The 288358-nt window shown below is 41.1% G+C and overlaps 1 protein-coding gene across 4 annotated transcripts; it reads right to left on the bottom strand.

Annotated features, from left to right (window-relative positions):
- Window positions 1-134638: 134638 nt before the first annotated feature.
- On the bottom strand, window positions 134639-284089 carry pcdh1a (protocadherin 1a). Of its 4 annotated transcripts, none has more exons than XM_054754024.1 (6): window positions 283442-284089; window positions 266255-266376; window positions 265342-266156; window positions 262992-265175; window positions 173765-173984; window positions 134639-140132 (listed from the first exon to the last, which is right to left on the bottom strand). In XM_054754024.1, the coding sequence occupies exons 3-6, from the start codon at window positions 266134-266136 to the stop codon at window positions 139759-139761; spliced, it is 3573 nt and encodes a 1190-aa protein (XP_054609999.1). In that variant the 5' UTR covers window positions 266137-266156; window positions 266255-266376; window positions 283442-284089; the 3' UTR covers window positions 134639-139758. The 4 variants fall into 4 exon arrangements, with proteins under 4 accessions (XP_054609999.1, XP_054609998.1, XP_054609997.1 ...); XM_054754023.1 differs by having other exon boundaries at window positions 283459-284089; XM_054754022.1 differs by lacking the exon at window positions 266255-266376.
- Window positions 284090-288358: the final 4269 nt, after the last annotated feature.

Below are 288358 nucleotides of genomic sequence, written 5' to 3'. Positions count from 1 at the left end.
ATTTACCGCTTGCTTTAAAAAATCACACAATGTAGAACATAATTACAAACAATAAATAACATATTTAAGCAAAGTTGATGACTCATGTCAGGAACCCTTTCATTTGACCTTCCCAAAACCTTGTCAGTCCAACTGTTTAGTGTCTCAGTACTTTTTGCACAACTACCTCTTCTCTGACAAGAAGTGAATGCCAAAATTCGAAATAGCTGCTCTGCAACCTGCTGACGACACTCTAAGCTTAGTGATCACTTCCCTCAGTGGCGGGGTACTGTTGATCACAATCGTTAGTCTGTTGTAGGGATGAGTACCGAAACTCTGTCGTAACCAGACTGAAAACCCAAGTAGCTACCAGTGCCTCATGTCAGTGCTAAATGAAAGCAGACCCAGCCACCTGCAAAAACGGGTGGTTGATGACATGGCACAGATAATGTCTTGCAAGTAATACACCGTCCCGACTGAGGGACACAGAGTCCGACGCTCTTTTTAAACTTTGTTGCCGACCTTGACACGCCAACAGCAGTGCTCAGTTCCAACACGGTAAACTTTGTGAATATTTTTTGCACATTCCCCGTGTTGTGTATTGCTGCTGGTTTTGCTGTCATAATTAGGACAATTGGCTGTGGATTTTATTTCGTATTTAATTTTTTCATATACAGTAATCCCTCATTTATCGCTGTCAACTGGTTCCAGGCCCGACCCCCATAAATTAAATTCCACGAAGTCAGATTCAATATTAATACACGGAATGTTTTTGTACAGCAAAGAACACTTGTTGATGACTTTATAAATACAAGTTTTAACATCATTAGAGCCCTGTAGACACCAAATAACACCCCTATAGTCACCTTAACACTCTGTTATTTTTTATTTACATCACATTGGGCAGGCTACGGTATCACTGCAGGGACAAAACACGGCTGCCGCGAGCTTAGCAAGCTAGCGAGCTAACTAGCTAGCCTTAGAAGTCAATTGGAGAGGTTAAGTGTTTCAAACAGAGTGGGGAAGAAGGACAAAGAGGCCAAAAACTAACCACTTCCCCCCAAAATGAGAGGAGAACCTTTTTTCACTCGATCTCAGCCATGGCATGTCGGCTAGGCTCTGCTGGCTCAGTATCCAGTCTCCATGCAGTGTGAAAGGTAATGTAATCTAACGTCACGTGTCATAACATTACTGATGCCTAGTGACCACAATACTACATAGAACTTACAATATTTTTTAAACTAATAATAGGCCATAGTCAACCACAAAACAGCCATCATTTAAATTACTATTCTGATCAAAGTCTATTAATTTTATAAAAAGGTTTCCAGTTTGTTTTCCATTTCACCGGCTCGGTTAACCTTTGCGAATTTTGCCAATCGGCGCCGTGTTGGAAAACAGTAAGTTGTGCAAAAGATACTGACACACTGAGCAGTTGGGCAGGTGCGTTCAAAAGTTTGGAGAAGGTTGTATGCAGTTCACCTGGAAGGGTTAAAGTGCATTTTAGCTTCATCCTGAAATTCCACCCGAAAGCCAAACATCCATCACTGCTTGTGCGTAGTGCATGCGGTGGGGTGCACATCAGCGACATTGGACATGAGTGCTGACTTTGCAACAGTAGTTCTGGATTTGAAATTCATTGGGGGCAAAGCAATGTGACCTTGAAGGCCAAGCTCACATTGACCCCTGTCCCGAGTTGTTTTCAGTCAGGTGTGATTGGCAGCATACAGACGCAAACAAAAAGCATATTTCGCTTTTCCCTGCATTTTTAATCTAAACCGGCTGACATATCATTTGGATACAAAACAGAGTGTCAAATCTAATCACGGGCAAAATGGTTGAAATGCATGCAAACATCATCATAAACACCCGACTTGAACTCCAATTAACGCGGACTTGAATACCAATTAATGCCTGATAAGAGGCATGGACGCAGGACGCTAGACCTGCACTGCACTGCATGCTACCACTGTGTAAAATATTCATGGCAGTATAATAAACACTGGTCTGTTTAACATAAAAAAAGATGTGGCCAGCAGGCTGCAGCAAGTCTTCCCAACAGCGATGGCAGCTCTGTTTACTGTTGTATTTCCAACGCCGCTGCCTGCTGGACTTCTCCTGCTCCACTGAACAAGAAAGATACACATGGAATGAACGACAACGTGTGAACGCATTTAATGAGGGAGGAATATACAGAATATAGGTTTTTTTTGTGTTATTCATTTATGCTTATGTGGGCGGTATGGAATGCACCAACAAGAGAAACCAGTGTCATTTGTATAGAAGCTGGCTGTAGGTCAGAGCTTCACTGTCTTTTTATACAAAATAAGCACATGCATGTATTCAGTCGCTTTCCTTTCCAATTGAATTCCAAGACTCTCCGCTGGCCATGATTTCATTACAAAACCAGTTAGACTCAATTATGTTCCGCAAGCTTTTATGGCTTTAGTTGCACTGCCATCAGGTGGTAAAATGCAGTAATGCCGTTATGACGGCTCCCAATGCAACTTCACCCGGTACTCCTGCACACATCTACACGAATTACGACTTTAAAAAAAGACATTGCTCAGTTAAGATATATTTAATTACTATTATTATTTATATAATCAGTGATTCATTTTTGCAGCTGTAGGTGTGCACATTCTGCCCCTCTCTAGGGGCTAAAAGTCAACTAGAATTATCTAAATTACTGCAAACCCAGTCAATATATTATCAAATAACTTTCAGGTAATGATACATGACAGTCTGCCTCTTTAAATTTGAACTTACAGTCTAATAAGCCATTGTGAGGTTCAACACTTTGAGACACATTTAGACATCATACAGCATTCACATGAAATCGCTTCCAACCTGGCGAGGTTTGCTGCCATCTTGTGGTCGTAACGTGGCATTGCATTTAAACCCATATACTACGGTATTATCCGTTTTGCACGACACCGCAACAAAGTCTCAAAAGTAAGACCTGTCACGATAAAACAGGCTTTTCCTCTAACGTAAACAAACAATAATAATTTGGAATGTATTCATGTTAAGGACGAGGGCGACTAAACAAACCCTTCATTGCGTGTGGTAACATTACTGCGGTAATGGTTCAGACCTTATTAGTATCTAAAGTCAGATTTAAGTGGCCTATCCAAAGTACAAACTAAATCTATGCGTTAAAAATAATGCGGCCGTGACATTGTCAGCAGCATAATAATATTTGGAAAGTGTTACACACCAGCACTGGTTCACATTAGAGTGTGTAGATGAACACAATGCAACGTGAAACGAAAATAGCATACCTAACGAAGCTAACATGAAAACGACGGTGTAGTCACAACATGGCCCCTACACACATTACAATGACACCAGAACTACACGAAGGATAAAAACCTCTTATTAAAACAAACACATACTTCTGCAGCCTACCTCCCACACACATCACCAAAAAAAAGAAGCGGGAAGGCGTGGCCCAAACCTATAAAGTCGGAAGTGTCACATGAATTAGAGCAGTAGAGGGTGTGCCCACTGACGTGACCTTCCCATTAGTGACGCAACATAAGAATACTCAGCTCTTATTTTAAAGTACACAGTTTGTGTAATTCTATAACAGTAATAACATATACAGTACAGTGGTGCCTTGGTTAATGTCATTAATCCGTTCCAGAAGGTCAGACTATAACCAAAGCAAATTTTCCCAAAGAAAATAATTGTTACATTAACTCTTTTTCAAAAGACAGACGGCTCGTATGTGTTGCTATAAATGTGTTCCCTAGGGGAAATGAGTTGCGTGTGGAGAGGAAGTGAGGTCGGAGGTTCAGAGGTGAGTTTTAGCTTGGCGTGGGTTACTGCAGTAACGGTAGTCCGTGTTTTTATTTTTAGGGTTCATTGTGTCTGTTGTGAGATAATTCAAACATGTCTGTTGTTCCGGTGATCCAGTCTGGTGCTTGTGTGTCTCACTGAACATTACAGTAATATTACTGACACTGAGTGACCAGTGTAGAATACTACATGTATTATATATATATATATACATTTTTTGCTTGAAAATGCTTAATTTCGGGCAAAAAAATACATCAAATTGGTTCAATATGCGTATTTCTACTAATAAAAAGCCATATTTTCAACCATGAAACAGCATGATTTATTAATTAATATATTTTTGAAAAACCGTGATAGGGTGAAGCCGTGAAAATTGAACTGTGGAATGTCGAGGGCCGACTGTAACATAATTTATTTACCAAGACTTAATTGACCCTGTTACACAATACAAATAAAATAAAGTTATGATAATTACAGCTCGGAACTTTTTTTTTCTTTTCACAGGCACCTTCAATGTTGTGTTGGTGTTCGACAAGCCGAGTGAAGTCTGTTGACAAAAGCAGGAACGAAACCAGGAGGCAGGAAAAAAAGCAGAGAAAGTTAGCTGCCGGCAGCAGCCATAACCAGAGGGTTGATTATTGCTTTGTGAAATGTCTTGACATTCAGTTGCCTTCAAAGCCACGTGGGCGTACAAATTTCCAGCAGAAGGTGAGGATGAGGAGAGAACGTTATCGCTACTGGCAAGTAGAACTAGCAGACTGTAAAATGTCAGGCTGATGGCATACATGCTGGGACGTATAATACAACATACGTGGAAAACAGAGGCAGTTCCTTCCAGACAGGTGGACTGTGTCACATAGTATAATTACATATACAAGTACATAGTGTATGTATATGACGCCTCTTAACACACGCCAGCTGCAAAGCAGGGAGCTCGGCTATAGTTGTGGGGCCAAATGACTCCACGTGTATAAAACCTTATTAACTCTTTCAATACCAATGACGTATTTATACATCTTTTACTTTTTTTTTTTTTTGCGGGAGAGGCAAAAAGGGGTGATGATGCAACTCAGCACTGCTGTACAGGATTTATAAGCCATGAAAATGGCCATGAGGTGGCAGAAGTGCACGTGATAAGAGCTCGGCATAGGAAGGAGGAAGTTGGAGAGCATGGAGGTGTCTAGCAGAAAGTTATATTTGGAGGGAAATTTGAACATATGCACACGCACACACACGCCCGCGCACATGTGTGGACACAACATGTACGCGCACACACATGCACGCACATACTTTAGTTCCAAATGTGAAAATTGAAAATAGTTCATGGTGTTATATTTGTAAATAAGTTGTCGTTCTGATGTGTAAAAAAAAAAAAAAAAAAAAAAAAGCTTTGTTGTGTTTTTTATGTTGTGGTATAGTTGTTCACATATTTGAGCTTTCACAAAAGCAAACAGTATTTGTGTAAAAAGTGAATGTTATGCTTGAAATGCATCTTTTCACAAAAACCTTTTTTTGTTGGGAACTGATATTTCCCTGAAACTTACCTATGTTCTACTGCTGATTACTAAAGAACGGAAAAAGGTAGAAACCAACTTTTTTTTCTGATGAAAGACGAGAGTCTAATCTTTCTTTTGGTAGGTTCCATGTTTATATAACCATAGAACACAATATTCGGTGTGCCTTGAAAGATCAATCAAAATTGCCTAAAATGGCCGCTTCTAGAAGAGATGTCTGGGATTGAATGTGTGAAGTTAATGATGCACTGATATCTAAAAATCACGTGGTGTCCAGTCATCACGATGGTTATCAAGATTGTATTTGCCACTATTTTTCATGAATTTAACATTGTACAGTTATCTTTTTACATGTTTTTCATGATTTGGCTGCAAAACAATAAGCAAGTTTTGGGTGCACTTCAACTTAAAATTTTGACGCCCTGGTCAGGTTTTTTCGTCAGGTGGTTTGAAGAACGTGTCATACGTATGTGGTTGTTTCCAGGGTTAAATTATAGAGTGCATGTTCTAAACCGGCCGCACGGTGGCCTAGTGGTTAGCATGTTGGCCACACAGTCAGGGGATCTGGGTTTGAATCTCTGTGTGCGTGTTCTCCAGCTACTCCGGCTTCCTCCCAATTTCCAAAAACATGCATGTTAGATTAACTGGTGACTAAATTGTAAATGTGATTTGTTGTCTATATGTGCTCTGCGAAAGCCAGCTGGGATAGGCTCCAGCATACCGCCGTGACTCCAGTAAGGACAAGCGGCATCGAATAGGAATGAATGAATGTTACAAACCAGCATTCAGTCAAATGTGTTTGGTTACCGGAGTACCCGCAGAGAGCTTAGACCAGCCTTCACCAAATGGCAGACGTTGGTCCGGATATGGACCCAGTGATGGCCCTTTACGGAAAAGTGAATGGGAGACCCCTGACCTGAACCATGCAAAGTCCACACAGAGACGTTCCTATGGAGATTCAAACTTGGATTTCCTGTCTGCAAGGCTGACACGCCAACCACCCCCAAATTCAAAAGGCCTAGTGGGCGTAGTTGGGTGGTATTTCATTTATTTTCCATTGGATGGGGAAGTTATAATTGTTGTCCAGAAATTCTGCCAAGCCACATTATTTGATAGCAGTGTCGCCTGTCAAAGGGGCTGGTGCCTTTCCCCAAGTAAAAACCACACCACTGATTCTGACCATCATCCTGCTATTGTTTATTTACAAAAATGCAATTAAACTGCTCCTACTAATGTAATCTAAGTTTTCCTGCATTATTTTTCTTTGAACAATCATGCAGATGTATTACTACAAGACCAAGCGACATCTAGATAATCGGCTTTTTGAATATATAAGATTTGCACACTCGGCAGGATTCATTAACCACCGTGGATCTCAACAAGCAAATGAAGAAATGGTCCAGAACAACAACGTGAAGTTACCAATTAATGAAAGTCTCCTTGATAATGACTTGCTATTTTGCTTTTCCCTTGAAATACAGTTTGTAATTATGACACATATTTTGGAATGTCAGGTCACATTTTGTGCAATAAAATCATATGTGGCGCCACTGGATGCATGTTTGTGCAAAATATGACAATAATATACAATGTAAGTTATACTGTAGAAAAGGATGATTTGTCCCAATGGCCAATAGTCAACTAAAAGAAGATGTTCTCCTATATCAACAAATATGTAGAATTAATACATTCAGAAGGAAGAATCCAATTAAATAATGCTGGTAACGATACAATTTGCAAAGCGGTAAGAACAAAGTAAAGTTCATAGTATGAAACTATGGAGGAATGCAAGCGGTGAAATTAACTGGGCTCATTCATCACGTCTCCCGGTGCTTATTATTTTGCTGCAGGTACGCTTAGTGCCAGTCCGAGTGATACTTCCTGAGGTATTAAAGGCAGACGCCTTACTCCCCCCTTGCAGCGCTTTACAGTCATTGCAAATTGCATAGTTACAATCCGAAGATGAAACATGGAATTCATTCCAGACCGCGGACATACGGAGCTAGCGAGCTTGTTGCTGTGTGGAGCAGGATGACCAAACGTCCTGTCTTGGCCCTCCTGTTGTCTTTTCAGTTAGAAAGTGATGACAACGTCCTGGTTTTCATTGGCCCATTCAATTGAGCGGCGTTGAGCACCGTAACCCCTGAGAGAGTGCCGTGTAGGCGGCTTTTTGCAAATGTAAGCAAAAGTCAATCCTCCGATGCTTGCCGAGTTGAAGCCTTGTGAAACTGGGGACGTTATGTACAACGGCGGTTCAAATTTCCCAAGCTCCTGTGACATTAGAGCAGGGTAGGCAAACCTTTTGACTCGCGAGCCACATCGGGTTAAAAAATTTGGCGGAGGGGGCGTCTATATATAGGTGGCAACAGAATGACATACTTGCTCACGGTGCAACGGAAAAAAAACACAACACATCCACAGCAACTTAAGGCATCACATAAATCACCTAACTGCCTGATAAACAACATCTAAGCGCTAAACATAATATGTAACTTAACACTGTTAGCTACAGATGCCCGCAAGGCATGCTGGGTAGTCCAGCTGCAACACCAGTGTGAACTATGAACAATAAAACATTGGATATCAGGAGTATGTTAACTCCTCCTAGTTTACTTCTGATGACCTCCTCTGACGAACATATTTTGCAATCAAGCAAACATGCGACAAACACGGCAAAATGTTGGGTGAAAGCCTACCACAAGCTACCCAGCATGCCTTGCGGCGGGAATGTATGGGTGTTTTTTTTTGGCATGGGTATTGCGTGTAAATAGTGTTTGTATGCCCACATGGTGCAGTAGGTAGCTTACTGGTGTGTGGTTTGGATCTCTTTTTTTGAATGAGCTACAGATGCATCTGACTATTTTGGCGACTCAAGCGTGCCCCAATTGCACTGCAGGTCATGTTGCCGGCTACAGCTTTGATGTTAAAGTTGAAAAAAAAGGAATTTGGAAATGCTCGGTGGTTTAAGTGGAAAAAATTGCTCCGGTTTTTGTACATTTCTGCACCTGCTCATTGCTTTCATCGATATCAAGGCTGTGGCACATCTTCTGTCTATGACATGATTTATCAGCTTTACTTAAATATTTTATATATTGTTTGTAATTATGTTCTACATTGTTCGATTTTTGAAAGCCAACGGTAAATTAGCAAAAATGTCATGCATAGTTCATGGTTCCAGCCATGACGAGCTAGCTCTCACAGTTCAGTCTAATTTCCGGAAGTAACGCAATCGGAGTACCATCACTCAGGTAAACAAACATAGAGGTGTACGATACAGAGGATGTTTACAGTGATTATAGCGAAGGTTTGAGAAGAAAAGAAGGGAGAAACATTTGGGGATGAAATAGAGAACTTGCAGAACATGGACGTAAGCCTTAAGACATGGAGATGAAGATTGGTCGCCTTCAAAACGCAGAATGGCAAGTGTAAATTACTCTGGAGTTGCTTACCCTTCAATTATTGTTTTAAATCGGCTTCTTAATGAGCGTAAAGGGGTCTTTATAGCCTGATTTATTTTAGGTGTCGTCGCCTCCGCAGCCGTTACTGCTGCCCCACACAGTAAACACACATACGGCTGTTAAAAGATGTTTATTTAACATCTATAATGCTTTAGAGTCTTGTCACTATCATGGAATAGTGTTTATTACATGATATAAACAAGACATGACTTACTCTGTTCTGTGGCAACTTTCTTGTGTTTTTTTTTCCCTGTGTACCAGCAGAATAGCATCCTTTTTCAAAATGCTTTTATACCGTACTTACAAGCCAAATGCTTAGTAGCAGTCATCAGATTTGCCTTAAACCTACCTCTTTTGGAAAAGAAAACAAACTTACAGTATGACTCGGATTCTATGAACATCCAGAAGCAACACAGTACTTTGGCATGACTACTATTTTGATGAAAAATCTACTGAACCGAGTCGACCATCTACCTTGAGAAGCACCCTGATGTCACTTCCGGAATGAGGATGAACAGCGAGAGCTAGTTCGTCATGGGTGGCGCCAGGAAATATAAATGTCATTTTTGCCTATTTAGGGTAACAATTTAGGGTCAAATGTAACAATGTAGAACATCTTGCTTTTCGTCTGCTAACGAAAACCGAGAAGTTGAAATGAGCTATGGAGTTTGCTCTGTTGACACGTCTCACAAAAAAAATAAAAAAAGAAGTTATTAGTCAGAAGGTAGCAACATACAACAGAAGTGCAGTTCAGTTGAGGACAAAAGACAAAAAGAGAACAATGAGTTGAAGCTAGAAGTCAGTTAGTCACCGTTTATTACTTTGTATATGGACGACTGGCTTTCCCTACAGCGAAAAGTAAATCACACGCGAACAAAGGGCCTTTAAGTTTAAAACGAACAAGCAGCAGCAGCAGACAGTATACGTTAACAGTGAGGACATCATTTACATCCTCTGTTGTGCAGGTTTAAAGAGACTAAACTCCTCTGGGTGCCATTCATTCGGTAACAAACACAATAAAATGTTAACACGGAGGAAAGCGACTCGCTGTGTTCTATTTGAAGGCGCTTTTGTTGTACTCTTTCAGTGGACAATGCGAGCGCTGAAATGAATGACTGTCCACATGCGCGGTCACATTAATTGGGCGCTGCAGGGAGATAATGGCTTTTTATGCAAACGGGTACATGGAGTGTTTTTGTTGGATGCTGAAGCATGGTCAGGCGCAGGTGGTTTTATTTTCTCAAAGACATCGACTTAGCACACTTGAACTTTGCATAAGAAGCGCAAAGCCTTTGATGCAAAGGTGCATTCAAAGCTGGTTGTATTTGTTTATTGTGACGGCGCTATAGTGAACACTATGCAGCATCACACTGCCCTGCAAATGTGTGTGGCTTTTTTTTTTTCAGGTCACAAGCCATTTAACAAACTGTGACATTTTCATGTGTTTGTGCTCAGCCATGGCACAACTGCCTATAAATCCCAAACTCTGTTACTCAGCCTAGTGTAAACAACCGGCATTAGGGAGGAGGAGATGCCGTTGTGCCTTCTCAGCATTTATAAAAAGGACAGTGCTCCCCTTAGGTCATGTACTTTAATGTCATACTGTACATTACTGTCTTCGGAGTCAAGAGGAAAAAAATGATTCTTTATGACAAACGTCATCTTGTGCGTCATGATGGCTTCCCTGTTTGTTTTTTCAGTTGGAGTCCGAGCAGTTATGTAACAAGGGTGGCTGTATCTGTTAAGGACAGTTTCTTTTAAATGTTGGGTGCGGTTTAGCACTAATAAAAAAAAAAAAACGCCAGTGAAATTGATAGTGAGGCTGTCAAATGGCTTTTAAGGGTAGTAAATATCGGGCAGGTGTAAATTTGGAGACAGATTTATAGAGCAGGTAAAGAAAAGGATCGGGGAGGCGAAGAGAGTACCTCTATTTGTTGTGGAAAGCCGGCGATAAATGAAGAAAACAGCAATAGGAGGCACAGACAAACCTGTTTTCATTTTTAAATGTACAGAGGCGTACAGAGGTCCCAGGATTCTTCCTGTTAAAGGATAGCTTTGTGTTCACTGTTGCCAGACGGCTTGCTCATGTGGGGATTTGTGGTGTCACATTTTCTACGTACGCACGCACTTCACCGATGCCTACAGCCGTTCCTCGTTTAAGGCGGTTAATTGGTTCCAGACCTGATAAGTGAATTTCTGCAAAGTGTTAATAAATGGTATATTTTTGTAATTAGAGCATAGAAAATCTGTTTATGACCTTCTAAATATCTTTTTAACCAATTATTGGAGCTCTCTAGACATGAAATAACAACCCTATAGTCACCTTTACACTCATACTATACCTTTTTCACTATACAGGTATTGTGCAACACAGATGCACAGTAGTGATGTGCGATACCACTGATTTAGTTTCCGATCCGATCCGGAGTATAATTCAGGCTGGTATTGGCGATACCGATCCAGTATCAATACTTGTGCAAATTCACCCAATGTGTCTGGTAAACTTTAAAAAGTAGTGTATTTTATATCATCCCATAAAGAATACAAGACATTTAATTATTTTATTGTTTGTATAATGTATTTAAATCAATTAAATATATATCAATTAAATATATATATATATATATATATATATATATATATATATATATATATAAATTTATATTTAGAATTATATATTATTATTTTAATTCCCGAATTATATTGAGGTAGCGGGTTGATTTACAATATAGTCAAGCTAATATACCACAGAAAAACCAAGACAAAATTACGGTATATAAGTTTAAAAAAAATGGTATTTAAAAAAATGAAATAAGTAAATAAGTCAAATAAATGATTAATTAAGAACTACTATAAGAATGAAAACTTTATTCACAATTCACACTCGGTGGCTCAGTTTATGATCGGTCGTCGTTTCAACAGACAAACATTTCAGACAAACATTACCTCAAATGACTGAAGTATCAATATTTTGATTTGATATTGACTTTAGAGCATGGCAAGCTGGTATTGGAAGTATCAATATATCAGTATTGAGCTACACATCACTAATGCGCAGGCTACGGGATCAGTGCAGGGACATAAGAGCATGTAGCATGCGACCGAGCTAACAAGTTAGCCTCAAATTTATTCGTTCTAAACTTGTTTCAACGGGAGTGGGGAAGAAGGCCACAATACGGAGCCAAAAACGTACCACTTCCACACGAAATGGGAGGATAACATTTTTTCACTCTATCATGTCGGACATGCCACGGCTGACTCCATGCAGTTGTATCTTAGGTATCTAAGGTACTGTGATGTCTCATCAATGTAACATTACTGACACCTCGTCACCAAAATACTCCGTTACTTGTTCTTCAATGTTTTTTGACCAATAATAGGCCCCAGTCAACCATGGAACAGCAGCCATTTAAGACATCACTTTTTGCAAAACCACGATGTAGCGATGGCCGGCCGTATTTTCATGACTGCACATCGCTTGAAAAGGATAAAAAAAGCGTATATTAGTCACATTTTCCAGCACTAACGATCGCACCATCAGTGCAAGCTTTTTTTTGTCATGGCGCCACTCCTAACATCATTAGATTCACAAGAGAAGATGAAGCCAGAGGGAGGGGACACTGTTTACACCAACAAGGAGACAATCTACAGCTACAGAAGCTGAAATAAGTCACATTTGTTAAGTTTTTGGATCCAATAAAATCTTACCTGTTTAATAAATGTCAGAGTGTTCTCAAAGTAGACACTCAATACATGACGTGACGCCTGGATGCGTCCCGGTGCGTAGAAAGGTATCAAGCAGCCGTATTTTAACACCCAAACTTCATTTCTGTATTCACAAATGAATTCAAATTGACTGAAAATTTAGTTAGTCAGTAGCTGACACAGCAGCTACAATCTCCAGTCCAACTATGAAAAAAAGTGCAGACTTTAAATTGTGGTGTGAATGGGAGTGTGAACAGTTGTTTGTCTATATGTGACCTGCTGTCAAACGGTCCAGGGTGTACCCCGTCTCTTGCCCAAAGTCATGTGGGATAGGCTCCAGCTCACCCGTGACCCTACTGAGGGCAAGCAGTGCAAAAAAGAGATGAATGCAAGCATGTCAAACATATCTTCACTTCTTTCTTTGCGTCACTGACCTTCAACTGTGCGGGTGTCAAGGCAGCGCAAGCAGAATTGACAGCCTGAGCAGATAAAGCGAGATGCACAAGGTGTGTAAATCAAACTCCAGATGTGTTATATAACTCCAGAATGCCATAATAACCGCACATTATTTCTCAGTCCCTTTGTTTGAATAGAAAAACACAACTGAAAATGGAACGCAAAAGTGGACACCCCCTTTCAGCATTGCAAGATACTATATATAATTACAGTGTCCTCCAGAAGTAACGGTGAGGTCAATGCCTTTACTTTTGCTGCCGACTGAAAACATTTTGGTTTGACATGAAAAGACGAATATGAGACCAGAGATTCAACATTTTGCCTTTTATTCCCAGGTATGCACAACTTGCTGGGACCCATCACATTTTTCATGTCAGCAAAAGTACTGGAACGTGTGGCTGACAGGTGTGTTTTCTCGCCCAGGTGTGTCCTATTACATTGCTTATTCAATCACCAAATAGCACTGAATGTCTACGTTGGGTTTCAGATTGGGCAGGATAGGTTTTGCCTGTGTAGACTGCACGTAAAGGTGAACACATGAAAAGAGGAGAGCTGTCTGTGGGTGAAAAAGAGAGAGAAGATGGAAAATCAATCAGAAATACTGCACAAACATTGGTCATAGTCACTGCAACTGTTTGGAATGTACTGAAGAAGAAAGAAACCACTGGGAGCGCTGCAAAGAAAAAGCCTAAACAACTCTCGGTGACAGCAACAACCTGCAGAGAGCAGGAGTGAAGGCATCACCATCTACTCGTCATAAAAGACTTCATGAACAAAAGCACACAAGAAGATGCAAAGCGTTCAATAGCAGGAAGAATAGCAAGGTCAGGCTGGAATTTGCCAATAAGTACAGTTAATCAATAAATCGATTATCCAATTAATCTACAACTATTTTGGTATTGGATGTTTTGAATATTTTTTCCATTTCTTTAGTCAGCCATGAAAGCAGAGCTATTATCTTAACAAGACACACACACGGACACACACACACGCACGCACGCACACATCATCTTTGACTTTGGAAAACACTGATCAACGTTTTTACCTCTTTTTCTGATACACTGCAGACCAAACCACTAACTGTTTGGGTTTGCTTCATGGTGATTTGCTCCGTCTCGGGCCTAAGCCATTGCTCGATTTTTCAAAACAACAAGCTTCAGGTTGGAGTCGTCACCCGTTTATCGCGGTTGATTGGTTCCCGACCCGACCGCAATAAGTGAAGTATTAAGAAAGTGAATATTTTCACAGTTACTGTTACTGTTTGTGACTTTCTAAACACGGGTTTAAGCCATGTCGACATGAAATAATAGTCGCTCCCAATAGTCACTTTTACACTGCTATTCTTTCCATCACATTGCGCAGGCTATGGGATCACAGCAGGGACATAACAGACGGCTGCCGCTAGCATAGCAAGCTAGCGAGCTAACTAGTTAGCCTCTCCAGTTTACTTATTCTAAACCTAAGAAAGTGTTTCAAATGGAGTGGGGAAGAAGGACAAAGAAGCCCAAAACGTACCATTTCCACACGGAAGGTGAGGAAAACCTTTTTTTTTTTCCATTCGATCTCAGCCATGGCGTGTCCGTCCCAGCCATGGCATGTGGGCTGGGCTCTGGTGGCTCAGTATCCAGTCTCCATGCAGTGTGAAAGGTAATGTGACCTAACGTCATGTTTCATAACATTACTGATGCACAGTGACCACAATACATCTTCCAATATTTTTGGACTAGGCCATAGTCAGCGATGAAACAGCCATCTTTTATTAATTATTTTTTGAAAAACCACAATATAGCGAGGGACGACTGCAATCGACTGAGAAAATAATCATTAGTTGCTGCCCAGATGTATGGTAGCCAGTATGTATGGTTAAAAAAAACAATGACTATGAGATGTAAATTGCAAACCTTAAAATGGTCTAGCTTTTGGTTGAGGTGGTGTGGGCAGGGCACCAGCTTATTTCCCCCAATGTGCAAATAGGTCCTGAAGTTTGTTAAAAAACTTGTGAAAAGTCTCATCTGGAGACAAGTAAAAACCGCAGAGCGAAGGATAGAAGACATGCATGACTACTAATGGCAAAGAGAGTTTAACCAAGGCAGCGCTTATGGCCTTTTCACTCACTGCTGCACACTTGAGTTAACAGAGGATACAGTACTGCCCTGCTGGGCTCTCATTCCAAGCAGCGCTGAGGGTTCTCACTAACCTCTCACACCTCTCTCTCCTCAGATATCTCTTGTTCTCTCAGGCTCCAGCTTCTTTCTATTATGATAATCTCGCATGCAATTGTTTTATTAAGTGTAGCGGGACGAACCGCCAGCTATTTAAAGTACTAGCAGCTGTGTAATATTACTAAAGTAATATTAATATAGGTTTTTTTTGGGATGTTCTCTATTGCCACTGCCTACGTCTGTAAGGCAATTTGTTCAAGGAATGTTTACACAGTTGTGACACTTTCTTGTTGGTTAAGGCATTTATCCCATTCTCGATGATGAACACTAGGCAAACGACATAAAAAAATTACAGAGCAGCATTAACACCAACTAACGCAGCATGACGAAAAATGGGGAGAAAGCGTCGCCTCCCAGCACTTATGCAGCCCTGGGAGATTTAAATAATAAAAAGCGCCGGGCCTCTAAACAAACAGGATAATTATGGCCCACAGTCTTCCTGTCGTTCAACTGGGGCAGCCAAGCAGAAAGAAACACGTTATTACCCCTCAAAAGTTCTGCAAGGAGAATTAGAAGAAAGAAATACATTTTGCATGTGAATGGATGGCTTCACGGTGGATCCTTTTCACTGATCAACAACAACAAAAAATTATATTTGAGGGAAACTTACTCACTCATGCCCGTTATGCCGTCTGGCATGTACGGCGCCAGCACAGGTATTCCACGCCTGTAGGCCTGTCATGATAAAACATTTTGCTGGTTGATAATTGTGCTGTAAATTATCGTCGATAATCGATACAATCAGCAAACATTTTTGAGACAATTTTTTCATTAATAATTGTCATGAGTTTGTAATTCACATTTGAACCACTAGATGGTACTCAAGTATCGTGTACCTGTGTGAGCCACATAGCCTGTATCATACAGGCAACTTCTGAGCCCATATTTTCATTAATTATATGGCATAATATGTCATAATATGTCACAATAACACATTTTGCTGGTTGGTAACTGTCCTACAAATGATTGGTGATAATCAATGTTATTTACATTTTTTGGACAGTTTTTTCATTATTTATATGGCATAATAATGTGAGTACATGGTATCAAATGCAATAAACTTTAATTTCTCAAGATTTAACATTATAATTGGTCAAGAGGTTTTAAATGCAATACATTAAACAAACAAAATGTTTGTGATGTGTATGTTCTCCAAGGCAATCCGTACTGTCTGTCAAACATTTGTAACATTTTCCGAAATGTTGGCTTTTCAACCGTATTGAATGATTGCATTTCTTTTGCAACGTAGCGAGCGACACTGCCTGTGAGCACGCACCATTCTGCGCTGTTTTGTTCGTATTTGCTTTGATTACCAAATGCGACAGCGGTGGCTGCCGGGACGAAGGCTCTGCTGCACCTCCAGCTGTAGTTGTTTTTTTACCCATTTGGGAAAACTAAAAAGGATGGTTGTGTTTCAGGTGTGCATACAAGTTGATTGTGTTCCCCTGCTCCCTTGTGACTAATTTCGAACAAATGCGACATATCGGTTAGTCGGTGTTCACCTTGTTCATTCTTTTTAAAACCAAAATATTCCCAACCATTGCTTCTGTGCCATCAATCATGTTAGTATATGCTTCCAACAAGGCTATTTAGTTCGCTCGTGTCCACTCACTACTTCTAGTTGATCTTCAGGCCTACTTGTTGTGCAAACATGCCGACACGAGTGCTTTTCTCTTGCTTTGAGGGAAAGCTGGACAAAAATGCATCACAACCTTTAGGACAGCCAACAGAAAACTTTAAAGGAAAACTGCACTTTTTTTTTTTTTATAACTTTGCCCGTCATCCACAATCCTTATGTGAGACATTAAACACACGTTTTTCTCTTTTCTGCGCGTTATAAAGATATAAAAACAGGTAAAAAAAAATAGGCAGGTAATTAATGCACGCAATGGGACACACCTATTCCTCATAGAATGTAAAAGGTTTCATGGTTTTACAGTATATTCATGCTGTGAGCATGTAGTAAGGTACATTCATGACAACATGGAATACTTACAGTATGTTGCCATATTCATCCGTCGTATATTCAAAAAGACAAGGTTCTGGATCCTCATTTGTCCACAAATAGTCTTCGTCAGCGTCTGCCATGATTAGTAGTTGCAAACGGACACGTGATTTCTATGCTGTTGTTTAAAATACGGTTTTACATGTTGTCATGAATGTACCTGTTACTGCATGGATATAAAAGCATTAAAACCTTATTGGGGTTCTTAAAAAGGGATTTGTAGTAGAAAATAGGTGTATCCCATGATGTGCATTGTTTTTCCCCCTCATGCTAACTGTTTTTCTCTCTTGGTGTTCATGTCCCACATATATCCCACAGTGCCAACAAAAGTGCAGTTTCCTTTAAAGCGAGACACCAGATAAATCCCTAATTTTGCCAAGCAGAGCATACAAGGACAAGCCTTGTTGATCAAGTCAGCCAAAATGTGCTACGAAAAAAAAAAAAAAAATCACCGGCCATATCAGGTCATTGGATACCATCGGGGCACAGACCCTTCCCTCCAATTTCTGGGCCCCGCTCTGAACATGTGTGCAGCTGTCAGCGGTACGGTTGGTGTGGAACAGATGGTGTTCTAATGGAAAGAGCTTGTCTCCATTAGCTGCCCTGCCTTGCTGTAACATAGTCATTGATGGCAGCCGCTGCTTTTAGATTGCCGCGCGGTTCCAAATGTTGCGACGCATAAGCACAACACTTCTTGATTTTAATGTCTGTCGCTGCACCGCATGGCCCATTCATATTCATCGCGTGTCCGCCAAGCCATCGCTGGTTCCCCGTCCGTTTGAATTTTAAAGAAGGCAACTTCAACAGCAAAGCAACTTTACGCTGCTTAATTTATGAATTTGTGCAATTTAGATCTAACATGCCGTAACCAGTATGGATGTTTGCTTATTTCACTGCAGCTCCAAATTGAAACCAGTCAAGTGTTTATATCGAGAAACAAGGCTAAGCACCTAACGGTGTCGGCGCGATATCATCTAAAGAGAGACACAAGCTGTAATTCAAATGTCATAGTCTTGCATGTCAAGTTTACATCCTTTCATATTTCATATAAACCTTTCAATCGAAGAAGCCACCTTCCACCAGACTTTGCATATTAATTATGAATATGTTTTCAGGGCACAGGGACGTTCGGATTCCTTGTGGCAAATGGAAAAAGCCTCATGCTTTTTATTTTTTAATGCAGATTGTGGGGGTCTCCGATGACGAAAGGCCACTTCCACACTCCAATTAGCATCCCAAGCAATGACACGAGGAGATGTTGATGGAAACTCCAGAAATGACCTCAACTTCAGGCTGAAACGTATCTGCTTGTATGCATTAATCACATGTAGAGCTGCAACAATTAATCAATTATCCAATTAAGAGACAACTATTTTGGTATTCGATTACTGTAATTTCCGGTGTATAAGACGTTACTTTTTTTCTTAAACTTCTGTGGCATCTCCTTTACTTCAGAGCGACTACTAATCGTTTGAACACGCGAATCAGTGAGGAAAGCTCATTCTTTGGCAGGAGCCAATCACGAGCTATAAGCTATAAGGGAACTCTCCGCGAGCTCCCCGATGGCGATGTGTCGGTCACGAACGAATCGGCTCTGTGAAATGAACGACAGGAGCCGGCTCGTGTCGAGGGGAGCCGATTGGGAGCCGATCATTTTTTTTCTTGTCTTTTTTTCTGTTAAAGGCGAATGTCATTGGTCAAGATGTGTGGCGGCGTGCGTCAGTGTCCACACCGAGCAGGGCGAGGGGCGGGGTCAAATAAACGCTGTGGTGCTCTTAGAGCTGACTTGTTCTTGAGGAATTTGCATGAAGAGATTTGACCTATTTTGACTTGTCTATTTTGTATTTTATTTGTAACATAACATTATAATATATCTTTGTAGCTGCTCATTGAGGTTTAAATAAATCCATCTAAATAATAAATATTATTAATTCATTTTACACAATACATATAATTTGGTAAAAAAAAAATCTGAGGAGCCACTTGGGAGACGAAAGAGCCAGCTCTTTTTAGTGACCCGAGCCAAAAGAGCCAAAATTTCCATCACTACTTGTCAACCCAGCGCAAACCAGAGGAGGTCATTACTCAATATAAAGGTCTGACTCATGGTGTCAACTTAGAAAAAATGCTAAAATCATGACTGAACACTCAACAAATAGGTCAGAAATATACAAAGAAGTACCAATACGAGTTTACGGTTTCCCATCATGCATTTCTTCCCAGCAAAGCATTTAATCAGCCATGGCTGCAATGACTCATTCAGCTGCTGGTGTCCACTAGAGAGAGCTTCCCACTGAGGCAGAGTAAACAAACATGAGAGAATGGACGAGACAGAAGAGGGTGATTATGGCCAAGATTTGAGTGATGTGTCATTAGTTTTTGAGGAGGAAGAAACATCTGTAGATTAAATAGAGAAGTTGCAGAACATGGAATTACAGTAAGCAGTATTTTTTGGACCCACCAACGGCGGGACTATATTTCTGATGCTGAGGTGTCCGATGACAAAGACATGGACATGAAGATGGTGAGTGTAAATTACCTTGGAGTTGCTTATTCTTCAATTATTGTTTTAAATCAGCTTCTTCATGAGCGTAAAGGGCTCTTTGGAACCATTTATTGTGTTTGGCACCCCCCCCTCCCCATGTATACTGCTTTGACTGCTTGTCGCTATGGTGGCATAGTGTTTACAATACGTAAATAAGACATGGCTTTCCCTGTTCTGTGGCAACTTTGACGCCTTTCTCCTCCTTTTGTCCTGTGTAGCATAGGAATAGCATCCTAGCATCCAAACTGCGTTTATACCGTACTTTTAAGCCAAAAACTTCCTGTAAAGGTGTTTCTTCATGGCAGTCTTCAGTGAAATGAACGCAAGGCGGTGGTCCATATCACATACAATGACGTTAGCACTTGCTTCGTTCTCCTGGCATCCACAGCTCCACCCGGGGCTGCTCACAGCATGTGTCTGCTTACAATGCACCTTCCTCCGCCCCGGTGGGTGGCCATCGTACTTCGTGGTCTTAAACCTTCGTCTTTTGGAAAAGAAAATAAACTTACAATATCGCTGGGACACTGAACAGCCAGCAGCAACACAATGTTTTGGCATGACTACTATTTAGATGAAAAATATACTGAACAAAGTGGACGAGCTAACTCTACAGTGTTTGTTTACGCCCCTTTTCTGACTACTGACTACATAAATAAATCACTTTTACAAAACACTGCTCATCTCATGGCCAGCGCAGTGTTGGGGAAACAACAACGAGCGCAAAACAAGTCTTGTTAATGATGCACATGCATTTTAAGACATGCACGTTAATTTGCACATGAATAGAAATGGTCCCAGTGACAGTAAATGCACATGGTGCTTAATGATATACGCACCCGAGCACCCGCACAGCTTGTCCTCAAAGATGAAACAGAAGAAATGATATCCAAAACCGAAACATAATTACAACTTTCTTCATTGTTTCTTACTCTCCACTTGGAAACAACAGCTCTTCATATTGTTTCAAGATAACTGCTTTTTGATAGCATTCCAGTGATGCATAAATAGCTAAACAAACGTGAAGTTAGGCGCCAGCGTATGGTAAAATGAAAATCCTGCACTTTCTGTTTTCAACAGAGTAGATAACACTTGATAAATGACCTGGCTGTTACTAAAACACCACCTTGTTTTTTTGTTTTTTTTTTTAGCACCTTGTTAAAATGCTGCAAGCGTCTTTGATGTGTCTTGAACCTAAAGTCATTTGCCTCCTAAAATCAGCAGTTTTCTAAACAAAAAGGTTAACCTCTTCAACTCTGCCTCATTGTATAAAACAGAAGTGGTGCATATCAGCGATGCAAGGTCGTGTGCATTGCGTGCATTTTCCGGTTACCGTATAGCGTGCATCTTGAAATGTTAATACACTGCATGAGTCCAACTGTGTTCTTAATGTGTTTTTATCACAAAATATCCTTGTTAGCATCCTATTAGCTTGCCCGTCTATGATGTCATCAGCAGATGACTCTGTAATCTTTCCTAACTAACACAGTTATGCCACCAGTCTCAAAAATGTTAGCACCAAACACATTTTTATTGTTTTAAAATTGTGGTTTTACATGCATAAAACCATTCAAAATGAGGAATGAAAGGGATAAATGAGCATTTAAGTTTACTTTTACCTTCATTGAAGACATCATTCTTATGACGGGATGTTTTTCTGCATGTAAAACCATAAAAACGTGTTTGATGTTAACGTTTGGCTTTCTTGATCGGATTCATTGGATTTACATTATTTATGGGAAAAATTGATTCGGTTAAAATACATTTTGGTTCGAGTCAGACCTTCTGGAATGGATGAACTCATTCAATACCAAAGACGTATTTATATGTTTTTTTAAACCTGAACGCCCGATCCCAAAGACGTACGTACCTCTTTTAGGTTTTTTTGAGAGGCAAAAAGTGGGGATGCTGGAACTCAGCACCACCGTAGAGCAATTTTTAGCCATAAAAAAGGCCACTAAGTGGCAGGAGTGCACGTGACACGAGCTCGGCAACGCTCATCATGGCGCTCATGATGACACAGAAGACAGAAAGTAGGAAGTTGGAAAGCATGGAGGAGGGTAGCGAGCAGAAAGTTACCACTGTAGGGACATTTTAGCGCATGCACACGCACACACGCAGGCAAACGTGCACACACAACATGCATGCACACACAACTCGCACGTGCACACAACATGTAGGCGCACATGCACACACACATAGTTGAGTTCCAAATGTGAAAACTGTAAATAGTTCATGGTGTTATATTTGTAAATAAATTGTTATTTTGATGTAAAACAACTTTTTTTTGTATTGTTGATGTTGTGTTGTCATGTTGTGTTGTGTTATTGTTTATGTTGTGTTGTTTTGCTGTCACAAAAGCAGAAAATATTTGTGTCAAAGTAAAAGTTATGCTTGAAATGTATCTTTTCACAAAAAAGCTGGTTTTCTCCCTTTTTTTTTTTAGTCAGGAGCTGATATTTTCCTGAAACTTACATATGTTCTAAAAAGGTAGAAACAAACTTTGTTTTCTGATGAAAGACGTGAGCCTAATCTTTCTTCTGTTTATGTAGCCATGTTTATACAGCCATGGAACACAATATTCTGTGTGCTTTGAAAGATCAGTCAAAATTGTCTAAAATGGCCGCTACCGGAGTGTTATGAGTTAATGTCGCCAGCCAAGGTTCCACTGGACTTCTGAGGGGTAAATTTCACCATCAATTCATAGTGGGCTTCATAAAGTAGTTATCTTCTTCAGTTGTGCTTCTAAGAGGTCCTTTAATTGGTCGGGTTCATGAAATGGGGATTAATGAAGTTATATCTTAAATGTAAGCTCCAGTATATAACACCTGCAAGCTCTGGGGTTAGATAACGCTTCAAAATCGATAACTAAAGCTTTGGCTGAAATACATGTAGTTCAAGCAACCTTCCAGGAATTCTTGAGAGATAGACTAATCCCTCCCAGAAACATCTACGCAATTAGATAACAGGTTCACATCGACCACACCGCCTTTCTGAGATAAAGATATCAAACATATGCCTTACATGATGTAGAAATCATCTCAGCTGGGCTGAAAAATAGTTTGACGTTGTTATAAGTTGCATGCATGCGTTGCCAACGTCAGGCTATGCATCAGCAAGCAAGTCACATCATTTGAAAATGTTGCCATCCCCATTAAAATGCCACAAAAAAGCCTGTTAAATATTGCATCTCGGGATGCAGCAGAACACTAGCTGTGTTTAGTCCTGCTATAAATAGGTGGAGTGTGTCTCTCATCAGAAAAAAAGTGGTTCAATTAAGGCAGAGTGCTGAAATGATGGATGGAAGACGTGCGGCTTGGATGGAGAATGCAGATGGCATGTACTCCTCCCCACCTCAGTCCCACATCCTGCGTCCACCGCCCACGATGTTGCTTTCACCCTACATTTCCTGCCACCGGCCCCCTAAAACAGTCCGTGCCATTCTGAGATGAGGCTTTTAATTGCATTTCCATGTAGGTGTTTTCCGAGGGTGTCATTCCCCAGGCGGAAGGGAGAGTGCTCTGAGACGAGCTTCACATGCGCACAGGCGCAGTGGAGGCCCACCAGGGGAAGTGTGTCAGAGTGGAGAGGTGCTGGAAGTGCAGACAACCCTGTAGGGACACTTGAAAAAGCCGTAACAGCCACAGTATAAATAAATGCATGGTGAGAGCATTTTTCCTCCTGGATGGGAAGCCTTTAACCTTTTAGTCACCATAAAAGCAGAAATTGTCCAGTGGCATTTAACATGCATATTGTGTTTTTCTTCACAGGTCGCTTCTGGATTTAAAAGGGGCTTCTCAACAGCCTTATTGGATTCCAGCAGCTTATTAAATATCCACAATTCCACCCAATGCCTGCTCACCATGGGGACATCTGTGAATATTGAGACACTTTATTTTGCCTTTGACAACTATTCACCAGGTGTCTCATCCTGTGTGGTCAAAAGACAGCGAGAGCATTTGTTTTAGACAAGGAGTGGGCAAACTACGGCCTGCGGGCCACATCCAGCCGGCCGAACATCCATCTTTACTCATTAGGGGGTAAAATAAAATAAAAGGCGGGGTGCAACCTGGACTGATCACCAATCAATGGCAGGGCACATATAGACCATCAACCACTCACACCCACATTCAATTTAGAGTCGCCAATTAACCTCACATGCAGATTTTTGGAAACCTGAGTACCCGGAGAAAACCCACGCATTTGACCCCAGATCCTCCAGATCTCCTGACTGTGTGGCCAACATGCTAACCACTCGGCTACCGTGCACCTGCCATACATCTTAATTCAAAGTTATTTTTAAAAAACATCGAAGCAGTAGCCAGCAACATAACATTTTATTCTACTGTGACTAAAAACAATAATCCCTTGTTTGTCGCAGTTAATTGGTTCCAGACTCGATCGTGGTAAGTGAAGTTCCTCAAAGTAGGATTCCTCATTTACAAATGGAATATTTTGGTAGGGCATCGAAAACCTGTTGATGACCTTCTAAATATGCTTTTTAACATTAGAGCCCTCTACATCCCTATACATGAAATAACACTCATACGGTTGTCCCTCACTACATCACAGTCCAAACATCGCTTCCTCATTCCATCGCCGTTTTTCAAAAATTAATTAATAAATGACTGAGGTTTCGTGGTTGACTATTTATGGTCTATTATTAGTAAAAAAAAAAAAAAAAAACATTGAAAGACGAGTTATATGCAGTATTGTGGTCACTATATGTCCGTAATGATCCATTGATGAGACATGATGACCTTCACAGCATTATGATATCATGCAGCTACAAGGGAGGTGGGGGTGGTGGTGTCATCTACAATCCGTTAGCAGGCAATTAAGATGTTTGCATTTATGTAAACAAAAAAAAAAACGAATGCATCTGTACCGGTGCAGCTGTGCAAAAGTACGTTGGTAAACCTCACTCTCTGACGCCTTCGGAGTTGCGCTGGACGTCAAGTTAACAGTTCAGGCTTTTAGCCCGATGCCTAGCACGCTCGACTCTCATTCGGTAGACCCTGGTTAGATACCTGGGCATGTGTGGGGGCGGACAAGGTGGGTTACACTGGTGCCATGACCCCAGATGAGGCTAAAGTTTAGGGGGGTGGAGGTGTTTTAGTACCTCGGTAGTCTCTGGGTACGCCTCGGGATCTGCCTGGAGGAGCTGGACGAAGTGGCCGGGCAGAGGGAACTCGGATAAGCGGAAGAAGATGGATAAACTTAGGTTTGTTAGTCAAAACAAGGGCAGTAGTTGAATGGACTAAAAAGGGTTCAAGTGTAGATCAACTAAAGAGAATTCTACAAAGGCCATCGTTTGATCGTGGGGGCCCTGCAAGCTTGAACACCTGGCAGGCTCACCTGACTCAGGAACATGTAAGGAATGTAGCAAGCCATTTGTCTACATTTGAATCACAAAGTATGCTTTCCCAACACTTGCATGCTAAGTAGATGCTAGATGTTGAATGTGATGAGACAATGGTTGTACCAGAGCAGCTTTGGGAGCACAATCACACCCCATAATAGCTTGAGCGCTTATCCGTGTTGCAGTGGATAAACAGCGGTTAAAAAATTCAACCAGGCTGTTTCCCATCCATTGAAGTAAAAGAACAGCTTCGGGCTGTACATCAATGTGACATCCCAGATCATAGACTGGGATCTCTGCGGGCTCATTTATAAAGCTTGTATACACTGAAGACCCAAAAAAACTGTGCGCAGCAGTTTCCAATCTCAAGATCAGAAAGAACAGGAGTGGGCCCATAAGAATCTGCACGTAGGGAATACATTTCAAATTCTGAATACAAAGAAGAGACAATCTAAGGAAAAATGGAAACAATTTGCAGCATTTAAGATGAGGCTTGCAGGAACTAGAAATGACGAGCCTGGAAGGCATATAAGACACGTTTAATTGCTTTACCTTTTAATCACTCTGTTGAGATGATGTCTTTAAGATGAGATCATTAAAACGGGAGTGTAACAGCAAAGGCTGTCATAACCAGCCTTTTACATGCGGAAGTCTATCAATTTGCAGGGTGGCAAAGGCTTTATAAGAGTGCGGGCGTGCCGTGGATTGCCACTTTTCGAAATGTAAGGACGAGCAATATATGCCACTCTGCATTTATTATACATTCCTTTAGATGTGCACTCCAGTCAATCTAATTATCTTTATTTTTGTATTTAGCTGAGTCCTATAGCAGAGACAGGAAAGGGCGTGCAGCAACAACATCCCAGATCGACAATAACATCAGGGATGTTGTGGCAACTTTATGTGTATGTAAAACACTCTTTCAGACTGAATTATTTTTTCAACTCAGCGAGGAAGGGCTCGAGTAAAACATCACTGCAACATTAGTGTAAACTCTTGCACAAATTACATTTCCTAAAAGGCTCTACTCAATTACGGTGAAAGTAGTAACCACGCTATTACGGTGATGTTGTAAAATTGCAAGTTCTACTGAGTGTCTATAAAGTTGTCACATTTTCAGCATTTCAGCTGAGCACTCACTCATATTGAACCTGGTCTTCATCATGAAAGAAGTTAAACATGTCCAAACTCTCATGAGTGGTGTCGCAGAATGGTTGAATGATGACATCGCAGGTTTTACGAAGGGTGCAACAATTTGTATTCAAAAAGTAATGGTACTATAAGAGTTACAGCGCATCAATATCATCAATGAGGAAGATAAATGAAAGTACAGTGAACAAAGTGAAAGTTAAGCATGTGTGAGTGAGAACAATGCATCTATTGTGTGTGTCTCCCAGTATTTTTTCATGAGTCGTAATCTATGTGTTGCGCAACTGTGATTGTGCTATGTGAGTGGGGAAAAGGCTATTAAACTGAAAATGCACTTTACAAGGTGCCGTTTTTCCTTGATATGGTTGTAGCTTCCAAGTATGCGCAGCAGAAAATGAGGCACGTATGAGGCTGCACCAGATACATTCCATTTAAAAACTGCACTTTTGAGTTTAAACAAATGACATGGTAACTTTTAGGGGTGCACAATAATTATTGGGCCAATATGAGGGAATTATGTCGCCATACCGATAAACCCGCTAACATTAAAAATAGCTACGATAACCAATAATTTAAAAAAATGCTCCAATAAGGCAAGATTATCCATACTGTGCACTTCACTTTCCCACTAAGACATTTTGCGTGCTAGTTGTACCAAAGGGGGGGAAAAAAACAAAAACATCAAGGACACAAAAAAAGGTGTGTTCGAATACAGTACACTTTGCTGGGCCGTGCCAGGTGGCTCCTCCCGCTCTACTTCGGTTCTCCTGACCTCAATAGCGGCACACCGGCTGCTCGGAGCGTGTGCACGAATACAGTGCACCTTGTCAGGCACAGCAGGTGGCTCCTCCCCCTCGATACTCTGGTTCTCCTGATAGTAGTGATGTGCTAGTGGTAATGTCATCATATTTCATTAGGACTAATCAACAGGTACACTTGGTCAAATCCTATTTTGTTCCAGTCCTCCTTACCTCCAGGTGTGCACAAACTACACTTAAATCTAAATAAAAAAAGTTGATATAAAAAAGATATCGGTATTGGTTTGAAGAAAAAAAAAGATATTGTGTATCTCTAGTCATTTCAAGTTAAAAAAGGCATGAAAATGTCTGTTTTGTATCAAAGACATAAACCGAACCGTGAACGTTCTATGTGGTTCATGTATCTGCATCGCCCCTTAGTTTTGACCACTCATCACCATACATGGTGTATTCCTTCCTTGTCTATTTGGATGTTTGCTGATGTTATTTGCTGTTTTGCATCTTTATTTTGTGAGCACCATAAAACCAAAAGTCAGAAAATATCGAAAATTGGTTCACAGATAAGTCACCATCACCAGATCACCAGACATGTGAAAGTAAATGATGGGGTTGCTTAGAATCGTCTCCAAATGATGTAAAGAACCATTTCCTAGCTCCAACCGCCAGTCTTAAACTGTGTTTCCCCAGTGAGAGGATCTGAGGTTGGTACTCGCAGGAAGATGGGCACATGATGGATAAATCGGGGGTTGTTTGGGTATATCGGAGCAAGTATAAAATAAATGATTAAAAAGAACACCGACAAGCAAATCTCCTGTGTTGCTTCACCAATGGCCTTGGACTATAAGGGAGCACAAGTTTTGAGCAAACTTTGGTGCTGGGGCAGCTTTACTTCAGAGAGCGAACTTGAGTGGGGTTGAACCAGATTCATTTTCCATTGTCCTGGGGAGGCGTGTCCTTATGTCACATGGGAAATAACAAAAGCGTGAGTCAAGCTGTTTAATTCATGTTTATTTAGTCAAACGTCCGGATGAAAAGAAGCGACTTGCTTGCAGCTTTTCTTTTAAAGATGACTCATCTTTTGTCAGAATGTGACAACTACCAGGCAATCAATAATTCAAAAAATGCTTACAGCTATTATTTTGTGTAATATTCAAATAAAGAATAACTGTTACGTAAGACTACCGCATACCGACCGCTGTCAGGCTCTACAACACCTGCACCACCTGAACCATGTTGTAGTCACTATGTATTCTTTACTTGCGTATCTTGCTTGCTGCTGTAACAAGTGAATTTCCCCGCTGTGGGATAAATAAAGTACAAATACAATACAGTATTTGCTCGTTAACGTTAGCATAAAGCAGCGACCAAACACAACTCTGTCACAGAGATGAACAACTTCCTGCTCTCCAGAATAAAATACAGTACATGATTGTATGCTAGGATTAACCATAAAAAACTTCATCTAAATCAGGGGTCACCAACACGCAAAGAAATCAGGAAGGGGGCAAATATTTTTTCACACCACTGTAAGTAACCATCTCGGTTTATTCCTTTATTCCACACTCGTATTGCATTTAGATTATGTTTTTTTATGGTTAATTGTAGACATTTGCATAATAGGACGGTAACATTCCGGCACTTGCTGACCAAATTAAAGTCTGCTCTGAATCTCATATTTTCAAAGAATGAGTAAGTGAAGTTGAAACGGAGGTAACAGGCTGATATTTACTTGAGGCAAAACCCTTCCCCCTGGCGTGTTGAACCAAAAAATACAGCACCAGTTCAGCACCCCTGTGGAACCATGATAATGGAAAACCAAAGCTACTCTGAACCAGCTCCGAACCGGTCACAGTGATAAATGGGTGTCTGACGTCTCTCCTTGCATGCCTGCATAGGTGTGGCCTGGTTCTGTGTGGTATATTATACTATATATCGTATATATACAGCTGAGTGTACATTGAATTTCCCCTTGATGGATTATATTTGGTATAATAATAAAAAATACAGAAGCTGTACACATTTTCATAGGTTCAACTATGGATTTTTTATTAGGTGTGACAGAGTTAAATCTGACTAACTCTCTGAACATCTGATGCGTTTTTTTTTGTTTATTATGATGTTGCGAAGTTGTTCATTGGTCAATAAATCATGTTATATAACTGGCTTTTAGGAATGCAAGGAGCATACCTCGCTGAGGCAGCATATTTTATTGATAATGCTGAAAAATATGAAATAAAAGAGGCAGTATAATAAGGCTATTTGTGTTCTCTTGGCCTTATGCATGACTGACATTTTATTCAAATAAGCATCGACATTTCCGAATAACTAATTTGTTGCAATGGATGACCAGCTCTTCGTTGAGCTCGAACCACAAATAGATCAATGTCCAGTGGCTTCACAAGCGCTCACTCTTTATAGATCCAAGCATGCGGGCAGGTTTGCTAATACAAAATGTGTGCTAAGTACAAACACAATTATTTTGAGCCACCTTTGGGAATTAATTCAATTCTGGCTGGCTGCTGACAACATGTGGTTGATCAGCCACATTCACGAGAATTAATCATGAATTAAATGAAGCAGTCCTGAGTGCGGTCCCTGCACCCGGGCGGACAGATCGCAGAAGAAGGGGAAGAAACTTCATCCAGCACTCGTTTCATTTACTGGTTTTTCAAAGAAGAAAGGTGGCTTTCATCGTAGTCTTGGATCAACATGTAAAGTTTTGGGGTTTTTTTTTCAAAAAAGCACTCCATAAAGGGGTCTCCAAATTAAAAGGACCGCATTGTGAACCTAATTTCAGAGTTTTTGAATGAGTTCAGCCAAGTACCAAATATATGACTAACACACCCCTTTTAAGATCTGCAATGTCTCACACACGTCACTCTTCTGTCAGTGTGTGTATTCCCTTTTGATTGGTTATTGAATACTTGGGCACGCATACAGTTGGAGCATTAGATGAAGCACTATGAGGAAAAGACAAGTCTGTGTGCATGAACCAAAAGATGAGAAGTGTGGCCATATTTTTGGCTGGTGGTGTGGCTGCAATAGCTGGACTCAGGTGCTGGTTGACACGGAGCCAGTTGAATCGAAACACCAGCAGAAGTGCACCTTAGAGCGCAAAACGCACACCTGAGAATTGGCCATGTGGTTCTTCTCCGTCACTTCACCTCTCATTCACAGCACGGCGGTCAGAGGTGTGGCTGGGTTTGTGTGCAATGACAGGCCTATTTATAAATACCAATGTCTTTATTGTCTTTATTGTTAACGTTTACATTTGACATCTATATTTATATTTAGCATTTGTACATAACATTTATATTTACAGTTAACATTTATTTTTCACATTTATATTTATCTGTAATATTTTTGTTTAATATTTAGATTTAACATTTATAGAATTTAACATGTTTTTTTTCTTTTATAATTATATTTAATATTTACCTTTAGAGTTATATTTTATGTAATATTTACATTTATATTTATATGTAACATTTATATTTAATATTTTGATTTAACATTTATAATTTAAATGTAAAACAATAAATACATTATTTTATTATTTATATTATTATTATTTATATTTTTATATTTCACATTTATATTTAAATGTCATTTATTCATTCATTTTAAATGGTGCTTAATCCTCATTAGAGCTGCAGGGGTAGGCTAGCGCCTATCCCTGCTGACTTTGGGCTGGAGGTGGGTTTAATTTTAAATATAATATTAACATTTACATTTAACACTTTACTTTTAATATTTATATTTATATTTATATTTAATATTAATATTTGTATGTCTATATATGCCCTGTGATTGACTGCCGACCAGTCCAGAGTGTACCCCGCCTCTTGCCCAAAGTCAGCTCGAATAGGCTCCAGCATACCTCCATGATGGATGATTATTTGTACTTAACATTTAGATTTACATTTAGACCATTTAGATCCGGCATTTAATTCGTAGCTCAAATGTGACGAAAATGAGATGAATGTTAAATGCGGGCAAAATGTGAGAAAAATGAGCTAAATGTTGAAAATATGTCAGCTTAAAAAAGGGTGACTGCATTGTCACATTCGGAATTCGACTTCAGAAGTCTAAAAATCACCAACAAACTGAGTCATTTCAATGAAAATGTATCATTTGTTTCTGTCTGAAACACATACAGTACATATGTACAGATATATGGTAAATATTGTCTATTGTATTTTCTACAAAAGAAAAGTAAAAGTGAGTGCAGACATTTCTTTATACAGTATTCACAGAACACAGCCGTAGCGTTAATACGTGTAGCATGAACACGCGCCTGTATGACACCTGTGGGACGTCATTTCACTGACGGACTGTGAATATGGGATTTATCCACTCTGGGAAGCATTTTCAAAAAATGCCTCTTTCAACCTCCTAAAACGGCGGCACTGTGTGGAGACAAGGCTGAAATGGTAATAAACGTTTGTGGATTTGCCGAAAAACTTCTGGTGTGGACAGGGCCTCAGCCCTTAAGTCCAAACACACACATGCTGAGCCTCATTGAGCGTGATCGGAGAGACAGAGGTGCAAGGTGGGTTAGTGCTCAGCCACTGAACCAAATGCTTCTCCCAGTCGAACACTGCTTTGCCATTTGTGACCTGACCACTGCAACCCCTTGATATTTTCTCCAAAGCTGAGTAGCTTTAAAAGCTTTGCATGAAGACTCTGGGCCAACCCAAGTCACCTTTATTCCGGCACAGTGATAGTGAATAATGTGCACAGACTTTGAGTGGAGGCGTACGTGCTATAGAGGGGAAATTTCCTGTTTCTCAGTATTACCCTGTGGCCAGACGTGTGTGGACAGCTAACCGAATTGAAGATGAGGGTTTGCATGGGTAATGAAGCGAGAGTATGCATACATTGTCTGCTATATCACTGTAACAAAGTTTACCTGTGTCATCCTATGAATACTTTATTCGGGATAAAAGGCAAAAAATGGCACCCTACTCAAACACGACAAACTGTTCAACATGGCATTTGCTTGGTAAAATTAATTTGTCAATATAATTAGATTTGCTTGCGATATATTTGCTATTATATTGCTCATATTGCAGTCAGATTGTCAGTTTTACATATCAGAAAAAATAGGCATTGTGTTGGTTTCAGTCAATGAAGAGTCTTGAAGAAAATAATCGTATGAAATATAAGAGGTTTGTTGTTTCGTGGTAATGTATGCACTCCCATGAATTCATTAAAAAATGTTGTCCGTATACAAGTATCGCACTAGTTACAGTGGGAGAATCCACTACCGGCGATCTTTGGGTTAAGTAAAAGTTCCATTCCTAGTGTTAGATATTTCACAGGCCCATAAGTCAGTGAATTGTCAGCCTAATAACTTCTCATCCATGATACACACTCACATAGCACAATCAGAGTTGCACATTTTGATGTGACTCATGGAAAATTACTGGCAGCCGCACAATAGATGTATTGTTCTCTCTCACACCAGCTTAACTCTCACGTTCACACAAACTTTCACTTTCTACACACACAAACTTAATTTTCACTTTCACTTTCTAGAGGCGTGCGGCAACTGCAATACATACTCTGTGTTTTTTTTATTCTGGGCTCTTTCTTCCAATTATGTCATTTCATGGTAACGTACGAGCTCCCATGAATTAATTTTATAAATACATTTTTGTCCGTAAATACGAGACTTTCTGGAGAACTAGTTACAGTGGAAGAATACACTATAGATGATCTTTGGATTAAGTACAAGTTACATTGCTAGAATTAGATATTATACAGTAACATAACTCAGTAAATTGTCAGTCTAATAACTTCTCATTGGGGCCTTCAGGACACGCACACCCTCACTCTCCATGATACACACACACACACACACACACACACACACACACACACACACACACACACACACTCACTCACATAGCACAATCACAGTTGCACAACACTTAGATGTGACTCATGGACAATTACTGGGAGCCGCACAATAGGTGTATTGTTCTCACTCACACGAGCTTAACGCTTGCATTCACACAAACTTCACTTTCATTCTCCAGGCACACAAGCTTATGTTTCACTTTCTATATATACTGTGTGTTCTTTTATTTTGTGCCCTTTCCACAGTTTTTGTTGTGTCGTGTTAACATTCATGAATTAATTAAAAAAATAAATGTTTGTCCATAAATATGAGACTTGCTTGAGAACTAGTTACAGTGGAGGAATACACAACAGGTGAACTTTGGGTTAAGTATAAGTTCAGTTCCTAGTGTTAGATATTAGCCAGTAGTAACAGCTCAGTGCATTGTCAGTCGAATAACATCTCACAGCGGCCTTCAAGACACACACTCACATAGCACAATAAGAGTCACGCAGTGTTCAAGATATGACACATGGAAAGTTACTAAAAGATGCCCCATAGATGCATTGGTGTCTCTCACACCAGCTTAACTCTCACGTTCACACAAATGACACTTTCACTTTCCACACACACAACCTTAAGCTTCACTTTCTCGAGGGGCACAGCAACTACTATTATAGAACCAGGAAGAAAGGCTAAAGAAAAGACATAGCCATTACGCTAGACTGCGAAGTAAGTCGAGTTTTCAAGTGAGTTGACCCTTTCACCTAAATTAACTCGCATGTCGTTGTCATTCGCACTGTACACAAAATACACGAAGGACATGAGATAAGATACGCAATAAAACACTAACTCACAGACAATGTTAGCAAGTAGCTTGGTCACTTATCTTCTCTGCCTACATCCTGCATGATTCTCCAGCGATGTATTTTGTTCTTTTGATGTCCCACTGCCTATGAATTTTCCCACATGATGCAGGCGATGTGTGCTGTATATGAAATAACAATGCGGTTCCTTCCTCTCAGTGTTTGTCAGGTTGTGTGCTTCTCCCTTTGATGCTTGCACTGAAGAACACTGCGACATACGCTTGTTCTGTTTGTGTCTTTGAGAGAATTGAAGGGTTTTTTTTGTTTGTTTGTAGTTTTCTTTTTCACACAGTGCACATTCCCCTCTGTGTGAGAAGGAACAAAAGTTGCTGTGTGTCAAACAAATGGCAATAAATCATAAATCTTATTTCTGGATATTGTGAAAGATGTTTTGTTTTTGTTTTTTTACTTTCCTCTCGTGTTTCCTCGGCAATACCGATGCTTACAAAGAGGGTGTGTTGTCCTTGTTTTAATCGGATGACATTTTGTCTGTAAATGTATGGCGTGCACAGTTATGACATACGGGAAATATAATGGTTGGTATTCACCTGAGCAATTGGACTATCAAGCTGACAAATTACAGGACATGAGCTTCTGTACGAAGTAAACGTATGTGAGAAAGAATTATGATGACTCTACACTTTTTTGTTGTTGTGTGCGACTTTTTGAGTAAAACACATGTGCTGCCTTTAAGTTCAAGTGGGGTGGTAGTAAGTCATTGAACTGAGCTTATGATGCAGTTCGGTACACAAAATGAATGATACAGAGCATACCGGACACTTTTTGTTACGTGATACTGTCCACTAGGCTTCTGCCTTAGAGACTATGTGTCTGTAAGTAATGTGCAACTATAATTGCATGATAGCTGGGTGGATTAAGAAAGGTGCTATTTTGGAAATCATTGTTTAACTGGACACTAATTATTAGTGATGTGTGGATTGATACTGCATGCGTGGGTTTTCTCCGGGTACCTCAGTTTTTTCCCACATTCCAAAAACATGCACGTTAGGTTAATTGGCAACTCTAAATTGTCCAAAGGTATGAATGTGAGTGAATGGTTGTTTGTCTATATGTGCCCTGCCATTGGCTGGCGACCAGTCCAGCCCCGCCTCTTGCCCAAAGTCAGCTGGGATAGGCTCCAGCATACCGCCGCGACCCTAATGTGGAATTGAAAATGGATGGATCAATTGATACTGAAAAATCAATACTTACGATGCAAGCTCGTCATGCTCTAAAATTGTCTTCTCAAATCAAAATATCATTACTTTTGATACTTCAGTCATTTGAGGTAATGTTGAAACATTTATTGAAATGATGACTGAGCCATATGTGAATTCTTATAATAGTTCTTAATAATTCATCATTTATTTTGATGGTTTTCTAATTTTTTCTTATTTATTGTTTTATGATTTTGCCTTCTGTTTTTGCTGGTGTTGTATATTAGCTTGGTTGCACTGTAAATCACTCCGCTACCTTAATACTCTCCAGGGTTTTAAATCAATAAATAACTTACTTACTTACTTAAATTAATTATTAGATTATTCATTTATTTTGATTTATTTGGTTATTTGAATCAATCATTTATGCAAATGAGTAATTACTTTTATCAGTAAATGAATTAAATGTCATGTGTTCTTTATGCCCAATACAACTTTTTAAAACTTACCAGACACATTTGCTGAATTTGCACAAAGTATCGGCATCGGAACTGTATCGTAGATTACCAGCCTGAATTTTTGTCGGTATCAGATTGGAAACAAAATCGGTGGTATCGCACACTACTAGTAATTATGTCTAGCTTGGAGATTGTAGCTGCTGTGTCAGCCACTGCCTAACTAAATACACACATTTCCAGTCTATTGAATTCCTTTGTGAATGAAAAATGAAGTTTTGGTGTTAAAATATGGCTGTTTGATGTGTTTCTACCCACTGCTGTTAGATATTGTTATTATACATTTAGGTTGAGTCTAATAGCTTCCAACAGGAATGCTTTCATGACACCTTCACTCACATAGCACAACTAGAGTTGTGCAATACTCACAGATAACTCATGGAAAAATAGTAGTAGTAGTAGTACTTTATTAATCCCACAGCAGGGAAATTCACCTGTTACAGCAGCAAGCAAGATACACAAGTAAAGAATGCATAGTGACATAGTGAATACAAAATGGTTCAGGTGTTGTAGAGCCTGATAGCGGTCGGTATGAAGGACCTGCGGAACCTCTCCTTCTTACACCGTGGGTGTAACAGTCTGCTGCTGAAGGAGCTGCTAAGGGAACCCACAGTGTCATGTAGGGGGTGAGGAGAGGAGAGGAGAGGTGAAGATAGTAAACGAAAACACAAGCTTAACTTTCACTTTCCAGAGGGGTGTGGCAGGTGTTAGATAGACTGTGTACATTCTTTCTGGGTTCTTCGTCCATTTTCCTCGTTGTTGATAACCGCGATGCGCCTGTGCGTCATGTCACAAATTAAAAGTGACAACATTTGACAACATTCTGACATATCTTTTTTTTTTATTGTGTCCATATATGTCAAAGAATTTGACTTATTTCAGGTTGTGTCGCTTTAGTTTGTGTCCTTGTTGGTGTAAACATGTAACATGTGCTGTCTTTAAGTTAAAGTGGGGTGGTGGTTGTTTTTTTGGCAACACCTAGTGGCCGCAATAATTCATTAAATTGAGCTTGTGATGCAGTTAGGCACACGAACGGAGTGAAACAGGACGCTTTTTGATATGGAATACTTTCTAATACGCTTCTGCCTTAGAGACTATGTGTATGTAAGTAATGTGCAACTATAATTGTACGATAGCTGCCTGCATGAAGAAATGTGGTATTGTAGACAGCAGTGTTTCATTAGGACACTAATTATGTCTAGCTCAAGATTGTAGCTGCTATCAGCTACATACACACCTTTTGAGTTTATTTTAATTCCTTTGTGAATACAAAAATGAAATGTTGGTGTTAAAATATAACATGGCTGATGTTTTCTACACACCACTTTTATCATATATAACAGTGTCTAATAGCTTCTAATAGGAATGTTTTCATGACACCCTCACTCACATAGCACAACTAGACTTGCACAAAACAGATAACTCACGGAAAAATACAAAGAGGAGAAGATAGTAAACAAAAACACAAGCTTAACTTTATCTTTCCAGAGGGGCGTGGCAAGTGCTGTATAAACTGTGTACTTTTTTTCCTGGGTTGTTCGTCCATTTTCCTTGTTGTTGATAACTCTGATGCGCCCAAACGATGCGTCGTGTCGCATATTAAGTGTCTTCTTTGACAACATCCTGACATTTATTGTGTCCATAAACTTCAAAGAATTTGACTTATTTCAGCTTGTGTAGCTTTAGTTTGTGTCCTTGTTGGTGTAAAAATTGTCTCCTCCTCTGGCTTTGTCGTCTTGTCTTCTGAACTGAATGTCAGGTCGCTCCATCGTAAGTACTGGTAAATAAATATTGTGCATAATCATTTTGCCTACATGAGAATAATAATGAGATATGCTTTTTTTGTAAAAATCCAGAATAACATATATTAGAACATAATAATAGACAACATATTTAGAACGTAATGACACTTTTTCACGACCAAACAAGGCTGATAATTATACAAACTTATGGAAAATGTGATGATAACCCTTATTGCTCTGACACCTCAGTTGCATTTTTTTCTGTAGTTGCTTACTGCGCCGGCGGCACTACAATGCACACAAAAGCCTCCTTGTACCTAATATAGTCAATTATAAACATCCTCGACAGGAATTACACAAGGCATGAAGTGCACAACCTGTCGAATGAAAATAATTGCACGCTTCAGTGTCTTTATTTCCCTCATGCATTGTGACTGTATAAGTGATGAATTGACTGTGAAGCACAAACAAGCGCTTCCTCCTCAAAGGAGCTTCAAAGAAAGAGGCAAGTTGTTTTTTATGATCCCCCCAAAAATATTGGATTATATCCTGTGATGGCGCTGGTATTGTTTTTTTTGTAAAAATACTGGAGTTCATGGCTGCAGCTGTGTATGACGATGCATATTACCACTCAGGAACCTCAGGAAACATGTATAGTCTTCAAGATTCAAGAGAGTTTTATTGTCATGTGCATAGTAAAACAGCAGTTATACTATGCAATGAAAATCTTATTCTGTTCATTCTCCCAAGAAAAGAAAGAAAACACAAGAAAGAATAAGAACATAAGAAACAAACACATAAACATATATACCAATAAATTAAGCAACAACAACAGAAGAGACATTAATACAGATATAAATAAATAAATAAATAAATAAATAAAGTGCTATGAGTGTGTGCGTGTGTTGCGTGCGGCGTGTGCGAGTGCTTCGTTGAGAAGCCTGATGGCCTGTGGGTAAAAGCTGTTTGCCAGCCTTGTGGTCCTGGACTTCAAACTCCTGTAGCGTCTGCCTGACGGTAGGAGTGTGAATAATGAGTGTTGTGGATGTGTGCTGTCCTTGATGAGGTTGTGTGTTCTTCGTAGGACTCTAGTTTTATAAATGTCTTGCAGTGAGGGGAGGGCTGCCCCAACAATGTTCTGTGAGGTCTTGATCACCCGCTGGAGTGCCTTCCTATCACGTGTTGTACAGTTACCGTACCAAACAGTGATGGAGGCGGTAAGGACACTTTCGATAGTGCATCTGTAGAAGCAACTCAGGATTGTGGTGGACATGCCAAATTTCCTCAGTCTTCTCAGGAAGTACAGTCTCCTTTGGGATTTCTTCAGAATTTGTTGGGTGTTGTGAGACCAGGTGAGGTCCTCGCTGATGTGTGTGCCAAGGAACTTGAAGGTTTTCACCCTCTCCACCTCAGTCTCATCAATAAACAGGGGTTTATGCGGCTCCTTTTCCCTTGTTCTTGGGTCGATGATCATCTCTTTAGTCTTATCTGTATTGAGAAGGAGATTGTTATCACGACACCAAGCTATGAGGTCCGCCACCTCGCTTCTGTATGATGTTTCAACACCACCAGTGATCAGTCCAACGACTGTAGTGTCATCCGCAAATTTAATGATGCTGGTGTTGTTCTGGGAGGCCACGCAATCGTAGGTGAAGAGCGTGTAGAGGAGTGGACTCAGCACACACCCCTGTGGGGTCCCAGTGCTCACAATTCTTGAGCTGGATGTGCGGTTGTGGACTCTGACTGACTGGGGTCTGCCTGTGAGAAAGTTAAACACCCAGTTACAGAGGGAGGGAGACAGGCCAAGTGTGAGGAGCTTATTTGTGAGTTTGTGGGGGCTGACTGTATTAAAAGCAGAGCTATAGTCTATAAATAGCATTCTGACGTATGTGTCCTGGCCCTGTAGGTGAGAAAGGGCTGTGTGGATGGCAGTGTTGACTGCATCATCCGTGGACCGGTTCTGGCGATATGCAAACTGTAGAGGGTCCACAGTTGCCGCTGGGATGCTCTTTTTGATGTGGGTCATGACTAGTCTTTCAAAGCACTTCATAACAATCGGAGTGAGTGCTATAGGGCGATAGTCATTCAAGCAGGTCACGTTGCTCTTCTTGGGTACGGGCACTATGGTGGTGGACTTAAAGCAGGTCGGTACAGATGCTTGTGCAAGCGACAGGTTAAATATGTCAGCAAGCACATCAGCTAGCTCTGATGAGCAAACCTGAAGTGCACGTCCTGAGATGTTGTCTGGCCCTGCTGCTTTTCGTGGGTTTGTTTTGTTTAGAACCCTGCGCACATCAGCTGATGTCACCATGAGAGGTGAGTCCTGTGTGCTCCCCAGGTTCAGCCACCCTCTCTGCTCATCAGGAGTTTGGGTGTCAAAGCGGGCATAGAACTCGTTCAGCTCATCTGGAAGTGTGGTTTGGCTGGACGTGGCTACGCTACTCTGCTGTCGATAGTCTGTGATGTGCTGGAGCCCCGCCCACATGCGCCGAGGGTCTGAGGTGGAATAGTAGCCCTCCAGCTTCTGTCTGTACTATCTTTTGGCCTCCCGTATGGACCTCCTCAGGTCATATCTGGCCTTTTTGTAGTCATCAGCGGTGCCCATGACAAATGCAGTCGAACGAACACGTAGCTTAGCCCTTACATCACAGTTCATCCACTGTTTTTGGTTAGGGTATTTTCTGTAATACTTGGTGGTGGTAACAGTCTCTATACATGTGCTAATGTAGCCAGTAACAGCAGAAGCATATTCATCCAAATCAACAGTACAATCTTCCCTCCCCGCTGCAGTTTTAAACACATCCCAGTTTGTGCAGCCAAAGCAGTCCTGAAGTACTTGATCAGTTTCTTCATTCCACACTTTAACTGCTGTACGTACAGGGGGAGCTTTTTTAAGAAGTTGTCTGTATGTTGGATAAAGGAATATAGAGATGTGGTCAGCCTTTCCAAAGTGGGGTCTTGGAACAGCCTTCAAAGCACCTTTCATGTTGCAGTAGACTTGGTCCAGGATGTTATTTTCCCTTGTGGGAAAGCTCACATGCTGGTAATATTTGGGGAGGACAGTCCTGAGGTTACAGTGGTTGAAATCGCCAGATATAATGAATACAGCGTCTGGGTGTTTGGTCTCGTGTTTATCAATGATGTCATGCAGGAGGCCTAGTGCATTAGCAGTGTTAGCTCGTGGTGGGATGTAAACAGCAGTTAAATACACAGCGCTAAACTCACGAGGTAAATAAAAAGGTCTGCATTTCACCATCAGCAGCTCAATGTCCTGCGAGCAGTGCTTTTCCATCGTCTGTACGTCTGTGCACCACCGTTTGTTTACGTAAACACAGACGCCGCCACCTCTGTGTTTACCAGACGCTAAAGTCCGATCTCCCCGGTAAGCAGCAAATGATTCCAACTGGATCGCCGAGTCCGGTATATCCTCCGTCAGCCAGGTTTCTGTGAAGGTGAGGACACAGCATTCCCTGATCTCACGTTGAGCTGTAATCCTTGCTCGTAGTTCGTCCATCTTGTTTTCAAGAGAGCGGACGTTGGCTAGCAGCAGGCTTGGTAGCGGTGGCCTCGTCGCTCTAGCTTTTAGCCTAGCATGCAGGCCGGCTCGCTTGCCTCGTTTACGCCTCGGATGCTTTGCTCGCCGGGTATTCAGCTCACCGGACCCGCAGGCTGCTGCGTTCTCCCGGCGCAGAAGAAAGGCAAAGTCTGAGAGGCTAAATGAAAGTTCATGGTGAACCCTGCCGATGTTCAAAAGTGTCTCCCTGTTGTAATGTACTGCGTGAGTGTGTTGAATGTCCAAAATGAACAATAAAATAGCAAAAAATAGAAAAACACGGGAGAGTGTCACAGAGACGTCTGCCACGGAGGGCGCCATCTTTGTCTTAGGATAATAACAATACCCTCACATCAAGTGAGCTATGTTGGTTTACGGTTACGGTTTATTTCTGCAATGCCATGGCGTGAATGTGCCACTACTATTATAGTCCTGCTTCCGTACGTAAAAGTGAAATGATGACAGTGGAAAGTAATTATTGTTTCTACCAACTGATGGAAATGTGGTTAAAGATGATGAACCCGCCTGCAGAACCAGCATGAAGAACGTGGCTTTTACTGGATTTGCTGGGACTCCTATGTACACGGTATTGCAAACCAGGAGTGTCCAAACTTGTGCACTCACAACGAGCTTGTCAAACGATTGGAAGGCAGCGGAAGGTCAGTATACCACGAAAACATAACAGTCTGACTCACGGTGTGATCTTTCAAAGAACACGTGAATAAATTCATCACACGGCAACTTAACACTCAAAATGTGTATATGAAAATATACAAATATGTCGCAATATGAGTTTAAATAAAAAAAAAATCCCAACCTTTTCATGTTTTCCCATAAGACTTCTGACGTTCCCTCTTTTTGATTTGGGCCCCAGATCCTTTGGCTCTATCTGGTGGACAGAAGTAGCATCGCACCATTGTATATGCTCCTCTATTGAAATGGTTCTCAACCGAAATGCATTACTGTTTTTTTTCATATAAAACTCATATTGACACAGGTTTTCTATATTTCTGAGATATAACGTTTGAGTGATAAGTTGCCACCCTTGATCCCGTAGCTCCACTGCTGCTTTATTCTTATAATATGTTGACTTTTTTCTTGGAACATAAGATTCAAGAGAGTTTTATTGTCATGTGCATGGTAAAACAGCAGTTATACTATGCAATGGAAATCTTATTCTGTTCATTCTCCCAAGAAAAAAAAGAAAACACAAGAAATAAGAACATAAGAAACATAAACACATAAACATATATACCAATAAATTAGTAACATTTACCCCAGCCTAATTTTCCAAAAATTACTTTTTGTTTTGTTTTTTTTGTTTCCCATGTTTGTTCTCATTGGAATGCCACTTTATTTAATCAATATTTTTTACTTTATTCTCCTAAAATTACAGCTGGTTGACAGCTGGAGTGACATTCTTTTTCATTTTCTCAAAAAAATGCCTAAAAAAATTCCTCTAAAATGCACTTTGGACATGTGATTATGTTATGAATGTGTCAAACGATGACATTGGCGATTTTAAAAACAAATACATTTGCTTGGCTTGACTTAAAAGTACAAATAAATGACAAATACATAAATATAAAATAAAATACAAAAAAATACCTAAAAGTGTACATGCAAAAAAATAAAAATAAAAATAAAAATACTGTACATAAAAATAAAAATGATTTAAAAAAATCTGGGTTGTGACAAAATGATCATTGCAAAATGTAAAAAAGATCCTCTAAAATGCGCTTTGGACAAGGAATTATGTGAATTAATGTCTCAAATGATAACATTGGTGCTTTAAAAACAAATAAATTTGTTTGACTTAAATAAAAGTACAAATAAATAATGAAAATAATATTTATCAAATAAAAATAATAAATAATAATAATAATAAACACATTAAATGAAAGCATAAATAAAAAGATAATATAATAATATAAATAAATAATAATATAAAAATAAAAAATCTAAAAAATAAAATTTACCTAAATAAAATTGTTAAAAGTAGTTAAAAATACATACAAATAAAAATGATTTAAATAAAAGTGGGTTGCGACTAAATGACCACTGGAAAATGTGGAAAATGTGGGTCTCAGGTTGCGACCAGATGAGAACCGCTGATCTAGTTTCTTTTATTATTGTGTTCACTTTAATAAGGACATTTGCAACAATTTCTGTGTTTTCCAAATTAAACTGGGAATGGTTTCAGTATGATTTTGCAAAGTTGAGCAATATCATGATGATACTGACATTTATAATTATAATATAATTTGGGTCATTATACTTGTATTTTTTCTAATCAAATATTTGAATGTCCTCAGAAAAGCTCTGTCGACTTCAGATGCTCTTAAAAAAAAGTGTCCCACTTATTCCCCTGTATTCCACTTAAACTCACTCAAGGAAATGCAAAACAAATTAAATATTTGTCCATTTTTCCAGAAGATTCAAATGCGGTTTTCTAGCTGGATGAATATTTCAAGCAGAAGAGCTTTGATCGAGTGCATTTGAGAGTAGGAGCACGCTGCATGGCGGTACGATGCTCATGTTGGGCTTCATGCTTGGGGGACTTTGTAAGCAGAGCGGGAAAGAACCTCCGAATGGCCTCCGTCCAGCTGAGATAATGGAATTGGTGTGTTCTTCCTGAGATGTGTTCCTGGCTGGAGTTAATTCCTTTAATAGCAGCGACTTCAATATTCAAAGGCGTTTTTAGTGGAGGTAGTAATCACACAGCACAAAAGATGGCTTTTGTGGGGAGGGTGATGGATACATAATGGATTGTGACGCACACGGCTTACAATTGTTCTTCAACCTGCTAATGTGTAATCATAAAAAGACATGCCTCTTTGAATTTAATTCATGCAAAGGCTTTTCATGCAAGGCCTGACAATTTTTATTGTCACTGACTTTTAGCTACAGGCCATTCATAGGCCCCCCCAATTGTTTTGATATTAGTCTAAATTTGATATAGCCCATTTACTCATGAAAGAAAGCAGTAAGGCTACACAGGCACCGCGTGCACCAAGCGCCTGACCTCATGCACGTTAAAATTCATCTTCCATTCCCAATCACAAACATTATAGTCTCTATTATTTTTTTATTTAATTCATTAACATACGTATTTCATTCATTTATGTTTTATTTCAGACTATTCTCCGACATTCTCCGAAATGATGAACATTGGAATATTTTCATAGTTAAAGCAGAGAAAACCTGTTTGCCACCTTCTAAATACAGTCAACATTATTTGAGCCCTCTACTGTAGACATGAAATAACACCCCTATACTCACCTTTACACTCCTATTCCCCAATATAGTAGACATAATAAGAGAAAATAAGCTTTATAAGACATGGGAAACCCTGTTTACCACATTCTAAATACAGTTTCTAACATTATTAGAGCCTTCAAGACGTGAAATAACACCCCTATAGTCAACTTTACACTCCTATTACCCAGTATGGTAGATATAATAGAGAAAATAAGACATATAATACATAAATAAGACACAATATGGACACACACACTGGTGTTGCCAGGTCCGATTTTATGAGCGACATTCCAGTTTGTTTTTCTGTTAAATTGCTTACAAACTCCCGTGTTCCCTTTGTTTTGTGTTGTTTTTGGAGAGGTTATCGCTTGTTTCTCTCGTGAGACCAACCACAACCACTAACCTGTGAAAATATTGCAACTTTGTCTTTGAATTCCTTATCTTTGCGTTTGTTAATTCAGATATTTTATGCTTAAAAATGTTTAATTTAGACCTAAACACAAAATGTGCTGAAATATGCATATATATGACTAATAACACGCTATAGTCCACCGCAAAACAACCAGGAAATGTGATATAATGTATACACACACTCACATAGCACCATCAATTACTTACATATGACGAACGGAAAAAATACTGGAAGAGAGCAGACACTCACACAAGCTTAACTCTCACTTTTACACAAACTTGACTTTCACTATCTCGGGGGGGGGGGGGGGGGGGGGGGGGGTGCGAAGAAAATCCACGCAGGCGCAGGAATAATTGAACGCAAACTCCACACAAAGATGCTTCGACTGAGATTTGAACTCTCGATCTTCAGACTGTGAGGCTGACATGCTAAACACTGGCGCACTGTGCAGCATATATCATTTTTGCCTAACAGTACTTGGACCACTACAAGTACTAATACCAAGTGCCCATCCCCACCAGTGGAACTGGCATGGGTGGCAAGCCTGGGAAGTGTGGGCTTCCCTCCTTCCACTGCAGCTGGATAAGTGGAAGAAAACGGATGGCTGGATGGAAAATACCAACGCAAGTTTTTGAAGCCTGACAAAGACAAAGTGCCAGCCCTTCAACCCGTCGTCTGTCCTCGTTCCTGAAAAATGGGAAGGTGACGCCTTACAAGATTTGTTTACAACTATTTGACACTTTGTAAGATTGGTGGTAAACGGCTCAACTGCACACAGGAAAAAAAGACACTGTCCTTGAACTTTTGTGGAAACTTCACCAAAATAAATTTGCTTTCTGTCCTGGTTGTGGAGGATAAACGGCAGTCTGCTCAAACAGTCCTCATGTGCTTTGTGGACTTGGACAACTGTCATTGGGGGTGCAGGTGCTTCAAGAGTACTGGGCCCGGGGTCATTGGCTCCATGTACATTTTGCATTCGCGGCAATACGGCGAACTAGTAGCCGCTGGACTCCAAGGTTTCCATTTGTTAGCAATCACAGCGAGCCACCGAATCCAACAAACAAACCAATATATGGTGACCAAAAATAGTCTCTCTCGCCTTCAGGCTTTCATGTTTGGCAGAGGTGACAATGCCAATCACCAAAAGTACACCACATCCACAGTGATGCATGATGATGGCGCCATCAAGCTTTGGGGCTTTATTCTACAGCTGGAGCACTTCCAAATAACAAACCTCGAGGCGTCTAAAAAACAAAGAGGAATTTCATCTCGATGCCAAGCATACGTTTGAAACAATAAGAATGGATAAAATAAAAATGAAAACCTTTTAGCCAGTCCATCCACCCAGCCATCTTCTCACTAGGGTCTCACTAGGGTCAGGGGGTATGCTGGAGCCATCGCCCAGCTGACTTTGGGCGAGAGGCGTATACCCTGGACTGGCTTTTAGACAATCCCGTTTTCAGATATTTTGTCACATATTTTGGTTACTACAAACCAGGACGCTCACCTGGCAACAAGATCCTCAAATGATACTCAAGGTTTCTTCAAAGATGCGTCATGATAAAAAAAAAACAAAACACAATACGTATGTCTGGTCTGTGTGGCTGGAACATTGTTACATTTAAAAATATTCTAATCACAAGACACAAATTCCATAGGAAGAATGTTCAACAACCGGCATGAAAATGATTCCAAAAACAGAACAACACAGCAACCTGAGGTGAAATGCTTGCTTTATGTTTTGGAATGTAACCAATATCTTTGAGAAGAAAAGGGGCCCCTCTAAAGTTGCAAGACCTTGCAAATTTGAACCCCCATTGTGCATGACGTCCATGACTTCAACTCCGTATGCGTCAGAGGATTAACTCAGTGCATGTTTTGCTTTTTCCTTGGCTTTTTGACAAGACTAATAAAAAAAAAAAAACATCCACATGGAAACCTCTTGGGGATTTCACACGCAGCAAAGGGCTCTAGTCCTGGGAAAACAGGACATTTGGTCACCCTACAAACTAGTTGAGAACCACTGCCCTACACGCTACAGTCAGAGTTTGTAAAAGAACGGCTTCTCCAGTAATAAAATCTTGAGATTTAAACGACTGAGCTGATCCAAAGAGGGCTGGCACAGGTGGTGCCATCACAATTTGATAGATTTCGACTGTTTTACAGGGAAAAGTGGGCAAATAATGCCTTGCCAAGATGTGCCTTGCTGAGAGACTTCTACCGTTTCAAGAATGAATGATCGATTTAATAAACGTACGGATGGTTCCAAAAACCAACCAGTGCTGCTTCACGCTGTACTGTACTTTTGTATTTCAGTGTTTTCCCCCAAACTTTATTGTACCAATGTTGTCCGCGTTAAACGTCTCAAATCACTGAATGGTATTTTTTGTCCTTTTGCATTTTAAAGGGTTTATTATTTTGTATTAATGGCAAAGGCATGAATAAATGCTGCTTTTCTTTATTCAGTTTAATATATTCTTATTTCACTCATTCATCTTCCTTTGGATTGTTTGTATTGTAGTTTGTCAAAGCAAAATTAATTGCACGTGTGGCATTAAACACACGGGGACGCGTTCAGGGCAAGTCCGACCGGTAGGAGGACTCGGGGAAGACCCAGGACACGGAGAGACTGTGTCTCTCAGTTTGCCTGGGAACGCCACGGGATCCGCCGGTAGGAGCTGGACGAAGTAGTCGGAGAGAGTGAAGTCTGGGCTTCGCTGCTTGGGATGCCGCCCCCGCGACCCAATCTTGGACAAAAGTTAAGATGGATGGATCTATGGATGGATGGCGGACAGCAGTATGTCCAGCCTGTTCCCGGTGAACGCTGGCCTTTGCCAAGGCTGCCTTTTGTCACAGATTCTGTTCATAGAATCTTTCATAGAAGGCAATGAGGGGGTCGGGTTTGGATCTTGTCTGTGCTATTTGCAGTTCTGGGATGAAACTCAGCGCCTCCAAATCTGAGGTCACAGTTCTCAGTCAGAAAAGGGTGGATTGCACCCTTCGGGCTGGGAGAGAGTTCTTACCCCAGGTGGAGGAGTTCAAGTACCTCAGGGTCTTGTTCATGACTTAGGAAGGCTGGAGAATGAGTTTGACTGGTGGGTCCATGCAGCATCTGCAGTAAAGCGGTTCCTGTCCTGGAACGTCATGCTAAAGAGAGAGCTGAATCAGAAGGCAAAGCTCTTGATTTACCCGATCATCTTTGTTTCCACCTTCACCCATGGTGACAAGCTTTGGGTTGCTCTGGATACAAGTGGCTGAAATGTGTTTCCTCTGTAGGGTGGCTGGACTCACCCTGAGATAGGGTGAGCTCCTTCGCATTGAGTCTGGATGGCTCCTGGACGCCTCTCTCGTGAGGTGTTCTGGGCATGCCCAGCCGGGAGGAGCTCCAGGGGGGTCCTAAGAGGGATTATGTCTCACAGCTGGCCTGAGAACACTTTGATGCCCCCCCCTGGTGGAACTGGAAGAAGTAGTTGGACACCGGGAAGTCTAGACTTCCAACTGAGACTGCTGCCCCTGCGACCCGGAAAAGAGGAAGAAAATGGCGGAGCATTTCAGCACGAGAAAGTGAACGTCTGTTTACAGGGTGAGCTCAGGGGAAGTTACGGCAGGATGTTAACGTCACAGGTAAGAGAAAAAAACGGACAGTACGGGTAATCTTGCTTCATTGGAGCGTTTTTTTTAAATGATCAGTTATCGGAGGTATTTTTTAAAATGGTATCCGATTTATCGGCATGACGTCATCGTTCCCTCATATTGGCTCGTGGCTGTTGTCCTATTCAGAATGTTGTTGCGTAGTTATAACTTTCAATTAAAGATAAGCTGCTTAACTCTTCCTCCTGACCCCAATCTGTTTTACTGTCATTATGAACATTGCATCTGAGGCAGATAGAAATTGTAACCTGAGCCTAAACTCATATTTAGAATATATTTCTGACAGATTTGTATTATTTTTCAGTAGGATTTTAGATCAATGCAGAATATAGTTGCAACTGGCAGTGTTTGTGTAAAAAAAATCCTTAATAATTCTCACAGTTGATCCTCTGTTTCTGATTTCCAAGGCGAAACAAACGTCTCCTTGTGAGTCAGCGCAGGCTTTCAAAAGTTAGCACAGAACTTTCCTATGTTAAACTGAGTTCACAATTGTTTCATGAATTATTATTAATAAATCATCTGTAAAATAGTCTGTATTGGTATTATTTCGCAGTGCGGTGATCACTTATGTTCATTGTGTTGTGGATTATAGGTCATAATGTGAATTCTGCACGGCGAGTCAAAAGGAAAATCTCCAATCAGCTTCACCTGGAGTTAATTACTGCCAACAAATATGGATCACCAGAGATCTTATCACTGACTACTTTGATACAGGAGAGACTTGCCCCACATTTGATATGATTTTAAACTCAAAGTAATCTCTGCACCAGAGCAATTTCTTTGGCCTGTTGTGAAGTATCTTTTTTTTATTAGCCAATATGAACGAGGTAGATGCCATCCCCGCTAATTACTGCGATTATTACTGTGTGATGATACAGTAAAACGAGCTTTCAAACAATTAGGCCTCGTCTCTACCTCCCACATTGTCTCTGTAGGAATATTTCCTTGCATCTACTACGTGTTTGACAGTTAACTCAAAGGGGAGGGTGGTGTACGTGGTTTCTTCAACATAACACACACTAACATAGGTGCTATACAACACCAGCCCTGGGGGACCAAGTTATATCCTGCTGAGCACAAGATGTTGGAATGGTGACACTCTCAATTATGCCAAATCTTTGAGAGTGCTGACTAAACTCGTGCTTGTACAAAGAAAAAAAAAACTGCCCGGGGTGTATGGAGGCAGCCAATTTTCAGATACTGCAAGAGGTTACCAAATTCACTGTCACTGCAGAGGCAGTATAGAAAACACACATAGAATTCTTATTCTTGGCCTAAAACAAGGTGTGTTCACTCCAAAATACATCCTCATGAACATCAGTAGCTGAAGGAGGAGGATGTTATCGTGTGCCCACACTTGCAGATTTGAGCGAGCCTTGTTGGCCTCAAAAAAGATCTCGCACTGCAGTTTGTCCATGCCCTGTTTAAAGTACCGCTTAGGGGAATTTCAGCTCTGGTGGGTGGCAGAGGTAAGGTCACGCCATCATCAGTTCTCTGACCAGATCTGCTGCAGCTGAAGCAGCATCATTTCTTTGTCGTAGACATAGGCCATGTAAACATGCCCACACACACGCAGGCAAACCTATTATATATATTTCTTGGCACTTTTGTCCACACACAACTCAGTATTACTTTTTCTTTCCCCCAAAGTCAGCCAAGGTACAGATTTTGCATGGTGATATGAAAAATGCCCATCCATTCTTCCATTTTCTTCTGCTTACCCGGGTCCAGGTCACAGGAGCAAGAGTCTCAGTAGAGAAGCTCAGACTCCTCCAGCTCCACCAGTTGGATATAAAGGCGTTCCCAGGCCAGCTGTGAGACATAATCCCTCCAGTGTGTCCCAAGTCTGCCCCCGGGGCCTCCTCCCTACTGGGCATGCCTGGAACACCTCACCAGGGAGGCGTCCAAAAGGCATCAACTGGCTCTTCTCAAAGGAGGAGTGGCTCTACGAAGGAAACTCAATTCAGCCGCTTGTATCCGTGATCTTGCTTTCTCGGTCACTACCCGAAGTTCATGAACATAGGTGAGAGTACCCATCCGCTTATCCAAGGTCGGGTCATGGGGGCAGCAGCCTAAGCAGATAAGCTTAGACTTCCTTCTCCCGGCTACTTCATCCAGCGCCTCCCAGCGGTTTCTCTGTCTCAGTCTCCCCTACATGTCCTGGGTCTCCCCCAGGGACTCCTACCGGTTGGATGTGCCCTGAAAACCTCCCCAGGGAGGAATCCGAGAACCACCCTGAACATATGCCCGACAGTATGAGTAGGTGAGAGTAGGAACCTATAAATCCAGAGCTTTGCCTTTCAGCTCAGTTTTGTCCACAAGAGCGGTCAGGTACAACGAGCGATCACCCACTGCAGACCGATCGACCGATCCGCCTGTTGATCGTACGCTCCAGTCTTTCCTCACTTGTAAAAAAGACCCTGAGATACTTGAAATCCTCCACCTGAGGCATCCCCTCTTCATTAATAATTTTTACAGAATACAGAATACAAATAGTTACTCCATATGGTTCCTCACCATATTAAACGGTAGCACATTTGGTGCTACATTCAGTCAAACACAAACAGTTCTGTGATGTGATTGCCGGCCACATTTTTTCTCATTTTGATAGTTTTCTGTGAAAAAGCTCAAACTGTTGCCTTCAGGGAATGATTTAAAGGGTCCCTGACATGATTCCCAAACTTTGATTAAATATGTTATATATTGTTTGTAATTGTGTTCTACATTGTTAAATTTTTGAAAGCGAATAGTAATTTGCAAAAATGACATTTATAGTTCATTGCAACACCCATGACGAGCTAGCTCTCGAAGCTCAGCCTCATTTGCGGAAGTGGCGTGAGCGAAGTGACACCTCTATGCTAACGCTGGATAAACAAACGCTTCGCGAGGTAGATGGTTCAGTATATTTTTCATCAAAGTAGTAGTCATGTCAGTATCCAAGTGATATTGTAAGTTTGTAAGAGGAAGGTTTAAGACAAAAATGAAAGAAGCAAGTGCAGAGAAGGACAGAGAGATGAACGCCCACCTCGAGCTCTGTTCTTTGCAGTGATCATTTCACTGATGACTGCTTTGAAGGAACACCTTTACAAGAAAGTATGGTGGCTTGAAAGTATGGTGTAAACACATTTTGAAAAAGTATGCTATTGCCACAATAAAAAAAAACAATAAAAAAAGACTAGAACGATGTCAAAGTTGAACAGAGTAAGCCATGTCTACACTGTGTTTACATAATTTCTTCTAAACACTATTCCATGATAGCGACAAGGCTGTAAAGCATTATACATGTTATATGAACATCTTTTCACAGCCATATGTATGTGTACTGTGGGGAGCAGGGTCGGGGCGGCGGCTGCGACAAAATCAAAAATAAATCAAGCCATAAAGACCCCTTTATGCTGATTAAGAAGCTGATTTAAAACAATAATTGAAGGATAAGCGACTCCAGAGTAATGTGTTTTGCAGGCGACCGATCTTCATCCCCATGTCTTAAGGCTTAAGTCCATGTTGTGCAAGGTCTCTATTTCATCTCCAAATGTTTCTCCCTTATTTTATTCTTGAAAACTATTGACACATCGCTCAAATCTTGGCTGTAATCACTGTAAACATCATCTGTCTCGTACACCACCATGTTTGTTTACCCTAGCGATAGTACTCCGATGGCGGCACTCGAACATCGAGAGGTAGCTAGCTCATTATGGGTGACGCCATGAACTAGGCATATATATTTTTTTACAAATTTACCATTCACTTTCAAAAATGGAACAATATATAACATAATTAAAAAACAATATATAACATTTTTAAGCAAAGTTGATGAATCATGTCAGAGACCCTTTTAGTTTGTGTGAGAGAGACTGGCTGAAACTGGTTCTAACTATGCTGATAGTGTTTATTACCTTCCCCTCTCAGTACTTTTCTATGGGTTATTATGAGTGTTGTGCAACTGTAGTTGTGCTGTGTGAGTGTGTATCAAGAAGGCCTTCTCTGAGTAGCTATTAGAGTGGTAATGCACTGAGTTAATAGACTGAATGTAAAGGTGTAATAATAAAAATAATAATTTCTAACAATATGTTTAACTGCAATATAAAATAAAAGCACTGATAAAGCTTCAATGTACTTTTTGGACAGTGTAGTGGAAAATGCAACGTCCACAATGTGAGAAAAGACACCACATCAACCAAAAAGTGATTCCCTTTCTATGGTTATTTGGACTCCACCATCCTTAATAACGCCGGTATCCAGCCAGCTTTTTGTGAGCCACATGGCAGAGATTGTTCAGGACCTGTGGGGGAGGGAAAAGTGAGTACAATGGACAAAGGCAAGTATAGCAACTCACATCCATTTCTTCAGCTCCTCGCGGCTGTTATTGTATGAAAGTGCTGTCGACAGCTTTTGCACTACCCTGTGTGTTTTTTGAAACAATGGAAAGCTCACCTGCCTTCTTGCACATAAATTTGATGACGCTTGCAAAGTAGTAAAGAGAACCTCCAATTCAGCAAGGATGGCAAACACTATTAGCTCGCAAAACGTAACTAATAACTGAAGAACTGTGGTGTTTAATCAGTGAAAATAAATTGTCAGTATTTGTGCTACCAGACTGTTAAAATAATGAAACGGGGTGTGATAGCACCAAGTTTTAAACTCATGCCAAGTCGGTGAGGCTCGTACAGAAGGAGTGAACAATACGTTAGGGAAGTAAATCTCTTGTGATAGATTCCATACGCATCTCGATACATGGGTTAAGATACCACTCAAAACGATAGATTTTAAAAAGAGAACCATTCGATTTGATATGATTCAATGGTCACATTTGTTGACGTAGACACTAGTCTTATATTATAAAATAAATAAGCCAATATAAAAGTGGCATTCTTACAGTATTTTCAAATGTGTAAAAGAACACATCATAACGCCAAGCATGCTGCAAGGGAGGGGTCTTTAACCACCGGCCGCGGGAAACGTTTAGGCATAATGACAAAAAAAAAAATGTAATAATTTAATAATAAAGGATAAATTTTCACATAACTAAAGCAAATTTTATGTAAATGCATATACATTTTGGAAATATGGGCCATTATTTTATGCATACAGTAGAATTTGGCTAGAAATCCCACAGTTTTTGCATGTTGCTAGCGGTGACTTGTCCCACTTTGTTGGACGGTCCTTGAACACACCATCTAACTTTTTCCCACGCTGTACAGATAGACTACTATACTGTGTTTTATATTTGGTCACAAATGCTGACTCTATGAAAATGCGTAAAGGTAACATTTGATGACCTTATTGAGTGCTAAAGTGCATATTGGTTTGGTCCAGGCTGGTACTGGTGGACGGTGGCTCTGTATTCATTTAGTGCTTTTAATTTGATGTTGTTCCTGTCTTAGCTTTATAGCTTACATAATAATTAAGATCAATTAGATGGCTATAATTTACCTATGTTTTACTGATATGTTGAAAATCTTTCCCGGTGACCAGCTAGTGTACTGCTAATGCTACTGACATCCCTTCACGTCTTCAGTCATGCTAAGCTACGTAGCATGTGCGCCAATCCTTTCGCCGGCAGCCCGTACTCTCGCGGACTGTCAACCGGTTGCTAGTCCTGCAATACCCTGTGCATGTCTCTACAATCCATTCATCTAAAGATTTATGGCTGATTCTTATCCATCCAGGAAGCTGCTATATTCGGATGCAGCCGCATCTCGCTTGTCAAACCATATATTGGGTCACATCGGTTTATCCTTCACAACCCTAGTAACAGTGAATAAAACATTATTTTTGTTTTAAGTGCTAAACATTTCAACAGTGTGTGTGATAGCATCGCCTAACACAACTATTCAGAATAAGTCAAGCAATGGAACGTGCAGCTCATGCTGAAGGCAAAGCTATTATTTTTCTCCTGCCAACCACTTATCTGATCCAAAGTAATGGACTTTCCTCACATGAAATTCAACAGTGACATCATGGACAGAAAAACAATGATATCATAGTGCTTATTTATTTGCCATTTCAGATTGGTGACGGGATTCAGCAGCATTCACCCGCAAATTGTGAATGCAATTTCTAGTTTTTCTTTCTAGTCAAACTTGTTTCTTTCATTTTTTTTTTTTTGAGAACAGAAAGATCCAAGGCAAATCATTCACAGACGTCATTTCTTTCTTAGGCTGTTGACAGCACGAGCATTCGGTCAGTTTGGAGTTAAAATAGAAAATAAATATGCTGGTTGACATGTTGTCACGATGACACAGATATCAGTGTTTCATATTGTTTTGATTTTTTATTTATTTTTGCTAACCAAATGCTTGTTTGTTTGGGGGCCCTGTAACTTTCTTATCTTTGTTATGTCAAAAGACTGATTTGCTCACATAAGACTTATTTTCTGCAAGGGGGAGATAAAACTTTGAGTCTATAAAATGTCATTATCTTCAAAGTGCCTTTTGTGTCTGACCAACAGTCCCAAAGTCAAAGATAAAGACAGAAATCAGCACAAGATTTAAGAAGTGGGACAGTATCTTGGGGAATATATTTTTTTAATTATACAATAGTCATAACGGGTTATATTTTTTCTGAAGTTGCGGACTTAAAAAATCTCATGTGATGTTATTTAGTGATTTGTTGGAGTCTGTAAATATTGCATCTCGACATTCCCGCCATGACATTTACATGTAGTAAAATCTGAAATGGTACTGGATTTGGAAATATGGTTTTATTGAGCGGCTCTGATAGGAACTGTAATTGCATCCTGTACAGGAACTTTGGAAATCCAATCACAAGCGTTACCTTACGTGTCCGCTGCTGTCACGATCGTTAATTAGCGTGCGAAGCGCCTTGAACGCCTTCTGTTTTGCTTCAAACAGACACCCGCTGCAAAGCAAAAAGCTGGGCTGTAGGTATGGGGCCAAATGACTCACGGATCATTTTGTACAACTAGCACGCAAAATGTTTTCCTCTGAAAGTGAATGTTTGTTTACAAGTGAGCACAGGAGAAGTTACGACAGCCCGTTAACATCACAGGCAGGAGAATAAAGGAGCGCTTGATTTACCCGCATATGCGTAATCTCGCCTCATTGGAGCGCTTTTTTATATTATCGGTTATCTGAGATATTATGTTATCGGATTTACCGGTATGACATCATAATTCCCTCAAATCGTTCCAATAATTATCTGTTTGGTAATCATTGATAATCATCATGCACCCCCGGTATGTATCCACAATTAATAAGAGCTAGCTAGGGGCTATATCTTTATACAAGTTGCAAACCTCAGCCTCAAAGCATTCGCGTCCACCAATGTTTCCTCGTGTCACGATGGCATTGTGGTGAATTGATAAAAAGCTCCATAATTTTCAAGATAAGGTAATATTTTACGTTTTTATTGTTGTTTTGAAGCATATTTGTGTATTTGCAAGCTTTATGAGAGGGTGGATTTGTCAAACATCTTGACACACAACCAGGATGATGATTCTGAAGAGCTGCTCATTGAAGGAAAGTGGGAAGAATGACGGCGTTGTTATGTATCACCATCACCATGATGACAATGATGACTTTGAAGTGCCAGGTATAGACGCAAAGTATCAAGAGCGACGGCACTCTTCTCATATGTTCATTCAAGGCAGTTTGATTTCTATAGCGCCAATTCACAGGAGAAGTTGTCTCAAGGCACGTTCCACACGGAGCAGGTCTACAACCACCCTCCTCATACAGTAAAGAAAACCGTGTCATCTCTCGCTATATACTGTATATAAATAATAATAAATAAAGTCTGTGGTTGACTACGACCTATTATTAGTCCAAAAATATTGAAAAGTTGTAGTACAGTGTTCAAATATTGTTTGGATTTTAATGATCAACCTGCTAGGTTGGACACATTAAATGATTGAGTCATGTGTCTGTGTAGGCTCTCAGTCGTACAGGAGTTGTCCATCGAGGAAAAGGCTTCTTGAGACGTCATCTGTACTTCTGTGAAGAAGGTGTCGGACGTTTCGCTCCTCATCCGAAGAGCTTCGTCAGCGAACTAATAAGTGCTGGTAGCTTAGGCCTTAAATACAGTAAGAGTGGGCGGAATTGGTGTGCCAACACCCTCCTTAGGAGGAGGGTGTGCCAACACCCTCCTTAGGAGGAGGTCCTAAGGAGGGTGTTGGCACACCCTCCTCCTTAGGAGGAGGTCCTAAGGAGGGTGTTGGCACACCCTCCTCCTTAGGAGGAGGTCCTAAGGAGGGTGTTGGCACACCCTCCTCCTTAGGAGGAGGTCCTAAGGAGGGTGTTGGCACACCCTCCTCCTAAGGAGGGTGTTGGCACACCAATTCCGCCCACTCTTACTGTATTTAAGGCCTAAGCTACCAGCACTTATTAGTTCGCTGACGAAGCTCTTCGGATGAGGAGCGAAACGTCCGACACCTTCTTCACAGAAGTACAGATGACGTCTCAAGAAGCCTTTTCCTCGATTGAGTCATGTGTATTTCATTCCTATGACCTTGCCTCTTCATCCTGGTGCTGCTCGGCTGTAGCGTTTTTGTATCCTTGTTAAAACATATTGCTCCTGTCGTCGTATTTTCCTCCTCCTCCTCGTCCTACTCCATGAACCGAAGATTCATTTATTCCATAATGGCGCCCGACAACCGCAACTTCTACCTTCTGCTGCCTTTTGCGTGCAGAACATTTTGTCGACATTGTGGATTTTGTCGGGGAGAAAACTTGCAACCATACAGCGTTCAGAGTCACAGCGTCTTCCGTTTCTTCTATTGTTTACAGTATTGGCGGTGAGCAAGCAGCTCACACGGTTAGCTAGTTTGTGAGCCATGACCACAACAGGAGACGGTCACGGCAGAAGCAGATTGATTGACAAAAGGTTTACAGCCAATCAGGATGCAGAAGACAATGGGCGGTGCAGACAGAAGAGAGAGAAGAAAGACAGACACCACCATCTCGTGCTAAAGCACATAATTACAACACTCAATTTCGCACAATGCAATTCTTCTTAAAGGGCCAGGCTTGGCCTGTAACAGCGTCCATAAGCTGTAAAAAAAAAAAAAAAAACACAAAAATTGCACAAAAAAATCCTTGAAAGGTGAACTGCGATGGAGTGAGGGAACACTGTATTGTGGTCACTAGGCATCAGTAATGTTATGAGACATGACGATAAATTACATGACCTTTCACACTGCATGGAGACTGCATACTGAGCCAGCAGAGCCCAGCTGATGGCTGAGATCGAGTGAAAAAAACTTCCCCTCTCATTCTGTGTGGAAGTGGTTAGAATAAGTTAATTGCTATTGTAGCAGCGGACGTCTCTTATGTCCCTGTTTTGTTCCAGTAGCCTGGGCAATGTGATGTAAAAAAAGAATCATAGCAGTGTAAAAGTGACTATAGGGGTGTTATTTCATGTCTACAGGGCTCTAATAATGTTGAAACCCGTATTTACAAAGTCAAACAGGTTTTCCTCGTTCCAACTATGAAAATATTCTGTTTATTAATATTGAATCTTTCTTCGGTCGAGTCTGGAACCAATTAACTGCGACAAGTGATGACTCAATGGCATGAAGCAGCGGTCTCAAAATTGCGACCATATTTCCATGGACCCAAATGGATAAACACAGTTTGTCCACATTGTGATTCATAGATTTGCCTTGCGTCCTTCTCCCGGTAGTCAAGGCTCATATCTACTGTTCTCTGCTTTCAAATATTGAGCTGGAAAAATGAGTTTAGCATTATTTGAGACAGGTCATCCAGCAGTACTTCGCAAGTGGTGGGAATAGAATAAAACCAGACCATCGCGGCCTGCTAGCAGGGTGGAGTGTGTAATATGTTTACGGTCTTTGATTTCCGACATATAAACCGCCGTCTTAGGCCTTGGGATTCACCTCCAGCCTAATCACACCATTAGTGTTCCCACACCCCTGTGCAAATGTGACTGTTGATGGGCTGTCTAATGTGAGGACTCTGGCCGGGCCAGGAAGTCGTCCACTCGCCTCATTTGGTCGCTTCATTGCACTCTTGGACATTTTTCATGAGGTCTAAGTGACTAAAGCACATGGTGAGCATTTTTATCAGATCTTAATTTTGATACCGTTGACACCAGAGGTGGGAGCAATTCAGTGCAAGTCTCAAGTCTTTCATCTCAAGTCTAAGTCAAGTCAAGACAGGACAAGTCGATTTCAGTCAAAAGTCTTAGGCTTGAAATTTGAGTCATTAGTCTTAGCATCCACACCCTCGTTGTTTGTTCTTAATCGCGATTGGATAGTAATAGATGCATTCAATTAGACCGATTCTGTGGGAAAATAGATTGTCTTGCCAGAAATGACAGAATAAAGATGATGTTAGTTGAACACTTTGAATGGGGGAACATGTTACTCAACACACTCACTGAAAATCTCAAGTATTTCATTTCCCAAGTCACTGTTGTCAAAATCCAAAAGTATTAAAAGGAGTCGATACAAACAATTGTAATGTCAGCACCGGAGAGAACGGTGAGCCCCCAGCCAAGATCTAGGGATGTCCAAGCAATCCCTAAATTGAAACAGAGTTCCTCTTCCTCATAAGCCTGCTATGGAGGCCATCCAAATGATCAGGAAACGTCCCGTTAACTGTTTGTTGGTGTGTTGGTCTGATCTGGTCTCAACTAGATAGGTGACTCATAATGAAACTGTATGTGTATGTATGTGTACGTGCGTGTGTGTGTGTGTGTGTGTGAGACATTGATTATAAAAAAGTACAGGGTGTCTTTGTTCTAAGTGAAAGGTCTTGTGAGTGTGTTAGCTCTCTGTTGTAGATAAGCACATACATGTTGCAGTAGCCTTCCAGAACAGAGGAAAATATGCCATTCCTAACACAGTCCATGACCAACCCAGAATGTGTCTGCAGCCCAACCCACCAGTTGAGAAGCACCTGTGTCATGAAACCTCCTGACAGTAATTAATGATGACAGCCAAAACGAGTCAATAGTCAGAAAACTTGCCATGATAGTGTGTTGTATCATGGCTTGGTGACGTACGAATCGTGGACTCTTGCTGTTAAATTGAACCTCAACAATGCATTACACAAGATAGTCTCAGTGTACTCAGAGGGACACACTCGCCAAGTCACCCCATGAATATACAATTACTTCATCTGTAGAACTGGCACATACTGCGCACGTAAACACGGTTGTTATAAATGAGATTAACACATCAGTTTAAATGGATATCAGAATCAAGAGGCGAGGCAGGCATTTCAGAGGCAATCAGTCGTAGATTTGGATATCATCAACTCATTAACTCCTCATTATCCGTCATACGCAGCAGCATAGGTTAGCGTTCTCAGATCCCGTCTGTCATATGCAATATTATGACCAGGAAAATACATATCAGAAAAGTATTTAAGAAAATAGTAGGATTATAGAGGATGGATTCAAGAATATGTGCACTGAAAAACACAAAAACTATATGATACACTAAATTATAGCGTAATGGCTGTTTCTTTTTTTTTAGCCTTTCTTCCTGGTTCTTGGGATCATGTTGCTATCGTACATTAGAAGTAATCAGTGATCTTTAAAAGTTTTCCAATTGTATTCAAAAAAATAAGAACAATATATTTGGTTAGAACACTTGACTCTTAGCATCAAGGAGGAAGATGGAGGAAAGAGCCAAGAATGAAAGTACACAGAGTATATACAGCAGTTGAAAGAAAGTGAAACTTAAGCTTGTGTGCCTGGAAAATGAAAGTGAATGTGGCTATTGTGTGTGTCCCGGTCATTTTCCACGGGTCACATCTTCAGGGTTGCACAACTCTGATTGTACTAGGTGAGTGTGTGTGTGTGTGTGTGTCCTGAAGGCCCAAAGTGGGGCTCGAGGGCCATTTGCGGTCCTCGGCTGTTTATTGTAAATTTATGAGAATAATGTTGTGGCTGTTTTTTTTTATTATTAGCCTGTGGCACATTCTAAAAATATAATTTAACAAAGAAACGCAAAAAATAAATAAAATAGCAAAATTGTAAAGATCAGTCATAAAGAATAAATTGAAAATATTCCGGAAAAAATCTAACAAGAAAAGTTGTAATTTTATGAGAATAATGTCTCGGCTGTTTTTTATTAGCCCGTGGAACATTCTAAAAATAGAATTTAACAATAAAAAAATAAAAAAATTAAATAAAACAGCAAAAATGGAAAAAGATTGCAGCCATTTTACAATAATAAAAGGCAAAATAAGAAAATATAACTTGAAAACATGAAAAGAAAATACTGTGACATTTTGAGGAAAAATAATGTCATTTTAGTAGCATAAGGTTGATATTTTAAAGAGGCATGCATTATTATATATCTATAATATCCATCCATCCTTTTTCTATGCTGCTTCTCCTCATTAGGGTCGCAGGGGTATGCTGGAGCCTATCCCAGCTGACTTATTGATACATACAGTATAATAAATACATAATAAATATGTATTATTTATGAACTTATAATATGTGAATAAAATCAAAAATATTTAGGGAATAAAGTCAGAATGTTACGAGAAAAACATTTGGATGGAAATCGGATGGATGGAAAATTTACACTGATTTAAAAAGGAAGCTGAGATATTTGGAAAATAGTTTATTGATCTCCAAGAGAAATTCACATTTCCGGCAGCTCTGCAAAAATGTCATAATGAACTTATTCGCTTTATCATAATAAATAGAAAAAGAGCAAAGAGGCATGTTGTGATGCCTCCAACTGCAATGGAATGGAACCAATAACACGTATTCAATGCACTGATATCCTACACGAAGGGTGCGAACAGACTGCTTAGGTGACGCATAAGCATTAAAGCAAACTGCTGATCACTGGCTGATCAGCAGTTTGATGCCTCCAAATGGCTCTTAGAATTATCATAAATCTGCCTCCCGGGTGACAGAGCGAATGGTAATGGAAGAGCTATCAAATTAAGCAGCAAGCGGGTGATTATTGAAGCTACACTACACACTGTCCTCTAACTGCTCGGGATTACGGCAACTGGATTGTAGGGAAGCCAAGGTCAAATCTGAAAGTATATAGTGAAGATGATTGGAGATAAGTTTCTTTTTTGAGTAAAAAAAACCAAAAAACAATACCTGTCAGGGTCTGAGCTTCTCTGCCATAACAAAAAACTGACAGGTAATATACCATTAGTGGTGTAATGGCTCGTTACCGGGACAATATTCTCAAAAGTTAGAGCTTGAGGACCCATGACACATGACTTTTTCAGTTTAACAAACCTGTACTTTTTTTCCCCGAGAAAGATACACATGTACCTTGAGGGATTCCTACTGTATACGGCTGTTTATTTTTATTAATTGGTTGCTCTGTGATAAGTGAATTTCCGTAGTTGGAGCATAAAAGCCAGCGTTTGGCTGGAAAGCAAGCAGCTGGAAAGTCAGCTATGCTCTGCTGAATGAATGAATGAATTTAACTGCCAAGATTGAGAATTATTGATGCATGCTCACCAGGTGGGATCAGACTTTTACAACAAAGTATCAGAGAAAAGTATGCTGCATCTACTTAATATACAAATAAAATGTACTGTAAGAACACAAGTTAATAAAAAAAATAGTAAAAGGGACTAAGAAATATTTGAAAACAACTGGAAGGCATTTTATTAACGAAAATTGTCTTGTTTCTTGAACTGACCCTATGAACCCTAACCCTATGAACTGTTATCCATGATGATAATGAACCTCACGGCACGTCACTGAATACTACACATCACAACATCTTTGAATGCATCGTCTTATATTTGTATTTACTTCATTTAGCCCTTTTTATGCTTGACAGTGCTTCATTTAGGCAAAAAAACACATACAGTTTATTTAAATAAGCATGTTTTTTTTTTTACTAATAATAGGCCGTATTCAACCACAAAACAGCAATTATATATTCATTCATTTAATTGAAAACTGTGATAGATCGAAGCTGTGAAATTTGATGTACCCGTCCACCTACTAGTCCAGAGGTGTCCAAACGTTTTCCAGTGAGGGTCACATGGTGAAAAATGAAAGGATGCAACTTTGCCGCTTTTGATACAAGTATTTTGTAAAGCGTCACATGTAGATATGCTAACAAGTTAGATGTATTTCAAGAAACAACTGCATCTCAGCTTTACGATGTAGGTCACTCTTAATCTTCCAAATATTTTAACTTTATTCTCAAAGAATCTTCCAAGCTTCTCATAATATTAGGACTTTATTCTCATATTTTGACTTTATTCCGATAATATAACTTTTTCCCCAAACTTAATTTTCCACAAATGACAACTTAATTTTTTTCTCATAATATTAGGACTTTTAAAAAGAACATTTTTTTTTATCAATATTTAAACTTTGTTACTAAAATGACGTTATTTGTTCCTCATAATATTACTATGGTATTCTTGTAAAATTATGCCTTTTCTTGTTACATTACTACTCTTTTGTCTTAATATTTTGAGTTTATTCTTGTAAAATGACTGCTGATTGTTACATTTTTGTTGTGGTATTTACTTTACTTGTTTCCTCCGCCATTTTGGGGGTGATCCGGATCACAGTCTGGATCTAGGATTTTTTTAAAGGATTCTTTAACATTGCGACGTAGGACCGTTTTCAGAGTTTGTGCATATAACTCCATCAAAATGGTAGAGCACTTGGAAAAAAAAAAATACTGGACCGTTTTTTTAACAGGCTCTACAAAATATCAAAGTCTGATCCAAAAAATGTAGGATTATTTTTTTGGTGTGAATCACAATATGGGGGGGACTATGGCACTTCTCTAGTTATATATTTTTTAAATGTGCCACAAGCCAATAAAAAAAAACAAAAAAAATGGCCACAGGCTGCTAATGGCCCTCTCGGGACGCACTTTGGAGACCCCTGCACTAGTCGAAATATTCATTGTATACGCTCAACACTGGTATTACAATGACAATAACGACATTCCCATTCTATTGTACAACATGCTGCCCTTCTAATATCAGAAAATCGTTATTAGACTATGAAGACAGTCGTAGTAAAAGAAAGATGGAAAAAAAACTTCAATGAAGCATCGCAGTTAAGCTGCAGGAATGTGGGGCAATCATCACTGCTGGGCACGGCTTGAAATGTGACTTTGATATGTATGTGATGTGCAAGTAGAAAGGGAAAGACGAAACGGCGCGGGAACGGTAACGACTCTGATAGCACGCGGTTGAAAACCCTGTTGAGAGTGCCGCCTCACTTTTCACTCACACTCCAATTACATGACTCTCCTGCATGGACACCATCAATGATAGAACAGATCATCATGCTTTAATGAAGACAATGAATTCATGACAAGTTGGGCTCCGTTGTGTCCTGAGCCAGTCAGTGGTGGAAGCAATGGACTGAAATTATTATTCCTTTCCACATATTAAGTGACGCGCATGAAATTATGCCTCGATTGTAGACTTAGTATAATTGCAGGACGGTGAATGATGATAGCGGTCACATTCTGCCGCTAATGACATGAAATGAAACCCAGGCGTACATCAATATTGTGACGGTGTTTATTAGGACGTCCACGCAAGTTCATGCACCTTTACGTGTGGATGACATTCTGCCATTACTATGCTGTATATGTTGATGTGTGTTTATTTTGAGGTTCGATTTAATTCTTCCATTATTCATGGTGCCACAGAGCAAAGCAGTTCTGTGTAACACGGATCCGTCCATTGAATCCCTCAGGGGAACCATACAATCACCTTCATTTAGACAAAAACTTGACTTTGACTTACTTTTTCAAAATCACAGGTGAAACCCCCAGGCAGTCCGACGAATCCAACCACTTTTCAGGCTATCTGCCTTCGACCGCCGACTCCCACACACACGTTTTTAGCTACATTAGCCGCCAACCGACCGATGATCACATCGCGAGCCTCTATAACTCACCACACCCTGACAAGTACCCGCCCCCCAAATGCCGCACTAAACTGAAGATTTTTAACGCGCCATCCTGGTGAGACATTCTTTGTAGCGTGTTTTGCAGTCACTGCTGTCAAGGTTTTAATAGCATCTTACAAGGACAGCATGTAGATTTGATCAAAGCCTTCATTGTCCACAAAGGTTAGATTTTATTGATTTGCACCTTAGCAAAGACTTAGTGTCACATGTCTTTTTTAAAACAAGAAATGCAAAGCCAAAACACCTTTTATCAGATCCAATACAAGATATTTCTTTGTGCCCTTTAAAAAAATAACACTCTGACACTTTTATGTAGCTAATTATTTACACATCTGTGTTTTATTGTGGTTTTGGTTTGCAGGAAGCCACTATTTTATGGCCAGTGAGTGTCTATCAACATCTGTCACATCCTCACTACATCCTCAGTCTAAAGCTACGTTCACACGGCAGGGTGTGATGCCCAATTCAGATTTTTTTGTTATTGTTAAAATCCAATCTTTTTATGTGCTCGTTCACATGTGTGTGAAGGCATCACAAGCCAGATGAGGTGGCTCCAGCATCTGATCACAGTGCCCCCAGGACGCCTCCCCGGGGAGGTGTTCAGAGAAGTCTGGGCCTCTTGTCTTTGGCTGCTGCTCTAGGGAAGACCCAGGACACGCTGGAGAGACTATGTCTCTCAACTGGCCTGGGAACAGCTAAGAATCTGCCAGGAGGAGGTGGACCAAGCAGCTGAGGAGCAGGAAGTCTGGGACTCTCGGTTTAAGCTGTTGTGCCGGGGAAGACCCAGGACACGTTGGAGAGACTATGTCTCTCAACTGGCCTGGGAATGCCTCAGGATCTGCCGGGAGGAGCTGGACAAAGGAGAGAAGTCTGGGCATCTCGTCTTAGGCTGCTGCCCCAGGGATTCGACCTCAGATAAACTGAAGGAGATGGATGGATGGATGGTGAATGCATCACACGTCACATGCGGTGCAGCGTGTTTGCGGAAGTAAACATGGTCCCAATTTGTGGTCTCAGTCCTGGCGCATTTGGAGTTGAGTTCAGTCAGTTCTGATACATCTTCTTTCCTCCACTGTTTGCCGCTCCTTTGTCCGCCATTTCTCTTCACGCCTGTCTATTTTGCCAACGGATTGTGACGTTTGTCACCCTTCAGTGACGTATAGGTCGGATCGACACGAGAGAGAAGAGAACGTTCAGACTGCAGTAGAATCGGATACACGGTATATCCGATTTATGACCACACATGAATTGATCTGCAGAGTGAACGTAACCTAAAAGTGTCTCCGTGTCATTGCAGCTTTGTTTGTGTTGTTTTATGAAACGCGTGGAGGTCAATCCTTGCCTCATCTGCAGCTTGTATGCTTGTCATTTGGCAGAATGATGCACTTTCATGAATCATTTGGTCAGATTTCTAAACTGTCACACACCATTTTGTCATCCTGACATCTCCATCCGAGCATACAAATGTCATGGTTTAAATTTTCGCCTCAGAGGGAATTGACGTTCACACACACAAAAACAATTTCAGTGGCACCAAATAACGCTGCAGGGTTTTCTCCATGACTTGAGATCCCTAATTAGTAGGTTGACTTAAGTGAATATAAAAGTGTTTTTGTCTCTCTCTTCTCTCTTTTTGAAAACACTTTCAGTGGGGTTTCCAGTTTGCTCTCATGGTGGTCCAGATAGGATAGTCATCATTTGTTTTTTTAAAAATCCATCCACCCACCCATTTTCTTCTGCTTGTCCTGGTTCGGGTGGCAGGGGCAACAGTTTCAGTAGGATACCGAGTCTGGCGCCATCTCTTCCAGTTCCACCAGGGGGACACCGAAGTGTTCCGAGGCCACCTGTGAGACATCATCCCTCCAGGTCTACCCCAGGGCCTCCAGTTAGGCATTGGGGAGGCACTCATATTTAAAATAGAGTGGCATGTACAGCACAGCATGACAACAATATTTTCCAATTCTGTTTAAGTTCAGCTCACATATTATTCACTTTTCAGCATCAAAATGTTTGGATTTCTATTGCTTTTGAACCCACCCCCGTCATTTTAAAACAACGTGGAGAAGACATCCTGGGCTTTCTAGTGATGTGTGATTTGTTGGTGTTTGTCCAAGGAAATACAGTCAAACCTGTCTTAGCGGCCACCTTTATAGAACAGCCACCTGCCTACAGCAGCCACTGAAAAATCCCCCGCAGCAAATGTACATGTTATAGACTCTGTGTATAGCAGTCACCTGTCCAACGCGGCCAGCGCTCACCCATTTTGTCTCCCTTGGTCAATATCTGACCGCATATAGCGGCCAAATTACCGACTCAAGTAATTTGGCCGTTTGTCAATCAATGAAGCCGTCGTGTGTAGACTTTAATTACTGAGTCCTCGCTCAGTCACAATCATTCACAAGATCCACACAAACTGTCAGTTGTTCCACATAAAAAAGCCGTCTTCTTTTGAGCTTGCTATTTCCTGGTCAAACATGTAACTTTAAGAGCATTTGCACCAAAACATTACCGCAAAGTAGGCTGGGAACAGGACGTGCTCCCAGCGACGCTACAATAAAAAAAAAACATACGCTAGCATGCATGCGGCAGCGGGAGCAAAACTGAGTTGGGTTGTACTTAATTGAAGTATTTTAGAATGTACTCTGGTTATTTTTGATCAATCCTCATCCACAAATCCATCAAAGTCCTCATCTTCTGTATTCGACACAAACAAAGCCGTCTTCTTTTCTGTTCGCTACTAGTCTGTTAACTTGTCAGTGTTATTCAGCTCCGAAGCAAAGAAGGAAACTTCTCCTGTTGCTTCTGCCAACTTTATTTATTGAACGCGGCCACCAGACAGCAGCTCAGAACACACACACATCTCTCAGCATCGTCTCTCCTTCCTGCTTGCCCACAAGGCAAAGGTTAAACAAGCCCCACTACATAGCTGTCCAGCCAATGCCTGTAAGAAATGACACCGTTTATTTCCTGGTGTGCACTGGTCAATACTGTAATGCCGCTTGTTGTGGGGAAGGAGAGACTCATGTCGCCGATGCACTTTAATGGCTTTATTAACAGCGGAGAACACTGCAGGACTTTACATCCACGCCAACATAAACACACTTCCCAACTCTCTCCAAACTCACAGCTAGCACTGAGCCTAGCTCTCCTGCTCGGGACGCCCACCGTCACTTCCCGTCACTTCCTGATGAACTAAAGCTGTAATGACACTCTGCCGTATAAAAAGTAAAATATTAAAAACAAGCGTAAGACATTACTAGCACAGCTTTGTTCTGTGGGTCGTGGATAATAACAAGCCTAGTAGTTCTGTACAACTTTTATCCTCAGTCCGCAGTGCCATCTACTGGTCAACATTATTATTATTTTTTCCCCTTTCTTTTCTTTTTTTTCCTCTACTGGTCAACATTCAAACTGGATGCCAACCTGTCTATAGAGGCCACCTGTCTATAGCGGCCAGTTTTGCAGACTCCCTCTAGTGGCCGCTATAGACAAGTTTGACTGTAATATGTGTAATTTACCAAAATGACCAGCATGTTTGGCGGGCACTTGTGAAATATGTGTTTGTATAAAAATGGAACATAAAAAATCTAGCTAAACTGACATAACATTGTAAATAATTTGATTTACTAGTACACTAAGTCCCCAACCAACGAACACAATTTGTTCCAGATGACCGTTCGCAAGTCGATTTGTTCGTAAGTCCAACAAAAGGTAATATTACCAATGATATAGGTACTACATGTACGTGTATACATATACAGTATATGTGTATGTATGTAAATATGAGTTTGGATGCAGTAGTAATATTAAACCAGGATAATTAATGAAAAACGATAATAAAAGTGATATAATAATATGTAATGATAAATGTTATTTACCTTTGAAGAGGAGTGGTCGAGCATACGTCGTTGTGGAGGAGTTGGAGGAGGAGATATTGAAAAAGGACAAATCGTCGTGGTGGTTAGACTCTTCTAAAAGAGGTAGTGTTCTGTGGGTGGTGTAGAATTAAGCAGGCCTATTAACTCTTCATAAACTTTAATCACACGCTCTGTCCGGGTTGTACAATTTAGCTTTCCATTTCTCCTTTACACTGTATCTCCCCACCGTCTTCATCTACCTGTTGGTCCCATTAGCAATGACACAGTGCCCTCTACTGGTCAAGCATGTACAGTATAAATATGGAGTTACTACAAGGCAAAATACATGAAAATATACAGTAGACCAGTTAGCTTGCGTTCGTATCTCTGAATGTTCGCAAGTCGGATGTTCGTAAATTGGGGACCTAGTGTATTGTACTTCTCACCTTTGCAGAAAAAACATAAACATAAAGTTGTATACATCAAGGAATTATGACGTCATACTGATAAATCCGATAACATTAAAAATCGCAACGAAAAAAGAGAGGCGCGAGAGTGTGTGTGAGAAAATCAAGTGTTCCTCTTTTTCTCCTGCCTGTGACATTAACGGCCTGTTGTAACTTCCTGAGCACACTTGCAAACAAACATTGACTTTAAGAGGAAGGACGTTGGACCAAATGCTCCGCGATGAGGGAAAAAAGCCCATTGAGCACACAAAAACCCTGAAATGCCAGTGCCACAGGGTTTGAAAAGTGCGCAAGGTTTGCCAGAGACCTCTGTGGCGGCACACCCGGCTGCTCGGAGCGTGCACCCGAATACAGTGCACCTTGCTGGGCCACAGCAGGTGGCTCCTCCCCCTCTATACTCTGGTTCTCCTGAGAGTCGTGATGTGGTAGTAATGTCGTGATATTTCACTAGGACAAATCAACAGGTACACTTGGTCAAATCCTAATTTGTTCCAGTCCTTCTCTCCTCCAGGTCTGCACAAACTACATTTAAATCTACATTTTAAAAGTAGAAAAAAAAGATCTAATAAAAATGTTTTCAAGTGTATTTTTCTGTGTCTCAGGATGATACAGTTCAATAGAATATGGCTCTGGTGGCTGGCACTGATTGTGATTGTAGAACTACAGCTTTGCCTGGACTATTTCTAACAATGGCAGTAATCTTGCAAATAAACTGGATGATGTAAAAAAAAAAGTTTCCTTGGCGAGATTGGCGCGTCCTGCCTCGCCTCCGTGCTGATATGCTCCCATTAAGATTATAGGGTATGGCTGAAATGACAGTGTGCATAGTGTGGAAAATCTGAGATGTTTGCACGTATCTAAAACAGAGAGATAACACATTCACAAGACCTTTCACTTAGAACAAAAGGCACCCTGTTCTTTTTAATTAATCTCTCACACACACACACACACACAGTTTCATTATAAGTCAAAGAAAGGACTGGAAATCAGATCAGACCAAGACACCAGTAAACAGTTTATGGGAGTCCTGATCATTGGGACCGCCTCCACAGCAGGCTTACGAGCAAGAGGAACTCAATTTCATGCTAGAGATCGCTAGAACCTCACTAGACCTTAGCTGGCGGGCTGACCGTTGTCTACAGCGCTGGTGTTGTAATTGTTTTTATTACATTCTAAACCTTACTTGACACTCAGCATTATTTGACAGCTGGTAGCATATAAATGAGGACTGAAAGGGATACATTAACATGCAAGGTTACTTTTACCCTCACTGAAGACAGCAACATCAATTCGGACACCACCTTCCTGTTTTGTTATTAGTTATTTCTTGAATTAAATAGAATTTCTCACCTTCTTTATCAAATGCTGGCAGTTGCAACTTTCTTTGCAAGTGTTTCTCGTGGTGGTTTCTTCTTTAACCCACTGCATTTTGGGTTATTTTGTAGCGGTGGTCAAAAAGAAAAAGCAGGTACTTGAGTGAGAAGCACTACTGAATTCCAGAAATAACTCATAGCAAAACAGGAAGGTGGAGTCCCTGTCGATCTCGCTGCCACATCGTGTCTTTGGCAACAATCAGGTCTTCAGTGAAGGTAAAAGTAACCATTAATGTTCATTTTCCCCTTTCATTTGTAATGTTTTCTGCACGTAAAAGTATAAAAACGTTTTTGGTGTTAAAATTTCTGGCTTTCTGGAAAGAATTAATTGGATTTACATGCTTTCTTATGGGAAAAATGGATTTGGTTAAAGTACATTTCGGCTGGAGTCGGACCTTCTGGAACGGATTCATGATGCTAACCAGGGTTCCACCGTATTACAAAATAAAGAATGTTGAAAAATGTTCAAAAACCGACACGGGAACGGTTCCAAAAACAGAACAGCGGAGAAACCTGAGGTCAAATGCTTCTTAAATTGTGGAGTGGAACCAATGCTTTCAGGAAAAATGTGGAATTGCAGCCACTGCTGTGCATGATGTCCCCAATTTCAGTAGACTTCAACTCGGCAACCATCAGAGGATTAACTCCGTGCAGATGTTTTTTTTGGCTTTTTGGCAACACTAATTCAAAAAGCCGCCCACACGGCAGCCTCTCAGGGGTTACGTCACATGCAGGAGAGCACCCTAATGCCTCTCACTGAAAACCAGGACATTTTCATCACTTTCTAAAAAAAACAAAACAAAGAACAACAGGACGGCCAGGACAGGACACCCGGTCCTAAAGACTAAATGCTGTATGTTTGTTATGAATAGAATCATATTTTCACACCATCCCTGCGTTTCTTCGTACAGTGGGCCCTCAGTGGGAGAGCATACAATCTCTGAAAGTCTCCATCTACTCGGCAAAGGTTAATTTAAAACAAATGATGTGTCCAGCGGACTTTTTGCGCAGCACAATCACTCAATAAAACGAAACCTTATTACAATTGGAGGCAGGCTGCATTTTGCTCACTCCATTACCTCGTGCTTGAATCTTGTTTATAAACGTCGACCACCACAGGGACCTCAAAGTTAGGAGAGATTTGTCTTTGTCTAATTCTTTCAAATCAAATTAGTAATGAAGCACTTTCATTTGCTAATGGCAAAAATGATATTATACTCCGCTTTTCTGTAATGACGATGATGGTGGGTATGTGTTTTGCTAATTGCATATAATGGGATGTTGATCGTTATCCTTATTCACAATAGTACGATTTTGGACAAATATTATGAGTAAAATGACATAATTAACAGAAGAAGCACTGCGCACGAGAGAGGAGTTTTTCATGTATTAGCTGGAGCTCAGTGTCGTAATAACATACAATAGTCCCTCGTTTATGGCGGTTAATTGGTTCCAGACCTGACCGTAATAAGTGAATTTCCACGGGATAGGATTCAGTGTCAATGAACACAATATTGTCGTAGTTGGAGCATAACAAAGCTGTTTATGACTTTCTAAATATGAATTTTAACATGAATAGAGTCCTGCAGACATGAAATATAACAGCCCTACAGTCACTTTCATACTCCTTTTATTCTTTGTTTACGTCACAGTGTGCAGGCTACGGGATCACCACAGGGGCATAACAGATAGCCGCCGCTAGCATAGCACGCTAGGGAGCTCACAAGTTTGTCTCTCCAATTTACCTATTCTAAACTTAATAGTGTTTCAAACAGACTGAAGACGAAGGACAAAGAAGCCAAAAACTAACCACTTCCACATGGAATGACAGGAGAACCTTTTTTTCCCCACTCTCTCTCAGCCATGGCTTGTCCGTCCCAGCCAGGGCGCCTCAGCCATGGCATACCGGCTGGGCTCTGCTGGTCTCCATGCAGTGTGAAAGGTAATCTAATCTCATGTCATGTCTCATTACATTGTTGATGTGTAGTTATACCACATATAAAACTTGTCTTTTAATATATTTTTAAGTAATAATAAGCCATAGTCAACCACAAAACAGCCATCATTAATAAATAAGTTATTTTTTGGAAAAACGCTATATAGTGAGGGATCAATATTCGAACCACGATATAGCGAGGGACGACTGTATCACACTTTTGTTATCCCACTGCATGATTTGGGGGCACTGACACACACACCGTTGAAAGCAAAGATGCTTGTGCAAATGTATTGTGTGTAATAAGTGTAATTGCTAAGCCATTAAAAGTCTCCATTTGCTCCACTGCCTTTTGCCTGCCTTTTCCAAGACCTTTTGTGTTGGCTGGAAGCTGGAACACAGAAGCTGACAGGACCATGTGGTAATATGTCACAATTTACCTGTCAGCTGTCAGTGCTGGAATTGATTTGGGGTTTGCTTTTATTTTGGCTTTTGTGAAATATGAATAGGCATCTCTTTAACATTTGGAATACTGTCATAGATGTGGTTACAGATATGAGTATGATATTTCATGTGGAGGGAAAAATACGTTTTAATTATAGCTTTTTGTCATCCATTTAGATCAATAAGGACATTAAGTCTCCAATTACTGCGATGGACAACATAAAAGCTGCCATGTCAATGTCAGAGCGTCCTACACACCCTGACCAGGTCTAAGCGGTGCCCTGGACTCACGTCACATCAACCACGACACAATATTTTTATATCTTCAATTTTTGGAATATTGGAGCATGCATAGATTGTTTGTGCTAGAAAAATATGCATCAATACCCCATAAGTCTTCTAACAAAACTATAACAAAACCCGAGTTAATTAACTGCCTTACAGTAATCCCTCGTTTATGGACCGCGGTAAGTGAATTTCCGAAGTAGGATCAAATGAAATAGTTTTGTAGCTCGAGCATAAAGAACTAGTTTATGACCTTCTAAGTATGGTTTTTAACATTAGACTCCTCTAGACGTAAACAAGACTCATGCTTGTGTGTGTTGCTATAAATGTGTTCCCTAGGAGAGCAGAGTGAGTGGCGGACAGGAAGTGACATCAGGGATTCAGAGTTGAGTTTTAGCTTTAACAGTAGCATATGTTAGTATTATGTTTATAATTTTGGGGATTATTGTGAGATCATTCAAAGCTGCAATAAAAGCCTGTTGCTCCAGCGATCAAGTCAATGCATTAACATGACTGACACCTAGTGACCAGTGTACAGTACTACGCCAGTGTCTTTGAATGAGACTTCTGAATGACTTATATTTGTATTTTATTTCATTTAGCCATTTTTGTGCTTAATTTAGGCAAAAAAATATGAAAAATTGGCTTGAATATGCATTTTAAAAAATTAATAATATGCCCTAGCCAACCACAAAACAGCATGATTTATTAATTATATTTTTCAAAAGCTGTGCTACAGTAAAGCTGCAAAGGGATGACTACTTGAATTTTCATAAATGTCCAGTAACTTAATTATAGTTTTATTTTAATTTAGCCTTTATTGGTCATTTTAATTAAACAGGACAGCTCATCAAGACACAGCCTCTGATGTTTTAGTGAAGATAGATTGCGTCCTGACACTCAGCACATCCAAATCATAAAGACGCTTATGTTTCCCGCAGACATCAATTTAACTGTTTTGCATGTTTAGAACAATTTTTAACATGATATGTACTGCATTTTTGGTCTATTTTGCAACTAAATATTGAAAAGAAAAGAACAGACAGTACAGCAATGGCCCATGTGAATATAAAATGTTTTCCCTTCTATCAGAGCAGATTGGGCTCCCTTGCAGGGGATGTTCAACCTGACTGCTCATGCAGGGGACTTTCTGTACTACAGCATGATACATTGCTCTCTTTACCAGCGTATCAAACACATCCATTATGTGGGATGGATGTCAAATACCAGTACGAATGTGTTGTATTACGTTAGCCAGGTAATGCAGTGATGGAGAACGCTGCTGCTTTTTCACAATGAGAAATTCAAGAGCAAAAACAGAAGCCCCAAAATAGCGTTAAAAGAAACTCAGTAAGACATGTTCAAGTTTTCTTGTTTTTTTTCCAAGGATTTGTTTTAGAACCTTCACCAATTGAACACTTTGAAACACCTGTCAGTGATTCAGAACTTCCGCCTCAGGGAATCACACGCCAATTCCTGAGCTGGATTCGTGACTTGGGAGACAGACAGCAGAACACCGTATGTACACCGGCAGCCGACACAGACAAGTCAACGCAAATAGCAGGAATAAAATAAATAAATAAATAAGAGCTGGCACAACACAACACATTTGCATTTCTGTCAAACATGTTCAAATGTACTGTAGTTGGAGGACAGCTTTGTAAACCAGTGTTGGGAGGAACGACGCTAAAAGTAACAGCACTGTCCAATAATCTCCTGCATTCGTATTTCAGTGCTTACAACAGATGGTGAAATGTGTCCTGTCACCAGAGGTGTGACGACTTTGGACTTCAACTTTAATAGCATCAAAGACTTGCAACTCCACTTGGGACCTGACTAGGGTTTTAGTCTGATCACTTGTAAATACTCGGTCTTTTCAGTGAAAGTATTCAACTAACGTGACCGTTATTACGTCATTTCCAGCAGACAACATATTTTCCCACAGAATCTACCTGTCCGAAAAGGAGTAGACAGAAGCAAAGCTTATTTAACCCGACCCCCTCTCTGTTTCACATCAATTGCAAATACATTTGTTCACTTCCTGTATTCAATATGCACTATTTACATTATCATTCCTGACAATAAAAGCAGTTGTTTGTAAACAAAATGAATAATAGTAAAAAATATATATACACTATAGCCGGACTTGTTGTTGTCCGGATCTATACCATGATCCAATCCAATTGTTTGTGGTCTGGATAGCTAAAGGTTTCCACTTCCAGGTCTTTCTGTCCTTCCGTGTTTTGTGTTGTACTGTGAATGTGTTTGAATGTAGGTACATGGGTCCGTAATTCCACTACTTCCTGTTGCGTAGGCCCTTGCAATGTGGTATTGATGTCAAATGTTATTGACTGTAATCCTTCTAACTGCAAGGTTCTTTCTTTGTGGGTTGTTTTGTACATTTTTCTTGTTGTCATGGTTTAGTATTTATCCAAATCGTTGATGTCTTTGACAACAAACACTCTTGCCTCTGCTGGTCCTAGATTTACTTGGGGTAGATTTTGCTGTTGGTACTTTGTAGCTTTAACTTAGCGATAATGACAGGTGTGGCGTTGTTTCTGCCATACAGTGGGTTCCACTACCATTGATTCCATGAAAGTGGCAGTTTGTGGCTTTGTTGAAGAACATCCATTTCATCTGGTTCTCCTCTGTTCTGAACTGCCCTGTCACCCTGACCTGGATGTAACTCGGAGCCCTGTGAGGATCACTTGGTTTATTCGTGCATTCCATCTCATCAATTCTATTTTTTATTTGCTCAATGATATTTTCCTTTGCTTGTTTCTCTTGCCTGGTACAAAGACAGCATCCAGTAGTGACCTTGATGTTGTTGCGTAGTGCTCTCTTTTCCTCCATGGGGTTTTAACCTCCTTGAGAGCAGCACGCAAGGCAGCATTATCATCTTGTAGTACCTGATCAGCTTGTAGTGCCTTGGTATCCCTGCGCAGTGCTCTATTTTCCTACTTAAGGTTTATGACTTCACCATGCATCTCTGAGAAGCTCTTCTTGAGGCTGTTGTGCAATTTCCATTTGTGTTAGCAGGTCTCCTAGATCTCCTAGATCTAGCCTTATTTGTACTACAGATTGGGACTGTAGCGCTGTTGTCTCCTCCCTCAAGGCTTGAAATAACGTCCAGTGTTTGTCATATAGACGTAAACAAGACATTGAAATACAATTTACATTCATCAAGGTGTCCTCAAATCCACCTTATCTGTCAGCCAGGATGGTCCTGTTTCTGATTTTGGACCCGGATTTCAAGGACTGGTGTCAATTTGCTTTTCGTTTGGCATTGTTGCTAATGCAACCACTTTGAACAGCAGTTAGCCGGTTAACTTGGCTTGCTAGCAGCTGTTTATTTCAAAGAATCTGTACCTCTTGCCTGTCTGAGTTCAAGTTGAGGGTGTCAGTAATCTGTTCTCATCTTGTGCTGCCAAAGCGTAGTCAGGAAAGCACCAAAATAGTTCAAAACTCGAGTATCGACTGCAGACCTCTTGCCATGTATGTCCTTTCCAGTCAACAACGACAACAAAATTATATGACTTATGACTTCAAGTCTTCGTCTTCTGACCAGACCTTGTCTTGACTTGAGACTTTACTCAAGACTTGAGATTAAAGACTTGCTCCCACTTCTGCCTGTTACTATGCACCGACATCTACCAGCTCGTCCTTGCTCAGACAGGCGCTGCCAATAAACACTGGATCTTTTTCTCAGGGGTGTCAAAAATAACTCATAATTAATGTCATGTGGCCACTGACCAACCATTTAAGCCCTTTTTTCCCCCAGATTGTCCTTTGTGAAAGGGAAGGGTTTCACACATATGTAATGATGATTGGCTAAAGGTAGAGCACAATCTCATGGTAAGCCAATCACTGCCAGAGTTGAGGTAGGTGGGCGTTAACCTCACTGTGCCACACTCACACACACACGCACACACACGCACACACACACACACGCACACACACACACGAGATTAGAAGTGGAAGCAGTGGTGAGACAGGGCGGTCTGTGGTTTTCAGGATTTGTAAGGAAAGGTCCTACTTCAAGGCAAGAACATACAGTACATGTGATGTGTACATGCAACCTGTTTGTCCGCATCAAAGCTAAATCACAATCCTTTGACATATTTGAAGGTTTTCCAGAAAAAAAATACTCAATTACTTTCTCTGTTTTTTGGGAACTAACTTACTAACTAGTAACAAAAATGACTTGTTTTCAAGTAACTGACTAACACTGAACCCCAGTTGTCAGGCATATACTTCTTTCAGTAAATGATTGTGAGCTGATACTATGTTTTTCAAGCGACGCCGGTCTCTCTGATTGCATTTCTTAGCAGCGTACATTCAGTGGGGAGCACAGCATCGAGGTGGCGCTTTGACAAGCTCATCCATCAGCACAGCATGTTCACGTCCTCATCAAATGCCTGCACAGCACCATAAAGTGGAGGAGGAGAGGTGTCACTCCCTAAACAGGATATATGGCCTCTCACTGAGACACAAATTAGACAGTAAATACATTACAGTGCAGGTACCCACTTCCCCCGGCAACATGTTTGCGACTGCTGCTGGGCCAAAAACAACACTACAGGACCATTAAAGAGCTTTCTCTCTTGCCAAGAGGATATATATACCTTTGCATGTGATTCACGCATCTCATTCATGGTGCACTGAGTCATTCACATGCTCTACAACCACAACTTTTGCCCTGCATGGGGAGTCTCACATAAAATCTTGACGATGGGGATGATTTCCCATTAATGATAACACATAACTCATCGTAGAACATTACTGCTAAAAATATGTCTCGGTTATCGTACAGCCGACAGGGTGACAAACAAACTAGCCGAGATTCTATACTGCACGGCTTTCCTATGTTGGTCACAATGCTTCCGTTTTTCCGCTTCAGTATTTCAATGACGGTGTTTAGGATTTTACCATTTTACATCACCCCGATCGATTTCAAAGAAAACTGGATGAATTTCAGTAGAAATTATGTGTGAATGCTAAAATGAAATGTAGAAATGTAGAATGAATGAATGTAGAATGAATGTTGAACTAGAAAAGCACTCAGAGAGCCTAGACCTCCGCCAAGCGCCGTACTTCCCCCATATTGTGATTCATGCCGTAAATATTAGTCCTACATTTATTTTAGCTACATATTTAGATTCGTTGACCATTCTAACAAACCATTTGCTCCATGGCCTTTCAAGGTACAACAAAAGCCAGATTCCCCCGTGTCTTGCCTACAATGGTGTTAGTTGCATGTTTATAGCTTCATTTGTTGTCTTCCTCCGAGGAACATTCCAAAGGTTCAAATTCTGGATCATATGTATCCGGAATTCCATTAACTGGATCAGTCTTTGGTATTTTGTAGAACCTGTTGGAAGCCTGTCCTGTACCTTTTTTCCCCCATGTGCTTTATAAGCACAAATGCCGAAAACCTATCTCGCAATGTTAAATCCTTTAAAGAATTCCTGGATCCAGACGGTGATCTGGATCATTTTCCATATCCCATTTCCGACAATGCCTGAACATTTCATCCAAATCCATTCAGAACCAAGTGACCAAGTGTTAACTTCAGAAAAACTTGTGTAAAATACTCCAGTTTTGTAGTATTATTGTCAAATTTGAAGTGGGAATACGCGGCGGGTTATTTTCCTATCAACTTGCCTCGCGTATGAATATCCCTATACAGTTCCATTCACACATATTGCATTATTCTGAGCATAAAAATACATATTTCTTCCCCACATGAGCCCCACCAACATGAGGAGTCACATTCTGCTGTTGAAAAGATGCAGGTTGTTGATGTTTGTTGCTGCAGCAGCAGCACAAACAGCTAGAGGTGTCATACGGGCTTCTGTAATCAGGACACGCGTTTTGCCATTTTCTCTAAGTTATGAACAAATCCTGATTGCTGTGATTAATAAAGTTGTGTATGAGGAAATGAACAAACCTGACATGCAATATGCATGCTTGTTTTGGACTTTCTTTCTCAATTCCATACGAGTAAGAACCAAAAGAAGGGCAAATTTAAAGACAGTTGATTGAGCAGCTAGTTTGTCAGAGGTTTGTCAGAGTGGAAACAAGTAGTGTTGCTAGCTTTCATTTTAATGTCGAAATGTTATGGCAAAACAGCCACTACTGAGTTTTTATGACTTCCTGTTATTAGGGAGGTCCCAATACACATTTCTTGCCGATCCTGTCTGGTACCGATCCTTTTATTTATTTTTTTTAATAAGCTTTTGTTACAAACATGGATTTGTGGAAGTGAATAAGCATTAAAAATCATGCAACCAAAGTATTGCTGAATGGGTAACACTTTACAATAAGGTTCACAAAATGACAGTCGTTAATGAGGAATGAACCTACCTAACCCTAACCTCTACTCCTTATTTACTCATTAGTTCTTTATAAGTTCCTCAGTTGCTCCTCTAAATGTATGTGCCTTAGTTCCTCAGTAACTACTCTACCCATTAGTTCCTCAGTAACTACTCTAGATGTATGTGTCTTAACCCAATAAAACGATCCAATAAAAGCTCATCCAATAAGAGATAGAATTGGGAAAAAATGGGCGTGCATAATACTTATTTTTATTATATTTACTTATTTGTTTGTTTTGAGCAAAAGAACACAAGCAAGACATTTCTATGTGTACAAGGAAGTGATATCAGAGCAAATACATAAATAAAGGTGATCCAGACAGTATAGAAGTTGCCATGTAGACTAGTAATAACAAAGCACATTCAATAAGTATTGCTCAAAAAGGGAGTGGGAAGAAGAAAACATTTTTAATTCCACCCCCGTTTCACAATCGTACAACATAACACATTACTTTGACTTCCTAAATGATATAGTAACATCTGTTTAGAATCCTAATATTGTAAATAACCAAAGGGAAATAGATTAGAAAGACCGCTGTACAGTATATTACACATAGCAGCTATCTTACTGATAGCCAACATAACTTACAATACAATTTATTCCAACAATAATCACATACCAATAGTGGTACTGGAAGTGACGCATACCAACGTGGGAAACAACGACACACACATGACCAACGAAGGTAAGAAGGAGCCATGGATTGAATGGCCCAGCAATTAATAACAACCCCCCCTCTCCCAGACCATCTGCTTGTAAAGTGCTTTAAAACTGTGGATGTGACTGCAAAAACCCAAATTTACAACTCATCCAATTCAAGATTATCCACAGGATACACTACATGGGTGAAAGATGATATAACATGGGTTTCACAACATCAGATCAATGCACTTTTTGCTCACAGCACACCGCAGGCAATTACATGCATGCTTTCTGGCACAGTACGCCAATTAAACTGTTTTGGACACAAGTCACAGATCTGTTACATATATCAGGCTGCCGCATCCCTCCGTTTCCTCAACTCCGTATCTTAGGAGATATGTCATCAGTACAATTACATAACCACACTATAACTACACTGTTTACAGCCCAAGCTGTCGCCAAGAAAACAGTCCTTCTAAACTGAAATACAAGAAATCAGACCATAACACAAAAGCTCTTCCAAGTCGTTTGAACTTTAGGAAGTGTAAAATGTCCAAAGCCTCTTATGCCGTAAGTACTCTAAGTGCATAAAACCTCTGTATGTTATTTGGTAGTAATTTGTTAAATGCTTGAAATAAGATGATCGAGGTATGATAGTTCACGAGGTCGTGAATCTTGGATAAATGTGATTGAATAAACAGATTATTACTATGGGCTAAAAATTCGGCCTTCCTCACTGCTCGTTGTTGCAGTATGAATAATGAATGTATGGAACATTGATAATTGTCTCCCCACACGTTGATACAATAGGTGAGATAAGGGAGGACTAAGCAGCAATATAAGCTTCTGAGAGCATCGTGATCCAGAAATTGCTTAGCTTTGTTAATAATTGAGAAGCTTTTTGCAATTTCAGTTCTTATAGGTGATCATTCCATGTTAATTTGTAGGGGAGGACTAATCATTTGACATGGTTATAGATCAATTTGTGGTGTGATTTAGAATATATTACTTTTTTTTTTTTAACAAACTCTCTTCAACGCAATAGTAATTTATTGACGGTCCCTAGTATAAACAACCAGCGCTTAGAGCAGCACTTCCCGTGTGAGCTCCCCGCACCATGACACAGCAGTCCAGGCACAGCGAGAAGGAACTACCGCTGTGGCTACGCAGCCCAACATGCCACATCCAATGTGAACTCACCACGATACACCACGGACATGTCCGCATGGTGGTGGTGCGTTTTCTTCTTATTGCGGGTGGTGGGAGTTGAGTGGCAACCAGCTTTGAGGCGCATTACCGCACGTACCATGTCGGACTGTGGCCCAGAGTTACGAACGTGACACGGCAACCGGACCGGCCCGATATTATCCGACATTTAAAATACAGCAAATCAGCAGCCGACATCTGACATCACTAGCTGTTATGCATCAACACGATAGATTTACAAAGAAACCATGAAGGTGTTATTGAAGGTGACACCTTCAGCTGTCATTTGCAAGGTTTCACCATGGTATGGAATTTCCCATCTTGGATGTAGAGATTTTACTTCTTCCATTTTCAGCAGCATTTGGACAATTGACATAACCGAAGAGTTGGCCAGGGGGATTTAGCAGCCAATGACAGCCTGAAGATGCTTTGCCAGGCCTCCACTGCAGCCTAGTATTAGGTATCGTTTAAATGTCATCCTGTATCGGTGCCGAACCAGGATCAGGGCCTGAACCAATCTTAAAAAAAAAAAAGCAACATTTTGTGGAAAACCAATGCCTTTTTATTTTTAGCGAGTTTACCGACATGCAAGTTGAACAGAACAGTCATTGAAAAACTTCAGTAAATACTTCAAAGCTGAGCGTTGCATGTGAAGGCATGTACGTGCACGTGAAAGCTGTCCTTTCACTCAGACCCCGTTCTGCACAGTGCATTCTATATGTGGCTTGCTCTTGGTCCACAGACATTCAGGCTGTCAACAAGGTTGGAAATTAGAGGCTTGAAGAAATAGAAACGTTTTGTCAGGGAACAAGGGGATGTTTTTATTTCTACGTAAGAGTATACCACTTTTTTCTTTTTTAACTTGAAGGACAGTGCGAAGCATGACTATGCATGCAGTCAAAGGCAATTCTAACAAAACTGTTTTTCACTGAGAATTTAAATGAAAAAATAATCAACTATAGAACTGCCTCGCAGATCCAACTTGAGAGTGTTTTAAATTTCACAATTCTATTAAACATACAAATTAAACACACAGCAAGTGGAACATCTATTCAACTGCAGGGAAAGTTTTTATATCTTGAGGTTGAAAGTTTCCTCCTTTTATCTAAGATCCAATGTCACAATTGTGCATTTGCTCTGCTTGCGTGCGGTGTATGTTTGAAAGCCTTTATTCGTGTAAACAAATGTTCGCCATAATGAGGTTCAGCAATCATTTCCAAGGTCTGGCTCAGAGACGAGCTATCTCTCCATTTTCAAAGGTGTATGCTGTCAAAGCAGCGATGCATTATGTCGCGAGCGGCTGCTGTAACACTTTCACTGCTCTTGTTTCCAAACTGAATTAAGACAATGCAAACAAACCCAGGGCGGCTGAAACACAATCAAAAGTACCCAATACAAACGTTGAAGAAAGACGGAACATGAATGTTTTGTGTCAAATTGATGAGAGGTGCTCGATATCTTGTTTTTTCCAAACCGACTTTCTGCTTCTCAAGACGGATATGCTACCAATAACCGCTAACTTTTTCATATCTGCTTTTTTATTTAGATTCAAATGTAGTTTGTGCACACGTGGATGTAAGAAGGACTCAAACTAATTAGGATTTGATCAATGTACCTGTTGATTTGTCCTAATCAAATACGGTGGTGTGAAAAAGTGTTTGGCCCCTTCCTGATTTATTATTTTTTGTTGCATGTTTGTCACATCGGATCATCAAACTAATTTAAACATTAGTCAGTCAATGACAACACAGCTGAACACAAAATGCAGTTTTGAAATGAAACCTGAAAAAACATCCAATCCAAAGCTCCATCACCCTGTGTGAAAAAGTGATTGCCTCAAAACCTAAAACTGTAATTGGTTGGGCCCCCTTAGCAGCAACAACTGCAATCAAGCGTTTGTGATAACTTGCAATGAGTCTCTTCCAGCGCTGGGGAGCCACATAATGTGGCCCAGTACAGTGCACTATCTTCGGACACATGCTCCAAGCAGCCGGTGTGCCGCTACGGAGGTCAGGAGAACCAGAGTAGAGCGGGAGGAGCCACCTGGCGTGACCCAGAAAGGTGCACTGTATTCGGACATGTGCTCTGAGCAGCCGGGTGTGACACCACGGAGGTCTGCGGCAAACCTTTTGCATTGAATGCATCTTCTGACTGCCTCGTATTTGTATTTTACTTCATTTAGCCATTTTTACACGCTTCATTTAGGCAAAAAATACATAAAATGGACTTAAATATGCATATGTTTTCCCTCATAATAGGCCGTATTCAACCACAAACCAGCAACTATTGATGAATGAATCTACTTTTTGAAAAAACGTGATCGAGTGAAGGGATTACTGTAATGTAGTGTTGGGGTGCCCACTGTGCATGTGGAAACCCCCTACAGACTGCTGATCACGTCTTGACCAGCTGCCCCAAATACCGGCCACAAAATGGCGACTTGGGCCAAATAAACCTGGACAACGAGACGCTGGAATGCCTTGCTGCAGCACAGCTGAGGATCTGAAGACGTACGCAAGAAAAGACTGTAATCTGATGAATTTGCAGCATCCAAATGACATCCATATTGACAGTGCTCGTCTCAGACTGTCAGAATGTGGGAAAGGTCAAAAACATGATGTGGGTCTACGTGATTGGCAAAAGGTTAGTCACTCTTTCAGAGTGGTTACTGGCTGACAGTCCGGAACACAAAAAAAATGGTCCATTTTGAAATGTCACTAACAAGCTTTACTATCCGCAGAGATTGAAAATGTGCCACAGCTAATCCGAAATATCCCAAACAACTGTCATTTCTTACTTTTATCAGAGCACATTGAATGCGGTCAGTAAACTACAGTGTATGACTTGAACCGGTGGTGATGCGTTACCGAAACATGACATATTCACATGCACATTACAGTCAAAGGTCAATACAGTGTTAGATGTTTCCATGTGTGTCATGATAAAATATACTGAGTAAGTCACGGAATCCCTTTAAACACGACTGTTAGCGTATGTTTCAGTTTATGCAAAACTTTGGACTTGGTTTGTGTACATTTCCCGGTTAGCGCAGAACACGTCTAACACACTGCGTGAGTCCATTTGTTTTTAAATGTACCCGTTAGCAGCCTGCTGTTAGCTCTGTCGCCCGCCACGTGACATTATCAGCAGGTGACGCTGTAGGTCTTTACTGACAAACACAGTTACACCACAAGTCTATGCTTTTTTAATTGGGTACAGCTGCAAAATAACCCACAAGGGAGCCAAAGAAAGTTGCAAGCACTTTGATGAGGAAGGTGAGAAACACTACTGAATTAAAAAAATAACAGGAAGGTAACCAGTAATCCCTCATTTATCCTTGGTTCCAGTGAATTCTATGTAGCGGCATGTGAGATTCAATGTTAATACATTTAATATGTCCATAAAAAAACTGTTTCTGACTTTCTAAATTTAGAGCCCTATAGACATGAAATAACACCCCTGTAGTCACCTTTACACTTCTGTTATTCATTGTTTACTACACATTGCACAACTCTTACGCTGCAGGGACTAGCAAGCTAGCGAGCTAACCAGTTAGCTTCACATTTATTTCTTATAGACTTAAGAAACCAAGATGTACCAAATGTACCACTTCCACACAGGATGGGAGGATAACTTTTTTCCACTCTCTGATGTGGGACACGCCATGGCTGACTTCATGACTTCATGCAGTGTTAAGGTAATGTCATGTAAGCTAATGTGTCGTTGTTTTGTGTCATTACTGCCACCTAGTGAACAGAATATTACATATCACTTGTATTTCAATATGTTTTGACTAATCATTGTACGACGAAACAGCGATTGTTTATTAACTTTTGAAAAAAACACGATATTGCAAGGGACGACTGTAATTGCAAAACGTTTTAAATGTATTCACTGTGTACGTTTTGGTTTGATTTAGACCTTCTGGAACGGATTGATGACGCTAACTGAGGTTCCACTGTATTGATGAGGGAGGCGGACGTCATGCTAGTAGACAAGCTAAACAGATCAGCTGATCCAACACGACGATATGCAACTGGGCTTTTAAATGTTCCATCAATCAGGACTTTCACATCTTGTAATGAGTTTGGAAAGTTACTACAGGACAATGGAGGCACGTTTAAAAACAGTGGTAGGTGTCATTAAATGACATATTAAATCTCAAAGCAATTGGGAGCCCCCCCCCGCGGACCATAACATATGACAGTGCCAGCTGGTTGACGGATCCAATTAAAACATGTCAAATGCCTCTCATGACACATTACACCTGGACCTCCTTATACTTTGTCGGCACCGTCACAAAAGCAGAACTGAAATATTACCTCGAGACATCAATTGTTTAAAATGTCATTTTTGCAAATTAATTTGTCAGCTGATTTGTCTTTGAAATGATTATTTGCATCAAAATAACCAAGGGAAGCATATCAGGAAAGCAAACGTAAGAAAGGCAATACGTCAGGGACCAATTAAATGTTGAAAAGACTATTAAGGCTAGAAAAAATGCCAAGTTTGTGGTCGACTGTCAAGCTTGAGTGGGAGGTCAAGGACATTAACCTGCCGTCAGTGCACCACACAGCTGCAGATATCTGCTGGAGAAGAGCGCCATAAACAATGGACCCATGCAGAGTCCGCATCACTGGGGCAGGATCTCATCCCGGACCCGGAGATGGTACTCCACTCTTTCCTGAGTGAGAACCACAGACTTGGACTTGGAGGTGCTGATTCTCATCCCAGCCGCTTCACACTCGGTTGTCGACAATATAAGATATACGAGAAGTTTGACTTGAAAAAGTGAGGGATTGAGGGGTGATGGTGGGACCCGCAGCCAAACCAGTTGAGAACCACTGCTTTATTTATTTAGCGACACAAGTCCTCCTCCTTTGGTTTCGCCAATTTCAGCCGCTGCTCTATCAGCTCAACGTGTGTGGCTAGCACATTAGCATTGTCCGGTACTCTGCTGTTGAGTCATGTTTCAGTGAAAATCATGACGTTGCAGTCATGATTAGTCTTTATCGTGGTTGATGTGAAGTCGCAACTCGTCCATTTTAGTCACAAAAGGCCGCGCATTAGTCAGGAAAATGCTCCGTAAGAAGAGTCTGTGCTGTGTTAGCGTCCGCCCGCTAGGTGTGTGTGTGTGTGTGTGTGTGTGTGTGTGTATAGACTTTGGTACTCTGGAGATCAAAGATCAGAGGTAAAAACCAATGTCCAAAACTCATCAGTTGTAAGTAATTAAACCAAAGCTGCTCTGTACGAACAGATTAGCAGATATTAGCTAAATAATAACTACAAAACTGCAAATCTGGAAGAGACGCTGGGCTTCGCTGTGTAAGTATATGTCTTTTGTTAAAAGCACACACCATTTTCAAACCTTTCTTAACACAAATGAGGCTGATTTTGAATCAAAACAGGCTATTTATAACAACAACAAAGACATTCTATGCAAAAATGTAAGCTTTAGTTGTGCATGTGTGTAAACTGTGGTACTGGTATGGAGATCTCAGGGATATTGCCACTGCAAAATCCAATATCCAAAAGGTCATGTTGAGTGTAAGATGTTAACCCAGACCCAATATGAGCAAAATAAGTACAGCGTAAGTACAGGTCTTCTGTCAAACACACACGTCCTTGTCAGTTCCTTATTCAGACAGATGAGGCTGAAGTTGTAACAAAATGGGCAATTTATAACAAAAACAAAGACATTCTAAGTGAAAATGGATGCTCAGCTCACATGGCATTTCCATATGATTCGACTGTGAGGTTGATAGTTGAATCAGACTAATTGTCAAATAGTTCCTAGACAGCCGTAAATGATACCGCTCTTCAGAAGTAAAATCCTTGGGCCACTGGGTCGACATGCATTAGTGCTCCTGTGTCAAAATATCTGGAGCCAAATTGTAACTCATCATAGGAAGATAAAGAAACTGGAACAGCATGCTTCTCAGACAAAAAAAAAACATCATCAGTCATCAACACACTTTTAATCGCTTTACTTTTTGAATGCGTTATTGATTTCTTTTCAGTGCGAGATTGTTTTTCTTTTTCTTTGCAGAGGTCAGTCCCACTGCGACCCGTTACCTCCTCCAGCTCTGGCAGTGCTTTTGTTGGCAGACACGTAATTATCTTATCCAGTTGAGCAGGACCTTATCTCACGTTGTCTCTGCATGGTCTCGTGTGCATGCATGTGCTTTAATGAAGTCTGTCCCCCTGAAGTCAACCCAGTGCAGCGCTGTCGTTGTATGTTTCACCTCTTATGGTCACCGCTGCTGTTTTAACTTCATTCAAAGAGAGCCATCGTGGCCTGTTTGTGAGGTTTATGGCTGGTGAGGTACTGACTCCTTGGAGGTTTTCATGTTAATACAGGGTGCCCATTAAGAGAATAGCAAGCAAAATAAGACAATCGTTCACTTTGGTTAAAAACATGTTTTCATACACTTCCTCGTCACAGTGATTTACTTTTTTAACTGAAAAACAAAAACATATAAAGTATTGATTTAAGTACATTCATAATTTTATCAATAATGTATGTATTTATTATTTGTTTATTTATTTTAAACCCTGAAATATAAATGACATAAAATATGAGAAAATGGCGTTTATGATCGCTTCAACAGGCCGAGACCGTTCAGACAAACATTACCTCAAATGATTTGGTTTGACAATTTCAGTATCAATCCGCACATCACCAGTCGAATCGGACTCCTCCCAATCGACTTGTCGACTCGTCGCCTATTCTAAGACACCGCGACATGCAAGACTTTAGTCTGCTTTACACTTGCATGAGCTTTGTCCCCGTAGCGGTATGCAATTTTGCGGGTGAAGAACGTGAAAACTGTGCGTGGCTGCGTGCCAGTGCGCAAAGAAAATGTTCAAAATTTGTGGCACACATAATATCCGTGAAATAATGCAACGTGAACGCACCGCAACCCATGTGCAAACAATGCGGGCGGTGCATATCAAAGTGTGTCTCATTCACGAGAACGGGTTAACTTTTCCACCACGTCTTGGAGCAAGTCAGGGGGAATTCTCAAGTCATTTCTGTAGTGTCTTGGATCGTCCTTGGATCTTCTGTTAACTAATCCTAATTCTTCAAAGTGATGTCTTCTAGTTTTCCTAGTTTATTGCCTCCTTCCTGCTCTTTGCACATTTGCTACCTGCAGCGACAACACAATATAGACTTACTCTACCTTTCTTTTTTGCATTCTTCTCAGGAGTACAACATCTTGTAGGTCCCTTGCAAACAGAGGGATTAATGAAGCTAAGAGTGATGCCTGCTGATGCCAGGACTGCTTCACAGATGCAGGACGTGGTGGTGACAATGCATACTGTCGTGGGAGCAACGCACGTCGCGTGCACTGTTGTCATGCACGAGACGTAAACGCTACTTGACAAGGTGTAAAAGTTGGATAAGCTCAATAAATTGTCTGGATATTGCAGAAATGATTTTTTTGAGTTGAGAACATCCATCCATCCATTTTCTATACCGCTTCTTCCTCATTAGGGTCGCGGGGGCATGCTGGAGCCTATCCCAGCTGACTTCGGGCGACAGGCGGGGTACACCCTGGACTGGTCGCAGGGCACACACAGACAAACAACCATTCACACCCACACTCACACCCATGGACAATTTAGAGTCGCCAATTAACCTCACCTGCATGTTTTTGGGAATGTGGGAGGAAGCCGGAGTACCCGGAGAAAACCCGCACACACACGGGGAGAACATGCAAACTCCACACAAATGCCCAGTCCAAATGCCCAACGGAGAATCGAACCCAGGTCTTCCCCATCTCCAGGCTGTTACTGTGTTGGCCAACGTGCTAACCACTAGACCACCGTGCGGCCTGAGTTGAGAACAATAAATATAATTTAACTGTAATTTTAACTGTTGATTTTGTCTTAGTTGATATAATTTTCAAATGTTCCATTAATTAAAATCAAATAGTACATAAAAAACAGATTATGATTCTTACATGTTTAATAGTTTAATAGTTTGCTTAAATTCAACTCTAAACAATTGCGCAATTTGTCATGTTGAAGATTGGTTTCAAACACAAAAATTTGTCATTAAAATAACTAATATTCAGACTTTCCCATCAACCTAATATATTGAGTAAATGACATCATCAACGGTCGTGAGGACGTGAAGGACCAGAAGACAGAATGTTGAGGCAGTGTTGATGTTAATGTAGCTTGATTGTTTTGTTTTTTTAATGGCACACATGCCACAGCCACACGCCGCTTAAATAAACAATACGGGCGAACGGCAGGTACAACGAATTGACGGTTATTGCCAAGCACAAGATCCGCCTGTGAGATTGATATTTTTGTTTTAACTACTGCTAACATGCTCGGTCACGTCGAGTTGTCTTTCCTTTTGGGGGGAAGCGTACTTTGTGCGGAAAGGAACAAAACGGCCGGTCCGTTAACCTGCACTCTGTGTTTGCTTATGTACGCTTAAAGCAGGAGACGATTCAGAAAGCACTTTATTCGGGGGAGGCAGACAAAAACAAGGTTGAACTTGACGCTACAAGTTGTGACAATGGTGACGTTAGCGTCTTCTGCGGTGAGTGCAGAGAAACATCTGCTCCGTGCACACTTTCACAGGACAGAGAAGCCTCGCACACCCACCCTTCCCCAGCCTCCCGTGTCGTCATGCCGTGTCATTTGACCGTTTATGTAAACATACAGGTACTAAAAGGCACGACGACCGGATTACTAGCTCATTCGGATAAAATGGTATTTTGTTTTTAGGATTAGGACGGCCAGTGACCAGGGGGCGCGTTGTTGGTGTTTTTGGTTTTTGCTGTCCCTAAGAAAATTCTGTGAAAGACTTGTGTATGCACTGCATTTTTCTTCCTTTTAAATACTATTCAGGGATTGTATTGCAGTTTACTGCAGTTGAAGTAGAATACATTTTTTTACAAATAGATCAATAAATGTGGGCTACTCTTAACTATTTTGTTTGTATTTTTTTCTTTTTAGGTTATGACGTATGGCAATGACGTACGGCAATGTAAGCTCTAACTGTAGAGGCATCAAGAGGTTCCACTTTGGGTTACTGGACCCGAGTTCAAATGCAAAATGTTTGCTATTGCAAGTTGTGAAATCAATGAAGTTCAAAAGCCTTTTAGCTTCGTTTTGTGATGACCGGAAAAAGCACTTTGTTCCTAACATATTTAATCCTTGTTCAGTTCTAAATACTGCATTTCCTATATGCAATGTTCCAGTCAGTTGATCGATACAGCGGATTTCACAGAAGGAATTGTTTTATGCCATTGGCTACGCGTACGAGTGTAGTACGATAAACCACTGTCAAAAATCAACATCCTGTTGAAATGATATCATGTGTGTTTTGTTTTCTTGTTAAGCTTGTTTTATTTGAATCAAAGTTTCTAAAAGGTTAAAAATAGTATGATTTGTTAAACAAAAGTCTTATTTGAAGTTTGAAAAAAATGCATTTTGAAAATCTACTCGAAATCATGTTGACCATGCTAACTTAGCTGCTTTGGCTTAGGGTATTTGAAAGGTATTTGCACAAATGTATGGTTCGTGGTTCAAAATAAAGATCTACTCAATGCTTTAAAGAGTTTTTACTCACTTAGGTGCATAATTCAACATCTTTTACACTGATGCAATATCTTTTAGTGTAAAAATGTTTCATCAAATAAAATGAGTACAGCACAGTATCAGTGTTTAGAGTGTGGCACCATGGTCATTTCCTGCTAATGCGCACCATTTTCGGTCACGAATTGCGTGCCAAGTGAGCAATTCATGCGTAAACAGAACGCAAACGAGTCTTCACGCTTTTCAGGCGTGCCATAAAGAAATGACGCGTATCGCCACAGCAAATTGCGGGACAATGCGGCGGCATAAACGCCGCTTTGATGAAATCCCGGGAATGAGCATTTTGAAATCACAATGGTTTAATTGCACTGTATTAAAAAGAGGTTGTTCCTGACAGTATGCAAGTAAAGAAACGATGTGATACACCAAATATAGAACATATAGAAATATACAGTTGCAATGTGCATCCATTTAGAAATGGAACATCTTTTATCTGAGTATATTCATGATGAAGCTATTTGGCATCAATATATAAATATTTTTACTACCCGGTCCAAGTGGTGGCTTCCATTGCTGGTGGGTATTTAGTACTCTTGGGCTTCTTTTTTCACAAAACAGCTATTCAACTCGTGATATGAATCTTTTTTTGGCAGCTTGGCCGTGCAGCTTTGCATGATTGGCTCTCTGGCTGTCCTCTCACACTCCCACTGACATGCATTTGATTTGTCACCAGCATCCAGAGTCTTAACAGAATACTGCAAAGAATCTCAGAGTAAATGTTCTCTCTTGGCACACTTGAGCGGCACGGAAAGTGACTATTCTGCTAAAGGATCTTCTAAGTGCCTTCTTTCTTTCTTTTTAATACGAAGGGGGTGGGATTAGAATGCACTGCAAAAATAAAGGGAATAGATGATGTGAAGATGACTTGGCACATAAAAACGTGATGTGTTATTATCATATGATAAGACGCCCGTTTCTTTCAATCCTTTCTCGTGAGAGGAGGGTGCGAGGAAATAGGGCAAACTTAAGTAATTGGCTTCAGAAGTTTCAGCTTTCTCCTCTTCCAGTTGGAGGTTGACTCAGAGAAACCTGCCAGGCTTGTCAAATCTCCTTGAATGTTCCTGCGCCGGGTGAAAGTGGTCTCAGCGTGAAATAAATGCTTTGTTATAAAAAGTGAAACGCGTCATATTGGCAGCTCCCAGATTGATATTTTTACATTTAATGAAGGCAATTTAACAACTGCCACCTTCCAAACGACTCATTACGGAAAGCTTAACTCAAAATTAACACTCAATCTGCAACATCGACTTCCGCGACCGATCCGATCGGGTGGTCGGGTTTACACGTGTCCTATCAGCCGTGCCGTTAATCTCCTGTCTCACAAGAGATAGTGTTACAAATTACACTGAAGGTGGAATTGATAAGAGATGCTGGCCCACAGCAACGAGTCACGCACATCAAAAAAGATTTGATTTATACAGCATAATCAGATAGGATCAAATGTGGATGGTGTCCGCAGAAAGCGGGTGCAGTGCAAACACTCCTTCGTATCTCGCTTACTGTCAAAGTTCCCTAAAGGCCCAACGGGGAAAACACAACAGCAGGCTACACACACACGCATGGCGGACTCTGCTATAATGAAAAACAGGCACACATTACTTTGGAACACTTCCCACATGATAAGACCTACTCTACTTCTGCAAAGAGAAGGTCATATTAGGCGAGGTTAGGTAAATAGTTTAGGAAAGAATCCAGCAGACGTCACATATCACAGCAAGCGCCCATCATGTTGTGATGTTTCCAAGCCCTGTATTCAAAAAGTCACTGAAATGACCTTTTATTTGGCTGTGAAGTACATGCACCCTGTCCTTAGCTTCTCAAAGAAGGCCTTCGCGGCACTCACACTCACATAGCACAATCAGCAGTTGATACTGTAGTTCCTTGCTAACACACGCAGTTGCATGGCAGGCCTCAAAAATGCTAACACAAAACCAAAACACGTTTTTTTTTTTTTATAGTTTTACATTTATAATTTTACATGCATAAAACAATTCTAAATGCATGTGACTAACAAATGAAAGGGCTAAATTAACATGAAAGCTTACTTTTACCTTCATTGAAGACGTAATTGTTGCCAAAGACGACGATGTGGCATCAGGCCGGACTTGGGCATCGTTTGAATTTGAGCGATTCCGCTTTCGATTTGTCGTTTCCATTCCGGTTGCTAACGATGCTCGATTCCGATTCTAACTAACGGGTGCTAACCAAAGTTCTTGGATGAAATGTCTGAATGCCTCAAAGATTTTTTTAAATGATGTGAACTTTTTATGATATGATGGTGTTGCAAATGTTGCACTGCACCGACCGTTCATTTTTTTGTAGAATTTCAGCCAAACTTCGGAGCCCGTCGCACACTATCCATAGTTGAAATGGATGAACACAAACACTTCCTGCCGCTTCTTCTTTGTTGGTGTGATGCGGCCATTTTTTTCAGTCAGTGGGCTGGTCGATCACCGAAAGTAGGAATGGAATTTTTTTAAAAACGGACAATTCCGGGAGAATTGGAATGTTAGTCCCGGTTCCCATCGATGCTCGATGCCCAACCCTACAGCCAGGTCAACACAGACATCACCTTTCTGTTTTGCTATGAGTTATTTCCTGAATTCAATAGTGTTTCTCACCTTATTTATCAAAATGCATATGACAAAAAGAATAAGACAAAAAATAACACCCCTATAGTCACTTTTACATTTGTATTACCCAATATAGTCAATATAATCAGCGAAAATAAGACATATTAGACATAAATAAGACACTCACCTGCAGTTCCTTGTTTTTTTCTGGACAGCGTACTCCTCGAGGCTTTAAATGGCTTTGCACTCGCATTAGCCAATATAGTAGACAGTATAAGAGTAAATAAGCCATAAGACGTAAATAAAACTTCTGTTCAATCAGTGTCGCAATAAATGTGTTCCCTAGGGTATCTTAGTGAGGAGTCTAGTGCCTGTCTCACTGAACACCGACACCTAGTGGCCAATGTAGAATAGAGTGCTACATTCACAATTATAAGACTTGTATTCGTACTTTAGCTCGTTTAGTTAGCCATTTTTATCCTTGAAAATGCTTAATTCAGGCCAGGAATAAGTACAATTTGCATAAATATGCATTTTGTTCCACTAATAGGCCACATTCAACCATGGAACAGTGAACATTTATTAAGTTTTGAAAACGCGCCGTATAGCGAGGGAGCGATAATCAAACCATGGTATTGCGAGGGAGTACTGTATACACATTTCAAACTGGTTTCTGCAAGTAAAACTATAAAACGGTGTCTTGTGTGAACATGTCTGGCCTCCTAGAACAGATGAATTGAATTTATATTAGTCCTTATGGGAAAACAATGATTAGGTTAGAGTATGTTTCAGTTAGTGTCCGACCCACTGGAACGTATTAATGACGCTAACCAAGGTTATACCGCATTTGGTAACAATTTTATCGAGTGAGGTCTATGGGGTCTATCATTCCTATTGATTGATTCCCACAAATTGATCCTTCTCGCTGTTCCAAAAGGCTCGTGTCCACAAAAAAACATTTTGCTCATTTCACAAAAACCTTCAACCTGGATTGGGAAAAAGTTTGTTGAAATCCACTTTTTCCCCCCACGATATTGGATGGAATAATCTCCAATTAGTTATCTGTGCGGTACTATCGCCAAACTAGTTCAGCAAACATGCACTGGACTACTTGTGATATCAGAGATGTATTTTCTTTTATGTTGTGTGGGATCTGGCCAGGGTTCTGGTATTAACTGCTTAATTGGAGCAATCCTAATCACTGCTTGGCTGTACCTGAGAGTGATGACTTTCAACGAGCGACTTCGGCACGCGCTGGCTGGCGGCTTGAAAGGCGGCAGATGACTGGAGCTGTTTTTGGACCTCATCCAGTAAATGAGTGACTGGTGAGTGACTTCACACTGCGTTATTAGCAACGACACCATCGAGTTCCTTTGAGCGAGGGGATAACGCCGTGCCTTTACTGTCCAGGTAGCTGGCGTCAGTCGATTCCTGGCAGTCTGGCTGGAAGCTGCTGTGCGATTGTTTTCTCCATCTCCTTGTGTCAGAGATGAGACGTATAACCCCTACCCCTTCCCACCGAGAGGCAACCCTTCACAGTTGTTGCGGATTTTATCGTTGCCTCGTTAATTAGCTTGTCCACGCCTGTTTGCGCGGCGAGCCCGCGGCTGTCATCCACGTTGCTCACGAGATGACGTCAAACGCCATGAATCAATAAAACATTTGGTGTGAGACGTAAACTGTTAATTTGGCCGCATTTAGCTTCCTGAGACGCTTCCTGCACTGTGGGATACACTCTGCCAGGCGAGAGTAACAAGCTGCTACCTCGTCTCAAATACCCCCACTCCTCACAGCATGAGGTACAAACCGCTGGGGAGAAAGACGTACACCCCCCTCAAATAAACAATTTACGTGTTGTCAGCGAGCCTTATTTAATAAAATACATTTCAACGTCACGTTTAATCATAGTTAAAGCCCACATGCAGATCTCTTCTTCTGTGCTTTGGTGGAAGTCAGGAGGCCCCGGGCTGGACTATCTACAGAATGACCTCCTTAACGTGACTCCTTAACTCCTTAAATGCTGTAACACCTGCCACCATAAAAAGAAAACCCTGAATAATAACAAAACTAGGGGTGCGCGATCATTTATAAAATAAAAGACCTGCAATGAAACCCTATATTATCCTAAGATATGTAAAATAGATCAAGTAAAAAATATGCATTTACCGACTGAAAGTGACTGAAAGACGAGTGACAATAGCAATAACAAACTAACAAAAAATAAAAGTACTCACTTAACTCATTCAATACCAAAGACATATTTATACGTCTTTTACGTTTCTTTGCACGAGTAGCTAAAACAGGTGATGATGCAAGTGCACAAGTGCACAAGGAGGTGACTTTTCATGCAGTTTTAAGCCATGAAAACGGTTCCAAATGTGAAAACTGTAAATAGTTCATGGTGTTATGTTTGTAAGTAAATGATTATTTTGATGTAAAACAACACCTTTTTGTGTTGTTTATGTTGTGGTATAGTTGTTTAGATTTTTGAGCTGTCACAAAAGCAAAAAATATTTGTGTCAACGTGAAAGTTATGCTTGAAATGTATCTTTTCACAAAAAGCTCTTTTTTCTCCTTTTTCTAGTTGGAAACTGATATTTTCCTGAAACGTACCTACGTTCTACTGTACTGCTGATTACTAATGAACGGAAAAAGGTAGAACAACGTTTTTCTTTCTTTCTTTTGGTTTATATAGTTGTGGAACACAATATTCTGTGTGCTTTGAAAAATCTGTCAAAATTGTCTAAAATGTCCGATACTGAAGGGGTTGAATTTTGAAAAAAGGCTGGGATTGAATGAGTTAATCCATTTTATTTGATAAACAAGCAACTGTGAAATAGGAGCGAAATTAAGGTGATTTTGACACCGTGATTTGACCCCTTGGCACGCTCTTCCACAGTCGAATGTCTTGTGGGTTTTTGACTTTTTATTTCCATCCGCGGGGCAGTATGAAAACATTTGTCCCACAAGGTTGGCCGATCTGACGAGGCCAACGGTGTCTTTTAGAAATGTGTGGGCATGATATAAATAAATATATAACAAACAACAGCAATTCCAAAGAACTGGAACATAACAATGGAGAAAGCATTGGAGTGAAGGAGAAGTTCTGGGTGGGACCGTCTGGCGTCCACGTCACTTGCCCCTCCCTCCTCCGGACCCCGAAGAACTGCTGCATTAGATTTAAAAAAATGGTAACTATGCTGGGATAGGCTCCAGCATGCCCCCGCGACCCTAATGAGGAGAAGCGGTATAGAAGATGGATGGATGGATGGATGGATGGATGGATGGATGGATGGATGGATGGATGGATGGATGGATGGATGGATGCATGGATGGATGGAAACTATTCCAACATTCCAGTGCACATCGAACACAGGAAATATGCCTTCAATGTTATTTTTTATGGCAAAAATAACAAGATGGTGTTTTGGTGTCATGAGCACTTTAATATTAGCTGTGCTGTAAAAATAAATAAATAAATGTAAAAAAGACTTTTGCGTTAACAACTCAACAGCCCGATTTCTATATTTAAATGTTATTGAGCAGACTGGAAAACTAGACTGTGATAAACTCCAGCAAAGATAACAAGATGCTTTCCTCATTAAGCAGATTTGCATCCCATATGTTTAGCCCAAAGAGAGCTCCCCCACCCCCCACCCGAAATCCACCCTGAAAGGCAAGCTTCAGGAGTCGTACAGCATTCACATCATGTTGACGATGCAAAATGTGTGGATTTTGCCATTTACTACAGAAAACACGTTTGAAAGAAAAAGTGCTTCATGTTTGGAACGATACGTTCGGGCAGGATGGAGACCTTTCTAGGATGTGAGAAGAGGAAAAGAGAGAGAGTGTGAGACCTTTAATTAGTCTAGATTGACAGCGAGAGGTGGTGGAGTCTAATTGGGTGAGTTTGGAAAAAAAAAGGTTTTGAAAGTGAGATCACTCAACTGTATGAGACCCTTCATTATAACAGAGATGAAATGCAGGAAGCACAACGAGACGGTGTATCTTTTAAATCGCGACGGGCGACATTTTAGAGAACAAGTGATTAGTTCTTATAGCCTGTTTCACTGGCAAATTAGTTTCCTGTCAATTTAATTTTCATTATACAGAGTGCTGTCATTTTGCAGATCAAACTCACAACACTGGAAAGTGACAACTTCATTGGCCACAAGATAGTTCTTATCCTGGCACATTTGGTCATTTCAGGGCACTTTATGACATCACTTGCGACCAAATGTGAGTCCAAGCACACTAAAGGGAAATGTCGATACAAATTGGGCAATTTGGCACCAAAGAATTGTGCTATCCACTCAAAGATCTCAGCGTGTCGACAGCAGAATTATCAAGATGTTCTCAATGTGCATCCCTTTTGGAGGAAACTTTCATACGAGCACAATCTTTTGACTAAATATGGACATAATCATGTATTTCGTCATTACACTACAACCTATTAAACGCTTGAAATTCACTGTTAAATTTATTAGGTTATGAAAATGTACTTGTATAGCGTTCCTACTTAGACCCGGGGTCGGCAACCCACGTCTCCGGAGAATCATTCATAAAAATATCAGTATGTGTACTTCACTCGTTGAACACAGAGAACTTTATTAAACTGCGCAGTGAGCACCAGTACAGGCCTGCAGCATCCTGCGAGAAGGTGAGGTTAGAGTGGAAGCACTTCCAACGAGAGTTCAGGTAGCAGTTGGACTTACAGGGTTTGCAAACCGTTACGTCAACCTGCTATCCTCCCAGTCGGGCTGATATGTCCTTATATGGTCATGACATGTGTTGCTTTGACATTGACCAAAGGCTGCCACATCTGTGGAATCTTGGTACCAACCAGTCTGGCATCATTGAGACGTTGGGCCTTTTCCCCAAACATTGCCCGCATCTGGAACGTCGAAAGCAGGGGTTGCAACGCCGCATTATGCAATTCTTCAATGCATTTTGAAATACATTTCTCTGCATTTTGTAATAACTTTTGCAATATGTAATAAGATATTACAAAATGTGAGGTTATTACATAATGACGTGAAAATTGACTACGTTATTACAGTACTTGTTGCACTATTATTACATAATGCAACCCTACAGGGGTCACCAACCCGTCGATCGCAAGCTACTGGTGGATCTTTGGGACTTTGCCAGTCAATCGCAAGAATATTAGAAAAAAAAAGTATTCTTACATCTGTGCCCTCACCCCCCGGAGAGCAACCAACAGGCACACATTTTGACCACTGAGGTATCAGCACACGTACATCTGATCACCTCGCCGTGAAGTTAAGCCGCGAGTGAGTGATGGAGCGCGCAGCAATGTGCCTTAGCACACAGCAGTATGTTTATATGGCTCCAAATCTGCCTTTGCTACCTCAAAATTAAGGCACAAATATAACTAAAAAAAACCTTCGAACCGTGGCTCGTTAGGGCTGCATTGACCGGTCTCTCTCTCTCCTCACCATCGCTCCCCCACTGAGCCAACTCCACCTCACTGAGCCACTGAGGTGTCGTTGTCTCATAGAGCCCATGCGACAAGCCCGACCCCGGTGAAGATCCACAAAAGTAGGGGTGGCGAAAGTGCGGCACAGGGGCCGTGGCTAAAAAATAGAGCTAAATATATACAGTGTATACCAGGGTCTAGGTCTCAAAGAGGTCGATGACCACTGATCTAAAGGATGCGTAGGCGCCTCACCAAGATCCTATGGTGGGCCTGGTGGGATCCTCTTCCCGGGACTCACCCTCTATGTGTGTGCAAGTCAGGTTTTATTGCATGTGATTTACTATGCTGTCTAAACAGTCCAAACTCTTATACTATTGTTTACTGTTGACGCTGCTGTAGAACTCATCAGCAGAGCCTCACATTCCTGGAGCCCAGCATATATTCTCTCAATTAGAAAAATAAACAGGAAATAAGATATGCCTTTATTAGCCCCACAAGGAGAAATTACTAAGAAAATGAAAGAAATGCGTGTCTCTGCAAAGACAGTCAAGGACATCACCAATAGAAAGGCAGCAAACATCACCAGTAGGCAAAGTGATGACATGAATTCAGCGCAAGCATATTCATTTGTCTGTGATGAGTCAAGTGATGTAAAGGACATCAACAGCACTGATATGCAGATATGTGAACTCTTATGGGCTTTTGTATGTTAAAGTTGGCTACGTCTTGTTTTAATCTGACACAAATACAGGAACGACTCTAAAAAGCCCAGCAGTACAAAGCGTTTAAATGATTTCAAAGTAGGCCTACACATGCAATCCGCACTTCTCTTAGTTGAACTCTTAGTTGTTGTAACACGTAACATTCAAACAAGATTTTTAAAGGTTTATAAGCTGTGTAATGTTTTGCAGCTCCAGACAATTTTTCTTTGCTGGAAGAGGAGGCAAAATAGCTCTTTTGATGGTAGAGGTTGCCGACCCTCCGACTTACAGTGGGCTTAAGTTAGATAACGGCATAGCCAGGTGATAACCACACTATCACAGCTGGTGCACAGCTCATCAGAACACCGGCTGCCCGCAGGCCTTTGCTGTTCTTAAAGCTCAATTTGAAAGTTCGACTCATTAGTTGTGTCAAAATTCAAGGTCTACAGACTCCGAAAGACCGAGCCCACGCGGTCGATGGAGGCCACGTGTTTAGACACTAGTCCTCAAGCGATGTGAATTTGGACGGTTCTCAGTATTTACCCTGACGTCATGACGGGACAATATCTGCCATCCAGGAATGCAAAAGGAGATGAGGAGATGCCTTCTTCCTACGGATGAGGAAGGACGCAAGAACATGTCCGCAAAAAATGGGAAACTTACCTGTAGAGAAGTCAAGTCCCGTTTGAGTTTACGTCCGTTGACGTGTTTGTCAAGAGTGATCATGAAGGTATGGGGCGTAGAGTTCTGCTGCCATCTCTGTCAAACTGGCAAACACACCGTCAACACAGAGCTGCCTGCTTGCTTGCCAGAGGTTCACTGTGGTCCAAGCTCAGTTCTGGGAATAGAAAGTTAGAATATTATGAAACTGAAGTCAAAATGTTGCAATAAAGTCATAATTATGAAAATAAAATTTACAAGAAGAGATTTGAAATAGTTGGAAACTGTGTTGTTTTTTTTAAACAGTAGAAATGGAAAGAAGAGCTGGAATTTTATGAGAATAAAGTCAAAATATTACGAAAAATGTAATCAAATGAAAATATGCTGTAGCATTCCACCTGTATCACAAAGCTGAATTTTCTTGAAATACGTAGAACGTCTTAGCATATCTCCATGGGTTGCTTTACAAAATATCAAAGCGGCCCTTGCATCTTTTCATTTTTCACTATGTGGACCTCTCTGGAAAAAGTTTGGACACCCTTGATAAGGTGGGTGAATAAATTGTTGCCTGTGTCAGTAGGGCGCGGGGGGTGGCGGGGTGATGTGTCAGGGCATTTGGCAGGGCAGGGGAAACTTTCTGTATCAGTGTCTTCATACAACACTTGCATGCATGGTATTCATATCAGAAAACAGGTGAGAACCACTGGTCTATGCGATTGATTGGTGACTAGTCCATGGTGTCTGGGGTAGCCTCCAGCTTAACCTTTGACCTTAACAGGATAGGCAGTGGAAAATGAATGAAGAAACAGTTTAGTAATTCTACCACTTGAATCTTTAACTGTATAAGTGTAATTATGAGTCTAGCATTGTACAATCCCATATCCCAACTGGAAATGCCTTATCTATAAATAATTCCCCATGGTTCACAGTTTTATTACTATTTTATTAGAAATAGCAGTAGATTCACTAATCCACTGAGCCTAAAAGGCAAATAAGAATCAAACGATTTGGTCATTAAGGATATGCTTTGCCCCTTTACGTGTATAATTTCAATGACCCTTTTCACATCATGTGTTCACATATTCTCCAGAGGCCTCAAGGTGTTGCTGTCATTGCATTCATTTGATTTCTTCTTCCATAACAAGTAGCTCCACTTTCCAGCTAGTCTGCTCTGCACGTCTCACGTTTGAAGAGCTTGTGCTACTCCCAAGACTCCATTCGACAAAATCGTCTCCCACACACATTTTATGCACATAATGTCCTCTCGGAGCTAAACTTCATTGTTTGCATTGGTAATGCGGTGGTACCATCGTTTTTTGTTCTTGATTTGTTCAAAAAGATCCGCCAAAAACTGAAAAGTATTGTTGATGCGGCAAATGGACTGGGTTGTTTAACACTCTATTTGTGCCTCACAAGACACCGTAGTATTGTATCAACTAAGTATTGCGAGATTTGGTGTTGGGTGTGTAATCCAAGATGTCTGAATAAACAAGCAAAGCTGGGAGTAGCCCGTCCACATCTTCATTAATCCCGCAAGATTCACGTGACAAAGGGTAAAACTCTAGTTCGTTGCTTGAATATTGTACGACAACAGACAGTGTGCGAGAGGCAACCGGGCTTTCGAAAACCAAGGTTTGACTGTCGCATTTTATTTGGATCGTGCTTTCCTGTTCAAGGAAATATCAGCAGCATGGGTGCAAAATTGGGTCGATATGAGGCAATTATGACGTCATACCAATTGAAAAATAGCTCTGATAAGCAATAGAGGCCAGATTACCCATACTGTGCGGGTGAACAAATCAAGTGCTCCCGTTAACGGCCTGTCGTAACGTCAGCTGAGCACACTTGTAACCAAACATTCACTGTTTCAGAGAAAAATATTGTGCGTGCTAGTTGCACCAAAATGCTCCGTGATGAGAGGAGAAAAAAAAACAAGCACACAAAAAAACTTTGTAAAGTGCAAAAGCTTTGCCAGAGACCTCCGTGGCCTCGCACCGGCTGCTCGGAGCGTGTGCCCGAATACAGTGCACCTTGCTGGGCCACAGCAGGTGGCTCCCTCCGCTCTACACTCTTGATAGTATAGTGCAGCAGGTAAGTAGGAAAATACTGGAGTCTGTGATACAAGCATGGAATTTGGTGCAAGTGTTCACTAAACCCTTCTCTGTAAAAAAAACCCGAGTGTCCACAAAAAACTTCAAGATGCAAAAAAACCATGATACATAGTTGGAATTATGTGTTTTTAGGGGGAAAATTAATTGGACAAATGAATGCATTTCCTACTACTATATTAACCGTTTTCCCGCGCTGGCACACCCTGTCAATTCAGGCGCAGCTGAGATCTTATTTTCTCCCAGCTAATTGGTATGGTGCCAACAGCAGCATTTGGGACACTAAACGTAAACACCGCGACTCGTACCAGTCTTCTAATCTACACAAAGTAAAGCTAGGTAGAGCATTAGAAGATTAGCTGACACTGAACCCCATGCTGAGTTTCACAGCAGTGAAGTCACCAGTGAGCCCTGGTTGTGCACTGACAGCTCTTTAAAAAAAGTATATGTAAATATTAGGGATGCTCTGATAGATCAGCCACTGATTAGTATTAGTATTAGTATTAGTATTAGTATTAGTATTAGTATAAGTGATAGGCACATGCCGATCTCAAAAACCAATCGCCTTGCGGCAGTGACATGACAATTCATGTCATGACGACACAGGCATGACATGAATGTGCACGTGTGCCGTGTCCCGTAGGGTTGCCAACACCCGTATTGAGCCCACAAGGAAGCCACTTTGCCGCGAGAATCAACGCTAGCCTGTGAAACCTCCAATGGTTTCAGTTTGACAGCTTGACACCGGCTACGCCAATCCACGCCACTCCCCTGGCGAACCTATTGGTGTTCGACTTCACTTGCATCTTTCTACACTATCCGCCTAGATTCTCGTCTTCGGACTCCAAATGTGACTTTTTACAACAGTGACATTTTGTTTTTAAAACAAGTCATGCGGTTAGTCTGGAGCTCGTTTTTCTCCCACGGGGAAGTGGATATTACATTCATGGGCTAAGGACTAACTTTTCCAAGCGTCTATTTGTGTCAGTATACTGTACAGCATTTGACCTCCAAATACTACTTGTGTGTTGTTGTTTAATGAACATTACCTATTCGCCAGTGGCCCCACTTACACTTAAGGGTTTTCTTCCCAATGCATGTGCTGCACATGCTCTGCATGTTATCTGAAGCTGATCAAACATCCACTGTGACGTTTTGTTTGTTCTGTACATTTGGAGAAGTGCTGTGAAGTGGACTGAGAAAAAGCAGTTGAGTGGACCCAGGTGCCCCCCCTGCACCTGGGTTGTGAGATAAGACCAAGGTTGACCCCCGTGCGTGGGCTCGGGGAGGCCATGGGCCATATAAAGGTCATGGGGCACATTCCACGGGCATGAGAAGACGCTGCTTTCTCTGCTGGTCCACTTCTTGGACTGATGGTGACTGATAACGTAACTGAACTCACTACATCCATTTCTGCGGTACCGCCCACCTACGACAATAAAAGAAGCGCGAGGAGAGTGGGCCGCCAGAGTGTTGCCGTGTGGCGCGGACGCGAGAACATCTCAAATCTTGTTTTCTGTGTCATTTTGTTAGTTCCTTGGCGGTTGGGGGCAAGTTCCCCTGCCAAACGCCATAAATACATTGTTGGTCAGGGAACCAGAAGTATGCAGTTGACCACACGAGTGAAAAAGCCAACCAGCAGCGAAACAAGAAATAACTGACTAAACCAAGGAGCTGGAAGTAAACTGGCGACCACTGAAGAATTGACTGGATGACCAATTATCAGCAATGAGCCGGCAAAGCTCCAAGGTTTTGACATCCGTGAGTCGTGTGCCTCCCCCCCCCCCAACAAGCGGGTGCCCTTTTGGTCGACTCTTAAAAGACTTGCTTGCTGTGAATTTGCTGTCGACACCGACTGTCCACGAGGAGAAGGGTCAGTTCCCGCTAAAGGTTAGCTTGTGTTATTCCATAGGAGGAAGGTCGGCTCTCTTCACTGGGATCGGGTCAGGTGGTGAGAACCACAAAAAAGTATGTGTGTGTAAAATGGTTCGCTAGTAGCGTGGATGTTCAAGGCATATATTGCAAAAATATGCAGCGAGGGTTATTTTCTTTACATATGAAGACAATGCAAGAGTTTCATCTTGCAAGCAGCACAAAATGAAAATGACATGCCGGGTGGTTTATTTCACAAAGCCATGTGCATTTTTTGTATTGTATTGTATTATTATCCCACAGCAGGGAAGTTCACTTGTTACAGCAGCTAGCAAGATACGCAAGTAAAGAATGCATAGTGACTACAACATGGTTCACGTGGTGCAGGTGTTGTAGAGCCTGACAGTGTTGGAAAAGTGTTGCCAAAACTGTCTGAAATAAGACAAACACTTGAATTTTTTTATTTGTTTTAATTTTGAGAGATTAAGAGATGCGCAATATTGGCATATTACCGATATCCGATACTGATGCCAACACTGATATTGGCAGCAGCTCTTCCCTCAAACTGTCAGGTCACATCAAATCATTATTGGACGTTGGTCTTTGTGCCATTCTCCACGGGGATTCTGGGACAGTTCAGGTTTTTTAATAGACCTGAATAGAAAGACAAAATAATCCATCCAGACTACTTGAACTATACTTCTTATTAGGGATGACCTGGATACTCGCTTTAGACAAGTATCCGTTACGGATAATGCATTATCCGTAATCGCGATGAAGGAAAATCCTCATTGGGGAGCTACTTATGTATTCACTCTTCACGCTCTGTGATTGGCCGGTCACACACAGTGAAATCAATGCACCCAGGAAGGAAGTTCCGCTAATGCTTAAAATCAGCAAAATACTGTAAGTATTCCATGTTATCATGAAGGTACGCGTTACTACGTGCTCACAGCATGGATAGAAAACCATAAAACCTCGTTGGAGGTTTTTGGACTTGTTTTAATAGCGGCCTTTCTCGGCGGAGTAGTTGTGTCCCTTTACGTGCATGAATTAGCTTCCTCTTTTTAGCTGTTTTCATGTCTTTAGAACGCACACATGGTGGCTCACACATTAGGATAGACAATAATCCAAAAAAAGTGCACTTTTCCTTTAGGGGTCAAAAAATAGGACAGATGGAACCACTAAAGAGCCACAGATTGTTGGGTGAACACGCTTGACTCACACGGGGCACCGACAACCTACGCGATGCCCCCGGTACAATGTAAAGCCCAAAAACATGTCAGCCAAAAGGGACATAAGGTAATCAAGGAGAAAGATGTGATGAATGCAGTTGCTGCCTTGCGAGGTTAGCACATGAATGTGATACATTAGAAGACTGCATCTGAGAGGCTCAGGATAATATGCACTTTGGTGTTATGTAATATTGATTTCCACTGAAAGAGTACATCAGCAAAGATGGTGTTCATAGATAAATGCTTCTAAAATGTTCAAAGGCTGTAAAGTCCACAGCCTCCAGGACATTTACCAAGCGGATCATTTGCATAGTTTGAGGTTAACATTTTCCGTGCGCATCAAAGATAGTCAAAACCATCAGTGAATTATGTGCAAAATCAACCTTGTTTAAACAGTTATGAGATTATTAAAAACTACATGAAGCGTCCCAGAGGAGAAATATGCTCCGACCAACGCTAATTAGCCAATCAATTATTGAGATGTGCCGGCAGTTGGCTCCATTCGGTGCAGCGTTCAGGAGGTTTTACGGCCTTCAAAATGGCATTGGGAGTTTCTTTTATGCACAAGACTCCACTGTCACCTAAACCAAAATATCCTCACAGAGCCAAACATAAAACACAAAAGAAACTCCTTCCAAGAAGAAAGCCAACCACGACCAATTATCCTGTCACCCGGAGGCTTCCATGAAAGGTTGACAGATTGTGTAAGGCAGGTGATTAGTTCAGATGATTTGGCTATGAACTCTGTGCTTAGATAGAAATATTAGAAAGTTGAAAAGGAGAGAAGACTAATACCCCGCTGAAAAAGTCCTTAACAAGCTTGCTCTTTTCAGTTAAAGAGATTCAAACAGTGACGTGTTGAAGCAGCTTTCTTTGCCCGCTACTTCAAAACCGCTTTACCGGCACACCATCACGTCTGTGCAGTCCACTTTCACCGCAGTACAAGTGATTGAGGCTGATGTACGATCTGCTATATGAATTCCTTAACAAATAGTTTTAATTTTTAATTACAAATCCGTGCCTGTAGACTATTATAAGGAAGCCTACCCGCCAACAGTCAAGCCTGTGGCGCCTGAGGGCAATACAGTGTTCTACGCTGTTAACATTTCATTTGCTGTGAGACTTCTAATGTTCTTACGGACAACATTTGTTGCCATTACGCTTGCCGGCAAGCCTAAAACATGAGCCGGCACCAAGGCTGACATTTTGTTTACCTGTTCACCTTCACTTGAAGCATGCATATTTCACAACGCCCTATCAGCATCGCTATGTATCAACTCTGCTCGAGGAGGTTTTCCTTTTTTTACTTATACGTGATGCGTTTATGAACGGATGCGGCGTGAATCGTGTGGACAAGTGACTCAGGAGAACTTTAGAATGATGGCTGCAATCATATGTAGCGTTACTGATCCATTCCAGAAGGTCGTTAACCCAAAACACGTTTTTATAGTTTTACATTTAAGAGTAAGCAGTATTGCTGAGGAGATGTCTTTCTGGTTACACTAAGCAACAGTGGTGTGCGATACCACTGGTTTTGCTTCTGATTTGATACCGAGTAAAAGTCAGGTTGGTCCTTTGTGCAAATTCACCAGATGACTTAAAAAGTAGTGTGTCGCATGTCCGAGCATAAAGAATACGGTATTTTTAATTGCTTTCAATTGTGTTCGTGAAATCCACTTTAAACTTCAATTATTTAAATAAACTGATCATTTAATAAGGAATGCAAGTAATTTCTTTCATTTATTTGAAACCCTGACATCTATTGAGGTAGCGGAGTGATTTACAATATAGCCAAGCTAAAAACTGAAAAAAACAGGACAGAATCATATAAAATGTGGAAATTGTATTTTAAACATTAAAAAAAAGAAAAGAAGTATAATATTATTCAGAATTACTATCAGAACGAAAACTTTATTCACAAATGGCCCCGTTTTACCATCGGCCATCAACAGATTGAGACCTTTCAGACAAACATGACCTCAAATGACGAAGGTACCCAAAGTAATGATATCTCCATTTGATGCTCAATTTGAGAGCATGAAGAACTAGCGTTGGAAGTACTGATATTTCAGCATCGATCCGCACATCACGACCAAACAGGCCCTTCTGATCGCTAATAGAGGAGTAAATTATCCTTGGTCCTCACCAAAAGCAACAAAGCAAAGCCGAGGGGGGAGCAGCTTTAAAGTAGAGGATCCAGCGTTGAGTCCAATATGAATCGGTGACTCCATTGTGCTTGATCGGGATGTAACAGGACCGTCTCGACACAGCAGGCTGTGAAAACCTGAATGAGTTCCCCTCATCCTTGACTTAGAGAGAGTTAACCCTGAAACACAAAGTGTGGTCTTGCACCCCTGTGGTAACTATGGTAACTAGGCTTTCAACAATAGTTTTACATGCATAAAACACACGTCTTTCTCTTTTCTCTGCGTTCTAATGATACAAAAATGGCTAAAAAGAGACTAATTAGTGCTCGGGATGGGACACAGCTATTTCGCCAACAAAGCCTGCTATTAACCTTCAAAACACCTTCAAAAACCTGCAACAGGGTTTTCTGGTAGTAACAGGTGCATTCAGGTATTTTGGCAACTTCCTTCCTGCGTGCATTGATGTCACAGAAAGGAACGCTACATCTCGCCTTAACTTTTCCAAACTCAAGAACAAAAAACACAGCAGCAGCGGCGGCAGCTCCAATATGCAGCGTTACCTTTCGCTCGCGGCCTGAGGCATTGTGAGCGAGTGTGTGGTGAAGCTAGCCGCTAGCTGCTAGCAGCTAGCCGTTGTGGTGTGGCGAGGCGAGGTGTCACTACGCCAGTAACGTAACAACAATGTTAACAACAATAACAAAAACAATGTGGCTGCAGCTCGGTTAGCAACTAGGTCACATTATGGAAATGGAGCGTTGTTGTCGCTTTTTGGAGGGTTTATAGGCGGAGTAGGTGCGTCCCATTACATGCATTCTTAGCGGCCTCTTCTTTAGCTCTTTTTATATCTTAGAACGCACAGAAAAGAGAAAGTCATGTGTGTTCATGTCTCACATAAGACACTGAAGTCTGCTTTGTTGTGCACAATGAATCCTCAACATGTGAATGAGCCAGTCGGCGTCCTCCCACAGCAACATAAAGCATGCTAGTAGCATATGTTGCATGAAGGGGAACGTGCATACAAGCACCTGATAGGGGAAAAGACACCATTGGAAAACACCCCCTTTTACCAAATTGTTTAGACTCCTTTCTAGATGTTTTCTTTGCCCTCCGGTCTATACCTGATATGTCGGTTAGCGTCAGCCCCCCCACTTGAAAAACACACAGCTCTCCCAATAACTGCTTATTGACTTGTCTCTCCACAGAGTGCTGCTGCTGCCATCCCCACCCAAGTGCCACCTTGTGTGAGTGCAATGATCGATTTCAAATTTCTCAAGGGCAGCAGGGAGTGCTGGTGGTTACATAAAGTGTCCCACATCTCCGGGCCCTGCAGTACTTCAAAGTTCCATCTTTGTTCACATACTGTATTGTGTACAGTACTGTAAAGGATATTGCTTCTCTTTAGCCTTTCTTTCCCGAGTTCTTTGGAGCGCGTTGCTAAGAAGTAGTCAAGAAGCAGAGAATCGGTCACACAATCTAAAAAGGTTTTCAAATTGCATTAAAAAATACAAAAGTACACCGAATTTATACGGCAGTTTGTGTAGAAGTGAGAGCAATGCATCTATTCTGCAGCTGTTTCTATTAGTCATATGTAACTGTTGCGCAACTCTGATTGTGCTGTGTGAGTGTGCGTGTTTCACGATGCCTTTGACTGATGGCGACAGGTGTAATGATATGATATCATCTAACGGTACAATGAAGTCGATTAACTCTAACCCTAAACCTAAACCTAACCCTAACCCTTCCACAACAGGAGATATGTGATGTTACACATATCGGTAGCAGGATCAGTTGAGTTGGACAATATTGGCATATCTGATATCAGCAAAAATGGGACCTCCCTAGTAATATGAGAACTAAGTTAAAATTTTAATAAGTGACAAAAAGTCATTCAAAACATTGAACAAACCCACCAAGAAAGGCAATTTCAATCTGTCTGTTTATGTCAGGAACACAAACGATCACAATAAAAAGGTGCTATCCCTCCTTGGCTCCTAATTATTTCACCCCAAAACATACACAATGCAAGAGAATCTACAACAAAAAGGTCTATGTTCCTCACAATTACAAGTTAAAGTTATTAAAGTGTTGTCATTCAGCCTGAAAAGAGAGAAGCTTTCAACAATTAGCAGTCATGGCTAGCACAAGCGAGCTAGCACACCGTTCTAACTATTAAGTTACGTTAGATAATATTATTAGCACACCTGTAGATTCAGTCTAATAGCTTCTCCTCGTGCTACTCACCTTGCCCTCCCAACTACAATGGGAGCCTATCAGTTTGTGCTAGACAAGCCCAAAATAAGAGATTAAAAATGAGATGATGCGATTAAAAATAACACACTAAATATGGCGAATTAATTAATCACAACGAATGCACTAATTTGACCCCCCCAGTACAGATACAAAGAGTAGTACTTTTATCTGTTCACTCATGAATTCCAGGCGTGATTATTGAATTTATAACTTAGATTTTTATAGCAAGCAGGTCATGATGTGTATTGTTGCGGATTAAAAATCAACAAGAACAAGCAGTCAAGCAGGTGTGATTTCCACCAAATGATATCCAAATGTGCAAAAGTAGATGTCTCTGGCGACAGATATCGAGATGATTTACGAGTTATTGCCAAGAGCGGTACATTCCAAGCCCTGTGCCGAGTGGGAAAGGTAAGAAAAAAAGGATAATGCACTTAAAACATGTGAAAATATCTGCACGCCGCGCGTGCCGAGCTGATATTCGCCTGCATGAATAAACGGCAGGCGCTGCCTCATTAGATGATTTCTTAAATGCCGTGTTTGAGAGGTTAAGAAATTCAAATGAAAAACATTAAACGTATCATTTAAGGCCACATGGAACATTTATTCAGTAGCTAACTGGGAGCTCATCTAGTTTGTGGATAATTTAATTTAATCTTTAATGCTTTGCATGCCTTTGAATTGGTCCACGATTTACATTCAACTGAAGGAATGCTTGGAGTGACTTTCAAGCAAGGAAGTATTTGAACAATGAAATGGTGTTTGATATTTTTAAATCCAAATGTTCAATACTAATTAAGTCGCTTGCTTTGAATTTTAGTCAAGACTTCCTTGTGTCTTTGGATTTAAATTAAAGTTCAGTGAAGTGCTTGTTCTTCCCCCCTTTGTACTTTGGCGTGCAAGCTAGTGTGTGTATGTGGCGCCTGAAGGCACAGGAGCCTCTCCATGTAAAAAAAAACCCAAAAAAGGCAGCCATTGTGAAGCGAGGCCAGCAGCAATGAAGCGTCTCTCACCTGCTCAGCCTGACAGCCAACTCCTCTCTGACTGTCCCCTGCCAAGCCCGCCGCAGCCAGCTGGTGGCAATCTTCAATTACAACACCTGAGCCGCATTAACTCCTTAGCTCTGACCCCAAAGTCAGCGGGGGGGGGGTTACCCACAGATGAGACATGGCACGTGCCAAAGCAAAGATAACTTGTTTCATATATTTAATAATGCCATGCAAAGTTTGGCTGTTTGCTATGGAAGCTTGTCGTCATTATAAATCAAGGGCGGCCTGGTGGCCTCGCGGTTAGCATGTTAGCATGTTGGTCACACAGTCTGGAGATCAAGAAGACCTGGCTTCGAATCTCAGTTGGGCATCGACTCCGGTTTCCTCCCACATTCCAACAACATGCATGTTAGCTTAACTGGCGGCTCTAAATTGTCCGTAGGTGTGAATGATTGTTTGTCCTGTGATCGATTGGCGACCAGTCCAGGGTTGTACCCCGCCTCGCCCAAAGTCAGCCCGTGAGGATGAGTGGCGTAGAAACAGAAAATGAGATGAGAAAGTCCAAATTATGAGATACAAATTGTGCATGTGGCGAGTGCCATGTGAAGAAGGCGTCACATGCGCACTTTGTGTCTCGTAATTTGGACTTTTTATCTCATATTTATGACTTTCTTATTTCATAATTTGGACATTTTAATCTCATAGTTTTGACTTTTTATCTCAAAATTATGGCTTCTTCCTCTTAATTTTGACTTTGTATCTCATAATTTCAACTTTTTATGTCATAATTTAGATTTTTATTCAAGAGATTCAAGATTCAAGAGAGTTTTATTGTCATGTGCATAGTAAAACAGCAGTTATACCATGCAATGAAAATCTTATTCTGTTCATTTTCCCAAGAAAAGAAAGAAAACAAATGAAAGAATAAGAACATAAGAAACATAAACACATAAACATATATACCAATAAATTAAGCAACAACAACAGAAGAGACATTAATACAAATAAATATACAAATAAATAAATAAATAAATAAATAAATAAATAAATAAATAAAGTGCTATGAGTGCGTGCGACTTTTTACCTGATAATTTTGAGTTTTTATCCTATAATTGCCACTTTCTATCTCATAATTTTGATTTTTACCTCATAATTTCTACTTTTTATCTCACACTTTTTATCTTGTAATTATGACTTTCTTATCTCATAATTTTGACTTTTTATATTATAATTTTGACTTTGTGTCTCATTGTTATAATTTTCTTATCTAATAACTTTGACTTTTTTATTTAATAATTATGACTTTGTATCTCATAATTGTGACTTTTTAGCTCACAATTTTGACTTTTTATTTCAGAATTTAGACATTTTATGTCATAATTATGACTTTCTTATCACATAATTTTGACTTTTTAATATTCTAATTTAAACTTTTTATCTCATATTTATCATTTTCTTAACTAATAATTTTGACATTGTATGTCATACTTTCGCCTTTTTTAAAAATCATTTTGACTTTTGATCTCATAATTATGACTTAGCTTTGGGGAATTTTTTTCTGTCAGTGGCAGAAACGGGCTTCCATAGTTTGTATGAAAGGAAAATGAAGCATTGATCCAGCCAGCAGTGGAACGAGCCGATTGTGCTGCAAGTCAAAGACGACGTACGGCCGCGGTGAGCCGCACGCTACACAGGCTGCCACGACATACAAAGAAGAAGAGCCATGCTAACTGTTAGCTTATCTGCAAACTCTAATCCGTAGGGTTTTTTTCCACCTTTGTCTTGGTAAGGTGTGAATCTCTCGTTTATCGCAGTTAATTGGTTTAAGTGAATTTCCACAAAGTTTGATTCCTTATTTAGAAATTGAATATTTTTGTAGTTAAAGCACAGAAAAAACATCTTCTAAATGCAGTTTTTTTAGAGCCCTCCACACATGAAATAACAAGCCTATAGTCACCTTTACACTCATATTATCCACTATAGTAGACATAATAAGACAAAGTAAGACATTTAAGACATAAATAAGACTCGTGCTCGTGTGTGTTGCTGTAAATGTGTTCTGGTGCTCGGGTAGCTGAGTGGGGGGACGTAGAGGAAGTGACAACGGGGGGTTCAGAATTGATTTACGGCCACAACAGTACGGATTGTTGTGGCTGCTGTGAAATCATTCAAATAATAATAATGCAATAAAAGTCTGCTGTTCTGCTGATAAAGTCTGGTCTGGTGCTTGTGTATCTCACCCAACATTGCTGACACCTAGTGACCAGTGCGGAATACGACATATCATTGCAACGTTTTTGAATGTGTCTTCTGTATGCCTTGCATTTGGATTTGTCCTCATTTAGTCTAAAGGTGTCCAAAGGTTTTTCCAGCGAGGGCCACATAGTGAAAAATGAAAGCATGGAAGTTTGCCACTTTGATATTTAGCAAAGCAACGCATGGAGATGCACTAAGAGGTTATTGTATAGATATTTCAAGAAAACCCTGCATCTCAACGTTGTCATACAGGTGAAAAAGGCCATTGTTATTATCAAGGTTGCTCTTCTTTTCCCATTTTTGCTGTTGTTTTTTTTCCAATTTTCCAAATACTTCTACTTTCTTCTTAATGGTCATAATGTTAGGACTTTATTCCCCCCAAATTTTGCATTTATTGCCATCATTTTATAACATTTTCCACAACCTAAATACACTCCTGATCAAAATCTTAAGACCAGTTGAAAAAGAATGATCATTTTGCACATTTGGGTCTTAATGAGGTTTTAAGGCGAGCTACAATATCCAAAAACATGTCATCATTCCCACTGTCATGCCCTCCTGATGGTGAAGCTAAGAAGCTTTCTCTTTTTCAACGTGGAGGGATTGTGGAGCTGCATAAGCAAGGCCTCTCGCAGCGTGCCATGGCTGCTGAGGTTGGGAGCAGGAAATCAGTCATTCTACTTTTTGGGAAAGATCCTGAGCATTATGGAACAAAAAAGTCAAGTGGTAGACCCAAAAACATCACACCTGAGATGTTTTCTACCCGGCACAGCGGAGAGGGGTCCATCATGGTCTGAGGTGCTTTTTCATTCAGTGGAACACCGGAGCTTCAGGTGGTGCAGGGTCGTCAAACGGATGCAGATGTTGCGGCGGGCGTCCCTCATGACCGAGAGCAACAGGACAACGCTGCAGGTCACAATGCTGGCTTGACCAAGGACCAAGGAGAAGAACATCACTCTTTTGGAGCATCCTGCATGTTCCCCTCATTTAAATCCCATAGAGAACATTATTTATGATGTATTGTGTAAAACTAAGACATGAATAACATCAAATTAAAAGCACAACATGAATGGCGACCCACCATCCACCAGTTCAAGTGTTTTCAGAGAGATGATGACATGGCTGTTTGACGTGTGTGCTAAAAGGCAGTGTTCTAGCATGAATTAACTTGATACAAATGTGCACATTAGCACTCAATAAGTCATCCAAACTTACCTTCATGCATTCCCACATAGTATCAGCATTTGACACCAAATATGAGGTGAAAGAAAAATGGTAAAAATACAGTATAGTAGTCTATCTGTGCGGCATGAGATCAAGTTAGCACACCCACAATGGACATGCGTCAAGTGAGACGAATGTAACAGAGAGAATCCGGCCACTTTTCAAAATAAAACATAAAAAAAATGAAATAATGGAAATTATTTTTTCTTTCTGTGCGGCCCGGTACCAAATGACCCACGGCCCGGCCCGGGGGTTGGGGACCACTGTTCTAGATCAAAAATCACTCCACACTCTTTACTGTTCTTTGGTATTAGCATATCTAACGTATTGTGTGGAGATATGGGCTAGTAATTCTAAAAGCATCCATCCATCCATCCATCCATCCATCCATTTTCTATACCGCTTCTCCTCATTAGGGTCGTGGGGGCATGCTGGAGCCTATCCCAGCTGACTTTGGGCGATTCTAAAAGCAATCTTCACTTACTCACTGTACTGCAAAAAAGATGAATGAGGATCATTCATAATACCAAGTATAGACAACATACACACCTTTATTTTTAATATCACATATTAGTGATGATCATTCATGATACCAAGTATAGACAACATACAAACCTTTATTTTTAATATCACATATTAGTGATGATCATTCATAATGCCAAGTATAGACAACATACAAACCTTTATTTTTAATATCACATATTAGTATCATTCATGATACCAAGTATAGACAACATACAAACCTTTATTTTTAATATCACATATTAGTGATGATCATTCATGATACCAAGTATAGACAACATACACACCTTTATTTTTAATATCACATATTAGTGATGATCATTCATGATACCAAGTATAGACAACATACAAACCTTTATTTTTAATATCACATATTAGTGATGATCATTCATAATACCAAGTATAGACAACATACAAACCTTTATTTTTAATATCACATATTAGTGATGATCATTCATAATGCCAAGTATAGACAACATACAAACCTTTATTTTTAATATCACATATTAGTGATGATCATTCATAATACCAAGTATAGACAACATACACACCTTTATTTTTAATATCACATATTAGTGATGATCATTCATAACACCAAGTATAGACAACATACAAACCTTTATTTTTAATATCACAGTTCTTAAAATTTGCTGATTTATTACACTTTCAAATGCTAAAATTAGCACAAAGCTAACAATAACTTGCTACCCCAAATCCTCATCCAGTATTTCTCAATCAGAGAGGAGAAATATGATCTTAGAGGAAGATGAAACCTAAAACATTTATATGTGAGAACTACGCTGAAAAGCCACAGCATTTCCGTGTGTGGAATTAAAAGATGGAACGGATTGAGTAAGGAAGTCCAACAAAGTACAGAGATGAGCACATTCATAAACAATACAAGCAGTTGATGTTTGCTAAATACAAGCAGAAGAGTCTTGATCATCACAATGATGTTCTGTCATGCTGGTTTTTATTTTTTATTCTTTTTTATTACACTGATTATTATATGGAATAATATGACATGGAATGCAGGAAGTAAATAATATGATGTGGAACGGATGGGGGGTAGGATTAAATAAGACGTGGAAGTGTGAAAGGATGATTCATGAGATGTGTTCCATTGTAACCTTCATGCATGTTCCAATAAAGCTAAACTAAACTAAAGTAAACTAAAGTAAACCAAACTAAAGTAAACTAAACTAAACCAAACTAAACTAAACTAAAGTAAACTAAACTAAAGTAAAGTAAACTAACCTAAACTAAACTAAACCAAACTAAACCAAACTAAACTAAACTAAACTAAACTAAACTAAACTAAACAGCCTATTTCAGTTGAATTGTTGTTTTCAATAAATGACTTTTCCAAAGTGCTTGTTGTCTCACCCCCCCTTCTTGCTTTTGCATATCATAGCTCGCCTTAAAACCTCATTAAGATCCAAATGTGCAAAATGATCATTCCACCAATTTTGCAACTGGTCTGACGATTTTGATCAGGAGTGTATTTCAAAAATGCCAACTTTATTTTGTTTTGTTTCTCATAATACTATGACTTTTTAAAAAGAATGTGTTTTTAATGTTATTAATGTCGAATTGATGCAGCTTTTATTGTAGTAAAATTACGACTTTTTTCTCTTAATACTTTGACTTTATTCTTGAAAAATGACGGCTGATTTTTTCATTTTTCTGTTTTTTGAAGAAATATTTTTGTAATGTGCCACGCACCAATAAAAAGCAATTTCGAGACAAAAATGGCCCCCGAGCCTCACTTGGGACACCCCTGCCTTAGAGCGAGACACACACACGGCAACTCTTCTTCTTCTTCTTCTTTCTTGGGCTGCCTCTAACTAGAAGGCAAACACCACTGCCCCCCGGAGCCCAAACGCTGAATCACAGCTCTTTTGGTGACAGCGTCGTATGAGAGCAGAAGAATCATGCCAACGTGCTGCCCTGGGTTCAAACATCCTTTATTATCGGCCATCCTCATTTCCTTTCAGGGGGCGTGGGGCTGCGTTCCACTGTGCTTTACTCGATCAGTGACTTTTAATGAACCGACTCTTCCTTGTCTGCATTTCCAGGGATTCCAGTGATCCTTTGGTTATTAACCTCACCGTCATTCTGTCCCTTCCATGCAAAAGAGATCATGACAACAATGTCATGGAGCCACCGTGGTGTCGTCTGTCTGTCTGCTTTTGTTTGAATTCGTGTTGACGAGCACTCCAGCCACCGGCTTCATTTGGACACTGATTTATTGAAGGGAGGATATTGACTCTGGAAATGTTTATTGAGAGGTCAGAATGAGTACAAAGTAAACCTTGTGTGTAATGATGTCTAATTATAAGAATCGGCAAACAAATTGGCCACAAATCAAAGCTAAACAACTTTCTATTCATCTGTGAGGCTGTATGCTGGTATTCATGCGCTGGTGGTGAATACACTTGGAGCTGTTTGGGCGTTTAGCATCGTGCTCAAGGACACAACAACGACAGCCCGGGATCAAACCATAAACTGTCTCATTATCAGACAGCTCACTCTACCACCCCAGTTGCAGCTGTACGTGAAACATCAAGTACATATCTCAAGTGCACTCATTCACTTACTGCTCATTCATTCACGTCTTCTTCACCAATGTCAGTGTTCAATTAACAAGTGATGCAATTACAAGTCAAAAGATATCATTGAATGACCCTTGTTTAATACTTTGCTGGCTCAGTAAACAAACAATTGCAAGTGCTTACAACACGAGATAAAGCACTGTCAGTAGAAATTGCTGAAATGCTGAAATGCAGAAGCTGAACTGAAATGTAGAAATACAGTAGACCCTCGCTGTATCGCCTTTTTCAACAATGTATTCGTTGATAAATGATTGGGGTTCCGTGGTTGAATACGGCCTATTGTTGTTTCGAAAGCAAATTGTACTTATTGTAAATGTACTAATTAGAAATACAAGCAGAAGAAGCATTGCAATACCCGTTACAACACGCTCACAGCATTGATAGAACACCAGAAAACCTTGTTGGAGGTTTTGGAGGTGTTTTAATAGCAGCCTTTCTAAAAGAGGTGTGTCCCATGACCTGCATTAATTAGTTGCCTCTTTTTAGCTGTCTTTATATCTTTAAAACGCACAGAAAAGACTTGTCTTCATGTCTCACATGAGGATTGTGCATGACGGGCAAAATAAAAAAAAAAAAGTTAACTTTTCCTTTAAGTAGATTCATAAAAATGAAATAAAAGGTCGTGCTTGTCTGTGACTGAACTGAGGGGCAACAAATATAAGGAAAACAGTACTGGTGTAAGAATGGATCCCTGTGGCACACCACAGGAAGACATCATGAAGACATCATTCATCGAGACTGCAAAAGTCCCGTCTGTCAAATATGACTTGAACCACTGCAAAATGGACCCATGAAGGCCACCGATCTGAGCCAAGGGCTGGAGGAGGATGGACTGGTCCACGGTGCCAAATGCAGCAGTGAGGTCGAGCATCACCAGCAGCACGGCTTTTTGGGAGTCAAGTGACAAAAGGACATCATTTTGAAATTTAAAGGAAAAGTGCACTTTTTTGAGAATTTTGCCCATCATCCACAATCTTTATGTGAAACATGAACACATATTTCTTTCCCTTTGTTGTGCCTTCTAACGAGAGAAAAGGAGTTAGCATGAGCCGGCACCTTGCACGTGATGGGAGGTGCCTATTTCCACTATGAGGCCCTCTAAAAAACCCTCTAACAACCTTGTATTGTTTTCTATCCATGCTGTGATTGTGCATTAACAGGTACATTGATGTTCACATGTCATACTTACAGTATCTTACCATATTTTGACGATTACCAAAACGTCTTTCCCAGGTGCATTGATGGGACATAGCCCATAGAGCTAACGCTACTTCCGTCAACAACAGCAGCATAGAAACAGCGAGGACACGTCCAATGTCCGCTGTCTTCCAGCACAAGACATGCGCTCCCGTCCTCAGGTAAACAATGGTGACAGCAAGCGAGCATCTTGTTGAGTCTTCGTAGCGAAATTGAGAGTCGGTAGTATCCATTCTTGCTTCTGTCCCGTTACAGCGGCTGGAGGCGCTGTGTTTCTCCACCAGATACGCATAGTTTCTTCATGTTAGCTGCTACAATAACAATATCACTGTAGCTTGGTTAAGATACAGGTCTCTTATGTCAGAGCAACACAGGTGTTTTTTAGGGCTTTATCATCAAAAAAGGTACCGCCCATGACGTGCATTATTAGCTGGCTCATGCTAACTCGTTTCCTCTCGTCAGAAAAGGCAAAGAAATATGTGTTCATGTTTCACGTAAGAATTGTGGATGATGGGCAGAATTTGTGTCCTTTAAGCAGCGCGATCGTGATCCAAAACCATCTAAAATGATATTCTTCTCTAAAAATGACTGCAACTGAACTGATACATCCGTCGATGGGAAAATCTGACATTAAATGTGGGAAAGTCCTGATAGGGAGTCAACGTGTCCCCAACAAGCCCAACATTTTGACGTTGGATCGGTTTGAATCGGTTGAGAAATGTTGGAGGACGTCTCAGCAATCACACAATTCTAATGCAGCGCGGGACTGATCACTCTTAAATATGTAACCGGGGGTGTCGGCAGCGTTGTTTTCCCATTTGCTTGCTCCACGGTAATAAGGCAAGGCATGTGATCCGCGTTGCTTTGGTTTTCACGGGGTTAAAAAATAAATGAATACAGTAAAGCAAGAAAACATGGATTTTGAAGTAATTCATCGGTATAGCAACCCCTGTGCAGGTTTCTAGAAACATCGCTCCCAGGTGCGTGGTTTATTATATAGAGAGCAGATGTAGCTTGAAGGAACATTGCTATTTGAAGGTGTTTAATTGGAGACTGCATTTCAAGACAGCCAGGTCTGCCGCTGGTTTTATTCTAATTGCCAGCAGCAATACACTTAATGAATCGAGTGGGGAAGAGTGTGGGTAAAGGATTGAGAGTGACCAGGTTTCCAAGGCAACAGCAGCGGTAGCAAAGTAGTGTTTTCATCTTGCGGAAAAGGCTACAGGAAAGCAGCGTTTCCCTGCTGTGCTCCCTGAAGTTCTATAATGAATACCTACACTGTAATAGTTGTATTTGTCGAAATGTTTCAAGGCTGAAAAAGGGACACAAACCTGTACAGTTAAGCCTCCAAAATCGATCAGAAAAGCTTTTTTTTTTTTTTTTTTTGCAGAACCTCTGGATTTGACTTGTATGCTTTGAGCCTCACGAGCCACATTCAGCTGTTATTTGAACAAAGATTGATGTTAAACATTGGGAGGCGCAGGTGCGCCACATCTGTTGCAACCTCTCTGGGACACATTTCTGGTATCTTTTGCAGATTTGCAGGCTTGTTGTTTTTCTTGTGTGGTAGATTCCCTGTGAGCTGCGTTATGGTGGGTATACCGTAGGTTCAATTCAAATCGTTCATGTTCATCTTAAAACTGCAGACACCACGTCATCGTGTGTGATTAAACACTGCAGCGTTAGTGCTCCCTTTACACTTTAGACAAGCTATTTGCTTACGTTGAGTGTCGTTAATGTTTCAGTAGCCAATGAAACGGCTCCTAGAGCCGGCTGTTTGAAGTAAGCGACAGGAACTTCTTTTTTTCTTTTTCTTTTAAAGAAAAAACAACTAAAAAGAGGCAGGTAATTAATGCACGTAATGGGACACACCTATTCCACCTAGAGAGCCTGCTAATAAAACACCTCCACAAAGCTCCAACAAGGTGTTGTGGTTTTCTATCCATCCCGGTGCATTGATGATAACATGTCATACTTGCAGTAGTTTGCTCACTTGAAGCGTTAGCGGAACGTCCTTCCTGGGTGCTTTGATTTCACATAACAACAAAGAAAGGCACGCTGCACCTCACGTTAACGTTTCCAAACTCAAAAACAAAAACGCAGCAGCACAAATATGTTCAAGAAGCCAAAGACATACCACTTCCATACGGGTGGGGAAGACAACTTTCTTTCATGCCTGTAAGCTAATGTCTCCATGTTTTGTGTCATTCCTGCCGCCTAGTGACCACAATACTACACATCACCTGTATTTCAATATGTTTGGACTAATAATAGACTGTAATCTTGCACCAAACGGCCATCATTCATTAATTTCTGATAAAAACGCGATACAGCGAGGGAGCGAGGGATGAGTCCATCAGGAAAACACAACAAGACAAAGTGAGAGACATGCAAAGGATATATCACCCCAGATTGTTCCACCTTTTATTTTTAAACTCCCCCTCCAGGAATTGTAATCCCAACCCTCAACAAGTTCTCTCGGCAGTTTTTAGGGTTCTGCATGCATCCCTCCAGTGCCGTTTCTTGATCCAGTATAGGAAAGGGGTAGGCGTTCTCCTATGTTAATTAGGATTAGCAGGCACACACTTACAAAGACATGGATTTCCCATCCCGGGGTGAGCAATGCTGTATAAATGCTACATAAATGTGATTTCCCTATGAAAAATGAAACCCAAAAAGGCACACTTATTGGTAGGTGAGTTTTGTTTGGTGTAATATTCACTTTCATCTACATTCATAATGTTGAACCTTACAGCAAGTCCATATTTTCCAGCGGATAAGCTACTGTATACTCCAGCACTGCATTGTTAAAGAGAATACGAGCTGTAAAACTGAATTAGAAGTCAGGAAGCTCAAGAGTTATGAGCGCAGTTATTGACTGGATTTAACATCTTTAATTTATCATCATCTCCGTCCCATCTTTATCGGATTGTCAATTACCACATGGTCCTGGGTCTCCCTCACACAATCCTGGGCCACTACGCTGAATACCAAAACACTTCCATGAGTCAAAAAGGAGATAATAACCATAATACTGAGACAGCACATCCCTCATGTGAGAGGGTCTCCGGGAGAACATTGACACATAAATAATTGATAGATTTGATAGAAGTCTGAGAGGCCTGGTGCCTGCCATGGGAAAAATCCCCCAGCAGCGAGTAGGTCTTCAAGGTGCCAGTTATGTCATTCTTCACCACAAAAGGGAAGTGAAAAGCTGAACAACTCTTTATAGACTAATAAAGAAAATTGGCCCCGTAGAAATATCCATAGAACGCACAAAGAAGGTTCCACTCCAAATGCTATCAATGGCGGTAAAACTAGTCTTGGCCGTACCATGACTTTGCATAAAACACCACCAGAAACTTTTAAAACCAGGACACATGAAACGTATCATTCGCAAACAAGAAATGATAACGGAGGATAATTATTTACAATACAGCCGTCTCCCGCTATATTGTGTTTTTTTATTATTATTAATTGATAAATGAATGCTGTTTTGTGTTTGACCTGCGGCCTATTATTAGTGAAGAAATACTGAAAGACAAGTTCTATGTCGTATTCTGGTCAGTAGGCATCAGCGATATTATGAGACATGACCTTTGATTACATTACCTTTGACACTGCATGCCGACATGCCGTGGCTGAAACGGACATGCCGTGGCTGAAACGGACATGCCGTGGCTGAAACGGACATGCCGTGGCTGAAACGGACATGCCGTGGCTGAAATGCACATGCCATGGCTGAAACGCACATGCCATGGCTGAAACGCACATGCCATTGCTGAAACGGACATGTCATGGCTGAGACGGACATGCCATGGCTGAAACGGACATGCCATGGCTGAGGTCAGTTGCAAAAAGGTTCTCCTCTCATTTTATGTGGAAGTTTTTGGTTTCTTTGTCCTTCTTCCCCGCTCCATTTGAAACACTTTTTTAAGTTTAGAATAAGTCAATTGGAGAGGCTAACTAGTTAGCTCGCTAGCTTGCTATGCTAGCGGCACCGGTCTGTTATGTCCCTGTAGTGATACCGTAAATGTGTGCAATGTGATGTAAACAAAGAATAATGGGAGCGTAAAGATGAGTATAGGGGTGTTATTTCATGTCTACAGGACTCTAATGATGTTAAAAAAAAACAGATTTGGAAAGAAAACAGATTTTCTATGCTCTAACAATGAAAATATTCCATTTATTAACACTGAATCCTGTATCGCAGAAATGTATTGACTGCAATCTGGTCTGGAACCAATTAACTGCCATTAACGAGGGACGGCTGTATGTTGTTGCATGCAGCATTATATTCCTGAGCATTCTTCTGCACCCAACACGCTGCATGATGTTGCTGTCTGTGCAGCCAGCTATCTATCTCATGCCTGCCCAGTCATGTTTACAAGATATTGATTGGGTTCATTCCACTCCTTACAAAGCAAGGCAGGCTAAGAAGCGTATGCTCCCTATTCCCTATGACTTGGATGAAAGAGAGACTAATTAGAAGTGGTATGGTAATGGCGCTCTTAATTGCATCTATAAGTCCAGCATTGTAAATGTCAGGATGTGCTGTTTGGAGATGCCCCCCTCCTCCTGCAGTGGCTGGCAATGTACTCGCTGGCCACTGATGAACAATCTTTTTAAAGCAGTCCTCTAATAATGAATGCACCCTTCCTTTGAGTCAAACTGTAATGCCAGCATCTGGTGTCATTGGAATAAAGATGAAAATGTATTTGACATCTTAAGTCAGTCCGCTGATTGACAGGACCTGGCGGGCCGCCACAGTATCTCCGTTACCCTCTTGCTGAAGATGCAACTTACATTACGGACCAGCAGTGTACTGTTAGTGGGTATTCGGAAGAGCAATGACACGTCGGCGTTCAACAGGACCAAAGTGGCTGCACGTACGTTGACAGCGCATGCTGTGTTTATGTGCTGCAACAGAGACGCATGTTCGTGAACGAGCCTCAAACTGACACCTGTCTGTCGGGAGATTCAAAGAGCTGAACTGCACAACCTCTTTATTCAGAGGTTCAAAACAAAGGATCATAGAGGTTGTATTTTGTAATGTAGATCCAGGGTTTACGCCCTACCCAAACTGATCACAACCTGGTCCACCTTCAACCACGATACACCCACCCAGTTCACAGGCAGCCGGCGACAGCAGGAGGGGCTGCACTGTCTAAGGTCCTGTCAACACGTTTTTTTTTTTTTAGGCAGTTTAAAAAAATGTGCGTCCACACTGAGCCAGATGAGTAAATGGTCGCTTCCAGACGGGACCGGATCACTGGGAGAAAACGATGTAATTTAATGTAATGTAAACATACATGTAAATAACCACATGCCAAACTACAGAAGAAAGGATCCACACCCTTGATTGACACGAGCTGGAGCCAGTTAGATGCACAGACATAGCCACATACTGATCCACTTAGAAAAGTGTACCGGCCCTGCGTGGGCGGGACTCAAGAATAGCATAACAAAGTAGGCACTTTCTAGTTCGGGACAATTTATTCACCAAAAAATTTAAAATACAGAAAAGTGTGTCCGACTGATCTCTTCTCGTTGGAACGTTTGAAATGGCTGAAAAGATTACCGTCCAATATTAGACCTGAAAACGTTTCCGTGTAGCCAACCCCTAAAGGAGGACAAAGACTCCTACTTGAAAAGGAGCAGAAGCTGGAGGAGAACAACATGATAAGATAAGATGTGCCTGTGTTAGCACGCGGGAAATTCAGTGGAGGTCTGGAAGGGGTTTAAAAGCATCATAGGCTACAACTTCAAGAAGGTAACTGCAGAGGAAAGTGTGGGGAGGGCTAACAGACTGAATATATTCTTCCACTGGTTTGACAAGCCCATGACCTCCCACTTCTTCTGCCAAGACTTTTCACCCCCAACACCAGCAGCTCTCTCTGCTCCCCAATTCCTGCAGCCTCCCCTCTGAAGAAGCTTTGTCCCAGAAAATAGCTGGTCAAGACAATGTGTGGGGGAGCCACTCCAACATGCCTTCTTTCAGAGTCCACATCTTGGAAGAGCACCATCTGAAAGACAATTTGCATTGTTCAAGTTCCAAAAGAGAACTGGCCCAAGGAATTGAATAACTTCCGACCAGTGGTACTCAAGTTTCATCCAATGAAGGTACTAGAGCAGCTTCTCCTCGCCCCATCAAGCCCAAATTGTAACATGCTCAGGACCCTCTGTGGAGGACACGAAGGGCCTGATCACTCCTGGACTGTTTCCGGACTTCTCAAGTCCCGGCAACACCATACAGCCGCTGATGCTCCAGGACAAACAAGCACAGGTGCGATTGGACCCCCGCCTGGTGTCCCGGATGTCCAGCTACCTCACAGACAGACCGCAGACTGTATGGCCGAAGGACGTCTGACACGGTGGTCAGCAGCACAGGCGCTCCTCAAGGCACTGTGCTGGCTCCCCTCCTCTATTCACCTCAGACTTCTGCAACAACTCCAAGCTGTGTTACATTCAGGAATTTGTAGTCTTTAATTTTCATTCATATTTTATTATTCTATTTTATTTATACCTGATTACTCCGTGTGCTGTGTTGCCAGTACTGTCTTGTATACTGCATACAGTGTTGCTGCTATTGGTACCATACATTCCCAGAGGACACAGATAAAATAAAATAAAATAAAATAAAATAAAATAAAATAAAATAAAATAAAATAAAATAAAATAAAATTCTATCTAATCTAATCTAGTATAATCCAACAGCTGTCTGGCTCATTGTCACTGCAAGCTCTGCCCATGATTTGCTTCTGTGAGGATTGATTAGTAGAAAAACATCTATTTAGAGTAGCAAGTTTGGCTTTGGTAGGATAAAAATAAACTAAGACAAGAAATTTTGTTCCTTTGGTTCATTACATCCTCATCAGGGTGAGACCAGAGCTGTGACAAGCAGAGATGGACCCCATCCTTCATACCAAAAACCACTGGGAGTACTTCTGGCTTGAGAATGGTCCACTTCGATGCTTTTCATCATCCATCTCATTTGGAGGAAGCCATGCATTGCAATCATATGCCACACTGCTCGGATGGAGGTTATGCTCTTGTCTGACCAAAGGTCTCACTAGTCAGTTGCTAACAAAGCTTTCAATGGGAGAGAAAAAAAACAACACTTTTTTCAAGTCTTTCAAGGTGGCCTTGCAAAACAAAAGCATTTTATTTGCAAAAAGAAGATGTAAATGCATACAGTCAGATATTGTACCTGCAAGAGTTTATATCTGTATACAAATAGCCTTTTGTCGCGGACGTCACACTAGGGAGTGTATTTGTCCAATTAATTATCTGTAAAGGTAACAAAAAGGTACCCCTGCACAAATAGTAAAAAAAACATCCAATGTTTGCATAAAAATGAGATATTTCTGCTGATAGTGATAAGGGCGTGCAAGTTCTGACGTTATGAACCTCGCAGCAACAAGCTTGCTAGCTCAGTGTGTACAATTAATCAAAGTTTCACCTTTTGGATTGTAAATTTGTAATTTGCAATGAAAGTTGTGGTTATTTGAGGCACAAGTAAGCTGTCTTTGTATAAAATATTCTAATCTAAGGCTACGTTCACACTGCAGGGTATGATGGCCAATTCTGATTTTTTGTTCAAATCCAATCTTTTTACGTATGAGCAAAAAACTGCCAGTCGTTACATTTTGTGTAATGTGAACGTACCACGACGTCAATACGACATGTTTCCAAAAGTAAAACAATTTGCGGTATCAGTCCTGACGCATTTGTGCCGCTTTCAAGGATTGTGGCAGCCAGAGTCAACGGTTTCTTAACCGCATTGTTTTGTGTCGAAGATTAAGAAGGAAGATGGAAAGAATCTCGGGAAGGGCATTGGCTTGCTGCGATGTCTGTTCAGTGAGGTGTCGTTGCAACATTGACACAGATTTTCCGATAACAAGAACTTTTGCCTACATCTGTGAGTACTTTTCCCCAACTCCCGCACGGCAAAACACGCCTTTTGATGACTTACAGGTCGGACATATGTAGGGCTCTATGAGTTAGGCATTAACGGAATCGTGGAATTCAATAAAAACGGAATTTATTGTTAAACGCGGAAAGTGATCTAATTTGAATGAAATGATGTCATCGTCAGGAAAAGGAAAATTCATGTGGTGAGGTATTTCTCCGGCGGACTGCTCAATCATGGCGGAATCTCATCACAAACACTAACCTGCCCCCTCTCGAACTAAACATGTCGAAACGGCAGCCCAAAACCCCAATGAATGTTGGCGAAAAAACGTGGAAACTCCTTTCTTATGGAGGGTGAATGGAAGCTAGTGGGGTTAGCTTAATTTAGCAGAGCATGCTAGTGCGACAGTGTGTGTGCGACTCAGGTGGATGAGTGTGTTTACACCGTGTTGTGTTTTACCTCTTTAATGTAAGCGAGCGTTTTAGGATGCCCAAAGAGAGGCGTGTTTATTCTTGTACCCAGCTCATTTCAACTGTCTGACATTGTCAACACGCAACACACATCCGGCCTTCAAAATAAGCTCGCTGTTTCCCACATCTTGTCTAATTGTGTAAACAAAATAAGGGTGTCATAAAAAAACATCATACATTAATAACACGATTGGAATTGCATGGGTGACTACAAGCACGGGACATTAGGTTTGGGGGGATTTTGTCGCAAAGTGTGCAGAGGCTGACATCCCATCAGAAAAGTTAGCCAGGCTACATCCATTTCTGAATTCCTGGGAAAAATGGTCCAATTATGTATTGCATCAATAAATGTAAGGATTTTTGCATTCGTTGCTGGTAAAATAAGCGTGAAAGGGACAACATGGAATTCTAAAAAATGAAAACCGGAAAAACGGAATTTGGGAAAAGATAAAACGGATTTCATAGGGAGCTATATACCTGACCTGAATGTTCAGACTGCAGTAGCTTCGGATACGTATCGGACTTACAGTATATCCACATACGAAAGAGGCCTGGGTGAACTGCCTATATCGGTATCACTTGATATCGGTAATGAAGTGCTATATTTGATATTGGTAAAAAGCCAATATGGACTGTAGTCTGAGGTTTAGCACATACATTTGAGAGTTGTGCATAGAAAATTTTCACAGGGAGTCTTTCCGAGACATATGATGAGTATGCTTGTGGGACGGTTTGGGGTAGGAGCAGGGCAAGTATAACTATTTGAGGTGGAAGGAAATATTTTCTGGGGGGACTTTCATACCAATCTCCAGGATGATCTAAAAGGCCCATGAAGGCATACTCAACCAACAGCTACCATGATCTAAAAATCCCAAGTAGACTGAATCATCTGACGTTTGACTATAAGGGGAATGCCACGAGAGCTCATCAGCGCACCGGGATCATTTTTCTGGTGAAGGTAGTGGAAAGAGCCCACACGGACGCAGAGATAGCACGCTGAGCTAAACAAGATGGATGAGCTCAGACGCTGGAAAACATCAGAGCGAGGCGACATGAAATATTGCATTCTAGTTCTGAAAATGGCTTAACTGCAACATTTCCGACACAACCGGAGAACTCGCTGCGCAACACATAATGCTGACTTTGTACGTGCAACTGGTGCTGACAGACTTTGCAAACACACACTCGAGCAGAATCACTGACTCAACACTGTATCACATGGCGGTGGGGCACCAACTGCTTCATTTGGCTGAATGCAAAAGAAGTGTTTATTCTCCTTCCAAAATCTCCCCCAGTAACAATATACCACACAACACGGGCAATGGGATTTGCTTGAAGAACTTTACAACTGAACGAAAACGTGACCTATCTAGCAGATGAAGCACGATCGATCAAGTCTGCCCAGTCATTTGTTGCTAGGCAAAATGTGTAAAGCATTATCATTCAGACTGAGAAATAGCAGGGACAGGAAGTTAGAAAGACACACACTTTAAGGACATTTGTGAAGAAAACAACACTTTCTGTAGTCATGAATCATGATCTCTGGATGAAATACACAACCAGAAAAGCACTTGGAGAGCGCAGACCTCCGCCCAGCGCCGTAGTTCTCCCCATATTGTGATTTACACCATAAAGTCCTGCATTTGTTTTAACTACATATTTAGATTCCTTGACCATGAAAACAATATCAATATTAGAATATCAATATTAGTTCAGTAGTATTTCCATCATGGTGGTTTTCTTCTAGCTTTAGCTCCACAGCCTTTGAAGATACAACAAATCCAGATTCCACAGTGTCTTGGCTATATTGTATTGTACTGTATTGTATTGTATTGTATTTGTACTTTATTTATCCCACAGCAGGGAAATTCACTTGTTACAGCAGCAAGCAAGACACGCAAGTAAAGAATACAGTTTATTGCATGTTTAGAGCTTCATTTGTTGTCTTCCTATGATGAAAATTCCAAAGGTCCCCTATTTTTTCATAATCTGGATCATAGTATCTGGAATTATCCCATTATCTGGATCAGTCTTTGATATTTTGTAGAACTTGTTGGAAATTTTTTTCCTAAGTGCTCTGACCATTTTTTGTGGATTTATATGCACAAATGCCAAAAATGGTCCTGTCTGGCAACGTTAAAGAATCCTTAAAAAAATTTCTGGATCCAGAGGGTGAGCTGGATCACCCCCGAAATGTAATCAGTTCTTCCATATCCCATTTCCGACAATTCCGGAAAATTTCATCCAAATCTACACGCTAAGTCTCCAACTAACGAACACAATTCCAACTGCCTGTTTTACTATGCATATGACAATAAAACTCTTGAATCTTGAATCTTGTATTGGTTCCAGACGACCGTTCTTAAGTGGAATTGTTCTTAAGTAGGGGAAAAGGTAATATTACCAATGATATAGGTACTACATGTACGTGTATACATATACAGTATATGTGTATGTATGTAAATATGAGTTTGGATGCAGTAGTAATATTAAACCAGGAAAGTTAATGAAAAAAACAATAATAAAAGTGACATAATAATACGTAATGATAAATGTTATTTACCTTTGAAGAGGAGTGGTCGAGCATACGTCGTTGTGGTGGAGGAGGAGGAGGAGTTATTGAAAAAAAGGACAAATGGTGGTGGTGGTTAGACTCTTCTAAAAGAGGTAGTGTTCTGTGGATGGTGTAGAATTAAGCAGGCCTATTAACTCTTCATAAACTTTAATCACACGTTCTGTCCGGGTTGTACAATTTAGCTTTCCATTTAGCTTTACACTGTATCTCCCCAGCGTCTAACTCTTCCTCTGTTGGTCCCATTAGCAGTGTCACAGTGCCCTCTACTGGTCAAGCATGTCCAGTAGCAGTATAAATACTGATTGAGCGACGACAAGGCAAAATAAAATAAAATATAGACCAATATTGTGTTCGTATCCGCGAGTGTTCGCTAGTCGGGTGTTCGTAAGTTGGGGACCTAGTGTACAGTCGTCCCTTGTTTATCACAGTTAATTGGCTCCAGACCCGACCATGATAAATGAATTGAAAAGTAGGATTCAGTGTTACTAAACAAAGTATTTTCATAGTTATAGCATAGAAAACCTGTTTATGACTTTCTAAGTACGGATTTAACATGATTAGACATGAAATAACACCCCTATAGTCACATTTACACTCTATAATTCTTTATTTACAGCACAAAACTTACCACTTCCCCCCCCAAATGAGAGGAGAACCTTTTTTTCACTCGATCTCAGCCATTGCATGTTGGCTGGGCTCTGCTGGCTCAGTATCCAGTCTCCATGCAGTGTGAAAGGTCATGTAATCTAACGTCATGTGTCATAACATTACTGATGCCTAGTGACCACAATACTACATAGAAGTTGTCTTTCAACATTTTTTGACTAATAATAGGCCACAGTCAACCACAACACAGCCATCATTTATGAATTAATTATTTTTTGAAAAGCTGTGAGTGATATTTGAACCACAAAGAATGACTGCATCCCCACACAGTGGTCCCTCGCCACTTCACACGTTGACTTTTGTGGCTTTAATCTGGCACCTTTTTTCCAAATATATTCATAAAAAAAATGTTTGTGTTTTTGGGCTAAATTAAGCATTTAAAAGCATAACAATTGCTAAATGAACTAAAATACATTCACAAGACATACATGCACTCGTGCATTCACAGACAAAGTATCCAACGTGCTGTAGCATCATCATCGTACAAGTTGCAGTATTTTCATGAAGACCTGTGTAGTCCTACTACGATCAAATGAAACAAACAAACAAAAAAAATGAAAGAAACCGTGTAGGCTAGGGGTACGAGTGTGTGAGAAAAGAAACAAGAAAGAAAGAAAAAAGAATTTGCAAGTGACTTTTCAAAAAAATGTATTCCAAAGTTGCTTTTAATAAGCCTACCTGGCAACAGTGATGCACATGTGTGTTATTTATGTCTTATTTTCTCTTACTATGTCTACTACAGTATATTGGGTAATAGGAGTGTAAAGGTGACTATTGGAGTATTATTTCATGTCTAAAGGGCTAAAGGGCTCTAATAATGTTAAAAGAAGAAGAAGGTTGTAAACAGGTTTTTCTAGAACTATTCCATTTATACATAAGGAACCCAAGGTCACAGAAATTCACCTATCATGGTTGGTCTGCATTTAATACTAACCTCAAAGAGCAACATATTATTCCTAACTATTGTTTCAGACACATCATTTTCTTGGCTGAGTATTAACACAATGATTTGAGATGTGTTTTTTTTTCCAGTTGCGTGCACGGAACATACGCATCCAGCCACGTGACATGAAACACACAAACAGGGAGCGTAAACAACGAGGTTCCTGTATTTGCCTTGTGTGTTAGTGAATGACATACCATTTTTTTCATGCGATTCATGGATTTCTTTTTCTTCAAAGGTCGAAGAATGTAATATGCCGGGGAGCCGTTGGATTTCCACAGAGATTAAGCTCTGTATGATGTGACGTTTGTATTGGTATCCAACAGGATAACATGTAAGCAACCATAGAATTCCATAATAAATATAAACATTCCTACGTGAGGACAATACGCAGGCCTTGTAATACTAAATGGCACCTGAGGACAATACAGCATGTAAAGATGAACATGGTTATAGTTGGTTCGAGACTGCTCTGCAGCGGGAGTATAATATGGCCGATCCTGTATGGAGGTTTATGTTTCCATGGATGGAAGTGTCAGGTGTCCTTCACTGTTGAACTGTTGGCAAAGCAATGCAAATGTTGCCATTCAGACACTGAAAGGACACGTTTATGAAATACAGTGCATCCAGCAGAGGAAACCAGGCATGTAAAATTCACATCACAACACAACAACTCACTGTTGTATTTCCACAAAGCTACGGAACACAAAGAATGTCAGCTAACATTGGTATTTTAGGAAAATTCAAGCACCGAAATGGGCAAATGTCAAAAACAAACAGCATTCGCCATTAAGAAGTCCATAAAATGACATTTCCAGAAGATATTCGTGACAATGTTTGCCTAGCTTGAAGCTAATGTTAGACACCCCTAACGGAAGTGAAGTACAGTCGCCCCCCCGCTATATCGAGATTCAATGATGGTTGTTTCGTGGTTGACTATGGCCTATTATTAGTAAAAGAATATTAAAAGACAAGGTATATGTAGTATTGTGGTCACTAGGCATCAGTAATGTTATGAGACATGACCTTCCACACTGCATGGAGACTGGCTACTGAGCCAGCAGTGCCGAGCCGACATGCCATGGCATGGAGAGCAGGTGGAAAAAAGATTGCTTTGCTAGCGTCGGACGTCTGTTTTGTCCCTGCAGCGATGCCATAGCCTGCGCAATGTGTAAACAAAGAATAATACGAGTGTACGGGTGTTATTTCAAGTCTACATGGCTCTAATAATGTTAAAACCCATATTTAAAAAGTCATAGACAGGTTTTCTATGCTCCAACTACAAAAGTACGACTGTATGATATAAGGTTAAACATACAGTATTACTAAAGTAGTATTACTGCTTAAACTCACAGGACTTCAAGCCAAAACAGGGCCAACATGACCATCTAAGATGATAAACCTCGTCTTGCCTTTGCTGTTTTCTTTCCATAACTTGGTTTCAAGCTAATAAAGCACCGGTTTTTATGCTAGTCCATTGTTTGGGGTTACAGAGAAATGATTTCGACCAGAAACAATGGCTTTCCCAGTGATAGACCCATAAAATCGATGTAACTTCCTGTGATGACATCTTCCTGTTAGTGATGTGCGATACCACGAATTTTGTTCCCGATCCGATACTGAGTAAATTCAGGCTGGCATCGGTGATACCATCAAATTTTCCTAATGTGTCTGGCAAATTTTAGTGCATTTCGTATCATAGCATAAATAATCCAAGACATTTAATTGAGTTGTTAATTACATGATTAATGTTAATGAAATAAATTAATCTTTGAAACACTGAAGTATATTCAGGTAGTGAGTAATTTACCAATAATAATCAATATAATATCCATCCAACCATTTTCTATGCCGCCTATCCTTGTCCTCGCGGGGGTATCCTGGAGCCTATCCCAGATCACTTTGGGTGCTGCTCACATTCATACCTATGCATGATTTTGGAATGTAAATAAATGATTAATTACTGAAACAAGGAAAACTTTACTCACAATACACACGTGGCTCCGTTTACGATCAGGCAAATGTTTAAGACATATACCGCAGAAAGTTGAGAAAGTATCAAAATTTTGATTTCCGAGTCGATTTCAGAGCATGACGAGCTGGTATCGGAAGTATCGATATGTCTGTATCAATACGCACGTCACTTTGTGAGTTGGAGATACATGCAGTATACACTGTATGGTGTTGGAATTGCACTGCTGTTGATGTGTTCAGGTCAGAATAAAGTTATTCAAGAGCTGCAGACTCTCGTTAAAGACGCAAAAAATGTGAAAGTAATTAATGAAACAAATTAGTTAACCGTGAACAGGCTGTTTTTGCCAGCCCTAATAATAACACTAATGATGACAATTTGTCATCAATAACACAAAGCTCGCCAGCAGGCTGTGGTATACACACACTATATAGATTGGCAGTGGGAACAAGTTTGGACAGCCCCCATGCAGACCTCCAGATGCCATGAAAAGCCTTATTTATATGGATCTTTTCTTTCTCTTTTTGGTCTCGAAGAGAGAGCTAATTATGCTGAGTGCAGGATAAGGATTATCCACTTCTGGTACTTTGTTTTTCAAGTTCCACAAATTCTAAACCCAGGTCCTGGGACTGACCTACTTCAGGCCCTGGGATCTATCCCGTCCTGGTACAAAGGAACTTTGACAAGGGTGTGAGAAACTAGTTCCCGTCTGTCAGGTTGAGGTGCTCACGCAAATTTAATAGGGGGTGTTAGGAAAATAAGCACGCTACATTAAAACTGTGTAAGTGTGTGCAAACCACATTTCTTTACAAAGCAATATTTATACGTCACTAGAATGAGGCTCAGTCAAGACCAATCATTAATCAAATCTGGTTTGCCTTGCTCACTGGCTAATTCCTGGTTTACAAAGGTCATATTTTTATATTCTGGACAATGTGGACATTTCCATTGCAAGCAACCACAATTCCTGAATCCACACCTTCATCGAGATCATCAACATTGAATGGGCATTCAGTCATGAGGGATGCAACATCTCCACATAGCCAACCACTTTTGACGCCCCTGCACAACCTGAAGCGCCATTGTTCCATTGTAGGCTCATTTTCTCTTACAGAATAAAACTTTCTTCCACCATTCAGTGTCCCATGTTTGTTGCTCTCCTGCAAAATCCAACTTTTTTTCTTCTTAAAAGCCTTCTCTGGCAAATGGCCTCTGGTGGTTCCTGCACTCGGCACCAGTAACAGCCCCGTGTGGTCCCGTGTCTTGACAGACAGCCAATGGGATCCTTCGGCTCAAGGCCGGTGACATTTTTTGGGGGTCTACCACTTGACTTTTTTGTTCCATGAGCCTCAGGATGTTTGAAGAGGTTTCAAATGATGGTCTTACTGCGTCCAACCTCAGCAGCAATGGCGCACTGCGAGAGGTCTTGCTTATGCAGCTCAACAATCCCACCGCGTTCAAAGAGAGAAAGCTGTTTTGCCTTTGCCATGAAGCGATCATGACAGCGTGAATACCTGACACTGAATCACATTTAATCCACGTTTGCCTTTTAAACTTTTGATCAGCTATGAGCAGCCTATTTCACCTTAATCATTGTTTGCAATAAATTGATTAGTCAATAAAATGTTTTGGCCCGCTCGCATTTCTTCTGTTTAGGTTTCAAAGCTCTACTTAGAACCTCCTTAAGATCCAACGGTGCAAAGTGTACATTCTGGCAAATTTTTAACTGGGCTTAAAGGTTTGATCGGGCGTGCACAGGCGTCCCTCGTTTACTGTGGTTAAGTGGTTCCGGACCCGACCGCGATGAATGAATGCGAATTCAATATCAATAAATTGAATATTTTTGTAGTTAGAGCATAGAACACCAACCGCAATATAGCGCATCACATTAAATCCTCATTTTTTTGTCTTACTCCCATTTATTTGTGCATTTTGAAGCTCTTCTTAAAACCTCCTTAAGATCCAGCGGTGCAAAATGTACATTCTTCCAATTCTTCAGCTCGTCTTCAAATTTGGATGCAGTAGAGTACAAGCAAAGACCATTTACTGCTCCTTCAGCATCCATCCTGTTTTTTATACCGCTTATCCTGCTCAGGCGGTACACTACTTTGGACTTACGGTGAAAGTAGATTACACCTTTAACTGGCTGGCAAACGAATGGGAAATGGATACCAGCCACCACGACCGTACCGATGACCCAAACTTTAGAACGTGTGCTCCAGTTGTCCAGTCTTAGACAAACCACAAAAGACACCTTTTTTTTTCCCTGAAGTACTTTTATTACAAAGTTCATGAGGACAGTATTACAAGAGAAGTTGTCAACATGCGAAAACAGAACAAAGTAAAAACACAGGAGTTTAACAAACCGGTAAGATAAGACAAACCACTGTTCACAATAAACATAATAACTGATTAAGTCCTCAGCAGGTGGAAGCCAGTGAATGACTACAGTGCAGGCATAGAACGGCCACATTCACACCGACTCAGCAAAGGTCAATCCAACCAAGGCAAAGATGTGCACAGCTCAAGAAAACGTGTTACAATTTTTATATGCCATCGGCTTTTCTCAGAACTTTTAGAAAGCGTCACTTGTATGTACATAAAACTGTACAAAAACATGGCATCACAAGCGTTTGTATCCTATATAAATATACCAACAATTAGGATAACAACGAGATTCTCTCTTGCAAAGACGTCGTCTCAAGGCAATTGTCTTTGTTCTCCAAGGACTGTGAAAAAGATGAAAATATATGTGCAGTTAATTTCAGTTCACGAGGAGGGCCTTTTTGAGTATGAAAACCAGCACTGACATTTCCGAATGTGAAAGAAACAGTAAAACAGTTTCTACCAATTATCTTTGGAATCCATGCTAAAAATCCCAGCCTGCTTTGACGGCAGACAGGGGGTTGTGGAGACCTATGTACACCAACACCACCCACAGATTTATTTATTTCTTTTTTTCTATTTCTATTCACACAACCGCTTTGCTAAGATCCTTTGACCGATACGAAACAAAACGCCCCCCTGCCAATTTCAGCACACTAATTTGTCCATCTGTCCACAGAAATGATCACTTTACGATACAGGACTACAGAGAGGCAAAAAATACTCAGGTGAGTTCAACAGCAAATCAATGCAAAGCACAAATTAAATATTATTCAACACACTTCTGAGTGCATTTCAGTGCTTGGTGACGTCCTATCCTTCGATCGCAGGTTGACCTCCTTCTGTTCAGTATGAGTGATGTTTTGTTCCAGTTGTGAGTCACTATTGGCTTCAGTTTAAGAGTCCGAGGTAAAGGAAATCAAACAGGCCCGTTACTTCGTGGTGAGTAACGCCTCAACATTCGTGCACCAAATTGACGATCAAGGAGATCTGTGCCTGTGATACCAACGCAAAGCAGTTGCAAGTCTTAAAAATGCGTCGAGACACTTGGACAGATCAAATTTGTGACTGAGGCGATGTGGCATTGGCTTTATCACTCCTTACTGTCTTTCCGTTTGTCGTTAATTCCAGGTCACTGATCGCACCCGCTGCTTACGGGGGAGGGGGTTTAATCACAGTGCATCGTTGTTGTTGTTTAAATTTTGTTTCGGTTGCTAAATGGCTTTGAAAATGTGTTTTCTCCCCCCTCGAGGTGGGGATAATCGCCCACATTATTTAATCATGGCCATGTCCAGTGATTTCCATATGTTTTCAGTTCAATTACTCTAAATGCAGTTTTCAATGGCAGCATGATGAGGTAAGTGCTGATCCTTTTAACTGATTGTGGCGCTGCGGGTGGATGTGCATTATTTGGTGGGTGCCTTGTCCTGGGGATGTGCTTCACTCACACACACACACACACACACACACACACACGCACGCCACAGCTCAGGACTCATTACTCACCCTAATTAGGATGCGTCTATTCGGGGATCTTTCGCCCTTACTCAGAGACACAATCTCACCATGGAAATTTGCTGCAGAGGTGAAAGGTATCTACAAGTCTAATCAAATCAATGTTTGAATCAAAGATGCCGCCTGCCGCTATACCGTGTTGCAAGACAGGCTAATGTAGTCGTTATTAGCATCCAATTACTGACTAATACAAAGTGTCCTTCAGGCATATCCTTCAGATTAACTCGGAAAATCTCCATTAAGGGAAAGCAAATCCCTACATTTTATTTTGGTCGACAAAGGAGAGAAATGTTCACTGATGTATTGAGCGCACATTGCTCGCATTCAAACCCGCTTTAAAGGAAAAGTGCACTTTTTTGGGACGCACCTATCCCGCCTATGAAGCCTTCTGAAAGAACCCTCCATAATGTGACCTGCATATTAGCCAAGCTACAGTGACATTGTTATTATTATTGTTGTTAACATTGTTACACCCAAGAAAACAAATCAAAACTTGTAGAGTCAATTAATGACGGCTTGTCACAGGCTACGCCTGTCGACGCCAACATGTCTGATCGCTCACCTATCAGATTGCCGTTCCACTTTTTCTGGCAACTTTGTTTACACACTTTGCCCGCCTGTCACTCTGCCTCACTGGCGGCAGCTAGCTAGCTAGTTTTCCGCCTAGCTTCTGGTCTTTGGACTCCAAATGTAACTTTTTTTTTACCATAGTGATATGTCTTTAAAAACGCAGTTAGTTCGGAGCTCATTTTTGTCCCACACGGAAGTGACAGGTGACTATTGTGTGTCTAAGTTCTTTGATATAAACACATAGTGTGTCCAGTAGCTCGCCAGCTTATGTTGGGTAGCTGACCAAAGAATATTTGCTTCAAATCTGAGTATTTTTATAACTAGGTTTGTCAAATAATACAAAATTTGTTTCACGCAATTAACTGCAAACAATCGGGTTGGTTGGCCCTGCCAACAAGGTGTCCGTTATTTATTGTGGCGGGAGTTGGCAACCCTATTCACCACACACTCGCCCGCAACACGTCGGCACCTCGCTCACAACGCTTCAGGCAACTAGCGAAAGTTAACGCCACATATTGGAGCTACCGCCACTGCTGCCGTGTTTTTGTTTTTGAATTTGGAAAAGTTAACGCTTGGTGTAGCGTTCCTTTCTATGTTGCTGTGTGAATTAATTACCTACCTCTTTTTATCTGTTTTTATGTCTTTAGAATGCACAAAAAAGAGAAAGACATGTGTGTTCATGTCTCACATTAGGATTGTGGATGACGGGCAGTATTCCAAAAAAGTGCATTCATTCATGTTCTACGTGGGGCTATGCTGGAGCCTATCCCAGCTGACTCTGGGTGAGAGGCGGGGTACACGCTGGGCTGGTTTCCAGCCATTCGCAGGGCACATATAGACACTCGCATTCACACCTATGGAGAATTTAGTGTCGCCAATTAAGCTAACATTCATGTGAGCACCTGGAGAAAACCCAAACATGCAAACTCCACACAGAGATTCGAACCCGGATCATCCAGATCTCCTGACATGCTAACCACTTGGCCACCGTGCAAAAAAAGTGTGCTTTCCTTTAAGTGATGCTAATGATGGTTTACTTGGACGACGCTCTTCAAGGAGTCCCCTCTGAACACAGGTAGTGAGATTAGAACGGGATACTTTGAAACAACAAAGACTGCTCAGAATGAGGAGGACTACATAAGGATGCACTCCAGTGCTACGCTGCTCTTTAGATGCAAGTCTTGTTTTTTTTATTGGGGTAAATAACCCCCTTACATATGCATTAGATCTGAGAGGAGTCCTCCATGAAGGGAAATGACTAACAAGCGAGTAGATTGTCTCGGAAAAAAACAAAACAAAACAAAGTGAGTCAGAAGGATTTGAAGTCAAAGCCAATCTGGGTCTGGTGTTTTGTCGTTGGGACTCCAAGGGGCTGCGGCCAAGTCAACCGCTTTGATGGTAAACTATCGGTCACAGGGCTGAGAGTCAACGGAACCTAATGTCTGCTGCGGAGGTTCCATCACCCACGGCGAGGCTCCGCAGGGAGCAGAGGTAAAGGCCATCCTGCTATGATTAGGGGTTGAAGGTGTGTGTGATTATATGGAGCGGATAAATGCTTTCCCACAATATTGAGCTCCTCTCCGGAGATGTTTTCAATCAAAGTTTTAAACAGCAGCGCCAAAAGAAAAGCCTCAAAATTTAAATTACTTTTTTTTTTTTGTTATCAGCCTCTCCCAGACAAAAATATATGTAGAGCACACCATTCAAAATGTATTTACAGCATTGTACAACTAGAGAACACGTTGTCTGATTGTTAGTCAAAAGCGTGAAGCCTTCCGGCAGGGCCTGACTGGCTGTCTATCAAAATGATCCAAGAATGGCACAAAGAGCACTGATCACGACTTTCAAATTTCAAAAAAGATCACTTGACAGCGTAGGTTACGGTGACCGAGAAGTGCAAAACACCTTCACAGAAACCAAAACAAGTTACAATTACACCACCTGGAAGGGGAACGGACCGAATCCCAGAGTTATAGCAAGTGATAACGTTCAGACCAATCAGCTCCGGGGAGTTGGTACATTCCTTTTCCGGTTAAAGTTGGCAGCCGAGAAGGGCAAAACACTTTTTACCCCCATTACACCCTCATTAAAATACCCGATGGGCCTTTCGTCTGGTAAGAACCATTTTAAAAACTGCAATGACCGCCCAAATTAACCCCAACCCAAATTGACCAGGGTATAATGTGGCCTAGGCCAGAGTATACCCGGGGGTATAAACTGGCCCGGATCGGTTTATACTTTATGGAATAAATCTGCAGAAAACAACTGAACACTGCCTTTAACGTTGAAATGTTAGCCAATATAAGAACGTTGTTATTGGTATGTGGTTATTAATATGAAGTAGATTTCATCAGGGGCATAATCTGGCCCAGGGGGAATAAAGTGGCCTCGTCTGTTACTGTATATACCCTGGGGTACAAACTGTCCGAGGCTACTCTAACCCCAGGAATACTCTGGGCCTTTTACACCGGCCACGTGTGCAATAAAATCGCGTCAAGCGTCTTAAAAAATGTGCCGCAAAATGGGCAATGATGCCAATGTCCTCCATTAACACTGTCACCACTTCCTGTCAGATCCGTGTGGTACATTCCCCTTCCAGGCGGTGTGACTGTCATTTGTTGAACTTCTTGTTCCAATGTTTTGCACTTCTCAGCCCCCGTAGTGGGTTGGCTAGCTACGATGATAATCAGTTATCACCTGGGTAGTAATGACGCATCCTGCAAGATCGTGTATCAAATGTAAATGAATGCGTGTATCAATTCAAGGTTGTGAAATTTGTAATAAATACGCTCATAGGTGGAGATGGCAAATGACCCACGTGATCAAGCCAGCAATTGGATGAATCACAGTCTTGTGTTACAGCTGGGCGGTAGCCTGTTTTGTTCTTTTCTTCAACTCTGGACTGATTCAAGGTTGGTATTCACAGATAGATTTCTCGCTTAGGAGTGTGGGCGGACGGGGAGGTGGGCGGGAACTCAGACGTTACGCTGAGGGGCATCTCCTCCAAAGGGCAGTCCTGACTGGCGTCCTGACCGCTGCCGGCGTAGGCACTGCGAGAGGGCGGAAGGCGTGATCGGTGCTCTTCGCCACCCAGAATGGCGCTCCCGTTCGCCAGGCGTCCCAGACTCCCTCTTTCCTGGTAAGGCACAAAGGTGGAGAGTTTCGGGGGGTTCCTCGTCATCCTGCGTACGGGAGAGGGATGCCCGGGCATCCAGCAGGCGTCTGAGTGGCCCAATTCGCTGCACTCAGTCGTACAGTTTCCGGTCATCGCAACATCGGGCAGCGAGCGAATGTCTGTGGGCGGAAGAGAGACGGGATTGTCAGTTTGTTATGAAATGTCAAGTTCGTCAAACAGAGCACACACACAAAACATGTGAAGAAAAAAAAATGCCATATCCGATCAGAAATGGTGTCATTTGAACCCAAAGAATCCACGCCCCTCCCTCCCTCTCTCCCTCCCCGCTCTTAAGGTCTTTGCAGCTGTTGCTAAGCAGTGAGCAGCAGTTGCTATGTAGCTGTTGCTATGCGCTGGGTAATGAGCTCTACTGTGTGTAGTCCACTAGCTGATGCGATGCATTCAGGAGATGGCGTGCTGCGTCTGTGTCGTTTAGAAGTATCAAGCAGCAGTTAGTCTGGCACGCTCCAAACGCATCACTAGACCGCTAACTTTCAACAACACTATATTGATTTCCACTACATGCCATTGTGTACACCCGAAAATGTGTCAACATTGGTGGTGGTGTGGGGGGGGGGGGGGGGGCGTGCATATGCACGCGATACATCAGACTTGAATCAGGGGAGGGATGGATTTCTTCGGGCAGAAACATTGGTATTGATTGACAGCACTGAAATGGGTTCTCTGCCCTTCATTATCATCACTTTTTTTCCAACCGTTCCTCATTTCAAAAATGGGTCCATGACCCAGTGACCTTATTTCCCTGCGCAAAAAGCACCAAAAATAACTGTTTTATCTCTTAGTCCATAAAAATCTGACTTTAAAAAAAAGCCATCCAAAAAATTCTCATGAACTTATTTCAATGCCTTTTAAATGAACTTTCTGGAAGAACAAGGTCAGCCAAGTTGCACTTTTTTTCATAATTTGGCTGGTCCTGGTGCGACTAAGGCCCTGTCCACACGGGAACGTTCCCGGGACTTCTTTTTTTAGCGGCTTGAAAAAAAAATTCGCGTCCACACTGTGTTGGATTAGTAAATAATTGCATCCTGACGCGAACAGATGACGGTGAAACGGACGTACGTGTGGCGCTGTCAACAACAGAAGCAGACAGAACCACGTGAAACACCAAACTACAGAAGAAGAAAGAACGTCTTCCGGTTTCCAAGGCTCATCTAGACTTACAACAAAGTGGAATTACTTCTACGCGTCATTTTGGAGAAAAAGACAACAAAATATCAGGAGGATGTTGACCGGGGGGGGGTCATGTCTGTGGAAATATTCAGACATTATGTTGGCTTGTCGTCCAAGCTCACTTCTGTTCATGTGACGGCGACGGGTCGGTGATGTCATCGTTCGGCTGTCTATACGAAAGCGTTTTCACATTTTCCCAGACTGGAAACAATTTCAGGGCCCCCAGAACGCCGTGAGAGGCTGAAAAATCAAATACTTTGACACCTGGAAACGTTTCCGTGTAGACAGCCCCTTATGAATAAGATTTTTTCTCTAGCACTAGCTAGGCCTGGGACGATAACAAATAAATTAGTGAGTGTGCGATAATCATCGGCCAACATGAGGAAATTCTCACATCATACCGATAAATCTGATAACATTAAAAATAGCTCCAATAAGCAATCATTTCTAAAAAAAAACGCTCCAATGAGGCGAGATTACCCGTACTGTGCAGGTGAGCAAGTCAAGCGTTCCTTTTTTCTCCTGTCTATGATGTTAACGGCCTGGCGTAACTTCCCCTGAGCTCACTTGTTAACAAGCTATCACACATTTCACGTGCTAATTGGACCAAATGCTCCGCGATGCCGAGGGGAAAAGCGCTGCCCCGTTTGAAAAGTGTAAAAGGTTTGCCAGAGACCTCCGTGGCGTCACACCGGCTGCTCGGAGCGTGTGCCCGAACACAGTGCACCTCGCTGGGCCACAGCAGGTGGCTCCTCCCCCTATACACTCCTGATAGTAGTGATGTGGGAGCAGTAATGTCAGGATATTTGATTAGGACAAATCAACAACAGTTGGTCAAATCCTAATTTGTTCCTGTCCTTCATGCCTTCAGGTGTGCACAAACTACACTCAAATCCAAAATGTTAAATGTAGATATTAAAAAGTTACCATATCGGTCTTGAGAAGCCACAGATACCGTCACAGATATTTAAAAAAAATACTGAACACAAGTTTGTGGTTTTCTTTGAAATAGTTTCACCACTGCACTAAGAACGTATGTATGTATGAATGTATGTGCAGCTGGCAACCTGCTGACTTGACATGCAGCCTACCTGTTGACAGACTCCACATTCAGCTGTGGTTAAATGAAAATAATTTGTCTTTGTTATCCCTTTCCACAGAAAGGACAGGCGATCAATGTCTGTAAAGCAAAGAGCTGACAGCAACCACGTGTGATGTTTTGATTGCTATAATAAATACATGACTGTAATGTCATGTCTGCATTGCACATACTGTACACTAAAAGAAGCTGCCCATCACAGGTGCCTCGTCTCGTTTAGTGAGCACACACAGTGTCAGAGTGCAGCTATTTGCATGGAAAGCAAAGAGTTTGGTGGTTCACAGATGAAAAAGACGATGCTGCATGTGAATGATGCAAGCACAAGAGCGGCAGTTAAGACTCATCGAGGCAGTGCCATCTTAAAAGAGACGTATCATCAGTACTGTATCCAGGACCAGCGGCACCATAATTATCCCACAAAATGTCAGACCTCGAAGGCTGGAAAAACCACATCTGGCCTACCAGGGCTTAAATCAATCAGAAAGCTTAAAAGAGACAGCTCGTGTCGAAGCCTGGGATAACATTTGGAATGCTTAAAAATGTCATTATTTCTAAATCCACCTTCTATTTCTACAAGTGGGGGATAACTCTTTGTTTGTTTTTACTACCGGTCTCACATTGCAGTTATGACGTAAATGACGTTTAAGCCGTTATTCATGCAAATCTACAATTTAACAAAACAAAACCCACGAATGATGGCCTGTGACAGCTTGGGGCAAATAGTTTTCTGGCAGAACTCGTCTGGTCGAGCTTGGGTCCGCAGAATGCGAGTCGAGAGCGCTAGCCAGACTGTCAAATCCATGTCAGGCACCACTCTTAAGGTTTCAGGGAGTGAGGTCTACCAACGTACAGCATCCGAGTCATGGCACCAATGTAATCCGTCAGGGTCTGCAGAATGACAGTTGAGAGTGCTAGCCATCGCGCTAGAAGCCCAGACTGTCAAATCCATGCCTAGTGCGACTCTTAAAGTGTCAGGGAGTGAGATCTACCAACGTACAGCATCCCTTACACTCTCATCTGGGTCAGGGAACCAATGTAATCTGTCTGGTCCTCCCGGGGGTCGATCCAGGGTCCGCAGAATGAGAGTTGAGAGTGCTAGCCATTGAGCTACAAGGCCAAACTGTCAAATCGATATCTACTGTGACTCTTAAGGTGTCAGGGAGTGAGGTCTACCAACGTACAGCATCTGTTACACACTTATGAGTGGCGCGGCACCAATGTAATCCGTCTGGTCTGCGCCTGCGCAGAATGACAGTTGAGAGTGCTAGCCAACAAGTTAAAAGCCCAGACTGTCAACTTGATGTCTAGCACGACTCTTTACCAACAAACATCTGCACCAGCTGGCACCTGCTACACTGGCATGGAACCACCGAGGGCTTAGAATGAAACATATTGATGGAATGTAATTGGAACGTATCGGATAGTACAGTACAGTATCTCACAGCCGCTGGCAATGGAAACAACAGTGGCATTTACTGACCCTAAAGAGGCTAAAATAATCACGGTTAATTGGGCCCCACGCCCAGACCCGACCACGGAGTAGGATTCCTTATTTGTAAATCTAATATTTTCATAGTTAGAACACAGAAAACCTTTTTACGACCTTCTAAATATAGGTTGTTTTTTTTTACATCAGATCTGTCTAGACATGAAATGACACCCCTATAGTCACCTTTACACTCCTGTTACCCAATAAAGGACACATAATAACAGAAAATAAGACCTAATATGTTGTCATTCCATTTTTACTTCCTGTTTCTGTACTGTGCTTCCTGTGGTGACAACGAGTGACCAGTGTAGATACCACATACCATCACAACATGTCTTGGAATGCGTCTCTGAATGCCTCATATTTGCATTTTACTTCATTTAGCCATCATTATGCTTGAAAATGACACAACGTACACCATGACTGCATATTATAACTGGCACACACGAGGTAATCCATACCGCAAGGACAAATGTATCATAAAATGATGATTACTGTACAAAGAAGGTTACTCAATCTTTTGCTGCCCTTAATCTCATTGTTCCCCTAATCCTAATTGCTGGTGTTAAGGCTTCTAAAGGCATTTGCCCCCCAACTAAGCAATGCCTTCCTATGCTCCAGTTTAATGATATCATTCTGCTACAGTTATGAGCAATATATTGTGATTCTTTTCAGCGTGACTCACAACAAGTATACGCCTAAAAGCAGCGTACCCATGCGAGGCTTTTCTAAGAGACACAAAAGCAATGCAAGACTGTCTCATGCATGGTGACTGGAGTGTATTTCTCATCTCCCCCAAGAATATTGTCTGTATGCATCACTGTGGTCAAATGGACCCCCGCTTGCAAAAGATGTTCAAGGGAGGAGAGTTTGGCCAAGTGTTGAGGAATGCGCTTCTGAGCGCGAACACACTCGTGCAGGCGAAGATTCCAAAAGGATTTCACACTTGATTAAAACCTCTCCACAGCTTCCAGGAGGTTTACTCCACACCGAGCCGCCATGTGTCGAATTCTGCATAGCTGCAAAACCAAAAAATTGTTTACAGTGGGCATACTCAACATTGGCTGATTTCTGGTTGGCTTAATCGGTTCCAGACCCCGACCGCGATCAGTGAATTTCCACAAACTATGATTCAATATTAATGAACAGAACGTTTTCATAGTTAGAGCATAGAAAACCTCTTCATGCAAAAGTGCCCCTGTCCCTCACAGGAGGTAGTGAGGGACAGACTCACATGCCCAACATTTTAGCAAGTACAGTCGTCCCTCACTGTACCGTGGTTGCAATATGGCCCCCTTAGAATATCCCTTTTTTTCTTTTAAATAATGAATGATTAAAATGATTGCTGTTTTGTGGTTGACTATGGCCTATTATTAGTCCAGAAATATTGAGACAAGTTCTAAGCCATGACCACAAGTATTGTGGTCATGGCTGAGATCGAGTGGGGGAAAAAAAGGTTATCCTCTTATTCCGTGTGGAAGTGGTACGTTTTTTGGCTTCTTTGTATTTTTCCCCACGCGGTTTCAAAGTCTTAAGTAAAGTAAAAGTCTTTACTTTGAATAAGTAAATTGGAGAGGCAAACTAGTTAGCTCACTAGCTTGCTATGCTAGCAGCGGCCATCTCTTATGTCCCTGGAGTGATCTCGTAGCCTATGCAATGTGATGTAAACGAAGAAGGAGTGTTATTTCATGTCTACAGGGCTCTAATAATGTTAAAACCCGTATTTAGAAAGTCATAAACAGGTTTTCTATGCTCTAATTACAAAAACATGCCGTTAATTAATAATGAATCCTACTTTGCGGAAATTCACTTGTCGCGGTCGGGTCCGAAACCAATTCACCGCGATAAACGAGGGACGACTGTAGAGTCAGACATTTACTCTTCAGCAGCATGCATGCTTTATTAAATTGTACCTGTCATTAATCTCAAAGGACTTGCCTCTCATCTGTGCTGAAGCCAGCAGCAGATTGTCCCTTGGCACACGGTTTGTCTGTTTACTGGTGGTCCCGGGTTGCAATCCCCACAAAAAGCACTGATTTACTGTACTCATCTTTACCAAAACCCTGAACTTTGAAACGAAATGCAACAATCTTCTTAACGTCACAAGTAGTGACGTTAGATAGTGGTTTTACTGATTGTCAGTTTAACTAATTGATTTCCGATTGACTGTGATTTCAGGACGCTGGACATATTTATCGACACTAAAAGCAAGTGTGTAATGCAACCTGATGCCAAGCACCACTGAGTGCTCGTCAACAATATCAATGGCCGTAAAATAAGCAATGACAGCTAAATACACTGCCTCGCCTGCCAAAGTCTGACATTTCCTTCTTCCAGCGTCAAAGCGCATATGGCACAGTAGCAGGAGACAACATGGATGTCGTGTTAGCGTTGATTTAGCACCCATGTTTGAGTTTCAGCTACACTTTTATTTGTGAAAATGAAAACCTTCACAATTCCACAAGTGAGAGTTAAATTGTGGAACGGCAGCTGGTTTTGGAGTGGCTGCCGCTGTCATGCGTACGCATATTATTTCAAGCTTACAGCGGTTGTCAACATGTAGTAACACTAATGCACACAGGAACATGCATTCATGACAGAACCTTGCTCCCCCCCCCCAACACGCTGAAAAGAAATGAATAATTTATTATTATAGGTTGGCTTGAAGCTGCAGTACACAAATCAGCACCGTCTGCTTTGCTCTTTAAAACACACAAGAGGTGCAAAAGTCATCACAAAGTTTCAATATCTGGTGGGTCAGATGAAGCCAAGGATGGGGGGGACGATGGAGAGGATGAGGCCAAGCTCAATGCTGCGGTTAATTGCTTCCAGACCTGACAAGTGAATTCCCACAAAGTAGGATTCCTTATTTGCAAATGGATATTTTTGTAATTAGACCATAGAAAACCTGTTCATGGCCTTCTAAATGCAGTTTTTAACATTAGAGCCCTCTAGACATGAAATAACACCCTTATAGTCACCTTTACACTCCTGTTAGCCAACACAGTAGACATACTGTACTAACAGTGCATAAGCCATATAAGACATGGAAAGTATTAGAGCGTACATAAGCCATATAAGACATAAATAAGACTCAGGCTGGGTGGATTGATTTCACCTAGCAACATAGAAAGGAACGCTACACCTAGCGTCAAAAACAAAAACACAGCAGCATTGGCGGCGGCTTCGGTATGTAGCGTTACTTTCCGCTCGTGGCCTGAGGCGTTGTGAGCGAGTGTGTGGTGAAGCTAGTCGCTAGCCGGCTAGCAGCTAGCCGGTGTGGTGTGGCGAGGCGAGGTGTCACTACGCCAGTAACGCAGTTCTTGGGCGTAACAATGTTAATAACAATAATAATAATGTTGCTGTAGCTTGGTTCATATGCAGCTCACATGATGGAAATGGAGCCTTGTTGGCGCTTTTTGGAGGTCTTTTCAGAAAGAGTTCTAGGCGGAATAGGTGCGTCCCGTTACGTGCATTTTTAGCTGCCTCTTTTTAGCTGTTTTTATACCTTCAGAACGCACGGAAAAGAGAAAGACGTGTTTTCATGTCTCAGATAAGGATTGTGGATGATGGGCAAACATTTTTTTTAAGTACACTTCTCCTTTAAATGTGCATATTTTTGGAATAACAATCGGCCATGTTCAACCACGAAACAGCATGACTTATGAATGAATATAGTTTTGAAAAACAGCGATAGAGTGACGCTGCAAAAATTGGAAGCGCAAAGTGGCGAGGGAGAAATAACTTGAAGCCAGCGTACCTGCAGCTTTCCCATTTACGTTGTATCAGTCCCATGTGTAATCTAAGCGCATGTTATCACCATAAAAGGTCATTTTCTTCAGCCTGGATGGTCTTTACCGCCACATCAACAAGTCGGTGTGAACCTTTGCAAAGCTCCTAAAAGCACTCGGGCCGCAGTGGCATAACATGCCCTCCACAGGGGTAGGGGTATCCACGCAGCTTAACCCCCCACCCCACGTCCCCCGGCTGACTGTTACATGTGAGGGGTGGGTTTGCATGCTGCTTGCATCAGGGTGCCAGTGGGAGGTGTTGAGTGTCTGAAGCAGGCTTCCTCATCGTCTGATCCCCTGCCCAAAGGCATTGGGAGGTGGCGGTATGGGGGGGGAAGCTGCCTCTTCCTGAGATTTCACACTGCTGCTCTCCGTTTGATTGCAAATGCTGCGTCTACCCACCGGCTGCTTCCCAGCGCGTGTGCCGCACGGCTATGATCGATGGCGGAAAAAATATGAGAGAGCCACAGCTCATAGAGGGATAACAGCCACTATCGTTTGGGAGTGTGTGGGCGATATTAATGGCGTGTTTGTGGTCCCTGCAAACAGTTTATGTGGCAAATGACTAAGAAAGTTCCAGGAAGAAAAATAATCCACATGCGAGCAGACATTAGTGGCTGGTTGTGGCTGTCTATGTAATAACTGGCTGTGAATGCATACAGTGTTTGTCAGGCTGTGAAGGGGAAAAAAACAACAAACCATGCTTTTGTATATCTTTAGCTGTGACATGTCAAGCCTGTTTTTATACAAGTGCTCAGAACAGTTTCTCATAGCAAGCCGAAGGAACCGAAAACAGCCTTTTGTTCTCCAGAGAGGATGCGCATTTTTTGTATTTTTTTTTTTGCAGAGATGATAACTGCAAGCACACAAACAGTGTTGACATCCACATTTTACTTGCACGCTGTAATGAATAAAAAAACGCTGGAGTTTGTGACCCGGCACTTGCACTTCTACATCTCGATTGGGATGCTCTCCAAGGTCGAAGAGTTCGCCACCGCAACTTCACAGCAAATGACACCAGACAAACGTGACGTTTATCTGCTGCAATGTTGCTGCGCCGATAATTGGAATGCATTTATTCCAAAACATGCTTTGTGTACAGCGCCTCCAACACAAAGCATCATCGGGTCTTTGACAGCTTTTGGGGGTAAAGTCTATTTTTAAAACCTGTGGATTTCACTTGTTGTTGTGGCTTTGATATGAATGCAACACTTTCAAATGTAAATGATTCGATGTTGTGGCAGGAACGAGCTCACAATCAGCTTTTAGACAACGAGGTTAACGCTCGCAGAAAAACAAATCCATCTGATTCAAGCATCTCTCAAATTTGTACTCCAATTTGCAGTTTGGGCCTAGTGGGTAGCATGTTGGCCACCAAGTTGGGAGGCTCTTGGTTGGAATCTCCGTTGGGCATCTCTGTGTGGAGTTTGCATGTTCTCCAGGTGCTCCACTTTCCTCCCACATTCCAAAAACATGCATGTTAGCTTCACTAGAGACTCTCAATTGTCCATAGGTATGAATGTGAGTGTGAGTGATTGTTTGTCTTTATGTGCCCTGCCATTGGCTGGCGACCAAAGTCAGCTGGGATAGGCTCCAGCATACCCCCGTGACCCTTGTGAGGATAAGCGGCATAGAAAATGGATGGATGGATTTTGCAATTTTGAAAAAACTGAAAAAAGGATTGCTCTGATCACTGCAACAATTACATTTCAAGAAAGTAAAAAAAGTCCCATTTAAAACATCCGTTAATTTTTTTCCTAAAAAGAAAAAATATATTGTCTAGCAATGTTCAATAATCTTATATTAATAAAGTATACTTAGCTAGTTCTTATGACGATATTTTATTATAGTATATGATATATTAGTGTTTTTTTCTCATAAAAAGCTAAAACCCTGATTTGGATTATTCTTCAACAATAGATTCATATATATTTGTCTTAAATTAAGAATAAAACTGGTTTTAAATGTAAGAAGAAGATATATCTACACTGCAAAAACTACATTTCCAGAAAGTAGAAAAATAATAAGAATAATAAATAATTTGCTGTCTCAGCGGTCTGAGGAGTAACCAACATAACTAACATGCCGACAAGAAGAGATCTTAGCTGCACGGTGGCCGAGCGATTAGCATGTTGGCCCCACAATCAGGCATCCCGGGTTGAAATCCCTGTGGGAACCCCTCTGTGCGGAACCCGCACGCTTCGCTGGGTATTCTCTGTGTACTCTGCGTGTTAGGTTAATTGGAGATTCTAACAATTGTCAAACATAGTATGAATGGCTGTTTGTCTACAGGACAATCTAAGAATAATACTCATTTTGCTTCAATCTGGCTCACAAAAGCAAATTTGATCTAAATTTAGGAATCTTATAAGAGCATTTGGCTAACATCTTACCTTGTAATAAGAACATTTTACTTAAATCTAGCGATGTGATGAAGAACAACTTGCTTATTTTAGGACTCATTCTAGTGAGAGTGTGAAACTAACATCCAAACCACGGTGGGTCTCACAACTCTCACCAGTTTTCTTTTGCGACGCGTGTGAACCCACGGACCAAAGACACCGGCCCGCAACTAAAATGACTGCATAAAAGTCACAAATATATAACGTGTCAGAACCGCCACAACGTCTCTGCAGCACGTCACTGTCAGCGTGAGAGAGCTACATTTTAAAAAATATATTATAGAAGCCTTTCATGACAGCTCAGCTCAGTAAAAATAGCACACTATGTACACTACATCACTGAGCAGACAGCGTTTTTGTTCAGAAAGTTGTTTTAAGCAAATGCATCACAACGCAGTTCAGTCAGGTTGTGACTGTAAGCGTGTTTTTTGGGGTCCACTGATTAAAAATGCTTCTGAGCAAGGCATCGACGGCAACTGCTTGGAGAAGAGGCTATTTGCGTAACCTTTCAATCCCTGGTGCATGCTCACGGACACTAATAGCGCTCATGGGTGTCCAAACTGCGGCCCAGAGGCCATTTGAAGCCTGTGGCTGGTTTTCGATTGGCCTTACATTTTAAAAGTACAATGAAACAAGAAAACAACAACAAAATGGAAAAAAAAAGAGCTGTAATTTTACGGAATATTACAATAAAGTCATAATATTAAGCAAAAAAGTTGTTTTATATTATATTTTATATTGTAATATCAGAAACAAAACAAAAATTAAAGGTACCATTCTTTAAGGAAAATTAAGTTGGGGGAAAAAATTGTAATGTAACAAAAATAAAGTCAAAATATTAAATGGAAAAATTCACAATTAGAAAAGAAAGTTGGAAAGTAACAACAGCAAAAATGAGTAGAAAAGTTCCTAACAATAAAAATACAAAGCTGAGATGCAGGCTGTTTTTTTTAAAGATACTGTATGTAATACTTGTTAGCATATCTACATGCAGGGGTTTACAAAATGTAAAATATCAAAGTGGCCCCCTCATCTTTTGATTTTTCAGTACGTGGCCCTCGCTGGGGAAAGTATGGACACCCCTGCTGTAAACAAGCACAGGCGTCACACTCGGGCCTGCAGGCCAGAACTGTTTGGTTAATATCACTGAGTTAGTCCTCATCACCTCAACACACAACGTGCTTGCAGCGACCTGCATAAGCAAGCACTTCCTCCAATATGAAGTACTGCTTAATGCTGTAAAAGCACAAGTGGCAGTAGTCTTACATTTAGCACAAATTCACAACCATTCTTCCTAAGGGTGCCAGATTCAGACCAAAAGTAACAATCATTAAACTGGACATGACTAAAAACCATTCCACTTTAACTATTACATCCAGTCTGTCCAAAATAATGCATTTGAAGAGCCAAACACAGTCAAAAGTGATTGTTTTCGCTACAGCAAAGCATGCTGGGAAAGGCGTAATGCACCCATTTTACAGCTGCAAACTGTCAACCGAAGAAGGCGGTCCATCAGACAACTGCTTTGGTTTGATTATCACTCCCTCGCTATATTGTGGTTTTTCACAAATGAATAAATAAATAAATGATTGGCTGTTTGGTGGTGAACTATGGTCTACTATTAGTGAAAACATATGGAAACACAAAACATTGACATTAGCTCACATGACATTGCCGTAACACTGCGTGATGTCATGAAGTCAGCCAAGGCATGTCCCACATCATACAGCAAGAAAAAAGCTCTCCTCCCATTCCGTGTGGAAGTGGTACGTTGTTGGCTTCTTAAGTTTAGAGAAATAAATTTGAGGCTAACTGGTTAGCCCGCTAACTTGCTAGCTAGTCCCTGCAGCGTAAGAGTTGCGCAATGTTTTGTAAACAATGAATCAAAGGAGTGTACAGGTGACTATAGGGGTGTTATTTCATGTCTACAGGGCTCTAATACTGTACTGAAAATCGTAAGCAGGTTTTCTGTGCTCTAACTATGAAAACATAGCATTTTTAATTGGAACCAATTAACCGCTATAACGAGGGACGGCTGTACAAGTGTTGAAAATTTCAGGATAAATCACAAGAAAGTTGGGGATGGGGGTGGTGTCCAAGTGTCTCTCTCTGTGAGGAATTCATGAAGAATTGTTGCTGTTCTTCCATCTTCTTCACCCCACGGATGGAACCTTGAAGTGTTTGTCTCCCTCGGCAGGTTGGACCGCACGCTGATAGCGCCTGATGAGCGGACATGTCGGCCAGCGGCACGTCAGGAAGAGCTTCTGTGTTTGCTTCACCGGGTGACGGCCCTGCTCCTGTCAGTTCTTCCGACACGCACAATTTTGTCAACGAAGACCCTTATTTTGAAGACTACTTGGTGAGGGGCTGAGTTTGACAAAACCTTGGCACCTGCTGACAGATCACGCGATGCAACAGCTCCTCCAATTGAGGAGTTGCTATGCGATGTGTCAAGTCACACCAAGGCGCTCATAACACAGCGAGGAGATCTTTACATGGAAACATACACAAACTATCTGCACAGGCTGGGACAAGACGGGATAGTTTGCACTGTGAAGCTGACGTCATCATATCTCTAAGCAATGGAGGAAAAATACTACGTTTAGGTATTCAAACTAAAATATGTATTTAAACAAACAAACCAAAAAAAAGGCATTTAATTCTGCAAGTTCACATCAGCTCATGAATCACTGTGTCACCTTCTGTTTTGGGCATATTTATTCTGTCACAATACATTTGCCTTCAAGAAGAATAATTATGCTATCCAATTATGCTATTGGGTGCAATAATTCATGCAGCGTGTTCTTACTTTGGCGCTTACCATGCATATGAAGTAAAAACCCCATTAATTATTGTCCCTCTTCACATTTAGAAACGTTCAGTGCTGTCTTTAGGCCAAAATAGGTATTGTTAAAGTGGGAGTCATGCAATGTAAATCCAAATGATAAAAGCTAAAATAAAAATATGCCAAAAAAAAAAACAACAAAAAACAGTGGATTTGCACACAGATTTTTGGTAAAAAAACACATTTTAAATATTTTTCCCCCAAAATAAGCCATAGTCGGTAGTAGTTTTATAGTCCTAAAGTCCTATAGTAGTCCTCATTTATTGCAGTTAATTGGTTTCATATTTTCATAGAGTATAGAAAACCTGTTTACCGCCTTCTAAATACAGTTTTTTTTAACATTACGTATTAGACAGCACCTTTACACTCCTATTACCCAATATACAGTATAAGTGAGTTTCCGCCAAGTAAGATTCCTTCTTTATAAATGAAATATTTTCATTGTTACAGCATAAAAAACCTGTTTCCAACCTTCTAAATATTTTTATTAACATTATTAGAGCCCTCTAGACATGAAATAACACCCCCATAGTCACCTTTACAATCGTATTATCCAATGTATAAGTGAATTTCCACAAAGTAGGATTCCTTAAATGGAATATTTTTTGTATTTACAGCACAGAAAACCTGTTTATGACCTTCGAAATACAGCTTTTAACCGTATCCCTCCAGAAAAGACATAACACCCTTATAGTCACTTTTACACTCCTATTACCCAATACAATAGTCCTAAAAAGAGAAAATAAGACATAAGTAGGACTCATGCTTGCTCTGGCATTCAAATCTGGTGCTTGTGTGTCTCACCGAACATTACAATAACATTACTGACACCTAGTGACCAGTGGAGAATACTATGTCGCCGTCTTTGAATGCGTCTTTCATTTAGGCAAAAATATGCATGCTTTGACTAGGCTGCATTTAACCACCTATTAATTCATATATTTACAAAATAACGTGACGGAGTGAAGCTGCGAAATTCGTGGACCGTAATCCCCAAAAAGCAAGTTCAAATTCCATTAAACTTTAATTCATACGGTGTTAGTTTATTGCAAATTCTGTTCAGGTGAAGACTTTCATTTGCATGTTCCTGCACACTTGTAAGCTGCACACGTTATTTTTTTTATTTTCCTGGTGCTGATTATTTTATGCAAAACACGTCAGCCTTATTTGGCTTTTTGATTGCGCTCTGGTTGGACATCAAGGTGCTGCGGAAAAAAACAACCCACCAAAAATATCATTTTTGAGAGTTTTTTTGGCTGATTAAATGCCCCCCCAAAATACTGTCATGATTGTTGAACGCTGTGTTTAATCAGCTAGACCTTCACTGACGACTGGGTGACATTTACTTGGAGAGACCAAGAGTGTCTATTCCTGTCTCAAAACCAACGATTGTGTTTTTTGGGCTCTTGAAGAGTGTTTCTTTATGGGCTCCTACCTCTGAAGCATCTGAAAGCTTCCAAGAGTTTTTATGTTTGCACTCGATTGCCCTATGTGCTAGCGGCATTACCCTGAAGATCCGAGGTGGCTCGTTGGGCAACATGAAAACGGATTTGGTTCTGTCGTGCAAAAGTGTACAGCACAGTCAGGGTGGTAAATTCCAATGCAGCTGTCGTATGCGCCACCTATCGTTCAGTCATTGATCGTATCGACATGTAAAACAGATGTCTTTCATGAGCCATTTGCTGTTTTTCCTCCCCGCATTGATCCTGGTGTATCCCTTGGCTAATTCTATCTTTGATCCGCAGTGTGAGGCACCGTTAACACATGGCTGACATTAGGATCCACTAAGCCTTATACCTACATGGCAGGCTGAATGGAATACAAGAGGAAGAACAAAAAGTTCCTTTTTCAAAGAAATTGCTGATCCTCGGTGTCGTGAGGTCCACTGGGGTTTCCTGCGCCTCCGGTTGCTCCAGAACAACTTATCTTTTCATTATACGACATCTCTCCAAACCAGAGACAAAGAGGTCAAGGCTTAACTTGTGATCAGAACATGGGTGGTCTTGGAGCGTTCTGGGCAAACTGACTATCTGTATTATTATTATTTGCCTACATGAGAATGGGAATACTATTGAGCACACCTGTGTGCAATGTAGTGAACATCAAATTCAGTCATTTTCTAATGCGTATCCCTTCAGGGTCACGGGCAAGCTGGAGTCTTCCGGGTGAAAGACGGTGCAAACCTTCCCAGTCAATCACAGGAACAAAAGACACAGATGATTCAAATTTATGGGTCAGTTAGAGTCTCTAGTTACCCTAGCGTGCATGTCTTTGGACGATGGGAGAACACCAGATTAACAGAAGAAAACCCATGCAACCTGAGCAACTTCTTAGTTTTACTATGTTTACTGTACAGTCGTCCCTCGTTTATCACTCGTTTATGCATTTGTCATGGGCACCGCTGATGACTACAAAAAGGCCAGATATGACCTGAGGAGGTCCATACGAGAGGCCAAAAGACAGTACTGACAGAAGCTGGAGGGCTACTATTCCACCTCAGACCCTCGGCGCATGTGGGCGGGGCTCCAGCACATCACAGACTATCGACAGCGGAGTAGCGTAGCCACGTCCAGCCAAACCACACTTCCTGATGAGTTGAATGAGTTCTATGCCCGCTTTGACACCCAAACTCCTGATGAGCAGAGAGGGTGGCTGGACTTGGGGAGCACACAGGACTCACCTCTCATGGTGACATCGGCTGATGTGCGCAGGGTTCTGAACAAAACAAACCCACGAAAAGCAGTAGGCCCAGACAACATCTCAGGACGTGCACTTCGGGTTTGCTCATCAGAGCTAGCTGATGTGCTTGCTGACATATTTAACCTGTCGCTTGCACAAGCATCTGTACCGACCTGCTTTAAGTCCACCACCATAGTGCCCGTACCCAAGAAGAGCAACGTGACCTGCTTGAATGACTATCGCCCTATAGCACTCACTCCTATTGTTATGAAGTGCTTTGAAAGAATAGTCATGACCCACATCAAAAAGAGCATCCCGGCAGCAACTGTGGACCCTCTACAGTTTGCATATCGCCAGAACCGGTCCACGGATGATGCAGTCAACACTGCCATCCACACAGCCCTTTCTCACCTACAGGGCCAGGACACATATGTCAGAATGCTATTTATAGACTATAGCTCTGCATTTAATACAGTCAGCCCCCACAAACTCTCAAATAAGCTCCTCACACTTGGCCTGTCTCCCTCCCTCTGTAACTGGGTGTTTAACTTTCTAACAGGCAGGCCCCAGTCAGTCAGAGTCCACAACCGCACATCCAGCTCAAGAATTGTGAGCACTGGGACCCCACAGGGGTGTGTGCTGAGTCCGCTCCTCTACACGCTCTTCACCTACGATTGCGTTGCCTCCCAGAACAACACCAGCATCATTAAATTTGCGGATGACACTACAGTCATCGGCCTGATCACTGGTGGCGTTGAAACATCATACAGAAGAGAGGTGGCGGACCTCATAGCTTGGTGTCGTGATAACAATCTCCTTCTCAATACAGATAAGACTAAAGAGATGATCATCGACCCAAGAACAAGGGAAAAGGAGCCGCATAGACCCCTGTTTATTGATGAGACTGAGGTGGAGAGGGTGAAAACCTTCAAGTTCCTTGGCACACACATCAGCGAGGACCTCACCTGGTCTCACAACACCCAACAAATTCTGAAGAAGTCCCAAAGGAGACTGTACTTCCTGAGAAGACTGAGGAAATTTGGCATGTCCACCACAATCCTGAGTTGCTTCTACAGATGCACTATGGAAAGTGTCCTTACCGCCTCCATCACTGTTTGGTACGGTAACTGTACAACACGTGATAGGAAGGCACTCCAGCGGGTGATCAAGACCTCACAGAACATTGTTGGGGCAGCCCTCCCCTCACTGCAAGACATTTATAAAACTAGAGTCCTACGAAGAACACACAACCTCATCAAGGACAGCACACATCCACAACACTCATTATTCACACTCCTACCATCAGGCAGACGCTACAGGAGTTTGAAGTCCAGGACCACAAGGCTGGCAAACAGCTTTTACCCACAGGCCATCAGGCTTCTCAACGAAGCACTCACACACGCCGCACGCAACACAAGCACGCACTCATAGCACTTCATTTATTTATTTATTTATTTGTATTATTTATTTGTATTAATGTCTCTTCTGTTTTTGTTGCTTAATTTATTGGTATTTATGTTTATGTGTTTATGTTTCTTATGTTCTTATTCTTTCTTGTGTTTTCTTTCTTTTCGTGGGAGAATGAACAGAATAAGATTTTCATTGCATAGTATAACTGCTGTTTTACCATGCACATGACAATAAAACTCTCTTGAATCTTGAATCTTGAATCACCGTTAATTGATTCCAGGCCCGACTGTGATAAGTGAATTTTAAAAAGTAGGATTCAATATTAACTCATTCAATACCCGAACGCTCGCTCCCAAAAACGTATTTATACTTTTTTTTTTGCACAAAAGGCAAAAAGAGGTGATGACGCAAATGCAGTCAAGCAGTTTTGAGCCATAAAAACGGCCACATAGTGGCAGAAGTGCATTTGATAAGAGCTCGGCATGGATCCTTTGCATGGATTAGCGACCCTGGTGAGGACAAGGAGCATAGAACATGGATGGATGGATGTAAATAGTTCATGGTGTTATATTTGTAAATAAATTGTTATTTTGATGTAAAACAACCATTTTTTGTACCGTTTATGTTGGTGTAGTTGTTTAGATATTTGAGCTGTAACAAAATCTTTGTGTCCGCTCCTGTTAGTCTTTGTTTACATCACATTGCGCAGGCTACGGGATCACTGCAGTGACATTAGAGAGCAAGCTAACTAGTTAGCCTCTCCAACTGACTTATTCTGCACTTAAAGTGTTTCAAACAGAGTGAGGAAGAAGGACAAATAAGTCAAAAACTTACCATTTACAATTTTTCAGAGATAGTTGCAAATGGTGATTAATCCTGATTAATTAGTTTGAAAACTGTGGTTAATCTGATAAAAAATGCAACAAACTAAGATTACAGATCAGTTAAGTAATTTGAGGAAGTGGTAAGCAGAAGAAGGCATGAAGACTACGATAGTTGCAGGGACAAAAGCTAAGGCAAGATGCCGTTACTATGACGATGGCAAACAAGGACTCAACAATCACTTGAACGGGAACAGGAAACGAAACAAAATAGGGTCTCTGGTTAATCATACAGACGGGACATAGCTGGTGGAACAGCTCAAGTATTTTCAAGTCATCAGACAAAAGTCAGAGTCACTGATGTCAGTCCAAATTGAGTTGCAAAGGCCTCTGCAAAGCCCTGTGATGATTTTGCCAAATCAAGTCCAAAGTCATCAAAATTGTGAAAAAGGTATTTTTTAACAAATTGAATAAGAATGCCACACACGTTTTAGTGCCTGTTTTAAGCAGCGTCAGTGCAGTAATATAAATGTTTCATCACATTACAATTCGATTAGGGGATGCAGCGTACTTTTCCGCAATACAAAAATGAAACTTTAATGAGCGTTTAGATAAATTAGGTCACATACATGCAGTGCATGGCACAGGAAATAGCCTTAATCGTGGATGTGCATAGTGCGGTCTCGATAAATGACATACAAAATCATCTGGATGATTATTATACATATTTGTATTGCGTTCTGTGCAAATGATAACAATTAAAATAAAAATATGCAAAAAAAAACAATGCAGTGGATTTGCAAGGTCAAGAATATTTTATTTCATTTTTTTTCCCCAAAAATAGGCCATAGTCAGTAATAATTTATAAATACAGTAATCCCTCGTTTATTGCAGTTAATTGGTTTCATATATTCATAGTTAGAGTACAGAAAACCTGTTCATGACCTTCTAAATAATTTTGTTTTAAACATTATTAGATCTCTCGAGACATGAAATAACATCCCTATAATCACTTTTACAATATGTAAGTGAAGGACATTTTTGTAGTTAGAGCATAAAAAGCATTTTTTATGACCTTCTAAATCCGTTTTTTAACATTATTAGAGCCCTCTAGGAATGAAATAATACACCTATAGTCACCTCTACAATTGCGTTACCCAATATATAAGTGAATTTCCGCAAAGTAGGATTCCTTAAATGGAACATTTTTGTAGTTAGAGCATAGAAAACCTTTTTACGACCTTCTAAATATGGTTTGTAACATGACTAGCGACATCCAGAAATGATATAACACGCCTATAGTCACCTGTTTTGGGTTCTTCCTGCCGCCTAGTAACCAGAATACTTCATATCACTTGTGTTTCAATGTTTTGACTAATAATAGGCCATAGTCTACCATGAAACAGCGGCCATTTATTCATTAATTATTTTCAGAAAAAGTCCCTTGTTTTTTATGTTAATAAATGGAATATTTTCGTAGTTAGAGCATAGAAAACCTGTTTATAATCTGGATAATCACGATACATATTTCTACTGTGTTTTCTTAATAACAATTGGTGAGGTATATAGCCTATAAAAAAATAGGGAAGGAGTAAAACTAAGACAAAATATCACATGAAAGAATCGCACAACATGAGTAAACATCAGTCTTTTTTATGGCTGTACTTGCCATCTGTTCTTCAGTGTCTGCGTATGATGGCTACCTCATTTCCCTGCCAGACACACTTTCAAAGTAGATAGCTCATCAAGATGAGTGACAAGTGTAGAGGGGCCTTGCAACATGGCCATCTAAGGGGGAGCTAGCCAAAGGGGAACATGGGGAGGGAACGTGGAAACAATCCAATCTATCACTTTCAGGGCAATAGACTTGTGGTTTCCACCAATGAACTGCAAGATCGACATGAATCTCTGACAGAAGCCCGCACAAATCAGTGACAATATTCCAGCGGTACCGAGTTGCCTGCCTAATTAAAGCAGATATCCAGCAGAAAACTGGTGTTGGGGAAAAAAAAAAAAAAAAAGTTTCATTATCGGAAAAAAAAAAATCTGTCAGGATTTTTGAAGAACAGGAACTCTTCAGGGAAAATTCATGTGCTTTGAAAGACAAGTTTCAAACACCGGCAAAAGGGATTAGTGAGATTTGACACTGTTCACTGTTCTGCTTCTTTTGAACAGAACTGTAAAACAGAACTTATGGACCCCATGGATGCAAAACATAAAAACACACGTGGCTCCAAGACGAAGGAAGACAAACTCCAGCCATTTTTCTCTGTAGCTGCAGGCATGTTGAATATTGACGACATTAACGCGAGACTGCAAATTAGGAATTGATCCTTTTCCTGGGCGCGTTTTCATCTGTAAGGAAGCGTACAGCTGCCTTCTACTACGTGTTGCTTTCACTGCACCGCACATACACTCCTGATCAAAATGTTGCATTTTGCGCTGCTGGATCTTAAAGGGCCCCTGACATGATTCATCAACTTTGCTTAAAAATGTTAAATATTGTTTGGAATTATGTTCTATATTGTTCCATTTTTGAAAGCAAACGGCAAATTGGCAAAAATGGCAAAAATGACAATTATAGTTCATGGCAGCGCCCATGCCGAAGTAGCTCTCGCTGTTCAGTCTCATTTCCGGAAGTGACGTCATGGGGGTGACACCTCTCAGCTAAAGCAGAGCAAACAAACGCTTCACGAGGTAGATGGTCGACGGTTCAGGATATTTTTCTTCAAAATAGTAGTCATACCAAAATATTGTGTTGCTGCTGGATGTTAACAGTATTGAGTGATATTGTAAGTTTGTTTGCTTTTCAAAAGAGAAGGGTTTAAGACAAAAATGGACAAAGCAAGTGCAGAGAACTAGAGACAGATGGACGCCCACCACGAGTTCTGTTCTTTGCAGTGATCATTTCACTGATAACTGCTTTGAAGCAACACCTTTACACGAATCATTTGGCTTGAAAGTACGGCGCAAACGCATTTTGAAAAAATTCTGGTCCACAAGAAAAAAGAAGAACAACGTCAAAGTTGCCGCAAGTTATGTCTTGTTAACATAATGTCTTCTAAACATGACAACATTCCCACGAGCCTCCTGGAAACACTGGCATCAAGCACGCCTAAAACCATGTTTTACCTCATGAACAAGAAAGGCACAGCTACTCTTTACGCACGCCTTTTTTCCTACATGTTATTTCTATTTTAGGGGGTTTCAAGGTTTCTTGAGCTATGGTCTTAAACCTTTGATCAGCTGATGAACAGTCTATTTCACTTGAATGCTTCTTTGCAATAAATTGCTTACTCCAACATTTTTTTGTCGCACTGCATTTCTTCTTAGCTCTACTTAGAACCTCCTTAAGATCCAACAATGCAAAAAGTCACTTCTTTCAGTCTTTCAAACATTTTGATGGGAGTGTAAATTCATCATTGAGCTTGGGTGGGCCTGCAGAGAATGCAGCAATATCCTGAATCGACTGTGAAGGGTTCTGAAAGCAACTCCATTCTTCTTGAACTCACTGGAAATAAGGAAAAGCATGTCACAGCCGTACAGTGTGACTCCGCTCCCTCAGGGTCCATCCATCATTGAGGGGCAGAACACTAGTTAGAGGGAGCTTCAGCAGCTCCTGGTCACCAACACACAGTGGAGGGACGACCCCTCAGGACCTTTCTCTGAAGCCGGCCTGAGCTGCCTGACAAACTCAGGTTGAAGTGGATCTGCCCCCTCCCTCCCTGCCTCCCCAGAGCCCTCTACCTGCTCTGGAAATGCGGCGACACTTTGTAAGACCTCCCCGCGAGAGCAAAAGAGCACTTCCACTGCACTGAATATTGGCCTCTATAATCATCTTTAAAGTTGAAACTCACCATCCCACGGAGCTGCCAGTGGACACTCGGCGTTAAGGAGCACTCTGAAAGCCACCAGAGATGCCAAAGATAATTACAACATTTTCTTCATAGGTCCTTGAAAATATGTACAATGCCCTCCAACTTTACTTAAAACAGGGGTGCCCAAAATGTGGCCTGCGGCAAATTCTGAATATAGCATTTGACAAGAAAAATAAAAACAAAAACAGCAAAAATGGAAAAAATCAGCAGCAATTTTATTAGAATAAAGTCAAAATATTAAAATAATTATTTTTTAATCTAATGAGAAAAAGTCAAAACATTTTTGTAGCACGGGGTTCAAATATTAAGTATTTTTTTTAAATTGTAATATTATGAAAGACAAGCAATTTTTGGAAAATGAGGTTGTGGAAAAAGTTATGATGTGACAAGAATAAGAGAGGAAAAATTACAAGAATGAAGTTGAAATGGGAAAAAAACATTTCCAGAGATCATTCTTGTAAAATTATAGCTTGTTTTTTGGCATATATTTTCCATATTTTTTATTTCCCAACTATTTCAACTTTTTGTACATTTTCTTCTCGTAATGTTGACTTTATTTTCGTAATATTGCAACTTTTTCCCTAACCTAATTTTCCAACTTTATTTGGTTTTGTTTGTTTCTCATTTTATGACATTTAAAAGTTTAAGAAGAAAGTTGAAATATTTGGAAAATTAAAAATAAACACAACAGCAAAAACAGGAAAATCTGCAGTAATTTTAGTAGAATAAAGTCAAAATATTAAAACAAAAATGCAATGTAATCTAATGAGAAAATGTCATAATTTTTTGAAGATATTGTAATATTATGAGGATCATTTTAGTAGCAAAGACTTTTTAGTTATATTATGAGAAACAAAACAAAAAGTCTTTTTCTTTATTTGATTGCGGAAAAAGTTATAAGATTATGGAAATAAAGTCAAACAATTATGGAATAAAGTTATAATATTATTAAAGAGAAAATTGCCAAGAAAAGCATTGAAATAATAAAAAAAAAAACAGCAGAAATGGAAAAAAAACAGCTATATTTTTGCAAGAATAAAGTCAATATAGTAGGAGAACAAAGCCATATTCTAATGAAAAAAAGTCACAATTTTAGGGCAATAAGCACATAATATTATGAGAAAAAAAACTATTTTAGCAGCACGTAGTTGAAATATCAAAGAAAAAGGTTTTTTTTTAAGTCACAATATGAGAAACAAAAAAACAAATTAAAGTTGTAATTTTTGGAAAATTAAGTTGGGAAAATGTTATAATATGGAAATAAAGTCCAACTATTATGGGAATAAAATCATAATATTATAAAAAGAAAATTTATAAAGATTATTTAAGAAGAAAGTTCAAATAGTGAAAAAAAGACAACAGCAAAAATGGGAAAAAGAGCAAAGTTTTTTCACCTCATAAATACCAAATCATGTTATTGTCCATCTTAATTACCTATAGACAACTCTCTGGTTTTCATGGTGTTTTCACCTCTAAATGGAGTCTACACAGGCAAAACCTACCCTGAGCAATCTGAAGATGAGCGTAGATATTCTGTCCTATTTATCGATTGAAGCAATAGGACGCACCCGGGCAACTAAACACACCTGCTTTCGATACTTTTGCTTCAATACTCTTGTGTGAAAAATGGCTGTGATCAAACTAAGGTTTTAGGGTTAGCATTAGGACATTAGGCATTGATCCAGATGGAAATGCCTGGGAAATAAAAGCTGCAATATTGTCTCATATTCATCGTTTGATGTCACAACCACATGTTTTCAGTCTACAGCAAAAATGACGAAGTTTAACTCACTGTTGCAATACTTTTGGAGGGAAGTGTATATTCAAACCCACGTTTCCAAAACACAGTGCCGCCTACGAACCTGCTGTTTCAGCACACTGTTGCTCATTTGTGAAGTGAGAGACAGAAGTATAACGCTTTTCCACATGCATGCCAAAGCACAGAGCCGTCCACTTTGGTTCCACGATGAGCACATCTAAAGCTGAGGGACACCGACTAAGTCGACACTCATTCCTTTTACAAGCTTAGCACAAAACCCTGAAATTTTCAGTGACAACGTGGTGTTGAAAGCACTATTTACAGATCCTAATGTGCGCTTAGAAGCATGTACTTTTCTTTTTGGCAATTATTCGGAACACTAATCAGGGTTTCATCAACGCTGTACATGTGTGGATAAAAGCCTGCGCAAATCAGGAGCTGTGAAACTGTCCCAGGAGGATGTTTCAGAAATATCTCACTAAATTATATATGCTTTTCCCCCCACTTTCTTCTTTTTCATTATTCAAACAACATTAAAATTATGTATTATGCATATTTTATCAACATTTTCCGTGTGGTGATTTTCATAGAAGATATTCCGGGAGGTCAGTCGTCCGTGGTACCCAACGAACTTCAGGTTAAAAAAATATGTTATTGAAGTCAGTAGGACACAATGATGAAACCAGAGAGAAATCTCTTTCATGCGCAAAAGAAGGTGCTATGAAATGGGAGGGGGTAGATTTATTGGGATAATGGGCTTTCTATTCTGGTTCCTTCTAGATTTCACATGTGGCCGCAATCTCCGCCAGTCTATTACACATCAGCTCATTCTTACAATAAGCCAATTTCATAATTTGCGTGGGTTAATGGCCTGTGTCTCACGTCGCCTCATTCACAGGGTTGGCCTGTCTGCGGCCATTTTGACAAATGCTGCAGTCTGCAGGACCCGCCTTTCGCTGCGTGGCTGCCATTATTCCAACTTTCTTCTGGGACATTTTCTTCTCGTCTTTATGACTTCATTCCCATAATATTTTGCCTTTATTCTCCTCACATTCTAACTTTTGATATACATTTATTACTATATAGATTTTTTTGACAAATAACATCAGTCTCATAATATTACACATTAATTTTCGTAAAGTTGTGACTTTTTTATCTCAATATTTTGACTTTATTCTTGTCAAATTTCAGCTTTTTGTCCCCCTCATTTCTGCCGTGGTTGTTTTTATTTTCCAACTATCTCCTCTTTCTTCTTGTAAATTTTCTTATCGTAGTGATGACTTTATTTTCATAATATTTTGGCTTTATTCTCGTAATATTATAACTTTTTCCGCAAACAGATTTTTGAAAAAAATACTTTTATTTTGTTTGTTTCTCATACTATATACACTTTTTAAAAATAACATGTTTTTCTTTATCATTTCAACTCTATGCTTCTAAAATGACATTATTTCTTTCCTCATATTATTACGCATTCATTTTCGGAAAATTGTGACTTTTTTCTGGTTAGAATATGACTTTTTTTCTCTTCATATTTTTTGTCAAAAATCAGCTTTTTCCCCCCTGATTTCTGCTATGGTTATTTTTTTTTTAATTTTCCAACTATTTCAGCTTTCTTCTTTTAAATCTTCTTATCGTAATTATGAATTTATTCCCAGAATATTTTGGCTTTATTCTCATAATATTATAACTTTTTCCGCAATCTAATGTTTGAAAAATGACTTTATTTAGTTTAGTTTGTTTCTCACAATAGTAGAACTTTAAAAAAATAATAATAATTAAAAAGCAAGGGCGTGTGCTCATGCTGAAATTGTGAATATTGTGACACCGTGACACATCATTGCTTCTGTTTTAGGGCGCGTCCACATCGTAACGTTTTCAGGTCGAAACAGTATTTTATTTTAGCATTTCAGTTAGGACTGCAACTGATGATTATTTTTAGAGTCAATTAGGCTGATTTATCAAAACCAGGGGGTCGGCACCCCGCAGCCTCTTTGTTGGGGCCACCTTTGCAAAGCTCAACTATGTTTTTAATACCCGAGCGGGTAAAAAGGGCAATTTTGAAAGGAGTTAAAAATGTCCTACTTTCTGTAAGACTGTGAATGCATCCTGGCTGGTGATTGGATGAGCGCAAGGAAAGGAGGGGGAGCCGGTGTTTGCCTGCCTGGTTGAGACGTGACAGACACGTCTTTTCCCTCTGGGGTAAGCTAACGAGCGATGTACCCCCCCAATAAAGAAACATCTTGGAAGAAAATAGTGTTTCTAATCCCTCACAGACAGATTCCTTTGTCCTCTCTGCCAATGACGCTGGTTTACCTTTATGCTTGATTCGTTGGCGAGAAACAACAAAAAACGCTGAAAGACATTTTCAAAGAAAGCACTCAACACTTTCTGAAATGTAGTCATTTATTTTAAACGCGCAAAAGTGGTCATCCCTGCAGTCCAGCCCTGCACACGACGGGCTCGATCAAGGCGATTTTCCCGAGTCTCTGTCCAGCCAAGTGACACGCGAAATCTGTGCGTGCTCAACTTTGTGCTTGTGCATGTCACCGTGCACACGCTGGTGTGCGATGCAATCCCAAAAAGTTGTTCAACTTTTCATTGCTATCACCCAACACACGAGGCATTCAGACAACGCCTTCAAAGACGTTGTATTGATATGTAGTACTCCACACCGATCACCGGGTGTCAGTAATGCTACTGTAATGTTCAGTGAGACACACAAGCACCAGACTTGACTACCGGAACAACAGGTTTAGACTTAGACAGACTTTATTGATCCACAAGGGAGATTGCATTTTGTCTTGATACGAGGGAGAACAGACAGTGTTGTGAAGTATCATTTACGGACAGGTGAGGTATTGTAGAGCGGTATGGCGTGTGGCGATTGAATGGCCTGTCGCGTTCACTGTGGGAACGGAACTGGAGGAGTCTGTTGGAGAATGAGCTCCATTGCCCCTCTATTGTCCGATGGAGTGGGTGGGCGAGGTGTCCATGATGGACAGCCGTTTGTCCAGTGTCCTCCTGTCTCTTCACAGTTACAAACGCCTCCAACTGAGTGCCGATAACTTGCTCGGCTTTCCCGAGCAGTTGAATGATCTCACAACAGGCACAATAATCCCTATTATGGGCTACTGTTGTGGCCGTAACCCACACCACCGAGCTCAGCCTCAACTCTGAACCCCTGATGTCACTTCCTGTCAACCTCTCGCTCAGCTCCCCTCGCCCTGGAACACATTTACAGCAACACACACAAGCATGAGTCTTATTTATGTCTTATTTCTATCTCTTATTAGGTCAACTACATTGGGTGATGAGAGTGGAAAGGTGACTCTAGGAGTTGTGATAATGTAAAACAAAAAATGTTCCATTTCTCATATCAAAGTTGGGTCTGGAATCAATTAACCGCAATAAACGAGGGATTACTGTACTTTGTTTTCGCCCAGTGATCCGTTCTTGCGTGGACGTGCCTATTTAGTGATCCGACTGTGTGTGGACAGGTCCGGTTACAATGTTCTGGTCACTGGTAAAAAGGGTGCTGCTAATCCATTGTCTGGGTGTGAAAGCCTAATCCAGGTTAGAAAGTTTAATTCTGCTCCAGTTAGGCCCTTCCAGTGACCTGTTTGCTCTGCCATAAAACGACAAACAAGCGGGGGGCAACAAACAGCAGCAGCTGATGTGAGCGAGGCACAATGCGTGTGCTAGAATGATCTCAGAATTATAGGCGTATTACTCATGACAACTCGCCTCAGGGGACCATTTGATGGGGCTTTTTTTTCCCACTGACGCCTCGAACAAAAAAAAAAACAAAACCCTCCCATGACTTGTCCTTTCTGGTAGCAAATCCGGCGGTGACTTGCAGAAGCCACTACGCCGGTACAGCCAACATAGTCCACTCCGGTATTAACCTAAAAGACACCGACACCTGTGTGAGGACACCTGTGTGATATTATGGAACCCGGCAGGGACCTGGGCTGTGACTCACAGGACAAAAAAGCTGCATTAAGTTGACATCCTGCCTCTCAGCGCACCTCGCCTTCCTCCAGAACGAAGACGTTTCACACGCTTTGCTCATTATTTCAGTACACACACAGAACAGATACTTGCCAGGAAGAGGCAGTCAAGGCTGAAAGGACTGGACCTCGTATGATACTGGCATGGTAGTCATTAAAAGCAGAGGAAAATCCCTGACAGGAGTTCAAAAAGAACAAACATGTGACACTACATGCATCCTCTGAGAGATCTAAGGCTGGGAAATCAGACGGCATTTCTAAAGAAGCTCATTATCATGCAAATGGCATTCATGCCATTTAATCTCACCGTACTTGATATCCCACACGGCGCTGAGTCCGCTCAGAGGAAGGCTCAGCGAGACCGCACGCTAGGCAAGTGTCCATAGCACAATTCCTCCATCTGTGGACATTAGAGGGATTTTTTTGTGTTGCAACCTGGTAGTCGCAACAAGAAAACGAAGGCACTGTTACGCAGAAGAGTGACTATCACCAGACGAGATTGGGTCTACGAGAACGAGATGGGACGGGATTTTAACAGTACTTTCAACAAAAACTACAATGAAAAAAATATGACAATATATTGCAATCTACTAATTGAACCCTTTGGGGTCCTGAACTCATTTAGACGTAGTTTTTATAAACCTAAGCGCCTGATTTATACGTCTGTTACGTATTTTTACGTACTTTTTACGAAGGTTGCCATTGTAGGGAAAATTTTAACGCATTCACACGCATGCACGCACATGCACACACATAGTTTAGTTCCAAATGTGAAAGCTGTAAATAGTTCATGGTGTTATATTTGCAAATAAATTGTTATTTGGTGTGAAAAAACAAACAAACTGAAAGACTAGCCCTCCAGTAGCGGCCATTTTAGACTATTTTGACTGCTCTTTCAAGGCCCACAGAATATTGTGTTCTACGGCTATATGAACACGCAAGATTAGATTAGACTCCCGTCTTTCATCAGAAAAATAAAGTTTGTTTCTACCTTTTTCCCTTCTTTAGTAATCATCAGTAGAACAGAGATCAGTTTCAGGGAAATACCAGTTCCCAACTACAAAAGGGAGAAAACCAGCTTTTTGTGAAAAGCTTAACTTTCACTTTGAAACAAATATTTGTTGCTTTTGTGACAGCTGAAATATCTAAACAACTACACCAACATAAACAACACAAAGAAGGGGTTGTTTCACATCAAAAATGACAATTTATTTGCAAATAACACCATCAACTATTTACACTTTTCACATTTGGACCTGAACTATGTGTGTGTGCACGCGTGTCCGTGTGTGTGTGCGTGTGCGAGTGCGTGTGCGTGCGTTACCATTTCCCTACGATGTCAACCTTCTGCAGGCTACACTCCTCCACGCTCTCTCACTTCCTCCTTCCCGCCACGTGTGATTCGTCCGTTCAAGCTCCTACCAAATGCACTTCTGCCACCTTGCGTCCGCTTTTATGTCTTGAAAGATCCCTGAAGCGCTGATGCGTTAATGGAAAGTTCTTTCACCTTTTTTGGCTTCTCGCACAAAAAAAAACAAAACGTAAAAGACGTACTAACACGTTGTTGGGATTGGGCGTTCGGGATTAAGAAAAGTGCGTCTTTGCTATTGAATGAGGTGATGAGGGAACGCTGGCCACTTCTGATAAAACTGCCTCCATTTTAGTGCTAATCTGTCAGCGGGGTTGCAGCGCGTGGAAACTGCTTTCTTTCGCGCCTCCAAGGACCCTGGATGGTCTGTTCAGACCCGATTGCATCAGTTTGCAGCTCGGCAGGACCCACCTGGCATGATCCAAGAATCCAGCTGTCTCACAAAGGGTAGGGATTCATTAAAAAGTACCTTCTCCTATCTCAGGCGAACTGGATCGTTTCTGCTTTCGCGCGTCTATTTCATTTTTTTTTTGACACAAACATGAAACGCCGTGCAAAAGTGACTGGCAGATGCAGGGATGGTAATTTGGTAGCGCATTTGTCTATGAATCAATACGCAGCATCTTGGACATGGTGGATGGACAGATGGGGGAAGCAGGAAATCAGCTCTAGCTTCCTCGTAGCGTGCAACCTTGCAGCTTGTCAGCAACCAAACAGGCAGCACAGAACGGCTCACCGTGTTCAGAGCTCATCGTTTAAGCCAAATTACTGACCTCAGTGATTATGATGGGAGTCAATTCAAGTAAAGCAGCACAGCGATCAAAATGATTTGGCCATTTGGGGGTGTGCTGCACAACCCCTCCCCATGTGGGAGGGCACACACACACCCTGGATGAACATTGGATGTGACTGACCAACAAGTGTGGAATGTGGACGCCGCATCAACGAAGGAGCGAAACATACACACGGGAAACGGGGGTGCACTGAAACACGGCTGGAGAGCTACTCGCCGCTGATGAAGCATCCTGCACACTGAATGTTGGGAGAAAGTACTTCCAATCGGCCTAAAACACCCACGAGTCACACACTCAAGACCTCAAACTGAAGGTCTGAAGCAGGGGCGGATGCAGCCTGTCGTCCATTTTGAAGTGGCCCGCATCAAAGTAATTTACTCTCGCCTGTGACGCGTACTTAATGGCTTTGGACTTTTTAAACCAGGGGTGTTCAAAGTGGGGCCCGGGGGCCGCGGCGTTGTTTTTATTGGCCAGCGGCACATTGTAAAAATATCATTTTAACAAGAAACCTCAAAAAACAGCAAAAATGGACAAATCGGCAGTGATTTTACAAGAATAAAGTCAAAATATTCAGAGAAAAAAGTAATTTTACAAGAATAACTTTGTAATATTATTTGAAAAAATAGTGTCCCTCTAGTAGGATAGCATTGGAATATTAAATAATTGTACTTTTTTTATACATAATAAAAAAACAAAGGTCCAACACTGTCGTGGAACAAAGTTTAAATTTTACACGAATAAATTATACAAACAAAATATAGACAAAACAACAAAGTCATAATTAAACTTAAGAAACTGTCACAAAACAGCAGAATTTTTACGAGAATTAAGTCAAAACATTGACAAAAAAAAGTCATATTTTAATGAGCGACAACGCGCTAACATGATAAGTGTTAGCGTGTCTACGTAAGTTCATTCCTATGAAAATGGCAAAAAAGGCTAACATGCTAACCGTTCCATCAAAGTGGCCCCCGCATCCTTGGACTTTTCAGTAAATGGCCCTCGGTGGAAAAAGAAGCCCGCGACGTCACTGGGGTTGCAACTGTTGAAGTTCAAGCCGCACAACGGAAGGAACATCCTGTCCATGTTTTCAGGGCTCACAGACGCAAAGGAAGGCAGTCTGGGGCTCGTACTCGTTTGATTCAACTTTTAATAAAGCGGCACGTCATGCCCCCCCCCCATTCCATGCCTGCCAGTCATCTTGACGGTGATGAACACAACTCTGCACCAGTGCAGCCTGTCACTCTGTCACTCACACGCGTGAAAAGAACTTCATGTCACCATTGAGGTGGAGCTGGGGAGAATTTCAGCTGTCTCTTTTGATTTTCCTGTCTAATCCTTCCTTTTATCTGGGCTCCAGGTTATCTCCCCGAAGTGGGAATCACATTTTAATTAGGTCTATCCTTGGTTAGCGCTACGTCGTCACATCTCCCTGTCCTGCGTGCTTGCCCTATGGGTTTGCATGTCGGAGACTCTTAGTCCCCGCTCCCTGTCACAATCTAACACCTCCCGCATCTTGTGCCATCTTCGGGTTCTTTAACGGCTCCATCTCTGCTCACAGGCGGCTCTCCCGCTGCTGACAACAAAGAGTGCCCTGCCTGACTTAAACCTGCATTCTGCGGCTGGGCAAAAAAACAGGAACCAAAATAGAAACTCGAATAACAAAAAAAAACAACAACATGCAAATGTCACATACACTAGGTGCAGAGAGAGTGTGCAAACAGTGTCCATTGTGGAATAAGTGTCTACGTTTATATCTATGAACATGTTTAAAAAAGCTACCATGCTAACATTAGCAACATCTAGCAACTAGCACGGTGACACTAAGTTTCTATCTAAGGTATGTGGAAACGGCCAAGTGTCTATGTAAGTTATTACATATGAAAACGGCTAAAAAGGCTAATATGCTAACCATTAGCTTGCTAGCACCTAGCATGACAGCCCTAAGTGACCTTAAAAATGCCAACATGCTAAGATTAGCATGCTTGCATCTAGCATGGTAACAAGTGTTTATTTATGGTCTATAAAAAAAACCAAAACAGCCTAAAGCCTGACCCGCTAGCATGCTAGCACCTAACAGCACCAAACACAAGAGCTGAAGTGGTACTTCAAGTGCAGAATTAATGTACAAATAGTTTGAATGACTCGCAAGATTGTGGAAGCAGAAAAAAAAAACCTGGGAATTTTAGTCACAGAAAATAGCTGACATGCTAAGTGTTCGCTTGCTAACACCTAGCTTGATAACACTAGGTGTCTCTGTAACTATAACAATGAAAATGGCTAAAAATTTTAAGTTGCTAACATTAGCATGCCAGCACCTGGCATGGTAATGCTACGTTTCTATGTAAGTTAATACCTATGAAAATGGATAAAAAGTCAAATAGTCTAACTGTCAGCTTGCTAACAGTTAGCTTGATATCACTGAGTGTCTATATAATTTTTTACCTATGAAAATGGTTAAAAATGCAAACATTCTAATGTTAACATGCTAGCGTTTAGCATGTTAACATGTTAATTTATTGGTATATATGTTTATGTTTCTTATGCTCTTATTCTTTCTTGTGTTTTCTTTCTTTTCTTGGGAGAATGAACAGAATAAGATTTTCATTGCATAGTATAACTGCTGTTTTACCATGCACATGACAATAAAACTCTCTTGAATCTCTTAAATCTTGAACATTTAGCATGCTAACCCATAGCATGATAGCCATATGTGTCTATATAAGTTTTTACCTATGAAAATGGTTAAAAATGCAAACATTCTAATGTTAACATGCTAACGTTTAGCATGTTAACATGTTAATTTATTGGTATATATGTTTATGTTTCTTATGTTCTTATTTTTTCTTGTGTTTTCTTTCTTTTCTTGGGAGAATGAACAGAATAAGATTTTCATTGCATAGTAGAACTGCTGTTTTACTATGCACATGACAATAAAACTCTCTTGAATCTTGAATCTTGAACATTTAGCATGCTAACCCATAGCATGATAGCCATATGTGTCTATATAAGTTTTTACCTATGAAAATGGTTAAAAATGCTAGAATGTAAGTGTTGGTGAATCAAACATTCACACATAATTTCAAGAGGACCTTTTCCCACCCTTTTAAACTTGCCACCATACTTTCTCATCGAGTACCGGTGATCTAGCTAAATGAGTTACTATGCGGTCCAAAGCAAGGGCATTGCACACCACAAAAAATATATCATAATGAAAGAAACACATGCTTCCTCAGGTAGCAAACGTTTTAAGGAAACAGGAAGAAACCCTCCAAATTAGGAATACCGAGGCTCATTAACCAAAGCTGTCGCTAATTTTTTTTCACTGACCAGAAAAGAGGGCACTAAAATCTGTAACGCCACCTCTTAAATCTGCATTAGGCCCCAAAAGCCGAACCAAGCTAAGATAAATGATACATTACGGCAAATAAAAATGAAAATGGAAGCTGTTCCGGGTGAGTGGCGAGATATGACCACGTAAAAATGTCCGTTCTGGAGAGGCAGCCCAATGAGAAAGCTGTAATAACCAGAACCAAACCATGTGAATCAGTGTGCTAGTGGGCAGGGTATAGATAATGTTTGGCAGCCTGAGGCCATAAGATTGTTTTTTACGACAGTCAGTTGACAGTATGGCAGTTAAAGCTTTGTCAATGACTTTCTATTCATATCGACTCACACGATGCAGAGAACAACCATTTTTCAGTCTTCGAGAGGCCTCGAACAAAAAAAGATACAATTTGGATCCAAGAAACAAGGAGCTACTTATTTTGATCCCAGTGTTGTCTTCACAGTTGCCATGGTTCAGATTTATTTAGAGGGCAAATGCTCCATTAGTTGGGCTTTTTAATTAGCACGCTGAAAAGAGGGTCATTAAGGATGCCTGACAGAGGACCTGCTGATGAGGGAGGGGGCTGAGACAAGGCCGACCCGGGCTTTGATATCGCACACAAACATAGCTTGGCCTACGCAAGCAACAAAACAGCTCAAAATCCAAGAGCAAGTTGTCTCCAAACATGCCAACTCAACATCTTAGGTGCCACAATGTTTCAGCTCTAAAATTGCCAGGGAGCAAAAACAAATCTCCCACAAATGTCCCCAAAAAACACACACACACACACACACACACACACAAAACCCCTCATGGGTGAATTTGCATTGAAATCCATATTCATAGGCAACACAAGGGAACGGAGGGGGTGTTGTCATCGTACCGTTTTCAGGGTGTTCGTTCTCTCCAATGCTGCCATCTGGAGTGGTTCGCTCATAGTGGTCCTCGGGCAGGGTCAAGGGTCCGATGCGCGGGCCAGACGACGACTTGCTGCTGGGTGTCTCCGATTCTTCCAAGCCGCTGTCATAGTAACTGTGCTGGGAGGCATCCTGCAGGTCCTGCACGGGGTTGGTGGTGGAGAAGGTCACTCGCCGATGGGGGTGCTAGGAAACACAGACACGGAGACATGAGAGATTTATTTGGAAGCAACGCTTATCCTTTTGTTTATGTGCTCCGCTGAGAGACCCAACAGGCGGTATTACTGCGGTCGTCGATGAAGTAGACTATAAAGTATCGGTACATCTGCAGGAACTGAAAATGGAAGGCAATATCGAGTTGTTGTCCCCTTGGCAGCCGTAACAACTTACACTCTTCTCAGAAGACAAGACAAGATTCTCAACCCATGAGTTATCATTTCATTTAGTCACCTAGAAGGGCGTGTCCCTGCACTTGGTCTATTATTATGATATCATTCTCCTTTAGCTTCCCAGTGACCCTTAACCGGATCAGCAGCAGGCCATGGACGGGTGGATGGATGACAGCTTTCAGTAAAGGAAGAATGAAAGCAGTCTGTTATTTTTTTGGCCGTGTGATTTGTGGCGTTGCCCGAAATTGCTGTGTTTTGGTTTTTTTTTTACATAGTTGTGGTGACCATGAAGGAGTAAGATCGCCGCGCACCCGATGCAAAACCCGTACGTTGAACGTGCCTACCACATGCGTACGAAACCCCAGGCTGCTCGGACGGACGCCGGTCGCTTCATTCGTACGGCTAACGCACGCAAGCTGGAAGACCAACGTGCGTTAAACGTACAATAAAAGCGCTGACCTTGCGTTCCATGCGGGCGAGCTGCACGCTGTGCGTACCAACAATATGCGTTGCAACAAGAATGAAGTAAAAGTATATATTTCCATAGATATTACAATAGAGACAAAGCAAGCAGAGGAAAAACAAATACACATCGATAAAGACAAATACAGATCAAATAAACCACACAAAACAAAGCCGTAGGCGCCCCTGCGGCTTTACATACCCGAGGTTTCGTGCGACTGAAGCGCTCTCGCCGTACGAGCACGCACACGACCGACTTGCTCGAGATGCATGGAGCACGTAAGAAATATGTGAAAACCAACTACATATGTAGTGCGACGTACAAAAAAAAAAAGACATTTTGCCCAAAGCTGACACCAGCAAGACTTGCGAAAGGCACACGTTGGACGTAAGACCAAGTACGTAAGTTTGCCTTGCAACCTGAAAAAACATAAGCGGCCATAGAGTTTGTTTGACATGACAAAGAACCTCTGTTGCTAGCCTACGGCTCCAAAATCTTGCGTTTTATGGCACTTAGAGCGGCCGTAGGAGTCCGTACGACCGGTTGTGACCAAGGCTTCAGCGTTCCAGTGGCTCTTACGCAGACTAGCAGTGGGAAATGGATGGATGGATGGAAGTGGCAGCCTTCAGTAGAGGAAGATTGGAGCGGGGCATGAAAAGAGACGTTCCATTATCGTGCACACACAGAGCAAAAGTAATTGAGATAATAACCAGATGCATACATTATTAAACTACAACCAACATTTGAAAATGTTTGCATTGAAATATGTTTCCAGACCATGTTTCTGTTATCAATATGCAAGTAGAACATGTTGACGCTCACACTTGTGCACACTCTCCAGACCTAGCCTGCATTTCCATCCCCTCCACACACAGAGCAAAGCTTTGTGACTTATAACGGATAGCCAGTGGCTTCTTATCTACTCCCGACCACCCTTCCCTACATCTGCCGCTGTTGCTTGGACTGCATCCATTTTTAAATACAGCCCTCATTTCTGATCCTTGCATGAGCACCTGCTTATGTCTCGGGACTCCATCTTGTACAGTTGGAGTTTATATTGTGTACACAATGTTTCCACTGACAGACATATGGACACCTGCTGCTGGTGGAAAGCATTATTTGGAATTTAATTTGGAATTGCATATCTTTAAACCAACGGAGAGATTGGATCTACCCTGTCAACGTAGGTGGCCTAACATCACAATGCACGCATCAAGACGCGCAAATGGCCACCCCCGTTAAATCAAGAGTCCATTAAATATGATCTCTGCATGGTGCATTAGAAGTGTATGGACCATTAAATATAAAACACAAAACAGCAGCAGGCTGGACAGCGGAGTGGTGCCGATGCTGCCTGCAGTTAAACTTGGAGGTTTAAGGCTACGTTCACACTGCAGGTCAATTCCCATTTCTTTGCTCATAGCTGACCTGCATCTGATTTCTTCAGTACAATTCAGTACAATTCAGTACAACAGTACAATTCAGGTTCCGCGGGTTTTCTCTGGGTACTCCCGTTTCCTCCCACAGTCCAAAAACATCCATTTTAGGTTAATTGGTGACTCTACTATATTGTCCATAGGTATAAATGAGAGTGTGAATCATTGTTTGTCTACAGGTGCCTTCCAATTGGTGTACGCCGCCTCTCGCCCAAAGTCAGCTGGGATAGGTTCCAGCATACCCCCGTGACCCTAGTGAGGATAAGTGGCATAGAAGACGGATGGAGACACTGTAGAAAACAACTGATTCACTGTTACTTGCATTTTGCACTGCCTGGCAACCTTACCAAGCTTGCTGCTTGCACACGTAGAACACACACAGGCACACCTTTGATTGGCACAAGCTTTAGCCAGTTAGACGCAGACATGTGGTCACACACACTGATCCACTCAGGAAGGAGTAACACCCCTGTGTGGGCGAGACTCAAGAATAGTATAACAAGGTAGGCACTTCCTAGTTTGAGAGTTCCTGCTTCCTCCTTGAAGAGGCGGAGGTCCAGCACTGTACTTTGGGACATCTTACAGGCAATTTCTTCACCAAAAAAATTGAAAATACAGAAAAGTGTGTTCGACTGATCTCTTCTCGGGAAAAACAAACCCGTACTTTAACTTGACAAAAAGGTACTTGCAGATGTAGGCAAAACCTCTTCTTGTTCAAAAAATTATTTTCTAAAGTGTTAGTGAAGCGGCTCATGTCAGTGCCCCATCACTCCTGGCGCCAACATCCACCCACACGCTCCTCGAAACAGACATTGCAGGAAGTTCTCCATGAACTGGCCAAGTTCTTGCCCTCTTTCTCCTACGTTAATCATTTGGTAAAAAAAAATAAATAAATAGTTTAATTGTCACGTAACTGTGTTCGCTAGCAAAGAACTACAAAGTCAACCACTGATGACATCATAGACAGGCAACGTAGCTGACATCTGTTTCATGTTTCCATGTATTAGCAAGCTGCTAGCGAGGATGTTTTGTGATTTAAAAAAACAAAAACCAAAAAACACGCACTGTATTAACAACACAAGACGCTAACTGGGCAGTGTACGCAAACCAAGGCAAAATTAATAATGAGCAAGGTGAGCCCATCAACACCAATGAGCCACTATGCCAAATTTATTCCCAAGTGGTAGCAACAAAGGCAACAGAACAAACTTTCCGAACTCACAACATATCCACCGGACCCAGTTGTCCCACCTGAGAAAAAAACCCCAAAAACAACTACATTGAAATGCAGGGCCTTCGTCCCGACTGCCAACACTCACTGAGTCGTTAGGTCAGCAAAGTAAATACACGGAACAGCGTAAAATGCAGCGAAAGAAAATACTGCTCTTTAATACAGTTGACAAGCCAGCATTTCAAGAAATGCTGCCAGAGTTTGACAGACAGCAGGAAATGCCTGTGAGAAAATCCATGTCACAAACGGCAGTTCCACAACTTTACAGAGTGAAAGATGACATATTAAAGGAAATCTTGAACTATTCTGATACATGGTAATGAAAATGATGATGATAATATTTGTGGTTTATTTGGTCTGAAAAAATTGACAATGGTATCGTTTAGCATCAATATGTGGGACAATAAATGTTTCAACATGTGCTTGCATTCTTTTGTTTGTTTTTAAAATTAATATTGAAATCCCGTCTCATCTCGTTCTTGTGGACCCAATGTTGTGTATCGCCTCGTCTCCTGACACCCCTACTTTTTTACATGTATCCAATGTTATTTTAAAACCTATTGTTCTTATTTGATCACTTATTGCTTTTATAATTTTGCACAGTACTTTGTAAACGGTGTTCATAAAATATGCTACAGATATTAAGTGGACTATTGAGTCTGACAATATCAAAAATGTAAATTCTGTCAATATTATTCGTCCTACTTTGTTTCATCATTTTTCCCCACCAACCCAATGAGCATCCAAATCCCCATATCAGCATACTTTCCCGCAGCTTTTGAAGTTGAACAAAGCAGAAAAGACCGGGAAAATGACTGCGATTTAATGGAAAATGAACCCTGAAGATCTTTACACTGGAAAAAAGAGCATTGTAATTTTGGGACAGTCACTATTTCCTTGTTACATGCTGATAAGATTTGATGAAAGAATAAAAGCATGAAGGAGATCCTGAAATCGATGGCTTGAGGAGGAACAGGGTGGCAAATAAATCATTCAAGATCACACCCTTTATCAAATTGAATGGATTGTAAATACAGTTAGGGGACCATTAAATTTGGTCTTCTAAAGATCAAATTACTAATGGCGACTTACCGCCGATCGACAACAGAAAGACGACCCAATCCAGCTCCCCACCCCCACGCCACACGAGCATCTCTTGCAGAAGTCGGGAAAGCACTGAGACAGCAGAACAGGTCTTCCTCTGCTGTACCAGCCAGCCCGGATCGATACCACCAGTCTCTGATTTCCACCGTGCAAACCACTTTTCTGGTAAACAAAACCCCTGTCTAGAAATCACGCGTACGTGCCAGATATGGAGAGAATGCTTTTAGAGTGCCGTAAGAGCTACAAAAATGGTGTCCTTAATACAGTTAAAAGGCTTCAAAATGTTTGCCGTTCATCTCCGACCATCTCCGCCGCTTGTGTTTTTTTCTCTGCGTACCACCGCATCTCTCCATTTTTCTTCTTATTTGAGTTTTAGTGTGCATCATATTTTTTTTCTGCAGGCAGTGCTGCTACATCAATATATCACACACTGTGTGCAATATGAAGCTGTCGTGGGCATAGACCAGTTCGTGTTCAATGGAAACTAAAAGGTATATTTCCCACTGCAAGTGGAGATTCCTGAGACCAAACAATGGCTCCTTATAGTCCTTATGATTTGTATGCGCGGTGCAGCAGCAAGAAAAGGGAGTGGGGGCTTATATGGGCCAAAAAGAATAAACCATTTGTTTTCTTTCCATTAAGCAGGCTCTTCAAGGGTATACCGTTGAAAAGTAACATTATTGGACCAAATTATTTTCACAAAATGATACCAGGGGTGTCCAAACTTTTTCCAGCGAGGGCCACATAGCGATAAATGAAAGGATGCGACTTTGCCACTTTGATATTTAGTAAAGCCGCACATGTAGATATGCTCAGGAGTTTATGCACGGATTTCATCGCAGCTTTGTCATAGAGCTGAAAAAGCCTGTTATTAATGTCAACTATGCTCTTTGCTCTTTTTTTGGTGTTGCTGTTTATCTCATTTTCCAAATATTTCAACTTACTCCTTAAATAATCTTCGGAAATGTTCTTGTCGTAATATTATGACTTTATTTCTATAATATTTGGACTTTATTCCCATTTTATAACTTTTTCCCCAACACAATTTTCCAAAAATTACAACTTAGTTTTGTTTGTTTCTCATATGATGACTTTCATTTTTTCCTTTAATATTTCAAATCTATGCTGCTAAAATGATAACGATTACTCTTGTAAAATCGCAACTTTTTTTTCTTAATATTTTGACTTTATTCTTGAAACATTTTCCAAAAAGGCCTTTTTGTTTTGTTTGTTGATTTTTTTTTGGTTTAGTTTTATTGATTACATTTTTAAAGAAATGATGGATTTTTCCTTTAATATTTCAACTCTAAGCTAACTTTTTTGAAATACAGGAAGTGAATACATACAGGAAGTGAATACATACAGGAAGTGAATACATGTACTGCAACAGATGTGCAACAGATTAAATAGACTTTGCTTCTTCCTGCTGCTTTTGGGCATGTGGAGCTGAGAATTGTAGTATGTGACGTATTCCATTGTAACTTGTGTGCATGTTGAAATAAAATTAAACCATTACCATATTTTTCTTTTGATATATTGACTTTATTCTTGTCAAATTCCACCATTTTTTCCCCATTTCTGTTGCTGTTGTTTTGTACATTTTCCAGCTATTCCAACATTCTTTTTTATAAATTTCTTCTCGTATTTATGACTTTATTCCCATCATATGTTTACTTTATTCTTGTAACATTATACCTTTTTCCACAACCTAATTTTCCAAAAAATACTTTATTTTGTTTAGTTTATTTTTTGTTTAGTTTGTTTTTTTTAATTTAATTTAATTTTTTTCTTTAACATTTCAATTCTATGCTACTAAAATAAATAATTTCCTCATAATATTCCAATGTTATTCTAGTAAAAAAATAATAATAATTCTCTTAATATTTTTTAACTTTATTCTTGTAAAATTACTGCAGATTTTTCCATTTTTGCTTTTTTTTTGTTTTTTGTTTTAGTTTTCTTGTTAAAACGATATTTTTAGAATGTACCGTGTGTACCGTGGGCCAATAAAAATACAGCAGCGTGCTGCAAATGGCCCTCGGCCACACTTTGGACACCCCTGTATTATACAGTCTAATAACTTCTCATAGCGGCCTTCAGGACACACACACACACACACACACACACACACAGTAGCACAATCAGAGTTACAAAAGTGTACTACTTGTATCTCTCCAGAGCAAATATTACTTGTCCTAATTTCTCTCTCTCACACAGTTTTTGTGATGTTTAATCAAACATCCCACGAAGCTGACCGCACAATACGTACAGTCTCTTTCTTAGCACGATGCTACGGCTCAGAGACTCTATCGATGTGAAAGGGGCATTCAGTTGTTCAAGTACGGGGTCTTATTTAAACTTATCCGCAAGGCTTCACTCCAAAGAGCCAGTGTGTTTCCAGGGTATGATAACTAGCAAAGAGATGGGAAATAGCTTCTCTTTTTAGACTGAACACAAATCCTTTGCCAGGCCTCGGGGCTGCAGGGATGTGGCAAGACAGAAGGATGGAAGGAGAGGCTGGTCAGGAGTGGGGAGTTGGTCAGGCAGACAAAGACGGCGCTTTGGCTGGAGGGGACAAGCAGAAGGATTGGGCTGTGGGAGACTGGGGGCGGTAGTGGGGGATTGTTTAGGCTTTGTGGGTAGGAGTTAGAAGCGATGGGGGCGAGACTGAACGAGGCAACATTTATGTGACAACTGTATTCACACCCCCTTTTAGAATGAGTTTAAATAATTTCATTGTACGCATAATATTATGATCCAAAATCAGGTGGAGGGATTGCTTTTCACAAGGGGACTGAGACACATTTTGAAGTAGTAATAAACACCAATCATCCTTTGCCTCCTACACGGAGCCCCCATAGCATTTAGAGACACGCTGCCAGGAACACGATCATCTGCATTTCCATAAACACATTCATATTGCACAAAGCCAAAAATATAAACTGGCAACAATTTCACCAATTAATAATCTCTTTGATGCATTATGTTTTCATGCAGAAGGTGACGTCAAGTCAACTACAACTAAGCGCAGTCGTCCCTCCTTTATCGCTGTTCCGGACCCGACCGATCATAAGTAGGATTCCTCACTTATAATGGAATACTTTCATAGCCAGAGGATAGAAAACCTGTTTATGACCTTCTGAGTACACTTTTTAACATTTTTAGAGCCCTGTAGACATGAAGTAGCACCCCTATAGTGACCTGTACACTCTTATTACCCAATACAGTAGACATAATAAGAGAAAATATGACCTACAAGACATAATTAAGACATGATATAGACTCACACACACACACACACACACACACACACACACACACACACGGCGCATTGAATGTGTGAGTACAGTACATCTTCCAAATGCCTTAAATTTGTATTTCAGTTCATTTAGCATGTTTGTGCTTGAAAATACTTCATTGAGGCCAAAAACATGTAAAATGTACTTAAATATGTATATATTTTTTGTATTAGTAGGACGTAGTCAACTACAAAACAGCAAGGAAACGATTTTTCATGAATACACAGTTGTCCCTCGTTTATAGTGGTGAACTGGTTCCAGACCTGACCGCAATAAGTGAATGTCCAAGAAATAGGTTTCAATATTAATAAAAGGAATATTTACATAGTTAGAGCACAGAAAACCTGTTTATGACCTTCTCAAAACTTTTTAAACATTATTCGAGCCCTCTAAACATGAATTACTGTCACCTTTACACTCCTATTACTATAATGTAGTAGTAATAATAGCAATAAGCTCCGCTAATGCTTAATGCAAACAACAGCGTGGATAGAAAACCATAAAACCTTGTTGGAGGTTTTTGGAGTTGTTTTAATAGGCGCAGTAGGTGTGGCCCATTACGTGCATTAATTACTGGCCTATTTTTAAAAAATCTGTTTTTATATCTTTAGAACACACATAAAAGAGAGAGACGTGTGTTCATGTCCCACTTGACGATCGGGGATGATCCCAAAAAAAGTGCACTTTTCCTTTAACTCTAAACCCGTCACTTTATTGTGTTGTTATGCAGATAGAAGTAACATTTGCAATAAAATCAGGTAAGAAAATGCACTGATGGACGTTGACCTGTGCTTGCAGGTGTATGAATCTTACTTTATCTTACTTTATGGGAAGGTTTGTAAGTGAAATACACAAAGTCTGAGGCTTTGCAAGCATCCAGTCGCCACAAATGTATCTTTGTTTGCTGACATGAAAAGAAAAGAATATAGATCGCAAACATGTTGTATAAGGATGACTTAAGAGCAACCTGATACAACCTGTTCTAAAATAGCTCGGATGGAGAAAGGAAATAAGGAAGTGAAAACTACAAAATGATGTAAACATGTAAATGAAAATATACATGGAAGATCCGTTAGAGCAGTGGTCACCAACCTTTTTGAGCCCAAAATGTCTGGTCTCGGCCGTGAAGCTAGGAAAGAACCACCAAGGTGCCTGCACTAAGTATAAACTTATAATGAGGGAATTTACAACAGGGATCGACAGGGCAAATCCCAAAGATCAACTGGTCGATCACGATTGACGGGTTGGTGACTCCTGCTTTAGAGAAACCCTTCTGATTCCATGAAAGAGCGGCATTGAAAAGTAGAAAGAGATTCTTATATGAGATTCAAAGCACATTCATATCTAATTTGAATATGATCATTGAAAGATCTCCTTCATCGCTTCACCATCACAGTTACTTTCAAATGTGATGTGATGCATAATGACGTGGTTTTAAGTCCATTTTTCATCCAGCTTGCAGCTTGAAATGTTGGCATGCATTGGGAAGAAAGGATCCACACTTGTAAGAAAACAACGTGTAAGTACACTTGTATGGAGCATTATCACTGGGAAGTATACGTCATTTGGAAGAGAAACCCTGCTTGGAGATTCTGTATAGCTTCTGCTGATTTGCACCACTGGTCCCGAGTGGGATATTGGACCCCACTGCTGTGCTTTCCCACTGCACCAGCTACTCAGTCCATTGTGAATACCCCAGAGATATGTGACACCACTTTGCCGTCAGGTGCCCTGTCACTCAGGCAAGCTTCACTGATTGCCAGAGCACCGACTTGCCGGTACTTATGCAGATGCCGAAGCTTTTTTCATCAACTCCACCACCTTTTCACTTTCTGCAGGGTGGTCGATGAGCTAGACTTTGCATTTGCATTACTCATGTCTGGGTTTTGGGGTTTTTTTTACTCCGCATTGGTTTTGACTGGACTGTATGCATCGGCATCATTTGAACTACCTTGAGGGTATATATTGTAGTGGCACATACACTGTCACAAATAGGGTCAGTTTGTGGTATTAAAAAGGTACGATCTACAAACAAACGCTTCTCGAGGTAGACGGTCGACTTGGTTCAGTATAATTTTCAACAAAATAGCAGTCATGCCAAATTGCTGCTGGATGTTCACAACGGGCGAAGCAAGTGCAGAGAAGAAGAGACAGATGGACGCCCACCTCGAGTTTTGTTCTTTGCAGTGATCATTTCACTGATGACGGCTTTGAAGGAATACTTTGACAAGAAGCATTTGGCTTGAAAGTATGGCAAAAACACATTTTGAAAAAGGATGCTATTCTGCTGGTACACAGGACATTTTTTTTTTTTTTTTTAAAGAACGACATCAAAGTTGCCACAGACAGAGTAAGTCATGTCTTGTTTACATCATGTCTTCTAAACACTTTTCCATGATAGCGACAAGGCTGTAAAGCATTCTACATCTTATATACTGTACACATCTTTTCACAGCCATAAGTATGTTTACTGTGGGGAGCGGGAGCGACAGCTGCGGCGGCGACTAAATCTACAATAAAAAAGGCTATAAAGACCCCTTTACAATAACTGAAGGATAAGCAACTCCAGAGTAATTTACACTTACCATTCTGTGTTTTGAAGGCGACCAAGCTTCATCTCCACGTCTTAAGGCTTAAGTCCATGTTCTGCAAGTTCTCTATTTCATCTCCAAATGTTTCTGCCTTCTTTTCTCTTTGAAAGCTATTGACACATGGCTCAAATCATTGTTATAATCACTCGTCATTGTTATGTCTCGTACGCCGCTATGTTTGTTTACCTGAGTGATGGCACTCCGATGGCGTTACTTCCGGAAATGAGACCGAACATCGAGAGCTACTTCGTCATGTCTGGCGCCATCAACTATGCATGTAATTTTTGCAAATTTACCATTCACTTTAAAAAATGTAACAATGGAGAATATAATTACAATAAACAATAAACAATAAATAGCTAGAGATGTCCGATTTTGGCTTTTTGCTGATATCTGATATGCCGATATTGCCCAATTCTCACTTTTTGATTCCGAAATCAACCGATACTGATATGTGTAACAAAGATACTGTTTTTTTTCAGTAATATATTCTCTTCTCTGGATATGGACTTGTCGATGTCCTTTATTCAAGCACATTTTTGCCAAGATGAAAGCTAAGCGGCGAGCAAGGTAGTGGAGATTGAAGCGGTACCTTCTCTGATCATGGGACATGGGAATTCACGACCGGACAAGATCAAAGAAAGACAAGACCTTCAGGGAATGCAGCTTACTGTGCTTCACTGAAACAGGCTAACAGCTAGCGGACTTCAGCACAGTCAGAGCGGACAGGGACACAAGAGCCTGTGGAAAGTGCAAAGGAGGTGGGCTTGCACATATAAATGTCCATCTATACAGCAGTTTTTGAAATCGGTTTTCATTATAGGGAAAAAAACACATACCGATATCTACCGATATTACATTTTATGCCAATATCAGGCCTATATTATCCGACTTTCCTACAATTTGAAGCAAAGTTGATAATCATGTCAGGGACCCTTTAAACATTTTTAAGGCTTAAAAACCTGCAGAGACTCTGGACTGGACATGAATGTGAGTCTGTGTGTCCTGGTCTTGAAGGCAACCGTCTCCCTAAGTCATCTGGCATGGAGGAAAAGGGCTAAAGAAAATGAATGAATAATTGTTGCGCAGATTCACTTTGTCAAACGTTATGTGCTGAAAATGCAGCATTTCTGCAAGGCGACTATGTTTCATAACTGTGAATAACAGCCGGCTATGTGAGTGTAATTTGCCAGTGGAAAATACAGCTCCTGCAAAAACAGCTTGGGAGTCATATCTTTTCCTGGGATAAAATTAAACAGGGAGCTTGAGAAGGTGAATGTTTCCAGTCTGTATGGCGTCACACAATGAGACAGGTGGCTGTGTAAGGTTATGAGCACAACGGTCGTACACAAGAGAGGATTTTTATCTTTTTTTACGACAAAAAGCTATCTATGCAGCACTCCCAAGTTTTCAAACTGGAGAAACCCTCCGTTGAGGTGTGCCCAGCGTGTACTGGAGCTGGAAGCCAGCCATTTCCTATTGAATCACAGTTATGTGTCACTCACATATTATGAAATGGGTTCCCTTCCCATGTTAAAGGAAACGGCTGATGTCTCAGTGCCCCCCGTGATATGAAAAATTCAATTTAAAAGCACGAGAGAAAGAATGGTGCAAGGCCTATTTTCATTCGCCCCACATGGAGAGATATGAGAATGACGCGCCATTGTGTGGAGGGAGCGATGCCAATCGTACTGCAGAGAAATTCCTTCATAATTCAATTCAATTTCTTCAAAATCCCAGTGGCGAGCTCCTCTGCCAAAGTGAGGCGGCATGATGGAGTCAAACAGGCAGGGCTGCAGACTAAGATGGAAGAAGGGGGACTACAGATTGAGACGGAAACAATGGAGGAAATAGCGGCTGAGTCACAGAGAGCCGCCAGACTCGCTGAAAGGTACGAGTGGACGGGAGAAAATATTTTAGCAGTGATTAATTTTGATGATTGGAGCATTTCAAGTACAGCCAAACTAATTACATCTGTCAAGCGTCTGACAGCCATCGGAGTAAATCAGTTTTGTATGGATCTAGGCCGGACAAGCTGTTACTGCCCATTTTTTGCAGCATGTATATTGGTCGAGGTACTGCATGTGACATTAGTTATAGACGCGCTAAGACAGGGGCTTCAAAGTGTGGCCCGGGGGCCTTTTGCAGCCCGTGGCTGTTTCTTTATTAGCCCGCGGCACAAGAAAACTAAAATGGGAAAATCGGCAAAATGACAAAAATGGGAAAATCGTCAGTCATTTACAAGGATCAAGTCAAAATATGAAGAAGAAAAAGTTGTAATCTAACGAGAAAAAGTCGTAATTTGACAAGAATAACGTGGCAATATTATGAGGAGCATAATTAGCATAATTTTTTTATTTTTTTTTAAGTTGCAATATTATGAAAAACAAGCCAAACACCAAATAAAGTTGTAATTTTTGGGAAATCATGTTGCAGAAAAGGTTTTAATCTCACAAGAATGAAGTCAAAAGTTGTTATGTCAATAAAGTCATAATTACGAGAAGAAAAATGAGAGAGATACCTGTAGACGCATACATTTACACACGCACAGTACACACAGAGAAGTTATTCTTTGGTAGATCACCAGCGCTGTCACCTCCGGAGCCTTATTTCACCCTTTTTATGATGAGCACTCCATTGTAATTCTCACTTGTGAAGGTGACTTTGGGAAAAGTTACTTGAACTGTGGTTCTTCTCATGTTTGGCATGTAGACATTAACACTTCCATTACTTGGAGGTCTCTGGACTGCGGGCCAGACTTTGGTGGGTTAAACCGGTTTTAAGAACGCTCAACTGTCCCCCTTTCCTCAGTGAGTCTGTTTGGTGTTGTTAAGTCCATCTGATTGAATGCTTTGCTTTGACGGCATTGCCAGATAACATAACTTGCTCTCAGTGCTGTCTTTGAGGCGATGTCCATGATGGCTTTTCTTTTACCACTTAGGACTCCTACTGCAGCAAGACATTTGGTAAGTGATGTCCATGTCCATGATGTCCATGATGGCTTTTCTTTTACCACTTGGGACTCCTACTGCAGCAAGACATTTGGTAAGTGATGTGTTGTAGAAGCCCCTGCTTTCTATTTCAATTGGGAAGTAGTGGGTACGCCATCCTCTGTTTTCACACTCGGCAACTAGGTCTTGGTACTTCTGGCATACGCATTGGACAGGTTCTCCTCCATTGGAACAGTGAGTTCTATTATGATTACTGTTCTTGTTTTTTCTGAATAGATGGTGATATCAGGACGCTTGGCTGTTTCTGCTATTTGAGGAGGGAACACTATTGGCTTATGTTCCTCAGAATCTCCCAGTCGTTGGCCTTGTGTAAGATGTTGGTAGACTCTTTCTTTGGGAGCGGTATGGTTGGCTTTCTGTAGGCGGTACCATCAGCGGTGCGGAATGCAATGGTGTTGATATAGCCTGTGTCTTGTGTGCTATATTCTCTCTCATTGGCTTGGTCTATGAAAGGCATCAATCCTGATGTCATTATTTTCAGGGTTTGGTCATGACGCCAATTGTATCGCCCGCTTTGAAGGGAGTAGTTGCAGCCATTAAGGATGTGGAACAGTGAACAGTTGTTGTGGTGGCAAAGTTGGCAGGAGCCTAGATTGGTTTTGCCCCATAGTCTTAGGTTTGCAGGAGATGGCAGCTGGTCATGTACAGCGTTGAAATGAAATGACAGTAACTCTGGTGTCCAAGCGTACAGCAGTTTCTTCCATGATGTGTCAACTTGCATGAGTGATTCCCATTTCAGCCACTGTCCTTGTTTAGCACAGCTATACAGGTAAACAAGCATATCATCTTCATCCTTGACTAGACTCGTCAGGCTATGTCGGTGTTGCTGAGGCTTCATATCTTTGATGAGCTTCTGGGTCTTTCTGGATCCGAGACCTGCTCTGTCTGCCCTCTGCACATTTCGTTCAAGATTAGATGGCGTTCTCTCTCCTCTAGTTCTTTGAATCCATTCCATCTTACTTGCGTTGCTTTCTTTTGGATGCATTCTTTGTACAGAGCCTGAGTACGTCCATCTACAGAGTGTTTGTTGAGATGGTATTTGGTGACTTGCATGCATTTGACAGATGTACAGTAGTGAGTCTCTTTAATTGCAAGCCATATTTCTTCCTGCTATGGTAGAGGGCAGTGTTGGTGGTGCATCGCCTTATTCCAGCTCATCTCTTGAGATATCTGGTGCAGGTAGCCTCCAAGTTTTCGACATAGGTAATTGGAAAGTTAAATATGGTGAACTCCCAAGTCATTTTTGGTATGATTGTGTTGTTGTAACTACTTACTACTTACATACTTCCCCACATAACTCAATGATTGCTGGTGTAGTCCTGTTGTTTGTTTCTGTGGTTTTGTTGTTGTTGTTGTTGTTGCTGGTGTTATCGCTCTCTGTATTGTCCCCCCTCTGTCTTCTTTCTCTTCGTCTCTGCCCCCTCCTGCTCCGGTCCGCCTGCTCCAAATTTGTATCAAACTAAATCAAATACAATCTATGGAACAGAAGAAGAGTATCTTACATGTGAGGAAACATTTCCTCAATTTTTCAATTTTAGTAGCATAAAGTTGAAATATTACAGAAAGGTAAACAACCACAGGATTTTAGTGAGGCTGCTGCACCTTTTTCAGGCTTTCTAGACGTTGGCGATGTGTGGGAAAAGGCCCAAAGTTTTAAAGCTGCTAGACTGATTGGCGCTATGATTTCATAAATGTGACAGTGTCTTGACCAGGTAAGGAAAGAGCACAAAGTCGAGACAACAGGTTGGAAGTGCTTCCGATCTGACGTCGCCTTCTCACAGGGCGGCCGACCTGCGATGATGCTTGCTGGTTGTAATAAAGTTCTTTGTTCTACTGGTTTGCCTCATCGGATCAGATTCTTCATGACAACATCATCATCTTCTAGTTTGGAAAGACGGATGGCCTGAATGCACATCACTTTGGAGAAAAGTACAATGAAAACATATACAAATATTTGACAATATACTGCAATCTACTAACTCTTCTGTGTGCATGCTGCCCGCCGAGACCAAGAGACCGTACGACAAACGCAGAACAAACGCGGCAAGCTGCTGAAAGCTATGCACAGACTGAACTCTCTTCCTACCTATTTGGAGACGAGAGACGAGGAAAACAGACACGCAAGCACATGGCCATTAATTTAGAACTGTCACAATAAAAAAACTTTGCTGGACGATAATTGCCTTACAAATTATTGCTGATAAAAACTATTATTGTCAACAGTATATTGAGATCATTTTTTCATGAATGCAATGATGCCGTGTGGCATAATCATGCGAGTACGCCGAATTAAAAGCAATAAACTTGAATTTCTGAAGAGTATTTAACATTGTAATTGGAATGTCAAAAGCTTTTACATCAAACTAATGAAACAAACATAATAAAATAAAACAAAAAAGACAAAAACACCCCAATGAAAACACGTCTCTTTTAGCAAAAATTGCACTTCAATAAAAATCATAATCAATCACAATATTTCTGATTTTGGATCACTGTCACTTTTGTTATTGTCTGAATATTGAAAAAAAACACAACAACTGAGAAATAACTCGGAAATAGGAGTTCAAGTCAAAGTCCATGTTTTGAATGCATTTGGTGCACAGTGAGGTGTTACGCTTGGGGAATCACGGCAGCCGAAACGTAAGTTTTGTATGACTTATTTCATTGTTTTTGTCACAGACCTTTTCATGTCGCAAAATGACGTCGCGCAAACCGGCTGAAATTGACATCAGATGGTGTTTTACACACAACAGGCACCGAGAAAGAATAGCAAACCGTTTCCTATGTTGCATTTTCACATGACTATGGCTTCAAATCACTGTCAATTTATCGAGGCTGGAAAAATGATCGAGTTTGTTTTTGTTTATCGCGTGGTAAGTCGATCTATTGATTATCATGAGAGGCCTCTATTGATTTAATATCACCCCAGGCCTCGTGCTCACGAGACATTCTTCTGACCGAGAAATCTTGTCCCATTTTAATGATGCGAGATCTTGTGACACCCCTCGTTGGCTTCTGACTAGACAATACCTGTGTTCAGATGGACAGTACTTGAGTTAACCGGCTGTGGTGCTTGTGTGTGCTGGGATCGATGAGCAGCTGCTTGTGAAGCCCCAGAAAAAATGAGCTGGACCAACGAGGATGACAATGAAGGAGTGCACCCCTTAGTGTATCCAGCAAGCATATAAACCAAGACTAAGACACACAGGAAATGCATATGGACTTTCTTTTATTCCGCCATCATGTCCTCCGTTCACATCCCTTCTTCTGCTGCCCTCGTCTTTCTCTCTAGACACACACACACACACACACACACACACGCACACGCACACAGTTGTTTTTTGTAGGTGCAATAGCTCCAAGGCAAGCAGTGTGGAATTGGAGTCTTCAAAGAGTCTTGGATTATCAAAGAGACACAGCTACCAGAAAACTAGGGGACACGCTGCAGAGGGGGAGGGAAAGAACATAAGCGAGAGGCGGGGAGGGGAGAAGAGTGCAGGAGAGTCAGCGTGGGTTTGGGTGGAGGATGAAGTGATCAGACAGTGGAAGGGGAAAAGGGGGGGTGGTGGATAAAGACCAGGAGTCCTTTTGTTCATATACTGTTAATGGAGAGAAAAAAACAGCCAGAGTGAATGCATTAAAAAACAATCACACAGGCCCTAATGGTCCTGATAGGCAAGACTGAATTCACATCCTTCACTGTCTGTGTCGCCACCTATTTCACCCCTTCCCCCCCTTGCAAAGAAAATTTCATTTCACTGGAAGCACTGGCCTTGAAATACCATAATGTTGTTACAGTAAAATCAAGTACTGCTGCAGCGGGAGCCACCGAGTGTGAATATAGCTGCCACATCTAATGACAAATCGGAGTGTTCACGCCATTCCATACGACAGGATGTGGGAGTGCTGCCGTGAATGCATCACCCTTTGACAAAAAGCTCTTCGTCAGCCCCTCTGCTCCGCAATGAGCTATGGGTGTCTATTCTCCATTCCAAGGACACGTCTCACGCTCAAGCCAGTGTGGGAAAGGGATTCTGGTGGGTTCGCCGTCGTTGGCTGTGGGCCATCATCTTGTAATGATCCCGGTCATCGTGCAACAGCCGACTCCCACAAACCTCCCGACACGAGCGACTCAGTTCCAAGGTTTTCGTAATTGTGTGAATGCGTAGACTTAGTGCTATCATGCTAAGTGCTAGCATGCTAACATTAGTATAGTAGCATTTTTAGCCATTTTAATTAGTTTTAACATTGGCAAATACTTAGCACTATCATGCTAGGTTTTTAACATGCTAATGTTAGAATTGTTCACATGCTAACATTAGCATAGTAGTAGGTTAGCTGTTTTCATGAATAGAAACCCATGTAAAACACTTAGTGTTATCATGTCGTGTTAGCATGTTAGCGCTAGCGTGCTAATGTTAACATAGTAGCATTTTTGTTACACTTTTGTAAGTATTAACACATGCAGACACTTAGCTCTACCATGCTGGGTGTTGCATGTTAATGTCAGCATTGTTAGCATGCTGTTAGCATTGTAGCATTTTAGCAGTTTTCATAAGTAGAGGCTTATCTAAACACTTAGTGCTATCATGCCAGGTATCATTCATACATCCGTTTTAAACTTCAGCACGTTTCTGTGCCGTTTCAGCACGGCTTCAGCTCTTCTTCGACACTCGCGCATTCACACGCAATGCCTTGTGACATTGCATACCTCTAGTTCATCTTTCATGTCTGATGAATGGTGGTTGACGCGCCATGTCAGAAACAGCGTAATTTCCGGTGTATAGGCCACTACCTTTTTCGCAGGTTTTGAACCCTGCCGCTTACACAGTGATGCATCTAATCCGATTAGCTCCCTCATCATGGAGAACGCGTGGAGAGCTGCCGGGAGTAAACTGCAATACCAAATGTGACCAATAGATGCAGTTACACTTTAGTAATGTTGAGCAAATATCTGAAGAAGAGACACTTGCGTCCGGCATTCTGCTCGGAGCATGTGTCCGGCCACAGCGCACCTTGCTGGGCCACCTGGCATGGCCCCACCCGCTCTGCAATTTTTCTGGTTGGTTACCGTTTACATTTAATCTTTCTGTGTAACATCTTTGTACTCAATATCCCACGATACAACGTGGAAACATGCAGCTTGTTGACAAGTGTGGCTATCTGTTTTTCTCTTTAAATTTAGTGGGTGTGGCTTAACTACCAGTGCGTTCTACAGTATACAGAGATAACGGTAAATGAACATTTCCATTGCCAGTCTTTTCTGTGCACGACTCCTTCAGAACACGGTGGTTTCCTACGTGAACAAACACATCCTCCTGCCAGCACCATGTGGTAATGTTGATGGATGCCACCATCGTGTTTGTTCTGAAACAGGCAGCACTTGTTAGCCCAAGAGATGCTGTGTGTTGTTCCATGGCAACTCGGAGGGAACAGAGCAACAGTCAAAGAATTTGTCAAATTCCTGCAATTATTTCTTTTTAAAGCTCAAAATGGTTTAGATCTTCCTTCTGCCGACTGAGGTCAGTATCATATTTCAGGAGTTATTTCTTTTTTTCAATTTTCTTTCCGGTTCTTGGGACCGCATCTCTATCGGTGAAGTAGTCAACGTTTTCAAATTTCATTAAAATATGAGAGCAATATATTTGGTTCTGGTCTCCTATCATCAAGAGCCCAGAATGAAAGTACACCGAGTCTACATAGCAGTTGCCGTGCGCCTCTGGCAAGTGAAACTTAAGGTTGTGTAGACGTGCGAGTTGAGCTTATGTGACTGAGAACATCTATTTTTTTCCGTGGGTTACCTGTGTGTGTTGTGCACCTCTGGTTGTGCTATGTGAGTGTATGCTTGTCAAGATGGCCACCTATGAGAAGTTATTAGACCAGAGGCGTCTAAACTTTTTCCACTGAGGGCCGCTGACAAATCAAAGAATGCGGAGGACACTTTGATACATTTTGTAAACATATTTACAATTTGTAGATATGCTTAGAAAAGTCATACAGTATATTTCAAGAGAAAAACAGCCTTCATCTGAAAGTGTGTTATAGCTGACCAATCGTCGAATGTTTTCACGTTTCTTTTTAACAGTATTAGAGCCTTGTAGATGTGAAATCACACCCCTTTAGTCACCTTTACACTCCTATTTTTCATCGTTTACAACACATTTTTAATTCTTATGCTGCAGGGACTCGAGATGGCCGCTAGCTAGCAAGCTAGCAAGCTAACCAGTTAGGCTCAAATTTATTTCTTGTTAACTTAAGAAGCCAAAAACAAACCACTTCCTCACAGGATTGGAGGGAACTTTTTAACTCATAATATCATGACTTTATGCTTGGAAAAAAACTAATTTTTCTCGATAAATTACCATGATTTCTTGTTTTGATGTTATTCTCATGAAATTACTGCTCTTTTCTTCCGTTTTTGCTGTTTTAATGCATTTTTTTTGTAGTTTTCCTGTTTAATTGTACTTCTAGAAAGTGCAGAGGTCCATTAAAAACCAGCTGCGTTTGAGAGCAACATCCATCATCTTCACTCCCAAGATCGTCTGAGACCGGCCACCTGGACAGCTGCTGCAACAATCACTTTGCGTCAGAAACCGTCTCAGGGAAGATATTTAAAAGCAGCCCATTCTGTCCATGTGGGGGCAGTCAAGGGTTTCTCGTGGTATAACCTGAATAATGTCAAGTATATTGTTGTCTTGGAGATCAGTAAAGTATCTATCTACTGTATACACAGTATGTAGAGGGAAGGGAGTATCTCAGAGCTCCATAATGTGCTTGGTTCCATGGCTTGGTTTGCCATGTGAAGAACTACAAGCAGAGCTAGAATGACCGCATTTTCTGGACTATTAAGTCACACTTTATTCATGGTTTGCCTGGTCCTGCCACTTATACTCCGGAGCAACTTATATATGTTTTTTTTTCACACCGACAGCCGCGAGACGGCGCCTGAGGCTTGTGTGCCAGTACCTGCTACTTCAACTTATAGAGACAACTGAGAAAGACAGAACACAAATGCCCCCAAAAAGAAAATCCTATTGTGCAGATTACAAGCTGCAAGTAAACTGGGGGTGTTTTGTTTAGGGTATAGTTATCTGAATAACTGTTAATGTGTCGTGTTAACGTACCACCTATTCAAGTTACGCCTATTTAGCCCGTTGTTCTCCATTTTATTGTTATTACATGACATGTCTGTTCTTGGTCTGATTTTATAAAATGAATGTTTTTCTTCTTCATTGTGCATTTTTGGCTGTACAACTTATACTCCAGAGCGACTTGTAGTTCGGAAAATACGGTAAGTACTAAGTAACGCTGGCAGTGGGACAGAGCGTAATGAAGCAGTTGGCGACATAGAGAATGCCAACACAAGGCTTCCACTCGACGGCAAAGTCAGGACCGCTTGGGGAAAAGTGGCAAAAAAGTCTGACTACGTTAACTTGAAGTTAAGTTTCCATGAATGCATGCGTTCCTTGGCCACAATACAGTATGCACTCCGCTATAATCTAAATGAGATCCAGTAAAATGTGCTTGTGTCATAGATTCTGCCCTTTTGCATGAATTGAACAACATAACGGTGGTGTAGGACAGCATTGCTTCATACTGTGCGGTGTTTCTAATGCTTTGGGAACCGACACCAGAGAGGCACTGCGGCATGGCAGTAAACAAGAGGGGAACAATAAATGAAATGTCATCACCAACCGTGCCTGAGGAGAAAATATGTGTATGTGTTATGTTCTACTTGTAGTGTGCTTTGAAGTTTAAACTTGAAGTGAATATTAAAAGCTGTGGTCACTGAGTTGTCATCTTTTATGTTCAGCAAAGCCATTTTACTTTGTGCTTAATGGAGATGCGCTTTATCCAAGGTGTTGCGTTTGGAAAAACTCAAGACAAGTCAGTGGAACCTCTGTTAGTGTCAATAGGTTCCAGAAGGTCCGACGGAAACCGAAGCGAATGCTAACCGAATCAGATGATGAACGAAAAGGATAAATGAACATTTAAGGCCACTTTTAACTTGATTGAAAACGCCATGACTTATTTCTCCCATTCAATAGTTTCTCACCTTTTTTCTAACCAAAATGCAAGCACTTTCAAGCAACTTTCTTTGGGCCTAATGCGGGTTATTTTGTAGCTGGGATCGATAAGCAAAGCAGAGGCTTGTGGCTTAACTGTGTTAGCTAGCAAAGAACTACAGAGTCAACCGCTGGCGACACCGCAGTCGATTAACCGGCGACTATTACGGTATTTAATTCATCGTTTTTTTATTTCAAAATGTAAATATCCTCTAATTTCAGCCTCTCAAATGTGAATATGCTTTAATTTCCTTAGTCACCCATAAAAGCAGAGCTATTATCTTTGTGTTTTCGGCAACACGAGATATTCACACACATCAGCTTTGACTTTGACTGGAAAACAGTGATGGACATTTTTGCCTCTTTTCTGATATGTTGCGAACCAAACCACAAACTGTTTGTGTTTGTTTGTGTATGTTCATCGACTGCCATGACTCGATGGAAACAACAAGCTTCAGATTCATCAACTAAGAAAATAATCGCTAGTTGCAGCCGTAAATAGCAAGCTAACATGCTAACGTTATAAGTTACAAACACAGTTGGGCTCCCGCAGTGTGTCTTAATTAGGGCCCTTTCATTCCTGCATTCACGGAATCTACTGTTAAATGCGGAATCTCGAGAAAATTGACAGTGAGAATGAAACGCTCTAAACGTGAGGAGAAAGAACGTTAGCGTGGGGAAATATTTCCCCAGCGGACCGCTCATTCATAGCGGCATGTCCTCACAAACACTAACCAGCCCATCCTGAATTAAACAAATCAAGGCGGCACCCGGAAACATCGGCTACGTCGGCGAAAAATCTTTGAAACTTTTACTTGCCAAAGCGTACAGCGATAGCCAGTGTAAGCTAGCTGAGTTAGCTCGGTGTAGCATGTGTGCCACTCAGGCTGTGTGAGTTGTGCTTTTGAGTTTGTTAATGTAACCCAGCGTGTTGGGATGGCCTCGGACTTTGTGCAAGATGTGTACGAAATAGGGACGACAGCTAGCTAACTCACTTAGCAACAGTCAAAACACATTGTCAACACACATCACACTTCCGGCAGGAAAAAAAAAAATAAGTGCGGCGCACATCCTGTCTAATAATGGTAATAAAATAAGGGCGTCATTAAAATGATTTTACATTAATAAAGCTAGCACAATTGCATCTGCAACTACGTCTTCTGTAACCACAACCCAGATATGATCGTTTGTTGAGGACTTTGTAGCAATGAAAAGTTAGCAAAGCTGCATCCGTTTCTGAAATACCGGCCCAAATTGTTATAATGCACGCAAAGATTTTTGCATTTATTTACTGACACAAAAAACAAAACATCGATGGTGAGAAAATAAGCATAAAAAGTAAAACAAACAAAACAAAAAAAAACCCGGAAAAAAACAAATGTAGGAAAAAATAAAACAATTCTTGAGAAAAAAACAACAGATTTCGTAGGGCCCTACTTCACACCACAAGACGCGCACAACATTGTACGGCAACATTTTTGCGTTTATTTTTGGTGTAAACCGAAACGTACGCTTACCGTGGCGTTCGCTAACCGGGGCGTTCGCTAACCGGGGTCCCACTTCGCACACGGTGCCTCTAAAGATGAGTCTAAGTGCGGCTGAGAGCAGATTAACAACAAAGGAAATATATTAATTGATATTTCTTCTTGACATCATGAAATGAGATGATGGAAAGCAGAAGACACAAATGTAATATGCTTTTGGTGTCGGGGGAGATTGGTGCTCTCAGCGTTTGGAAATAAAGAGAAAGGATCAGTGGTAAAACTTAATTAGGAAGAGCACAGGATTAACATTTTGATTAGTTTTTGGGTTAAGAAAATGAATTTCCTTTTTTCTTTTGCTTTTTTTTTAACCGTGACCCTCATTTTCTTAAACAGCAGGGACCAAATACGCTTGCTGTGAGCCCAAAGTAGTACAAAAGTCAGACAGAAAGAACATGACCCCAAGTTTGAGGCAGCATGCCACTACGTTCTAAAAAAAGGATCATTTCTCGGTGCAGAGAAACAAAAGGTAACGGGGCTGAGAAATGGATGACACGATGAAGAAGACGACCAAAGCGAGAAAAATAGCCTGCAGAAAAAGACCAAAAGGAAACGCATGAAGCCACCGTCTGCCACAGCGTGGAGGTGAAGGAAGAATCAAAAGAGGGAAGTTGACAGATTGCCATGGTGATGTAACGTGAGAGACTATTCTTCCAGACAAGAGTAATGCTATGAAGATTCCCAAATGAAGGAGGAACTGAAACATGGTGGACAAACACGAGCTGCTACAGTCGTCAAGTTTCGTAGATTCACTCTCACGGTTTTGCAAAAATATATCAATGAACAAACTATGCTGATTCGTGGTTGAATACAGCCCAAAATATGCAAATTAATATGCAAATGTTACATTATTTTTTGCCTTAATGAAGCGGTCACTACGTGTCAGCAATGTTGTGTGAGACACACAAGCACCAGACTTGATCTCCGGAACAACAGGCTTTTATTGCAGGTATGAACGACCTCGCAACCGATTCACCGTGAAGTATTCCTCAACGTATTATGATAAGTACGGCGACGTACATTAGTGATGTGATAAAAAAACATAAAAAGATAAAATACAGTAATTTACTGAGGTTAATTAGATCCAGACCCGACTGTGATGAGTGAATTTCCACGAAACAGCTTGAAAAAAAAGCTGCGACAGAATGAAGCCGCAAAAAACGTGGTGAGGAACGACGGCCAGCTTTTCACATCTGCCGGAATATCGTTTGACTTTCATTGCTTAGCCGGCTTTTGATGTTGTGCAGCATTCTCCATTTGGCTTGAAAAAGTCACATGTTCTATGCCTTTAACGCGCGCCAACAAGTTGTTTGTACCTCAGAACCACGGCCACATTTTTTGAAGCGGCTTTTAAAAGCAATACAGAAATAGAAGTGACACTTTAATAGCTCGTCGTCAGCCTTGCGGGTTGTATAGGTGAAGAGAGACTCGGAGGCAGAGGTAGGATTTGAATACTAACTAGGAATTGGCTGCAACTTCCACATTCTAAACTTTGCTTAATATTGAGATACACCCCTAAGAGGAACATTCTAATGCTTTTTAAAGTGAAGTTTACTCTGGAAAAACTTTATGTTGTGTATGTATCATCTTCCATTACTGTGACATTCTGCTTATTCTGCAGGGCGACGTGGTTGGGGGGGGGGCTGATGGTTGCTGGTTTGATCCTCGATCCCAGCGTCATCATTCAACCTTTTTATGCACTGCAACATTCAGCCTGCATTTGCACTTTCCAACATTTCGAATTCCGCCGTTTCGTCACATGCTAGATCAGTCATGTCCCAAATGATGGTTGCTGGTTCCATCCTCCAGCCTTGTGTAAGCGTTTATACATTTGAACAATTTTCATTTCATTTTTTATTCAAATCTCAACATTTTAAATCCTGCTGTTTGTCCACTAACTCCTCCCACACTTGAATTGTGAAAAATACGGTATAGTAGTCTATCCGCATAGCGTGGGAGAAAGTTACCGTAAATTTCGGTGTATAAGATGCTACTTTTTTCTCAAAAAAGAACCCCGCAGCTTATATAGGGGACCCCTGATGCAGGCTAGCTATCAGGACCTTTCTGAATATTCCCACATTTTCCATAATTCAATCTTTTCTGCGACATTTTTCCCCATTGAAAATGTCCCTCTAGTGGTGGAAATTCCTTTTTCATTTCACCTTACACGTAACGTGCCGCTTCTTCTGTGCTTGAGGCGTCGCTCAGGTCACAGAGTGGTCATCTCTCAACTTGGTAATTGCTGGTTCTATCCTCAGTCGGTGAATGGCTTTCAACACATTTCTAGGATATTTCAACATTCAGGCTGCATTTCACTTCAGCTTCGACATTCACACGCAATTCCTGCAGAAATTGCTTCATCTCGTTGTACTTTATTATGGGTTTTATCATGCCTTGTTATTATAGCTTTCTTTGCTAACAGGCTTGAAGAAGTCCTCTTATTTCAGTGTGAGTTATGGCAATTGGAAAGCCCTACCATAATATCCCTCCTATTGCACTATCCGCTCAGTATAACCGCCATTTGCTTCTTTAACCAAATAATTTACCTTACGTGAGAAACGGGGAGCAGAAAGGGTATCACAGGGAGTATCTGACTGGACCAAAAAAGCTTTCAGTTCAAGTATTGAGGTCAACAGACCACAATTATTCCGATGTTTGCATCAGTCTGAAGAATCACAACCGCCTGCCGTGGACAGAGTCTGAGTTCTCGTTACGCTCTGAGCTTGTTTAAGTCAGCAAGCAGGCCATTCAGGTTCTGTGGCTCCAGTCAATATTTCCAGGCAGAAGTTGTGCAGCCATAACAACATAATGGCTGTTTCTGGGTACACTTTGTCAGCGTGCTCATGTCAGCCACTAATGCTTAACCAATCTCAGGTTTGCTACAAGGACTTACCCGAAGACCGTACTTACGTAGGAGATTGTCGGCTAGCCTCTGTCGCACACATCACTCAATTTCCTGTGATATGCCGTAAAATGAATCGTCCACATTCATTGTGGAAATGGTTAATAATGCCAGGAGGGAGCGATAGACGAAGAAGAAAATGGGCTGTAAAGAATCCGACATGAGAGAAATTAATCCCCAATATCGTTTCCCTGTTGGATACCTTATTGCCTCTCAAAGTTGCCATCGTCAGAGTTAATATCTACTGCTGCGGTATCTGGCTGAGAAGCATGCATACACTTATGTTTTGTTTGAACTAGAGCATAATTGGATTGGGGAGAGGGGATGAAAATCCTTCAACCATGCTTACAATTTTATTTCCCCCCCCCTCTAATATAGTCTGCATGTGAGTCACTGTTTCACAGTGTGTGTGCATGCCTATGTATATGCCGTGCTATAAATAGCATCTCTTATGGTCTTGCTTGTCAAGATTTGTTACCCTGCATCCCAATTGGCGATGCATTGGAAGGGCTGGATGATTTTGGAAATGTGTGCATATCATCCTTGCACTCAAAGTAATTATTTTGATGCAACTAGATGGCGAGGCCTCATGCTCCTCCGGCTCACCAAGAAACAAGGAAAAAAAAAAAAATCACGCCTAATTAGTTTCACTCTGGCCTTTTTCATCACTGGCTGCAAGCGTCCAGTCAGAGCCAAAGCAGAGTATGCGCTCACAATTCCAGCAGTAAAGAAGAAACGAGGCAGAAAAACAACTTATGAAAAACCATCAGATGAAGAGATTACGTTGTTTGAGTGAGCTGCTTTGTGAGTTTAGTTTGTGGCCTTTAGGAGGGTTTGTGGGGAGAGCGCTGTAATCCAACTACCGCATCTCAAATCATCGCACAAAAGCAATGGAACATAAGCGCAGAGTCACGCCCTCTGTCTCAGCGACCACATGCAAGTGAAATCCCGCCGCAGCTCTCACTTCCTGCCTCAAATCGTATTTCACTCTCCTGGATCCAACGACCCTGCTTCCCACCTCACACGACAGCAGCCAGCAGCAATATCTCATATCCTCATATCTATGATACTGTAGAAATCATGTTATATGTTTATACAGGGTCAGGCAAAATGATCTGACACATTTGTAGGTTAAATAAAAGGCAAATAAAGTAAAGAAACAAGGAAGTGTTTTTATTTTCCAAAAGTACATATGCCATTTTGCTTTGTTTCTTTCTAATGCTATTGTTTTTCCTTTCTTTTTCAGTTGCTGCCATGAATTGGACTGGTGAGCATTGCGCTTTCATTGTGGAAACGTTTTTCAAAATAAACGCTTCTGTAACTGCAACACAACGAGCGTTCCGTTTGCACTTCAATCTTGGTAGACATGATCCCTACCAGCTCCAAACACCATCTTGTTATGGTTACCAACTTCACAGCTCCTGAAACTGCATTGAGTGTGTGGACAAGAATGGATCCCATTGGACTGATTTCATTTTGAAAACATCATGAAACAGAATGGCATTATATGTACTTTTCTTCTTTCTTTACTTTATTTGCCTTTTATTTAACCTACAAATGTGTCAGATCATTTTGCCCGCCCCTGTATAATTCATGACTGTTACTTAACCAGTTTAATCCCATTAAGATCAAGATCTCATTTACAAGGGCAACCAAAACAATTAACAATAAACTTATAAAAAAAAAATACACTAGGTCCCCAACTTACAAACATCCGACTAGCGAACACTCGCGGATACGAACACAAGCCGACTGGTCTATATTTTATTTTATTTTGCCTTGTCATCGCTCAATCAGTATTTATACTGCTACTGTACATGCTTGACCAGTAGAGGGCACTGTGACACTGCTAATGGGACCAACAGAGGAAGAGTTAGACTGGGGAGATACAGTGTAAAGCTAAATGGAAAGCTAAATGATACAACCCCGACAGAACGTGTGATTAAAGTTGATGAAGAGTTAATAGGCCTGCTTAATTCTACACCACCCACAGAACACTACCTCTTTTAGAAGAGTCTAACCACCACCACCATGTGTCCTTTTTTTCAATATCTCCTCCTCCTCCTCCTCCACAACGACGTATGCTCGACCACTCCTCTTCAAAGGTAAATAACATTTATCATTACGTATTATTATATCACTTTTATTATTGTTTTTTCATTAACTTTCCTGGTTTAATATTACTACTGCATCCAAACTCATATTTACATACATACACATATACTGTATATGTATACACGTACATGTAGTACCTATATCATTGGTAATATTACCTTTTACCCTACTTAAGAACATATCCACTTAAGAACGGTCGTCTGGAACCAATTGTGTTCATTAGTTGGGAACTTAGTGTATATATATTTATATAATTCATACTGTATGTTTTAAAAATGTAAATAAAATTATGTAATGTTTACAATGTATTACATAAACTGAACCAGCGTTACTTTATTTCCATCCCTTATGAAGAATGCAAAAAGAGGAGGTGCTCAAGGAACTACACGGTACCAGACCCCCCCGGCTTCTTTGACGGCCACGTCTGGCCCATGTACTTGAAACATAAGAACATCATTGGAGGCATCAGTGGAGGCAAGCTGGGTGAGGTATCCTGCCCAGGGACACATCGAGGAGCGAGGATCAAACCACCAACCTTCCGGTTTCTGGACGAGCCGCTCTACCTCCTCAGGCTCTGCCGCCCCAATATAAATATTACACACACTAATTATGATATACAGTATATACACATAATATATGTATTAAATAGTGTATATTTGTGTGTGTGTGTGTGTGTGCGTGCGTTCCATCCCTCCTGTTTCGGGGTTTAATGAACCCATTTCTGTCCTGGGCCTCATATTGCTATACTCTCGTGCCACAGCAGAGTGAGTGGATACTATTATTAATGCCAAATTTAGCGCGGAAAAAAAGATATTAAGACATCTAAGTGGACTGCCTTGAGCATATTAAAACAAGGGTCCCTCATTTTGAAATGCTGAAAAAAAAATGTGAGCAGATCATAGCCTGTTTCCAGCTCTAATACCGCAGAGGGGGTCGACTTACCCGGTTGATACAGATATGGTATGATATTGATGACAAATCTGATTAATCTTCTGATGAAATTTTTGGCAGACTGTTTGAAAATGGGCTTTAGACAAAGCCCCGAAGCAAAAGCATCTAGTATGAATACTCCAATGCCGTCTCCTTTCAGAGCTCGTTTGAGTCAAAACTGACATATTTATGGCTCATCGTGTCGTATCGTAGACATCACAGTACAAGCACCATGAACCATTTAAATACTTTGGGCCATGCTGTCATCTCCTGTTAGCGGCATATGTCTGAAAGATGCAGAAGAAGAACTCAATATGATTCTTTCATTGTGCTCCGGAAAAAAAAAAAAAAAAAAAAAAGCCAGCGCGCAATGTCAGTGAATTTTACTGGCAGGAAATGACTTCATGAGGACGCATATTTAGCCAAGCGGGGGGGGGAACACACTTGTTCAAATGGAATACAATGCATTAGCGACAAAAGATGCAGGGCTACACGCTGCTAAGCCTGATCTGGATGGTGAATGCTGCACTTTTTCATAAAGAAGTACGAGTTAAGAGTAGCACCCAAGAAATCCATAATGATCCTTTTGTGTGCACCTTAACAGAGTTGCCTGGCAACACAAGCCGAGCTCGGCAGTGAATTAAGGTGTCAAATAAAATACATTTGTAATCCAAAGTTAACATGGATTACATTTGAGGCGGCGGGGATCCCTACTGGGCAACTTGTTATTGGTAAGGTTGACAAAATTAATTGGAAAACAGAAAATAATTTTCTGCGATGTCATGATTTTTCAGAAGCTCTGCGCAGGCATGCATGGCAAATGAAATACAAGAAATGTAAATGTGAGGGTGTGAAAGGGGAATGAATGCAGAGATTTAGCTGGAGAGCGTCACAGGAGCGGACATGGAGCCGATAGACCATGATAGGACACGGACCAGCACCGTACCTTTGTCCTCGGAATTATTGAATTATTCATACGCAGAGCTGCTGTTTGAAAACACATTTCCTGTTTGTGGAAAGAAACCGAGAGCTGCTTTTGCTTTAAAATGGCCTCGTGTCTAATGTTTATTGTCGAGTCTAGTTTTCTTTGTCCTCGGGTATTGGGGTGTCACCAGATCTCGCGAGATTGACCATTTGTCCTTAAAAAAATGTCTCATGCGCACTAGGCCTGGGACAATAATAAATGAATGTTTGAATTCATCACTGGTAGTGTCACGAGACACTAAGTTCACGAGACAAGGCGATACACGAGATTGCGTTTACGAGGACGAGATGAGACTAAATGTTAACATTACTTTTAAGAAAAGTACTATACGGCGGTACATTGCAGTCATTTATTTCCTCCTCGGTTATGTCGATGCCGTTCTATGGAACAAACAAAAGCAATGCACAGAGTGAACTCTCTTCCTGCCTGTTTGGAGGCGAGACGAGGGAAACAGTCACGCATGCACAGGGCCATGTATGGAGGCCGGCAAAATGACTCAGTTCATTGGCATTTATTTTGTGATTAATTCATTCATTTAGCACTGTCCCAGGCCAAGTATCCATGAGACATTTTTTTTTCTGAATGAGAAATCTTGTCAAGTTTTAGATCTTGCGACACTCCCGCTAATCACACAATGAATGAACTGAATAATATTGCCGTGTGCATGCATGTCTGTCTTTTCCTCGGCTCTCGCCGCCAAACACACTTGAGGACGATTCACTCTGAGCATTGTTCCATAGAATAATGGCATGAACGTTGTTTGTCTCTGTGGGTGGAGGCAGGCCCTCACCCCTCACCCCTCACCCCTCACCCTAACCCTAGCATACACACAGCGTGTAACGGAGTAGAAATGACTAGATTGCAGATATTTTTAATATGTTTTTATTGTACTTTCCTTAAACATAATCTTAAAACCCAATCTCATTTGTCGTCTCGTCTCGTGAGCCGAGGGTCTCGTGAGAGCCCTCCTGGATATGTATTCCTTCCAAGTTGTCTACATCTGAAGCCTCGCACACACAAACAAACATGCGCAAAATCAACAACTTATTTTCTGCTAAAGAATTTGAAGCATTTCCACAAAGGGACCCACATGAGCATCTGACAGGAGTGGAGGATTGGAACCCGAGCAAGTCATCACATTATTCATACATCAAACAACACCAACCACAGTTGCTCTTTTTCTTTGTCAATGAGCACAACCATCATACAAAGTTTGTGGGCACAATCTCATACCCCCACCTCGCGCACACTCAGACGCAATGTACCCAAATCCTTATAGGACTGTGTGTCCCTGCCCCCCCCGACATCATGGTTTAAACATCAAACTGCATTAGCTTCCCAGATTCCTGAAGCTTAGACAGACATGATTCTGACAGCACACAATTCCTCGCTACGGGCCGCCCCCCCACAGCATCCCCAAACTTTCTTTATTCCCTATGAAGTCTCTTTTGGGAGCTTAGAGGGACTTGCTGCCAAAACACATTCTTCCATATGCTACCTTTTCTTTTTGCAAGCTTGTATGACATCATGTAAGAAAGACATCTCTATGATAAGATGGCACTCTGACTTTGGGAGCACAAAAGATCCTGAAAATATGACATCTCTGTTTTTTACTTCATGAACATAAACACATCGGAGCGAAGAGTGCGGATCTCCGCCGAGGCTTAAACGTGACGTTACTATGCTCTGTGATGTTGAATAATTAAAAGGATGATCGTTTCATCCCAATTAGCGACTATACACTGAAAGGAAAGTGAACTTTTTGGGGGGAATTTTGCCCATCATCCACAATCCTTATGTGAGACGTGAACACACGTTTCTCTTTTCTGTGCATTCTAAAGATGTAACGGCTAAAAAGAGGACGCTCAGAATACACGCAATGGGAGGCACCTTCTATAAAGCCTTCTGAAAAAAACACTCCATTTCCATAATGTGAGCTGCATATTAACCCAGCTACAGCTACATTGCTATTATTGTTATTGACATTGTTACGCCCAAGGACTACGTTACGCAGTGACACTTCGCCACACCACACCAGCTAGCCACTAGCCGGCTAGCGACTAGCTTCACCACACACTCGCTCACAATGCCTCAAGCCACGAGCGAACGGTGATGCTACATGTTGGAGCTGCTGTGTTTTTGGTTTTGACACAAGGTGTAGCGTTCCTTGCTATGTTGCTATGTGAAATCAATGCACCCAGGAGGGAGGTTCAGGTAATGCTTCAAATAACCAACATACTGTAAGTATTCCATGTTATCATGAATGTACCTGTTAGCATGGATAGAAAACCATCAGACCTTTATGGAGCTTTTTGGAGGTGTTTTCATGGCGGGCTTTCTAGTCAAATTAGGTGTGTCCCATTACATGCGTTAATTACCTTCCTCTTTTTACCTGTTTTTCTATCTTTAGAACGCACAGAAAAGAGACAGACAAGTGTGTTCATGTCTCATATAAGGGTTGTGGATGATGGGCATACACTGCATACACAGCGAAAGCCTCTGATGTCGCCAGCCCGTCTACAGTATGTCGAACAACACATCAACCGGACTAACTCACCGGATTATTATTACAAAAAAAAAAAACAGTCAAAGTCAACATACCCTATACAAATTCTTCCATATAGATCGACAGGTGGATTGGTGCGGCGTCTGCAGTGAAGCAGACTCTTCATCGCTTTGTTGCGGCGAAGAGGCAACAGAGCCGAAAGGCAAAGCTCTCAATGTGCCAGTCGATCTACGTTCCTACGCTCAGCAATGGTCATGAGCCTTTAGGTAGTGACGGAAGGACAAGATCGCGGGTACAAACGGCCAAAATGAGTTTCCTCCATATGGGACGGCTTTAGAGGCCCTTAGAGATAAGGTGAGAAGCTCTGTCACCCGGGAGGAGTTCAGAGTAAAGCTGCTATGGTGGCTCTGGCAATCTGGTCAGGGAACGTCCAACCGGCAGAAGGCCTCAAGGAAGGCTCAGGACACGTTGGCGAGACTGCCTGTGAATATTTTCATTCATCCAGGTCACTGCACTCTCATGGCATTGAACCGATCACAAGTGGCCTGTTCAGGTTCCTTAGAAGAGTGTTTTTCAACATTTTTTGTGCCAAGGCACATTTTTTTTATTGAAAAAAACCACGAGGCACACCACCAGCCGAAAATGCTAACAAATGAACTCTGTAGCCTACATTGACAACATAAAGTTGTTGTCATCACAGTGTGAGTGTAGGAATCAAATAAACAATCAATTAGAACATTCACATTTCCACTCACTCAGTGTGAAACCTGGGCCTGTTTGGATGAACACAGCTGATATCCTGGCAGGAAAGGAAAGGAAAGACACACAACGCTCTTCCTCAACAACTCTGTCTCTTTTGGAGGTGGGGTTTAAGCTTACTTGTGACCAGAGCGTTGTTATAGCTTTTCACCACACACAGAGCACAATGTAGTCGTTTCCTTGCATCCCCAGTGAAAGTAAATCCAAATGAAAGGCAGCTAGTGTTGCCTCGCGCAAGAGATTTTGCTTCAGTTATCCGTCTTTGCTTTCTTTTGACCTCCACTCATACTTGGGCCTTCATCTGGGTCCGCATGTTTTCCAGGGTGCAGTTCAGAGTTAGCATCTTTCCTTTTCAAGAACTTCCTGATTCATTGGTCTTGACTACAATGCCGATACAGATTTTGTGCTTGTGCAATACTGAATTCTGGCGGCTAACATCCATCCATCCATGAATTTGTTCCGCTGATCTGGGTTGGGGTCGTGGTTGCAGCAGTCTCAGTAGGGAAGTCCAGACTTCCCAGTCTCTGGCTACCTTTACCAGTTACACCGGGAGGACACCGAGGCATTCCCAGGCCAGCTGTGAGACATAATCCCTTCAGTGTGTCCTGGGTCTGCCCTAGGATTAGATGCCCAAGCCACCTCAAATGGCTCCTCTCGATGGGAAGCAGCGGCGGCTCTACTCTGAGCTCTTCCCGGACGACCGAACTCCTCACCCTATCTCGTAGGTTTAGTCCAGCCACTCTAGGAAGGAAACTAATTTTGTCCGTTTATCCCCGTTTATCCTTTCGGTCACTACACAAGGCTCATGACGTCCGGTGAGGGTAGGAACCTAACAGCCATCTTGTTGTGTTGGTAAATACAGGTTAATACTGCCCTGCTTTTATTTTGGAGCTCATTTTGCACTGAACAGGAAACTGTGATGCTATGCATGTAACATGGATAGTAGCTTTGGATTGTTCCAGAGAAACTACAAAAACACTTTCCAAAACTTTGGCGAGGAATGGTAAATGGGCAGAGGAAAAACACATCTAGAGAATTCATTCATTCATTCAGCAGACAACTCCTTGATGGCATTTCTAAAATGAAATAGGCAGTCACAGTATTATTTACCAGAGCAAGTGCTCAGTAATTTCCCAGACGGAGATGTGATATCCATTGGTTTTACAGTGCTTTTAGCAGGATATCAATTTCACCTTGAGTAGAGATCTGAGTGGCGCTTGTTTGTACAAATTAGAATACAAGCATCTCCGACTGCAGTGAATTGAAGCTCAAACAGAAAAATGACACTTTTTACACATTTTTAGTGTCATTTCCCATGCTTTCAACATCATATGGACAACATATGCTGCATGCCTCACAAATAACAGGAAGACGCACAGCTGTCAAAAGCTTTTAGCAACGACTGCAAGGTCTCAGCAGGAAGCCACTTACAGGCCTGCTAACATGAACACAATTTTTGTACACGGCACGACATTTTGACCCTTAAATACGCTTGAACGCTTGGCTGCTCTCAGGTAGGCGTTTTGTTGCATTTCGCTGGTTTCACTTTCCTTCGCTGACACCAGCAGCGTGACGCTGGAGCATAACAAAGCCTTCCGTCTCAGGTTGTGATTGGGCGGCTCGTAGTTCATTATTTCCAATCCGTATACGACTCGTTGAGACGCCTTCCTATTTCGGATCTATTGATTGTTGTTACGCATCTGTTAGTTCCAGCTGCAATATATTTTCTTTCAAACCTTCTCAAGGCCGATAACAGATAACCGTTGACTTTTTGAAATTTAGGCTTAACTGTAGTTTGTGCAGACCTGGAGGTCAGGAGGACTGGAACAAATTAGGATTGGACCAACTGTACCTGTTGATTAGTCCTAATGAAATACGATGACATCACTACTCCCACATCACTACTATCAGGAGAACCAGAGCATAGAGGGGGAGGAGCCACCTGCTGTGGCCCAGCAAGGTGCACTGTATTCGGGCACACGCTCTGAGGAGCCTGTGTTCCATCCTGAAAATTCAACTTGAACAGTGCGTGTAACACGGCTAGTTAAACAGCGTCGAACAGTGCATGTAACACGGCTAGTTAAACAGCGCTGAACAGTGCGTGTAACACGGCTAGTTAAACAGCGTCGAACAGTGCATGTAACACGGCTAGTTAAACAGCGTCGAACAGTGCGTGTAACACGACTAGTTAAACAGCGCTGAACAGTGCGTGTAACACAGCTAGTTAAACAGCGTCGAACAGTGTGTGTATCTGACATACAGTATAGGTCATCCAAAGGCTTGTTTTGTGATACTTAGATGTACGTCTTTGATGTACTCAAAGACGTCGATGTGCAGGTCCGCACTTATTCTATCACGTCTCATAGTTTTCCGAAGCGCAGCGGGTCCAATTAATACATGCAAAAAAAAGAGGCTGTGTACCGGCGCGTGTTGTTGATAGCCTACTGGGCCGCTGATGGTGAAGCTTAAGTGCAGGGCGAATCATCACATGTGAGCCGCTATACTGCAAATCCTCACAAAGAGGATAAAGAGGCTTTAGAATCACATTTACAGCACAGAAACAGCATCTCGCTGATAAATACAGATTGTGGTGTTTGACCCCGTCCATCAGCACGCTGGAAAAACTCATGGCTACTACATGCTTACAAACCAGCCAGTGACAGGTTTAAGTTGTCATCAGCCGTGAAATGCGTCCTATCGGTTGTTATCGCTACCGTTATCGCTCCACAGAACTGTTCAGAGCTTCACTTGTCAATAGGTCGTTGGGTACGTGCGATCATCAATTATTATTGATGGAAATATCCACTCCCACCACTGGATTGATTCAAGACAGCTTCGAAATCTTGGTTGGATTTCAAAACCAATTCTTTTGAAACGCGAGAGGCCTTTCAATCCCGCTGTAGGTTGATTTGCCTTATTAACAAATCCCCTTTCAGTGCCAAAAAGTGTGTCGGCCGACTCCTAACTGATGTTCCATCGGTGCAGAACATGCGTTACTTTTCACATTCTGTACATGTAACCTTCTTTCTACGAGGGAGCTAAAACCAGGCTCATGTTTTCTTGTCAGGGGGGAATTAAATAATTCAGTTGGATGGCTAAACATCATATACGAGCTGGCGCGTATTGTTTATTCATTTTTATAGGACAGATATGCGGCAAAGCATATTCCCCGATCAGTGATGTAACATACTTTTCCATTTATAGCCTTGTGATTTCTATCGGACAAAAAAAGTTAATTCATTTTAAAAAATGCAAAGACCCGCTAAGACCATGACTGTAATCCTGAGTCCCAGATCACGAGAGAACATTTATGTGCAATGCTTTATTCGAGTGGCAACATTTTATATGATATTCTAGTTTACTTTCTTGCTGGCTTTGGACCGACACCCTCCTGAGTGCGAAAGCAACACGTTTAAGAAAAGTAAAAACACATGACAATGTATTGCAGTCTATTGATTTCTACTACGTTGCACTCTACTCGTCCCACCTCCACCCACCGAAACAAAAGGGCTCCCTCCGTTCATGCCATTGTTCTATGGAACAAACGCGCCAAGGTGCTGAAAACCAGCGCACAGAGTGAACCCACATCCTGCTTTAGCAAACAGACACACACGCACGGCAATATATTGAGGCCGGCGAAATTTCAGAGTTGATTTTCATTTATTGACTAATTAATTTATGATGACCCCTGGCCTAGTGACCACAAGACATTTTGTCTTCTGAACAAGAAACCTTTCGTTTTAATCTCCCGAGATCTCATGACACCCTAGTATCTATTAATGGAAATTATCAACAAAAATTGATCTGAGATATGCATAAATGTGCTCATGACACAAAACGTGTTCATTTTGTTATTTTTGGCAAGAAAAATAACACTGAAGGGCATATTTCTTGTGTTAAATCAGTGCTCGAATGTTGGAATATTCCCTCTTTTTTACATTTTTCGGCACTGAAACAGGAAGCAGACTGGAGAAGGAGGAGGAAGAGACGTTTCCTCGAGAACCCTCCAACCCGCAGCCTACCTGTGGAATACAGTCATCCCTCATTTATCGCGGTTAATTGGTTCCAGACCCGACCGTGATAAGTCAATTTGATTAATATATGAATAGAATATAATAATATCAATATTAAATAATGAAATATTTCTATAGTTAGAGCATAGAAAACCTGTCTAAATGCAGGTTTTAACATTATTACAACCCTGTAGGCATAAAATAACACCCCAGTAATCACGTTTACACGCCTATGATTCTTTGTTTACATCACATTGCGCAGGCTACGCTATCACTGCAGGGACATAACAGACGGCCGCTGCTAGCATAGCAAGCTACCGAGCCAGCTAGTTAGCCTCTACAATTGACTTATTCCAAACTTAAGGAAGTGTTTCAGACGGCGTGGGGACGAAGGACAAAGCGAATCTGGAAATTCACACATCGTGCTCGGGTCAGGAACCAATTAACCACAATAAACGAGCGACGACTGTACTTTCTCCTTTTTTTTTTCTTAATTTTTTTGTGCCATGAGCATTTAGGAAAATATACATTAAGTGGTAAGAGTACGATAAAATAAACAGGATACGTAGCCCGACACATGAACAGCTGCATTGTTCATATCAGAAATCTAAACGGCCCAGACAGCAATCACCACCAGATAGGCCTGAATTCCATGTGAGTATTATTTGACAAAGATAATAAACAACTGCTGCAGGATTTTCAGCGTTTTTTTTTTCTTTTTCCCTCAAAACATTTGAGGCTTATGGGAAAAAATAGCTCTATTTCCCCAGTGGCATTTTAGTGACATTTTGATGTGAAGCCTCTCTGGTGATTTGAGCAGGAAGGTGGTATTTATGTATGTTCAAACACAACATTGTTGGTGCCTGATAACCATCTTGTATCATCTATCTCAGATCGATGGCAGGAGACAAATCCTGATGACCACTCTAAATCAATAAAAGGAAATTAAATGTGTGCTTCTTATCTAATCTTTATCCAGGTTCCCTCATAAGCAAAAGGGATTGTTTGTCCGTGTGTGTGTGTGTGTGTGTGTATGTTGTAATGGGGACTGACTGTTTTTGGTGTAATGGAAGCAGTGGAGAGATCGTAAAGAGCAAACAGCCTTTGGCCATCACAATTTTGAGTAGTTCATGTATATTAACTCATTCAATCCCAATTTTCAAAAGACGACCCCTTCACTATCGCCCATTTTAGATGATTTTGACTGATCTTTCAAGGCACACAGAATATTGTGTTCTATGGTTATATAAACATGGAACCTAGCAAAAGAAAGGTTAGGCTCCCGTCTTTCATCTGAAAAAAAAAAAAAAAGTTTGGTTCTACTTTTTTCGAGGTTCTTTAGCAATCATCAGTAGAACATAGGTAGGTTTCAGGAAAATATCAGTTCCTAACTACAAAAGGGAGAAAACCAGCTTTTTGTGAAGATACATTTCAAGCATAACTTTCACTTTGACACCATTTTTTTGCTTTGCTTTTGTGACAGCTCAAATGTCTAAAAAAAAAACCACACCAACATAAACAACACAAAAAAGGGGTCGTTTTACATCAATGAAGTTAACTAGTTTTAGGCTACATTCACACTGCAGAACAATTGCAATTTTAGCATTTCTGTGTTGTGGCATGAAATCAATGCACCCAGGAAGGAAGTCCCGCTAATGCTTAAAATGACCAAAATGTGGCAAGATATTGTAGTATGTCATGTTATGATGAAAGTACCTGCTACTACACTACACGCTCACAGCATGGATAGAACACCTTAAATCCTTGTTGGAGGTTTTTTGGGGGTGTTTTCTAGGCAGAATAGGTGTGTCCTGTTACGTGCATTCATTAGCTGCCTCTTTTTAGCTGTTTTTTATATCTTTAGAGCACACAGAAAAGAGAAAGACGTGGACTGTGGATGATGGGTGATATAAAAACGGCTAAAAAGAGGCAGCTAAGAATGCTCGTAACGGGACGCACCTATTCTGCCTTCTGAAAAAACTCCCCAAACCACCAACTACGCTCCATTGACATAATGTGACAGAAAAGAGAAAGATATAGTGTTCTCATTGTACGACTGTGGCAGGACAGTGGCTGTTCGCACAGAACTGATTTTTCGGAACCTTTTGCGAAGAAATTCTTGTGAGAACACATTGTTCACCAAGAGAGAAATACTTCATGGGAGGTTTTCGGCGTATTGGCGGCGGTTTCAAATGCTTTTCCACTTTTCAAAAGTGAATGAGAGCAGACCTGGATGACTCATTGGCACGACAGCACTAAGTTGCTGCTTTATTTATGAGAGCGGGTGATTTTTCTCCGGCGTGTCTCCGAGGCCCAGTGATTCATGAATGGACTAGACTGGCTGAGCCTCCAATTGTAGAGGTGCATAGGGAGCAGTGGATATCCAGGATTAATTTCTTTCGTGTCACACAGTTATTCCCGCCCCCCATCAAATCCATCTCTCTCTTGCTCCTTCTTGGTTTAATAGTGCGAAGGATAATTATTTGTCCACGGTTTGACTAATGGTCTGAGCATTATGTTGCCCTCTAATATTCTGCAGTAGATACAGTATTTGGCGCTACCAGTTAAATTGTAGCTACTCTGAGGCGGACAGTATTTCCTTGCCTGCCCAGTGGATGAGGACACATACAGTGGTGTGAAAACGTGTTTGACCACTTCCTGACTTCTTATTTTTTTGCATGTTTGTCACACTTCAATGTTTCAGATGCAGTTTTTAAATGAAACTTTTACTACTAAGGAAAAAAAATAATCCAATCCTACATGTCCGTGTGTGAAAAAGTGATTGCCCCCTAAAGCTAATAAGTGGTTGGGCCCCCTTAGCAGCGTTTGTGATAACTTGATAACTTGAGTCTCTTCCAGCGCTGGGGAGGGATTTTGCAGAATTGTTGTCATTCAGCCACACTGGAGGGTTTTCCAGCATGAAGCCTTTTTAAGGTCATACCACAGCATCTCAATTGGATTCAGGTCAGGAGAATTTATGCTTCCATTTATCACAGCAAGTCTTCCAGGTCCTGAAGCAGCCAAACAGCCCCAGACCATCACACTACCACCACCATATTTTACTGTTGGTATGATGTTCTTTTTCTGAAATGTGGCGTTACTTTGACGCCAGAATGGGACACACACCTTCCAAAGAGTTCAACTTTTGTCTTTTTTTTTTTTTTTGTCAGACCACAGAGTATTTTTCCGAAGGTCTTGGGGATCATCAAGGTGTTTTCTGGCAAAATTGAGACGAGCCTTATTGTTCTTTATTTTTTTTGCAACTATTTCAACTTTCTTCTTGTAAATTTGTAAATTTTCTTTTTTAATTATGATTTAATTCCCATAATATTTTAACCTTGTTTTTGTAATATTATAACTTTTTCTGCAATCAAATTTTCCAAAAGATGACTTTATTTTGTTTTGTTTTGTTGTGAAGTGCAGCGTCGTCTTGTTGAAAAAGTCAGTCATTGCCACACAGCCTAGGGCCTTCAATCATGAGGGATGCCCCCTGCAATATCTCCACATAGCCGGTTGCCGTTTGGCGCCCCTGCACAACCTGAAGCTCCATTGTTCCGTTGAAGGATCATGATGATGGAAAACATTTCAGGTGGGATCTCCTTGTCATGCCAGTAATGTTGGAAGCCGTCAGGACCGTCAATGGAGAATAAAACTTTCTTCCACTTTTTAATGTCCAACGTTTGGTGCTCTCCTGCAAATTCCAAACGCCCAATTTTGTGGCCTTTTTTCTTCTTAAAAGCCTTCTCTGACAGATGGCGTCTGATGGTTATTGGACTGCACTCGGCACCAGTAACAACCTTCATTTGGGCTGAGGATGGTCCCATATCTTGACGGACAGCCAATGGGATCCTCCAGCTCATTTGTTTGGGTCTACTGCTTCAATTTTTTGTTCCATAACCCTCAGGAAGCTTTGAAGAAGCTTCAAATGACTGTCTTACTGCCTCCAACCTCAGTAGCAAAGGCACGCTGCGACAGGCCTTGCTTATGCAGCTCAACAATCCCACCGCCTTCAAAGAGAGACAGCTTTTTTGCCTTTGCCATCAAGAGAGCATGACAGAAAATTACATTCAGTCCACATTTTTGGCAAAATTTTGCCTTCTAAAGGCTGTGGTTTAAAATAGTTTAATCAGCTTATGAACAGCCCGGTTCACTTTAATGTTTGGTTGCAATAAATTGCTCACACAAACATTATTTGTCTCACTTTCTTGTCTTCTTTTTGCATTTTGAAGTTCTACTTAGAACCACCTCAAGATCCAACAGTGCAACATGTCAATTCTTGCATTTTTCCAACTGTGTGAGCAGTATTCGGGCAAGTCTTCATGCAGTGACTAAATGAAATAAATGAAAGGAGGTTTCCATCCTCATTTGATTGGCTTAAAGAGCCAAAATGATTCCGCTATCCTGTCACAATAGCAATCGTTTGAGAGGCAAGTTGAAATGCAGCCTGTGTCTCCAGTTTCAGTGACACAGTAGGAGTCCAGAGTGCTGTTTGAAATAGATGAATATGTCCTGGTTTCAACAGTACGTCCCTAGATATTCCATTTTGGCACATTGTTAAATATTCCTTTCTAAGTGATGTTCCTTCTGCATCCTGACCCACAAAAATCAAACCATAAAACAAACAGCTATAACCCCAAATGGGGTTATTTCAGCAGCTGTTGATGGTTGCTCTGCCGCTGACATGCCAGTCAATCACAACAGAAATAGTCTGAACCATCGCTCAGAACATCTGAAACAACGCCTGCTGTCTGCTGGGAGAGAGTGCTGACATTTTGCATTTCACCTCACAAACCACGGTTTGTTTTGCAAAGAGCTCGAGCTGGAATGTCTTTGTCTTTGCTGCATGCTTTGTGGCGGCGTAATGTCTTCAAAACAATCACGACTAGGCCGTGCTTTTGTGCTCAAGTAAGGCACGGCCCATGCAAATGTACTATTGTTCTGTTTTTTTTTGTTGTTTTCTTTTTTTTTTTAAAGTAAACTGCATTACCGGTTGTCATTTTGTGTACATGCATTTGCATTACGACACCGATAAAATCCAGTGATACCAAAAAGAAAAACTCTCTGCAGACAAAAATGGGTTTTGCAATAACTGTAAATGCAGCAAAGTGCTGCTAACTTCAAAAGACTGATGATGCTATTTTCTTCTGGCCCACTCATTGTTGTTTGAGGACGGCTTCCTGGTAGATCAATGTGCTAACTTGATTTATAAAGAACAAGAGGTATTGAATTTTGCAATTACTAAGGCCTGAACAGAATAACTGCAGAGAAGCTGTGTGCGCCACCTCGGAAATATCTGCTCGTACCGGCCGCCATTGTTATCAAAACAGATGCAGATTGCATTGTTTGCATAATTACATCAACGGCTGTTAACATCACCATTATTCTTCAACAGATAATACGGCATGGATTGGATGACACAAGAGCAACAAACGTTTCATAAGATTAATATTGTTTACAGCTGCAGCAATTAATCCATGATTAATTGATTGAATTGACAATTAATCGACAACTATTCTGGTATTCAATCTTTTATTTATTTTTTATTCTTTCAAAAAGCAAATATGGTTTGCTTTGGGTCTAATGGTGTTCTTTTCCAGTCGCGGTCAATAAGAAGAACAGACACTTGTGGCGTAACCGCGTCAGTTAGCAAAGAACTACCGAGTCGACTGCTGACCGCTGACTTCGTAGGCGGACAAATATCCAAATAAACAACGACTATTTTGGTATTTTATTCATCGTTTTTGATTTGTAAAAGTAAATGTAATATTATGAGGAAAAATAACATCATTTTAGTAGCTGAAGCTGAAATATTAAGAAAGACGTTTTGTTTTTTTTTAAGCCATATTAATATGAAAAATGAAAGAAAACTACTTGTAATTTTTGGAAAATGTGGTAACAGAAAAAGCTTTATTGTTACAAGAATAAAGTCTATCTTGGGAATAAAGTCATATTACGAGAAGAAAATTAAAAACAAATATTTTATTTTGAACATTTCAAACAAAACAACAGCAAAAATGGGAAAAAAAACAGAAAGACATATTTTTTTTAATATTATGAAAACCAAAGAAAACTATGAATAAAGTTGTCATTTAAAAAAAAAATATAGGTTGCAGAAAAGTTACAATGTTGTTAGAATAAAGTCGTAATATTATGAAGAAAAATAACATTATTTTAGTAGCATAAAGCTGAAATATATATATTTTAAGACACGATATTCTGAAAAACAAAGAAAACTGCAATCACGTTATAATTTGTGGAAAATTAGGTTGCAGAATGTTATGTTACGAAAATAAAGTCTAAATATTATGGGAATAAAGTCATAATGTTGTGAGAAGAAAATGTAACAGAAAAAAGTTGAAATTAGGGATGTCCGATATTGGCTTTTTTGCCGATATCCAAAATGTCGAAATTTCCTGTCGTGGAATTAGGACATATCTGTTGTGAAGCTCGTAGATACAGCATCGGCAATTAGCGTCTGGACGTGTAAACAACATTGTACAACTCGCGTAAGCAACTATCTGAGAAATACTTGCGACTGGGCTTGGCTAGCGTGGCTCGAGGAGCTCAACGTTTGGTGAATCCGGTGTCTCGCATGATACAAAAGGGCTGGTTATCCAGTGCGTTCCAATGGATTTTGCCCTGGGAATTGGAAGTACTGAAGGAAGAATTCTTGATTCCGTCTTGCAGTCATTGCAAATCGCAAAATAAGGGCGCCCAAAGGCCTTTATACAGCATTTTTTAAAATCGGTTTTCATTATAGAGAAACATTTTGATACTGATATTGACCGATTTTCCATTTTTATGTCAACGTTGGGACGATAATATTGGAAAACCAACGTCCCTAGCTGAAAAAGTTATAGAAAATAACAGCAGAAATGGGAAAAAAATGAGATTAAAGTAAAAATATTCAGAGAAAAAAACTTTTAAAAAATAGCCGTAATATTACAAGAATTAATTATGAGAAAAAAAATGTCATTTTAGTAGCACAAAGTTGAAATATTAAATAACTTTTTTTTTATTTTTTTAGATATGATATTGTGAGAAACAAACAAAACAAAGTTGTAACTTTTTGAAAATTAGGTTGTGGAAAAAGTTATAATTTGAGAATAAAATCAAAATCTTATAAGAATAAAGTCATTACAAGATGATGAGAATGAAATAAAATATTTGGAAAATTTGAAAAAAAAAAAACAGGCAAAAATGGGAAAAAAAGAGAAAAGACAGAAGCTTTTATACCACAAAGCTGAAATATATACAGTATAACGTCTTAGCACATCTACATGTGTTGTTTTACAAAATATCAGTGTGGCAAGGTTGCATCCTTCCATGTTTCACTATGTGACACTCGCTGGGTGGAACCGATTCATCAGAACAACAAGCTTCAGGTTAATCAACTAAAAAAAAAAAATCATCGTTGCTTGCAGCCGATACGTTGTTCACCTCTGCTTCCGATTTTCAGACACTGCTGAACTGCGGCAGACAAAAAAAAAAAAAAAAAAGAAAGCGAATGAAAGACTTCCCAACTGTCTAAAATGCAGGATTGAAATCCACATTTCAGTCACTCTTACTTTCATATGATACACTTGTGGAGCTAACAACCGTCAAAACAACGCATTACGTGCCTCTTTTCTTATGCTGTCACGGTGAAAATGGAATTCAAGAGGGCCTGTCAACTGTCGACATTTTGCTGGGGTGTTGCATTCCTCAAACAGGAGACGCAGAGCACAACACATCACTCTCGCAGAGCTCCGCCCGCCGGAGGGAAGAACAATCAGCGCCGTGATAAAAAATACCAAGGGAGGAAACGCTGACAATGCTTGTGACTATAACGGAGAACATTAGCTACCAATTTGTCCAATGACTAATATTATTATTTGCTGTTAAGAGAGCTAAATTGCCTATGCCGCTTCTCTGCCTTCACGATGCAGGAACGCACTTAGAATTTAGCGTCTGACTCATTTATGGCATGCATGGAGCTTGGGAAACGTAGGGTTGAAATATCATGACATGACTACGACCACATCACTGTGACCAGGAGAACCAGAGTATAGAGGGGGAGGAGCCACCTGCTGTGGCCCAGCAAGGTGCACTGTATTCGGGCACACGCTGCGAGCAGCCGGTGTGACGCCACGGAGGTGTCTGGCAAACCTTTTGCACTTTGTGCTGGCGTTTCACGTGATTAATAAGGTTTTTTGTGTTCTCTATGTTTTATGTTTTTGTTTTTTTTCCGCTTGTCGGAGAGCATTTGGTACAACGTCGTTACTCTTAAAATGGATGTTTGTTTGAGCTCATGGGAAGTAATGGCAGACCGTTAACGTCACAGGGACAAGAAAAAAGGAGCGCTTGATTTACTCATCCTCACACAATACAGATAATCTCGCCTCATTGGAGCGTTTTTTGAAATAATCTGAGCTTTTTTTAATGTTATCGGATTTATCGGTACAACAGCGTAATTCCCTCATACTGGCCCAATAATGGCACGCGTCTTTGAGTGTTATTAAAACACTGCTTGAGTCCACCTGTGTTCTGAATCTATTTTTATCATAAAGCAGGCTAATTATCTTGCTAATACATGGAAACAGGAAGCGGAAGTCAGCTCCGTTGTAACCGGTTCTCAGCAATTATATCTTCAGTCAAGGTAAAAGTGACGTTCAATGTTCATTTATCTCTTTCATTTGTCATTTATATGCATTTCAAAGTGTTTACTGCATGTAAAACTACAACCGTAAAACTATAAAAATGTGTACAGTCATCCCTGGCGTAATGAAGGACCACTGTTTTGTGGGTGAATATGGCTTACTATTAGCCAAATACTAATACTCATACTATTAGTCAAAACATAGGCGTATATTAGCTCAGTGTTAGCGCTGAGTGTTAGCATGGTTAACAGTGTGGACAGTGCCAATGACCCGCCTAAGTTGTGGCTGACAGCAGCTCCTCTGTGAATGTTCACTGCACCATTGCAGTAGTATTTATTGTACTACACTGACCATTAGGTGTCAGGAACCTTACACTGATGAGATAATAGCCACCAAGTGTCCTGTCAATGCTAACGTGTGAGTCTATGTGATGTCTTATTTATGTCAAAGATGTCTTATTTTCTATGATTATGTCTACTACTGTATATTGGATAACACAACTGTAAAAGTGACTACTATAAAGAAGTGGTATTTAAAAACATATTTAATAGTTTGAAAACAGGTTTTCTATGTTCTAACTCTGAAAATATTTGATTCATAAAAAAGGACTCGTACTTCACGATCGGGTCTGGAACCAATTAACCGCGATGAACGAGAGACGATTGTAACTGGTTTCGGTTAGAGTACGTTTAGGTTAGAGTCTGATCTTCCGGAACAGATTAATGACGCTAACCAAGGTTCCACTGTATTTACAAATGTTTAGAAAGTTTCCAATTGTGCTGCATATTATGATATTTCAAAGGCTCGGGTTCACGGTTCAGCGGATTACAATTTTTCTGTGTTTGTTTGCTTTCTTGTCTGTTTCCTTGGTTGATCATCCCGACACACAGGGAGCTTTTAGGCATTGTTTTGTTCACTGGGGGATTCAACAATAAGACACTTTAGTCAATAGAGTGCATTGTTATCGCCTACAGTGTGGGTAGGACTTAGTACAACGGTTCTGTACGCACAAAAACATTATCGTACACAAGCGCTGTCACTCCACTACCTGATGCTGTAAGGAATGGATAGGATGGAGGAAGAATGAACAATGGCGTGTTTCATCATGTGGCGGCATGGTTTGATTGGTGTTACCAATGAAGCAGATGATGCAACAAATAACACCAGACTTCCATGCAAACAATAACAACAATAGCCCCTTTCACGATGACTATTAAAGCTGCTGTGGTTGTGGTCACTATGAAAAGCACACACAGAATAGGGTGCAGGAGTAGACGCCCAAATATGTCAGTTTCTGGGGTAGTATCAGTGTGAAAGGGTATTTTGTTACGCCGGGACCGGGGTGTCAGGTTTAACAACTGAGACTCACTTATCCCGCCCTGTTGTGTTCAAAGCAATTTTCACTGTCGGGCACACCAGACGCGACCTTAATGTGCTAATGTTGCACCATCTCTGAGGCGAAAATGCTAGTAACTGTATTGTAAATACCACATCTACTAGTCATGCATGATATCTTCTTTTTCAAACCGACTCAATAACTTTCTGCTTCTCAAGACTGACATGATACCAAGAACAGATAACTTTTATATACAGTATATACTTTGTCAAATTTAGATTTAACTGTAGTTTGTGCACACCTGGAGGTAAGAAGGAGCCAAACAAATTAGGATTTGACCAACTGTACCTGTTCATTTGTCCTAATGAAATATGATGACATTACTACTAGCACACCACTACTATCAGGAGAACCAGAGTATAGAGGGGGAGGAGCCACCTGGCGTGGCCCAGCAAAGTGCACTGTATTCGGGCACACGCTCTGAGCAGCCGGTTTGACGCCACGGAGGTCTCGGGCAAACCTTTTCCGTTTTCTGCGGCGCTGTGTTTCAGGTGGCTGATAAGGTTTTTTTGTGTGCTCGATGTTTTTTCCCCCTCATCGCAGAGCATTTGGTACAACTAGCGTGCAAAATGTCTTCCTCTGAAAGTGATGGTTTTTTTGCAAGGTAGCTCAGGCTGTTAACGTAACAGGCAGGGGAAAAAAAGAGCACTTGATTAGCTCACCCGCACAGTACGGGTAATTTCACCTCACTGGTGCATTCTTTCAAAAAAATGGTCGGTTATCTGAGCTATTTTTATCGGATTTATCGGAGTTATTGGATTTATCGGTATGACGTCAAAATTCCCTCATACGGGCCCAATAATTATTGTGCACCCCTAATGTTTACCCAAAAATAAGACTTTTTTTTTTTCCATCAAAAAAAGTCTGACAAAGACCGGTCGTCTTATAGTCGGAGTCCCACTGGCGGCGCCAAACGACTTCTCACCAAGCGTGTCAGTGCTTTTCTTGCTGTCGCTAACACACACCAGTCACCTGGAGAAATGCAGAATGTCTCACACTTTCTGCAAGGTAGCAAAAAATAAGTTTAAGATGAGCTAGAGTCCACAAGCAACTGTTGAGGAGCTAAGGGATATCAAATCTTTTTTATTGCCAATCTACCAATCACCGACATTGATAACATAATAGTCTTCCCTCGCAATATCGTGGTTCGATTATCGCTCCCTCACTATATTGCGTTTTTTTTCAGAAATTAATTAATACATGATGGCTTTGTGGTGGTAGACTGCGGTCTGTTATTAGTCATACCATAAGGAAATACAAGTGATACTGGATGTAGTATTGTGGTCATCAGGCGGCTGTAATGACACAAAACAAAGAGAAATTAGCTTGCATGACGTTACCTTAACACTGCATGAAGTCTTGAAGTCAGCCATGGCATGTCCCACATGATAGTGTGAAAATAAGTTCTCCTTCCATTCCGTGTGGAAGTGGTAAGTTTTTGGCTTCTTAAAGGGATAGATGGTATGACATCCCCATCAGCAGTGTACTACATCAACAATCAATGCTGTTTTCAATGCATGTGGTTTTGAGAAGCCAAACTCTTTACTTACAGTAAGTGGCCCCAGCAACTAAGCAGAGCTACATTCCTCGTCATGGAAATCCGAGCGGAACTGGACTCGCGGGACCAATTGGGGGGTAAGTCACTGTTGATGTAGTACACTGCTGCTGGGGATGTCTTACCACTTCAAGTCAAAAAATCCCAACTATCCTGTTAAGTTTAGAAGAAATACATTTGAGGCGAACTTGCAGCGACTATTGGGGTGTTATTTCATGTCTACACGGCTCTAACAATGTTTAAAAAAATGCATTTAGAAAGTCAAACAGGTTTTCTATGCTCTAACTACACAAATATTTCATTCATTAACGTTGAATCCTATATTGTTGAAATTCATTTATCACTGTAGGGTCTGGAACAAATGAACCACTATAAATAGGTCTTGAAAAAGAGATGTATCTGCTTTATATTCAAAATTGTCATCCTGTATCGTCCATAGAGCCGATAGTACCAGTGATGAGGTGAGGCACGGACTGCTTTGGATTGTTTTGGTTTTGAATGCATGTGAAGTACAAGCGTCCTATCCTCCTTCAGGAAAAGCTCCGTTAATTTATTGTAAAAGTCTGATCACCTTCTGGTGAGTGTGAATATTATATAATCCTTCATCTCGGCAGTTGAATTCATTCATTCATTTAGTAGAGCATGGAAATATCTTGCATAAATATATCATGCATTTGACTAAATGTAGCACGGCAGCGGCAAGCACCTTCTACCTCATGCACAACCCCGACCCCTTGCGGATGAGGAGAGTACTGCAGCGTCTCCGCGTGTGACATTTCTCTGTATTTTATTGTCCGATTAGCAAGTATAAAGATATCACACTTTGGTGTAGAATGGGCACGCGCCATCCAGTCTGATCAGGACATGTGGAACTACGGCAAGTTTTACTTAAGGAAATGCTAATAGCCATTGGAATTATGCAGAAAATACATTTTCCTCCACAAATATGTTATTTATTCGTGCGGCTCTGCATGACCTGAGTAGTACAGCTGCTGTACAGGTACAATCCATCAACTGTTTGGATGGAAGAGAGTTGATGATGAAGAGAAAGACGTCATCTCCCCATTTCCAATAGCCCACGTGATTCTCGCATATCGAGATTAGCAAAGTACCTGTAAATACCATTTGTCGTGGCACCCGAGAGAAAAGAACATCTTTTCTTGGTCTGCTGTCAGACGTAACTAAAAAGCCAGAAGGGCTTTGATAAGAACAAAACCAACAGGACTCAGATAGCCCTGGAGCTAACTGTGAGTTTATCATAAGATAAATATTAGATGAAAAAGATAGGAGAAAAAATCATGGCAGGAGAACAGCATGACCCAGGAACTCTTTCTCATCACGACATCTTCTTTTCTACAGCCAAGCAAAAATAATAAGTCAGAATTTCCTTTCTTCTTCTTTCCACGTCTCACTCACTTGTCCCGATGCTCCGTCACTCACTGTCTGCAGTCTGCTGCGTGTAGGCACTGATGTCTTGACACATTTCCATTAGCGAGAAGACGATTCAATTACCAAAGCTCACAATATCCAAACCTTCCCGTTCTGAATGCATCTTCAGAGATCTGATAAGGCTGTGTGGGGTAATTTATCCTCCCGACACAACATGTTTGTTTTAGTCGCTCATTTGGTACACAAGAGGAAGCTTGCCACAACATTGTTTTTTCAAGCTCAACGCTTCTTGATTATTATGGGGGCACCTTGAAGTTTTAACCCAATTTGACTACAATACAGCAAAATACTTCTCCTGCACTGAGAAGGTTCTGAAAAGGTGAATAATTGGGTGCTCAAAATGGTGCTGGGATTGTTCAACCTTGGCATACACCCATCAGTTTACTTATTACGACCATAATTTAATTCTTTCGCAGAAATTCACTTCACCATGTTGAGTCTGTAACCGATTAACAGCGATAAACGAGGGAGTACCGTAAAGTGTTAACAGAATTGAACACAAAACACAAAAACGGTGGTGTATTTGTTTGTGTGGATGGTGTATTTACGATCTAAATGTGTTATCCCCTTTCCCCTTTCGCCAGATCCTCACCAAATGATCCTTCTTTGGTGCATGTGCCAACCCTCTAGCTTTGGGTTAGGCTTTGAAAACAAGTTTCCATGCGCTAACTATGAAATATTTTATTTATAAATAAGGAATCCTACTTTTTGGAAATTAACTTATCACATTGGGTCTGGAACCAATTAACCGGCGTCAACGAGGGATTACTGTACAGACCTCCACCAAGGTTGAATTGTTAACACAACGTGTTTGTGTGGATGGCAAACAGGTGGGGGTGCCCTTACGATGTGGGGCTGATTCAGTGATTGAATCTGTTATAATAAATGACTAAATGTCTTCCCTTTCCCAGACCCTCACCTGTGCCGGATCCTTCTTTGGTCCATGTCGCCACCCCTCTACGAAGTTTGGTTTTGTGTTTTTGGTGTCTCGCCATTTATTTACTAAGTGCCGGCTGTGAAAAAGTAAAAAAATAAAAATAAAAAGTTTAAAAATAGAGGTAGCCTACAAATTTTTCATCGTAGTGATGCTCATTTTACTAAATTTTGAATGAGCTCTATAAATTGTGCATGCTTTCAAACAGTGTCTGATCTCATTTGCTGTATCCTAGCAACCCGCTCTGTTTTAAACACTAGTAGTAACAACAGCAAAATTCACACTTCCACCCACTCAGTGCCCTCTGCACCTGTCCTAATCCCCAGGTGAGCCACTACCTTCAATCTCTAACTACACTTTTTCCTCACCTCAACCCACACACTGTTGTTCCTTTTCTTCTGATGCTGTAAATGTAACGTTACTTGCCTTTTTCTTTTTGTCTCTCGCTTCCCTTGCCGTGTTCGGCACTGACTTTATATGCAGTCAACATGTTGGCATTTACTTTCAGCTCACACTGGCTGGAAACAAACACTCTCTGACGTTCATGCTAGCAACTGCTCATTTTGGTCATGCTTTATGGGGAATTAGCACCAGACACCCGCCTCATTTTATCAGGTGATGAAAGCAACAGAAAACACGCTGTATGATAAGGTTTAAAGGTGTGTGTGTGTGTAGACTAGAACAGCAAAAGGATTATTAGCGGTAGGAAAGACACAGATACGAGTTGTTTGTTTTGTGTGCGTTCTATGAACAAATAAACCACAAACATCTACAAAAACACACTAAAGATAATTAAATGATTCCCTGGCCGGAATAGTGTCCCAACTCAATGAGAACCACTAGCCATACTTCGCAGAGTCACCAACCTGTGGATACTTTGCTTGGGCACTCGATTCCGCTAATTAGTTAGTTAGGCGCACTGTATGGCTGTACAATAGCTAGTATGCCTATTTATTCCACTGGTAAAGTAGTTTCCTCGGGTTAACTTTGTCACTGTGTGTTGTCCTTTGTGTAGATTTGTATCCACTATTCTTTTTCTGTTGTGCCATGTTGATGCGGACCACAGCTTAATAAATCCACCAAACACCTTTGCAACTCGAAACCATTTAAATCCCAGGAATGGATAAAAAAAAAAAAAAAAAAAAAAAAAAAAAAAAACAGTTTTAGAATGGATATGAAGGCAGTACAAAAATAACACAAAATGTGCAGCTCACTCAATTCATCAATAGGACAGGAAAGCAATAAGAATTGGAATTAGTGTGGAAAAGCTATTTATTTCCCTTACCTTTCTTGGGAGCACTTTGCATTGGAGAAGTGGTCAATGATCACACAATTAAAAGGTTTTCAGATTGTATTAAAAACTAAGAGCAATATATTTGAATACAGCGCATAAATGTAATACAGGTATTTTCATAGTTAGAGCACAGAAAACCTGTTTATGACTTTCTAAATACGTTTTTTTTTTTTTATTAAAGCCCTCTAGACATGAAATAACACCCCTATAGTGATCTTTACACTCCTATTATTCATTGTTTACAACTCTTATGATGCAGGGACTCGGGACGGCCGCTACCAAGATAGGGGGCTAAACAATTAGCCTAGAAGTTATTTCTTCTATCCCTGGGAAGCCAAAAAATGTACCACTTCCACACGAAATGGGAGGATAACTTTTTTTTCTACTGTATCAAGTGGGACATGCCATGGCTGACGTCATGACTTGATGCAGTGTTAAGGTAATGTCATGTAAGCTAATGTCTTAGTGTTTTGTGTCATTACTGCCGCCTAGTGACCACAATACTACACATCACTTGTATTTCCATATGTTTTGACTAACAGTGGACCGTAGTCTACCGTCAAACAGCCATCATTTATTAATTCATTCATTTCTGAAAGAGCAAAATATATTGAACCACAATATTGTGAAGAACTGTACAGTTACATTTTTAAATACCTACACACCTACGCTTTTAAACACCTATAACCCATTTTTTAATACCTACAATAGTCATCAGTTAATCGGATAATCATCGCCCGTCTATGATGTCATCAGCGGTTGACTCTGTAGTTCTTTGCTAACTAACACAGTTACGCCACACGTCTCTGCTTTTCTGATTGAGCACGTCTTCAAAATGACCCACGTCAGACCCAAGGAAGTTGCAGGTGCCATCATTACGAAAAGGTGAAAAACACTGTTGAATTCAAGAAATAAGTCACAGCAAAATGCAACGGTATCGTCCGTGTGGCTCTCTCCCTGTCCATCGCCGCTTTTGACGCCATCTTTGTTGATCATTTTCAATCAAGGTAAAAGTGACGTTAAATGTTGATTTATCCCTTTCATTTGTCTATTCGGTTAGCTTACATTTTGGCCAGTGTTGTTTTCTTCAGTGATGACGATGACAAAAGTATTTCATTGACGAACCTTTATTTCATTACTAAAAGGAGATGTGACGACGAGCTAAACATGGCTCTTTGATGACTAAAATGTGACAAGTCCTCTTCCAGTATCTATTTCTCCATCAGTCGTTGCACAACTCTGATTGTGCTATGTGAGTGTGTGTGTGTCTAGAACACCTTCTATGAGAAGCTGAAAATGCACTGAGCTAATAGGCTGAATGTAATATCTCACTGGGGTATTCAAATGATTTCTTATTTAACACAGACTAAATAGGCTTGACACACAATTTTCACCTTCTTTGGGATGGCCGTAATAATATCTTTATCATCAAGACAGAAACTAAACAGAAAGTTCAAAGGTCAGGGTAGACGTGCAATCAAACATCTTGGGATTGTGGTGATACGCAGTAATGTATTCAATTTGTTTGTGAAGTGTTCGGTGGCTTCATTTGCTGAAGCTCTTTATTTTTTGACCCGGTTGTTGAGTTTACAGACACTATTTGGAGGAAAAAACAAGCCAGAGGAAGTACGCTAACGGCAAAGAAAGCCGTTCTTTGTAGAGATCTTCAACAACTAAAGGCTTGGTGCCAAAACTGCAAAAAAACAACAAGCAAAAAACAAAACTCAGAGACATCATACAAGAGCCCGCCTAACCCCTGAACTGATCTTGAAGACAAAATCAAAGTAGCCATTAGTTATGAAGAAAAAGCTGGTTTCAGGGGGTGCAGTAACTGCATTTTTTCCCTTCACAAGACAACAGTGAAAGGCATCAAGGCGTGTATTAGAAGTGTTTGGTTATCTGCGCTGGGACTGAAGGCATGCCACATTTAAGAGAATGTGCTTTCAAACGTCTTGCTTCATCATCATTAAAACTAGCAAGGGACAAACGCATTAAAAAGCGGACATGCCAAGAAAAGACAGACACACACAAAACCCTCACAGTCTACTTATGTTGATATTCTGCTCAAACTAATAAAGCGTCTCCAACGAGAAGAGTCTCATGAAAATGTGTTCATATAGGGACAGACGACTACGAGCCAAAAGCAATTGTACTCTCTTGTGAACGCGATGTGTCTTTCATACGAATGAAGAAACTACGTTATGCATTATTACTTGTGAAATGAAGGAAATTAATTGAATTATTTTCAAGTCAGGGAGGGTAATTGTTTCTGAGTCAACGACTGAGTCTGACTGCGAGGCCGACAAGCTGACAAACACGAGACAGCTCCCAGCTGGAAAGATTTGTAGACACAAATGTAAAATTCAGAAAATAGAGCAAATGGATACGTCTGTGTAGATTCTCAGACACCCGGGTCACAGTAAACCGAGTCAGTTGCACAGAATCAACTTCTGCAGCGATCAAATGGACATAACAGAAATGAAAAGGCACATAACTTTCCAAGCTATGACCTCAGCTACTGCAGGGATATTCCATGGAATGAAAATGACTTGGATTTTTGTTGACACAGAGCAATCATCCCAGGAAATGTTAAGATCAACTGAAAGTAGTGACAAGTGAAGAGGTGACTGAAATATAATGGTATTTGACGTTTGCAAACACATCTTGTGTCAGATATAATCATCAAACATTGCCTTACAGCCGTCATTGATGTTCATTTGAAAATGTATTTAAAACTGAGCCTATAACCTCAGTTTAGGGCGACATGGCTCTGGCGGTAAGGTGGTCATCTCCCAACCCTAAGGTTGCTGTTGATGTGTTTTTGTGCATGATACTGAACACTCAGTTGATCCCGATGCTGCTTCATCAGAAGATAAATGACTGATTCTGACTACGAGGAAGACCAGCTGACAAAGGCAAGACAGCTCTCAGCTGGAGAGATTTGTAAACACGAATGTAGACTTCAGAAATGAAAAATTAATATGTCTGTGTAGATTCTCAGACACCTGGGTCACAGAAAACCAAGACAGTTGAACCGAAACAAGTTTTGTGGTGAGCAAATGAACAAAACAAAAATGATTCAAGTACCAAAACAAACGGATTGGACAAGATATGACCTTAGCTACCGCAGGGATCTTCCATGACAATCAATCAAGAGGTGACTGAAATCGAATGGTATTTGACCTTTGCAAACGCATCGTGTCGGATATAATCATCAAACATTGTCTTACAGCCGTGATTGTTGCTAATTTAAAAACGTATTTAAAACTGAGCCTGAAACCTCAGCTCAGGGCGGCACGGCTCAGGCGGTGGAGAGGTCGTCTCCCGACCCTTAGGTTGCTGTTGACGTTTTCCTGTACAAGATGCTTAACACCCAGTTGCACCTGATGCTGTGTCATCAGAAGGTAAATGACTGATTCTGACTGCAAGGCCAACCAGTTGACAAAGACAAGACAGCGCTCATCTGGAGACATTTGTAGACACAAATGTAGAATTCAGGAAATAAAGCAAATTAATGTCTGTGTAGATTCTCAGATACCTGTGTCACGAAAAACCAAGAGAAACTAGGTTTTGAGGCGAGTACTTGGACATAACAAAAATGATTAAAGTATCCAAACAAACTCAATTTTACAAGATATGACCTTCGCTACCGCAGGGATCTTCCATGAAGCTCAATCAAGTCAAGGGGTGACCAAAATCTCATGGTATATGACCTTTGCAAATGCATCTTGTGTCGGATATAATCATGGAACTGTCTTCGAGCCGTGATTGCTTTTAATTTGAAAATGTATTTAAAACTGAGCCTATATCCTCAGCTTTGGGCGGCATTGCTCAGGTGGTACATTGGTCATCTCCCAACCGGAAGGGTGCTGGTGCGACCCTCCGTCCTCCCGTGACCGTGTCTGGGTATCCTTGTGCAAGATTGACATGGAGACATGGTACCTGAAGGAGGACTGGTGGGGGATGTAATGTACTACTACTACTACTACTACTACTACTACTACTACTACGATCCACAAGTCGAGAACAAACATTGTATTAGAAAAGTTAATTGAATTAAAGGTGGCTTACCACTGTGCTTGAGCCGCTTCACTACCTGTGTCAGAAATATTTCTAGAATACTACGCTACACCCACCATGTATTCTTAAGCAATTGCTACAACTTAACGTGTAACATGAGAAATGCAACAGTGTCTCTATTCGGCATGATTTGAGACACACGGTAGCCGCACTTAATCCATAAGCTAGGATGAAAATACATGACACAATCAAAGACAAGGGCTTTGTGAGGGACTATTAGCAAATGTGAGCCTTATCGCACGTTTGCAGCACATTGATCTGACGCGTGCTTATCAAGCACATACAGAAAGACGTATTAATGCATGGATTTATTCAAACGTTATTGGAAAACTGTGTAGGTTCCTGATACGTTATTATGTATTGTAAGCTTATCCGTCTAACAATTACTTAAAGGGAGGACAAATTGAAGGGGGCGGTGCTCATGGGCGATACGGGTACACTTCATCATGTTTTTGTTGTTGTTGTTGTTGTTTGGGGGGGAACAATAATACTTAAGTGCGTGTTCTTGAGACACAGCGGAACTTTCCAATAAGTTATTTTTTTTCCAATAAAGCTCTGAAAGTGCCCATGTTGGTGTACTATAACTTAATTACTGAAAATGTGCTGATAAGTGGCGATGCCTTTGAGAGTTGAGCGTTACCACTACCGCTATTGTTCTAGCCAGCCAACATGAATGGCCACATAACCGTAATTGGCAAAATGAGCCTTCTGTGTGAAATGTGCTTAGCACTCAGTTCTGCCCGAGATGTTGTGTTGATTTTTTTTCTTTTTTTCAATTACTGCAAATCTAATGCTAATTTACACAGGCCATGCGGAAGGTATTGCCAAGCCCATTCATATTCTCTCAGTTCACATTCAATTTCCGAGGAGTGCTAAGAATGCTCTGGACCAAATTGCCGCTGGACAAAATTAGACAGACCAACAAAGAAGCCTCTGCGTTGGTGGGAGGGTAGATTCTGCTCAAAGTGCGGCAGAAAGGATGCCTTATAAGGTGTCTGGTGACGTGTGCTACTGTAACAGTTTGATATAGCGTAAGTTGATTAGTCGTGCCTGGAGAGTGGGGTGCTGGGATGACACCAGGATGAGGCGACCACACTAAACAAGCCGGCGAACGCAAGCCAAGGCACAATTTTAGCCAAAACTGTGGGTGGTAACTGAGAAACGCGTTAACCGAGGCGGACGTTAACCGAGGTGCCAGTGTATAGATTTGCTGTGATGTCTTCTACAATTCAGTGAGAAGGTGACTTATTCCAACAGGATGATCAACAACAATTAACATTGTTTAATATTACATCGAAAAGTCTGTTTGTTACATAAGCAAAAGCTAATTTACATCACAATCTACTTGGCTTTGGCTAAATAGTAGGGATGCTCCGATCGATCCGGGCCAGCCCTGAACACCTCCCCAGGCAGGCATCCGTGAGGCACCCTGACCAGGTCTCTCCGAGCAGCTTTATCCGGCTCCTCTCAATGCGGAGGAGAAGTGCTTGGACTCTGAGTGCTTCTCACCTTATCTCTAAGGGAGAGCCCAGCCACCCTACAAAGACAACTAATCGCTTGGACCCGCAATTTTGTCCTCTCAGTCACTACCCAAAGCTCACAACTGCAGGTGAGGGTAGGAACGTAGATCGGCCGGTAAATTGAAAGCTTTGCCTTTCGGCTCAGCTTCGTCATCACCACAACGGACCGATGCAGAGTCCACATCACTGCAGACCAACCCTGATCGGAGCATCCCCGCTAAATAGCTTATATGGGGTTTGACACCAGCTTCTCTTGAAATCTAAACATGCATGTATAAGTGTGATTTTGCGATAACACAACTAAATTCAAAGTAAAGCATAGCCTGCTCTATGCATCATATCCAGCTTGGAAGTGGAAATGTGATCCGATGCCTCCAGCATGCAGAGAATTAACTTATCAGTGGAGGAGAAACATCTTAAGAGTCAAGGCGGCTGTTGCCAGTTTGTTGCAGCGGGTACAAACTGACCTGTAAAGCATCCTTCTTAAGGTTGCATTCTGCATGAAAGCAGGGAGATTGACCCAAGTACCTTGTATTTGTTTTACTCGTCGAGCGTTGTTGCCACTTCACATAAGATGAGATGCCTGACTGAAAGCAGCCTCTTTTGCACACAGAACTACCACCGTCCCCCACACACCATTCTCTGTTATTAAGCCGTTCCAAAGGGTCCGTCTAAAACCCAAACATATGGCAATTGAATACATTTTTAATAAAAACAACTCCAGACACCCAAAAATATGAACACAAACCACATCTATTGAGAATAATTATAGTTGTACCTGCAGGAAACAATGCAAAATACATATAAATGACAAATGAAAGGGATAAATGAACATTTAACATCACTTTCACCTTTACTGAAGACCCTTGTTGGCAAATGGACTAGTTTGTCAGGCGCAATGTTTGGCCGTGCAAAAACTCAATGTACGAAAAGAGAAATAGATTTTTGGCAATCATTTTCATTGAAAATTTAATCTGACAAAAAACGGGGGAATACAAAATCCAAGGTACAGTAATCCCTCGTTTATCCCGGTTAATTGGTTTGAGATGAATTTTCACAAAGCAGGATCCCTGATTTATACATGGAATATTTTCGTAGTTAGGGCATGGAAAACTTATTTATGGCTTTCTAAAAACACATTTTAACATTATTACAGCCCTGTAAACATAACAATAGACAATAGCTATGCCTGGAGGGTTCTAATAATGTTAAAAAAAAGTATCTAAAGAGGTTTTCTATGATTCAAGAGAGTTTTATTGTCATGTGCATGGTAAAACAGCAGTTATACCATGCAATGAAAATCTTATCCTAAAGAGGTTTTCTATGCTCTTAACCATGAAAATATTCAATTTATTAATATTGAATCCTCTGTCACGGAAATTCATTTGGAACCAATTAACCTTCATAAACTAGAAACGACTGTTCGTATAAGTGATGAATGAAAGGAATGAATGAACATTTAACATCATGTTTACCTTTACTGAAGACACTTGTTTGCGAAGACGACAATGAACGGGCAAACTGACTAGTTTGTTACGATAACCAAAATGTACAAAAATATTCATCAAAAATAAAATCTTACAAAACACGGGCTGCACAAAAAACGAGGTACAGCAATTGCGGTTAATCGCGCCCAGACCCAATTGTGAGAGAGTAAGTGAATTTTGAAGTAGGATGACTTATTTATAAATGGAATATTTTCATAGTTAGAGGATAGAAAACCTGTTTCCAACCCTCTACATATGGTTTTTGACATGATTAGAACCCTCTAGACATGAAATATCACCACTATAGTCACCTTTACACTCGTACTACCCAATAAAGCAAACATAAGAGAAAATAAGCCATTTAAGACAAAAATAAGACTCATGCTCATGTGTTGCTGTAAATGTCTTCCAGCGCCAGGGGACAGGAAGAGACATCGGGGGTTCAGAATTGAATTTTGGCTCACATGAGAGAAAATAAGACAGAAAAAAATACATACATAATATAGACTCGCACATAGCATTGGGAAAATTCCTTGTTGTTGTTCTTTATTTCCTGTTCTAGACAGTACTTCCTGTCTCATCAATGTAACAGCGGGGCAGTGGTGGGCGGTGCATTTGGTGGCTCGGCTGCAAAAAAACAAGATATTATTTTTGCCAGACACCATGAGAGCCAGTAACAAAAAACAAAACAATAATGATAGAAAATATGTGCAATGACGGGGTTTCCAGTATACGAACCAAAATCATTTAATATAGCAAACTCTACAATTTAGGTTTGAAATGTAGGTCAGTGCTTCTGCTCATGGTTAGACCAGGTTGTGACGGCACACCGCTGCATTACTGACATCTAGTGAGCAGTGTCGAATACTACGCATTATCACAACATCTTCCGAATGCCTTATATCTGTACTTCAGTTCATTTGCCCATTTTTATGCTTAAAATATTTGATTTAGGCAAAAAACGTGTACATTTTGCTAAATATGCATATTTTTGACTAATAATTGGCTGTATTCAACCACAAAACATTTTAAAATGTATACATTTGGAATATATTTGATAGAGTGAAGTGGCAAGGGACGACTGTATGGTTATACACACATAACACTCCGCTTTTCAAACACGCACCAGAAATAGGATTTTAGTGACTTTGGGACGCATGGTTGCACCGTGTGAATATTTCAGAAAATACTGAAGTTTTTCTGCACAGGTAGTTGTAAAATTTGCACAGAATGTACAATCTATCATAACTCAAAACAAAGGATAACAAATAATGACCCCACCAAAACAGGAAGACTTTGGTTTGAATGGTAGGATGAGGTTTGGGCACGAGCAAAATGAAAGCATACACGCATACGTCGAGTCTCCTGTCATGGCTCGTGCTGGCCATTTATTGGGACATTTTCCTCTCCTAAGCTTATTTCTCTAACAACATCCATCCATTTAATGATTTATTGTGTCTTGAACATGACAATGACTTTGGTCTACTCAAAGGGCCGCTATAGTCACCAGATGTGGATCCAATAGAGCACCTTTGGGATGTGCGGGAACAAGAGACACAGATTTGCATCACGGATGAGCGGCCGACAAATCTGCGCCAAGTGCATAATGCATTCACGTCAATCCCAGTCTCTTTTTGCATCTATGCCAGGACGAATTAAGCCACTTGTGAAGGTAAAATGGGGGTCTCCACCTGGACAAGCAATGGGTAGTTAAGCTAGCACCTGCACCGCACACGTGCAATACATGAGAATCCTTTTTTCATACTAAAAGCTATTTTTTTTCTAATTTTATACAATATGTGTTGCTGGCATGCGTCAGGTAGTGTAATGTGGCTAGCAGTTGTCCATGGCAATCCTTGTAAGTCAGTAAAGCTACAACAGTTAAACGACGAGTCAATGATTTATAGATTATCCAATTAATCAACAACCATTTAGATAATTGATTAATGTTTTTTTTTTAATTTAAAAGTGGAAATATCCTTTGATTTAAGCCTCTCAAATGTGAATATTTTTTAAATTGTCTTCGTCATGCATGAAAGCAGAGCTATTATCTCTTAGGCAAAACAAAACATTCACACACATCAGCTTTGACTTTGGACAACACTGATCCACATTTCTGACCAAACCACTGATTGTGTTTGCTTCATGTTGATTTTGGTCCGTAAAAAATATGATTTAACTACAAGAAACAAAACAAAAAGAACAGCAAATATGGAAATATCTGCAGCAATTTTACGATTTTAAGAATAAAATCAAAAGGTGGAAAAGAGTTGTAAGCTAGTGAGAAAAAGTCTTCCTTTTTTTAATAATGTTGTAATATTATGAGTAAAAATGTTATTTTAGTAGCATGAATATGAAATATTACATTTTTAAGTTGTACTATGAGAAACCAAAAAAATATATATATGTTTTTTGGAAAATTGGGTATGTATTGTATTGTATTTGTACTTTATTTATCCCACAGCGGGGAAATTCAGTTGTTACAGCAGCAAGCAAGATACGCAAGTAAAGAATACATCGTGACTACAACATGGTTCAGGTGGTGCAGGTGTTGTAGAGCCTGACAGCGGTCGGTATGAAGGACCTGCGGAACCTCTCCTTCTTACACCGTGGGTGTAACAGTCTGCTGCTGAAGGAGCATGGAGGAAAAGTTATACTATTTTTGAAATAAGATAAAAAAAATTATGGGAATAAAGTCATAACGCGAAAAACAAATTACAATAAAGTCAAAATAGTTGGAAAACAAACAAAAAAACTTCACCACACACTCGCTCAACGCCTCAGGCCACTAGCGAAAGGTAACTCTCCATATTGGGGCTGCCCCCACTGCTGCTGTTTTTTGTTTTTGAGTTCCTTTCTATGTTGCTATTTGAAATCAATGCACTTAGAATGAGCAAAATACTGTGAGTATGACATGTTATCATAAATGTACCTGTTACTACATGCTCACAGCATGGATATACTGTATGACCTTGTTGGGGGTTTTCTGAGGTACAACGATTCCTCAAATAATTTGAGTACGTCAATTACAAAAAATAATCACACATTTTTTTCTGCCTCGAGGAATCGCTTATGTCACACACGCAGACGACGAAGAAGGAAGCAGAAGATTGAAGAGGCGAGAGAAAGCGACAAGGCAACAAAAGAGAAGGAAAACAAAATGTAAAAAACAGTCGTAACGTCGTAACGTCGTAACGTCGTAACGTCGTAACGCGGCACTTGCACACCACAACAGCACATCTAATGTGATGCTTTATTTCCTCCCGAATGCAGCGGAAGATCCGAGACGAGGTCAAATTAATGTTGCGCAAATCAGTGCGCTATCCACACGGAAACGTGTTCAGGTCAAAGTATTTTATCGTTTCAGCCTCTCATCCATACGGGAATGGCGTTCTGGGTGACCTGAAACGGTATTTCTTGAAAACGGCTTACGGAGTCGGAAAATCTGAGTGCGCCAGCTTGTCGTTGCCGTGTTTACAGGATACACGAAAACGATGATGTCACCGCCTCACTGCTGACTGGTCGCTGTCATGTGACCAGAAGTGAGCTTTGACAACAAACCAACATAACTTCTGAATATTTTGACGGCTGTGACCCCCAGTCGACCCTCTCCTCATATTTTGTCGTTTTATACTCCATAATGACAGAAGTAATCCAACTTCCCGTAAGTCTTGAAAAGCACAAGTCGATGGACTTACTTCCTTCTTCTATGGTTTGGTGTGTCATGAAGTTCCAGCGCCACACGTAGGTGTGCTTGTGTATTACATCATTTTTACCTGGTGATTCGCCCCCGTCTGAATGCAACAATTTACTAATCTGGTACAGTATGGACAACCCGACCCCCAAAAAGTCTCAGGAACGTTCCCGTGTGGGTTGGGCCTAATGTTAATATACTTTACGAACAGAATGTGCAGGGCGAGCATTCTCTTGATTAGGACTACTGTCGAATGCATGGCAGCTTTTTACGTTGGTAACCTGACTTCATACTGGGTTTATTTCTTTTGCAAAAACACAGCGCTGTGAGTTAAGAAGATGGAAAATAAAAACATTTTATATCACTAATCAGTAGCTGCTCATTTCTAGCAGACAATGCTGTGTCATGGAACAAGGAAGTGCGTGACTCACTTACTCAGTTGAGAGTAATGCTTATGAAGAAATATTTTATTTTCTTGTGTATTTATAATTGTTCTTTAACCAAGCAAAAATATGTTTTTTTTCCCCGATTACGTGATCAATTTATCAATCGATGGCTGCAGCCATAGTTTTAATTGCGGCCTTCCTAGGCGGACTGCGTGTGTCCCATTATATGCAACAATGTCTCACATAACGATTGTGGATGACGAAATTCCCCCAAAAAGTGCACTTTTCCTCGAACAGATAATGACACTATAAATGGCGTTGAGAAACTCTCTCATCGATTGCCACGCAACGGCGCCAAAGGAGGTGAGGTCGTAAAAGCAACCACCAAGCGCCGTCCTTAAGATCACAGCCGGAAATGAACGGCCAATTAAAAGAAACAAGCCTGAAATCCGCCTGACACGATGATACATATTGTTCCAACAAAGCAGCAAAAGACGTAACACATTATCATCATTATTGGCACGAGGCAGCTGGCGCTTTTTCTGACCTCGAGACAGCAGCGCTAACAGTCATTCTTCCGGCAAATAATTAGTTTTATCTCACAACGACACGGGTCAGCCGTAAGGGGCGCGATTATAACACGAGAACAATATAAGAAAATGTGCAGCTCAGTGGAGCTCTCAAAGGGGATTGCTTCTTCATATCTTGTCAAATTCCATATGACATTTCATACGACTGCAGACCAGAAACTACCCTTTCCCTGCGTGAGTCACTGCAGCTCCGCAGTCATTACGTCGGGGGCTGAAATTTCACACTGTGCTGCTTTAGCGCCTTCCAAAGTGCATTGTGCTGTCATATTAAAGCAGAAGGAAAAATGGGAGCAGATTTTTAAATCAATTATTTGAGTAAAATATTTGAACACGATGCATGTATTTACACACAACACTGACTGCATGCAGGCATTGGGTATCGGTGGGTGCATTGAGCTGAATGATGGCATTTATTTGAGTTTGTATTATTTATCACACTTTCCATTACCCGCCGCGTGCTGTCCTCTTGATAACGCCGCAACACTGTGCCGTGCACAAATGAACATGTTTTTATTTATTTATTTCCTGTACTCAGACGCCAATGCACGATATTGACCATACTTTGAATAGGACAGCCTCGTCTTTGTTATTCCAATTACATTCTTTGCGCCGCCTGACGGATTTGCACTCATGTAACGTGTGCCATGTGCTGCCGCTTCACAGACTCACATCTGCATCATAATGATTGAGATGATGCATTTTTTTAATGTTCGCAAACAGGGACATGGGAAGTGTTAAGCTGCTCGTGTGAATGGCATGATGCCGCACAGTCTTCCCTCGCTACATTGTGATTTATTTTTTTTTAATTAAAAAAAAATATCTAAGTAAAAAAAATAAAAAATAAAAAAATAATAATAAAAAAAATAAAATAAAAAAAATAATAATTAACTATTGATGGCTGCGATTGACTGTGGTCTGTTATTAGCCAAAATTTATGGAAAGCCAAGTTCTATGTAATATTGTGGTCACTAGGCACCAATAATGTTATGAGACGTGATGTTAGATTACATTACCTTCCACACTGCATGGAGACATGCAGATTACAAGGCCGGCAGAGCCCAGCCGACATGCCACGGCCAGGACGGACATGCCCCAGCCGAGACGGACATGCCTCGACCGAGACGGACATGCCATGGCCGGGATGGGCATGGCACGGCCGAGATCGAGTGAAAAAAAGGTTCTACTCTCATTCCGTGTGGAAGTGGTAAGTTTTTGCCTTCTTTGTCCTTCTTCCACACTCCGTTTAAAACACTGTAAGATAAGAATAAGTAAAATGAAGATGCCAAGTAGTTAGCTTGCGGCGGCTGTCTGTTATGTCCCTGCAGTGATCCCGTAGCATGCGCAAAGTCATATAAACAAGGAATAAGAGGAATGTAAAAGTGAGTATAGGGGTGTTATTTCATGTCTACAGGGCTCTATGTTATGCTAATGTTCAAAAAACATATTTAAAAGTCATAAAAAGATTTTCTATGCTCTAACTATGAAAATATTCCGTTTATTAATATTGAATCCCACTGTGTGGGAATTCACTTATCGCGGTCGGGTCTGGAACCAATGAACCGTGATAAACGAGGGACTTCTGTACAGTGGAACCTTGGCTAGCATATTACTCGGTTAATGCCTTTTTTGATAAACGGCAAAAATTTCGGGCAAAAGTTATGGTTAGCGTCTAGTCATGTTAATATACCGCATGAGTCCAGCTGTGTTCTCGATGTCTTTTTAGCACAAAACATCCTTGTTAGCAGCCTGATAGCTTGCCAATACCTGGAAACAGGAAGCAGAAGTCATGGCCCGTCGTCCGTCGATGAAGTCAACAGCGGGTGACTCTGTAGTTACCCCGCAAGTCTCAAAAATGTTAACACAAAACATATTTTTATAGTTTTACAATATGTTTATCACGGTTCCGGACCCGCCCGTGATAAGTGAATTTCCACAAAGTAGGATTCAACATTAATAAACTGAATATTTTCATAGTTAGAGCATAAAAAACCTGTTTATGACTTCCTACATATGAGTTTTTAACATTATTAGAGCCCTCGACACATAAAATAACACCCCTATAGTCACTTTTACACTCCTATTATTCTTTGTTTACATCATCACTGCAGGGACATAACAGCCTAGCAAGCTATCGAGATAATTAGTTAGCCTCTCCAATTGACTCATTCTAAACTTAAGTGTTTCAAAAGGAGCAGGGAAGAAGGACAAAAAAGCCCAAAACATACCACTTCCACAAAGAATGAGAGGAGAACCTTTTGGCATGTCCGTCTCAACCGTGGCATGTCGGCTGGGCTCTGCTGGCTCAGTCGCTAGTCTCATGTCTCATTCCTGGTGCCTAGTGACCACAATGCTACATATAACTTGTTTTTCAATATTTTTGGACTAATAAAAGGCCATAGTCAACCACAAAACAGCAATAATTTGTGAATTAATTATTTTGGAAAAAACGCAATACAGTGAGGGAGCTATATTCAAACCGCAATATATGGAGGGACGACTGTATAGTGTTACACACAAATATCCATTTATCCCATTCATGTGTCATTTCTATGCATTTTGAATAGTTTTGTGCATGTTTTGTGTTAGTATTTTGGGGTTCTGGAACAGCTTAATTAAATTGACATGATTTCTAAGGAGATTTGATACCAATCAGCTTTGGAGGAAATTTGGGTGATGCTTTTTTTAACATTTTCAAAAACACACTGATTGTCTCTTTCCTTCCGTCAACATACAAATAAATGATTGCACACAGCAGTCACCAACAAAATGATGCACATTAACGATGCATTGAGCATTTTACATGCAGATTGGCCCATAGGGGGTGCTAAGCCTTTCATATGATAATCTACAGTATTTATTAATAACCTGTCACTAAACTTCTAGAGATTGCACAGGGAAGGACGAAGCTTCCCCGACGCCATTAATTATAAATCAGGGGAAAATTGATAAAGTGTATAAATAAACTTGATGTATTTACTGTATACAAGCAGCGTCTATTTGCCATTGCAGCTTAGCAGACCTGCAGCATTTTGGATGTTGCCTCTTGTGTATCAAACAACAACAAGGACACCTGACTCAAACAATGCGTCCGCAAGAAATGCAAGATAGAGAGATGAGTGTCTGAAGGTATTAGGGTGCACTAAGCCTTTATCTTATCAGGTTTCAGCCCAGTACCCACGGCGATGGGGGCAGGGGCAAAAGGAAGCCAAGCAATTAATTGTCTTCCCTGCTTGCCATCTTGTTTCACCAGCCCAGAAGGTCTATTGCAGGAGGAAAATAGTCATTAAAACTCAACAATAATCACTACTGAACTGTTCCTTCATCCTTTGCGCTACTTCACTGTGTCCTGTTTAATGACACCGGGCTATGACGGTTCTACCCAACAGCGATGCGAGCTGTGATACCTGGGATCCATTAATCGGGTTGAAATGCCGTGTTAGTTGCATCACTGACATGGGACGGAAACATGCGAGGCATTTGTGTGTCCAGTCGTCCTGTCGCCACTTCGCACTTTGAATTGTGCGTTTTCACTCTACCGCGGTCTTTGGGAAACATATTCATTGGTGAACCCTGCTGTTCGTGGTTGGCTTATTATCAGTCAGAAAGAAATGCACATTTAAGCAAATGTTCTGTATTGTTTGCCTGAATTAAACATTTTCAAGCGTGAAAATGCCGGTGCAATGGGTGATTTAACCCCCAACAGGAACAATCATGCCTGATTAAAATCCTTAATAAAAACACGAAAAGATGAAACTCAACTCTGAACCCCAGACATCACTTCCTGTCCACCCCTGATTCAGGTGCCTGGGGGGAGCGCATTTGCATGAGTCGTATTTATGACTTGAATGGCTTATTTACTCTTATGGTGTCTATTATATTGGGTATTGCAGATGTAACGGTGGCTATTGGGTTGTTGTGCATGTCTAGAGGGCTCTAATGTTAAAACACGCATTTAGAAGGCGGTATTTCTATGCTCTAAGTACAAATGTATTCCATTTATTAATAAGGAATCCTACTTTGTGGAAATTCACTTATCACGAAACCAATTAACCGTGATAAATGAGGGATTACTGCACTGGAATAAACAAGAAAACAAATCCAGCACTATATGAGTACCGTATTTTCCAGACTATACGTTGCTCCAGCCGCATCAGTCCAAAAGCGTGTCGTGAAGAAGACAAGCCATGTGTAAGTTGGACTGGACTGCTATGCAGCGAGGGATTACATTGTTGAGATGTTGTACTTTGCTTGTACCGCACCATGTTTTCATTGGCAGTCAAGAATTCATCATTTCATTCTGCTTATAGGTGAAAAAGCACAAAGTGGAGACATGCGACGTTCATTGCACGGAGACGACATCCAGCATGACACGTCTTCTGGTGCAAAACATTTCCAATACTTCACAAACACAAAGCGAGAGAGAGAGAGAGAACGAGGAGGGGGTGAGGGTGATGATAGAAGGTAGAGATGTGAAAGAGCACCACAGGAAGTACAAAGGAAAAGTTAAAAATACGAAGCACAGAGAGGAGACTGAAAGCTGAAAAGCTCTCAGTAGGTGAGAATAAAGACGACTTGAAGGGTTGAGGGCACCCAAGAAGAAAACAAAGGATGGGGTTGGGAAGAGACTGGAGTTTGCGAGGCATAAAAGTGGCAGTTGGGGACGTGGAGATGGTTCATTTGTCACTGTCACATCAGTTTGTTCTCCTTCATAACTGCAAGGACGGGATCTGGCCCGCAACCCGGCCCTCGATCCCCCACCCCCCGTCGCCATCCATTCTCCAACCTCTGCCAGCACCTGCCCTGTTTCCGATCACTGGGGATGAGACCCACGCTACGCTGCACTCTGTACACACACAATTTTGTCTGCCTGCGTGGACGTGTTCATTGAGCTTAATCAAATGCATGTCCCAGCAGCAGTCGCAACCTATAGCCTGGAGTAAAATTAGCTGTCCAACGACATGCCCGAGTGATGCCAGCAAATCTTTTTCATGAGATATACTGATGGGGGTGGGGGGAAAGACATGGTCCTGAAACTGTTGCCTTTTATAAATAATATATAAATAATCTAAACAGCTCTCATAACTCGGAATGTGCAATTTCAGGACAAATTGCATGTGAATGCTGCCAATGCTGACGCCGAACTAAAATGCTACAATCGCTGTCCCATCCCGCGGCCAAACCCTGACGATCTGACGCCGGACTGGAATAGTGTAGCTAGTATGCTAACTGTTCGTATGCTAACACTTGCTAAGAGTCTGTGTAAGGTAACACCTGAGAAAATGGCTGTTAATGTTAGCATGTTAACAAAGTTAGCATAAGAACGTGAAATGTCTACGTATATTTATACCGATGAAAGTGGTTAAAAAAACGATAACATACTAACGGTTAGCATGGTATCACCTAACATGAAAACACTGTCTATGCAAGTTTATGCCTTTCAAATAGCAAAAAAGCTAACATACTAATGTTAGCATTCAAGCAATGCAAACATGCTAGCTCTGAGCACGCTAACTCCTAGCATAATAGCACTTATTTTTGTGTAAGTTTATATCTATGAAAATGGCATAAATGCTAACATGCTAACATTAGGATATTAACAATGCTAACATGCTGTTAGTATCCTAACACCTAAAATGATAGCGTGTAGTTTTGATGCAAACTTATACCTAAAAAATTGGTTTATATACTAAGAGGCTAACTTTGGCATGTTAACAATGCTAACAAGCTAACAGCTAAGCATTGTATTTTGCTCTACTTGGTTGAGAAAGCAGCATGTTGATTAGTTTGAGCACTGTTGCCACCTCGCTAGAGGCTTGTGTATCATGGCTTAAATGCTAAGATGCTACCTTTAGCATAATAACTATGCTAACTGTTAGCATGCTAGCTTGCTGTCTATGGCTACAACTAACATTGTTTTCTTAGTTGACTGATCTGAAGCTTGTTTCAATTAATGGAGTAATCGGTGAGGTCCAAATCAATACGAAGCAACCACAAAAAGTTAGCGGTTTGGTGTGCAACATATCAGAAAAGAGGTAAAAATGTCCATCACTGTTTTCCAGAGTCAAAGGTGATGTGTGTGAATGTCTTGCAGGTCTGCTTAATCTTTCATGGATGTCAAGGGGAATTTCATATCCGAAATCACAGGATATTTACATTTTTAAATTTGTTTAAATTAGTTTAAAATTTAAAATAGTTGTCGATTAATTGGATAATCGACGAATCATCGATTAATTAATTGTTGCAGCTCTACATATGTCATTTTAAATAACCCTGTCGACAAAATCCATCAAGCTTTTACTGGCGGGATATCTGCAGCAAACAGGGATCTGTAAAGAGTCATAAAAAACACCCGCTTGAAGGTTTTAAAATGCTCTCTGGCTTCAGAAGCATGATGATGCTGGGAATGATTTTGCTTGTCCATTCCACAGTGGAAAATGTGTGTACGCATCCTTGACCGAGTGTAATTGACATGAATGGTGCATGTGCACCACGCAGGTTAGCCGCAACTGCTGCACCCGAGTGTGAGATTATTTTTTTTTGCTTCTTCTGCAGTGATCTGGCAAGCAATTTCCAAATATCACGTGAAATGATTTTCCCCAAATAAAAGTGGCTGCTACTGTCTTTGTGAGCGCGCCATATGTCTTACGTTGGACTCTTTTGGGGAAGTATTTTCTCCCCAAACCGACGCTGGCATTCTGACAGCCGAGCTGTTCATTTAATAAACACTCATTTCTCTTTACCATCACGTGTCACAGCCTGACATTCAGATCTACAGCCCGTGATTTATCCATTACTTATAACGTCAATAACCGGCTCTGCGGCTCGGTCACGGGAGCTCCTTTAATAAAAGCAAATCTCTGAGATTCATTTTGAAGTGACTGTTTGATTGGATAGGTAGATCTACGTGAAATTATGACATCACATGGAGAGATTACTATTCAGGACTGTCGTTTATTCCGTTGTAAAACAGGAGTAGAAGGATATCTGGTCATAAATGTTGATACCACAAATAACGCCAATGCTTTTTGGGGGGAATTCAATCACGATGTCCCATCAACTTGTTTTGTGATTTAGTTGGACCATCTTGAACAATCACATCCCATCCATGAGATATGAAAAGGGCAACCGGGCATTTTTCCTTCATTCATTTTCCAGCGCTTGTCCTGTCAGTCTATGCCAAGCTGGCGATGAGGGAGGGACGAGAGGCGGGGTACACCCCGGACTGGTCGCCAATCCATCACAGGACACTTGTAGACAAACAACCAGTCACACTTGTGGATACTGTGGAATTTCCAACACTAGCATGGATGCATGACTACAGTGAGAGCTCGGTTAGCATGTTTTTCGGTTTCGTTTTTTTTTTTCGGTTTTTCGGTCAAAAATTTACACCAAAATGTCGCATACATTTTCCGGTTAGCGTACAATGTGGCATGCGTCTTGTCGTGCTATTAAAACACTGAGCGTTCTTTAAATATTTGTATCACAACTGTCCTTGTTTGCAGCCCATTAGCATGCTAACAAAATGGAATCCCTCAGCTGCGTCGTCAGTCTATGATGTTTGCCTTTGTAGTTCTTTGCTAACTAACACAGTTACGCCACAAGAAACACTATTGAATTCAAGAAATTATTCGTAGCGAAAGCAATGGTGTAGATCTCGCTACCTCATTGGCGTCTTTGTCAACAATCCCGTCTTCAATCAAGATAAACGTAACTTTATATGATCATTCAACTTTTTCATTTGTCACTGATATGCATTACAAATCGTTTTCTGCATGAACGTGTTTTGTGTGAACGTTGTTGAGACTTGTGGCATAACAGCGCAAGCTAGCAAATAACTACAGTCAACCACTGATGACACCATAGACGGGTGACAGAGCTGGTTCCTGTTTTCATGCATTAGCAAAATGCAAACAGGGACATTTAGTGATAAAAATACGTTAGGAACACAGCTGGACTGTGTAAGAGGCCATAGTGAATGTACGCAGGCCGAGGCAAGATTCCAGGCTACATTTTTGACTGAAAAAACTAAACTGAAAAAAAATGAACATTTTTTTTCAGCATTTAGGGTCAGGGTGTCAGGTTGGATCATGCGATTTATTTGCACAATAATAAGATAAGTAATAAGAAATAGTTTACATTTGTCTGTGTAAAGACAGAGATTGTTTGATGTTTTGTGCTAAAAATACATTAAGAACACAGTTGGACTCACGCAGTGTATTAATAACAAACCGTATTGTACGCTAACCGGAAAATGTACACAAACTGTGGCAAAATCCGGGTGTAAATTTCTGAAGAAAAAAAAAAAAACGCTAACCAGGGCGTATGTTAACCAAAGATTTCACTGTATATGTACTTTGAAATGTAAAAACGATAACGATAATTTTTTTGTTGTTGACATTTTTGGATGTCCAGAACGGAGTTACATTATTTCTTCTGGGAAAAATGCATTTGATTCGGTTAGAGTACGTTTGGGTTTGTGTCGGACCTCCTAGAGGGGAATAATGATGCTAACCGAGGTTCCACTTGTTTTCAGGGTTATATTTTTTTACGCAGTTGTGACTTTAACTCAAGATCCCCAAATACGTACTTTGGACACAAAAAAACAAAACAAATACCAAACAATATGGTCATAACGCCACAAAGAAATACGTTGTTTCTAGTTTGTCAAAGAAATGTTTTTGTCCCTTTGCAACTAAAAATGTATTTAAAAACAAAAACAAACAGAGGACAAATTTGGTTGTAAATTTTTGACTGAAAAAAACCTGAAAAAAATGCTAACCAGCGCGTACACTAACCAAGGTTTCGCTGTGTATGTATTTCAAAATGTAAAATGATAAAATGTGTTTTGTGTTAACGTTTTTGGGTCCAAAATGGATTCACAATGAAGAAAATGATTTGATTTGGTTGGAGTACGTTTCGGTTTGTGTCGGACCTTCTGGAATGTAATAATGATGCTAACTGAGGTTCCAAACATATTTTTCAGCAGTTAGAGTTGGGGTGTCGGGTTGGGTCATGCGTTTTATTTATTTATTTTAGTCAAGCAGAATAATAAGATAGCGTTTCAAAATAAAGGTAAAGAAATAGTTGACTCCCTGAACACAGACGATAGACATTTTTGCACGCAGTTGTGAGTCTAGCTTGAGATCCTCATATACTTTGGACACTAACAAAAAAACTTAATACAAAACAATATGGTCATAACTCCACAAAAGTTTGTCAAACAAATGTTTTTGTCCCTTAGCAACTAAAAATCCCTTTTGTTCGGCAGCGCTCCAATACATGATTTTGATGTCAGCATGTGGCATATTAAATAGCTTCAAAAGAATACCGTATGTGCGCATTAGTAGCCGTCCTGACAATGTTTATCAATTTGATGTAAAAAAAATAACACCCAGCCGTCTTTCCCAGTGGCATGTCGGTAAATGCTCACAGAAAAAAACACCATCAAATCTGATTCGCAGCCAAGCCAGGTTCTTCGCTCTGGAGCTGATCTAGGGTTTAGATTTGAAAAGTGGCTTTGATAAATGTGTCGGCATGTGGAAAATTTGGGTCAAGCTCATCAAGCGGTAATAAGCAGCGTGCCAGTCATGGTGCTGAAACCTCACAGCTGCATGCAGAGGAGGTGACCGAGCTGGCATTTGCCGGAGAGAACGCTCGGAAATGACAAAAGAGTGCGTGAAATCTCAGATGGGATCTGTTTAAGCGCAATGATTCTTGTGCTGATTTACATTTTCATGATATCATGCATTATGTACCGCCTTGCTAACTAGGAACATGGTTTAATGACTATATAGTTAACACAGCTGTCACTAAACATCCTTCATTTTGGAGTGATTATGACCTGAAGCGCTTTATGATAAACTATGAGTGACATGATAAAACACGGCAATTCAATGACAAATCAAATAAGTTTTATAGCATCTGTAACTGTGCACCTTTGAGCCTGACTGGCCTTAAAGGTGTCTGTGGACCAGAGCGCTTCCCTAATGGACCTTAATGGGTTTTATGGTGCAGTGCAGACTTCTAATGGGGAAGTATGTCTGGTGGGGATGCAACTCTCTGGCCCTCTTGGGCCATTGCTAGGTTCCTAATGTGACCTGAAGAGTAGGATACATAATGTATCAGTAGGGTTAAATAAAGTGGAGAGTGTTGGGGGAGTGAAAACACAGAAATGGAGGGTTATGAGAATTTGTAATAGCGTTGAAAAAACACCTAAAGAGAAGTTAAAGCAGCCAGAGAGGGGAAAAAAAATACCACGGCATATTATTGAGGGACACTTTGGTGCTAAGCTGCTTATTGATAAAAGCAGTAATCTGCCTGGCAGAAGGTAAGGAGGCTGGGATGTGTGGTGATATAATATCGCGGCTGAGGGGAACGCCATCAGAAAGCTGAGCCTTCACACAGCTTTACCTAAAGGAGTTACTCAGTTTATTTTATTTTTATTTGATTTTTTTTAGCCTAAAAGACGAAATCTGACCGCATGCCAATCGCAAGAAAGCATATGAGCCTGAGGGGGGGAAGCAGATTTATAATTTCTGGCACACAAAATCAATAGGGGTGTGTGTATGAATCAGTGCTATCACTTTAAGTCCTTGCATTTGTTATTTCTGTTCTCACCCAAGGCAAAGCAGCATTGCACCAAACGGGTCATAGTCAGTACAATTAGGACGCATGTACTGCTACTTTCAGCTCAAAATATCACATGATCTATTATTGAGGGCTGCAACGAGCGATTGCTTTCTCAGGCGATTGATCCTATAAACTAGTTGTGTCTATTCATTGAGTGATGGGTCAGGCACTAGACGGACCACATCAATATCAAGCAAACCGTTAGTGGTTTGGGACGCAACACATCAAAGAAGAGGCAAAAGTGCCTGTGGTGTGCAGATCGACACTGAAATATCCAAATTTAGATTTAAGTGTACTTTGTGCACACCTGGAGGTAAAGAAGGACTGGTACAAATTAAGGTTTGACCAACTGTACTTGTTGATTAGTCCTAATGAAATATGATGACATTACTACTAGCACATGACTGCTACCAGGAGAACCAGAGTACAGAGGGGGAGGAGCCACCCGGCGTGGCCCAGCAAGGTGCACTGTATTCGGACACACGCACCGAGCAGTCGGTGTGACGCCACGGAAATCTCTGTCAAACCTATTCCACTTTTCAAACATTGTGGCGCTGGTGTTTCAGGTGGCTGATAAGTTTTTTTTGTGTGCCCGATGTTTTGTTTTTGTTTTCCCTTATTGCGGAACATTTTTATAATAATATATATATATATATATATATATATATATATATATATATATATATATTTTTTTTTTTTATAAATGACAATGTTTAAGTAAGAAATCCTACTTCGCGGAAATTCTGGTCACTAGGTGTCTGCAATGTTACATTGATGACACACGTATGCACGTGGAAGCACGCTGTTCAGAAAACGCTCCCAATGCTAACGTGTAATTCTGTTATGTTCTATTTATGTCTAATTGTCTTATTTGCTGTTATTATGTCTACTATGTTGGGGAATAGGAGTGTAAAGATGACTATGGTGGTGTTATTTCATGTCTACAGGGCTCTAATCATGTCAGAACCAGTATTTAGAAGGTTGTAAACAGACATTCTCTGCTACAAAAATGATATTTTTAAACAAGAAGTCCTACTTTGCGGATGTCTGGAAGGACTAACTGCGATAAACAAGGGACCGACGGAACATCGGTTTGTTACTCTGGCAGGTCTGCTATTTTTCAACACGTCAATGACGCACTTAATACGGACATAGTACCTGGCACATCAAACACGTTTTGTTTTCATTAGTTCATGAAAAAAAGCACACATTTTGGCACCTCAGACTTTTTACGAGGCATTTAACAGTCGCGGTGTACTTGAAATACTGTCAGGTTGCCACTTTCCATGAATAAAAGGGATAACTATGCAGCTTCCTGACACATGCGTACATGAAACGCCGACTGCGTTAATCACGAATTGTGTAGATTTCTATTTTTGAGTCAATTTGCAACGTTCCTTTTCATCTCCCCAAATCTTGCCAGAAATCTTGTAATTCTGTCGGTGCTGGTGTAAAACCCGAGCGCTAATCTTAATGAATTACAATCACATGTATCAAATAGGATTTGAAATATTGACTTACATGAGCCCAGCTTCCGTGGCTGATAGCATGTGCGATATTAGGACATATTGACATTTATGTATGGCGGGCTTAGAAGGAACGTGAAACAAGACATCAGCAGGCGGGTGAAATGTAAATGTGCTGAGCATAGCAGACAGCTTTCTGCATAAGCTCTGATAATTGAGCTATGCCTTCTTTTTCTTCTTTTTTATTTTTTTATGGTGCACAGCCAGAGCTACAGTTGACGTCTCCATCGTGTGTGGCTCAAGGTGACACACACCTTGTCCATCTGCTCGCCAGCTTCAAAGCATGTCTGGCAAAGCAGTGTGAATATTTCTGGGGAGACTCCAGCTGCATTAAGTAGAGACTCGCTTTCAACTCGCTTTGCATCTTTTTTTGTTGTTGTTGCAGTGATTAACATGCAAACTTAATTGAGGCTGTTGCATTCTTGGTGGAGAGGACTGAGATAAGATCAACTTGATGATTTGATGGAGTTCTCTTGGCATTTGGAAGATGCGACTACTACTTTGATCGTTCACCATAGAATGCAGCCCGCAAACCGCAAAATGAGATACATCTGGACAAAACAGAGCCGGTGGCTTATTAGGCAATGTAGGCAGATGCTAAGGGACCTGTGGCCTCTGAGGGGGGTGCCAAAAAATCAGGGAAATAATTCACCTTCAATATAATTATATTAAAACTAGGATGCACAGTAATTTGCAGGCCGGTAATTATCGGTTATATGACGGACGTCACACTGATAAATCAGATAACGGATAATAATTTTGAAAAAAGCTCCAATGAGACGAGATTCCTCGTACTGCGTTGGCTGCCGTCACTTCCCGAGCTCACTTGTAAACAAACACTCACTTTCCGAGGAAGGCATTTCACATGAGAGTTGTACCAAATGCTCTGCGATGAGGGAAAAAAAAACATAAAGCACAAAAATCCTTATCAGCCACCTGAACCGCCAGAGACCTCCGTTGCTTCACACCGGCTGCTCCGAGCGTGTGCCCGAATACAGTGCACCCTGCTGGGCCATGCAATGTGGCTCCTCCTGCTCTATACTCTGATTTGGACTCCCGCAGTGTAGTAACAACATGGCAAGACGCGCACCACAAGGCACGCAAACCGAGGCAAAATAGTGATGTATGTTTTCTACGTTAACCGAAAAACATCCTAAACGGGGCGGACGCTACCCGAGGTTTCACTGTATAGTTACTGCATAGTGTAAATGTCATTGTTGTATTTCTCATTTCTACTATTATTATTAATTCACTTGTTTGTGGTAAAGGTGCAGTCGCCCCCCCTCGTTATATCGTTTTTTTCAGAAATTAATTGACTAATAAATGATGACTGTTTGGTGGTGGACTGTGGTCTATGATTAGTCAGAACATATTGAAGTACAAGTGATGTGTAGTATTTTGGTCTCTAAACAACAGTAATAACACAAAACATTGAGACATTAGCTTACATGGCATTACCTTAACACTGCATGAAGTCATGAAGTCAGCCATGGCATGTCCCACATTCTTCTCCCATCCCGTGTGGAAGTGGTACGTTTTAGGAGAAATGCATTTGAAGCTAATTGGTTGGTTCACTAGCGTCCTTGCTCGCTAGCTAGCGGCTGTCTCGAGTCCCGGCAGCGTAAGAGTTGAGCAAAGTGTTGCAAACAACGAGTAATAGGAGTGTAAAGGTGACTATAGGGGTGTTATTTTGTGTCTACAGGGCTCTAATCGTGTAAAAAAAAAAAAATCGTATTTTGAAAGTCATTACAGGTTTTCGAGTTCATTTATAGAGGTCGCGTCTGGAACCAATGCCATAGAAAATCTTGCTAGGGCCGGCTGTGCTGCTTCATAGCTAAATCTTAACAAAATACAGCTCCTCCATTATAGCGGCGGCGTACCAAATGAATTTTCTGCCGAGCGTCCTATAGGAACGACATGAGCGTGTTTGCCATCATTCTGCATCTCAAAACAAGGCCCTGCTTTGAAGTCCTGTATGTACTGTATGTACAGTATGTACTGTATGTACTGTATGTACTGTATGTAGGATTATCTGCCGTGCTTCAAACACGTGTCCAAAGGCAGTTGTGTTACATTTCTCCAGCAGTCCAAGCGCGTGTCTTGCTGCTACACGCAGCTTCCCGGAATCATTTGTTTCCCGATTGACCTGCTTGCATCCTGTCAACTTGCTGCTGCCTTCATTTGAATCAGCCTCCTTGCCGCTGACTTTTAGGTTAGAAAAGTCATTCACCCAGAACACGCCTCATCAGCCGCCCTGTCGGTATCGATGTCCGCATTGTTGATGTCTCATCTTGCCAACCCGCCTTCCCGTGATTTACTTACTTTACAGAGCATGGAAGATGTGAAAGGAGCGCGTGATTGGTTTGTTGTTTGACAGGCAATGCCCGCTTTCAGCGATTTCAAACTTTGAAGGCTGCCTCCTGAGAGTCTGCTCGTCATGTCTATGATGTGGGATCCAGTCCAAGCCAAAAGTCATCCGGTGCAAATGATGCCAATAGATGTACTTCCTTGGTAAAGTTGAAATGAAACAAGTTGTTGGGAATTCATTTCGAACTGAACATGAAAAGTGTTGTCTTTGGCCATTTTTGTAATTTGTGTTCCCTGGTTTGTAGCGGTTAGTTGGTTCCAGACCCGACTGTTTTATTTTCTGTTTGGCCTCTTGAGGTTTTACGTAAAACCTCTAATGCAGAACTTGATCCGATCTTATACTTACGAGATATACGGAGGGTTCGCACAACTCCATTAACCTCTCTGCTGGTCTGAAAAGACCCTCCAGCTGGTCCGAAATGCTGCTGCACAAGTGCTAACCAGAACCAGGAGAAGAGATCATATTTCTCCTCTACAGTACTGTAATCCCCATTTAACGCTGTTACTTGGTTCGAGACCTGACTGTGGTCAGTGAATTTCCGCAAATTTAGAACATAAAAAACCTGTTTACGACCTTCTGAATACAATTTTTAACATTAGAGCCCTCTAGACATGAAATAACACCCCTACAGTCACCTTTACACTCCCATTAACCAATATAGGAGACATAAGAGAAAAAAAAGTAACAAACTTTTGTCCCTCGTTTATCGCGGTTAATAGGTTCCAGACCTCACTGCAATAAATGAATTTCTGTCATATAAGATTCAATGTTAATTCATGGAATAGTTTTGCAGTTAGAGCATGAAAAATCGGTTTGTCTTTCTAAATATGGTTTCTAACATTATTAGAGGCCCGTAGACATGAAATAACACCCCCGTAGTCGCCTTTACACTCCTATTATTCGTTGTTTACGCACATTGCTCAACTCTTATGCCGCAGGCACTCAAAACGGCTGATAGGTAACAAACTAGCGTGCTAACCAGGTAGCCACAAATGTATTTCTTCTAAACTTAAGCCAAAAACTTACGACTTCCACACGGGATGGGAGGACAACATTCTTTTACACATTCTGATGAGGGACATGCCATGGCTGACTTCATGACTTCCTGGAGTGTTAAGGTAATGCCATGTAAGCTAATGTCTCAATGTTTTGTGTCATTAACATCGCCTGGTGGTCAGAATACTACACATCACTTCTATTTCAATACAGTATGTTTTGTCTAACAATAGACCACAGTCTACCACCAAACAGCCATCATTCATTCATTCATTCATTTTCTGAAAAAAAACGCAATATAGTGAGGGAGCAATAATGGAACCATGATATTGCGAGGGATGACTGTAGTGTATGTTTTCATGTTTAGCATATACGCCCCAGCAGCCATTCATGTTGAAATCCCTTGGGCTCATTTCATGTTATGTTTTCCTGAACTTGTGCCATATAAAGATACAATTTAGGCAGTGTCGTGCACGTGTGGCACGGACTCCTTTGGAGTTCTTTGTAAACGTTGTAAATACTTCTTCATCCCATTTATTTAATTTTATGAACAGAAAAACATTAGTGGTCTTACCTTCTAATAGTATATGAAGTACTGTACATGTGCCCCATCCTTCTCCGGGAAAAGCTATCTTACTTTGTTTTAAAAGTCTGATCACCTTCTTGTTGAGCTTGGATATCTCATCCTCTATCTTCGCAGTCAATTTCATTCATTCATTCATGCAGCAGGGCATGAAAACAGCTTTAATGCATTTCATTTGTTGCTAAATCTGGCTCTAGTTGGTGCTACTGTCCCAAAACAACAACAAAAAACACTTTTCCTCACTATGGAAGGACGGCAGTGACAAGCACCTTGCCCTTCAAGGAGTAAGGGAAAAACAAATAGTCACGCATTATCCACCATACAGTGATTTTTACTGAAGAAAATGCTAAAATTGTCCATTGGACAAATAAAAATATTCATTTTTTGTTATTACTCGTTTATTTATTGATTTATTTATGTTTTTCCCGGTATAACAGGTCTCCCCTGACCGCATGTCACAAATTTTAGGGTGCTTTAACACTTCTACCCTTAAAGGCAAAGTGCGCTTTTTTGTAATTTTGCAACATCATCTACAATCTTTATGTGAGACATGAACACATTTTAAAAACAATCTGAATTGGGCATCATACCCTGCAACGTGAACGTAGCCTTCAAGGTGTTGCAAATCACCATGTAGCATCGCTAATGCTAATCGTTAGCGTGTATATGGGATTTCCAATGTAAATTAGCATCAAGCATTTTCTTTGTGTTGAATGCCGCAGAGAAATTATTTGTAAGTCATAACTGACAGGCTTCATTTCTGTATGGTCTGTTTTCCAAAGTAAAGGCTCTGAAATGGAACTCGGGATTCTTTATTGAGAATCTGTTATCTGTCTGCTGACCTCGCAAGCAGAGACCAAACGTTAGCGGGAGCAAAACAACCCCGATAGTGAAAGTCTGACACCTCGCACCCCGCCATTTGAGAAGCACTGCATTAAGAGATGTTCTAAAGATATAAAACAGTACACAAAGCAGGAACGGGAACATTGCATTTAATCTGCAACGCTTTGTTTCCACGCCTTTTTTTCTGGGTAATCAAGTTCAAGGAAACGTGACGCCCACAAAGAGTTGTGTGCGTCTGTGTGGGCATGACTGTGTGTGTCATGTCGGTCTGAACAATACTGAAAAGGCAGATTGAAGGGCAAAATAATAAAATAACTGCTAAAGTTCTGCCTCACTGCCAGCGTTGCCTTTGCAGAAACGTCACAAACAAACACATTTGTAAGGCAGGGGTCGGGAACCTTTTTGGCTAAGAGAGCATGAAAGACGCATATTTTAAAATGTGCATAACATTTTTGAATTTCAAGAAACAGCACAAGCAGTTGATGTTGACAAAGTACCAGAAAGAAGAGTCGTGAACTACTGCGTGCATACGATGTCATGTCTAATCACGCTTGCATACTACTAACTTCTTTTCCGTGAGAACATTATTTGTTATTACTGTTATCTAATTTATTTACAGTGACTACAAACCTGGACTCCTATTTCACCACATTGTTATCCTGCCTTATCATTGTCCTATGTGTTTCAAATTGGCAAAGAGTGCATTCAAAACACAGAAAGTGTACAAATGTGTTGTAACGGCCGTGAAAGGATGGGGGGTAGGATTAAATAAGCTTGGCTTCTTCCTACTCCTTTTTGGACACGTAGGACTGTGAATTGTACTATGGAACGTATTCCACTGTAACTTGTATTCACGTTCAAAATAAATGAAACCATTACCATAACATCGAACGCAACCAAATGCTTGCAACACTTTTACAATATAATATGTCCCTGAATGTATTCTTTTTAATAACATTGTTATACTGAAACTATCCAATAACAAATAAAACATGTCTTACCATTAATGCGACTTCTGGTGCTCCTTGGTTTCGCACCATACTCCGTACTTTCTTGTCGCCATCGTCTTCATCAAAAGGGTTGGCTCTGCAGAATTAGCTAGCTGACTATTTGACTAAAGGAGGGAAATTGACTTGACACCTCAGTGACCCGGGTAAGCGACCGCATTATCCAGTAATAATCGAGTTTTGGTGTCTGACCTGGAAAATATCGTAAGGACAGCTAGCACTGTCATTTTCGCTGACATTTTAAATGGATAGTTGGGATTTTGTTTGCATGAAGTTGTTTGACATCAGCAGTGTAGTCCATCAACTGTGACCTGCCCCGCACTTGGTCTCGTGAGCCCAGTTCTGGTCGGATTTCAGTGATGAGAAACATAGTTCTGGTTAGTTATCGGGGTCACTTAAGTAAAGAGTTTGGCTTCTCAAAACAATCTGCGTTCGAAAGAATAAAACATTTGCATGACAAAAATGCCTCCTCAAAAAAAATCTGACCTCACAAATCGCTCGGCTTTACGTTTATTCATTATTAATACGCGCTATCGGCTGTCCATTGTTGTGTATGTGATGAAGATACATGTTTACGTATGTTCCGCAGCGGATGAAGATGCGCGGGTCGCAGCCATTTTCATCACATGCACCGCAATGGACAGCCGATAGCGCGCATTAATACGATGTCAGAGAAAGTAAAGCCGAGCGATTTGTGATTTAAGATTTTTTTTGAGGATGACTTTTGTCATGCAAATGTCTAACTCTTTCGAATGCATATTTTTTTGACAAGCTAAACTCTTCACTGAAGTAACCCCAGTAAATAACCGGAACTGCGTTTCCAGCACCGAAATCCGACCAGAACTGGGCTCACGGTACCAAGTGCAGGGTCGGTCACCATTGTTGAACTACACTCCTGATGGGGATGTCACACAATTTCATGTCAAAAAATCCCAACTATCCCTTTAAAATGTCAGCGAAAATAAAATTATGAAGTAAATACATTTGATCATGTTCAGAAATGTAGCACCTTTTCTAAGCTTTTCCAGCTTTCAATGGTGCATACCAGGAAAACATTGATCATTGAAGTGTTATTGTAAGGTGTAGAAGTGTCAAATACAAAGCACGGGTCCAAATTGGGCTAATCTCAGCTCAAAGGAATGGCTGAAGTTCCCAAAGTGTGGACCTTGTTAATAACGGAGCAGATTAATTAAGACTCTTTACATTTTCAGGCTCCATGAACCCGCTGGATTGCTTTAAGGAACAGCAGGAAGGAACTGAGATGAACACCCAGACTGGAACACCAACCATCCCTTTTCTGATTTGAACTACGTCATCGTGTTTTGCACAAACGTGGGACTCTCATTAGTAAGGTGTGAAAAAATAAGTGCTAGCTCTTAGACCCACCAGGGCTAATTATGAGCGTCGCATGGCTGATGTGAGTCATTGGTTCCTACAGCGACCACCATACAATATCACACATTCAGATGCAACAAGGAAAAAAGCCCAAAGTACCAAAATAGCGGCTGTTAGGCGTCCCCTTAAATGTTAAGTCGGCCGTTGTGGCTATGACGTGCGTGTTATGACGTTCATCTGCTATGATGACAAAGAATGGCAATGCGTTAAAACAAATGCCACATAAGATGAATCAGACATGTTTCCATAACATGACATGTGATTTCCAAAATGTAATAATGTACTGGATCATGGCCATGATTATTGTGTTTGTAGCCTTAGCATGTTAGGAGCAAACGCATGTACATGTATATAAGCATGCGTATTTTGACACAAAACACAAACTATATCCGAGCATTTACACATCAGATCATACAGATCATTATTTCCCCGTTGCATTCATTGTCGAGGTACACAGCGGTGCAACATTTTGATCTACAACTGAGAGCCATTTACCTTGCCAAGACCTGAGGAAAATTCCCAGTGCCCTCACTCTAGTTACAATATGACCCTACTACGCAAATGCAAGCGGTATAGAAGCAAACATTAGGACCTTCCTGCATCAAAGAGAAGCTATCACAGTGTGTATGAGGCATTTTAGAGTCATCTAATGGTACAATTAAACTCTCACAAGGCAAGAAAGTAAGCTCAAATGTTCATTCATCCCTTTCATTTGTGGTATATTCATTTCAAATGTGTTATGGGTTATGTGTTAACATTTGTGGCTCTCTGGAACGGACTTATGATGCTAACCAAGGTTCCACTGCATCTACTGTATACAGGTATATCTGCATATGTGTCTCGTACAGTCGTCCCTCGCAATATCGCAGTTTGATTATCGCTCCCTCGCTATATCGCGTTTTTTCACAAATTCATTTATTAATGGCCGCTGTTTGGTGGTAGACTATGATCTATTATTGTCAAAACATATTGAAATACAAGTGATATGTATTATTGTGGTCACTACGCGGCAGTGATGTCACAAAACATTACCTTACATCACATTGCCTTAACAGAAAGTTATCCTCCCATTCAGTGTGGAAGTGGTAGGTTTTTGGCTTCTCAAGTTTAGAAGAAATAAATTTGACAATAACTGGTTCGCTCGCGAGCTTGCTAGTTCGTTAACTCGCTATCAGCCGTTTCGAGTCCCTGCAGCATAAGAGTTGAGCAATGTGTTGTAAACAACGAATAATAGAGTGTAAAGGAGTGTAAAGGTGGCTATTCGGATGTTATTTCATATCTACGAGGCTCTAGTAATGTTAAAATACTTACAGTATTTAGAAAGTCAAACAGGTTTTCTATACCCTAATCCCATCGCAGAACTTTATGCATCATGGTCGGGTCTGGAACCAATTAACCGCCGTAAATGAGGGATTACTGTACATGACTATGACTGACTTCAACTGTGGTGGATGTATTTTCCTTCAGGCGTGTACTGATTCATTTTTTTTGTGGTGGACAAGCATTTTTGCAGACGGACTTGTTTCCAGTTTGCTAGCAGACTGAATATATGTAGTTTTGCACAATGCACATCGACTGTGTTTATAGGCAGCGTGTCTGCTACAATTCATGTTTCCCATCGCTGCAGTTGGTGAATTCTGTACAAAAGTGGGCTAATCTAAAGCAATTAGAGGGCTGATAAGCTACAAATCTTTGGAGAAGATGAAAACGTTGCGATTCCTCGTGCTAGAGAAACCAAAATAGATAGGAGTTCAAATGCAGTGTACACTTTAGCAGGCAAAACTGAGCCAATATTTATCTAATTATTATGTATTTTGGACGCTTCCTTCAGTAAACAATAGTTAAATATTCAACTCCGCATAGCCTTGGGCTGTTCCAGTGGAGTATCGGTACAGATATTGTTCTGTTTTTTTCTTAGATTTTAATGATGGCCTTGTGAAAGATAAACCACCGTAGATATGCCGAAGTTTGTTACGCATAGCAACCAGCTTCTGACTGCAAAGTAGGATTATTATCCTTTGTGGGCTTTGTTATATCCAGTTATAAACTTTCATTTTCACAGAAACTGAAGTAACTGAACGGCGGCATCAGTAGTTGCGTAAAGATGCATATTCAACACAGCACTTTGGACAAGATTTGGAAACACGCAAATACAATACAATACACACACTCCCTTTAAGACAAGGAAGGCATTGTCAGGAGCGACATTGTTAATTAAGGTAAAGGGCACCAGGCTACATCTGTCACATCCCTTGGCAGCTGCTTTAATTATATAATTTGGTCAATCTGTTCTTCCCGATGTGAGATAGGATGCTGTACAAGAGACAACATCTGTAGAGTTATGTCAAAGAGCTTCAACATCTGTTGACGTTTCACAGCCTGTCAATCGGGCTGGCTTCTTCCTCGCATGCCTTTATGTTATCATATTGAGAAAGCAATGTCAAGTGCTGAGAGCTTACATCTGTGTCGCAGTTTCAGCTTACACTCTTATGGTAAGCGACACATTTACACGCAGATTGACACTACACACAGAGACACACCCCGTGGCTTTTGTTCCCTAATGTTGTCATTCAAGGTGACAGTGGTGATTGTTCGCTAAAGTGACACCATCCACAAAAGCTTGTGATCGTCGAAGATGTCAGGTAGCATCTGCTGGAAGTACCAACTGAGCAGACAGTGAGACTGGCTCTGATGTCTCCATAAAAATGTCATTTATCATAGCAGCATATTGTCTAGTTCTATTTCGGAACACGCAACAATACATGTACTGTATCGAAATACCCTCAGGCAAGCAATCAGTGGCTCCTGTCTCGAACGGCATGCATGATTATCCAGATTCTGCATATGCATACATTAAAAGTCCTCGTTGCATTTGTAGCAGCCAGTTCCATGCCAAGCCTTAAAAAAGTCAATTGCGCCATTTGCGCCCTGGACTCCATTAGGAAAATGTGTTTTTCTACACTTGTTATTTTTGCTATTATTTTATGATGAATTGAAAAAATCTTCTCATGGCTTAAGTTTCTTATGTGTCGGCTTGACTTTGGCTGTGTTGTCATTTCAATAATTGTTTAGTTTTATTTTATAATTCTAACATTTCATATCAAACTGGATGTGTATGCTAATTATTTAGGGATGTCCGATATTGGCTTTGTTGCCGATAATCAGTATTGTACAATTCTCAATTTCCGATTCCGATATCAACCGTGTAACATCACATATCTCCAGTCATGGATTTAACACATTGTTGTGACCCACAATATTGTTTTAGACATTCCTCTTACAGATTAATAAAGCATCTATCTAGCAAGCGTACGAGTGTACTTCTGATTCTGGGTCATGAGGTTGTTGTATCCTATGGCTGTAGCCACTTAGCTATTGCTGAATAATTGTTGCTTACTGTTGAGCTGAGTGGACAGTAAACTGATTGGTGCCACCTACCTCGACTCCTGTCTCGTTGTGAATCGCATCTCCCCATTTGGTGACCCTCGACGTGGGTAAAAATGTCGACTGACTAAAGCGACAACAAGACCGTGCCGGCGCTGATACAAGCTAACAAGTTAGCTAATGTCGGTAAGCCGGCACACCCACACCCGTGGTTTCAGTATCAAGCCCAGTTCCGACTGTGGGGAATAACTTCGGATGTGAGGAAGCATTTCCATGTATTGGCGCCGCTGGATGCCTCGATGACGGTAAGTACGGGAGCCCATAGGGATATATTTACAGCAGTTTTTTTTTGTTTTTATTATTATCGGTTTTCATAATAGGGAAACAGTCGATACCGATATTAAATTTTTATGCCAATATCAGGCTGATAATATCTGTGTGCCGTTATTATCGAACATCCCTAGTAATTATCTCTATTACCATGGTGAATTGAATTGTGAATTATTATTTTTTTATTTTATTATTTTGATTTGTTTTATTATAATATGCATTAGATTATGTATTATCACTCTGATAATTACCATTACCAAAAAAATACTTACAATAAATGATAAAATACATTGCTAATTACGAAGGGTTAGTTACCAGAGCCAAATCCAAATTCTACAAGGAAGGAGGCTATGCTTTCATTGATGTCTGCCATTCGTATATAATATATATAATATCTCACCAAAATCCAAACAATCACAAGCAGGCCTTGGCAGAGGTACAGTCTACTGTCTTCAGTGCTCATTTGTTGCTTGTGAACTTATAAACAATTAGTAGCAGGGACACAATTACTTTTTAGATTACTTTTAAGAAAAAAAGACTGCCCCCCCACTTTCTTTGAGTTTTCTTTATGATGCTGTCTAAATTCCGCAGAAGAGGATTTAATGACAGAGTGAATATGCTGAATATGTTACACATTAGAGATGCTGATGGTCCGTGTGCTCATCCAGCTGAAGACGCATTTAGTGTACGCTCTGTTGTGAATGGCACAGAAACCCAGAGACACACAAGCTTTAAATCCCAACATCCTACTACTTTCCCTTTTGTAATCCCCTCTGAGTCTATTAATATTTCTGTTTCCATGGTAATTTGCACCTTGCCAAATGGTGAACTGATAAGTGGAGATAAGTGCATAAGGAGAAAGGAGATAAGAAGGTTAGCGACCTGCAGAGATCAGAACACTAGGGGTCATGCAGAAGTGTTGAAGAAAGTCACTGACAAATGGACTTCCCTGCTCTGTAAAAGAACCGTGCCAATTTGGGGAGAAAAAAAAAAAAAAGGCATGGATAAAGCATGTCTCATTTTTCTACCTCTACTTGTTCCATCCTCCAGGGAAGCTGCACCCAAGAACAACACATATTACTTTGCTTTTTGGCAATGCTGTAAATATGACAAATGCTCTACACAGAGCTGATAAATACGGTGTAGTGGTTGTAAATATCACAGTAATATACAGTGGTACCTCGGTTTTTGACGAAAATTGTTGCCAAAAATACGTCTCAGTTTGCGACATCACAGTAACATTACTGACACCTTGGGTCCAAAAAGGTTAGGGACTCACTGCGTTTTATATATATATATATATATATATAGATAGATAGATAATATTTTACTTCATTTAGCCATTTTTATGCTTGAAACTGCTTAATTTAGGCACAAAATATATACCATTTGCTTAAATGTGCCTATTTTTGGAATAATAAAAGGCTGTATTCAACCATAAAACAGCATGAAAATCGATTCTATTTTCATACATTTAGGTTTTCATCAGACCTTGTGGTACAGATACATGGCGAAAACTGAGGTTCCACTGTGTATTTTATTTGCTCCTCTATATTTGTATTGTGATTGTGATCAAATGTACTTTCCCAACAGCTGCAGTTGAGGTAAACACCAACGTAAAGTCAATTTGATGATTTTGATTTTTAGTTTTTCCTCTTTTACCCACAAGCATATGCACACTTGGAAAAAAAAAGTTTACAACATATACCTATTTCTATCACCGGGCATCAACACTCAATAAAGAGTTTTCATTTTCATTGACCTTACCTGCTTGTTGTATTTGGGTTGACTGTTCTTGTAGCTGTAATCAGAGTACTGGTCTGACCCGGTGGAGTTGTCATCTCCTCCCGTTCCTACGAAGGTGTTGGTAGCCGGAAGGTCCTGGACTGCCTGATGCTTCTGTGAGCCTGATGGAGACTGGGCCTGCAGCTGAATGGAGGGCAAGGGGGAGTTGGAGCGGTAGTGTCGGCCTATATCAGGGCTTTCTGGTGAGTAAGTTAGCGGTAGATGTATCCTCGGGCTATCATTGACTGCATCAAGGTTGAACTTGAGACTTTTTTGGAGGCTGACCTCCTCCTCTTCCCCAAGTGGTTTTGGAGATTTCTGAGGTTTTCCTTTCCTGCCTCTTTTACCTTTGGCATTTTTTGGTGCCTGTTTGGGTGCATATAAGTCTTTTGTTTCCTTCTTGCCCGCTTGATATCCGCTCTTTGTCTCTCTCTGGATGCGGTGTCGAATGAAAACCACCACCAAGATGAGTATCACAACACCTGCCACACCAGCAAGGCTTCCAAACAAAATGTTGCTGCGTTGTGCGGCAAAACCACTGTCAGGATCACCAGCAATATCCCTGTCTAGTGGAGTGTAAAGACTGTGTCCAACCAGTGCCTCCACTAAGCTGATATTTGAAATGGTTTCATTGACATAGATATGGACCAAGGCAGTGGCATGACGTGCAGGCTTCCCCCTGTCACTCACTTTTACCACCAGGCGATGTAGTCCACCATATTTGGGAGTCATTTCCTTTGCCAGGGTAATCTCCCCACTGGAGGGGGAGATGCGAAATAACTGGTAAGGGTTTCCACCTGCAATGCTGAAGATCAGATCTGCATTGGGCCCACTGTCCAGATCTTCGGCTTCCACTATCTCAACATGGCTGTCTGGGGATGCTAGAGGTGACAAACGTGTGAAGGAGGAATTGGAGGGCTTTGTGACCACAGGGTCATTGTCATTTTCATCCAGCACATTGATGGTAACACCCACATAAGAGGACCGAGGTGGCTGACCCCCATCCACTGCTTTTAGACGGAAAGTGTAGCTGCTTTCTTTCTCTCTGTCAAATGAAATGCTCGATAGAATGGTGCCAGTTCCATTTTGAACAACAAATTTCCCCCCATCAGGCTCTACAGAGAGCTGAACACGAGCATTCTCACCTTTATCTACATCCATGACAGTTACCATGCCAACTGGGCTGAGGGGAGGCATGTTTTCTAAAACGGAGAAGCTATAGCCGCTGAGCATGAATTTTGGGTCATTGTCATTGCGGTCGAGGACTCTTATCATAACGCTTGCTGTTCCTTTATGCACAGGTGACCCTTTATCAGATGCAGTGACCCGGAACTCATAATGTTCTTTGTGTTCACGATCAAGCGGGTTCCGGGCTTTGACTGCTCCTGTATTTGGATCGATCTCAAACAGACCCTTGATTGATGTGTCTGCCACAATGTTATACAAGAGTTGGGCATTTGTGCCGCTGTCTGCATCTGAGGCTATGACATCCAAAACTTTTTCTCCAGGTTGGTTTTCCTCTGCAAACTCAACCTCAAACAAGGTTGGGGAGAATACCGGTGAGTTATCGTTCACATCAGTTACCTGCACCTTCAGTGAGTTGGTACTCGAGAGTGCTGGATTTCCCGAATCAACAGCCACAATCTCCACTCGATAATCCTTCACCCTTTCATAGTCGAGAGGAGTGGTGGTTTGTAGGAAGTACTTCCTCTTGTTGTCACTGGATGAGTCGCTGATAGGGCGAAGCTGGAAGGGCACGTCCCCCGCAACCACACATGTGACCACGGCATTCTCTCCCTCATCCTTGTCGGACACTTGCACCAAAGCAACCGCCGTTCCCACTGGCATGTCTTCGGAAATATTAGCCACCCCTTCACTGTGAGTCACAAGTCCAATCCCGCGTATCTCCACAGCTGGAGGATTGTCATTTTGGTCAGTCACCGCAATGGTCACAAAGGTCTTTGAGCTCTTGGGTTGCGGACCCTTATCCCTCGCCACCACGTAGAAGGACATGCTGTCAATTTCCTCTCGATCAAGTGACCCTTTGACATAGATGATACCGGTGGACCGATCGATTCGTAATAGTTTTGGCACCGGTTCTCCTGCTTGATGAAGTGTGTACTCAATTTCTCCATTGGGGCCCATGTCAGAGTCATTTGCTTTGACCTATAACAAAATAAATGTCACAGTTCAATGTGTGAATTATGAGCAAACTTGCCTTTGGCTAAAAAAAAAACCTGATGACTTAATGCGGCTTTGAAAACCAGATGAAACAAATGGATAGTGAGCTAAATGAAAGAGTTTTGATAATAATGCATAATATTAGTCTCACCTGCAACACAGAGTGCCCCACTGGACTGTTCTCCAACACTTCTGCTTCATAAGTGGCTTTTTCAAACTTGGGTGCATTGTCATTGGCATCAGTGACGACCACTCGCAGCAAAGCGCTGCTGTAGCGTTGTGGGTTGCCGCCATCCACTGCTTTGATGGTGAGGTCATAGGAATCCTTTAACTCGCGATCCAAGTTGCCCAGAACGATAAGCTGCGGGAGCTTGCCGCCCCTGTCGTCGGCCACTTGTAAACCAAATAACGTCGCTGCATCTGGTCCCGCAGTCAGGGCATAATCACTCACCCCATTCCTGTCTGAGTCCCTGTCAGTAGCTAGAGGCATGGAGAACAGTGCCCCCATTATCGTGTTTTCGGGTACAGAGATGGTGAGCACAGACGAAGGGAACTGGGGGGTGTTGTCATTGATGTCCTGTACCTCAATGCGTCCTTCAATGAGTCTCGGGCTCTGATTCTGTATCAAATCTGTCACTGATACTTCAAATTCCAGGTAGCAGGGCTTACCCTTAACAAGCAACCGGCAGTCTCTCAGTGTCTCTCTGTCGATGGGAATCTCAGTGGTGAAAATATCTCCAGTCTTTCCATCAACGCGTAGATAAGGGGCACCCACCTCCAGCTTGTACAGATGACCCGAGTCTGGCAGCCCCTGGTCTGCTGCCAGACTACCAATAAGAGAGTTAGGAGGCTGCTCCTCCTGAACCCTGTACAGGATGCTGCCGAGAGCAGAGCCACAGAGCAGAACCAGAACCCAAAACAGCATCACGAGTAAATTTTGTTCCATGGGGTCATCAGAAGATCTGCCTGTAAAACAAAAAAGATCATTTGTATTAAAGTTCATATTTCTGTCAAAAGATTTAACTGTGACAGTCTGCCAAGAAAATATATACCGTATATATTACCTTCAAACAGTAATGCAAATAGGATTGTTTTTTTATATTGTTGAATTATATCATAATTATTTTCCTGCTCCTTTGCCACAGAGCTTCATACACATCTCAGGGGCCAGGGTGGATTAGTCCAGCTGCATAATCAAATGAAAACGGAATAGATTTATTAAAGACTCAAAACAGAAGAGTGCATACTGTATTTTACAGGGTGACTATATTTTGATTACCGAAAACCACGACACTCAACTCAGCAATGAGATAGACAAAGATGCCTTACAATTTCAATATGTTTCAAAGAAAAAGTGCAGTTTTTGGAGAATTTTGTCCGTCATCCACAATACTTGTGAGCATGTAGTAACAGGTACATTCATGATAACATGTCATACGTACAGTATTTTTTCTAATTTGAAGCATTAGTGGAACTTCCTTCGTGGTTGCATTGATTTCCAACAGCAACATAGAACGGAACGCTACACCAAGCACCGCCCACAGGGCAGCCTCTGCAGGATTACGTCATACCACATGACAGGATGCTTGGTAGCACGAGTACAGTATATTATTTCGACATTACATGTTAAGCCGGGGGTGTCCAAACTTTCTCCACCGAGGGCCACATAGTGAAAAATGAAAGGATGCAATTTTGCCACCTCTTACCTCCAGGTGTGCAAAACTACAGTTAAATCTAAGTTTAGTAACACACACACATTTCAAATACTTATTTTGTGCATTTTCCAAACATTTCAACTTTGTAGTAAATTTCGATCTTCTATGACTTCATTCTCATAATATTTGGACTTTATTCCCGTAATATGACTTTTTCCCCAACCTAATATTCCTAAAATTGCAACTTTATTTTGTTTTGTTTGATTTTCATTTGGGGCCGCACGGTGGTCTAGTGCAGTGGTCTCCAACCACTGGGCCGCGGCCCGGTACCGGGCCATGGGTCATTTGGTACCGGGCCACACAGAAAAAAAATAACTTCCATTTTTTTATGTTTTATATTGAAAAGTGGCCGGATTCTCTCTGTTACAGTCGTCTCACTTTACGCATGTCCATTGTGGGTGTGCTAACCTTATCTCATGCCGCACAGATAGACTACTATACTGTATTTTTACCATTTTTCTTTCACCTCATATTTGGTGTCAAATGCTGATACTATGTGGGAACGCATAAAGGTAAGTTTGGATGACGTATTGAGTGCTAATGTGCACATTTGTCTCAAGTTAATTCATGCTAGCACACTGCCTTTTACCACACACGTCAAACAGCCATGTCATCATCTCTCTGGAAACACTTGAACTGGTGGATGGTGGGTCGCCATTCATGTTGTGCTTTTAATTTGATGTTATTCATGTCTTAGTTTTACACAATACATCATAAATAAGATAAATTAGATCATTATAATGTACGAACCCCCCCGTGGTACGCGGGAGATTTGTGGGAACACAAGCCGGTCCGTGGGTCAAAAAAGGCTGGGGACCACTGGACTAGTGGTTCGCATGTTGGCCAACACAGGAACAGTCTGGCGATTGGGAAGACCTGGGTTTGATTCTCCCTTGGGCATTTCTGTGCATGTTCTCCCCGTGTGTGCGTGGGTTTTCTCCGGGTACTCCGGTTTCCTCCCACATTCCAAAAACATGCATGTTAGCTTCATTGGAGACTCTAAATTGTCCATAGATATGAATGTGAGTGTGAATGGTTGTCTGTCTATATGTGCCCTGCCATTGGCTGGCGACCAGTCCAGGGTGTACCCCGCCTGTCGCCCGAAGTCAGCTGGGATAGGCTCCAGCATGCCGCCGCGACCCTCAAGATGAGAAGCGGTATAGAAAATGGATGGATGGATGGATGGATGGATGGATGATTTCATTTTACAACATAAATATATTTAAACTTTTCCCCCCTCGCAAAATTACGACTTTTTTTCTCGATAGTGTAGAATGTTTTTATCTTAATATTTTGACTTTATTCTCGTCAAATGACAGCATTTTTTTTTACATTTCTGCTGTTTTTTTTTTTAATTTTCCAACTAGTTCAACTTTGTTATGACTTTTTTCCCATAATATTTTGACCTAATTCCCATAATAAAATAACTTTTTTCAACCAAATTTTCCGAAAATTGCAACTTTAATTGTTTTTTGTTTCTCATAATACTGTGACTTAAAATAAAATCATTTTCTTTAACAATTGAACTTTATGCTACTCAAATGACTTCAAATTATATTTATTCATAATTATGAATTACAATTATTGTTCTCATAATATTACATTATTCTCATAAAATTCCAACTTCTTCTCGTAAAAGTGCAACTTTTTTCTGTTAATACTTTGACTTTATTCTTGTAAAAAAAATGTTTCGAGTTATATTTTCAGAGTAAAAAAAAGCAAACTGCGGGTCGCAAATGCCCCCAGGGCTGCACAATGGAGACCCCTGTGTTAAGCACCATTGCTAAAAATTCTGTCAGTAAAATGTGCTGAAAAATACTTTCCTAATTATGCAAATAACGAAGGTGCCAAGTGTGGCGCAGTAAATACATAACATATTGTGTTGCGTGTGGCCTGTGACAACATTATAACAGGAGGACTATGCAAGTTCTTATTACTGTTGAGTTCCACAAGCAACAATGTACAATTGAAGTACGTCTTTCCACGCTTCATTGTTACTGATAAACTCAAACACTGCAATCATTATGTTTGAATTTCAACAACTGTAATTACGGCACGTTATCTGAGTGTCTTCTTTGATCCGGGGTCCCTCAAGCATTTTTTTTCTTCCTCCACGCCGCAATGATTTTACGCTAAAATAATTTTCTGTGCGTGGAGCTCTTTGTATAATTGAAATAAGAGCAGATATTGGGGTTAAGTATCAAGGTCCAGTGCTCTGGAGAACTCAGCAGTGGACGGTTTTAGCAGATTTGCATGTGTAGTGTGCACCAGGGCTGCCTCCTCACTCATCCTTACGGTTTATTTTCAACACTTCCAAGGCATTTGAGCTGAGCACAGTTTTAGAGACGCATCAATCATTTCAATGATTGCATGACGAAACAATCGACCAGTACATAACAGCCGCAGCTTTGCTGTCAATGTTTTCCATCGCCGAAAAACTGCATTTTTCCCCCATTTTTCCCCCATCATCAACCACACAACACCATCAATTATGAATCAGGTCATGAATAAATAAAACCATTATGACAGCAATAAAAAAAAAAACGGAGACATTTCTTGTAGCGTTATCCTCAGCTTCTGTGAAAGGACGACACATGGACCAACGTTCCAGAGAAAAGCAAAGCAAATATTTGTTAAGCTAAAAAGCAAAACAAAAAGCAGCAAAATCCAATAGGAAATCCAATTCCCTTTGAATACATTAAAATGAGAAGTACATGCTATTGATGTGCTAATTGCTCGGCTATTGACGTCTCCCTTTCTAGTTTTTGGAGGAGGAGCTTCAGTCGATATACGTTGTGTGCTTTTGACGTTCACCCGTCTGCTAAAAAGAGACTGCAAAGGAGGTAAGACTATGTATAATGCAATTTTGTATTTTTTGGTTTTCCATCTTTAAGATACTGGACATTGGTTGCGGAACAGACAATTCAAATAGAAAGTTGAATGGTGAATACGTGATCTAGACTGTAACTCATTTATTCACCATATTCCCTCTCAATTTGAGAGAGTTTGGCAGTCAAACTGTGTAATATACAGTCGTCCCTCGCCACATCGCGGTTCACATTTCACAGCTTCACGGTATCACGGTTTTTCAAAACAATATGAATAAACCATGCTATTTCATGGTCGAGTAAGGCCTCTTATTAGGAAAATGAGGCAAATGAAGCCAAAATGAAGCCTTTCTAAGCACGAAAATGGCAAAATGAAGTAAAATACAAATATGAGGCTTTCAGAAGATGCATTCAAAGACCTCACTTTAAGAGGAAGGACGTTGTACCAAGTATTCCATGATGAGGGGAAAAAAAAAAAAACATTGAGCACACAAAAACCTTAACAGCCACCTAAAACGCCAGTGCCACGACATTTAAAAAATGCAAAAGGTTTGCCAGAGACCTCTGTGCCGCCACACCGGCTGCTTGGAACATGTGTCCGAATACAGTGCACCTCGCTGGGCCACAGCAGGTGGCTCCTCCCCCTCTATACTCTGGTTCTCCTGATAGTAGTGATGTGCTAGTAGTAATGTCATCATATTTCATTAGGACAAATCAACAGGTACAGTTGGTAAAATCCTCATTTGTTCCAGTCCTTCTTACCTCCAGGTGTGAAAAAAGTACACTTAAATGTACATTTTAAAAAAGTACATATAAAAAAGCTATGGGTAAGATATTGGTTTCGAGAAGCAGAAAGTTATCGGTATCGGTTTGAAAAACAAGAATGCATCTCTAATTACTACATCAGCGTATCAAATGAAACAAACCGTAGGCTAGGTGTTTGTGCGGCAGTGTTGCCAGGTCTTGAGAGAGAAACAAGCGACTAGCTATCTAAAAACAAGCCCAAAACAACAATGAACTTGGGAATTTGCAACTGGTGTGTGTCTGAGTCGATATTCTTGTCTACTATATTGAGTAATACTAATGTAAAGGTTACTATAGGGGTGTTAGTTCATTTCTAGAGGGCCCTAATAATGTTAAAAACATGAATTTAGAAGGTCATTAACAGGTTTTCTATACTCTAACTACAAAAATAATCCATTTATAAATAAGGAATCCTACGGTTATCCACGATAAACAAGGGACGAGTGTATATCGTATTGGTAGATGCAGTTTTTAAAATGAAACCCTACTCAGTTCTATTTCTAGTTTCCCCATCGTCCACCATTTCATTCCAACTATTTCTAGAACTAATAGGCGTGCCTTGATTGTGACATGATTGTTATGCTTGATGACACTCATGACTTAATATCTTCCAGTTGGCTTCTTGCCTGTCTTCCAGATGGCACCATGCCTGCCAGCTACAGCAAACTCATCTTATTTTATTATCTTTGTTTTTTACGTTTACATTCAAATTCATGTTGGCGAAGTAGACTGTATGTTGAGCATTTATTTGGCAAGACTGTTTGATCAGCTCAATATTGACACAGCGGTGTTGGGTTTCATCAAATACTCATCAGCGACCTCACAAGTATTTCTTTGTCTTGTTTTTCCACGCTGATGTGCAGGAGGAGGTTTGGGAACATGTACTGGAGGAGGTGGCTCATTAAAATGCCGAAATGTAATGGCAAAATGGTTACATTAAAACAGCAACTGCAAGTAGTGACATTTATTGTAACTCAGCACTTTTCTCCTCCCTAAAAATGGAATGATCATCTGCCCACCCAGATGGTGTGGTCAAGCTGAACGGCTACAAGCTGATTCAAGCAGCTCGTGCCACATAACTCAGCATAAAATCCGATATAGGAGCGGGGCATTCATTGTATAAGTTGCATGTGACTAGACCATGCTGATTTCCACACCAAGTCCAACAAAAATAAGGCAGGCATTACCATTGCTGGAGGTGCACAAATCATTTTGTCATTTTCAAAACCCTTCCTGTGGAAACTCAAGATGCCCCAAATATTCCTTCTGAAATGGGGAGGCTACACAACAGAGGGAAGTTGTTTCATTAATTTTAATGCTGAAGTAAGAAAAAAGTTTTACTCCAGGGCTCCCCCTGCAGTTGGATAGTTTAATGAGCTTGTCACACTGGCACTTACAAATGCCACTACAGCTGCAACATTGAATCGATTGGTTATCGATTCATCGACTGTGCAGTGAATTGACAACTATTTTATTTATTTATTTGATTCATCATTACTGATTGAAAAATGGAAATATTCTCCGATTCAGCCTCTCAAATGTGAATATATTTTAATTTCCTTAGTCATCCATGAAAGCAGGCCGATTATCTTTGTGTTTTAGACAAAAAAAGATTACGCAATTAATCGAAACAACACGCTTCAGATTAATCGACTAACAAAACAATTGTTGGGTGCATCCCTAGTTAGTATTGATTTGGTATGTCTAGGACCTAACCGATTACGTGATTAATCAAAACAACAAGCCTCAGATTAATCGCCAATCATTATTTGCAGCTCTAGTTAATAACGATTTGGTCCGCCTAGGACCTAATCGAAACAACAAGCTTCAGATTAATCAACAATGTAAACAATCATTCGTTGCAGCTCTGGTTTATATTGATTTGGCCCGCACAGGGCCTAACCGATTACGCGATTAATCGAAACAAGAAGTTCATAATCGTTGGTTGCAGCCCTAGTTGCTACAAAAAAAGCAGAAGAAAAACATGACTTATTACCCTTCCAAAGACCCTTAATGCAAAGATGTTTCCTAAATGTGCAAAGAGCAATATTATAAGCTGGGTGGGCAACTGATATTAAATATCGTCTGTCTCATTAATAAAGACGGCGAAAACAATTTGGACGATTGATTTTCTTCGGTGCATTGTATTACAGTATATTGCGATATTGTGTCATATTATATTCATATATTGTGTTATATTGTATGGTTACAATTCTGTCCATCACTGTGCACAGCTTTGACAGCAATGCTAGCACTGATGCAAAGCCGCTATTCTGCTTAACACAAGTCAGTCTACCTTTAGCAATAGTTAAGGCTTTTGTTTGAAGTTAAAATTATGACATTTATTATTTGTTCTCTCTTCATTTCCTTTCCGAAACGGTTGACACATTAAGAAGCCAAGCTGACATCTTCCCTGCAGATGTTTCTGCAATTCCAGCTCCAGTTGTGTACATTTGCCTTTCCTCGAATATAACAAAACGATAATGTTTAGTGTAGGAGGGACGGCGTGCACCGGTTGCCCCCCTTGACATTCAAGGTCTCCGAAGTTCTGCACGGTTCTTTACCACTGTTCAGCTGGGAAGATTTAACTTTTTTATTGCAGTGCCACTGCTTGGCACAGCAAGCAACCAAGGTTAACAGTGAACTGAAGAGCATTGTAACAATTCTGTAAAAAGATAAGTTGCTGAGCCAAAACAAGAGATGAGGTGAATATGCAACTTGTTTTCACCGAGGGAACAGAGATGTGATTCTAAATGGATGTTAATATCAAAATGTGGATACCGTATAATACATATAATACATACATAATACAGTAGCTCACAAAACTGTGTGCATATTATCACAATTAAACTAGGACATACGTAACAGAGTTGTCAGAAGACGAAGGTGGGGGCAATGTTTACCCCCACAAGGAGACAAACTAAAGCTACAGAAGTTGAAATAAGTCTGATTTTGTTGAGTATATGGATACACTAAAACCTAAATGTCAGAATGTTCTCAAAGAAGACGCTCTTAATTTGTGACCTGACACCTGGACGTGTCCCTGTGTGTCTAAACGTATCAAACAGCCATATTTTAGCACCAAAACTTCATTTTTGCATTCCCAAATGAATGAAATAAAATGAAAATCATACATGGGTATTTAGTTAGTCAGTGGTTGATGCAGCAGCTACAATATCCAAGCTAGACGTTATTAGTGTTGTAATTAAAAGGACAGTGCTGTTTCTCAGTCCACACATTGTAGTTGCACATTACTTACAGACAAGGTAGATGCGTATTCAAAAGTATAACAAAAAACAAAAGCAAAAATACAAACTAACTGTGTCACAAGCTCAACTCATTGAATTATTGCGGCTGCTTGGCGTTGCCAAAAAAAAAAAAAAAGACCACCACTCCACTTTAAAGTTAAAAGCAGCACATGTTAAAACATACGGTTAGTGTCCGTCTGGGTTGACGTGTTTTTTGGTTGACGTAAAAAATTTACGCCACAATTTTGCGTCTGTTTGCGTGCATTTCACAGTTAGCGTACAATATCTCGCAGGTCTTGTTGTGTTGTTAATAGACTGCGTGTGTCCAACTGTGTTCTTACCGTATTTTTATCGCAAAATGTTCCTCTTTGTTAGTTAATAGTTTGCTTACAAAATGGCAACCGCAAATGGAAGTTACGGCGCCCGTCTGTGATGTCATCAGCGGTTGCATCTCCAAACACGTTTTTTACAGTTTTACAATCATAGTTTTACGTGCATAAAACAGTTCTAAACGCATATGAATGATGAATCAAAGGGATAAATGAACTTTTAAGGTTACTTTTACTGCGATTGGCTGGCAACCAGTCCTCATGCTGCTATGCTGGAGCCTATCCCAGCTGACTTTGTGTGAGAGGCGGGGTCCATCCTGGACTGGTTGCCAGCCAATGGCAGGGCACATATAGACAAAAAAACATTCACACTCACATTCATACCTTTAGAGTAGAAGTTAGAGTCTCCAATTAACCTAACATGCCGCATGTTGGCCACACAGTCAGGAGATCGGGAAGGTCTGGGTCGAATCTCCGTTGGGATTTCTGTGTGGAGTTTGCATGTTCTCCCCGTGTGTGTGTGGGTTTTCTCCAGGTACTCCGGTTTTCTCCCACATTCCAAAAACATGCATGCTAGGTTAATTGGTGACTCTAAATTGTCCATAGGTATGAATGTGAGTGTGAATGGTTGTTTGTCTATATGTGCCCTGCCATTGGCTGGCCACCAGTCCAGGGTGTACCCCGCCTGTTGCCTGAAGTCAGCTGGGATAGGCCCCAGCATGCCCCCACGACCCTAAAGAGGAGAAGCGGTATAGAAGATGGATGGATGGGAACGAATTCATTGGATTTACGTGATTTCTTGTAGGAAGAAACGGAATCAGTTAACGTCCGTTTGTCAAATGCAATTGTGAAGTCCACATCAAATAAACAATAAAATAAATAAAAATCTAAGTCACACCTGACTATACATCGCAGGACCAGCAAAACTATAAAAAATGGTAAATACGGTACATGTTGGGATTTATGTTTCCCTCAAAGAACCACAGCACCCCAGTGCGGACAGCACTCATGCAGCCGCAATGTTATGTTTTGCTATTATTTGTTATAGCACTACCCCAGGATGCAAAGACATGTCAGCTGGAGTAGTGAAAACAGGTCTTTATTGTCCAAAACTGAGCTCACTAGGAGCGGCACGGCTCACCAAGGCTGAGGCAACAATGTCTAAAAACACAAACGTCCGAAGCAAAGTAGAAGTACTAAATAAACTCACCACTGCAATCACGGCCAACAATTCCACACAAGCGTAATGGTCCGGCATTGTCACTGGGACAATGCTTAAGAATGATTTTATGTTTTTATGGAATGAGTTCATGAAGTGATTTTACCATTCTTTTCTGCAAAGCTCTTTTAATGACCTTGTGTATGAATTGTGCTCTAGAAATAAGCTTGCCTTGCCTGCTGAAGAAGCCTGCTGATTGCTAACAAGGAACAGCTGAGACCAGTAGCTGCCTCAGAACAAGGTCAAGAGAACTCAAAATTGTGCAAAACAGGAGATGGATATACCAAAGTAAGAGCACAATGAAAAGGAAACGTCAGTGAACAAAGGAAACCCATACCCATAAGTCTAATTTTAGACTGTATGATACTGAATGTGTATATTGCTTTTTTCTTGTAATGGATCTCATTAGGTTGTGCAAGTGGTCATAATGCTGCGTGTATGTAAGTCAAACACTGCAAAATGTCCAGACCAGGGGTGCACAATAATTAGCATAGCAACAATTATCGGGGCGATATGAGGGAATTACGACGTCATACCGATTAATCCGATAACATTAAAAAATAGCTTCGATAAGCAATACTTTTAAAGAAACGCTCCAATGAGGCAAGATTACCCATACTGTGCATGGGTGAGCAAATAAAGCGCTCCTGTTTTCTCCTGCCTGAGACGTTAACGGCCTGTCGTAACTTCCCCTGAGCTCACTTGGAAACAAAACTTTCCGAGGAAGACATTTCGTGTGCTAGTTGTACCAAATGCTACGCGATGAGGAGAAAAAAAACATTGAGCACACGAAAAACCTTACAACAGCCACCTGAAACGCCAGCTTAGTGGCGTTTGAAAAGTGCAAAAGGTTTGCCAGAGATCTCCGTAACGGCACACGGGCTGCTCGGAGCGTCCCGCTCTATACTCTGGTTTTACTGATGTTCGTGCTGTGCTAGTAGCAATGCCACGATATTTGCCTAGGACAAACAACAGGCACAGTTGGTCAAGTCGAATCCTTCTTCCAGGTGTGGAGGTGTAGAAATAAAAAATGTATCGGTATGAAAAAAATGATATTGTGCATCTTTAGCACAGACTATTTTTTCTACTACCACACTACGGATGGGTACTTGTGAAAGTACTACGAAGCAGTCATCTGAGAAAGAAAACAAGAGATACATCCACAAAGTATTTAGAGACATTTAACTCAGATCAACATTCATCATAGTGTAAATCTCCAGACGGTTCCTTCTAAGAGATAAAAAAAGGGGGAGAGGCAGGCTGGTGGACATTTAAAGACTATCTATAACTACCTAATGGTAACGGTATGTGCTGTATCTCCAGCAAAGATGTTTAACTCTGCAGAAAAGAGTGCAGTCCAGGCTAAAATGTCCCAGCACTGGGATTTAGGACCCTGAGGAGAGCAGAGTAGTCTTACCCTGCAGAGAACAGTACCTGGCCAAAAGCCAGCTTATTAAGGCTGTCGGGGTGGCGAATCTGAGGGGGAAAAAATGAGACGAGGGATGCTGTGTCTCATGATTCATGCACAGCACAGCCATCACCTCGCGGACCTCCAAGCCCCAGGAGAGGGTCACCCAAACACACCCTGTCACTGGTCAATGACCTCGACAGATAAGAATCGCTCCAAGTGGAGGGAAAAAGTGTTTTCTCACTCTCGTCCAGTGTCTCACTTGAGAGTCAGTTGTCACTGATGTTGACATTTCTGAAATGTACAAGCGTGGGGATTGATATCTATATAACAGCTTTGTTCTTGACACAGACGGTCCAGCCGCACTTAGGCAAAATGTGCACAGATAAAATGATATGTATAACGGATATAATGGTATGCTTCTATCGGAACAGTGAACCATGTGTAGGCCTATAATGACATTTTAACATTTACAGATATCAGCAGATAACATTGTTCTAATTAGATATGAATGACCACAGGAGACTACCAGTGACGTGTGGTGAGGTTCATGGCTGGTGTTTATGTGAATACAGGCTGCATGTAACATACGTCTGTACATAACATATTTTAATGACCACATATAACTTGAACGTCACTTAGGAGAGCAGAGACATCTACCAAGGCTGAATTCTTACCAGCTTTGGTAGTAAGCTGGGGGCTCCTTTAATGCGTTCCTTCCATGCCATAGTGACTCACACTGTACTACAAGTACAATGAAACCTCGGTTAGCGTACGCCCCGGTTAGGGTGTTTTTCGGTGAGCCTGAAAAAAGTATGCCAAAATGTTGCCTTTTTTCCGGTTAGCATACAATATGGCGCTAGTCTTTAAATGCTTAATGTATTTTAATCACAAAATGTCCTAGTTAGCAGCCTACAGTATTAGATTGCTAATACATGGAAACAGGATGATGTCATCAGTGGTTGATTTTGTAGTGTTTTTGCTAAATAGCACAGTTATGCCACAAGTCAAAAACATTTTAACACATTTTATAGTTTTGTTTTTACATGTAGAAAACAATTCTATGAGGAATGAAAGGGATAAATGAAGGTTACTTTTACTTTCTGTGAAGATGTGATTCTTGACAAAGATGGTGATGTGGCAGCGAGATCAACACAGACACCACCTTTCTGTTTTGCTATGAGTTATTTCTTCAATTCAATAGCGTTTCTCACCTTATGTATCAAAATGCTGCCACTTGCAACTGTCTTTGGCTCCGTTTTGAGTTGTTTTGCAGCCATGATTGAAAGAAAAGCAGTCTTGAGGTGAGAAACATGACTGAATTCAAGAAATAACTCATTGCAAAACCCGCAGGTGGTGCCTGTGTTGATCCCATTGCCAAATTGTGTCTTAATCAAAAATCACCTCCTACCGGTCGGACGTGCCCTCAACACCTCCCCAGGGAGGCGTCCGGGAGGCATCCTGACCAGATGCCCGAGCCACCTCATATGGCTTTTCTCATTGCAGAGGAGCAGCTGTTCTACTCCGAGTCTCTCCCAGATGACAGTGCTTCTCACCTTATCGCTAAGGGAGAGCCCAGCCACCCTACGGAGAAAACTCATTTCGGCCACTTGTACCCGCCATCTTGTCCTTCCAGTCACTACCCCAAGTTCATGACCATAGGTGAGGGTAGGAACGTAGATGGACCGGTAAATTGAGAGCTTTGCATTTCAGCTCAGCTCCCTCTTCACCACAACGGACCGATGCAGAGTCACTGCAGACACCGCTGATCTTGAGTTCCACTTCCATCACTCATGAAGACCCCGAGGTACTTAAATTCCTCCACTTGGGGCAGGATCTCATCCCCGACCCCGAGATGGCATTCCACCCTTTTCCGAGAGAGAATTGACTCGGGCTTGCAGGTGCTGATTGTCATCCCGGCCGCTTCGCACTCGGCTGCGAAACGATCCAGTGAGAGTTGAAGGTCTCGGCTGGATGAAGCCAACAGGACCACATCATCTGCAAAAAGCTAAGACCCGCCAACCCGGAACCCCTCAACGCCCTGGCTGCACCTCGAAATTCTGTCCGTAAAAGTAATGAACAGAATCGGTGACAAAGGGCAGCCCTGACGGAGTCCAACCCTCACCGGAAACGGGTCCGACTTATTGCCGGCAATGCGAACCAAACTCATACAGGGAACGAATCACCTGAATGATAATAATTATCATCCGATAACAATCGTGTATAGTCCAAATAGAGTTAAAATAGATTAAGCAAAAAAGGGAAATCATATCATCATCAACACAACTTTTTTTTTTACGAGAAAAGCAGGACGGTTCTTTCCTTTCCTCATCCTTCTGCTGCATCCCACATGTCATGTTTCCACATATTACTTCCAATGTCATTTTGAATGACAGAGAACTCCCCAAATTCCTTTTAGCATCTGACCGCAGGCCTCCATTTAGGCAGCCCTCCCTCAAGGCTCCAGCGCCTTCAGCGCCATCCATGGCTGCAGCACGCTCCTTGCAGCAAAACATCAGTTTGAACTGCAAGGTGATTGATTCTCACCTGGAGCCCTCACAGAGTGCACCACCTTAGCGACCCCCGGGTTCAGTATCACATTTCAACCTCTACAAGTCTATTACCAAGTTTTAGCTATATATCAGACTGTGCACAGTTTGGGTCCCCAGAGAGATATAGTTTCCTGTCTAAGTGGTACAGACAGTGCTGACCTTAGTGGTAACAAGGTCCTCTGAAAAGGATGTACCAGCCAAGTTTGTAAACGGTACAAACCCTGCATAAATTGTGCATCCGCAGCACCGTGGTACCTATGGAAGAGTCTTTTTCTGACTTCTATACAATCACACACAGAACTTACATTTTGCAGCACAGGAACTGCGGTGGGAGGACACAGCACAAGATGGAGACAGAGAATAGACGGTAGAGAGCAGACGATAGACAATATACAGAATAGACGATAGAGAGCAGACGATACAGAATAGACGACAGAGAATCGTGGAATATCGGTAGCGGCTAGTAGGGCTGCAACAAACGATTATTTTCTTAGTCGATCAATCCGAGGCTTGTTGTTTCGATTAATCGAGTAACGGGTCAGGGACTACACAGACCAAATCAATATGTAGCAAACACAAACAGTTAGTGGTTTGCTACGCAACATATCAGGCAAACAGGCAAAAATGTCCATCAGTGTTTTGCAAAGTAAAAGCTGATGTGTGTGAAAATCTTGTTTTACCTAAAACACAAAGAAAGTAGCTCTGCTTTCATGGAAGACTAAGAAAATGATAAAACGTTCACATTTGAGAGGCTGAAATCAGAGTATATTTGCATTTTTGAATTAAAAAAAGATTAATCCAATAAAAAAAGATGTTGATCAATTAGATATTTGATTAATTGCTGCACATTGTGGCATTGTGACAACCTTACTAATTACAGTAATGAAATGTAAATAAACTGCACTGTATTTTCAAAGTTAAAGTCACTGTGTATCAATATATCAGTTACAAATCTCATTTAGGGAAATCTGCATTGCACTCAAATTCCATAAGATACATTCAGAGATAAATGCAAGAGCGATTTTTAGATTTTGGTGGTCATGTTGAATACGTGGGGTGTCTTCCTGGCTAACTCGTATTTCAATGAGTCGTGTGCTCCATGTGTGCGTGTTTTTGGAAAACACATTAACGGCGGTATTTAGTCAGAACGCCTCAGATAATTTTGTTGCACATCCTGGGCACCTGTCCTGGTTACCATGGAGACAAGATGATCTATGACTCTGTGGACTGAGTAAACTCAGTGACTGACTGGCTGACATTTGCTGTGCTACAGGTACAGCCGAAATGACTCAAGCAGAAAATCAAGCCAGGCATGTTAGTAAATTAACAATAAGCCGTGGACTGGCATTGGAAAATGTCATTAAAGGCATAAATTAATCTTTTTTTTTCTTACTTTTTGGAGTGTTGCTTGGAAGGAGCTTTGAGATGAAAGCGGATGCAGCAGCTTGTATGGAAATATTTACCTGCTTTAAAAAACATTCTAGTGTACGCTAGTGGAGTTTGTGCTGCCTCCAGGTTTGAGGTTTGATTTCATGATTTTACCAAATTGGGTGATTTTCAACATTGGCTGCCTTTAGACTGGGGGCGGGGGGAAATCCATTACCCTCCCACACGCAGACTTAATGGGTTGCATCACATCTAGTGGCCTCATATAGTTGGTGTTTGCATGGAATCGATTGCAAAACCGACACATTGTGTGTTGCTGTCTTTACTTGGAAACAATGACCGAGTGTGATTATTTCAACCATCTCGTCTACAAGTTACGTCAAAAAAGCTGCAGGTCAAATGATACAGAAATGACGTCACTGACGCTTCTGAATGTTATCATTGTGAACTGGACACACGGTCCTTTCGTACTGAAATGGGTTTGCTCTGCAGAATTGGCTGGCTGACTATTTGATTAAAAGGAAAAAAAGTTTACTTCTTGATCTCACAACGACCCGGTTAGGCTTTCGCATTATCTCATAATACTCGAGTTTTGGTGTCTGAAAATACCAGAAGGACAGCTGGCATCGGCTCCGGCCACGCGCATTACGTGGCAACTAGATGGATTAAAATTCATGAGAATGTTTTATATTTTCACGCGCTGATTTCTGTCACGTTTTAATTCAAAATGTCAGCGGAAAAAATACACATTTTATAAAGACGAGAAATGTCTTTGAACCAGACGCAGCCGTCAAAAGGCCACATCTGGCTCGCGAGCCGTAGGTTGCCGACCTCTGCTCTCTCGTGCATACCTGTCAACATTTGCATTTGAAAATAAGGGCCCCCCCGACCTCTTAGGGAGGTTTGAGTAAAGTTAAAATATGGGAAATTTACGAGACAATATTTAGACGAGAGGGAAAGAACAGCTTTGCTTGGGAAAATAAGGTAGCAAAAATATTCGAAGCAGCTCTTGGGACTGTAATGCACGCAATGGGGTGCACATGTTCCACCCATAAAGCCTTCTGAAAAACCTCCAAAAAGCGCCAACAACGCTCCATTTCCACAACGTGACCTGCATATTAACCAAGCTACAACGACATTGCTATTATTATTGTTATCAACATTGTTACGCCCAAGAACTACGTTACAGCGTAGTGACACCTCGCCACACCAGCTAGCTACCAGCCGGCTAGCGACTAGCTTCACCACACACTCGCTCACAATGCCTCAGGCCACCAGGGAAAGGTGACGCTACATATTGGAGCTGCCGCCGCTGTTAAGTTTGGACAAGTTAACACTTGGTGTAGCGTTCCTTGCTATGTTGCTATGTGAGATCAATGCACCCAGGAAGAAAGTTCTGCTAATGCTTCAAAATGAGCAAAATACTGTAAGTATTAATAATAATAATATTGGATTAGATTTTATAGTGCTTTACAATGAAGTGAACCCATTATTCATTCACTCCTCAACACTGGTGGTGGTAATCTACATGTGTAGGCACAGCTGCTTGGTGTAGTCTAACAGAAACGTGGCAGCCAATTTGCGCCTACGGCCTCTCCAACCACCACCAGACATTCATTCCTACACCCGTGTGGGGAGAGGTATCTTGCCCAGGGACACAATGACGGTGCAAGGATCGAACTGCCAACCTTCTCTACTTCCTGAGCCACTGCTGCCCCCAAATTACACGTTAATTACATGTTATAATGAATGTACCTGTTAGTACATGGTTACAGCCTGGATATAAACCATAAAACCTTTTGGGGGCTTTGGGGTTTTAGCAGGCTTCACACACAGAAAAGAGAGAGGCGTGTGTTCATGTCTCACACAAGGATTGCGGACGATGGGCAAAATGTCCCCCCAAAAAGTGCACTTTTCCTTGAGATATTACTCAGTCCATCAGCTATTTATATACTAAAATGAAATTGTGGCTACAATGATTTCTAGATGAAAATGATGGAAACCGTCAGGGGTGTCCAAACTTTTGCATACGGCTGCATGTCAATACAAATGATTGCGATGGCACACGTAATTAATATTTAAATACTTATTTCCACCTAATGAATGGCTTGGCAACATCTTAAGTCCCACCGTGCTTGCACCGCCGTGAGCTCTACACAGATGAGATCATCACATTAAGAAGGCTCATGTTCCAGACAGTTTGTAGGCTATGGGCTAGAACGCTTTTACAGCCCTGTTGTGTTTGTGGACTGTGTTTTGTCAGCCTTGTAGTGCGCACACTTTGTGTCTGGCAGACTATTTAAATGAGCCCGGTGCTCGATGGCGTGGGGAGAAACAACACCCAAGACTCTCACTTGGAGGAGTGGGTGGGTGGGTGGTGGAGTGGGGGGGAGATTTCCCATGTGGAGGCGCACATTTCCTCTCCGAATGAACGCACAAGCATTTCCAGACGCCGTGCACTAAATGTTTCTCATGAGCGGACACTTAACAAATACATGCAATCAGCGTTGGGGGGGGCATGATACAAATTGATCGTATTTTCTGCTTCACAGAACCATAATGTTATTATAACATGCAATGGCCGCATCCCATAGTGCGCAATTGGCTTGCGCTCTTTAAGTAAAGTGCAATGGTATGCACGCGAAGGGTTTTTTTTTACTTGTAGTGCATCAATCAATCGATCAATCAATCAAGTATTCATTCATTTATGCGTGTGCGTTTAAGTGCATGAGCAAACAGTGCAATTAAAGAGACTTCCTTACTTTTGCAGTGGAATTACCTGAGCCAGAGACTTGGATCCGTCCAAAAAGCTGATACAGTACATCCACCAACCCAGAAGACCTCCTCAAAATAACTTCAGCAGCCACTCAATCCGTTTAGAACTTTCCCGCATTAAAATTCAGGGGACTGCAACCTCCCTGGTCTCCCGACAGTCGCCTAAGCGTGATGGATTTTTTTTTTTTTTCAGCGGTTTGGTTTCAACTATTTAACGATTACCCCGGGAAATGAGCGACCTCATTCCATCGGGGATTGCTTCCCTGTGTGCCATGTTCCATCCTCATGCAATGTCCGCTGCGTGCATCCCTTTCGGTCCAAGTTTGTGCACCAGAAAGTAAGACTCCAAAGAGTCAAAATGACATCAACGTGTATGTCACTTGCAAGGAAGGACGAGCCTTAAAACAGAGGAGGAAGGAAAATAATCCAAAAAAAAGAGCCCATCTGAAGCGGTTCCAGAGAGCAAGTGGTGGCGAGATGCTGTGGATGACTTGCTCCCTTCGCTGCCTCTCTCCTCTCATCAGAAGATGGGAGGAGGTGGGGCTCCCATCAGCCGCAGCACGCAGCAACTTCACACTCAACATCACATTATGCCCGGGCTGCCTACCACGAAATTGTTTGATTCCTGCAGTTTAATACGATCCCCATCAAACTGGGTCACCTCAAACGGGCAACAACGCACTTCATTTCAATCAGTACTTGGACGCGCGTGTTGCACGTCATTTAATTCCCGCCTGCTAAAGCCCCCCACGGCTGATGCTGATGCTGTGATTGTGGCTCTTGTTTAATTTTGGAGTAACAGGTAGTGTGTGCCGACAGTTTACTTGTTGATATGCATTCCACGCACGACATGAGAGGACCACAAAAAAAAGTCAAGGTACTGCCTGCTATTTATTCATTTGGCGCCACCCTCAGGCAGTTATTATAGGAGGAGATACTGTACACCGACTGGCCACAACATTATTGCAGATCCAACGCAAGATATGCGCAAATATGACAATAAACATTCGATACTGTCATTGCAATTCCATGTATGATATCTTAGGAGATGCTTCTAATGTTTGCTTACCCTAAAGCTGTTCTTTCCCTCCAGTTTCCATATGTTCTAGAGATGCACGATATCATTGTTGTCAAATCGTTACCAATAACTTTCTGCTTATCAAGACCCATATGGTACCGATAACCAGTGGCGGAGCAAGATGTTTTTTTTATTGGGGTGGCCACGGTGACCCCATTACTCACATAGGGGTGGCACTAAATTGATACTTGAACTGTTGAAATGGCTAGTGGGGTGGCCGGAGTGTGGCCAGGGTGGCCACGGCCACGGCTCTGCCACTGCTTTTGGACCGTCTATTAGAGCAATTAATAGCTGAGCAGTGTGCCGAGGACATGTTTTCATTGCACAGTTTCTGGATTCTACCCCCCATCATGGCGGCCAAACCCGCTCAGGGCGTAATACGGAAGCGGATGCCGATCTGCACTCCTGCTTTAACTGTAGACTCCTTGGTTTACATGCCCCCTTATGCTGCTACAGGGAGCTTCCATTACTAACAGATTTATTTGCTGAATCATGCTTCAGAATTTAAAAGTCACGTCAACATAGTGAAAAAACTGCACCACAGAGATGCATTTGTCAAAATGGCCAGAAAGTGACCCCTTTTTGTATCTCCTTTTTTGTTTAGATTAACTGGAGTTTGTGCACACCTGGAGGTAAGAAGGATTGCAACAAATTAGGGTTTGACCAACTGTACCTGTTGATTTGTCCTGATCAAACATCATGACTTTACTACCACCACACCACTACTATCAGGAGAACCAGAGTATGGAGGGGATGAGTCACCTCCTGTGTGCCAACAAAGTGCACTGTATTCGGATACATGCTCCGAGCAGCCGGTGTGACGCCACGGAGGTCTCTGGCAAACCTTTTGCATGTTTCAAACGCCGCTGCGCTGGCGTTTCAGGTGGCTGATAAGGTTTTTTGTGTGCTAGATGGGTTTTTTTTCCCCCTCATCACGGAACATTTGGTACAACGTCCTTCCTCTTAAAGTTAATCTTTGTTTACAAATAAGCTCAGGGGGAGTTTAAACAGGCCATTAACGTCCCAGGCAGGAGGAAAAAGGAGCGCTTGATTTGCTCACCCGATAGTTATTTCCCTTATTTTCACTTATTTTCATGGCCACTATTGGTCACTCTCCGGCCACCCCACTGGCCATCTAGACATTTCAGGTATCAACTTATTGCCCCCCCTACGTGAGTAATGGTCTCACCTTGGCCACCCCAGTGAAACATTCCTGGCTGCCCCGCTGCTACCACTGGTTGTTTATATAATTACTATTGCGATGAAGAGAGTTTGTTAAAAGAAAATGTCGTATGTTCTAAATCATACCACAAATTGATCGACAACCATGTCCAATGATTAGTCCTACCCTGCACGCCCATGTTTTCCAATTTTATCTTTTATTGGATGGACTTCTATTGGATTAGGGACCTGGAAGGTATTTTGAGAAGCATATTCAATTTCACAAATTAATGTTTGTAACAAAAGCCTATTATTAAAAAATAATCATAAATGGATTGGTACTGGATCGGATCGGCAAGACTGTAAAAAAATCGGATCGGAAGGCAAAAAATGTGAATCGAGACATCCCTAGTATATTTATATCATATCTACAGTACATACATATAAACATCAATACTCTAGAACCAATAAACATGTATTTTACTGTTTAATGTCAAAAAAACACTGGCTGCAGTGATGTTGTGGAAGTGCGCGGGCGAGGATGCCTTATAAGGTGTGTGGTGACGTGTCCTGTTGGACCCTGGCTGCCGCGAACATGCTACCGTAACGTTTAATGTTTATGTTTTGATATTGGAAGCAGAAATGAGTGTTATGGATGCAAAATACAATACAATATAAAGACGGGCAGAAACAACAAGTGTCACCCTTGATGTGTATGCGTGGATGTGTGTGCACAGCAGCCGATGACGCAGGCGCTCTCGTCACATTTACAAATCTCTGAAATGAAACGGTCTTTTCTTTAAGCCGTCAAATTTTGGAGTCTTGCACCCTTGTCTCGGTACGGTCCATCTCCTTTCTCTTTTGTGCGGTCCATGTGTATCTCTCTACAACTCTGATATAAACAGACGCTGTTGTCCTAAAATGGTGCCCGCGGCCCACGTGCAAGATTTCATCTGGAGCGCATAAACAAACCGGATGGCTTTTTGGAAACAACATGAAAAATTGTAGCGAAAATGTTCGATGTTAACCGAAAAACGCGCTAACCAGGGCGGATGTTAACCGAGGTACCACTGTAACTAGTTATGTCATGTCAGCCAAAACTGCACCAGTACAATTAAAAAAACAAAAAAAAAACATGCTAACTTTGCCCAGGGCTCCGAATCAGCAAGAATCTACAGGGAGTGAAAGTCATCCCACATCACATTGCTCCCTCCCTTTCTTCCGAAACACTAATGGCAATGATCATAACCGCTTAGTCATAAGTAATGAACTAGGAGCAATGAGACAAACATAGTGTTTTGCCACAACGCACAAGCCTTGAGCGATGTCCTCTGGAGAAAACTTGATTTTCTATCTCTCCCCGCCATTCTGAAACAAGAGTTTATCAGAAGCTTTACAGTCTGCAATCCTTTAACCCCCCCCCCATCTCTCATTAGCTGCAAACACACAGCTGTTGGGTTACCTCTCTCGGGCTCCCATTAAGGGCTGCTACTCAGGCTTACAATGTCCCTGAGCCAATCATATTACAGCACCCACCTACGCGCTACTACTGCAAAGCTGCTTCTAACCAGTCGCATTAATAATATTACAGCCTTTTTTTCCACAGGTGGCCCGTGATCTTTCTCAAAAGAGAAGAAGGGGAACATGCCAGATGAAGAGCTATCCATCAATCTGTATTGATACAGGGATGCGGTCTAACTCAACAATACATTCCTAATCAACTGTTTCAGTGAAAAGACATGATACTTGCTGTTGTGTGTCACATTTGTGTCCTGCAGAATGAATCAAAACAGGGTGTTTTCAAGGAATTACATTAACTCTGAGTATGTAGTCTTGTGGAGTTCTCAAGGAGTTGTATGTACGGTAAATTCCAATCACCTGAATGTAAGGCGCACCCACCAAATTTAAAGAGAAAAACAATGGTGTGGGAAAGAAGGACTAAGAAGCCAAAGCCTTAACATTTCCACACGGAATGAGTGGAGAACCATTTTTTCACTCAGTATGAGCCATGACATGTCCGCCTCAGCCTTGGCATGTCGGCTGGGCTCTGCTGGCTCAGTATCCAGTCTCCATGCAGTGTGAAAGGTGATGTCATCTAACGTCATGTGTCATAACATTACTGATGCATAGTGACCACAATACTACATAGAACTTGTATTTCAATATTTTTGGACTAATAATAGGCCACAACATTACGAAAAGAACATTTCATAGCATTATTTAAGAAGGAAGTTTAAATATTTAGATTTTTCTTTTTAAAGAGCCTAAATGAAAAAAACAGCTGTCATTTTACAAGAAGAAAGTCAAAATATTACTAGAAAAAAAATGTATTCTAACAAGAAAAAAAAAAATAGTACAGTCAAACTTGTCTATAGCGGCCACTAGAGGGAGTCTGCAAAAGTGGCTGCTATAGACAGGTGGCCTCTATAGACAGGTTGGCGTCCAGTTTGAATGTTGACCAGTAGAGGAAAAAAAAGAAAAAAAAGGGGAAAAAAATAATAATAATGTTGACCAGTAGATGGCACTGCGGACTGAGGATAAAAGTTGTACAGCACTACTAGGCTTGTTATTATCATGGTTCATGGTTCATGGTTTTAATCCTGAACATGCATGAGTCAAACAGTAGCACATCACATAGTACAATTCACAATTTTGCATGTCCAAA

The sequence above is a fragment of the Dunckerocampus dactyliophorus genome, chromosome 16, assembly GCF_027744805.1.
Source record: "Dunckerocampus dactyliophorus isolate RoL2022-P2 chromosome 16, RoL_Ddac_1.1, whole genome shotgun sequence".
NCBI lineage: Eukaryota > Metazoa > Chordata > Actinopteri > Syngnathiformes > Syngnathidae > Dunckerocampus > Dunckerocampus dactyliophorus.
The sequence above is the reverse complement of the archived record's forward strand: the minus strand, read 5'-3'. Positions and strand labels throughout refer to the sequence as shown.

What these genes read in the sequence shown, in the direction of transcription:
- pcdh1a (XM_054754024.1), bottom strand. Translation starts at nt 266,136, where the DNA reads ATGGAACAAAATTTACTCGTGATGCTGTTTTGGGTTCTGGTTCTGCTC. An exon ending in TGGGGCACTCTGTGTTGCAG is followed by an intron (nt 265,176 to 265,341) that starts GTGAGACTAATA and finishes ATTTTGTTATAG; the next exon opens with GTCAAAGCAAATGACTCTGA. An exon ending in GAACGAACACCCTGAAAACG is followed by an intron (nt 140,133 to 173,764) that starts GTACGATGACAA and finishes TTCCGCCCACAG; the next exon opens with ACATTCGCTCGCTGCCCGAT.